Raw genomic sequence first — 238,529 nt, forward strand, 5'->3', positions numbered from 1 at the left:
TATTAAACACACACACACATACTGTAATGATTGATCACTTACCTATCGTCCAAATGTTGGTGCCTCAGTGATTTATTGCTACACTGCCATGTCCAAAAGGATTCCAGTACCTGTTGCTGCTGAACCTTGTCAATGCCACAGCACCACCACCTGTTGTGCCAGGTTAAGAATTGCATTGCATCCAGTTGCATTGTTCATTTGAAATTTATGCACTTCAAAAGCAAATATCATTCAACATACTGTTAGAATCTCTTCAGTACCATAAAATGTATACTCTTGAAGGGATATAAAAAATAGCTTGTTATGTGTCTCTGTGCATATGGCTACCAAAATATTAATACAAGTAAGATCAAGGTTTGGCATAATTTATGGGGAGTGTCGCCTTGGAAAATGAAAGGTTTCACTGAACTCTGTACTTGATAACTGTTGAAATGAGTTTGCTGTGGATGAGTAATGATACAAAAATTAAAATTAAAAATTAAAATTAAAGTTTAAAACATCAGTTACACCCCCCCACCCCACCCCCAAACAAAACTACATCATTGAATTGACTGCAGCAAGCACCAACACGTAACGAGTTTGCTGGAATTGGAACACAGTAAACTATTGTCTTGGAAAAGCAGGCTCACAAGCAACTATGCCCGCATTTAGATGTGTATGCTGCAGATCTGAGTAAACCACCACATGCACTTACTGTATTATCCACTGCTTTGGTTGCCAAAACATATTGGTTTATAATTTTAAAAAAGTGCACCACTCAAGATTAGGTAACTATCTGTCAGTTACATAGTGTTCTTGGTGCATGCGACATCTTTTACAATGCTTTTGGTTAATATTTTACTACTTTATAGAGTTTATTTTGGGATTCAGCACTCACCCCACCATTATGACGTCCTGTTACAGAGAAAGAATGAATCTAGGTTATAAATCTCCCTGCGCTGTGTAAAGGGAACAGTGTGCCCTGGACTGGATGGTTTGGCAGTTTATTCCACGGTCAGTCGGCCATCCAGAAAGGGGGCGGGGGCCACAGTACACCAAGTCATTACCCCAGACAGGAAGCGATGTGGCAATCGCAGATTGAAGGAAAAGCGATTGCACTAGCTAACCAAGGGGATGTGGCAGAGCGAACTGCTCCTTTGTTATGGTTACGACATGCATAAGACATTCATGAAAAAATACATCACAATAACAAAAACAAGAGATTTCTAGTGGAAGATTAGTCATATCATTTTGTTTATTTTAGTAATACTGAAGAATTAGCCTGGTGGATTCCTTCACCAATGTTGTGTAGCCAGTTAAAGTTAAAGTGCAATTAAAGCATTTTATTTGGGAGATTAAAGTGTTGTTAAAAAAACAGATTACCCATTCATCTATAATTAAACCTGCAAAGCATAATTTATTATTTTATATATCTGCATTTTTCATCACATTTTAAAAAAATCTAAAAAAAATAGTTTTTATATTGCACTTTGCTGAAAATATTTATGCACTTACTACTAACAAACCAAAGGACATATATTGTGCACACACATAGACAGAATTAATAATTAAAACAAATACCATTTATAAAGGAATATATTGCAAATGAACAGAATACACAGCCTGTATTCTGTATTTGTCTTTATTAATAAAAAAGAAAATAATCATTACAATCCATTTTATTAAAGAATACATATTTACAAATGCATCCAACTGGACTAAAGTAGGTACTGAATCCATCCAACCTTTCAACATTGTGCTTGATACTTAGGAAAAAAAAATCTCATATAAAAATACTATACAGAGAATACATCTTTAATATTACACTTAAATACACATTCATATTAATGCATACATAATATATAGTTAAAAATGCATAGGGATGGATACAGAGGCAAATTTAAAGCCTTTAAAATGAAGTAAAAACATACAGAAGCACATTTCAGGCTCCTATATAATTTTGCATAAAAAACACTTAGCAATACCTTTTGGGTGTCAAATATGGCACATGTCTATACTTACATAAAACAACTTAAGTATTGACAATATTATTAAAAAAAAGAATAATAATTAAAATACACTTCTTATCCAACCATCATGAAGCAACAGGGAGCCTCACTTTCGCGAGCAGCACTTTAGTTCATTGGTAAAAAAAAACATTTCACAGCACTGTTTTGAAGCAAGTTATACACAACGTTCTTGAAGGGTTAATAAGAAGTGTCATGGGTGACTTCTCCTGCTTGGCAGGTTGGGTTTCTGTGAACAGAGATTCGAATTGTTCTTTTGAGAAGAATCAAAATCATAGTTAACAATGGCAGCTTTCTACTTTCTGCAGGGGGGGTGGGGGGGTGGATATCTTTCTAATCTAGACGCAAACAAAATAAAATACTTGTTAGTCTACTCCTAAGACTCTGGAATCAATGCCAATTTCTACAGAAATAAAAACGCAAGAACACAGGACGGTTGAGGGTACTAGATAAAAAAAGCTTTTATAAATAAAGTATTACATTTTTTTGGTTTTCCTCCCTGACAGATAATGTAGTTGGTTACAGACCATTTGAAAACACCACATGGAATCTAAAAGCAGAAACCTGTTCTTAGTAAACATGCTCTGCAAGAACGAATAGGTTTTCCCAAGAGCTTGATACAGTCACAATTGTATTTGTTCTACCACATCAATAAATATATTTTAATTGTTTGAGTAAGTGTATGCCAGGTCTTTTTAAAAACATTTTTAGACCAACTTCAATATTTGCAGAGGAAAACAAAAAACAAAGCTACTTGACTATAACCTAATGGGCCGTTGACAGTTTTTTTTTTTTTTTAATGCTTTCTTAGTTTTACATAAATGGGAGTATCCATTTCCACAACAACACCAAATGAAGTTTCCAGCACATAATAAAAAACAGCTGCTAAGATAACCCGTCCACTCTCAAATTTTCCAACACCAGGCAATTATAGAACAAGTTAATGGATAATGCACTGCAGGGTTCCCAGTACTAGGGGCCACACTCGTTCACAACAGGATACATTGCTAATAAAGTACCAGCTCTCTTTATAACCCTGCCAACAATGTGCCTGAAACAGTTGTAAGCCAATACAAGAGGGGGCTACTAACATGTGTTTGCTTTCTCTTATCTTGTTTACACATCTCACTCAGTCAGAGCACACACACAGAACTACAATAACCTTTAGTCCATAAACAGGGTCAAAACAGAATCACACTTTATACAAACATTTAAAACAAAAAAGTCCTTTGAATATACTTTCTAGTACCTTTTTTTCATTTGGATTAAATAAAAATACTTGCTTTGTTTCAGTGCTAGCAAAGCTGCACACAGGCTGGGGATAAAGATGTAGGAATATATATCTCCTCAGTTTATAACTGTGCTTAATTAAGTGTTTTTACAAATAAACAAGTGCTTTACAAAAAGGAAGTGAGAGAACACAAAATGGAATGTGTATGGGAAACAGTGCCACCTACAGGTCAGGCTTAACAATTTCACCTTGGGGATACGCATTTTAAATAATGAATGCTGTTTAATTAACTTGAATGTACAATTTAAATGGGACAGGCTTTGCCACAATGTATTAAAGATATGTGTAAATTAAAACGTGCATTTGTGATCTAACTGTGAATTTTAAGTAAAAAAAAGGATACAGAGTGTGTAGTAATATGACAAACTGAGGTATGTGTGATGTGCAGAAGAGTGCAATTACAATAAACTAATACTTTAATATATAGCGCCATGAGAACACAAAGATAGAGAATTGAACAGTATTAAGCAATGGGTCACCACTATATTAAACAGTACACCAAACTTAAAAAGGGATAATAACCAAACCTTCCAAATAACTCCCCTCTCACAAGCATGGTAACTTATTTTACCATAAAACATTAAGGCTGGCCATTTCAGCTGCCATCTTGGCACAAAAGACATTAAGAAGATATTTAATTGTTAGAGACACTGAGAAAGTGCATTATAAAATTTAAGTGTTGGTAAATACCAATAATAAATAAAAAAAAAAAAAAAAAAAAAAAAAAAAAAAAAAAACTTGTGCCTATTCTAGAAAAACAAAAACAAGTCCAAACATGTTCTGTGGCTAAATACAAAAACTATAATTTGTGACACCAAAAAAGAAAAAGCTTTAAAACCAAATAATAACTAATACTACATTTGTTGTGAGATAAGGTGTTCCAATGAAAATTGGATTAAAGTGTAGTTTTGCACAGGACCAAATATGAAAGCTACTATTCATTTCTGTCCTCACTTTATTAAACATGTCCCCTGCCTCTGAGCTTTACAAATCCCAGGTGCCAAACCGTGAAAGGAAAAAGCAATCTGAACCTCTTATCCGCAGATAAATGCTGCCTGAAGTTGAAACTGAAATGATGAAATAGCTGTTAATACAGTAAGGACACCACAATCAATAAAGAAATGGCCTGGGATCTCTCGTGTGGGAAAACATTTCTGCAAGGTTTGGCAGTTAATAATGATCAACTCATCTCTGTGTACATAAGGAAAATGGTTCTGATTCTGTTGAGCGGGCTTGTGTTGAGGGTGCGCTGTATTTCAGTATGAAGATGATACAACAGACATTTTGGATGAAGTTTCTGGTTTGCTGACTGTTTGTTACACTTTTGCAGTACATCTTTCAGCTACTTTAAAATCAGCCAAAGATAAATGTCCTTAAAAGACTCAGCCAGCCTTTATCCCAACAACTGCCTACAAAGAGTTTTTGCTCTTCAAGTATTTCTCTCCATGTGTATGTGCTTCTCATCAAGTAATTAAAAAAAAAAAATAAATAAACACATACAATAAAAAACACAACAACAAAAAGAAAATCCTCGTGTGCTTACTAGATTTCAAATGTAAACTGTGAATTAAAACAGGTTTGTGTCAGTGGTGGGGCATGAAGTGCTGTCCTGAACCCTATTATAAATCCATTGTGCTCGTCGTGCTTTCCCTGGTCCCTGGAAGCTTGCCCTCTTCACTGTCCCCGGTCTGAGCGTGTGCAGACAGTGCCCTGGCCGGAAGCTTGCCCTGCAGTTCTTCGCGGTTGTTGTTCTGAGCACGTGCAGACAGTGCCAAGGGGTTGCGGCTGATCACCAGCTCAAGCTTATCTCCTGCCTCTGTGATCAGGGGCACCGCTAGGCAGCAGTCAAAATCTCTTGTGCGTACATGATTCACCTGAAAAGCAGAACATGCCAATCTAAAGCTGGGGAAGGTTTTGGGGCAGGAAATTGAAATACATCTGCAAATATGATCATCTGATTGACAGGAAAATCTATGCAGCCATCACCAAAAGTCAAGCAGACATTGGGACTAAGGAGGTAACATTTATGTCAACCTTCAATCAGTGTCAGCTACCAATAGCAATCAAGCCAGGTACACTTACACCTGCCTTTCTTCACAGTCAATGACATGCTTTGAGATTACCTGCTCCTCCTCAACTTCCACCTTACTTTTGGCCTCACAGTAGGGTTGGTAGTCAAACTGCCTCACTGCCTATCTCAGCGCTGGCCCAAAAGGAGAGACTGTGAATGCTGCGATACATGCTTATGTCAATCAGTTATCAACTTATTTTATTCTCCAACAAAAATTCTCAAAATCCTTAAAGTTGCCCCATCTGAAACAATTATTCAAAAGTCTCGATGAACACTAAATTTAAAAAATTAAACACCTGCTAATTTGTGGTGCTGGGGTCAGGGCTGGTTGTTGTCTAGTCATCACTTTCTTATTAAAATATCTTCAAATAAACTCTTCTACCAATAACAAATATCTTGTATGTTAAATAGATTTTTTTTTTTCTTGCAAGAGAGGCTTGTCGTACAATGCCATTGTCTAGCGGGTATATGTGAAAGTGTTAAAACAAGGACTTGCTCAATGTGGTTTGAGCTTAATTGGTCTTTTTAGGTCAACTATGTTAGTATTAGGTTAACTATGTTAATATGTGATCAGGAATATATGGCTAGTCATTAAACTATAACTATGCTACAATTATAAAAGGATAAGAGAACATACTAGTACTTTTAAATCCTTCCAGGTTTGGGAGTTTTCGAACCTCTGCAGCATTTAAGTTTCTCCTCCAATCAGTTTACAATGCAATCCTACAGCAACTTGAGATGTTCTGCTCAGAAAAGGCACCAAATAAATATTTTCTTGTCTTACAATTGGCACCAAGCACAAACATTATTGGTAACTTCCTTCTAACTGGTGTCTGGCATTCCTCGACCAGAATTGGATAGTCAGGATTTTTTTTTGGTCTGTTTTTTTCAGTCTATGAAAAAAAAAAACACCACCACAGATTGCAACATTTATTTTAAACCACATACGAGTTAAGAACCTATCCAGATGCAATTCTTATAATTACCCATACGAGGCACCTGTCATAGCTTGGATATGCATAACTAATTTGATTATAATACAAGAGACTGAAATGTCATTTGTTAATAAGCTAGCGGTAATCACTAGCCTCCAGATTTGAACCATCTTCTGATCCTATAACCCAAGCCAGTGGTTCTCAAGTCACACAGAGTCGCCTCCACTTCTTGTTGACCACACTCTTCCCTTTATTACAGTTGACGAAACAGTAGCAGTAGGAAGAATCAAAATGTAAGCCCAGACCAGGATTACAGCACTGCAGCTGTGTTTGAGAACCACTGAACTAAGCTAGTGGGTTACCTGCAGGATCCTGTCGTATGGTTTCAGACCCCCACGGTCGGCTGGCCCGTCTGGTCGGATCACGTTCACGTAAACCCCCTTCTCCAGAAACCCGTCCGAGACGCTGAAGCCAAAGTCATCGCTGTCGCTCTCCTTCACGACAGTGACCTGCAACAAAACAAGCATCTTTTAATTCATTTACAATCATAAGAACATAAGAAAGCTTACAAATTAGAGGAGGCCATTCGGCCCATCTTGCTCGTTTGGTTGTTAGTAGCTTATTGATCCCATAATCTCATCAAGCAGCTACTTGAAGGATCCTAGGGTGTCGGCTTCAGCAACATTACTGGGGGGTTTTCCAGACTCCCACAATTCTCTGTGTAAAAAAAAAGTGCCTCCTATTTTCTGTTCTGAATGCCATTTTGTCTAATCTCCATTTGTGACCCCTAGTCCTTGTTTCTTTTTTCACGTAAAAAAGTCCCTTGGGTTGACAGTCAATACGTTTTAGAATTTGGAATGCTTGAAATCAGATCACCGCGTAGTCTACTTTGTTCAAGACTGAATAAATTCAGTTATTTTATGACATGCCTTTTAAACCTGTAATAATTCTGGTTGCTCTTCTTTGCACTCTTTCTAAAGCAGCAATATCCTTTTTGTAGTGAGGTGACCAGAACTGAATACAATATTCTAGATGAGGTCTTACTAATGCATTACTTTCCTTGATTTAAATTCAACACTTTTCACTATATATCCGAGCATTCTGTTGGCCTTTTATAACTTCCCCACATTATCTAGATGAACACATTTCTGAGTCAACATATACTCCTAGATCTTTTTCATAGATTCCATCTTCAATTTAATTATCTCCCATATGATATTTATAATACACATTTTTATTGCCTGCGTGCAGTACGTTACACTTCTCTATATTAAATGTATTTTGCCATGTGTCTCCCCAGTTCTGAATGCTGTGTAGATAATTTTGAATGACCTTTATTGCTGCAATGGTGTTTGCCGCAACTCCTATTTTTGTGTCATCTGCAAATTTAACAAGTTTGCTTACTACCCAAGAATCTAAGTCATTAATGTAGATAAGGATGAGCACAGGATCTAATACTGATCCCTGTGGTACTCCACTAGTTACCTCACTCCACTTTGAGGTTTCTCCTCTAATCAGTACTTTGTTTACTACATGTTAATCACTACCTAATCCATGTGCATGCATTTCCTTGAATCCCTACTACATTCAGTTTGAGAAATAATCTTTTAAATGTGAGACTTTGTCAAAAGCTTTCTGGGAATCTAAATAAACCCTGTCATGTGCTTTGCAACTATCCATTGTCGATGCTGCATCCTCAAAAAAAATCAAGCAGGTTAGTTAGACACGATCTCCCTTTCCTAAAACCATGCTGACTGTCTCCCAGGATACTGTTACCATACAGGTAATTTTCCATTTTGGATTTTATTATAGTTGCCATAAGTTTATATATAATAGAAGTCAGGCTTATTGGTCTGCAGTTACCTGGTTCGGTTTTGTTTCCTGTTCTGTAGAATCGGTATTACGTTTGCAATTCTCCAGTCTGTCGGTACAACTCCTGTCTCAAGTTGCTTGATCTTGGTGAGTGGTTTGTAAATAACTTCTTTAATTTTTTTGAGTACTGTTGGGAGGCTCTCATCTAGGCCAGGGGATTTGTTTTATTTAAGAGCCCAAGTATCTTTAACACTTTTGCCCTTGTTATGCTAAAGTTATTTAAAACTGGACAGGAACAGGTCGACGTGTGGGCAACAGACAATTAACGTTAAGAAAATGAAAGCAAAACAATACAATCAAAATCGTCCAAACCTAATGCCCCTTTTTGGTGTGGGGTGTGTATATAGTTTGTATATACAGGATATGACTCGCTCTGTTGCACACAATATAATTCTGCCAAGTATGTCGGTACTTTGAGTTTAACCAGCATAGGGGTGACTTTAGCCAACCATTGCATTATCTAAACACTACTTCATATTTAGATGCAGGTACAGTTTTCAATTTTTTACTGCATTACTTTTGATTAGTAGGATTCTGACACTGCAGTAGTTTGAGAAGAAATGTTGTCACTCATTTTGAGGGGGAAAACAAATAACCAGTAACACGTTTGAGACTTTTGTTTGTAATTTGTACTGTCTTGAACAGAGAAGCACCTGTCAGAGTGCTTTTAACCAGAGTGCTTACAGCCAATTACAATACATAGTATATTGCAGCAGGGGCAGAACTAAAGTTAATAGGCATAACTAATTGATTAAAGGCAGAGGATGAACTGCCTCAATGTAATCACTAATGACAGGCTGAAACAAACAGGAAGTGACAGCTGTGTTTACCCCATGTATTTCAAAATTCTTGGATCTCATTAGTGTGACAAATTCTGAGTCATTTGAGGGTAAGCCAGTTACAAAAAAGGTATGCAGCTGTACATATTCTTTCTGGATAAGACACCATTTCATAATACAGCAGTCTCCAGCTAAGACAACACCCGTCGGGAAGCCAATGAAGTGTTCTTATAGCCAAAGTGTTCTAAGACAGAGTTAGACACCAGACACAATATGAATCAAAATAAATACATACATATGTATTACTTGTCATGAAGCATGTGCATCAACATATGAAATTAACTGAATAAGTAAAAGCAAAACAATAGGCAAGTACATCTTAATAAACTAAGAAATAAAAACAACAAACAAACTCACGTTAAGAAAACTAAAGCAAAACAGTCCGGTCAAAAAGCTTAAATCGCTATGTACTATAAAATTAGCTGGCGCGTGTGTTGCAGGTTATTACAATGGCAGACGCAAAAATAATGGCTGTTACTTATGGTTAACTTACGTTAATAAACTAACTGTCAAACTAAATGAAGGTGTTCTTTTAAGAAAAGTTCCTGTTCCTTTAGCCAGAGTATTTACAACGGGAAAAATACGTTTCGCCACAAGGGTGTTCCCTTAGGCGAAGTGTTCTCATAGGAGGTGTTCCTATAAGCAGAAAGTACTGTACAGACAGCAGAATCCTGCAATTCTCTAATATCTATCAGATAGGTGACTAATTCCTCTTGGAAAAAAAGAAATAATAAAACATGCAAGTGAGTGAACGAGTGTGTGGTACAGAACTATTGAAGAGGAACTTTCTCTTTGCTTTTCATTTGCCGTTATACCTTATGCAGTTCTAGTGGAGTTGGCGACATAATCTCCTGCATCTCGTCTTTGATCCTCTGCGTCTCCCAGCTCTTCTCAGCTCCACTCCTCAAACCCTTGCTCTTCCTGTTTTCGTCATCGTGGAGAAGGATCGCTCCTTTCCTCCGAGGGCTTAACCTAGTTTGGCTGACAGAATCTACGTGCAACTTGTTCCCGTCCACGCCCAAACTGAGTGTGCTTCCAGTCATTATCAGTGCCTGGCAATATGCAAGAAAATACACGCTTTAATATTGCGTCACTCCTCCAGGACTGCTCTTTTTTACTTAGACTATTAACAGTTCTTGGAAAGAGATAGATATACATTTCACATTTTTTTATATGTTTTAAGCAGTCCTTTACTGTAGTAGGCACATTAAAAGTCGTACTGCCAGATGTGTCAATGTAGTATATATATTTGTACACAGTAAAACTAGTAAAGCCCTCAGTAAGGGACCGACAATACAAGAACGTATAAAATGGTGGGGAAGCATATGCGGTTACATAGACTATACTGACAAATTGTTGATTTAAAAGGTGGTTGAACCGCAAAATTGAAGATTAGTCATGTTTAAATTATTTTAATTATCACTTGTGAACAGTCATCATTTACAGTCGACTTTTCCATACAATGATCCTCCATCACTGTAGCGTCTCAGGAGTAGAGGTATTCCAAATCTGTGGACATTGGAATTCCTCAGAAATCGCAGAATTTACAGACTCCCGTGGAATTTGCTGTCTTCCACAGATCCGCCATATTCTGCAGCTATATTGTCATCATCATTATCATAAAATGGCCTGAAATATACAGCTTAGCTGTTCGGTTCTAGTTTTGTTAAATTAACAGATGGAAGATTAAATTGGAAGACCTTAGCCCAGACATTGTTTCATATAATGATGTTTACTTGATTTACATGTTTATAAGCCATTATGAATACAAATACTAAAACAAACAGGATTCTGCAGTGTTCTGTGGAGATATCTACTTAATTTCCATAGTTTTTTTGCATACAGTTGGTGCCTCTTTATCAGGATGCCTTGGGAGAATGAAAAATATCCCGAAAAAGCAGCTGTCTCAATTAAACGAGAGGCAGTTGAGACTACCTTATTCACACTTTTTTGATTCTTAATGAAAAGAAAAAGAATGAAATCACATCACATTGTCATTAAATGTTAAATACATCATTTAAAATACGAGTCAATGTTTTTTATTCCTAAACAAAATTAAAATCGCACCTGCGATGTTGACACACCAACTTTCTTTGCAACAGCAGCCTGAGAAACCACAGAAGACTCCTCCTTCTTCAAGAATTCAATCTTGTTGAAGTAATTTACAAGTCACAGTGCAATCACGCACCCACTGCATTGTGATACACAACCTGTCCTACTCTGAAAAGCGATCTCCGTTCACCATCTGAAAATACTGTATCCCAGTTAAACCAAGTGACATCCCAATTAAACGACATAAATAGCATTGGGAAGAACCATCTCCCAGAGTTGCATCCCATTTAAGCAGCAATCTGGGATTATCAGTATCCCGATTAGGTGGCACTGACTGTATTTTCCCATAGATTTAGATTGACTCAGCCGATGACCCTGCAAAGATACATTGCATTCTTGCTGAATCCGAACCCATTCGTTACATCCTGTAATGATATACAATACATTCACAAACAGAATACAACTTTGTTGGCTAACTATTTGACTGTATTAGCAGCATTATTCTTGTTGCGTGTATCTGTTCTAAGTAAATTGACAATTGCAACTCAATACTCTTCTATCTGTTCAATTTGCAGACAGGAGATGGTCCTCAACTCGGCAAGCCATATTTTAGTTTGAAAACATTAGACTGCCTGAACTTTACTGGCCTACTGTGCACTATCAAATAAATTGCATTTTTAATATACAATAGACTGGAGACATGCCATATACCATCATGGTTATTTAATGATCAGATATACACCTAATCTAACTACAGTTTGAATCCGTCAGTCAGTAAAGTGCAGTTTGTAGGTACGAGAATCTTTATTCCTTATGGAGCCTCAGATTGTTGAATTCTTCCTGGCATTACTTTTTTTAAACAGTTTGACATTACTTATCCTCGATTTTGGCCTATTTTTTTTTCCTTCAGTCACAGCACAGAGGAAATTGTTTAAGTGACCAAATGAGATATTGTCATGAATGGGTCTCTAGAAACAATATTTTGGCAATTCCGAAAATATTCCAATTAATGCCCAGCATTAAGATCTGGTGAAACTGGGGGTCTGTCTATATCTCAATAGTGCTCAATAAGTATTGGGACAAAAGTACTACTGCACTCAACAAGTAGATTGCCTTTGTATCACATGCTGACTTTTTAAAATGCATCCATGGCACGACCACAGAGAGGGACACTGATTTCAAGTAATTATTTAAAACTCACCACAATATCTTTTTAGACAAACCTGGGAGGCTGTATCTCAATCACACAAGAAAGAGGAGGTAATTCCCACATTGATGTCAGCCTTCAATAAGAGGCAGATGCCATTAGTATTCAAGTCTGGTAAATTTAAAACGTACCTCTTTCTGAAGTCAGTGCCTAGCTTTGAGTATACATCATCCAGCCTCCACCTCATTTTTGGTCTCACCAAGGGGTTTGGCAGTTGAACTGCCTCCCTATCTCTCAGCCAAATCAAGTGAGCCAAATGGCAACGCCAGATTGCCAAAAGCAAGCAAGTCAAAAAGCTGCTATATGTGCTTATACCAACTGTTTTTATATATCAACTGTTTCAATTGTCTTAAAAAATTCTGACGGAATAACTGCTCGGTACAATAAACAAATCACTAAATGTTTCCTGGGGAAAAGGAAGATTACCTCAATCTCCCTTAGGAGCTCAGCCTGCCCGCAAGTTTCTAAATCTTCCAAAGCTTGGCACCAAAAACTGTCCTCATGTTCCAGGTTTAGTCCGTCGTGGGGGTGTTGGTGGTGGTGGTGGCTGACATATCTGTTTCAATGCAGGAACCAAAACATGTGAGCAATCCTCTTGAGGGATGAGCAAAGCCGCAACAGCAACAACAGTTCACCATCACTGATAGCAGACTCTGCTAGACTTGCTGAGTAAGGGGGGAGGGGGGGTCTTCATAAAAAACAGTCCTAGTATTAAGAGGGAAGAGCTTTGTTTGTTCAGCCAAAGTAAGACAGAGTCCTTCAGAACAACAACCTTCATGCAGTTACTTACAAAAAAAAAAAAAAAAAAAATAGCGAGAGGCCCCTCCTCCAAGAGTTAGGAGTTTGTGCAGCAAAGTGAAGTTCAGAAAAAAATAAATAAAAGTGTCTTTGGACTACCGAAGGTATAGAAGACTGTGTTGGTGAAATAGAGAAGTGACAGAAAGAAGATGCATTATGGGTAAACCAGGAGCTTCACAGTTAGAACAAAGGCAGATGGGTTCAAATCTGAGACACAGAACACCTGAGAAGAGAAAGAAAAAACAACAACAACAACAACAACAAAACACACAGGGTAACAAGACAATGTAAAAGAATGAACACTACAAAAGGTTTTGTCTACAGTGTGAATTTCTCAGGTAATGAACAACTTTGTTTTTTTTTTTAAATCAAGAAAAATAAAGGTGGCTCAAAAATGAGGTGCAGCTAAAACAGGAGGGATATGCAGTAGTCTTAGAATTTCGAAAAAAAAAGTGCAGATTTTAAAGCAACCAAGAGATGGGACGTTATTCCACAGCTTGTCTAAGGTTATTCCATATTTGTTAACAATCTTAAAAGCCATTTGACTGGAAGAAAACAAGTACACAAATACATTGCTGTGCACTACAGTAATATAATTAGCCTTCCACACACGGGAGGCAAAACATGAAACTCTACATATAAATGTTTCCTAACTTAATTGACATGTCTTTGTCAACCCCTCAACCCTCTAAATTTGTGTTATAAAAACATGTCTTCTTGTTACAAAGATACCAGCTCAGCTGGTTAGAATCCATGCCCTTACCCTGAGGGCTTGTCCCAGTCATCCTCGCTAAAGCCCCCATCAGTGTAGGGGTAGTTCTTCCGGAGGTTGGCAGGAGGGGTGCTGTTCCGCTGTTTGGTGTTCCTCCATTCGTGGGGCTGCAGCGAAATCCCTGCTGCCTGGTGGATGTATGTACCTAAACAAGGGGGGAATCAATCAAGGCTCACACTTTGTCAAAGCTCACTGCTGGAGAAGCCAGGCTCAAACGCTGTGCAAGGTCTGTCCGCCGTACAAACAGGAGCGCTAGCTGCAGTAAACTTAACTGTACTACGTGCAAGTAAACACTGGAATTGTTCAAACAAACTATGTTGCCAAAACAGAAGCATTGACAAATGCACTAGACAAAAGTTTTTTTTTTTTTTTTTTTTTTTAAGTTTTGCCTTAGAATCAGCTAGTGTTCTGGAGTAAACTGTACAAAATAGTAAAATTAATTAATTAATTACAAAGCCACTATGTTGCATCATTCAGCAACCAACGTTTAAAAGCAAACAGGTTGGCTAAAACATTAGGAGGGGCAGGAAACTGAGCTGGAATGTGGATGTGTTTTAATGTGGCACCTATAAGCAAGGCCATCACCTCAGGACAATAATGTACCAGATGTTACTGTAGCTTGTTTCCTAGAAAAGCCCTGGAGAGGTACTGAACAGCTCACTGAAATGAACATGAAACTCTAAGGTTCAATGTACATCGTCACATAACCCAGTAACTATTGAAGCGGTCTCACCTTGACTTCCGTATCCTGCGTCGATTCCGGAGCCGTCCCAAGACTCCATGGCACTGTCCACGCTGGGAATGGTGGTGGAGTAGATCTCTGAGAGTTTGCTCGTCTTCTGGGAGTCTGTCAGCTCGTCATCAGGATCGCTCACATCGTTCACGGCTCCTAGTTTCTTTTGGGAATTTGGTCCTGCAATATAAATGTATGCACTAATTTTCATGAAAAACTTCACAACTTGTGTAATCCCCCTCGCTTTTTCTTTATCATTTCAATCACATTAAAACACAGCATTATATTTTATTGTATCAACCATCCTTAATGTTACAAAACACAATACAGTAGCTTCAGTGGTGGTTGGAGCATTAACATTTTAAATTGCATTTTCAGGCTCAAGGTTATAGGTGAAAAGCTTTGCAGAGCAGCAATTTTACACATGCACATTAGAGACTAGGACTCCCTTTACTATTTTGTAGTAAAGGGGTCTGCTTACTGTAGACATTTGTAAAGCTGATTTTCAATTCTCTGCCTTGGTTCTTTCTGTCAAATAAATTTCAGGTTGTTTTGTGAACATCTACGCAAGCTAGCAAAGTTGTCAGAGGTAACAGATACAACCCATATAGAAACTTGTTTCAACTACCAAGTGTCAGGTTGGTTTGTGTAAACAAGTAAACATCTATGCGGTTTCTTCTAAAACCCACTTTAACACATGTGGCCTTCTACAGAATGTTAGTCCAATAAACAGTGGCATGACGTCTTGAGGACACAAACAAGGTAGCCGAGCACAGTTAAGCTTGTTTAATATGAAGCTTGCTAGTTTTTAGTCTATTAAATGTTCAGTTTCTGCAAAGGCATTTTCTGGTGTTTTAGCACCTGGGTTTATTACATTATGATTTCTATTATGTAGGTTACTAACAGGAGGAGTTACCAGAGGTGAAAGGACGCATCCAAATTCAAGCTGCTGTATCAGCATCTAGACTCAATTTATACGTTATTGCAACACTTGAGACACTCTTGCACTGTTCCTCTGACCTTGAAAGTCTTTCTTTTCTCAGTCCTCAATAATAAGATCATGCAGCCAGAGAATTTAATTACTGGCCCACCTGCCACCCTCTCTGTCACATACTTACTGTCCACTTGCTTCTTTATCTTCAGGGTGACGGCCTCTCCTGCCATCTGGAGGAGGTGAATGGCTTCGCTCAGTGGTTTCCCCTTCAGGCTCACATTATTAATGGCCAAGATCCTGTCCCCCACATGAATAGCTCCAGTCCTTGAGAGGCAATGTTTGAGAGAAATTTCAATACTGTTGTAGTGTATAGCGTGTATGTCATTAGAAATCTTTGAATTTCAAAGTGTCAGTGTTGCCTCTTGAATTAAAAACAATGAAATTCAGGCTATGAGAAAAATGGCTGTTAATGTTTGCAAATAAAACTAAGTTTCACTAGAATTAAAGGAATCTTTCTCATTTTCTAACAAGATTAAAACCTAGAAATATGCCATTTAAATAGTTTTACTTGCATGTTTTTATTTAACATGTTGTTGACTTATTTTCAATGCAATAGTCATGGAATTGAAAATGTGTATTCTATTTCTTTTCACTTATTTTTTTTCCAAATTGTAACAAATACTTATAAGCAGTGGAATGTGGATACCCAACCTTTACCAAGATCTGCATTTCTACAAATGACCACAAGGAGGTGGACTTGTAAAAGCAATGCGAGACAGACACATCGGGGTCTGTTTTAATTATCTTAACACTGCCCCTCTACATTTATAAACTGTTTTTTTTTTAGCAGGCATCGGTCCATCATTTATTGTATGTAGTATTCTGTGTGTGTGTATACTATAGTTATATAAAAATATGAAAACAAATAAACCGTAAATAGCAATAGCACTACTGCTCTGTAGAACACTGTTGAAGTAGATTGTATTTTCATAACACTAACAAGGATATTAATAAGCTGGTAAAAGTCTAGTAAAACGGACACGTTCAGCATTAACTATTTAGAGCCCTTGTGGTTGTAATGTTACAAATATCACAAAGTTGGAGAAATATAACGTGGAAGCTCATCTTCACCACAGGCTTTCTCCCTTCACACCATGTTTGCAATCTCACAACATTGCTACTTTACGCACTTTATTTAATGTATGCCCTTTGTTTTGTTTTTTTTAAATTGCATTCAAGAAATGACCCCAAAAGTACATTGGGTATTAGATGTATATCCGGCTCCCCCATTTAACATCTAAAACCATAACTTTTTTTCTGAATAATTGGTCTGTTCAAGCGTTTTTATGAGACTGTACAGAAATATACAGTTAAAGTTAATTGTCCCACTCTACATTCATCAAATGCATTACCATGATACAAGAGGGTCGGCCTTGTCAGATAATTACTCAATTACATTGGAGGGGACAGCTTAAAACAGGCCTCTAGTCAAGACCTAGCTCCTCACAATTGATATGAAGTGGCAATGTGCATTTTGAACAAAAGCTTAGTTGGCAAGAGATTTGACTTCAAGGCTTGCTGTATAAAATGGAATACAGTGTTCTATATAGTGTAATATGTCATATTTCTCACAACCAACCACCAGAGGGAGCTCATTACATTACAAAGAGACTAGCTTTTGCTAAGGGGTAGAAGTGCTTACCTCTCTGCTAGCCCTCTTTTGGTGAGGCCAGAGATAATTATGGGGTCAAAGGGTTCCTCAGTGCCCGAAATGGTGATTCCCAATGGACCGCCGTACCTCTTCAGCTCCACAGTGTAGATTATAGAGCCAGTCATTTCCTGTTCATCTGTGGGGATTGTGAGTGGACGAGATCAGATCATACATGTTAACAAGAATGTTAAGCAAGTAGAGAACAATGCTCCTATTTATTTAAAAGAGGCCGGCTAAATTGTATTGATGTACAGATGCTAATCAGAAATCTGTGTTTGTCTAAAGGTATCTCAGATGCAGTTTATTACGCACAAAATCAATGCAACTCTAAATGGATTCAGAGGCCCGTTCATCACAGGGGTGTTTTAAGGAATGTGTTTTTAAAGGACTCCTTTTGAAAGGTGTTACAAATTATTCTATATAAATAATAAAGCAATAAAACAGTTCTAAAACAATTGAAATGTTTTGGAGCAGGTTAGAATGACTTTCAAAAAACACTTAAATAATATCACAACTACTATATTACACTCTTATCTTAGAACAGCAAGTCCATTCTGAATTCTCTAACTTTAAAAATAATAATCCTGGGGCAATGTGGCCATGTCACATATGGTTTTTCACTGATGTCTATTTCCTCCAAACTGACTCAATGGGATGCACCAGCCCGGAGGGTGCCTCCTACCGGAGTTGTCCTCGTCCTTGCGTATCTTCAGTTTGACCAGGTCCTCACACTGCTGCAGGATCTGCACTGCATCCTCCATGGAGCAGTTCTCCAGCCGGATGTTGTCGATGGCCAGCAGCTTGTCTCCGGGCTCCAGGGTGCCAGTTCTGTGGAGTGGAAGAAAAAAAAAACTTTAAAAACTGCATTATGGTATGAGATTGGGATTAGAGGCTAATATATTTACACATGGATGAATTGCAATTTAGTCTTTTTACAAAATGGAACAACTTTATTATTCATTTTAAATCAATTATCATTTTCTCTTATTGTCTTTTAAGCATTGCGCTTTTGTCACTAACAGGAATAACACAAACGTCTTTCAAGATGGTTGGGTTTTGGCCTTAAAAGAGCAAGTAGCTTCAAGGTGCTTTGAATAAACTCAGGAGCTGCTCAACAGTTCTGGTTATCATATATACTGCTAGCTCAGCATCTTTATAAATACAACAGCTGCAGCACCATCTAGTACAGCAGTGTATTGACAACACAACACAAGGAAACTTAATCCGAAGTGGCATTTCTAGAAGAGAAATGGTTGATGGCTGATGGCTCCTTCTATAATCTATCTAATAAATTAAAAAAATTAAAAAACAAATTTGCTAAATGATAATGCAGCTCTGTCAAGAGTTCCCCCAAAGGCATTTCATATAAAGAGAGACGCAGAGACGTGTACCTGTGTGCAATGCTGCCTTTCTTAATATCTGAGATTATCAGGGGCTCGCCTGGCTTTCTGCTTGCTGTCAGTCAAGAGAAGATAATTTAGAGGGCATTCAATTTACAAGCTGTATCACACTGTACAGAACCATTCCCCAAGGGAAATTTAAACACAGACTTCATAAAACATTTGTCACATTGTATACATTGGAAAGACACATTAAGAAACACAATAAGGCAAGAGCAAGGTACTTTGTAAAAATTACAGTAACTTTAATGTTCTCTGGCCAACAAGGAAATCTGACAGGAATCAGGTCTGATTTACAAAGCCACAGGCATTTAAGCAAAGGGAAACAAAACACCTTGCTATGTTTTGAAGTTCATAATGGATCTAGTTAATAAAAACATTAAAAAGAATAACAGCCACTGCTTGCATCCAGGGAGCTGGGGAAAGTAAAACAGATGAAGATTATTTGTATCAGCTTACAGTTTCCATAAACAGGCTGTAATAAAGAATTAATAGCAATTCAGATTTATTAATTAGCACATGACAAACATCTGAGTGCCTAATCTCTGCATAAAGCCAAAACTTTCCATTTCCCTTGGTTTTCCCAGGACACTACAGACCTTCTATGAGACAGAGAATGTCAAGGGAAAGAAGCTGATGTTTAGTGTTCTTTGCATTATGAATCATCCACTACACCAAGGGCATGCTGCACCAAGAAAGCCCGTTACCTGGAACGTTGCATCACAACAAGTGACTTTAACAAACCCCATGAACGTCAAGGACAACACTTAAAATCGAGAGAGATGGGCTTTCTGATATCCTCTACATTGCCAACTAAGCAAAAAGTTATGTTTTTGGACAGAGACATTAGGTTGCCACTAGGGCAACAGAAAACCCCTAAAAAAAATGGTTGAACATAGTATTTATGTATTTATTAGTGTCGAATCTATGTTAATTATTTGACAAACAAAAGTAATAAATCTAAGCCATGTTGCCTTTCCATTCTACAGTGGTCTAAAATGTGCAGTTTTGAAAGAAATACATGTTATAGCACACGCGTGTATCTTCACTTGGCATGACATATGGTACTACTTTAGGTCCTGTTGAGAATGCTGTATATGGAATTAGTGTCCGTATTGGTTCCTGCGCTTGCACCAAAAATTGTCTCTTGTTTGCAAATTATTTAACTAAACTATGACTTAAAGAGTAGATTATTTTAGCATTCCAACTGATTTAGAAGAGCTATCCCCCCAGCAAGAGGGGAAACACAGAGGAAGGTAAACAGACGATAAATGCCCAGAACCACCCACTGTTTTTTTAAACATTTCTAATGAAGCACTTCATCACAGTCTCCTAACAGGCTTGCTGAAGTTACGGAACAGAGCACACTGCACAGGAATTGATTTAGGAGAAGATTAATTTACTGGCCTGGGATTGTATAAGGTCTGCGATGCTGTTCTGAATATAAGTTTGGAAGAAGAAAAAAATTAAAAAGGGCTTCACTGGCCCTTGCTCACCACTGATTGTAATTCCCAGCTCCACTCCTTTCTTCTTGGGCAGTTTAACATGGAATGTGCCGCTGCTGGGTACAACAGATTCTGGGAACGAAAATGTAAACATGAGCAAGTTATGTCATTAAAATACATGCCACGGTGGTATAATTAGGGCTATCAGATGATAAACATTAATGGCCACAATGTACAGTATATAATATATTATTATTATTATTATTATTATTATTATTATTATTATTATTATTAATAATAATAATAATAATAATAATAATAATAATAATAATAATAATAATAATAATAATAATAATTCTATTTTTATATAGCGCCTTTTATAGTGGAACACCATCACAAAACACTTTACAAGATACGAGACTAGGGTGTGTGTAAATGCATCAGTTGCAGAGTCACTTACAACAACGTCTCACCCAAAAGGCGGAGCACAAGGAGGTTAAGTGACTTGCTCAGGGTCCCACAGTGAGTCAGTGGCTGAGCTGGGAATTAAACCAGGGACCTCCTGGTTACAAACCTGTTTCTTTAACCACTGGACCACACAGCATATCAACAGTATATATATAGCATAGTATAGAATAAGAAATGGATATGAAGATGTTTTCCAGATATATGCAAATATGTAAATGTGACATATCCCCAGAAACCAATACCATAAATAACAACTTGTCTCGTTTATAGACACCTCTAACTGCTATGATTCTCTAGGATAGACATCTTAAGGTAATTAGGTTCTATTTTAACAATTTAAACAGTGACAGCATATTGTAGGTGCATTATTAGACTGTACTGCATCGTAGTGCAGTGAGGTCAAAGTAATTCTTCGTGGTAGTTTTGTATTTTGTTGTCCTGGATTGCATGTATAGTATGCATGTACAGTATGCATGTATAATATGGTACGCTAGGCTGTTATTAACCCACCCAGAATGCTGTTTTTCCTTAAATCTCAATAAGATCTCCTACAAGACTAACAGCGGGACAGTGTTAGAGGCTTGTGACTCTGTCACCTCAATAACGTAGGTTGACTTGGTCTGAACTACGCCTGACTGCTCTTCGGCAGCTGTCTGTTTCTCCAGGACCCCATCCACAGCTGTGTTGACTGGGGATAGCACCTGGAACGTCTGAACAGAAATACCTTTCACACCAGAGCTTGGTGCCTAACAACTGAACAGCTCAGCCAGTTGCAAACTAGTTTCTTTTGAAGGTCGCGAGAGTAGCAAGATTCGGTAATGACTTAAAAAAGGATAAACAGCTGGCAACCAAAGAAGTTAGCGATTTATCAGCACCGATACTTAAAAAAAAACTGTCTTTGTTATGTTTTCTATACTCAGATTTCCTATAAAATTAGCAGTAACTTTATTTATTTTATAAAAGCACACAGTATAACTGTTCATGCATTACACCCTAATCACAGAAACACAATATTCAATGTAATATACACAATATAAGTTTCTACAGTTGCATTTCATTTTGATAGTGTGGTTCACATTTAGGTCAGATCAGACTAGCAGTGTTCCAGGAAGTCTACTGCACTTAAATTTAGCAGAAAAAAATAATCTTGTTATTTCCCTACCTGCAACATCAAACTCTACTTCCAAGGCGACTTTGTTGGCAAGTGCGGCATCTCTTAAGAGCTGGTTAGCCTCTTCCAGAGTCCCGTCCTCTGTTGGTATGTTATTAATGGACAGTAATCGGTCTCCTACCTGCAGTAAACCACACCTGTGAACACAATGAAGCTCCCATTATTGGACACATAATCTTACACATTGACTTCACTTTGGTACAATATAGAGCAGCCCATCTCGCCAATATTGGTCTGCTCCTCTTCAGAGGAAACAGTGAAAGGTAGTCAAAGGAGTAAAAGCAATTACTTTTATAATGTACTCATGTTTATCCAACACGATTTGGAAGATTTTGTTTTCGTCGTCTTTTCATTTATACATAGCTGTACAATACACCAATTACATTATTAGTAAGGATTAATTGTTCCCCTGAGGGCTGGTCTGGGATTAGAAACTGGACTGAAACCTTATTATCTGGGATCTTCTTTATATATTTTTCCATTGTAGCTATAACATATATATATATATATATATATATATATATATAGATATAATATATATATATATAATATATAATTAGTCTGGTTATTTAGTTAATCAGACCTCGCTAGTGTCTAACTAAATAGCCGATCTGCATTATATATATATATATATATATATATATATATATATATATATATATATATATATATATATATATATATATTTTCTATAAAATCAACCAATAGAAGACCTGCATTTTCTTTATGGCAGTCCAATCGTAAGTGAGTGGAGGCGGGACATAAATATTAGAAGGTATTCTCTGCCTCGGCTGAAGGTCTTGAGTAAGTTTAACCAATGGGAGAGTCAAAGACCTGCTTTGTTATGCAGGTGTCCAATCACAAGTGAGCAGGGGTGGGGCATAAACGGTTGTAGGTATTCTCTGTTTCAGTTGAAAGTCTTGGGGGGTTTAACTTTAAGAACTGGCTTTCAGAGGGCACGATGAAGGCACCAATTCCTCAAATAAAGGTAATTATGGGGAATTACTTTCTCCGATTAGTGACTACGACAGCATGTTAAGCAACCACTTGACAATAGCCACAGTATTCACGGTACCTCAATTAACTCAGTTGTAACCAAATCACCTTCAAAATCACACACAGTTAAGTGGCTTCCACCTGTGTTAAATTGTAGTGATTCACATAATTTCAGGATAAATTCAGAAGTTCATGTAGGTTCCCTCTGCTGGGTAGTGCATTTCAAAGCCAAGGACTCAACCATGAGCACCAAGGCGTTTAAAAATAACGCTGGAACAAAGTTGTTGAAAGGCACAGATCAGGGGATGGGTATAAAAAAAATATCAAAAGCCTTGAACATCCTTTGGAGCACGGTCAATACAATTATTAAGAAGTGGAAGGTGTATGGCAAATTTTGAAAGGGGGTGTAGACTTCCTATAGGCACTGTATATATATATATATATATATATATATATATATATATATATATATATATATACACACACACACACACACACACACACACACACACACACACACACACACACCACATAGACTCATACTTTGATTATAATTTTAAAACAATTTAACTATTTAAAAAGGTAAATCAAACAAGTAGGTCTCAAGATATGATTCTGTATCTGACGTTGACAATCAAAATACTCGCTGTGGAAAAAATATATTATTTCATATATTGAAAAAAAGCCAAGATTGATATCCACCACAATGACTTTACCTCTTGAATTACAGTAAGTATCATGAAATTATACTAATTAACTGCAGGAGTTAAGTACTTTCCAATAAGACAAGAAGCTGCTCAAATGAAATGTGATTATTTTTGTCTTAGATGCTTATTGAACATTGTTAATATATAACTGTACAGGCGTCGAATAGCTGGAAACACTACAAAAAAAAAAAAAAAAAAAAAAACAACAAACAAAAGAGCTGCAAGCAACTCTGAAAATTCACTCCAGGTCTGAACTACAAGATGGCAAAGATTAAACACTTAACTTTTACAAGGAAAGCTTTACATTTGGAATTTCAATTACACCGAGCAAGGGTTAAGAGGCCACCTCTTTAATACCATGACTGATGCATAGTCTACAATTCAGTGCCCATGGGCTACGATCTGAACCCCATTAAACAGATTCAAATTGATTAGAAAATTATCTGAGTTTGTCTCCAGGTCGTAGATCGATAAAAGGGTCCAGTAATATAACTTATGAGTGTCACACAGAAAATATATTCAGTGCTGAAGGAACAGTGCATATTGCCCTCAGTGTAATCAGAAGATGCACTCAGTAACCTCTGTAAGTAATGAGACCTGTATGTCTTCATGCTTTTAAAGTCTGTTTGGATAAGTAATACAAGTAACAGTGTCAGGATAATTATTACAAATTAAAATAAAAAGAGTGGATGGGATGAAACTTCATGTTGATTTGTGACTAGTGGTACACAGTATCAACCTTTATGGGACATATTTTATTTGTTTTCCATCAGAAAGGTCTAAAACACACATTTTAAAAGAACTTGACTCAATTTTGTAGTAATAATCTAGTATAGAAAACGAACAAGGTCAAGAGCTAGGAATTTAGTCAAGCTAGAATTTGGACATACTTGGGTAACTTCACAGCACAGCAGAAGTTGCCAAAGGGATTTCTCATTCAAAGTATTGCCCTAGCTGTATTTAGCTTTCAGTATATAAAGCCTTAGCTAACCTCATTTGGACATTATTAATAAACAGCCCCCCCAGCCAGCCATACTCAATACTTAAGCGTTAATTATTTTTGCTCAGAAGAAAACACTCTTGTGAGTATGGGCCTGGACAGATCCGAATTGACAATGTAACGAGTGAGATATCGCTCTGTTGAAAATAAATGGCAAATTTAAGAGAGAGAGAGAAACAAAAATCACACACTGCTTTTACACAACGAAGCATGCAAGTCATAAATCTTGTAGGTGACCAAGCAATATTCCAGTATGATAAATGAGAAAACATGAAAAGGTTTGAAAGGTTCACAACTAATAACTACAGAAAACCCAGCTCAAGGATAATTATAATTCATTCATTGATCAGAAATGATCGAATCAGTCAAACTCATCACATAACACTCACCAATTATTTCCACTATCTACACTTCAGACTACTTTAAAATCACCTGAAACCTATATTATTTTCCTTTTAATTGTTTTACTAGCTGTGCTTTTGGTACATTAGTCATACTATTTTCTGGGTTGCACTCTTTTAAAATTCTAAATTGAATAATTTTTCTACTAAATACAATATATCCTGGAAAACTATATAAAATGTGTCTCACATAGTTTCATCTACATCTACAACCAATTAGCTTGTTCTTTGCCTACAGGATTAGCGCACATTATGAGCTAGCAGAAGCGGTTTTATCATGAAAGCCTCTAGTGACAATATATCATTATGACACCAGTCTGGGTATTCATCACCGCAGAAATCCTCAGTTTAGGGGAAAAATATCCCGCCTACTCCTTGTACATTGCCAGTAAAACGCAAAAACATTTTGAATACTGACACCACACAATTTGAGAGACAACTTGCTTATTAAAATTATTTGCTTGTACTTGAACAGCATCACAAACCAACTCGGTTTTATGTAATATTACACTTGTGTACAAGAGGGTTTGGAATGTTGCATTAAGAAGTAGCTACTTTTAAAATGGCTTAATGTTAAAGTGAGGCTTACCTCTCGGCTGAGCTGTCAGGTTCAATGAAGCGGAGGAGCGGCGGTGAGGAGAGGGTTTCTGTGGCAAAGATTCCCCCCTGAAGCTGGATGCCGAAGCCATTCAGGGGGTCCCCCCTCAGAATCACCTCGCCGGTCTCTGTGTGAATGATCTGACCTCCTGGGCCCACCGTGCTGGAGGCTAGAGACACTGACAGGGCACAAGCAAGAGGAGAGAGCATAAGCCTGGTTGCAAAATCAGCAGATGAGATCATTAAGATCATTTCAGTCAGTTATCAAAATAAAGTGTTGTTGAAAGAGCAGCCATTCCCTACGCACATGAGCTCTTGTGCTCCTTCTTCTTCTGCTTCCTCTTCATCATGGTGTTACGAGGACTCACGGGCTGAGAGTTGCGTGGCAGAGTGCTTGAGTTCTGACTGAAGAATCCTGCAGTGCTCATGGAGCCCAGAGAAAAGTTGGTAGACACCAGAGCTATCACAATGAGAGAGATCACAAACAGGGAAAATGTTTAAACTGTAGGAACAAACAGAACAGGGATCTGAAACAAACTTGAACAAGGAAGAAACACAAGCACAAACTGGGTAGACAATACTAACATTCACAATACTCAGAGGAAATGTTATCTTATACTCCATAAAATGTACTGGCCATAACTGTAACCCAGTTGTATTAATATTATGCAACTATTAATATACTGCAACTAAATTGTCTAACTACTAGGTACAGTAATGCACAGTTCTGGGATATACAGTAGGTGCAGTACATATACTCTTCTACACACACACACACAGAGGTGACACACCCAAATACAGAAGAGTGATTCATACTGGAAGATGACAGTGTTTTATCCAACAAAGCTTAGGCAAATTATCTTCTACTGTACCTAAAATGGCAAGCTTTTGCATATATTTACACCAGAAAAGCCTGCTGAAGTATTTAAAGCCAGTAAGCTGATTAATGCCACATGGAAATTGGAATTGGGAGGGATTAAAAATGAGATTCACTGTTCCATTCTGGGTCTGCGTTGCTGTGGTGCTGGATGTTAGGGTTGAGATTTTATTCAGGGGGCTAAAGTAAATCTACTGAAAGCCAGGTAGTTAGAATTCAGCTACTTAAAGAAAGTGAAGCAGTTTAAACACATTCTCCCCCATTGGTGGCAATGTTGGCCACCTGTATATTGTCCTGGGACTTCATAAGACCATTTCATAAAGTCTTGTGAGTACCCTGAGACCGTGGCATGACACAACCAGCTACACTAGGGAAGGATTCAACTTTCTTTTGGATCGCCAGACAGTCGCACAACCAGAGAGACGAGAAATTGTGGCAAGACTGAAGTATGAACCAGTCTTTACTATTTGACTGGTTCCACGCTCTTATCCTGGCAGATCATTTTCATACAAAATCACCAAATAACATGTGAGATATGCTGCCCTAAAGCTAACTAGGCAACTCAAAATACTCAAAAATGTAACACGTCAAACTGTGACAAATATTTGCTAACCATTTTACAGCCAACTAACAGCTCTGTTAGTACTTCAGGACTTACGCATAACATTCAAATCAGATGACATGTTATGAGGTTCAGCTTACCTGCTTAATTTTCCAATAACATTGGCAAGGCCCTGTACAGACTTTTGTAGTATTTGTGTTGTTTTTTTTGTTTTTTCCATACAAAAATAAATAAAACAAAAACAACAGTGAAAAGTCAACATGACTTCATGGAAACCAGGAATCTGTCAGAAAAGGCCATGCCAGGAATCTGCAAGGCACTGGCCTATATTCTGACAACGTTATAAGCCACTGCTGAACTTGTTCTATGATATGCTTCGATCCTCCTATGAGTAGCTAAGATGCCCAGCAAAACTGGAATGAATGGCACTGTAATTACATTTGCAGTAGTCCTGGTTGGTGGGAGGGTTGGAGGAGGTCCAGGTGGTGGTCTTGCAGTGTCCTGGGTGCTGAGTATGACAATAATTGACACAGGGGTCCCAGCAATGATGGTGGTCACTCTTCTGTACTTTTACTGTAAAAGAAAAATGATGTCCTTATACTTAAACAAGTATACAAAAAAAATACCATCAGAATAAGAACAATGACCATATAAGACAAAAGATTTGTTCTTTAGCAATCTCAGAATGCAATGGTGATAAAACATATTTTCTTACACCCAGCCCTGTTTTGGAACTAGTTTTTCTCAGATTTGTTAATAAAATGTATACAATTTATATGGCAGGTGCTTGTCACTTGTAAAAATGGAAGTATGATGTTCTGAAGGACAGGCAATATACCCTCTGATTCAGATATTCTCAATAACTTGTGCAAAATAATTTCCTTTGCAATTGGCTGTTGAGGATCTGCGTCCCACTTGTTTCTAACTATATATTGTTTATATTTTTTTAAGCAGTAGATTCTGGCACAATCAACACCCAAACTTTCACTTGCAAAAAAAACGTACAGACAGTGCAAATGAAAACACAATCAACGTTGAGGCAAAACTCTCCTTAAAAGTTCACTTTTTTTGACACACAAGCTGACCAATTCTAAATCCTGCAGTAAAAAAAAAAATAGAAGGTTTTTACCAGAAGGTATTATTACCAGTGGGAAGCCATGGTCGTCTTGGATAGCAGTATCCTGGCAGTAGAGATATAGTGGAGGTGTAAGGCTATACATTTGTATGTCACACTTTAGTTATTAGATTTTGGGGATATACTGTACATGTCTGTCTGAATACTTACATTGCTGCATACGTCTGGAAAACCACTAACATTATACATAATATTGGGCAAAAGCTGATATTAAATCAGTTATTGGCAACTAGCAACTGCTCAAAGGTCTCTCTATTTAAACAATGTGAAAAGAGGTCATCCTCAATCCTTCCGGATCTTTGGAAGAGTGATATTTAGTTTTCACATTAGGCAAAAAATGAGGACGTAAAAAAGTGCTGCCTCTTTAAAAACTTCCAGCTAGCAGGTTAACCGATGAATCACAAAGACGGTGCAGAGAATTGCAATAAAAAAAGAAGAAAAGGTTGAGTTGTAGAATTCTCATTTCTTTAAAGAATTAAAATAATCATTTTAAATCCTTACTTTCTCTGACTTACGCTAAGCTTATCAGGCATGTCTTTTGAAAAAGCCACATTTCTGGAAAATAAATTTATAGAGAGAGTTTCATTTGATCTTCATCAGCAAATGCCAACACCTAGCACATATTAGAAGTGCTGAAACTGAAAAGCCTTACTCTTATAAAGAAGATTAATACCACTGAATTTGAAGGCAACAGCAAATCTTCAAATACCGACAAATGCCTTCTGGTTTATTACATTTTTCTTAAAAAAAAAAAAAAAAAAAAAAAAAAATGATTATGTGTATTGTAAACATGCTACCATTAATTTTAATCACTCATAACTCTCAAAACATTCCCTGTATGACCACAATAATAGTAAATGTACAGTTAAAACTGTCAATACAGCCACTGGTCTATTAGGACAGCTATTGCTGCATGCAAGATTTACAAATGCACCGCAATGTATTGTCCACTCTCAAAACAGCAGTTCTACAAGTATATCCTAGTTTGTAATACAGCATTGGGACTGTTGCATTCATCAACAGTTTTGTCTTCTTGTCATACTATATAAATCAGCAAGCACTCCCCAAATGCAATTTTAGTTGTAGGAACACAATTCTTACAACTGTATGGTATGGCTTCAGCATTGCTTTAAAATTAATAAAACAAACATACTTAATGTTCCGTGTTAAAAAAACATCGGTAAAAATCGGGGAGAAAAAATCTTTACACACTTTCTATGTGGAATATGATCCGTAACAGTTCTGGTTTCTGATTAAGTTTAATGTCCCTGGCATGTATGACGAAGCAGAATCTGTGCAAGTCGAAACCACGTTTTCCTAAGTTAGCTGTTCCTTTGCAAATGTTTGGACAATCGCTGTGCTGGCAGAAATAGTATCTACAGAAGGAATGAACATGACATCAGCACAAAACAAGCCAGGTTTATTCATGTCAGCAATTGCCACAATAATCAGACTTTGATTGGCTAACACAATCAGGCGATAGTGTAGTGTGTTTGTGACGTGAAAGAGAACCACGTTTGAATGTTATTTCATCCTCCGACACCCGAGAGTCTACTGTATCCTAGGATACAGTGTAGGTCTGCTTATTACAACGTCAGAGACAAAATAAAACAGGATTTCAATCAAAATATTGTATATTTCCTAGAAAATAGTACCGGGAAAATATAGAACAATAAATAAAAAATTAGGAATAAAAATCAGTGGAAAAAAAAAAAATCCTGTATTATTTCGTAAAATTCAGAATAAACCGGAAACGCGACACACTAAACATACTGTAGTTTACATTGAGAAGCAGATTAAATCGAAAATTAAAACAGAAGTAGAATGCACCCAGCAACTGTAAAACGTTTCAGATTAAATGTTTATACCAACTGTTTGTTTCAATTATCCTATTTTGTACACTGCTGATCTGAATTTTATCTTCTAAGCTTAAATCAATCCATACAATTCTTACAGTTTATACTGAATCGATTAAAAAAATCACTCAATTTATTTTTATATAGCACCTTTTATGGCAAGCCACCCCAAAGTGCATAAAAAAAAATAGTGATCTGCAATACCTACTCATTTCAAGCATTTAACTTTTCCTTTCCCTCTAGACTTGGTATCCTACATTTCTTTTTAAAATACTCTTATACACCCCTGGTATCATCACATTAGAAAAGCTAAAAAAAAAGGTTAACTTGCATGTAAAATACAAGCTTGATTGGGAAGCTACCCCAACATATACCTAATTTCTGAAGCGGTAAAGCAGACCATCTCTATTCTTCCAGCAGTGAACATTTCAAGCTTAAATTGAAAGTATAAAAATTACCCACACACTATAAATAATACCCTGCAAGGAGTAGTTTGTCTGTATAGATCAGTCAGTTTCTTATTAGCCAACTGGCCTTAAAGCTGGATTCTTGAAGCAGTGGTACAAATGCGTGATTATATGTACATGCTGTATTTGTATAAATATACATATTGATACATATGGATATATACATCATGTAGTGCCACCCCATTTCTCTATACTGACTCCCCTCCCCACATACAGCAGTCTACAGTACCATCAGCAGACACAGGACTGCTGGCTTATTCAAGCAAAATAGATCAAATTAGACCAATGAAGTTCTTTCAAACTTTACTTCGGAATAAAGATCACCCTGTTCATTTTGACCTTTCAAATGGAGGTTTGAGCAGCTGGTTTTAATATGATTACAGTTGCCCATTTTACCAATTTATTGAATAGAAAATGATACCACTACTTTTATTTGTACAGTTCAACCATTTACTGCATGCTAAATAAAAGGGAACAAGTGGTGTGTTATTTCAAAATATTTTTTTATAACTAAAAAAAAAAAAAAAAAACACTTCCACAAAGAGACGCAGCAAGCGCCAATGCAGAAATCTTTCATTTTAAATGCAATTTTACAGATTTGATATATGGTTGACTGTACCTGACAGACTGTCAGAGGTTGTGAATTACCTTTGAATTCCTGGCATGTGCACAAACCTTCGAATCTCTGGATTTTACTGGAATCAAAAATACAATGCAAAAACAATTATGCAGCATTTCATCTCAAAACGCTTCATGAAAACAACCGTCAGAATTAATAATTGCACAAGCAATATTAAACCTGTGTAAAAACTATTACACATATGAAGGTGTGTTTCAAAGCCAGGGACCAATATATGAAAAAGCTAAATCTTCTGCGTTGAAACACAGTGCACGGGAACACAACTACGATGGGGAGGAGGAACCATTACGTTTTATTTTTCGATCCTTCTACTACACGTGCAGGTGCACCCACGATTTTATATATATATATATATATATATATATATATATATATATATATATATATATATATATATATATATATATATATATATATAAAACTTCTCTGCAGCAAAAGCATTCTGGACAAGCTTAATAAAAAAACACCACCAACAATAGCAGCTGTCAAGTCTTGATAAAGCAAAAGCATTTATCATCACAACTGCTGGTCTAAATAAAGGCAAATATTGGCAAGGCCACAGACTGTATTGTGTAATGCTATGTATCGGAAGATGGCTTTAAAAAACGACTTACGTTTGGGTAGCTTATAACAGTTTTGAAAATGTATCCCTAATCTTGATTAATGCAGTGCAAATAAATTGGTATTTTGATCATTAAAAGAGGATAAAAAAAAAGTAAGCCTATTTTACAATTGAAAACCACCCTAATCCTGCAGAGGTTGCATTTCTGAATAGTAAATGAACTGTAGCGGACCTGCCTAGATGCTGCACAGGTACAGTCAGCTTCCAAATGCAACATTTAGTAACCTGCAGAGAATAAACTGCAAACAAGAAAGATAAGTGGTTTTATTTAAGCTGTAAGTGACGTGGGCAACAACTGGAGTGAAAATATCTCCCCATATAGTAAGAGAAAGAAAAACTAGAATCATAAATGAATGTAAGTTTAATAAAATCCAGAAATATGGGTACATTGAGTAGTTTCAAGTGTAAATAGCTTTAAATATCTTCTGTAAGCTTTAAAAAGTGTTACTATCCCACTGAGTGGTTTAGGTTGACTCATTATTTGACCAACAGAACTCAGAACCACCAGAATGATAACAAAAACCATAAAGAGTTAGGAAATGTAACAACTCAATGCAAATTGAACTTGATGCTATGCTTACAATTACCACATTGGATTGTACCTAGTATAGCGGAATAACAACTGAAGCATGAAGATCGCCACCCTGAGAGCCAGCACTCACCTGTTTCCTGGGGTTTCAGTGGCAGTCGGCTGTGGTGTGCAGACAGGATCTCGAGTTTAACATTCTCAGAGGTGCTGGCTAACAGCTGAGTGGCCTCCAGGACTGAGCAGTGTTCCGTACTGGTGCCATCGATAGACAGGATGTGATCCCCAACATGCAACGCACCGCATCTGGTAGAACAAAACAGATTGCAAAAACACTGCTAAGGATTTATTGAATTAACTCAGAATTTGCATAATATTTGTGTTTGTTTGTTTATTATCTTGTGATTCATCATTTATGACTGTTTCTGTACTCATAGGTATTTGGCAGAGGTGAAAGTAATTAATTTCTTACTGGTACTGTATTATTGTCGTCATTTCACCTCCCCCATCCCCCACTGAATTATTGCACTGGTTTTTAATAGCATGTTTTAGATTCTTACATATTGCTTTTTGCATACTGGAAAAAAAGCATAGAAAAGGTACGACCAGGGGTGGGGGTTGGGGAGACACTTCGCTAATTATACGTGTGGAATGACTTGCAGTAGGAGAACAGTTCAGTATTTAGTTACGCAACACTGCACTGTTTTACTGTAGGCATTGATTTGAACTTCAGTTTCTTGCACTGTCCAAGTGAAAAACTGGGATTTTTTTTTCTTCAGTTCGCTGATGCCGTACCAACTCTGACACCATTAAAATAACAGTATATAATAACATAATAATTAAAAAATTTAACTGAGTATGTATTGCAGATAACAACTCACTACCTTCTTTATATTGTGAAAAAATGTTAAATGTGCAAAAAGCCAGACTCTGTGATGAGATCATCTATTAATATTACCATTTAAAACGTGATAAATACATAATCAGAATAATTAAAATCCACATGAATGTTTATTTTATTTTTGAATGGTGCTAACACATCCCAATACATTGGCCTATTCTGCTAGTACTATCTTGCCAAGCACATCGAATACATGCATAAGTATGTCCTTTAAGGGGTATAACTACAGTATAAGAAACTAAGCACACTAAAACGTGAAGAAATCTTTAATAAGTTTCTTATAGTTTCACGTCAGGACTTGATTGAGTGTTTAAATTCATGGAATGATGACAAAAGCAGTTTATGTGATAATCAAATTAATATTAAATGACACTCTTCATTCAGGGATGTATAAAAATGACTCTGCATCATTAGTTACCCACCATCAGCAACACAGGAGTTCATGAATATATCTGAAGAGCTGTCAGGACCAAGTCATGAAAAGCAATTAAAAATCTCTTTAACCAATTAGCCTATATAAAACTGTTGCCATTAAAAAAAGAAATGCCAGCTTATTGCAGAAATCCTAAATTCCATGCACCCTGACTGATGAACAGTAGAGTTGCAATATAGTTATTAGTGTTTGAGAAAAATGGATATGGCCTGTACGCTAAAAACCAATTCCAGGTTGCCTAATTTGTAAACTGTTCTATTTAACTTTTAATGACAGTGTTACTGGACACCAGCATCTTAAACTGGCGAGGCAGTGCTCTTTGAGGCTGTGATAAGAAGCGGCACAATATCGCAAAGGCAGATTCCTCGATCTTTAAAGCTGACTTTGCCTTACCTGTCGACCACGCTTGCGGCTTTGATCTTCTCAATGACTATGACTTGTTTGTTCCGATGCAACCCTGTTGACAAGGTGATCCCCAGATTCGATCCTGGAGGTTTTGCGATCTCCACCAGAAGAGGGCCTGATGCGTTCGTTACAGAATCTAGGTAAACCAAACGCAAAACCAAAAATGTTAATTAATCACCGCAAAAAAGCCTGTGCAGCGTTCTCTACGGATCCCAATATTGACAGGTTGGTGCAATCAGGATATGAGCCAAAAAGATCCCAACCCTATGACTTGCCCTGCACTCCATGCACTATGGCCTTTAGATCAAATGTTATTAAAATAAATTCTGCATCTGTGGGGTAACAGTAGTAATTAGTAAATCCATGGTCTGACATTTAGCAAAAGCATCATGATTACTGCACTCCCTACGTATTTTCAGGTTGCAGATACTAGTGGAATGCCATTTTAAGGCAAACAGAAGCCATGACCATACAGTTCTGCAGCACAAGTCATTTTATAACGAGGGAGAACTTTGAAATAGAGAACTCTGGATTTAAAGATGGTTTCCTTTAACAAGCGGCTAAGAAGTATTTCCAAAGTACATTTCTCCATAATGCCACATATGGGTTGTTTCAATGGAGAAGCTAAGCGGAAGTACTGGAGATTGGCATTCCTCGGGAACAGATGTCAGCTGCATTTGCAAACCCGCTCAACTTTTTCCTGTTGACTTTTGAAGTGTGTAGACGGGGAGAATATGACCCTTAAAAAAGGTTAAGATGCTTAGAAATGGCTTTTAAACGACAGAAGCATTTAGCCTCCTGTAAAGTGCTTTATACGCACACCACTTGCATTACTAAATGACATCATATTAGAAAGAGTATTATTAGCAGTAAATAAGGGGCAGAGATCCCTTTGCAGGAAAGCAGCAGTTATGGGAACACATTTGGTTTTGAAGAGGTCAAATCATATCGTCGTCAGAAGGTCAGGAGCCTGCTGTTCAGCCAAATTGAAAACACGGAGTGATTTGCATCAGTAATCAAGTGGAAGCTAAATACACTCATTATCAAAGGCAGCGGAATATGGAGGAGTGAGTTGGAATCTCGACATTCCAGAACACCAAAAGGCACTATATGGATTTAACACAATACGGATGAGACAAGATATTGTTAAATTTCTTTGCTGAGGAACATCTGTCCAATCAATTACCCGGATATTTTATTCAGGGACAATACAACTATTAAGCAAGCCAAATACCTGCTCTTAGCAACTAGGTCAGCGTGGAACCTTTAAATGACAATTCTAAACAGTTTAACTACATTCTAACATGCTTGTAAATGTTCACATTACACCATAAAATCTTAAATCAGAGTTTAACCCCAGCCAGGAAACTACAGTAAAATAACTGGACACTGTGTGCTATGCTAAAATCCCAGTTTAAAGGTAAAACAAAAAATTGCAAAAAGCTTTGTGTACATCCTTATACAAACATCCACACTGCTTGTATTATTCACCTGTCCCACAGTTTCACTAAGCTGGACAGCACTATAAAAAACATTAAACTAGGACAGCAGATAAGAACTTGGCTCTAAAACATTATCCATCACACAAATGATATAATCCTGTAAAATTAAGGTGTCAGAAGATGGAACAAGCAAAGGGCATTTATATGCTTATAAAAACCCTGCGAGACAATGCTCGGCCACCCCAGTAGTAGCCCACCCCAAAGAAGCTGAAAACCTTCTTACCCATGATGGAAACGTCATACTCGATTTGGAAGAGGGCCTCTTGGCCACACTGGGCAAGCGCATTGAGGGCTTCAGCATGTGGCACAGTGTGCAGGGGTATCCCATCTACGCTCAGGAGACGGTCACTGGCTTTCAGGGTCCCTTCCCTGTAGAGAACAAGGACAGCTGAAATTTGCCCATGCATTACTGCTGACTAGGGCAGAGCAACAATCACAGTTGACTTGATACCACCCAGTGAATAAACGGGGTGATTGGAAGACCATAATGCAAAATACATTAAGTGCATTTTATGTTGAATTTTGACAATTCAACCTTAAAAGCAGATAGACTGGGATGCTGAAAGGACATTTTGTACTATATAGTAGATACAATGTACTAGGGCCTTCTGGAATTTTCCATGCCACTCTTTCTGCTCTAAAAACATCTCTTCCTTCATAGGTTATGGTTTTAAAATATGTATGTACCCAATTCCCAAGCAAGTACAGTACAGATGGAAGGGATTCCAACTTGTCAAAGTTTGGTTTTCCAGTGAGAATCTTTGAAAGCAGCAGCAGCATAAATTTGCCAGTGGAGGAGGGTGAGATGCACAAGGACACTGACAAGAAAGCAACTCCATCTTTTATTTGGCTTACACAGAAAATGTACTAACGCCAATAATCCAGTTCTAAAGCAAAGTTTAACACCTTCGCTTTTAAGTCCAACATGTCAACTTCTTTTTTTCTTTTGTTGACTAAAACAATGCAGCGCTAAGCAATATTCTTCCAAAGATACACTGGATTTAAAAGCAAACATGGTTTAAAACTTAAATCGTAGGATTCAAAAAAATAAATGGAATCAAAAGCACAGATATGGAAATATACAGAATGTCTTTAACCTTTTTGTCTTGAAAACCCTTTACTTGAAGAGTAGCATTTCTCACATCCACTTGGTTGTGTGTCAGGGGGACGTGTTAATGGTTACACTCTGGTGTATCAGCTGAACTTAGAGAGAAGGCATGTTTTAGAGCCTTCTTGAGGCCACGGTAGCATTTTAAAATGTTTTTGTTTTAAAGTCACCAGGATGATACACAGTTATTCTAACACGACGAATCCTAGTAGTTATGGTAACTGACATTTCAGACTCAAACAAAGTTGCTAGTTAAAAAAGGATATTTAAATCAATTTTTGTCACAAATATGTGTCTATTTTTTTAAGAAATGAGTTGCATGTAAAAATCCCCCATAGATAATCTACAGTTGAGATGATTTTTTTAAAATACATTTTACATTTAAAGACATTAATTCTCTACAGTTTGGCAGGTGTAACTTTCTATTAAGCTTAGAGACAAAGAGTGTTTCAATTCTTAAAGCACAGTTTGCATGGCTATACCCAACAGACAACCTCAGCATGTAAAACTGGCTTATTGCTGTTCCATATACTGTGCATGGCTAACTAATGCCTGCAATTAAAAGATGAAAATATTCACTGGATTCAGAAAGCAATACTACATCATGATACAAAGCAGTTAAATCGGGACCATCACGTGTGAGACGTGGAACCAGGTAAAAGATTTAAATAATCAAAACCTTTTTTGAGAAACTCCAAACCACTTGGTTTGCTTTTGTATCACTGTATCTCTGCATATTAATGCACAACAGGTGGAATTTCTCTTTTTAAAAGTAGTTCATTCTGGCCTGGTAACTGTGCTTTGAGAATCTAACTAATTGTGTATGAGGTTTCATGATTCATTTTCTTCTTAGATAGCTGATTCAATATACTGAAATTGTACCTGTCTGCTGGGCCACCAGGTCTCACATAGGTCACCACCAATGGCCGTGATTTGTGCCAGTCTTCATGAGCTCCCCCTGAAATCACAATTTGCAAAATGAAACAATGTCCACCTCACGCTGCACCGCTGTTAAGGGAATCACACAGCTACAAATAGTCCAGGATCTACATCCCCAAGCAGCGTCTGAATGGTCTCCAACAGCCTCGTCTCTTATGAGTTGTGTGTTTACTTGACTGTCCGGTGACAAGCCAAAAAGTGTGCATAGACAAGAAAAACTGCATCAAAATGGCTTGTAAAAGTTTGACTTGCTGCCTGCTGTATATCTTTATAAAGCCTGTGGTTAAAAAGTTATATATATTTTTTTTCCCTGTGGGAACTGACAATCTTTTTATTTGGGTACTTAAAAGGCAACAGTTGACCTTTAGAAAAATTGGAGTACTGCCATTTTTATAGTACCGCAATAAAAAACCTAAAATTGATGCAAACCTCTCAACACAAAGCCAAAGCTGTTGCCTTCCTTATGCAGACAGATCTCGATTGTCTTCGAAATTACACCTGAGCTGCTATCAGGAGCTGGAGAGAAGAGGAAGCGGGTCAGTACTGAGTAAACACAATCCCCGTTTTACAATCCAACAGTCTAGACAGGAGAGCAAAGACAACCAACACATGTTATGCAAAGGGCTGGATTGGATTTCTCTCCAAAATACATCATACTTGCATTGAAATGCACATTTTTATAGTTCATTTGCATTTTCAAGAACCTCTTTCCACCAAGTCTACTTGTGCAGTTTGAAAAAAAAAAAAAAAAACTTTTTATGGCAGATTCCATAGAAGTGTATTTTTAACAAACTGTTAAGAGGTTTTGGCCTACCCTGGGGATGTTTTGTTTGAAACTGTATAAAAATACAAAGCAATAATATGGTGCAAAATTAAAACTACAATAAAAAAAAAAAAAAATCAGTCAAGATACATTGAAAGGTTTCATGGTGGCCAGCTATAACAATTTCACACTATCAATTCTAAATATGATTCCCATTTCCCACTGGGCATGATGCAACTCCAAAGATGCTTGAAACCTTGAAAAAAATATGAAATATTATTCTGCCAGTTTCTTTTAAGCGTTGTGTTTCAGATCACTGCTCAAGACCACTGTGGGATGGCATTACACAGTACAGTCTCTACCAGTGACAGTAGTTGTTCTTAATTCAACATTTTCAAATGTGTATCTTTTAAAATAACATTTGACATCCATGTGTTCTAGATAATATGAATTTACCGTTTAAAAAATGTGGTCCAAATTTTGATAGATAAAACACATAGGAGATGCTTGCATCATTCCAGTTGCACGTTTCTACCAATTACTCAGAGGTTTCAATGCTGCAATCAAGTCTCCTGTGGCTAGGTTTCTGAAGTTACCATTTGTGAAACATAGCAGTCAAGACCCTGGGGGCTAGATTTACATTTCTGGAAAGAGTTTAGTGTTTTCCACAATTCACCTTTCATCTTTGTAGAGCTAATATAAAACAAACACAAATTAAATTAGTGGGGTGAAGACTGTCTGTCATTCTCAGCTACAGTGATCATTTCAGAATAGAGGGGAGTTACTGTGTACATCTTTTAATTTTTTGAGTGAATAGGATTTTCCACTCAAATTGCAAGGCTTTTTACACATGGTACATTTGAGATGGATTGTGAACTTAATGTAGCTCCAGTCTAGCACCAGTTAATTTTAAACTAATGAAGTCAAGTTACAATTCCTAACTTAAAGCGACAGTATTGTACCTTTTAGGGGAAACCTATTATTATTGTGTTGCTTTAATAAGAAAGTCTTTCTGAAAGTATGGACACTTTTATCAAAATCTTTCAGTTAAACATTTTTGCAATGAACAGATTATTCATCCACCACAGTGAAAAACCTCAATAAAATACAAGCTCAGTAAATGCTCCAAGATTGTTACAATGTGTGGGACCTGCATTTTATTTCTCATCAAAAGCATGTCAGTATCTCCTAAGTGTGTTAGCCTCTAAATTGCTTGTGCCCCATACATTTTGTCAAAACTAATACAGCTTTGCCCTTGAGCCTGATTCTACCTGCAAAGTATGTACTTGCCAATTTTTGTTTTTTTGCTATAATCTTTTCGGCTAGACTTTCTTTTGGATACCAGTGATTTCCATGAAGTGCTCAAGGTTTTTGCAGATTATCTTAAAATCAGCCATGTGAACTAATAGAATGAGAACTTGTCTGCAGCCAATACTTTAAAAAACATCCTAGCATAGGTGAAAACGCTCTGGAGATCTGCAACAAGAGAAGCGCAGCTTAATATTTCATTAGTCCCTCTCTCACCCACCCCTCGTTTGGAAGCATAGATAGTACTCAAATTCCTACCAGCAGGGGGCAGCTCATACTCCACTTCCAGGACCACACGCTCGCCCACATTCTTCAAGAGGCTGATGATTTCATCATGCCGCAGCTTGGTCAAGTTTATCCCATTCACCGATTTGATGTAGTCACCCACATTTAGCTGGTCGCTTCTGCAAAACACACCATGAAAATCAAAAGAAATAGCTTGTAAGCTGTCATAAGGTTCATTGCAAAAAGTATATTGGTGTAACAGCAAGTGTTGTAAGAAAAGGCTATTTTAGACTAGGGAAGACAAAATACAACCAACCCAACTGCCAACACTTTTTTAAATGTTCTGCTTTGTACAAACTGAACTTTGTTGTCTTTATAGTAAAAAGACCTAATATACCTGGAAAAGGTTGGAACTGTTTATTTTACAGTCTCTTTTGAGTTCCTCCAGTGCTTACCTTGCAGCCAGACCCCCAGATCTCAAGTTCGACACTCTTGGTTTTCCGTCTTTATCTGTTCCACCAGAGATGGTCAACCCCAGAGTACTGCCTTCTTTCTTTATTAGTTCCACTATCGTAACTCCCCTAAACTCCTCTGTGAACAGAAAATGCACCAGATATTAATGGCAATGCTGTAGAAAACACATCAAATGCCTCACTTGTGGCTTAACAATATGATAGCGTGTTTAACACAAAACACAAATTAAAATTAAATTAAATAAGAAAATTTGAATTAGTTGATTTAGAAATAGATTTACACTTTCTATCAATCCATCCCCTTCCGCCATTGGGTCTGGTCAATAACAGAAGAGCGAGCACAACATAGTAACTTCTTCTGATACATACCATCAAATCTGAACAATGTACCAAACTCAAACCTGTCAAATATACAGATACAGAGTAATGAAACAATAGCAACATTGACACTTAATTCAAATTGAAATGGATTGCATTGTGAACTGATTACCATTGTCTTTTTCTACAGACTGATCCTTCTCTACAGCAGTCTTAAATTGTTAGATTGAATAACAATCAATAACTAACAAATTGCTGTACATGAAGGTCAGAACTGAATACAACTGGAGCAAGTCTATGTGTATCTCTATTTTTAGAAGTGCTCAACTGAAATTGGGATACATTTGCTTTAAGGTCATACAGGGCTGGAAGCAAAACAGCTAATTGCACGAAGAGCTCTGGGATATTCATCAGTTCTGGGTCTCTGTCAGATATGGTGAACTGTATGGAATTCGCTGGTGCTTTTTCTGATGTGGGCTAGTGTCCAGTTTCCAACCATCACAAAATGAAGATTCAGGAATTAGCCCTAATCTGAAGTAGTCACAACACTTTTTACCCTCCTTCATAATAAAATACAGTCATCGTAGAGTTGTCATAAAACAACATTAAACAAAGACTGTGAACTATCCATAACTAATAGCATTATATACCATAGTGTAATGAACAAAAAAACCCATACAAGGCTCTGTGGTAAGGCTGTGAAACACTCAGAGTGAAAAGTATACTCTTACAAACATACATCTAGATTTCTAAATGAAGGCTTAAGGGCAAATATATTGGTAGACAGCACTCCAAGGGTTAAACCACTTGCACAGGGATAAAACCACGGAACTCTGCTCAACCAGCCAAGGGCTAAGTAACTAGATTTCAAGGAGCAATTTTCCACCTCTTCTATGCTTTGTTAAAAGGGACTTTGCATTTTCATACGAACAGCTGCAAATATATTTGGTTTTCTTGTATTTGTTTTCAAATGAACGCTTATTTTTTAAAAATACACGTATATACTAGTAGTATCCTAACCCAAGGGAAAATGCAAATATGATCTAATTGTATTCAAATAACAATTTACTCCACCAGTTGAATGGGGATGTGCAAGCCACAATAAACAAGCGTGTCAATGACATGTATCCCCAGCCACGGCTGGAAGTTCAAAATGAAAGCTATCACTAACATGATCAAGTAGATTATATGACCTACATCTAATGTATGCATAGGTAAAAATCTAAGTTTGACATACATATAGCCAGATGCCTCTATGCGCCCCCAGATTCTAATCCTCTCAATAACTGAATGCCCCAGTTTCTTTACAATCGAATATACGTAAAAACGGAAGTCTGATATGGAGTACGAATGGACAGACCAGTACACCCTGCTCCCTGAATGCCCTTTTCAAGTTTCCTCCTAACTGGATAACAGACTGTCAAACAGACTGACAACCTTCCGGTACCAACACATTTTGAAACTCCGCCACTGGACAAGGGGTTCAGTAAATGATTAAAAACAGGCAGTCGAACAGTCCGACAGCCTCCATAAACCCACAGACAATGATCGTTAGCTTGTGCTACAAAAAAAAAAAAAAAAAAAAAAAAAAGCTCCTTTACATGTTTCATCACAATTGTAATCAGCTCTCTAGCTAGAGTGTATGCCTGACGTTAGCACTCTAGATTACATGGCATGCATAACCATTCAAGAACATGATAATAACTGGGTACCTACCAATGCGCCCTGCTCTTGCGTGCCAATTACTGGTGGAATACATGGAATTAAATGGCCTGTACTACGGGGTTACCAGCAAATTACAGCAGATAACAAAATGTTGTTCACAAGGCAATTTTCCTGCAATTGCACAACAGTAACCAATTAAGATCAGGAATCGTGGGTAATTACCCAGTTGTTACAATGTAATTAAATCGCTACTCATGCCCCGTAATCAAAAGTGATCCCTACAGTTTTAAAGTGTGACTTGCAGTATGTACACCTGCCTGCCTCAAGTCCATCTCCATCAGTGGAGAATAATCTTACATTACCTGGTATACTCTGCCTTCTTGGAGCGAGGGAATGCTCTGTCCCTGCAGGGTTCTTGCTCCCCTTGGAGTATGGGCCATCATCTGATACAGGGGGGGAAAGGATTATATAGTATATAATGTAGTTAAATGTCTTGCAGCACAGTAAATCAACCTATACAAATTGGTCTATAATTTTAATTGACATCCAAGGCAGCGTTTGGGGTCAAAAACACTACTGTATATTAAATAAGCTAAAAAAATCTTTGTGGAACAGAACTTGATGAGTAATTAAACAGTTCCCGTGCGCCTTATAATGAAAAAAATAAAATAAAATGAGCAAACACACGTACATACCAATGACAGCCTTCGTGACACTATACAAAAATACAGTTTAAAAACCCTACAAAATGGCAGCTTCATTCCCCTTACGTTATATAATTTAAACCATCAACCTGGAGCACTATCACAGTGGGTTGAACTGTTGTACAGTATCTACAGGTCTAGAAGTTACACTATGGCATCATATGTCAAGTTGCAATAAGTGCAGCCCCAAAGTCATGGTATTGATTTCCCAAGCTGATGACAAGAATATGTTTCCTGTTCACTTCTGCTTATGTAAGGGAATGCTGGAGCGCAACCCTTAATGACTGGATTATGTTGAAAATGGTCAAAACAATCATGTTAAGGAGTCCATCTCCAATGCCTTAACTGGGAATAAATGTGTTATTTCCTGCACCCACTGGCAACTTCAAGCCTAAAATTGAAACATACTATACAGTATATCCAGTTATTTTAGTTAAAAAATACAACACAATACATTTCTATAACTGAAAATCTGGAGATAATGTGAACAAAGTAAAACAAGGTATTTGGCACTGCTATTTTTAATATTGGCCTTTAAATTCTTGAATAGTGTTGACTTTTGAGGTGTTTTCAAGTCAATTTAAAATTGGGGTTAGAGATAAAATATCACAATTTGGAACAAAAGGACTAATCATTTTGGAAAGGGGGGTGGTTACTAAAAAGCCAATATCACAATAATTTCAATAAAAACAAGTCGAGCCACTCTGAGTCATTCAGTACATTTACATGACAAAGCATTTTCACGAAAACTAATGTTTTCTGAAAACTGAAAATTCAGAAAACTGATTTTCTTAAAAACGTCAGTTTTCTGTGTTTACATGATTAACAATAGAAACTCTAATTAGAATTCAACTGTATACATGGATTGAAGTTTTTGGAAAACACAGGATATTTTTGCATGCAAAGTACTGTAGTAGCCTAAATACGATTTGAAGACCGGACATTTCTGCAACAGAACGGAGACCAATCCAATAACTCCAGTGCTTTATCGAAGTGTCAGGTCTTAAATTAAAAAGATTACTATCCTATACCTCTATTCAGATTCCCCACAGTGTGCAACCAGCCTTTCCAACAGCTCATCCTGTTCTATATTACAAGTTTCTTTTGCAGACATTATTTTAAATTCTCATGTTATTTTAAAACTGGAAAACATTTGCCTCTTTACTATGGGCTATTAACAAATACATACAGACTTTAACAAATGTATTACTTTATCCCTAACTAGATAAATAGATGCATGCAGACTGATTGCAGATTATTATTATTTTCTCTGTTTTTTAAAACCACGTGCAGGAGAAAAGGTACACATGCGCAGTAAGCTATTTCAATAAGTGTGCTTACATGATAGACATTTTGTTAGTTTTCTGAATTTATTCTGAAATTTCTAAGTGCTGTTTTCCAAAAACTGACTTTCTGAATATTCTGATACATTTTCCGAAAACTGTGTTTACAATACTTTTGATATTGGAATTAGCTTTCCGAAAGCTTAGTTTTCCGGAAAAAAAATATCTGAATTTTTACGCTCATGTAAACGTACTGATTGACTCCACCAAATTCAAACAGATACAAAGAAACCAATGGCACCTGTTAAAAATATTCAGAAGAAACATAGGCATGTATTTTTGCTTTCATAGTTTGAGTTTCAACTGCTGAAACCAAATGAGCTTTGCCAGACCTCAATATAGAATAACAGGGCATTGAAATATCAGAACGGTATCTCCTGCTGTTACTGTGTATAAATGTTACAGTATGCCCCGGCACCGAGGAGCCAGTCTAGAATCACTCCCTGTAAACGCACCATTTGTCTAGAGAGTTCTGGCAATGTCAATCTGTTCAGATGTGTACATTGGTGGGTGTCATCTGCCACCTGCTTCCCTCCAAAGCAGAGCTACTTACAGGCCAAGGATTTTCTTTTCACTGCCCCAGTTTACTCGGATGCATATCAATCACTGGCTAGACCTGTGGGTTGTCTATGGTCGGTAAGCAGCAGCATGGTTTTAAGTGTCATGCTGAGAAACACTATAAAGTTAGTTTATAATACTGCAGAGGAAGCAGTGTAAAATACAAAAATAATAATTAATCAAACGGTATTGGGACACACAGGAAATTAAATGTATTTTGAGCAACACTGTAAAAGATTAAAAAGGCATTTGTCAAAGTCCATAAGTAAATGATACTAGGAATGATGTACCAGCCACATTGCGAGATGCGACCCAGAAAAAAAATGGGTCTCAATCTGTTGCTTTGCATGACATACAGTTTTTTTTTTTTTTTGTTCTGTCCTGAATACAGGCTGATCTTGAAAATGAAACAAAATAATGGCAATAGCCAGGTTTTGTTCCCAGGGTTACAGGTGGTCTTTTTAACAGGGACCTCTCATCCTTAATTAAATCTCACCTAATTACTATGCAGATAATTACAGATGTAAATGTATTTTTATTTTACTTTTTTTTTTAAATTAAAAATTAGACAGCATATCATTTTAGTTAGATAGCAAATTCAATCAGTAATTACACTATCCAGTATCTATGAAGAAAACTAGGAAACCATGTGAAGGAACATAGCTGCCACTTCTATAGATGTACTGGGGGTAACAGACAGCTCTCAGAAAGAGTAATTATACCAAGTGTACTGTCTCTCCCTTATTCAGTGTTCAGTAATACACACTTAAACCTCAAAAATAACAAAACACTGTCGCTTTGCAGATTCCTTTTAGCATTATAAACAAAGTGTTTTTGCACTGAAGAAAGTACACCACTAACCTACTGCAAATTCACAGTATGGAAGTATGCACTTATGCCGACATTCATATGCTCAAATACCACATAATTTGGGGAATTTAACAAATCAGTCTGAATAATGTACGTCCTCAATGTAGCAAATCGGCAGCCTGTCCCTCTACCATTCTCAGATCTTTAAACATTTCTTGTTTGGTTATCATAGTTAAATCTATTGAGCTGAAGAAAAAAAAGAGGTACAAACATCTGACAATGAAGATGCAAGCAACCCTCCTCTCGCTCTGCAGTCTAGTGTGCACGGCATCCTGATAGAGTGTCACTATGCTGGACAGTCACGTCAAAGTGTAAATAAATGTTATACACTTTTTCTGCAACTACTTTTTCTAAAAATCTGTGAGGGCAATGGCTTTTTGGCCCTTCTGATCTCTATGAGATTTGCTGGAACAGACAACGTTGATGATTCCAGCAGAATGGAGATTGAGGAATTAATTGTGAGCCACTTGCCCAGGATCATTTTTCAATCACCCGCTGCTCTCCGCTGTGTGTGCTATACATACTCAGCAGATTGTTATGATAAATTCATGTTTGTTAGTTTTTTTCCTTCATTAATAAAAACAGACTAATCCATCAGCTAAGGATGAACGTTTTCAACTGGAGATCAATATTAGCAATGTTTGTAGTTGCTTGGTATGGGTATGAAATATAACCCAACCCACTCTCTGACTTTTGCTATACTTTTAACCAGCATGTTTGGGATATTTCCAACTATGTCTTGAATTTTGATTGAATAGCAGCATGGAATATGGAAACTGCACAGCTCAATGGGGCGTAGAACGTTTTGATTAAATCCACCCGATGCTACAACAGTATGGGAAGAAACTTGGATTTAAACAGAGATAACCTTACTGTTTAAAATCATCAAGGAGTTAAATCCAGATACAAAAACACACACATTCACAATCCTGGCATCTAATCAGTGCCATCAGCCATGCAATAACAGGAAATCAAATCCATTATGAAAAGGCCCTTGAACAATGTGCCTGCAAGACACTATTCATTACCTGGTGTGCCTTATCGGTGCCACTTCAATAGTTATAAGGGACGGCACTGAATATTACAGCTGCGCCCAGATAAACAACAAGTGAGGAGGCGGAATGGTGAGGCACAAATCACAGGGAATAGACAAAGGCAGTTTCCGTGGTGACTGCAGGGGGAGGTTTGTAGAAATTCTATTGGCAAGGTGTCTCCTTTTCCCCCTCGCTTTTTCCAAGATGAGGTGATGAAAAACCAACACAGCATAAACAACTCCTAAAATTGAATTGTTAACTCCATTTTCGTTCCAATATTAAAAGTCAACAGAAGGGAACACAATTAATTTCCAGTCAGGGTTGGGGTCAATTCCAATTCCATGTTAAAACCAATTCCAACTCCTTCAAAGGATGTGTTGCCACTGTGAAAAGCTCATTTTAACAGAATAATGCGAATTGCAATTTTGATCAATGATGTGTTGGCATTAATTTAAAGGGAATGGGAATTGGAACTGGCAACTGATTTTGAAAAGGAATTGGAATTGAAAAACAGGAACTGACCCCAACCACATTTTTCATATTCATGCTCATCCATAATGGACAACTGAAATTTTACACTAAACCTGTTTGTTAATTAAATAAATGCATAGTAGCCGTGTTGGTCATAACAAAAAATAATAATAATAATTAAATCCACTGTGCTGATGTTCAGTTTACTGTAAAATCAATTGCAGTATAGACTGTGATTGTAAAAAATCGCTTCTAAAATCAATCTATCCCTTTTAGTTTGAAGGACACATTTACCCTAGAGATGTTCGCTTAGTAAGGTTCTTACTTTAACTGAGTATTAATTGTTTTTTGTGGGATGTAATAATATAGTTGCTGTCAACATGGTGAACCACTGCACCACAGAGCAGCTTTGTGGGATTTTCCTTTTAAATATTTTAACGATACAAGCTGTACAGCACATGCAAAGCACTTTGTTCTACACTGGAGACAGGAACCAAGCAAAGCATGGAGCCGACTACAAAGCCTACAAAAAAACTGCAAAGCAATGTAAAAAGACACTAAATATTTCATGTTAAATCCTGCCAGTTCCTTACCGTTTTAAGCCACGGTCTTCAGAGTGTCAACTAGACCTCAAAAGATTAGAAGCTTTAAGCTTTGATGAAATGAACAAGCATTTGAGAGTCCTTCCTCAGCACTAGCAAACAACTTAACTGACTGGTGCTTATCTACTTCCCTTTCCTACCCAAAGTATTTTATTAAACAAAACCAAAAAAGAAACACTTTTGACACTGATGTTCTGCAGTTGTTATTTGACCGCATCATTTGTTTTAATATACATGAAACTAAAAGTCAAGTTACCAAAAAGAAAATGTTTGTAGCCCAATCAAATTTTACAAGCTGCAGGCTAATGGCATTTTCACACCACTAAGGCAAACTGTATGCACTTATCTGTTAAGTTACAGTAATTTATGAAACTGTTGCTTTTTAAAGAAATAACGGATTATGTAAAACATGCTATTAAAAGACACATACATCTTTGATCTTTGATTTGTTTTTGGTGCTTGTCAATGCAGTACTGGTGAAAAGTGAACGACACAGGAAACACAGGGACTTCCTCTCCAAACTCTGCAAGCGAGTGCCCCTTGGTTCTAATCTGAACACTCCCTTGAGTCCTGGGCTTCTGACAAACAGAGACTGGCAATTGTTCAGAGTCCTCCAGAGAGACTCGTAAATTAACTTGCTGTGCCAACTAGCTCTCAATGAATTTTGTTGTTGTTGCAGATGCCCTCACATACAGTAGTACTGTATAATTAAATATAAACTATATAGCTTTCAGGAAAAATGTCTACTATATAAACGATTGCCCCTAATAACGGACATGCCGTGTTGAAACTCATTGGATCTGGGTTCAGGCAGGAATAAAGTTAAAGTTCAGTTTCTTCCCTCCAGCTGTTGCTCATCAATACTTTCTCCTAGGTTTGGCAGCCTGGCTTACACTAGTGTGGAAAATATCAAGTTCCACTCTGGACATCCACCCTCGCACTAACACCTATAAGGATTATCCATAAGCTAGCGCATTCCAACTCGGGGATCCTGTCACATTCCCAGCATGATCAGAAGCAGATTATATTACATGTCAGGGCTGGGGAAAGCCTAGTGCCTTAGACAACTGTGGAACCCAACTGAACACATTAAATGCAAAAAGCAAAAATGCATAAAAGTACCTCTTAAACACACAGCTGTAATGGCAACAGCCTTTTGCACCCCCTAAAGCACATCATGTGATACAATGTTTTTATGTACAGTATGGAAGACTCCATTGTGGAGATGAGTGGCCTTTCAACAATGGATTCCTTGGACATTTTAAACTAAACAAATTCCTACAACATATTTTAAAAGCACAAAAGAGAATTATGGATCATCTACCTGAATAAAAACTACAGTATGTGCACCCTGGTCAGATCTAAACTTTTCTATCTCTAAACTGAAATCACTGATGAAGCCTTTAACTAAACTGTTTAAACATTTCCAGATTGTAAACTGCATTATGTTGTGAATACTGCTTTAGTGGTGATAATGATGGTAAGACGGTAAAACTAAAGATATACAGAAACCGCAGGATTCATCTAGTAGGGGTTTCATGCAGATAACAGAACCATGGGATACCTGGTGAAGTGCACCACTAAATTACAAGAGCCATCAACACAACACTGCTAAGAAAGAGAGTGTGCCTTTCGTCTGTGAAGTTTTAATGTTAAGGTATAACATGAGGTTAAATACAATACACTCAGAGGTCAAAATACAGGGGCCCTTTAAGATGCCTGGAATGTGACCTTTTGAGTTAGTGACAAAATAATAACTTGACAGATGGCCTTTGGAGTTACTGTGTGCTTTCCATGTTGAATGGCATACTAATCAACACTATAAAAGGAGCTATGCGATGCCTGTTACCTCCAAAAATCTTCATTCAAACCCAGCTCAAGAAAGAATTTAGTAGTCTCTATAACCTAGTCCACAGTGGCCATTTGTCCTTTTCACAAAAGCAACACACAATTTAGCCAAATTGTCAATCTTGGAGGCCCAGGGTGTTCATGTCTGTAACTAGTAGGTGTTATATACAGAAGTAAAGTAAAATTAAACAAGGGAAGCAGATCAATGTCAGTTAAATTGTTGTATAAGCAAATATAATCTATTTCTACATCAGGAAATTGACAGGTTGTTTGTTTTGATTCACTGAATGTACTTAGTCGTGGATATTCACGAATATAATATAAAATAAATGGTGGCAGTATGTACTTGTTTGAATGTCTATGGAATTGCAGTTCTATTTTTAGACCATTCCATTTTCTTAACCTACATGATATGCTTCTTTGACTGTCGATTTTGGATGGGATAACAAGAGCCTTTTGTCAGCCGAGATACAGAGACACACAATTATTAGCAAACCTGGGAAAGTTTATCTATAGTCTCTTATTTAAAATGGGACAAATATTTAGAACAAACACTGCTTGAATTGAACTTCAAAAGGCAAAACACCAACATGTCTGACTTTGCCTGAATGATCAAATCTGACAGGGAATATATTAACCAAGGGCTGATGTAAATGCTGGGGTATAGGGCTTTTTGTTTTAATGATGTCACTAATATATTATGTTTTGGTTTCCATGGTCATCGCTGTTGCATGTGATCAGTTTCCACTGTACTTCTGGTGCGTCAGTGCTTCATGGGGGAAACAGTTATAACGTGCGGCATGGTCATTGATCCAATTTCTCGTGACCATGGCTCCCAATGATATATCGTTATGAAGGGTGAGCATTACATGTATATGAATGGGTTGTCAGAAGATGCCTATAAAAACCCAGAGAGGCTGCTTTGATATGAAACATCAGGAGAGCCAAAAGGATGAATCATGGGCTACAGTAAATGTATCTTTTGAACAGATAAAACCTGGACTAGTATCAAAACGGCCCATCAATAAACTCATTTTATCTTATTACACAGAAGAAGAAAAAAATAGTCATTCGGGACTATCACATGTACCATCAGTTTCTAGCCTTTGAGAGAAACAATCCTTCCGAGAAAGTGAATTATTATTCAAAACAACTTCATATTTTTGAGGAAGACCTTAAGAAATATAATTGTTTCCAGCTTTTGCTAAAGCTTATGAAATGTATTAAGACTGAGGTACAAAATGAATGAAGAACTGTAGATCGCAACAACAGGAGACAAGGGTAATGAAACTTTGTATAGTTAGTGAATAGCTGTAATGAATCTGACCCAATATCAATACTTTAAAAATGTGTAAATATTTTGTGTTTTTCCAGAAAATTTCCTTCACTCTTGCAGATGAAAGCTCCATCATTACCCTGACGTGAATAAGGCAAGCTGAATAATGCAGTTAACATAAAACAAACTAACCAACACTGCGTTCTGAATAGGCTATTGGAATTACTAATGTGCTACAAACACTGTGTGCACTACAACTACATACAGAAAAAAATTAATCTTCCTTTAAACAGCACAAAGCATCTATTGACTGCAACACTTACCAAATTCTGACTGCAGCTCCCTTCTCAATCCGCACAGCATGCCTGCTATCGTCTATCAAAACATCCAGTTAATTGCAATAACAGACCACCCTGTCAGACAGACCTTGGTGCAGCGTCCCCGCACTTGTCTGCTTCAATCAGTCCCACTTCACACCAAAAAACCTGCTTTTCCCAAACCGCGGTTGTTCTTGATATTTTCTCTCCTCATGAATCTGTTTTTTTTTGTTTTTTTTTCATGTAGAACCCACTGCACCTACCAGCGATTAAAATTCCCCTTGTAAAAACTTAAAAGCACTTCGACCTTCTCCTACAGTACATATAAACTGTTGTCAGAAACATCTCCAATGCAAAAATGCATGAGTCCATCAATAGCAAGTTATTATCACGCTAAAGGAATTTTTTTAAAGTTCCCTAAAAACCCCAGCGTTTGTCAGTTTGCTCCCTATGGCTTCATAAAAAATATTGAAAGGTCAATGTTCAAATTGAAGTTTGTTCAGGTCCAGAGGAGCTGGAACAATGCTAAGGTACACTGCATGAGTCTCCTTCTCTCTTGGTTCATTTGGTACACACTTCTTCAAAAAGACGCAAAATGTAAAACCAAAAAAAAAAAATGTGTAAGAAAAAAAGGAAAAAAGCAAAGTGTCTTTCTTTCTCCCTATAACCCGTTTCACGTAACGTCATTGGTTTTTCCACTCCATGGCATTAAATCACCCACACGCACAAATATGCATACACACAGACACACTACAGTAGAAGCAGTAATCTATATCTGAAGCAGCCCCATGCACACAGTCCCAGGCAGTGGGGTTTGAGTGATTAGCCCTGCCCCCTGCATCAGCATAGGACAGCCCACTTAATCCCCAAACATCAGAATCCACTGGCAAAACGTAAAGGCTTTGTCAACATCAGACAGCAGTGCATTAAGCAAACAGAGTAACTCATCTGCAAATACATTGTAAGGAATAATGAAAAAAAATAAACTATTTAAAAATATTTAAAAATTAGCCCAGAGCCTACAATTATCTTTCTGCAGGCATGACCCAATGCCGCTTCGTGGTGGAATAAATAGATTAGCATACACCTAGCGGGCCGCATTTAAGTAGAAATCTCTTTGTAATAAATGCAGTAACCAGTTGTATTTGTGATATCCAAAACTGGATTTCTGGATGGCTTAGCATGTCTAGGAAAGATGTATACTTGGCATCAAACATAATAAAAACAGACTAAGAAGATGATAGTCATGAATATGTTGGAAAAAAATATGTATTATAGGACAGTCATCAGGTTTGACATCAGACCCAGAGAATAAAACGGATAAGAGAACAAAACACCCAAATCAAGATGTAGTGCAAAATTCTTCAGGAGTTCAATTGATTACAGAGGAGGCTGATTAATTAGTCTGGTTTGCATCCCTAGTGGACAAATAAAGGCTGAAAGATATACTAATTGTGCAGTGGACAAAGACCCCATGGAGAAAGACAAAAAACACACAACCTTTCCCCACCCCCACCCCCACCCCACATACCATCTTTGTTTTCATATAGCAAACATTTCGGAATTTCGTGTGCTTATTTATTTCACCGACATTTTTCTCCCCAATGATGTTCACTACAGCAACTCCCAACAGCCTTGGAGCACTGAAGCTCAGTGGGGGTTCACAGAGCCCACCCCAAAGCCAATCACCACTTTACACCCAGGAACAGCTAGGATGCCAACCTATGCTCCCCAATTCACTCTGCCCTTTATCAGGAGAGCCACTCATCATGCTTAGTTTTATCGCAGAGAGGCTTTGTGGGTGGTACAGAAATCTCTTAAAGCACAAAGTTAATTGAGTCATTCTGTTGAAGGTTGGCAGATATTTCAGTCAAACATCAGTATGATGCTCTGAGAGGGAGGAAGAGTACCAAGTCAAACAAAGTAGGTATTTATTTGAGTTTTTAATTCTGATCAAGGAAGCCAGAGTTCAAACTAGTTAATTAGTAGCACATGGGCATTCCACTGAAAATTGCTGCTGGTCATTCATTATAAAATGAAAATGCACAGTTAAAAAATCTCATCTATCTACATAGACACATAGAACTTCTTTTATGCTAAATCTTTGATTGAAAGAAAATGTGTCCCACGATGACTATTTTATGACTTTTATGAGCGTTCCTTGTCCAGACATGGCTTGGTATTCATTTCCTGTGCAGGTCCTTTAAAATATACACATGATAATAGCCAACAAACCTACCTGCCCCCTTAAGTGTTCACAAGAAACTCTTACATAGCAACAGCACAATATGATGTTGTAGATAGTCGCTTTTCAATCATCTACGAGTGTCCAGAGCCCACTCCCTACAGTGCAGCACAGAGGTATCAGAGTTACTGGCTAGATTACCATCCCATCTGTCTGTCCATTCATCATAAAAACAACACTCTCGCCCTCATCCGCTTAGTCTTCAGCTCACACTTTTCCCCCACCCAATTTCCTTCAGCTTCTCACTCCACCATTCTCATCTCACGGGCTCCCTGACAGCTTTCTCTCTAGAGGTCTCAATTCCTATACCAGTTACAAGCTTTGTTATGCATCAACTTGACAGGCACCTGACTATCTGACAAACACAGAATCTGAGGGTATAAAAACGCAGTTGTTTATATACAGCGATCTACGGTACTAAACTGCAAAACAGCAAACTATGAAAATGGTTTGTGCATTTCAGCCACATTGCATGGTTTGAGAGGTAGTGAGAACACCCATTATGCCAAATTCTTTGGTGACAACACAGTGGACTGTTGGTGGTTCGGCTCATTTTGCTTGTTTCTTATAGTTGTGTCCAGATATTAAACCATGGCACTGCAATGGATTATTATGTAAGATATAATGGCACACTGTGGTATTACTTTACTAATGGTTCTGTACCATTGTAGATGCCCCTGTGCTACCACTGCTTCTTCACAAATTCAGACAATAACAGCTAAAAAAAAATAACAACTGCAAGTCTGCTCTCATTCCAGTAATGATACCAAAAAATTCATACATTGGACAATGGACTTGACGGCATCTTTCTAGAATGCTATTTGTTCATATCAATAAACCATGTGCTAATGGGCTTTGTATTGATTTTTGGGGAACAAAAAAAAACACACACACAAAAAAAAATATCTTAAAACAAATGTTAAGTGACAAACTGCAAACTTGTAAAGCTGCTTTTGGGTAACAAAAAACAACTTCTTCAAATCATTCAGGGAAGCAATGCTCTGAGATTTAAATATACATTAGCTGGAGAGTTGACCCATATTTTCAAGAGAAATAAATAGTACAAAATTAATTTTCAAATCCTCCAATAAGACACTAAACCTGTTTTACACACTAATCATGCAAACAGTGTAGTTCAAGGGCTATAGACCTTGTAAATTGTTCTTGTCCTGGCTTTAAGTGTTTAATTGTACAATCTGCTTCTGTGAAAAGCACAGCATGGGAGAGTCACAGAAGATTCAATACTCCAGATGTATTCTACTATCATCATCCCCAGCTGCATAACTGATGTATTCTATATATGCATACAGATTTGTATAAACATAATGCGGATCAAGAATTCAATTAAAAAAAATAAATAAAGATTAAATGAAAAAATAAATAAATCAGATTTCACACAACATTTTTACCACTTGCTAAATTTGTAAATGTAAGTGTTACTATTTCCAGGTACGAACTAAAAATATTTGTGTGAGAACAAAAACAATGCATCCCCGGGGACAATTAAAAGGGACTTTAAAGTGTTTGTAAACATGAAGCAAAAGGATTTGTGAGAAATATGTGTAATCTGTATCAATGCCATGGTAAGGGGTTGAAAGAATATGGCAGTGAAAAGTTCATTTTTTATTGGACAATTGAACTAGCCACCAAGTGCAAAGAACAGATAACTCCTCTTAGCACAGCAGTTCACTTAATGCATGCAGTACTGTCATCTTCTAACAGCTAGATCTGTGTCACACAGAACTGATTTAAGTACAGTAACTTCACTCTAATTACTGTGGTAATTTGACATGGTATACTACTAAAATCTTTTAAAGACAATTGAAAATGCATTTCAATTGGAACAGTTTGTGTTGGTTTCTTAATTAGCATAACTGAAAATGAAACTTGAGTCTGTAATAAATGGACAGACAGTATATGGCTTAAAATGAAAATAAAATAAAATGAACAAATGTTGCTTATAAAGTTGAATGAAACCTGCAGAATAATGTTACGGAAACATATTGAATTACATATTGCTTTGTAGTTTTCCATATACTTAACGAAAAAGTGACGAAAACTGAAAAATGTGACATTTTGAAATCTAACATGAAATACCGAATTGTGGCTTCTGGAAGACTTTTGAGATACATTTTGTAGTTTCTTTGAAAACCGTATATATATATATATATATATATTATATATATATATATATATAAATATTATATATATATAATCTTAAACTTTTATGATGCAAAATGCTTGGCCGCAGCTGTACATTTCCTGAGCTCTAGATGTAATTTATAAAGTTTTGTACAAAGCAGCACTACAGAAAGCTGGTTTCAAAGGGAGAGGATTCTTGCATGCTTTGCTTACAGCTTAAAGGGGGGAGTGCACTGTAGAAGAGTGTCGTAAACACACACAAAGTACGTATGGTAACGCTTTAGTTTAGGAATCCGTTATAAGTGATTAAAAACAATAGCAAAACAAACAAAAAAAAACAACAACGGCAAAGTGTATAATAAGTATTTCTAATTGTATTCTATAATTAATAACATGTTCATAGGATTGTTTATAATCACTTATAACGGATACCTAAAGTGTTACCGTAAATACTTTTCAATGTTAAAATGTAGGACTCTGCAACCTTAGCACAGACACTCATTAGCAAGCAAATAATTGTATAATGTAGCCCCTAAGCTTCTTAGTAGTAAACATAGCCTGAGTAGTTGAGTTACCACACTAATCCACCTTTAAGTATTCAGAGAAGCTTGGCATTTCTTATAAAACCTCAAATCTCCTTCACCGCAATTAATCCTGTTCGATTCAGCCTATACTAAGTGTGACGTACTCATCTGAGGGGATTTGCGGCAGTGCTGAAAGTCAGACTTTTGAAATTAAAATTAACATACTGTACTCAAGCACACACACACACACACACACACACACACACACACACACACACACACACAGTGCACTGGTGTTCATCTAAAAGTAGATAACAAAACAGAAAGACAGATCCATTCCCCTACTTCAAGTTTCCAGTAAGTTAATGCCCCTTAATTAACCTTGTGTGCGGATTAGATTTAGGGTTGTAGTATTAACAACCTCATTGTTAGGAAGCAGTAATAACTTTTTATCTCGTGTTCCGTCTGCAAGTACGAGGTACTATTTGGGAACACAATTCATTTTAATAGCTTTAAATATGGACTATTTTATCAGAAGTTAAATTTTGAAGAGTGGATTTGACATTGGCCAGTAGAACAATTTAAAGGAGTTTCTCAACACTTTTTGAAGGTTAAACTTCTTGACAATTCCCAAACTGTGCTTTTCAATAAAAAGGTAGATAAAAGTATGTTATACAACTTGGCAAGGAAATCACATCAGATTTCTCTAGAGAAGTTTGAGCTTCAACATAGAGGTCAATTACTATTGGTTATGACCAGTGTCATTGAAAAACTGCACCAGGGATAGTTGTGTGTGCTTCACTACACAACCAATAAAAAAATAAAAAAAAATACTAACTGTGGTAGAGTAAGACGTATCTTGATTACAGCATCCTCCTTACCGTAATGAGTTACAGCCCAACAAAAATGCAAAATTCTGCAGCACACAGTTGCTGGTTACTTTACAAGATGCTCTGTCAAAAGAAGAATACCCTTTACTTACCTTACACAGGCAATTCTATACATCATTTAAAAGATGAAAATAATTGTCATACATTTATAATGAATACCAGCAGGTTATAGAGATTGTCTTTAAAGTTTTGCCATTTAGGGTAAAGTGCAAGATAGTGGCAAAGCCTTCTCGTCGAAACAGTGTTTTGAATGATCAGTAATGTAGAGGAATTGAAATGGTGCATAATGCCTTATGAAAGTGATGTAGTTCTTTATGCTGTGGTACTGTAGCTTTGTGCACAGTTGATATCCCAGAAGGTGTTTTCCGTGGTTAATTGAGTCACATCCAACTGGACCCTGGCATAAAGACGAAAATCTTTGGATGTCATGCCATAATGGGTCACTGGGGGTCAAGGTCATAAGGAACAAAGGTGCATTACACCCCCCTCCAAAAGACCTCAGGGGTTTGCTGACACGCAGCATTGCTTGGATATGGAAATCTTTTGCAAAGCACAATGTTTCCATATGGCAAACAAGCTTACGTTCAATTTATACCAAAGCAAATGAAAAACAAACCTGCAGGGCATTTTGGGTATATGTAGGGGAATGTGGTTTCACTTGCGCGATCTTCATTAGCACAAACAATATATCCATGCAATTTATTTATTTGTCTGACGTTAAAATTAAAAGAAAAATAATTCTCATGTGTGCAAATGTAGGCGCTCTGAAAGTGTGCCTTTGCTGCTGACAATTTCAGTCAGAGCAACTTGAAATTTAAAAACGAGATTGTTATATAATTAAAACAGCTGATCGAATGAATGACAGCTTTTTGACTGATTTGGTTTTGGCACGTGGCCTCACCTTTCAACTTTTGGTGCCTCCAAATTTTGATTGACGGGTTCAACTGCCAGCCCCCCTTAAAGAACATGGAATATATGAGAACGAGACTAATTACCATCAGAAATGTAGTGAGCAGTAGTCAAATGGTTATGCAGAACTCCAGAGGATCAGCTTCTAGAACTGGGTTAATTGGGGCTGGGTGGGGTATACTAAAGAAGAAGTGTCTTTTAATATAAAATAGACACATTCAATCCAGGGCAACATATCTTAAAATGTACAGAGACTTCACTCAGTTCTGGAAATTTGTAAGGGAAAGCTCATGTGGCACAATCTAATTGGCGTACATTGCAGAAAGTGCCATTATACCATATTTACAGATAATCTAAAAGCAGTAAATTAACTATAATGCATTCATTTGAATTACCACAATTTTTATACTATACATATGCATTTCAGGGATAGAAATAAGACTCCTACCGCATAGCAGTTTCATCCATCCCAAATTTTACTATGAGCTTAATTAGCCATAGTGTAGAAGTAATAGGGGTATCTTATTAAACTCAGTTAAAAAAAAAAAAAAAAAAAAAAAAAACAGGAATGGATCAAACTGTTATTCAATGGAGTCTTTTTTCACCACTGCAGTTGTACTTTTACATAGTGCAAGAGTGAACCAGACCCCTGAACAAGCAATTATAGGTAGAGATTAGCAAGAGAGGTGCAACCACTTGCTATCCAACAGTAATCAATCCATTGAGAACAACATTATTGAAAAATAAGAATACAAAAAGTGTTAGCTCTTCAAATACAACTGAAAACATGCACATCATGATAGGTACTGTAGTAATTACCTGTCAAAGAAAATACATAAAAACAAAGGGAATCTTATTAAAAAGCAAGAAGCAAAACAAACTTTTCATGAAAGTCTTCAAATACTAGTAATATACATGTGAGGTTTCAAATAGGGCACCAGAACAATTAATCAAACAATGAGCATTTAATTGAGGCAAAATAAAAGCTGCATTTAAAGAAAGCATACACATAACATGCAAAGAAAATGTTCTCTGGGCTGCTTCTGTTAAACGTGTTATAACGAAAATTAGAAACTCTGAATACAAACATTGCTCGGTTATAAGATTTATTTAGGCAAAAAAAAAAAAAAAAAAACAGACTGATATACTCGCACCTTGCTGCTTGAACGAGACAAATAAATAGCATAACATTTCCACCGTCACCCACTTCATTTCCCATGCCTTGAGTGAGCTCTTTGAAGTGTCAGAGGATTATTCATTTAACAGCTGCCCTTAGTCATCTTAAAATCAGACTAGGAACCGTCTGAAGCACAAGATAGGTGCCAACAGAACTGGCTAATCCAGCGTTTAAACCTGGACCATTAAGCAGCGTTGCTAAATCTAGTGTTCATGAAGGCAAGAGGATGACAGCACTGCAGACTGAAGCCTTTACTAAATATGGAATTGCATTCAGAACTGGCTTAGTCATATTTGGCCCTAATCACAGGTTATTTCAAGAATATTTGTAAATCTTTCTATGGAAGAAAAAATACAGTTTGGTAATCAAACTGTTAAAATATAAACCTGCAGAAAACTGTGCTCTTCTCTAAAAATGAGTACACGTTTAGAATGATGTGTGCAGCTTTCGTATATGAACTGCGAGACATCATAGGAAATAGCAATGCATTACAGGCAATACGCACTAAGTTATTTCTGTTTATAAGTTATTTCTGTATCTTTATGGTCTTTGAGAGCATTCCATTGCTACTTGGTACAGGGCTATTCTAGCTCAAAGGGTGAGGGTTGCTCAACCCCCTAATAATGATCCCATAAAAAAAAAAAAAAACATTTCAGATGTGCACCCTAATGGTTCCCAAGCCATCAAAAGTCCCAATTTTTAACATGAAAATTAACTGTGAGCACCATGTTTAGATCTGTTTTTTTTTAAAAAAAGCACCATGCTTATACTGAATTGCATATTTTGTAGATTTGTTGGAAAATTTACATATTTCATAAAAAAAAAAATGCAGGCTGCTAACTGTTTACAGTGTAATACTGTATAATAACTCAGTGAGAACTAGGGGCTTTCATTGATTGGATCTAAAGACCAACAAACACGCTTTAATATGGTTATTGTTGGTCAAGCCCAGACCCCCCAAATAAGATCAAATGTGATCTAGAATTGGCTTTAGTGTGATTTTCATGATATTTTATAAGTAAGCAATGGTTGGCCAATCTCAATTCCAGCACACAGGCTACAGTAAGTGGAGATGTCCCTGTAGAACTAACTCTTGATTACCTGCCCCCAGAATAACCACAGTGCTACAACCACGCTGAGCTGAATTATACACCCCATGGCATCAAGGGATAGTACTGCATACGTGACCTCAGGCCTCAGCTGCCCCAGCGTAATGGTATTAAGAACGGACAACGAAAAGAGCTACCTGGGTCAGGGAAACTGCAGAACTGACCAAACGTATGAGGCCATGTCAGAAATACAACTTATCAGCTTGACAAAAACAATACATACTCTGTGTCCTGCCATAGGAATGAAGGAGCAACAAAGCCCTTCTTAAAATCATGAGTGAAGTGTCCTTTGGCAAGGCAGCTTGACCACAATCCTACTGACATTTTTGATATGCTTCCAATGGTAGTAAAATAGTGTACATTGCCGCAAGGGCTGTAAATACAACATTATAGCCATCAGTAAAATGAAAAAGTAGGTCTCAATAACAAGTAGAAATGTCTATGTGACATAAGTATTGACCTAAAGACTAGTCACGTCCTAATATCCCATAGATTACAATACATTAAATCATTTATTACCCAACTGCACTGAAGCTTGGTTAAGTGGTTCTCTAGAAGTGTAGCATACAGGTACATATAGGTGTCTCAACTATATCCACATCAAAAGGATACTTTCCCCAAAGGGAGATTATAAAAGACTAACAGATACTCCCTTTCCCCCTTTGCTTTGATTAGAACTCTCACATTTATTGCAACCAAACTCAGTTCATCTCAACTCCAGCCCCCATCCCTGTTGTCAGGCATTATGAGTCATTAAACTAAAAATAGCTCTCACAGAACAGGTTCATAAACTGACACAGTATTTCACCTCTTAACCCTCTCATTAACCCAACAAACACTGTTAAACTATTGCCTGGCTATTTCCAAAGCTACAAATCGAGAAGTCAGTGGATGCGACAACTTAAGTTCCACTCCACCCGCCCTGAGAAACTAACACCCAATCAGACTGTCCTCAGCCCATGAATAAATGCATTCTAATCACTGCAAAAGACAGTCCAAAATGTTGTGTGCCAAATAAAGATAGTTTGTAGCACACAACCTGGTTCTTAAAGTAAACAGAATGAAAATACACACCAAATGCGCAGACAGATATACTGTACTGTGCTGTAATAAATCCAACCAATTAACATTTAAAAGTGTTAAGGCAAAATATATTGCATCTCCAAAATCCGACAGGCACTGACAGAGATAGAGATGTATAAATGAGACTGGTTCTGATGGTGCAGCATTATCATAGTTGTGGAAATTGGGCTATATACTTCATTTAGGGTTTGACAAACTGCAGCTGCACTAAATATTACATGTTCCTTAAAAGAATACAGGCAGTTCCAGCCTGATCTGTCACCATCATCATCAGCTTGTATTCAGAATTTCAATACAACTGGAAGAAAGCACAGCTGCAAATACCTCCCCAGCAGCAAGAAAGCAGCATGAGATAAATAGCAGAAGAATAAGGTTTATATATACAGTACATATACAAAACAATATGTATTTCTCTGTTGTCTGCTACATTGTACAGCTATACAACACATTAGTCAATAGTAAATGCTGTTCCAAAGAAATGCTGTGCAGCGGTCTATGATTATAATTGTGGCTCTCTCTGGTTTTACAGCTTTTATCTAAGCAGATGTCTTGCTTATTGAGAAATTACTAATCCTTTAACCAGTTCCAAAAAGGATGACCTGCAGTTATAGTAGTTGAACTGCTTTACCTTATTTTTAGGGCAATTGTTTATTCAAAAGCAAGAAAGAAAAAAATGCAATGGAAACTAACAGGCAGCAGATGTGCGGGAGGAAACAAACACCACCCACTGGAAACATCCGAGAATTTGTTTTCTTTTTGGAAGCGTCAGTGTGGTCTTAGTAATGCTGCGATCCAAAGATGAACGATCTCAGGTTCTCTACATCTCAGATTGGTTTGGCTGAGATCACGTGGTAAATACCGGTGCTCAGAATCTTGATTATTCAAACTGAAATTCCGTCCTTCAGAGCAATCAATATTGCAAATCTGAATGAACCCTTGCAGACAGTGTGTTAGGTGGGTATTTTTAAAGTAGGTACATCATCCCTGAGGGGGGTTACTGATCAGCTCCAAACAACTCTATAATAATGCCGAGTGGAAATAATTTCATGCTGGGCTGCCAAACAGCACCTCTGTTTAGATCTGCCACTTAGATCATTAAAAAAGATTGGTGGAATCAACCATTGGTTTGGGTTAATTTAGAGATGTACTTCAAGGTTGTCACTGAATAAAATGGCCAAAGGGATGGCGAGCGTGGTAAAATATATATTTTAAAAGAACTCCAGTATAGGTTGAAGACCTGGGTGAAAGTTCTAGAAAATGAGAAAGGCTCTTGAAGTTTGATGGGTTGTAATCTTGAGAGTTCTCTGGTTCTTGCACGGCTTCAGTATCACTAGTTCCGTTTAATTATTGCTGATCTTAGCAAAAATACCTCTACATGAGGCTGCAATTCCATACCTACCTCTTGACTGCAAGACAACTCAGAAATGTAATTGCACCAATGGCATCAACATTTGTTATATTGCAACACTCCTTTGGGGTTAAATAGACTTACATTTGAGATGGCAATTTGAACATTGATTTAAAGTCGCATCATTTTCACTCCCTTGATAAATGGCTCACTTACACTTTTGCTTCAGTTTGGGTCAAAAGAAATATCTACTTTGAGAGGGGCCAATAGACCTGATTTCTAGTATGTGGTTTATGTCTGAAAGTACAGTCATCTCAACAACCTTCTTTGGAATTGATTTTAGGTAAGAGTTATTTGCAAGATTCTGGCTATTTCTTAAGACATAACAAAACATCCCTGGCCCTATAGCTCTCAGTTTACCTTGCAGCATTTGGTTCAGCAAACACAAGCGTTCAGCTGACAGTATGAAGCTGAATACATTTTGTTTCTCCCTACTCTGGGAGTTTGTCTTTAGCCAGAACATAAAGTAACATAAAAGCATAATCTTTGAAGTCTCAGACTAAAAGACTGAGCTAATTTGGACATGCATAGAGCTTTGTTTTATCAATCTAGCACTCTTTCTCTTTCATAGTACAAAGCAATATTCACCTTCTAGGAGGACATCTTCCCATGACATGTCAAATGGGTCATTCATTGGATAAATTAATTGTGTACTGGGTTCACTTAAACCAGGGGTCGGCAAGTTTGGTCCATCTGTCCTTAATAATTAAACTGAACTAATGAATCCTCTGACCAGTGCTTACATCATCAAACAAACCAATAGGTGGAATGGCCCTCCATTACAGGACTTCCTTACCCCTTGTTTAAACAGTCAGTTAGCCAATTACTGTAACCCCCATAGAAAAATTGAGCAAATACGCAACTACAAGTGTACAAGAGGAGTGTTAAGAGGAATTCTAACCAGAAAGGGTCTCTTTCTAACCAGCAGAAGCTTATGGCTACTCCAATAGGCGAGGACCAAAACCAGAACAGACTGCTAGTCTATCGTGCTCTACTTTTAGAATATTTTTTAAAGTGAAGAAAATGTAAAGGTTTGCGAGCACAATAAGCAAGAGGTGTGAAGTGAAGCCAATAGGGTAGGAAATGAATTTTAAAAGCTTTAGGGACTATTGCTTTACAATGATAATAGTCTATGCTTAACATTCTGTCCTTATTTCTCTTGAGACTGTGCTGACCAAGGCATTTCCTGAAGGCATGAATAAGCAGTGACATGAAAACTTAGCCCATCGACTGGTGAACTAGCACTGCTTAATCATGTGCTACAAGGCACAACACAATCTATTAAAATTACAAGCGTTGTTCACAGGACAAGAATACAGGATGAAGTAAAGTAAAGCGCAGCGGGACACAACACACATCTGACTAAAATACAAAATAACTCCCTCTCTGTAATATAGTGAAGGAATAATGTAACTATGTGAATTAACCATGCATAAAGCACCATGTAATCAATGCTATGATTTTTCAAAAAAAAAAAGCATTCCCACTCATGGATCATTTTAATTAGCAGTTTTTAAACAGTGGCTAAATGGTGGTCAGGAGTTTAGTTCGAAACGACAGACAAGCAAACCAAGTGTGAGAAGGAGAGTGGGTCGGGAGATGGAAAGCTAGAATGGGCTTGCCCCAGGTTCGGCTGCCAGACCGGGACTGAAGCAAAGCTGAAGCGTCTCGTCTCCCAGAGAAAGCCACAGCTCATCTTGCAGCAAAAAATTAAATACATTAGGAAAGAAAATCATGCAATAGGCCTAATATTTATTTAGTTATAAAACAAATGCTGAATAAGATGTCTGCGTATAAAGTGTCAGTGTAGCTTTTCTTCAGTTCAGATACTGTATCAAAGGGGAGAGACAGAAATGGCAGTTAGACTGAAAAGTTGTTTACAGTTTTAACACCGGGACTGTTACTGTAGAAATATTGCATGAATTGCTAGTACAGGGAATTGGAGGATATGATGTAGGAGTATTATATCCGAGGCACGTTATAACAGAGAGCCTTATCACAAGGGAGCAATATAGTAAGCCTTTTGTGTGAATAATGCTAGTAGGCCTATCACTGTTGTCTCTTGTACTCCATTTTATTGCAGGTCTTTGTTCCAGGCAGTCCCTTACTTATTAATTTGACCCTACTGATGATGAATAAAATAATTAAAAGGACCTGGTTGGAAAAAAAAAATACTTTCAATAGAGGACTGCCTTCCCCTGTGCTTGGAAAATAAATGGAATCAGTCAATCAGGTATTGTATTATAGCAATCAGATCTATGGATTAGTGAATGTAGTCTTCTGTTCATTATTATTTAGAAAGACACAACAGTTTTACAGTGGAAGTAGAAGTGCAAGGGGTGAGTTAATGTGTAAAAGGCTGCGTTGAGCACAATTCACACAGGACATAAAATACCTCCTCAGCTTCACTGATAACCTCCGAGAAAGGGAATCGAATATGAAGGCAGCACACTGGTTTCTCCGAGAGAAATATTACACCACTACTCTGCTTTTTTCAAAGGACATCAAGATAGAATAAATGCATAACTAGGGCAACTTAGGTGTCAGTTGAGCTGAAAGCAGACACCTGCAGGGCTGGTGTTTGTCCTCCAGGGGCTGGTAGCTAACCGACATCTGCTGTCACACTCCTGGGTGCAAAGAGGCAATTGGCTTGGTTTTTGGATCAGAGGATGCCTACTGTCGTGTGGAGTTTCTACAGTGAGGGAACATAAATAGGTTTGGTTTAATGGCACTCAGAGGTTATTGTTTTTATTCCCTGCTTTTTCAACTTTCAGACAAGCATTGAAGAATGCATGCCTCTCTGGACATCATTTATTTAGAGCTTCCAGCGTCGTACAAATCTGAACACTTACCAACGGACAGGGTTTAATGCAAGTAATGTGTAAAGTACAACTGCTAAGGCTCAGGAAAATGTGGTTAGCACTCCCAGTTGCTACAGAATGTTATAGAAGCAATAAAATGCTTACCCCAAAGTGGCTTGTTTAAAAAATAAAAAGACGTTCATCTTTCTGCAGGTTAGGAATCTGTTGCTGCAGGCAGCAGCCTTTTAAAATGTAAAACACTGACTGTGTAATATTGACACATCTTGGTGCAATAGCACAATGGGCAATCTTAATTTCAATGAAAATGTTTGTTAACATCTTCTAAATTTTTTGTAGTCATTTTTGTATTACTTTAGTATAAATACATGTTAATTTGGATTCATATGTTGTTTTTTTCTGACTTTATGTGAACGAAAAGACACACATTTGCCTGTTTTCCCATTAGAAATAGTGATATTTTGAAATATCACTGTCCTGGTCACAAAAGCAAAGTTTGTGGGGAATAATAGCCATTTTCTATACTTTTGAGGCATAAGCAATTAGGAAATAACACTTACTACCCAGGAACAAAAAAAAAAAAAAAAATTTGTTACACGGTGCTATCATTGTAAGTCCAGTAGTATGGCTATGCTATATTTCAACTACTTTATAATATTTAAAATCTTTTTGGACCCACTGTCTGAATAGTGCAAGGATGTTAGTTTTAAGCTAGGATAAGGCAGAAGCCCACATTTAGTCACACATTTTGCATCAATTAGCTATGGAAAGGCAGGTCGCATCTCAAATTGCAATCAGGCTAGCATATCAACACCCTCACTGCAAGTTCAGAAATGGGAATGAAGCCCACAAACTAGGATTGGATTTAACTGACTTATTTTCTCCTCTGTTTTAGAAAATTATTTTCCAAATCTTAATGTTTAATTGTTACATCATAAAAATGTCTCTGAAGGCACATATTACCAAAATATATCAGTTTGGGTATTTCAAATACATAAATGAGTATATATTTTGGAAAGAAAAAATGTATTACATGCAACATTACCAATAACCCTCCCCACACAGATATTTAAAGTATTCAAAAGAATCATTTAAGCTACAACAGCAAGTCAATAGCATGGTTGCAATTATAGTACGACTACACCAGTAATTGCAGTGCTATTGATGTACGCAATTGGCATCATAGACTCCTTACTAATTACACAATACATGGAACCACAAAGGTCTTTCTACAGAATGGAACCTCTCGCTGAACAATGACACCCTTTATAATAACAGGCCTGTCTATCATCAGGACACAGCTGCTAATCAGCTGACTTCACAAGAAAGAGAAAGCAAGGAGGTTTAACAAAATAGAGATAAAACAACATGTAGGACTCGTAAATAGGGACAGTCAAATGTGCACCCAAGATGTGTTATGGTGGGGTGGGGGAGGAATTGGCGTATTGTGTAAACACCCATGTGGCAAGCATACAGTCATCTGTCAACATTTCTAAATAACTGGAAACTAAGCAATATATTTCAATGTCTCTTAAGCGCTCTAAAGTGGATCGTTTCAAAACGTTTAAATATTAAGATGGGATTTTCTCCTTTCAAAAAGAGACAATTTCCAGGCCACTCATTAAATCCCACAATCCATCTGTGGCAGTGTGCCCCATCCATGTGTGTTTTATGTGTTGTGTTGCGTGTGGCGTGTTAATGTTGCGGTTTAGGTATTGGTGCACAGGATATAAATGGGTCTGTGTAGCACGCGTGATTTAAAATATATAGTTGTATTTTGGATCACTTCACGTGCATTTAAAGCATTTAATAGTATGTGAGCACGGGATTGCACAAATGAATTCACATGCTGGGATTCAAATGAATAATTAATTAGTAATTGAATCCCAGCACAACAGTATATATAGATGCACATTTCACTCACTCTGGGTTGTGTGTTCAGGGCGAAGGAACGGGAGAGAGTGAGGAGGTAAAGAAAATAAAAACAACTGCTACGAGTGCTGGAAGAACCAGCACCATACTTGTGTTGTGTTTAGTGTTCTTGTCCTGTTTGTTAGTGTCTGTTCATTTTGTTTGTCTTTTATTTTGGCCTCAAGTGACCTGTTCTGTTTTGTTCAACCTTTTATTTTCTGTGTGTTAATAAACGCACCGAGTGTCGCAGCATCTGAGTTTCTCCTGCCAGTACTGCTTGTCTGTGTACTCGTTTCTGGCCTGACGTCACCCCTACAGCCAGTCTGTTCACACCATCCCAACAAGAACATCTCTCAGCCTGGGTACAAAATAGAATATGTACAGACCTGTATTTCTAATCTGATTCTATTCCTGCTACACCATCTCTTTATCCACAAGGTTAGATCCTGAGGGAAATATGCAATTGCAAAATGTTCCTTCTACAGTTCCAGCTATCTAGTCATTCAGAGGGGGGGGGGGGGGTTATACACTATAGAAATAGTAACTTACTCTGTCATCACACCCACTGTGGATGTGCCTTCTGGGGCCAATTACAAAACAGAGAGGCGAAGAGTGAAGAACAGGGAGAGTCAGCCGCAGTGCGAAGGGCACGGTGTTGAGAACTGGTTTCAGCTGGAAAAAGGCTCAAGCCTTCCCCTCCACCCGCTAACCTTCCCCACCTTGAACTCCAAGGCAGCAACACAGCATCCTCTCTGGAATAATGAATTTCAGTTAGAAGGACAGAGCATTATATAAATACAAGTCATTTGACTGCAGAGTGAAGAAGCTGTTGATTGCCTCTGAACAATACTTGATGTTGCACATCATCAGATCAAATCCGATAAAGGTCCAATGCTTCTCCCATTAAGAACACTATGTAACACAATTTTTGTTCCTGGGTTGTAAGTGTTATTTCCTAATTGCTTATGCCTTAAAAGTATAGAAAATGGCTATTATTCCCCACAAACTTTGCTTTTGTGACCAGGACAGTGATATTTCAAAATATCAATATTTCCAATGGGAAAATGGGCAAATGTGTGTCTTTTCATTCACATAAAGTCAGAAAAAAACAATATATGAATCCAAATTAACATGTATTTATACTAAAGTAATAAAAAAAAATGACTACAAAAGATTTAGAAGTGAGTAGTTTTTCAAGATTTACGATTATACTGTATTTATTTTGATGCGACAGTACAGAATAATCCTCTTTCACCTGTAACAGTTTTACCGCCCAATGACAGCTTAGACAGACCACTGGAATATTCTACTATATGGTCTGTCAATAAGCGCTTCAAAGACCTGCATCTTTATTCAGAATCATATACTGTACATGCTTAAACCTAAGTATCAATCGTTTAGTTCAGTTTTGCTCCACTGAGAAAAGCTTCTACGTACATATTTGATCGAAGCCAACTGAATCTTTACAATAGCAAAAGCTGCAAATGGGTTCGCTACTGGGGTTGCAAAATTTGCCATGATTCTCCTATATGTGTACTCATTACAAACAAGCTTTCCGATTTATGTATACACTACACAAGCTTACTCCTGCCTTCTCCCCACTCTGCCAATCTCAATTTGAACAAAACGGATAATGCTCCAGCTCTGCTTGCAGCAGGAGGAGGTTATGCATGCCATCTATTTATATATATTTAAGTAATCAAATATAAAAAAATATAATATGACCCCCTGTAAAATTAAGACTGACACCCACGTGCCAAGGGGAATCTGACCTTTCAAATATGGTAGAACGACATTTCAGTCTTGTTGCCAGGTTTGTACTTGAAAGGCAATATAAAGAAATAACACAATCACTGCATTTCAATGAAGTCAAACATGTTTATAACATGTTTTATGTGATAGCCTTTGTGACCAAGCTGCAAGTGAAAAAGGCAGACTTCAAGTGTATGTATTTCAGGATCTCAAAATAATGAAATGGGATTTCTGCAGCTCAAAAGGAAATTAAATCCCTCCGCTGATGATATACAAAGCCTGGTTGATGTGAAGGGTTATTACTGGCCACCAAGATGCAGGGGAATAAAATAAGTTCAATTGCCACTGTCAAGATGTTTCATTCATATTACAGTATTCAAGAAGAAGTCACAGTTCTAATTAACACAGCTTACATGAATGAGTGGAATGTATTATCAAAATAGGATAATGGAGTCCCCCGAGCCTTGTAAAAGCATCACCATTTGGGGTGCAAGAACATGCATGTGTGTTTTTGTGGAGCTTCTGATTTGGGTGGAGGCCTTGGCGCTACCGGTCAGACGACCAACAAATCTAGGTGGAGATTGCCAGGCTAGGACCTTCTTTCCAAGGTTTAGTTGCTTGGGACTTTTAGTTGCTTTCATTTGGAGGGGGGGGGGGTTGGGGGGGGTTGGCTTCATAGCAGGAGCAGAGACATAAAAATTGGGCATTTCAAATTGATTAGAAAAACAAAATAGGTCTACAAAAAAAACTAATACATAAAAACAAAAACAAAAATCATTTTTTTTTTTACCTGGGGCATGCTAGTGGTTGAAAATTGGACTGTTGACCCAAGTATGATAAGACAAGGATCACGTATTCCTAGCTTGAGGCGGAATGGCAACTGAAACATTCTGCTCTACAAGACATTCAGTCTCATATGTCAGCTTTCATGCAATACTCAACACTGACAACACATCTGACTCCAGGCAAATCAAACTACCACCTCTGAAGTCCAGGCATCAACCCAGAAGAAGCCTTCATTATGGGACACAACCTTCCGACAGAAGCTCTGTGTCCCACAATGAACAGAACCCAAAGAGGTCAGTGTTTCATTTTTTTGTGAAGAAAAAGCAAAGCATCCCCAGGGGACATCATTGAAGGGTTTGTAAACAACGTAAAATGGAAATGTGAAAAAGATCCATTTCATTGATCTACCCAAGAGGTTAAAACAGTGCAGCAGTGAAATTGTTCATTAAATCTGGACACCACCTGTCACAGAACTTTGAGAGAACCATAGTATAAAGCAGTAGTGTAAAGGTCTCATTCCTTCCTTTGGCATCTGGTTCTTAGAACTAAAAACAGACAGACAAATGAAATACTGAGGGATTACATCCCAATTCCAAATGAGACACAAGAAACAGAGACAGGTTAACTGATGTATCCTCACGGGTACTCTATTGCTAATGAATGTCCTGAACAAGTCTCATCACAACCCAATAGGGTATTCACCAGATCCGCAATTTCTAATCACAAACAGGTTCTTCCCAGTGCATGTGAATTTCCTAACTTCAAAAGAACAGGTACTCATTTTGTATTCATGACAATCATAAATGCATGCATGGTAGGTAATCAAAAAAAAAAAAAAAAAAAAAAACACACATTTCACACGTATAGCCTGGTATTGCAATTTTTTTTTTTTTTTTTTTTTAAATATGCTGTCTATTTTTTCTGCACACTATATGAATGTCCAATTACAGTCTCTCACCACCGTGAGTCCCCACAACAGGTGGTCAGTGGGCATTCTGTGATCCAACAAACAACCCACTTCCACCTAGGAGCTTAAGAGCAGATTTTAGAGCTACCAGCCTCTGGAGGGCAAAGGCCAGCCCTGCTATGTCCTTGTGGAACCCCCAGTGAAGACTGGCAACTTTGCACAGGCACAATTCTCACCTGCACTCGCCAGAATGTATGACTTGCTGCACACCATGTGGTCATGTCTTCACTAGAGGAGCCACTCAAGGAATCCATTTCTAATGATTTTAATTCACAATTCTCTAAAAACAATTAGTTACTATGTAAGGACACCAGCAAGTAATCTGCGGTATCAAATCCAAAAGTTATTCCGATCCAAGTTTATTGTAATTATTGCCCTTGAAATACTTCAAATGATGCTGAACTCGAGTACTTCATCCAACTCTAAATTACCACCACAAAAATCAGAAAGCTAATGACTTGACTCATTAAAACCGTTTGTGCTTCTTGGGACACTTTCCTTAGGGCTTGCCAGGCTACATCACACCAGCTTGCATTGAAAGGAGGTTGTTAACACACTCTGAAGCTTTGAAGTATGCAATTCCTGCTGTGTCTGTGCATAAATCTGGCTCCCAGCACAATCTCCGATTTAACTTATTAATGATGATTTACAGCAAGTCGGTACTGTAATTGAGTTCTACATGCAATAGGTGTAAAAGTGAAGTAATGCTGTTCGCACACAATCATCTGGAAATGCGACAGCCGAACAAGCCAGAAACAAGATAAAGCTCTGCTATGAACTTCATGACTATCACAAACACAGTGGAGATGGGGGATTTGAACATCAGGCCTTTTCGTTTTAAAGCAAGCTCAATCCACAAATCATCAACAGAAGGGTTCTGAACCTGTTCATTAAATCACACCTGTGGCCCTCTAACTGCCATGTAGGCCGTAGACTCCCCAGTGTCCATTTCACAGCCCAACCTGTTTTTTTGAGGCACACTGGCCTAAACACATATGACAGCATGACCACCATCTGCAGACTTATCTGGATACAGAAAGTTGTTCCATATTTTCTTTACTGAAATTTTTATTTATATAACAGAAGCATTTATAGCTAAATGTTTTCTTACATTTCTGTATTGCTTCCTGTGCTAGAACAGAGAAGTAGACAGTACTATTACAGCTGCAATTACTAGCAGGACAAACTATGCAAAGGTGAACATAAACCAACTGGAAATAACAAGTATTGGGACAGTGCAGCGACGGGTAAACGTATACAGAAACCAGTAAAGAGGTCAATTATTGAAAATGTTTTTTTATTGAAAGGGACAATTATTGAAACTAGTTTTATTTCTGTAAGTGACAGCAGAAAGAAAGGCTTTTCAAAAAGTGAAAAAGTATGCAAAATTACACACACATGAAAATTTACCTTCAGAATATCCTAAAATACTCAAATACACTACTTCCAATTCTGATGACACATTAAGTACAAGTTTTTGAGAGTATGCAAATTCGGGGGTATTTCCAGACAAATACAGTATTTCACCCCCACCCCCCCCCCCCCCCCAAACCTAAACCCTAACCCTAACCCTAAACCCCCCCCCCCCCCCCCCCCCCCCCCCCACACACACACACACACACACACACACACACACACACACACAATGTATTGGTTAATTGTGACAGAAATTGCTAAGGACATTCTTAGGGATATATGGAGGTGTCACTTTCACTTGAAACTTTCTGGTCACTTTGGTCTCTCATGTGCTAGTCCTATACTGCCTTCTTGTGGTCAACAGCCTAACCTGAAACATAAGGTAGTCGTACACTGTACATGTTCAATGGAATGATATTCTTCTATTGCTAGGCTCATTTAGCATTGCTCTGATAGATAAAAGTGGGGGAAATCCATACAAAATGAATCAGCCAACATAGCAAACATAGAAGAAAAAATAATCCATACACGTCTGCCAAACTTCAGCAAAATGAGCCAAATTCTTCAGCTGTTTATTTTCTTCACTTTTATGACTGAGGAAAACTAGTTGCTCTACTTAAATACAAGGTTGCTTTTTTTTGTTTACTGCAACCACTCCCCCAGGTTTTTCAAGTTCATCTGGCACTTAAAACATATATTTAACTTTAAAAACAAAAAAAAGTTTAAAACACAGAGCAGCTAGTCTTGTTTTCCCACCAAAGCTCTGTGTTGGCAGTGTGTCCCAACCTACTTTTCTTTATTAACATTAAGAAAAAAAGGAATTCGATATTTAACCTCCTTTAAAAGGGCACAGGCTAATTGAAGTAACTTACAAAAAATGATGGTGATTAAGTAGATTCAAGAAAATGCACAGAGTCCTTTTCTTCAATCAGTTGCCAGGTTTATTGAAATATGCAGGGAGTCTGGTCCCAGGTACAGGACAAACAGAATACTCAACATTACAATGTTTGCATGACATTAAATACCCTTCTGTATAGATGGTCCACCTCCCCTTTCTCTGACACTTAACCAATGGTCAAGGTACAACACATTATTCTGTTAATTTAGTGTGTGTGTGTGTGTGTCTGTATGTATGTGTGTGTGTGTGTGTGTAGTCTAGTGTGACAACCTCTGAACTCAGTGCATTCTTCACACTCCTGGAGAAAAAAGGTCCATAAATCTGCCCCTTTGATCCCAGTGGCATTATCTCTTTCGATCTCTCTGAGAACCTCTGGGTCCAATGCCAGTCCCTGGGAGCCTTTTAGCCTCTTTATGCTTTGCATTCCAAAGTCTTCCAGCCTGGCCCCTTCTGGTCCACAGCATTGTTATCTCCTTAGCTTGCAGTCAATGCTGGGCAAGAAACTTGTAGACGCAATGTCTCTATCAATTGTAAGCAGTACATGCAATTTGAACCAAACAGTCTGCTATCTGCAATATTAGTCTCTTTTCAGAAAAAAACACCAGTATAGCTCTGCCAGTCCACATGCGTAGCAAACTGCTAATCAATTCTCAATCCATGTTTTCCAACACTAATCATGCCAGAACCACATATGCCAAAAACCTGAAGTAAAAAAATAACTGTTCAGTACATACACTGAATGAATATTGTTTCTTGAAAAAGCCACATAAAAAAAGATTGTTACTGTAACATGTTTTCTTTAAAAACTGTGCTTAACAGTAATGAAAGAATTTGCATGTTATTTTAACCTGTGCTATCAGTTTTACAACTTACAATAAATCAAGTCCAAGGCGTTTACAGTGAAAACGCTCCCCGTTACCAAATGAGAGTTTTGAGACAACACACTCCCTTTCTGTAATCAGAGCTATATCCATGTAATCAGCCGAATCTCAATCCTGTAGGAACAGGTGTCATCAAAGTCAGCTGACTACAGTAACAGCACATATGTTGTCCTTCACCAAGATGGCGGCCTGAAAATGTGAGGACTTCACAGTCTTGCAGATCCTGGTGAAGGAAACTCCCTGTTGGCTCAGTGCTTCTTACTGTCGGCAGGTCAAATTTCTGCACCTCACAGGGTAATAAAACTTTGTGTATTTATTATATTATTTTAACAACATGTCTTAATTATATTTAAATAAAAATACTTGTATCATTTTCTTCTGCAAAACCTCTGTAAAATGTAGCACGATTAATTTTTTAATTGGGAAATATACTATAACTTTATGCTGTTCTTAAACTGTACTCTAAAAAATGTAATTTATATTGTGTTATGTATCTCTCAGTTGACTTGTCATTAATGTCAGTTGAAACCCTAATATATATATATATATATATATATATATATATATATAATAGTAATATATATATTTTTTTTTTCATAGTTATATGGGTGATAGTATCTGCCTAAAGATAATGCATAATAAAAGCTAGAAGACACCACACACCTGATTTAAACTGCTTTACACGCTGTAATGAATTTGCATCTCAGCCTATTGAACTGAATAAAAAAGCGAGGGTTGGACGCCAATCACAAATCATACGGTTCAAAGAGGAACTCCTTACCATTCAAATAAAGATCAAGCCATGTGCTTACCTCTTGACTACATGTCTGATGCTGATGTCAGCATTACTAACTCATCAGTCGCTTGGACAAGATTTATTACAGCACAAATTAGCAAATCTATAGCCTTTGCTTTGCTTTCAACTTAATTTGAATTACCCATTGCAAGACTACGACCAGCTGATTTTTACAGGTTTAGATTTGCCATTTGTGAACAAATCACAAAACCGATTGTGGGATGCACTCACATTATTGTGGCTATTCTGCCCTTAGTAAAGCAGGGTGGCAATTCATGTGTTGAGTGGAGTGCTCTGTCCAAAATAATACCTGCGACCTCGCATGAACTAGAGGACTGTTCAATCATGAGGCTCTTTCCGAGATGTCAAAAATGAAGAACACTGAAAGAATAGTTTCAGATGGAATTACATGAGGTTTGCGATCACTGAGAGTAATTCTGGGTCCTCGTAATCCATTATTGAGTTTTTATCATGTCTCTCTGTAGCTGTCCTTGCCTGGCTTTAACCTTGTCTGGAGAATTATAACTGCCTTGCACTGAACAGCTGCCCCATTCCATTCAAACCATATGTCAATACACATAGACTACTGTTTGAACAGAATGAGGAGCGCTGATCAGTCCTAGGCAGTTAGAATTGTGACAGGTGAAGACAGATACAGAGAAAAAAAAAAAGTGCAACTCCATGTTGGATGAAAAGAACCCCCAAACATAACTGCAAAAAAATATAAAACAGGCAAAAGTGGACAAAACATTTGAAGCTACTTGATTTTTATAAATTAAAAGTTGAAACACAATGATTAGGGGGTGGTGAAAAGGTTAAAGATATGTACAGGTACATAAATACTGCTGTAATGAGTACTATTTTATTAAAAGGACACCAGATCCTAATTGCAGTTCCCCTTCATCATTCACTGACTAATCACTGGATTACTAATAGGTCACCGATTGATCTATTTTAATCCAAACACATTTGTAGTATAATACATTAGAGGTCTCATTAGTTACAATTACATCACCATTACCAACATTCCCCGAACAATACCTGAAGAATAACTTCAAGATAAAACCAGTTTGCACTGCATTGTTTCATCAAAATCGGACAAGTGGTTCCCAAAATGCAGCCTTCAATACATGTACCAGCTACTGTACATGGCAAGACATAGTGTGTGAACCAACTTTAAGCTTTTCTGACAGGCTTGTTCTAAGGAATGTCCACTATGTTTTATCAGAATTGTAGTATAACATCTAGTGTTTTCAGGAGTCAAGGAATTTTATGCACAGGGGAATACTGGCAATAACTTTTTTTTTTTTACAGAAGTGCATTAGATGAAGAATCAACCAATCGGCATGTGATTCCAGCACTGCGATGACCAGTAACAAGTGAGACAGCTGTATACAGGTTAAGTGCCACTTATACCATTCCCAGTGCTTTCCATGGCGAAAAAAAAAAAAAAAAAAAAAAAAAAAAAAAAAAAAAAAAAAAAAAAAAAAAACAACGTTAAGAATTACTTTACATTTCCCACATTTAATATATGTATATTACACGCAGCGAGTTTAAGTGGATCACAAAAACATACCAAACACGCAAATGCAAAATGTACCATTTTTAGTATATAAAATATGCAGTGCTGTGCCAACTGTTTTTTCATAAAACAGTAATAACAGAGCACCGCTATGCAAGATATTTACAGAGCATACCCACTGCTATTAAACAAGACAAAAACATCGTTTTGCATTACTATAGTACACGCGGTTATACGAAAAAATGTCAAATGCGCAACCAGAGCAACTACCATAAGTAAGTTATTAATTTTTCACCTCCAAAGTTAATCAACCTGGACGTCGTAAATGCCTTGTCGAGAGGGTGCAAATTACTGTATCCCTCTGTCCACATATTAAGTATAACAGCATGCACCTTAGTGGGGGGAAATAGGTATGAATTTAATAACGCTGCATCTACACAGGAAGCGGGTTCAAACCAACTAAATAGAACGTAATAATAATAATAATAATATAATAATAAAATCAATTAGCTTAAGCGGTACCTTTAAAGATTTTCCTCCTGAAGTGTGCTTGCAAGAAGAGCATTTCCACGTAGTCACTCTTTCCAACACCGATTAAACTGTATGCCCTTTCTCGTTAAAATATCGATAACTCATACACACAGTGTCGCTCCCTGTAACCAGCTAATTCTTCGGCCGTCCCCCAAAATCTGTTCTTACCCCAGATAGCTCGCCATACTAATGAAGCAAAGGACACCTGGGGAATGAGCTGCTGAAGTGAATGTGTTCACATCAGCAATCGTCATTAATAATTACAGCTCGAGTCTAGTTTACACACACACACATTCCCCTCCGACCGCCAAGGAACTAAAAAATAAATGTCTTTCTATCTCCTTTGAACATAACTGTGATCATTGGCCACCCGAGGCGTTTTCGTGTTTTAAATAAGCTATAACGAATGGCGTTGCTGTAAATTGTAATGTTATAGGTTTTTTTTTTTTTTTTTTATTTATTTTTTATTTTTTTTTAAAAAAAATGCAAAATACTGTTTGAACCTTCCTTTGGGAGTTCTGCTGGCCCATTTTTATGTTTTGTTGTGTGGCATGCAGAGATAAACGAGCTCAAAGGAAATTGCATCAACTACAGGTAGCCTACTTTTCACAAAGAATAGTAACTTGACAATGCATATACTAGTGTTCGACCAATATTTTCTTTTCACTGTAATGAAATACACTTTAAGGTTAGAAAAGACCAAGCTGCCAATGGTTGAGTTTCAATAAAATAATCTGAAAATAAAACGTGTATACGTTTCTTCGTGTAGTTTTAAAATTATTGATGATAATGTGTCTATTTAACTCCCCATGAAAGGCATTTTGAATGCCAAATTAATTAAGGATTTGAATACAAGCAGCAGTTAAGTTTTGAACAAATGCTTTTTGAATCAACAGAATGTTGGCTCAGGTTTGTTTCAAAGGCATTGCTGCTTAAACTTTCAGGACTGGTCCGTCTCCATTCCGGATTCCGGATTCCACAGTCGAGTCTTCGACGCTCTGTTGTTTAAAAGCTCCAAAGGTACTTTAATTTATTGCATTGCAGTTGTATGTCAAATCTATAGAGTACTGTATGCTTCCGTTTTGGGGGTTGCCAGAGGAAAAAAAAAAAAAAACGGCCTTTAGCTAAAACACATGAAGCACTTAGTGAATATTTATACTGTATGCACAAACCAAAAACTATAAAGCATAGAAGACATGTCTGTGGTTTTAACCTAAGCAGTTAGCTAATTGCTACAGTACAGTAGCCAGTGGTTAAACTGAGGGGAGACCCAGGGCCCACAGTATAAATCACTAAGAAAATCCACTCAAGCTATATGATTATACTCAAAAACTATAGAGTTAAATTGTCATTGTGTGGGATAATCTTAACAACTGTTATTTAAATGTCAATTTAAAAAACTAGGCAAAGCATTTTTAGTTTGATACAGATTACAATCAATACTGAGAATAAATCACTTATCTGCACTTTTATTTGGTATTGCAGAGATATTTTTTAGTCAAATTGAAACAGAGATCAACCTCAAAAAAAGGTTAAAAAATAAATAAATAAATAAAATAGGGACCATTGTTATGCTATTCAGAGATATAATGTGTAAAGCCTTGCTTAGCAACCCGTTTAAAGGCAAGAAATTCCTTACCGAAATAGATGTCTTAATCTGTCAGCACCCTACCTTGTTGTCTGCCCACACTCTAAAGCCATATACAGCATGAACTTCAAAACAGGTATTACAAGCAGACAGGTATTAATTAGGTCCCTTTTTATGTATTTATAGAATAATAATAGTTCCAACAATACACATTAATTACACCTCACTTAACAGAATGATTAGGGTTTAGAGAAATGACTGGGTCAGTTAAGGAAAATGAAACATAATAGAAACCTTCTAGGCTTTAAGCATTTATTGAATTATTCTAACATAATACATTCGGTGAAGCCATGATCCCTCTTACTAAGTATTGTAAAGAGGTTTTAGTAAAGGATTCATATCATCTGTCAGAAAGAGATACAGACTTCATATTTGGGAGGTTATTGAAACTCTTTGGGTGAAATGTGTTGGTAACCTTAAAAGTAATTCTAGCAAACAAATAAATTCCCTTGTCCATTTTCACTCCCAGTCGTTACATGGGTCTCACATTTTAAGTTTTTAAAGAAACACATGTTACAGCAAACATGCATTTTCATTTTAAAACAGACATCTGGTACTACGCTAGGTTAACAAATGTTCTCAGTTGGCTTGCTTTGTCTTCCCTTCCAAGAAGTCTGTTACTACTTTAATTCCTTGTTAATTTTATCCCAGCATTGTATTCTGGGTCAAAGCATTATACTTGCTGCAAAATCAATAGGGAAATAAGTTGATTGGTTATTGAAAGTTATTGGATTGGGTCACCATTTGCCCTGATTACAGCTTTGACACATCATAGCATAGATTTAGAGCTTTAGTGGATACATATGCATGATACACACGAATATCTCAGTTTCACTCACTCACAACTTACAGTTTCTAATGATGTTCATCTTACGGAACAGAATTTATTTCTATGCTTAGTATATTTCATATTTCTTATACAGCTCCATATGTTCCATATGTTCTCCTGTGCGTCTTTCCCAGTAAAAGTATCACCCTGGCCGCTGAGCTAATTAAGTCGTTCCTCCAGAATGTGTATCTTCTAAATCGATCACAGTGATTTACTCATAAGTGCCTGCCTCAGAGGTTAAGCTATGTCTTGGAAATGCTGACAATCCCAGACTTTTGTAAACATGATAACTTAACTTGACAGAATGACATAAAGTGGGATGTGTGGAGCGCTGTATATATCTAATTGGAATGTTTCGAACGAGATTATTGCTGGGCTGATCAGAGGAAAAAAAAGGAAGACCTGAAGGTGCTGTAAAAATTCAGTGTTCACTCCTAAACGAAAAAAGAGACTTGGGGTTCTTTATATTACTGTACCATGAATTTTGCTTTTAGCAAGCCAGCAATGGCAACACAATGGTTTTGAACAAAATGTGAAAATGTTACCACTGCAGCTCTCCCTACAGGTTTTCCTGTCCCCATTACCCACATAAATGCTTACCATAATAAAATCATATAAAGGTTTTCTCTGGTAAACCTTTATAAGAGTAGCTCTGAACAACTGTATTGTTATTTAACTGAAATAATTAATATCATTAACTATATCGTTAGTGCCACTGTATTACCACTGAAAATTAATAACTTTGTATGTGGTTCTAATTTTAATAGTATACTTCCCTGTACTATACGTGTATGGCACAAGCATTAAAATTGAATCCTGTTGTAATTGTAATAAGAAATTGTGTGGCAAATATGTATGTATATTTTCATAATATTTCCTTTATGGATTACTATAGGACACTGTAGAATACAGTAGCACTGCTTTTTATCAACTCAGAAAAAGTTTAAATAGATATTTGGACAGAGGGGAGTTCAAGACCACCGGGGTTAGAACTGGTGGAAGTGCAGCACGGACTCTGCTCCAATGTGTTCAGTGCAGATACTACACTCTTTACTAGTAGAGTTTCTTTACATGTTATCTAATGCTGGGGAAACAATCATGCATAATGCATTTTCTCTATTAAAGACATCAATCCCCTCTGTGGATTTCAGCCACACGGATCTCAAATCTGAGAAAAACAAAATGTAGATGTGCAGTGCGAGGGGGAGGGGATCTGACTCCCCCACTGCTCTGCCGTTAGACAGTTTAGTTCAGTAAGATACAAAGATGAAAGAAATCTCAGCCCGTCTCCATAGATAATTTATTAGGATGTATTAGCTGCAGGAGTAAGAGAGGTCATTAGGGAATGGCGGAGTCATGTCTCTTTCTCTGACCTAGTGAAGAGCCAGGGGGCTTCTCTATGCCTCACTCCTCAGAGCTCCAACATTTCAACAAATACAACTGTGTCCAGGCTGGACTGACACGCAGCACCCTCACTGAAGTCGGTACTGTACCACTTAACATTTGCCATTACAAACTAATACTGTGATTTCACTTTCGATGTTTGGTATTATACTTCCCATATTTAATTCATTAAAGTAGCATTAAATATAATTGTAATTGATTTTAAATATTTCTATTGCACTTTTTTTTTTAATAATGTTTGCAATCACTATGAGTGTTTTATGGGTTCTGTTGCTCCAATAGTGAGTTATTTGCATTCTCCGCTATATCTCTTTACCTTGCCTTTGCCAGCAGAATCCTGACTGCCTGGCACTGAACAGGTTTCCTCATTCCAGTCTGTGATTTTATAGGGTGATTTTCTGTCTGATTTAAGCTATGTGAAAAAAGAAATATCAGATAGCTGTATCAATCACTCAATCAATCTTTACTTTATATAGCCCCTTTCATAGTATCACATTAGTATCAGGATTTCCTATATTTATGAATATATTTCCTTTTATCAAATCTATCATGGTATACTCTACTTTTATATAAAAAAAGGTAATACCCACAAAACTAGTTTTGACCCAGTTGACTATGTCAGTTTTCCAGTTAGAAATACAATGCGATGTACAGTTTACAACTCTACTATTGCTTTTGAAATATCTCAGTCACAATTGAGGGTTATCACTTTAGGCTATGGAAGACAATAGTCAAATAAAAAAAAAACACAGAAGTATTATACCGTCATTTTGTATTTAACATTATAGCAAGAAACACAAATATACCATGTAGGTCACAATGTTTAAAAGAGTATGCCCATTCATAAAACATAATATTTGAAGCAGCTACCGGCAAGGCTCAGAGGAATTAAAGGTGACAGCAGAGAGCTAGCTGACAAACTGTTAAACTGACAGAATACATACAGTGCATACAGTTACAATCCTGGACTGAACAGCAAATCAGGAGCATTGGCCTCAATACTGACAATTCTAATTAGTTACAAATTTGCAGCAAATAAATACCTATTGATTCATCTTTTTTTTTTTCCTTAACCGCATTTTGTGCAGTCTTTCTGAGCAAATTCTTTAAGAACTTCCCACTGTGAAATTGACTGCAAAGACTCATCAAAATTGGCTGTTCTCTTGAGATATGCAAAAATGAAGGACAGACTGACAGACAGGTGACTCCATATATCCCTAGATGTTAATGGTCTCAGTAACATGACAAACAAAAAAGTAACAAAAAATGTCCTTACCAAATTTCATCAAAATTAAATAACCATTTCTCAAAGTACTACACATTTAAAATTGACATAAAAACAAACAGACTCCACATATCCTCAGTTTCTGATACTTTCAATAACTTGTGGGACCTTTTATTACAATTGGATATCCTCCACTAGATCCCCATTGACAGGGACACACTATAATAGAGTAGTAGTAACAGATTAGTCAACCATGGAGCTGAAATTATAATATTTCACAAGTAGTCATTAGATACTCACTATTTCCCATTTAGGTAATGGCCCTTGTGATTGCTCTAACCTAAATCTGAAAACAGTAGAATTTAAGGGAGATTGTATCTTTCTCAGCAGTTCGTTCTTTGAATCAAGCTGGCCCTAAAAGATATATAGTAATTACAGCCCTGTCACTTCAACTTTTTTCTTACTGGACACAAAAACAGAAAGGGAATATAATTTAAAAGTGATGCTTTGATGATATGAACAAAGAGCCTGTCTTGACTCATTTAAAATGCCATAACCAGCCCGCAGTAAATCAGCAGGTTGTAAATCTCAGCAGAAACAAGAGCTGGTATCATTTCCATTTTCTCGAGAGCGCGGCTTCAATAATTCATTACAAAAGCAACCATGTGTTAACAGCAGCAAAATCCAAGCAATTAAAAAGTCCAACAAGGTCTGGTACCCAGTGCAAAGCATGGCTTTTACAATCGCTCTACTTAACTTGTTTGCTATTCATTTCCTGCCCTCCTCTGCTGATGCATTTGAAGAATACAAGAGAACAGCTTCCTTAATCAAAGTAAACCCTTGTCAGCATTAATTCAGGTTGTCCAGCCCTTTAAAAGAAGATAACAGCATCTGAGGGATGGTGAAGAACTCCTTGTAGACAATCTGTTACCCTGCCCTTGCTGAATATGTATTTGATCCCATCTACATTTTCTGATTATTTCATTTATTAGCTGTTTAATATCCTGTTGTATGTGTTCTGAATTGTTCTGTGCTGTTGTTTCTGCTTTATAAACTATTTGCTTTCTAACTAATAAAAAAAAAAAAACAGTTTCTCAAAAGACCTCAAAGCTAACAGAGAGGGAAGTGATGAGAGGAAGTCTATTAGCTTTGCACTGTGGACTGAAGTTCATAGGTGAAGCACTGGACACTACAGCCTGTGTAACACGGATATGCTTCCCCACATTCATGCCCCCCTAATGAACAACTACTGTTCAGATATAGAGGAAACACCCCTTTTCTCTCAACCCTGCTGTCCCTAACCTAGGCAACCATGGAACTATTTAATTTCTGGGGAGCAGCTACAATACTTGCCACTGCGGGGCATATTCATAAAATAGTAATGTGCCAGTAAATGCATAGGACCTCAAGTAATGTTTTATGATTATGGCCCTCCATGTTTTGCAACAGATCTCTAAATAAGTCATACTGAAGGATTTCATAAGAATACCAGTCTTTTTAATGGGAAGCAATAACTCTGAATATAAACTACAAAAATGATGCTACACCAGTGGTTAAGCTGAACGGATTAACTAGATTTTGCATTGACTTCAGGCGAGTTAATGAAAAAACGAAGTTTGATGCTTATCCTATGCCCTGGGTAGACGAGTTGCTGGAACGTCTAGGCAAGGCTCATTTTATGATGACATTGGATTTAACGAAGGGGTACTGGCAGATACCCCTGACCCCGGAATCCAGAGAGAGGATGGCATTTTCGACTCCGTTCGGATTGTACAATTCTTTTTTTTTTTTGCTAACCCAAAGAAATGTGCCACTAACACCAGATGATCTTCCATAAAAGTTCCCCAACTTATCTCTTGAGATCTTGTGATACAAGAATTCAAGATGTTACGGTTCCAGACACCAAAGCAAAAAGATAAAACAGCAGCAACTGTATTAAAAAGCTAATTCCACCTGACGTACAAACATATCTGCCATCCTGACTTCAGTTCTACAAAGCAGCCCCCGAAGACACCTCCTGGAGGCTTTGCTGTTTGCGCCAGCACTTGTTTCTCAGGGAGATTGCAGCATTTCCACATGCTAAAGATTAGTACTAAAAAAAGGGATTGCTTGATAAAAACATTAGCTCTCAAAGTCATTCGAATGGCTTGTGTCACATCAACAGCCATCCATCATTTCTGCTGTTTATTAAAAAGCGATGAAAGCACTTTGGAATAGAATATGCACATACTTCGAAAAGCATAAATCAACGCATTTGACAACCATATGAAATATAGATTACATTTCCCCACCCCCCATGTTCTTACATTCCAGTACAAGTCTGGAGACAATTATTTACAATGACCAATACACTATTCATATGTTTTCAGTGTAGTACCTGCGCAGTCTACTGACATGCAACATGCATCATAGTTCGCATCAGTAAGCATCAAACTGCACATGGTATATTATAATGTTTACCCTGTCAAGGTGTACAAGGGGATGCATTTATATCAATATACAGTAGTGTAGAACAGATGTGTTAGATTGGGGCGAAACACATAACGACATGCCCATTTTAAAATTCTACGATTACTGTATGTGTTTGAATGCAGTGATATACTGACTGAACTCTAATTGGGGCCACTTTTAATTTACAATTCATTATAAATGCATCCTTTGAAGCAAAGCCAATGTGTTGTAATGACGCAAATATGTTGTACTAGAAGTGTTTTGCTGCAGAAACTAAGAACCAAGACATATTTTTCTGAGTTACTGTACAGCTGAGGGTTTAGAGAGAAAGGCAATTTTCTGAGTGAGGACAGGGAAGCCATACTGTCTGAAACCCTTAGTAACAATTGCATTTCCTCATCAGTTTTATTGATAGCTGTGCAAGATACCAATTGTATGACATTTCTACATTTTAACAACAACAGAATTTAATTCATGTTTAGCTTGAAAATAATTAGTCAATAATGAATAAAGGACCTCAAATGAATAGTTTTATTTATTTTTATTAAATAATACAATTACATATGCTCTTAAAATAAAGATACAGCCATGTTTGTAAAGTCATAGCTATGCATACTTCTCAAAACAAGTGGCTCTTTTTTGTACTTTTATAATAGATGCAAACCATCAAAAATGTAAGATACCAACATTTAATTCCCCAAACTGAAACCTCTGATGACATCATTAAAAGTACCGTATAGCTATCCTGCCATAAGACTCAAAACTAACAGCGAAAGTAAATATTGACTTTACTCTGAGACGATATGTACTGCATCTATCATTTGAAAATTAAAGTTTTCAGTAACTGCATTATATTGTGAGGAATTTTACAATAGGTGACACATATTTAAAGGTCTCTGTATGTGTGGAAGAAGTCTTCCTGGTGTCAGTCAGACAGTCTGTTTCTCTTGCTGAAACATTGGTCTACTTATGCATTTTACCTTAGCATGTAATAATTAAAGTTTTAAGTTATGTACAAATTACTTTAGCTGATATCATAGTGGGGAGTGGGGGGTAATACCGTTCTTATAGCACATTTGCACCATGTCAATCAATGACACACCCACACACTGGCATCATTTAAAAACTTCAAATGCATCTATTCTGTGCTTTCAAGTTTTCATGAATATTTAAAAGCATTGTCTTGTAAAGCAGCATGCTTAACAATACAAGAGCACTGAAAGCACCACACTACCTTAGACTGATGTAAATGTTCGACTTAATGCATTTTGTGACAGCCATTTCTTCTTTTAGGGTAAACAGAATAAAATGTATTTTAAATGGGTTTTTATCATCAGATTTGGAATTGCTTCTGCAGTATGTAATCTTTTTTTTTCTCATGTCACCTTATGTCTACACATTTAAAACAATACAGCACAATTTATTTGTAGAATGTATTTTTCTCTCTACTTGTCCATCCAAACATGCTTTCCATAGATACAGTCTTGAGAAATAGATTGGAACTAGGATATTTTTAAAAGACACCTTTCTTACATTACAGTTATAGACAAATCTTATGAACTAATAAATACAGCAGCCCTGAACAAACTCCATCTCCATGCTGTCTTTCAGCTCTGCTGTGAACCCCATTTGTAATTATTTTGGGGTGGCCTTTAATTAAGAAATCTGTACAGCATACAGTACCTTTAGTCTGATGCCTGATGACCCCCAGACGGCACTTCAACGACACGGTAAACATCTCCTCCTTCTCACCGTCTCATTATAAAAATCCAGAACTCAGTCACATGACACTCAGCAGCACCTCACACAAGCTAATTGAACAGCACAGAGTTGTTGTTTTTTTCCCCCGTGTCCCCAGCAGGGAGAATTTCCATGTTTCAGATGACGAATGAGAATGAACAAGAGCTAGATACAGCCAACAAGAAACACAGAGAGAGAGAGAGAGAGAGAGAGAGAGAGAGAGATCTTCCTGCTCAAGTCTGCTTAGTATCTGAGTGCTTCTCATTTCTTTCGATCAGCACAGGAATCAATATTTATAAGCCTCCATCCCTCTTTCTTTCTACTGCTCCATACAGCGGAGTACTGAGGAGTTCTGTGAGATTTTAGCTTCGGCTTGAAGACAATCTAATTAATCACTTTGGTGCACTTTAGAGCTCTTTCTCGCAAAGCCTATAATAGCCTATTCCATCCAAAACTCAAAAGAAAGGGGAATAGACGATCTATTTTATCCTTATCCTGGTGTTAGGCACACTTCCAGTTATTATTGCAATACTCAGACTTATGAGAAAATTCGTTCTGGTGCATATGAATAGGACATCAGAGAAACGATAAAGAAACTGCTAGGAAGCTATAACTGTACTGACACAATACCAGTAACCATCAAACATCTTTTCTTGGCATTCATTTATTTATAGGTTGTTTTGGGGTTAACGCACACTCAGCAGTTGTGTGGGATTTTACTGTTATTTCGTAAAAACACTTTTCAAAAATGTTAATCTATGAAGTGTCAGTCTGAAATAATAAGAGCTTTTCTACTACTGAGGGACTTGGTGCACTGAGTGGCCAGCACCATCCCCTGCACTTGCAATGCTGTAGATTAGTTCTGAGCCTGAACCCAATTTTGATTCTACAGTTAATAATACAATATTCAAATATTAGGATATTATACGATCTGAAAAAAAAAAAAAACATGTTCATTCTATTGCTTTACAGAAACAGTAAACAAATCTAAGAAGTCAGAATGAATGAATTGGGAAACTAATTTGCCATGCCACACCAAATTAAATGCAGCATCTTGTGAGCACTATGATCAAGTTTTCTGTAAGGGGTTAATGCACAGTATATATTTTCTTACATGATACAGTTTTTATTACAACATTACAAAACGATTACAAATATTTGTACTTTCTGTTCAGTTCTGCTTTACTTTAGGTTACCAAGACCACACGTACGTATAATATTCCTGGACAGCAGCACCCTGATACACAAAAAGTAGGGATACTACAAGTCCCACTTTCAGTTCACGGGGCAGGAGCCAGGCTACCTGTAGTGATGTTGCTTGACTTTTCTGAGAGCCGCCCACCATTAGGACCAAGTCCTTGGGAGGACGAGTTCTGGGTCGTAGTGAGGTCACTGCCGCAGATTATGAGAGGACTGCGTCATGATGCGGCTAACTCCAAGGCAGGGTGCCTGGCACCCTCAGGGACATAGTAAAGAATGAAAACATATAAGAGAGGTCCCAGCTGTTTGTGAAGGCCCAATATAGAAGAGGGGTTCCCCTCATTTAGAGGCCCTGCACATAAATAGAGGCTTGAGAACCTGAAAGGAAGAAAGAAAGTGGATCTCTGAATCCTTGAGAGCTGCCCTCGATGAGGTGAATTGTAGACCAAAGCTGGGGCAGGGACGCACCCCCACAGAACCTGAAACAAGAGATTGCCTCGTGTTATGAAGGAAAAGCTCCTTCTGCTAGGTTAGCTAGAATAAGCTTAGATCCTCGGATTGTCGGGGGAGCGATAACGGATGAGATGCAAAAGAGTTGGGTTTGGCCGGGGGTCCCCTCTGACTCAAGGAGAACCTCTGTAGGTAGGTAAAGGAAGTGTAGCTTGCACAAAATTTGACGAAGTGCGACTCACTAACACCCCAAAAGGATGGACCCCTGGCTCCCCGTTAAAGATTCTTATGAGTGCAGACAAACAAAAAGAACTGCCAATGCATATACAACAAAGAAAGAAAACAAAACAAAGAAGGTTAGTAACTGACTCTCTAATATCTATGTGAAGACCCTCTGCTCAGCGGAAAGGAAAACCCCCCTTTCTTTTTAGAGAGAAACCTTTGCTGGCCCAGTCGGAAGGGTCGTCCCCACTCCGGACATACTAGCAATAGACTGTTGTGCAGAAGATATCTCAGATTGGGAAGAACGTATGTATGATTCAACTGCTGATGAGGTCCAGTGACCCATATTTTTAAATAGATGCTGGTTAATCTTTGCTGATGTGGCTGCCCTGATTCTGAATGAATGAGGAGTATAGAATTGCGGGGGAAGTCCTGCTCTGGAAACCAATGTGGACAGATGAGATGAGAACCAATGTCTAGATATAATAGTCTGGCTTGAATCGATGAACAGGGGGTCAGAATTTGAAAAAGGTTTGCGTTCTGTGATATATTTCTGCATGGAAGCATATGGGCATATAGGAGTCAATTTTTGATAGCTGAATAAATTGACCTTGCAGAACTGATCTGTTTTGGAAATGAGCAGGAAGAGAATAAAGTGGGAATCTAAGATGAGTGTGAATACCCAGCCTAGGAAAGCTAAAAATGAAAGGAACTACATATTCTGAGCATCTTAGATGCAGTTAGATATTTAGTTTCCATTGATAGGTCATCAAATGTAGAGAAGCAGACTTGACAGAGGTTTGAAATCAGATTGCCCAGAATATTTTGGGGGAGCCAACACAAGATGAAGGTATAAGGTGTGACTAATGGTTTAAATAGGCATTAGAGTTGATTGATGATAGGAGACAAAAGGATAAGGAGGAGCCTAGCTCCTGCCCCCCTAACCATACTTATGGGTTAACACTGTGATGTCAGACAGGGTCTGACATTGGACAGTAAAGGGAAACTTGTAATGTTGGACCTGGTCCGACATAGGACTGAAAAGGGTTAAAGCGTCACCAGTACAAAAGAAATGCATGTGTAAAGGGACCTCTTTGTGATAAATACGGGAATGTTACTAAACTTATTCCCTCCTTCAATGGTGATATTCAATCATTCTTCCATACCTGTAACAGAAAAAAAAACCCTCTTGTTTATCACTTAGAATAATTTATATTCAACCTATTTTAACATAGGTAAGCCCTTATTTAAATCTCACAAAAATACAGAGCATCTGGAGAAGTTGCGATTTCTCTAAATTATTAAGATGTGAGTTTTTGAAATGAAGCAAGGCTCTTCGCCAAAATGTTCTCCTCTATAGACATTTTGGATCGAATTTGACTATGTTCCGATAAATAACATTTGTATGTACTGTGCAATTATGAGGGCACCAGTTTTCTTTATTCTATACATGGGATGACATCTGTACACAGTATATGATTTACTGAGACTAGTCCGGAACTGGGATTGGTTTCTAATAAGTGACTCAGAATCTACTGATAGAGTGATTAGGAAATTAGGTATCATACTTAAACATGGCAAGAATGATTGACAATACTGAAAACTGAATGTTCAGCTGTTCTGTGTTCTTTGATTAAACTGTACTATTCAATTATAGCCATGAAACACAATTATTCTTGGAATCCACTGCTATTCACTGCTTTTTTTATACCTTCATCTGCCTTTTGTTTTCACATGACAGTCGTTGCTAGTTTGCATGAAGCCGGGACCATCGATACACTGTAATTGCTCTCCTCAGTCATATCAAAACAGATATTTTCTGTGCTCAATCACACCATGGAGAAGGATGTGTTTGATGTGATTAAAAGGTCTGTCTGTAAATAATAAGATGGTCCCAGCAATGCTGTAATATCCTCAATCTCTCTCTGTTTAAACAGCAGTCTTTCCAGACAGCTGTTGAAATATTTATACAGTCAAAACGATGTGGCCCACAATAGGATTCATGGACATAAACTCTTTAGTTATGTAACCTATCAAACGATAGCTTTTATAAGGTTATTTGTGCTGTTAAAAGATGAAGTTTCCCACAGTTGTATATTCAAATATGATACATTTGTCCATAGTTTATCTTTGTGTGCAGTCTCACCTTTAAAGAGTAAGCAGCTTCAAAAGCCACATCAGTATTGCTTCACATTCCCCGTACTATTCTTTGACGTTGGTTCTGGGTGGTTTTTTTACACCAGTACTGAGCTACCAGTAATATGATTTAAAAATCTAAAAACATAACCAAAAAAATACAGTTTCATTGCAAATGGCAACTGATAGCATTTTGGGTTTTGTAATTAAGCACGATGTTGCATTGTAACAATACACTTCTAAGCGTAATTACAGCTTCATTCAAGTGTAACTAGAGACACTTAATGTAAAGTGTTAACATACCACGTCAGTTTAAAAAAAATAAAAACCTGTATTCTTAGTTTACAATAGGATTCCAACGTAGGTGTACTGTGGTTTATGACTTTGAAAGATAAAGAACTCTAAAACAGATGTGTGACAGCATCTGCATTCTCTGTGTTCTCTGTGTCCTTCACCTATCCAACCTATCACCCCCACAAAGAGGTAGAACCAAACAATGAATTGCATCTGTCATATCTATAACATTTGTATTCCAAACGTTATCAGTAGTAACCGGCCTGTACGTCAGCTTATAGTCCTCAATCTTTCTTAAATACTATTTCTCTCTTGGGGTTGAAAGGGAGAGCATTCAGTGGTAGCTAATGCTGGGATTCTAAGCTATGATATTGAATGGATTGGTTTCTTTAGAGTAGCATTGATTTAAATCAAAAGAAAACCCCAACTGCAAGTACGATTAGGAAAAAGCCTTAATATGAAATAAATCTGTATACTTTACAATATTATTGCTTTCATTATGTGATATGAATGTATGTTTCAGGAAAACTGTCATTCCAGTAAGCTTGAGGCTTCATGGGGAAAAAAAATAATTCCTTTAAGTTTGCAGCCCTTGTGTATTTACATGAAAGTTGTTATAGTTCTAACCAATACAATTAAACATGAAAATAAATAATATTGTGTAACAGGGTGATATCTGTGCTGGCTATCTGATGCATGCATGATCCTGCAGGGGGAGTTCGGGAGCCCCGTGGGATTCACCTGTCAAACATGGCAGTGACACAGAGAGGTTGGGTGAGGGTTTGTTGTCTTTCCCTCTCTCTGAGTGGTCGAGAGGTGGGCCTTGGGGGGGTCGCTCGACCTATAAGAATTACGCTCTATTATTAATTCGGGCTGGCGATTACAGGGGAAACCCAGTGACGCTAGGTTCGGAAGGGAGGTAAATAAACCAAGGCAAGAAATCCAGCAGCTGGAGTGAGAGAACGGGACAAGTAAGCACAGCTGAGGAAGACAAACGCAATTAAATAAAAATTTAAATAATTCTTACGTACCAAGGGGACGTGTGTAGTTATCTGGGGGAACCTTGGCAAACCCAATGTATAGTGAGGGAACAGCAGGCACAGGTTGGTGACACGAGCTGACTGGTTTAGCGGCAGTGGGGAACGCTGCATAAGCAGCACCTTTCGTTTGCAGTTTTTATTACTGTGGTTTATTTTCCCTTTTTCTTTTGCCTTTTGTTTTCATTATTATTTCTGAGTACCTGCACGTGCTGCCTGATAGAATTGCAACCCCTTTACCATCGTTGGTATTGGGGATAACCGAAGTAGCGCTATCTGGTGGTTAATAAAGGAATGAAAAGAATAATATAACTGGACACCCGAGGTGTTTCGATTAAAACCTTCTGTCTCCCGGGTCAGTGAATTCCCACACCCTCCCACATATGGTTTAAACCAGTTTGTTTTCTGAAGTTGTTGAAAATGTATATTATTTTTATGTTTTGACTTTCATATTCCACTTTCTAATTTGAATTTCAGATGCCTGAGTGTTTAACGCAATTGAAGTGTTGAGAGGAATTTTCAGCTATAGCGCATATATATCCACATGGCATAAGTGGAAATAACATCAGTATTAATTACAGAATTCTGCATTGAAAAGGACATCATTACTTTTGGGTATCACTGTCTGTAAGGAGAGTAGAGATCTGTTGAACAGATATCTCTACTGTCCATGTACTCATGTGTTACTGCCTATAGCTGTTAAATTATTGAAAGTCCTGTTCAAATTATTAGTAAGTGCAATATGCATATGCCAAGATCTGCTAAGACTTTGTATTGGTTTCAGTTACAGTGGGATAGCAACAATGCCAGCAACACATTACACAAACTAGCAGATTGCAATTCATAGTAGCATCCAGAGAGTTTTTAAGAGAAAGCACTGGCAAGCAGCTTAAGCATAGAAACAACAGCTGCTTACCATTGACTAGTTTGTTGTCAAATGTTGTCACTATGGTTTGCTACTGCAATATTAATTTATTTTAACAGTAAATGTGTTTTCATAACTTGTAAATTGATAAACATTTCCAAATACAAAATACAGTAATATTTTGATTATAGCTCACTCCCTGTGTAAAATGTGTATGTGTGTGCTTCACAAAATGTAACAAAATATACTGAAAACTTCAATCAACACATGAGAAGGCGTAGATTGTATTGAACATCCCAAGCCTGCGTTGTGAACCACAGATGAAGCTAAGTGTCTTTAAACACCTGAGAAGTGGGTTGTATCAGTGCTTATAAACTGGCTCACTACTGTTTTAGAGCAGTGATTTTCCTGATTGGAATGAAATGGGATCCGAACCATTGTTTGGCTTATTTGTTTTTTTTTGCTGAACATGTTAGTTTAGTCCCTCATATAGCCAGCCTCCTATGAACTGGCATCATCAAGACATATGTCTGGTCTCCTTCAAGTTGGCATTTTAATCTCAGGAAACAAACCCCGGCCTCATCTTATATTTAAACTGTCAATAGAAGTATTCAGGGTCAGTCATTGATTGTCTTATAGAACACCAGTCTTGGTATAGGACAGGTTGAAATGATTAGAAACATACTTTTTCAAGCAGATGATATCTAAATAATCAAAAAGCAACAGTAATGGATAACTCAAGCTTGCTAACAGAAGTGATTGATACTGCTTGCATTTCAGAATGCTTTCGAGTTTCTTTCTCAAAGCTCCTTATCTTTCTCTTCAAAATACCTCATGAATTTTCATTATTCCTCAGCTCACTGAATGGAGTCAGAATCAATCTGAGAGCTCATACTTTAGTTATGATGGAATTGGAGATGGTGTGATTGAAACTGAGTAGGAGCACTTGGCTCTTTGGGTCTCTGATTTCGTCGACTGAGAGGGCCCAGTTACACCAGGTTTTGTATAAAGTGGTTGCTTAAAAATTATTGTTAATGGCTTATTGTTATTTTTTTTTTACATTACACAATAAAATAAATAATTAAAAGCAAAATTGCATGATGACAGCTCCCCCGCACATAAACAGATTGGTGTGGGATAGGAGAAGCCTCTGTCGAGCTATCCACTCCCCTTGTAAACTAGAAAGCCAGCTTCCCCATGTAAATAGTGTGTGTTGAAATCTGTGTTAAGTCTTGTGAATACTGTAATGCCGGTAGCAGGCTGGGGGAGGGGATTTTTCCCTTTTATGTTTCATTCAGTTGATCTTGGTTTTGTTTAGTTTGAAACTAGTTTTGCTTAATTTTGTGTTGGCTAAAATAAAAGCTCTGAATCGCATATTGTTGAGTGACATCTGCCTGCCTGCTTTACCCACACATTTTTACCAAGAGATAAAGCTTTTCAATATTATAATAAATTCTCATTATTTTCTCTAAAACAATGTATTTACTACCCATCACTTGAGGGAGCACTGACAATGGATTGAACAGTTTGAACATAAGCACATAATTAAAAAGACAAATTGCCCATTCAAAAGTGTAATTCAATGTCAGGTTACCCTGCCAAAAGTGTGGAAAACAAGTCTAGGAAAGTTCTCCTATAATGCTCTAGTTAGACCCCAGGACTCATGCTATGAGGACAGGTTAAAATGGATAAGAGTGCATAAACAGAAGTTGTAAATGCAGGGGCTAGCCTAACAGGTGAAGTGGTAGAATGTAAAACACTTGTAACATTAACAAAATAGATTAGGTCCTTTTAAATCAGTGGTATGCTAAGAAGGGACGAGCACTGATGGATTGAACAGCGCTCATTAACCTTCCTGGATAATGGGACTCAAATACATCTCACAGCACCAGAACAATATTCTTATGTACAATAAACTACTTCTCAGAGAGAAAAAGGCTGTCAAGGTCTGTCATAAATGAAGAAGCTGCTTGACTTTTTTATCCCAATATTCAAAGGGGTTTTACAGAATTACTTTAAAAGGCAAGGGAGACATGGACATGGTTGATGTTGTTCAGGCTGTTTTGCTATATAAACATGACAGAAAATCCAGCCAACAGACCAAAGGTACATATTATATCTGGAGAGCTAGATAAGGCAAGCTCTTTAAGTGAAATGTTCTTTTGAAACCACTGTAGAGGATCTGCTGAGGCAAAAGGCAAAACAAAATGAAGCATTATATTTTTTCAAATAAAGCTTTCTGGTTTCAAAACCAACTTGAAAACATAGTGATCGATTTACATGATTAAAATACATTAGGTTTTTCAAATGAAACAGGTATTTTGAGTAAAACATCCTAGGGTCACTACAGTATGATCCTGTTATACCACAATAAAACAGCTTGGATGTTTGTTACATATTTCCCACTCAAAAACTAAATATAGGAACATGTTTTCTCATATATGTTCTATTAAGGCAGTGGTACTCAAAGTGATGCCTGCGGGCAAATTCGTGCCCGCGAAGCCAGGCCATCGTGCCTGTGGCAGCTATTCTTAAATTATGGGTCATGAACACATTTCTGGCAGGTCATAGTGTGGGAAAATAAATAAAGCATAACACAAGCATCACGGCAGTCTGTTGACAGTGCTGCTCGCTTATGCTGTGCTTGTATGTACTCGACATTTTTCCTGAAGGGCCTCTGTGATATGATCAAACAATTGAATATCTGCATTTTCTCTACGGTAGCCCAATCATAAGTTAGCTGGGTGGGATAAACTGTGTCTGTTTCAGTTTCAGGTACTGACAGTAAGTTTAACCAGTAAGAGAGTCAAATATCTGCCTAGTTTTACACAGCTGTCCAACCATAAGCAAGCAGAGGCCATTCACGGTATTCTCCATGAAAATTGAAGGCGGGGTGTTAATATGCTGGGTAAACATTGAATTTCACTGACTATTATTGAGAAAAATAATACATTTCAGAATTTAGAATTTAATATTTCAATTTCACCAGACAAGGGAAACACCATAGTAGATTTAGTTACGAATCCACTTTCTCTGAATAATTGTATTGGAGATGAACGATTTTTAAAACATAGTGTTGACAAATTTGCTAAATTGAAACAAAGCGAGACGCTATCTATCCTCTTTTATTTGAGTTTATTCATGGTTATCTGTGTAAACATGCTATTTAAAAATATTTGCATTGCTTATTTTATATAAATATTCTAATATTTCAAGAATAAGTGCAGCAAGCACAATCACTGCCTGAGATTTGGTCTTATCAGAGTGAGCCAAGAATAACTCCCAGTAAAACTCTTAATATGTACAGTACATACTGTATATGTTGCAGGAATCAGTTTTTAAGATAAGAAACTATGCAACAGTCAGCGTGCCGCAAACAGCCAAGTAAGATATATTTATGCCCATGCCCAAATTACTTTGAGGACCACTGTATTAAGGGAATACATCTGATGTGATTTATAATTGATGAATGAAAGTACTTAGGTTTAGAACTTGTTTCAATTTGCTCAAGTACGCAAAATCTGAGGACAATGAGAACAAGTGCATGGACAAGAAGTAAAATCAATTTTTCTCTGAACTGTAAGCTTGAAATTCAGATAAGGTCTGATTAAAAATCAAGCAAACTCGCCCACCTCTAAAAATGTAGAAACTGGGACATTAACAGGGAATATCATTAGAATCACTCAAAATGGTATATAAAATCTGAACAATCAAGGATGCATAATAAAACTATTGTCTCGCAGAAGGAGAGCAGTCTGATTAAAAGAGGATTTCAAAGCTTTTTGAACTACATAAAAGACGATGTCATACAAAGATCCAATTCGTCTTGAGCCAAACATATGCATACTGTTCCAACACTATTAAAAGTCTTGTTTTCACATACCTTAATAACAAGCCCATGCTGCTGGTTTCCAATATGCCATTCTACTTTCATTCTCAAGAAGCATTGTACTGTATGTCTCAAATGTGTAGTTTTGAAAGAAACATGTTATAACAAACATGTATTTTCATTTTGTAGCATTTCAAACAAAAAGAAATCTCTGTTTTCCACCACTTCAATGTTTGGCAAACTTCCACAACTCTCACAGTTTGACTATGTAATTTCTAACATGGGGGGGGGGTTGTCTCCCCACAGATAAAGCTATTTCTCAACAATCAGAGCTGTTAAAACAGTACATTGTACTGTCTAATAAAAAGAATACACAGTAGGGTGAAATCTAGAAGAATACAGTAACCACAGTTATATCTCAGTCTTACGTCCACATACCATACTTAGTCTACCCTAACATTGAGGGCTAAACATTTTCACAAATAAGAGCACACATTATGCAGCGACTACACAAATGTCTTGATATTATTAAGAATATTAGTCAGTGAGCCAACACATTTGCTTTCTGGAAGCAAAATCATTCTTTTCTCTGATGAATCACAGCATTGTGAGGTAAGGCTTAAGATAAATCCTCATTTTGATTTGTATTTTGTTTTATCTCTTGGTAGCACGGTACTCATCCCTCGCATTGTTAGTTAGAGCTTTCCTTGCAGAAGGATTATAACTTGAACACTGGTGGCTAGTGCGACACAAGCTTTTTCTCAAACAAAAAAGACTACCTCAGACCTGAACTACCTCCCCGTTCACATTCTGAGAGGGCTTGCTTTTTGTTGTTTATACCTCAGACAGAAATTATGCAGATTGGTGGTGGTGGTGGTGGTGGTGGGGGGGGGGGTCTGAAAAGAGTGAATCTGATAGAATCCCCTAAGGGATAAACATCCTCTCGCTACAGTACGAGACTTCTGAACTAAGATCATCTCACTACCGTGTAGCAATTTGTTTTGCATTTTTCAGGGATGTCGCTTCTATGAATAGCATTATTTGATTACTAAAGAAAAGATACAGGCAGTAGATACGCTTGTAGATTTGATAAAAAGCCTGTAGCACAATACTTACTATACAACCATTTGGAGATATTCTATTTTTACTGTAGATTTTTAAAAAAGTGGGAGAGCGCTGGGATTGAAGCTTATGTGGCACTGTTCAACCACCATGGTACTAAATACAGCAATGTCTTCTGACATTTTAACGATCTAAAAAGAAGAGATATCAACGTTACTGATCTTTAAAAAAATAAGTCACATCAAATATCTCAACAATATAGATGCCACGACAAAATCAAACATGTTTGTTATTGTAAGTAACAAACAAAACATTCTCTGCTACAGGTGTAAATACAAAATCGGACCCCTCATGGCCAGGGGCTCCCCTCCCGTTGTCGTCTCCCGAGGGTCCGTTACCGCCGTAGCCTCCCAAGTGTCCGCTGCTGCTGTTCCCTCCCGACGGTCCTGCTTTGTCTGGGGTCGCTGACTCCTGCTTCACCTGGGGTCGCTGAAGGCTCTGCTTCGCCTGGGGTCGCTGCAGGCTCGGCTTTGCCTGGGGTCGCTGCTGGTCCTGCATGGCAGCAGAAAGTGTTGTGGCCGGAGCCCCATGGAAGGGAGCTGCTGGCCATGAAGAAGGGGTGGAGGTCAGGAGACCAGCTCCCCCCGCAGCAGTTTATTTAAATATGACGGTGTAGCCATGCATTTGTTTGTTATTGTTTTGTTTTTATTTTAAACATGTTCTGGCAGGTAGGCAGCTTGTCCTCTGCCAGGAGTAATTTAAAAAACCTGTGCAGAAGGTGGCCATCTCCTGAATTAATTTGGTGATTAATTTGTTGTTAATTGGGAGATGGTCACCAGCTCTTTGCAGTCTGTGCGGGTGTTTGGAGGAGTGAACAAGAACGGGAGAGGAGAGTAAAAATAAAAGAAAGAAAAACGAAACTTAAAGGAACAGTGAAGGCTACTGCCCAGCCGGACCTTAAGGATTATTACTGTGTTTGTGACCTGTTTTGTATTATTTTATTCTGCTCTGTGAGCAGTGTTTTCTGTTTGAACTTTTTGTTTTATTTTTGTATTTAAATAAAAATGGTGCATGCCGCGTCTTTTTCACTTTTGTACTGTCTGTGTGTGTTTTGGTTCCTGCTTCTGGCCTGATGTCACCACAACATCATTCTTGTCACACAAACATAGGTAAGCCTACGTTTTAAAATTTCAGAAAACTTTCTGATCAAAATCCTGGCTGGTAACCTCTTGAGCCAGAGCCTCTTTTAAGGCTTCAAGCATTTTGAAATTGCTCTCCCTCCAATGTTTTTATTTTATTTTATTTTATTTTAAATAAGGAATGTTAGTATTTGTTATAGCAACATAATATTTGGTCAATAGAGTTTATTTTACTCATTTCTGAGATCCGCCACAATGCATCACCTGACTTGACTCCTAACTTCCAGACCATTCAGAACCCTCACTACGGTATATGGAGTTCAGCCTTGGTTTATTTCCCTTTATAGAACAAAAATTATACAGATGTTGAGCTGCTGCAACCGCTTAGTTCATTCCAGCCCCTAGAGTGAATAAAGTGACAGTAAAAAGATTAATAATAGGGATTTTTTTTTGTGTGTGATTTAAATGTAACACTCACCATTTCCTGGGCTGAAAAGCTGCTTACTCTTCCAAGTTTGTGAGTTTGCTGGGCTAACTATAATCTTTTTGTCATATTCATCGGGAAGGAAAGACTTTTCAACATGGCCAGCATTTCCCTGAACAGCTTTGTCGCGTCTTTCACATTTGTACACGGGAGGGTTATACTCCTATTCATATTAAAATTTAAAAACAACGACAAGTGAAATATCCCCTTCTTGTACAGCACACAGCGATCTTTGGCAGAAATATTTCCGATCTTTGTCTTTTTTAAATTAATCGTGCAGCTCTATGGTGTGTTTAATAATTTATCGGAAGCAAACTAAACCAGCTACCAGGTTCCTAAGGCAGTGTTAAAGATAACGTGTCAAACAAAGGCAAACATTTCCTGTGTTTATTTTTAAGTGATAACAAATATGTATATTTACACTATTCTAACAAACAGAAATTTGCATGGGGAATTAAATATTACACAGCAATGGGTAAATAAACTTGAATTCTGGGAATCGTATCACAAGGCACAACAGAAACCCGCATTGCGTCAAAACAATAAACCGGGGAGGCTGTGTCTCAGAACAGTCTGAGAAGCAACTTTAAGGATAAGTTATAGCAATGTCAGGGGATAATCAAGGAATCCTATCTGACATTGCTGAGTGTAAGTCCTGTTCATTTCATGTGCATCAAACAATGATGGGCAATGACATGTGTTTCATACGACATTACCTCTCCATTATTTAAACCAACTTACTCCACCAACTAAGGTGCCTGGAAGCCAGTCATCTGGGTTTGAAAAATAATCTGGTTAAATAAAGCAATTGTAAACTGCCGTAACAACAATTCACAAGATCCAATCACAATATAAAGAGCTCTGTGGTGCCTACATATGGCTGAATCCATCACTTGCTCCCACCTGCAGCCAGTAAAATGAATGTTTATGTCACTAAAAAAGCATTGATCTGTGACGTGCTCTTAAAATACAGAAAAAGAGCCTGGATCCTTAAAAGGGCACTAAGCACCCAAAATAATCTAATAAATATTACCATCACTTTGAATAAATGTGTATTAGATTTTATTTCAAGTTTGTACATGCCTTTTGTACAAGCAGCATACCTCTGCAACACATTCTCTTTTTCTAACCATGTTTCAAATAAAGTTGTTCTTGAAACAACTATCTCAGGGAACTGTAATGTAATGTTTGCAACTGTCACCTTCAAGATTTTATTTTCTGCAGCAAACAGTGGCAATCTTTGTAGAAGAGCTCCTGCTATTCATGCTCTATCTTTGCATATATATATATATATATATAGTTTGACAATTAAGGAGGCAGCTCAGGAGAACTAAAGGTCAGTGGGTTTAAAAAGTTGCCAGGATGTAAACACTGAAACAAAAAAGCCAGCTATTTAAGGAGTAATGCTTAATACTTAGATGTTATCCTTAATGTATATTTTATTCACATATGTTTTCTGAATGTTGTATTAATTTGATTTATTTCCATCACTTTCACTGTCAAATTGCTCTATATCCTAGTGTTTTACATGGTAAAGGAAATTTTGAACAAGTCACCCAACTATGTGCACAGCAACACTGGCTAGGAAACAAACACAAAGAGACTCCTGTTATAATTGGATCCTCAGGACCTCACACTCTATGTCACTTCAATAGCCAAATACAATATTCAGCGTAGGAGATTTTGATACCTTCTGAGTTTATCGGTTTGACAGATGCCTACGAGTTAGCACAAGGCAGACAAGACTTTGGTTCCTTAGATAAGAAGTCATGGGAAATTGCACAACAGGCTTTCAGATATGAGTGTTGTTGGCAAGGTTACCAATTTAAGTCATAACAAGATAATAAACTCTAACATTCCACTATGACTCTGGATAAAGGCTGGATAAAAAAAAAAAAAAAAAAAAGGACACATGCCATTCACACCACACATATTAGCCGCAACTGAATTAGAGGTTGAAGTCAGAATGGTGAGTCAAGTAAAGCATTCTGTTGGCAACCATTGCAACCATATACTTCATTGACAGTCAATGTCTGGATCATGGATTACTTGTTTGGGGTGTGGGCGATGTTAGTTCTTATTGATTTGGCCGCTGATAGCAACTGCCATCTGCAAGAGGAATTAATCTGGCGAATCCCAGGTCAGCAGGGTGGACGTGCTGAAACTATATATTTCCCCCAACTGAGACTGCCTGCAAATAAAGAGGAGGTTGAGGAGATGGAGGATACATTATATAGGCTTGAATTATATAAGCAACAGCTGGGTAAGTTTTCTTTAGGTTTAAATACTGAAAATTAGGGAGGAGGGAGAGAGGCAAGTTCCTGAAACTCAGTCTAAGCTTGTCTAAGTTGTGTACGATGTTTCCTTTATTTTTGCACAATCCTTGAATCTAACTAAGGATAAAAAGGTGATATATATATATATATATATATATATATATATATATATATATATATATATATATATATATATATATATAGCAGAAAACACTAAAACCCCAAAAGTTTTTAAGTGACTATGTTTAAATGCAAAGTTTTTTTTTTTTTTTTTATCAATAAATGCTGTACTCTAGCTGTTTTAGTTTTCTTCAAGTGCTCTCAAGAGAACACATCTCAAATCCCACTTACTTTAAAAAAAAAGAATAATGTAATTTTAATAGGCTACTGTTATTCAAATATATAACAAAACAAGAAAGAATGCATTTACTTGGGCATTCACTTAGAAATTGATTCCCATTGTGTCATTACCCATCAACACCTTACCAGCAAGTATATGAAACAATAAAAAGATTTAAGGGGCAGAAGCCTTGAATAAAAGTAGAAAAATGCAGGACCATATACAAATTTTAAAAAAATATTCAGTTGCACAGCCCCCCCAAAAAATATTTGTTATAAAAGGTATACAATAGAGAAATAAACAGTATATGGTATTGTGGCAATGTTGCCCACCCCTGTGTGTATTTTGTGTTGTATGTTACGTGTAGTGTGTTAATGTTGGTGTATAGTCATGGGTACATGGGATATAAACGGGTATGTGTAACATGAGTGTTTAAAATATATATTTGTATTTAGGCACAAGGATTACACAGTACTTCATGTGCAAGTAAAATGTAATAATATGTGAGCACGGGGAATTGCACTTTATTAATTCACGTGTAGTTGAACCGCGACTCCAATTGAATGATTGATTAGCAATCGGGTCTCAGTACAGCTGCATAAAAGCCGCATGTTTTCTCTCACTCAGGGTTGTGTGTTCGGTGAGTGGAGAACGGGATTGGAGACGGAAGTAATTGTAATAGATATAATAATAGAAACTCACCGTGTTTTGTCTGTATAGTCAGTTTTGTTTGTCTTTTTGTTTTGGCCATGAGTGCCGTGTCCTGTGTCTTGTTTGTCTTACAACCTTTTATTTTCAGTCTGTCTGTTCATAATTAAATGCTGAGTGAGAACATTCACCAAACTCCACCTCTGTTGTTTATTTCCTGGTTCCTGGGTTTCTGGTCTGATGTCACCCACTCTTTGTGACAGGTATAAACACACACACACACATACACACATACTTGTATACTTACACACACACACACATACATACAACTTTTTTTTTTATATACATAGGTTTAAATAGTTATAAAATAATGTTTGTGTGTGTCTATATATATATATTTATAGACACACACACACACAAAACTGTATATTTAACTTACATGGACTATAACTAGCAAAATAGTAATCATAATAATAGTTATAATAAAAAAGCAACTTTATATTTCTGGTTATAGCACCAGCGGCATGTGTATATAATATGTGGGCTGAGTGTGTATACCAAAAATACAGAGCAAAGGAAACATCTACCAGTTCAATGTGACGCAAGTGCTAGAGTAATCAATTAAAGCTGTTTTTCATTCCTTACCACTTATGCACAGACTTAAGGAACACAAGCCTTCCTCACAGATCTCTTGATTATCCTTTACTCCCTGCGAGCCCTTGTCCCTCTTCCTTTGCGATGTCCTCTTAACATTTTTAAAGACTTTAGTGACTTTTTCCATTTTGCTCGCGATAGCACAGACGCCTAACTTAGTTTTCTATCTTTTTCCCTGGATCTGATTGTAAATATAGTGGACAGCAAAAGCAAATCTTATTTATTGGAGGTATAAAACACCAACCGTCTAGCTGTAAAGACTATTCTCACAGCTTTCATGGCAGCCAAGATCAGCCGACAGCTTTTTAAAATCTCTAGAGGTGAACTCCCCTACACTGTCTCTCCCTCCTGCTCTCTCTCTTCTCTCTCTCCCTCCCTCTCGCTCTCCCACAGTCTGACTCTGATGAGTTATAGTAACTAATAACTCTGATCTGTCGTTTAACCTGTTACAGACTGCATGGCTACGATGGTATCCTTATAATTTATAGATTTTTACCTGTACAGCATGCATGTTAATTTACTAAGAAATCTAGGAAATGTGCTGGAGTGTGGAATTGGTAATTATACTGGTTAATTTCAAGTTTGGTGGTCTAAGTTGACAGGAGTGCAATTTATCTCAGCTGGATTTTTCAAAAACGAGATGCCAAGTGTTAGATTTGCATTGACAATAAGCTGCTCTCTGTTCTACCTATGAGGGTGGTCACTCAGAGCAGACTAAAGGCTAGCTCCTTGAAGGGAAGGGAAGGGAAGCTTTGTTTTAGGTGACATACATGATGATGTAATAATACAAATGCCTACAGTATTTCAGTTATTTAAGTAATATTCCATCGTCTGGTTTCACAGACCTCCAATTAGCACCAATCTTAAAAGCTAGCTGCAATATATGTTTATACCGTGCCAACAGTGGTTTCCTGCTCAAGCGAGTATACTATACTGTAACTACCATGTAACAACACAGTAATTACACATGTAGTTGCTTAGCTACAATGTTACCCCATGTTTAATAACACAATGAAAATAGTTGTCTGTAATTACAATGTATTTACTGAAGCGGCTGTGTATTGACAAATACAGTTCAATTACAGTATAGTTAGAGACACTTATTGTAAAGTGGTGCCCAATATCTTATTACGTATCTATTGACAGTGTGATAACATCTAACTAAACTTCAGTATAGATTAGCCTTACCTATATTGCCTCTATCGAAGTGAAGAAGACTTTGGGCTCCAGTGCTAAAAAGCGGCTTCTCAAAGGAATTATAAAGCTAGGGGACTTGGAACAAATACACTTGCACTGACAAAGGCAAACACCAACAAAGCAGTTAAGACGTTGTTTCCAAAGACACACTGTAGCACCTAAACTCTATGCTGCCTGTGGCACCGTGAATCACAACAACCTGTGAACAGTTAACAGTGGAAACAGTCGCCTTGTTTTCAGTGGACTGTCTTAGAGGCCTACAGTAGGGTAGCTCGTTCAGCTGCTACAGTATAGCCCTTTGACTTAGAAATCGGAGAACTGTTACAGTAAGCTTTTCCAAACTGCCCTCCAACATTATTCATCATTATTGTATGATACAGTATGGCATTGTATGTTGCAGTGTGTGTGGGCATGAATTGTAACTTTGGTGGGCTGCCATTGTGCTCCAGGGGCCTCTTGTAAATGAGACGCAAGGGGATTTTAATCTCCAGGTGGAATAAAACTAAAGGGCAGATGATGGTCAGTATATTAATTAACAGTGAACTACAACAAAATGACAATTAATCATATTGGAAATCTTAGTTGTAATCATGCACCTTGATCTGAACTGAGTAACAAATATACTTTGAATTAGCCTTTTCTAAATGTGCTCTCATTTACATCCCCAGGCTGTATGACACATATAGCATATAACTCAGACTCAGAAATTAAAATGTGGAAGAAGTACAAAGAAATCACAGACCCTATATAAAAACCATACTTGCTTAAAGGTGTTAACTTTCTTAGTGTCTCAGTGTGTGTTAAGTTTACCGCTTATTGAAACCAGGTGGTGTCTTATAATCACAATATAAATAGAGCAGACCACAAGTAGTGCTGTGTGGGAACCATGATAAACGTGTATATCTGCTTTCAGGTACTGTATTTAATTTTTTCCAGGATAAACGATTGCCCGTGTTCCAAAGAACACTACAAATAAAATGTAAAATATAGGCAACATAGGACGTATTTCATTGGTTTTGTGGATTAAGTGAAATATTTTAACATACGTTGTTGTAATGCTATACATAATGATACAATTCTGAAAATGAACTAACTAAAAGATGACTGCACGTGAACTGTATTACATAATCCTTTCCTTTATTCCAATTCCAAACGTGTTGCTTTCTGAACGCAAGATGCATTGTATGACTAGACAGTGCTGTATAAAATCCCCTGAGGTACTGTATTTTTTTCATTATGACATTGTACTGCCAAAATGGCCAAGAGACAGTTGTGCTCTCTAACACATGAATTACAAAGAGTTATTTTGGCCCTGAAAACATTAGCATTTTTGTAATGAAAAAGACAACACTGAGTACTGCACAAATTGTGACTAGACTGTGCAGCACATAGAAATCGCCAGATGCAGCTGGAAGGTTAAAGTTTCTTAAAAAAAAAAAAAAAAACAGAAATATACCACACACTTGCAATCCCTTAAAAAGAAACACATTTATATTTAGGCAATGTTTGGGTACCAGAGTATGTTCAAAATAAACCAGAGGGGGATAAAGGTGAACAAATATATATTTCTTTTCAGTTCATTATTTTCCCCTCATCTTACAGAGACTGAATGTACTACAAAAACACAGGCTGAAAATGTATATTCAAATTTCTAAGGGTTAAAAACTGCAGTGCAAATCCAACTTCATTCTTGGTCTATCCCTCTGTCTTAATGTAATGCCCTAGTGAATCTAAATCATTTGATAATAGAGGTAATTATAGCACAATAGCGCCATTGTACATGGGCTTATCTGTAGCTGCCATATAAAACCAATCCATCTTCGGATATATTGATATATACATACATATCTGCCCCATCAAATAACTTATTTCTGATTTAAATAATATGGTACGTACATTCCCAACCTTTCAAATATATGTACCAAAGTAAAATGCATAATCAGAGAGCAGATACTGCACAGTCACCAGGCTACTGTAAAACCAACCAATGTAGATAACATTGATTGAAAACATAAGGAATGTGCTTTAATGTTTAGAAACAAATACAACATGTATTTAAATGTTAATACAGTAAGTACCCGGGAATTCAAATAACCCAGGCCTTTCATACTGGTTGGCAAATGGAGTTTAAACAAAAGTCTGAAACATCCAATTCTCTCCCTCCACCAAGACCACACATTAACCAACAGATAAATCAATGAGACTGTAAACCAGTGAGTACTGGCCTCTGCCCTCAGATCCAGTAGAATCAAAATGCTAATTCAACTCTCTCAGGCAAACTGAAAACAGGTTTAAAGGTAAAAAAAAAAAAAAAGTACTGAAAGCAATTTTTCATGTAATTGTTTGACAGTTTCCTTTTGTAAATGTTAAGAGGCTGCTAACTGTTTAAAATAACTTCTGGCAGTGTGAATGCAAAAACATTGGCAGGTACAGATGTGGAAGAACTGTATACCCAGAAAAAAAAGCAATATTATTTATATATATATATATATATATATATATATATATATATATATATATATATATATATATATATATTATATATATATATATATATATATATATATATATATATATATAAATATTATATATATAATAATACTAAGTCAGTTATGATTCATACATGATATATGGGTACAGTCTTTTAATTTTATCTTCTCTGATGATTGTCCAGCATTACACTAATGAAGTCACTAGCTGAAACATTTGTTCATCAATACACTTGCTAATCTACTTGACTCATCTACTTGACATTTAGTTTCTTATAATACTTTCTTACAAAGTAGCTTCTCCTTTGGAAAGCAATGGAAAATGCTCATACTACAAACATTTTGCAATGAGCGTTACATTTCAGTACACCCCTTTTGACAGATAGGATATTAACTGTTAAAGTCAGGACCCTGCTAGGCCTCAATCTTGACAATTACCCCCAGCCCCCCCCCCCCAATTCCTGGTAGTTTACAGGTGTCTTAATGTTCTGTAAAAACAGGATAAGCCATATTTATATATAAAATGAGTCTTTAACTAGGTCAGATGTGTGCTGGGAGATAATTTCCAGCTTATTAATTAACAGAAGAATGCCTTATATGGTATAGTGCTGTGAAGAACATGACAGGAAGTGCATAGTATTGCACAGTGTTCCTGACACAGCAGGAGACTATTGAGGACATGGTTTATTTGACTGTATTGCAATTGTAATACCACTGGTACATGTATAGTAAACAGGAAAACATCACCACTCTGGTATCTATCAAATGGGTCATAACATTGTAGCTGTTCTTGTTCTATAATTGCTATTGGATTATTTCATAAGGGGTACTGTGTTCACGTTTAAATATTGTTCTCCTAATATAGTTGACTACAGCCATCCTTTCGCCAGCTTGCTGTTTCTACATGAAAGTGTCTTTCTGTAAACTACTATCAATATAAAAAACTTTGAGGAAATCGCAATACATTTGCCATGTTTTCTATTTTGCTTCCTGAGTTTGTGTGCCCATGAAGGGTGAGGGTTAACGGCACTAGAGTCAGACAGAGCCGGCAGACTTTATGAGTGCTTTCCCAAAGAGCTACTGACCTTACACCCTCTGCAATTTAATCCTGGGCCTCTCGCAAGCAGAAAGTAACAACTGAGCCAAATTTCATAGCAGTTGTTTGATCATGTAGACCATCGCCTACCAAACTCATTTTTACTTCTGACCTGAGCCAAAAATAGGGTTAGGCATTAAACCTAGTAAATTATGCAAAGCCAGACATCTAAAATTACCTCCTGCTATAAATATTGTAGCAGAAGCATTTTTATTTGGCTCACAGATTTTCAAAGGGTGAAAAGATACTACAGCCCTACAGACTGTTAACAAACTGGATTGTGCTTTTTTCTACAGATAAAATAAAGTGAACAGAAGATGGCTCACTCCATTATTCCGCAGTTCATTGGGGGAATTTCCACACAAGTTTGTAAATAAAAGTTACCCTGATAACTTATGAGTACCTCACAGTGCATTGCGGTATCACTTACTATGCCTTACTCATCACCAGGGATCCTGGGTTAGATAATCATCAACACAGGCAATTTTGTATTATGTAAACATACATGTTCAATAAAACTGCTTCTGGTGTACAGAGGTCAAGGTTGAACGAGGCGCACTGTCAGTGTCACATTCATGCTGAAAATGCTGCTTAAAAATACCGAAAATGATAAAAATCGCCCCTAAAGATTGGGTTAATGAGTTTGACCATAGCCGTCCAGATGACTAACTCGTGAAAAACTAATATGAATACTTTTTTTTGTTTTTTTATTATTACTACACAGAAGTATGTGTAATGTTTAAAGTAAAATGGTAAGTTTGTTTATATTATTGATGTATGGCACCAGTGAGCTTGTAACTTCCTATAATTTAATAGTGTAGCAATAAATACTTCCTGTGTTAATTGTTATTCAATAGTACTGTAGTTTTTTTTTTTTTTTTTGCGTAAAACTAGGATCCCTTTTCATCAGTGAGGCACTTGTGGATGAAAACCACTGTAGTAAGCCAACACCAGAATATTTTCGTGTAAAACTAAACATGACTGTTAGACACTGCAGTTTGAATTACTTCAGTACACGTTATGCTGTTGTTTATGCTGTTTATAAAAAGTGTTGTGTGAAAGTAGCAAAATTAAACTGGTTTATTGTTTAAGTTCATCTAAACAATCAAACACACAAAATGGCAGGAATAACAGTTCACTGTTGTAATACATATGTCAAAATTTGTTTGCATACCCCTGAATAAATTAAAATCTTGGAGAGTCCGGTACTGTAAAAATAAATTAAAATGAAAAAGGATCAAGCTTCTTAATAGACAATTTTAGTCTGGGATTTATATACCAAAATCAATATTCACAGCCTTTTGTATTGCATATCCCTGGTATTATTTTAGCTAACTGCTGTCAATTAGAAAGACACAACACAAATTAGATTCTAATTGTTTCTAAGTCCTGACTAATTTATACAGAATGAATTTCTTCTGAATGTTAATCAAACTAAACCTTCACCCCCCTGTGTAAAAAAAAAAAGTAAGTGAATTGTTTGCAGCACTAAGTAAACTGCAGGTATCTTAAATAAGCTGGAAATCCCTTGTGTATTTTTGTGTTGTCTTTGTAATTTTATAATGTGTGAAATGTAAATGCTGGTACTTCAGAAGCATGCAATTCAGGCTAGTTGTGTCCTTGACAAAGCAGGTCATCTTCTGTTTAATGATAACCCAAATACAGCAACCTGCAAACATTACAATAGTTCATGATGGTACATTTCTACATAAATCTGGCAGTTTCCCATTATTTCTATTAACATTTCCATTGAGAGTTCCCAGTCAGGTATTTCATCCAGCCCTGCAATCCTGATAAAGAGAGGCAACCTCCATTACTACTGCCTAACCAAGTGGCTCTTTTCACCCTGTACTTCACTATGCAACACTTTTACCATTGTATACCACAGTAGACAGTTAAACAACAAAATGAAAACATCATCATGTATGTCATCTATTGCTTTTTATCTTATAATAAAATAGTACAGCAACCTTCTTGATTGCTAACTTTCTTTAAAAAAGAGCACGGATCACGCAAAGAACAACTGCTCAGTTGGGATTTAGAACTTGTTGTATTTGTAAGAACAAACATCCAGGGCTTGTTCATTTTCCAAAACTGTAACCAAAATACGAATGCAATATGTTATGGCGTAAGGTTGATTTATCGAAAACCCCACTGGGATAAGCCACAGATATATTACCTTGTACCAAGTTTCAAGTCAGTACAACTAAAGTTTCCCAAGATAAAAGTATGCATTGTGTAGAAGCATCAGTTCTGTATTGTCCATCCATACTGTTGTTGGGTAAGACTTTCCTTGGGTTGTCATGCTACCATATTTCAGGTCTTCAATCAAATTATGTACTGTAATTGGTAAAACAAAATCCAGATTATTATATCTATTGTATTACATGTCCTATTATTAGTTTAATGCTGCTCTTAATAATGAAGAGGTACTTCACATGGATTACATTGTTATGCATGATTTGGTGACATCTCAGAGTTGGACCGTGTCATGTTCAGTAATGAAATATATGACATATATATATATATATATATAATATATATATTATATATATATATATATATATATATATATATATATATATAATATTATACGGTCGTTTATCTTGTACATGTTATGCCAGCAAATTGAGATGTTAGAATGTTCTGCATGTCTTAACTGCAACTTGAATTCACTGTTGTTGACTGCTTAATAATGGGCCAGTGGTTTAATGGATCCCAAGTGGAAAATGGCCCTCATCACATAGTCAGATCATTTGATGGAGAGTCATTTGTCCTTAAAAACGAAGTGTCGGAAAAACATTGCAAACACAGTTACAGTAGAATATGCTCTTGCTGTATTGTAGTGGTCCTGGGGAGGGTAGCCCCTCGTAGATTTACATGACTGATTTGGGCGTGACCAGTCTCTAGCCCCCATAGTTTTCCATCCTGTTCATTGAGGAATCCCTAGAAAACTGTTGTGGTTTGCTGGGCATGCATGTCTCACTGTAGAGGAAGGTCACTTGCAGTGGCCACTGTAGAGGCCACTGCAAGTGACAAATGATCATCAGTCAACATTACCATATAGGTTTAAGTTTGCAAAATATGATTTGACTATACTGATACCACACACCCACATAAAATCCTAGACTAGCATTGTTTTTCTCAGCACACTAATATGATACCCATAACATATTAGATACAATGATAAAATGTATACATGTTAACCTTTTCCATAATTAACTAAACATAGAGCAAGCTTTTTGTTCCATGCAAGAGTAAAAATAACTGCCCCATAAAATAAAGCATGATCATAAGTGTTACCTTTAATCAGAAATGCTTCCCAAAAGTAGGTGCCCACCTCACAATGTTGGATCACATGCTTGTGGATAGATGTGACAGAAATACAATGAATCTTGGTTGCAAATCTCCCTCCCGAGCTGTGAAGGCACTAAGCGAGAACAGAGTTCTTTGGATGGGCTGGCCTGACAGTTCTTTCCCCAGGTCAGAAAGTTGGTCTGTCTGGAAGAAGACGAGACTCTGTTGTAAGAACGTATTGACCCGGAAGTGAAACAATGTAGCAGCCACAGATTGTAAAGGCAGCTGCATTCATGTACCAAGGGGTCATGAGTGACGGTGTATAAGGGGGACGGAGAATCATAATCTGTTCCTTCGCATTGGTTTGTAGTGAATAAAAGCCAGAAGGACAGTGAAAGTGTATTGTTACTTAAAATTGTGAGTGTTGTGTGTTTGTTTGTTTGTAATTGTCTTGTCTCATACGTTACCAGACAGTTAATACAGTTCTGGAGCTGTCGCCAAGGACCAGCATGTAACCAGACAACACTGCACCTTTGTCACAGACATAAAACTAGGTCACCCACCATGAGCACTACTGCACTCACACAGGACTGGTGATTGTATTATTGTGGGATGGATATTTGTTTATTATATGGGACTGTCTGTTCTTGTTATATACTCTGTGCTGTACACATTGGTGTGTACTGCTGGGGAACTATTGTTTGGTCACCAGTTCTGGAAATACGATAAAAACATCTCTAAAAAACTGGATTACAATGATCTCTGTCTGCTTTGTTCACGCACTGCATCACCCCTGCACCTGTCTACAATAGACCACTTTGTTCTACCCATGTCATACCCATGTTCTACTTGTGGGATTTGTACCTCCAACATTCTATATAAAAATGTGCTATTTATCATTAACACTGCTGCACTGCATCCAAAATTGCATGCTCTCTAAAACTGTTACAGACACTGACCTATCTACAACTGACCATATGCTCCAGCACCACCTATCACTGTGATATTTTAATGATGGTAGATGCTGCTGTCATTGTAATGTGAAATACACCAAGTTATTGAATCTAATTAGAAATAAAATGCATATGTATGGTGTGCAAGTTCTTCATCTTATTTTTGGCGAACCCATTCATTTTTATCAGACGAAACAATTAGAGTTCTATCAAGCGAGCTGGCAAGAGCCCCAGAAAACACTATTTGAAGTGTCTTCTAAATGATTAATTTGTCTTATCAACTGCCAAACATTTCCACTTCTCTATCAGTAAAATATCCTCCCATCCTAAATTAAAAAATAGCATCTATCTTTTTCATGTATGCTCTCCTTGCTTAGGGGCATGGCTTATTTGAGTTGACGGATTGTTCTTGTTAAACTGTGAATTACAATGTTGAGCCATTTATTATTAATCATTTCCATGTACGTTTGTCCAGAGTTCATATTCCCTTTGAAGCAGAACAGAATTGTCTAAATAGAATTAAGATAACATGAGCCTAAATAGATTTCAGTCTTTGCTTTACGGAATTCAGTAGGAAGCATGTCCAATTGTGCAAAACTAAAAAAAAAAAAAAAAAAAAAAAAAAAAAATTAAAAATTAACAGGACTAGCATATTCATTAAAACACAATATGCTTAAAACATAGCATAAAACATTTTAAATTCAAAGGAAAAATATATGTATGCATGAAAGTCTTATAGAACAGTCTGTTCCTTTTACAATATTCTAATACAGTTGCTTTATTCTGTGCTTGAAGATTTGTAATTGATTTTGTTTATTCATATTATGTCCTAGGTTACTTACTGTACCACATAGTTAATTACTGCTGTAATAATGTCACCCCACCATTTGTAGTGTATAGCACAGGTTGTGTATCAAACATACATTTTGTCTACATGGACTATATCAATAATGTCATGTACTGTATAGCTCACGATAACCTTACCAAATTAAGTTCATTAATAGGGTCTATGATTTTAGGTTTGATCACTGATTTAAAAAAAAAACAGAAAGAAGTGAAATTGTTTCAATTTCTGCTGCTATTTGATATGAGCAGTTCTCAGGATGCCTCAACACATCAAAGCCAGAGCAGTAATATTGGTTAATTGTATACTGAGCATCAAAAAAAACTTATCACTTATAAGTGAGCATCAAAAGAAACTTATCACTTATATTTGGATAAAATTCAGTAGATGTGATCGAAAAATGACAAACTCTATTTTAGAGCAGGTGCAGTGACTTTTTAATGTGCTGATTAACAATTGACATCACGAAGATGCTGCAAAATGATCTGTCGGTCATGGGAAGGTTTTGTGACTCTTAATCTCCCAGTTCGTGGCCTGTCATTGACAGAGTGTATCTGGTTATACCGTCTCACCAGGTTTGAAATTGCTGGCTGTGAGCATTCAAGATGGTGAGCCACAGTATGTTTTTTTCTGTGATTTTCTTTATTGCTTTTATTCAAGCTTGCAGTTCAACAGCTGAAATCACTCCATATCCAGAGTCCGATCAACTATCTCACTAATTAGGTGATTAAGTGCATGTGCTTCAGTCATAGTCACTCAAGCATGTCATGGTCAAGGATGAACGAGTGATTAAAAAGAAACCAAAAACATTTTGTCAATGTCCATCATTTATATACCTTATATTTTTTTTCGAAAATAAATCTGTTATAATAGTGATAAGTTTTTTTTTGATGCTTGGTATAGAAATAACTGATCAAATCACTTAAACAATCAGCTGGTTCCTTTAACCACTGAATTCTCTTCTGTCAAAAATTGACAGAGCACATGAAGTAATGCCAGAATGGATTAATAGTACTGTTTATTCAAACCTTCATATTTTAAGTGTGCCCCAAAGCAGCCACACAATACATATGGCAACTCTTTGATCAAACATACACAGAAGACTGTGTTGGCTGTGCATCTGGGGATTGTTGACAGGTCTGACTAACAATGGAAAGAAAATTACAGGTATGCCAGTAAAGCTATACTTTTCAGCACCCCACTACTTACTCTTTAAACTCCCTTATTAACAAACTGTTTCAAAGTCTGCATCTCTGAGTTTTCTTCAGCGCCAACCATTTTTGTGACATATTGGTCTGTCCAGTGTGTAATAGTTCAGTGGATTCAAAAGGTGTACAGTATGGGAAACTTCTGGCACAACGTATACTGTTAACCACTATGCAGGAGCTGGTGTTATCTGAGATATGACTTTGTCCAAAGTTCCTTCTACAATTTCCAGTTCCCCTTTTGCCAGTTCCACTCTAAGAAAAGAAGCTGGTGATATACCTAGGATATTAAATAACAATTACATTTGTAGGGGTATTAAGTATAAAAGTATAAAAAGATACAACACAAGAAGTTCATTCAGATGTCTTCAACATTATGGACCTGGCTTCAGAGCTTTCTGTTTCAGTGAACCAATACTAGTGAAGCCATTGGTGCTAGATTAATACTGTACTTTAAAGTATATTAAAAATACTGTACTCATTTTGACTCACTTTTGACTTTGAAATTATATTTCAAATGTATAGTGTCTATCTAAACTATATTTTAGCAGTAGTTACCGAAAAGTAAAAATGGCACCAACTTGGTCACCATTTTAATTCCAAAAACTTCTATGGGAGCACTTTATAGCTGAGAAGAAGAAGAAGAAGAAGAAGAAGAAGAAGAAGAAGAAGAAGAAGAAGAAGAAGAAGAAGAAGAAGAAGAAGAACAACAACAACAACAACAACAACAACAACAAGAAAAATGCTGTTTTTATGCTTGATTTTCTGAAATAATCTGTTCAGAAGCTTGATATATATATATATATATATATATATATATATATATATATATATATATACACACACACACACACACACACACACACACACACACACACACACACACATATATATATATATATATATATATATATATATATATATATATATATATATATATATATATATATATATATATATATGTTTGTGTTTTTCTCTTTATTCTAACTTGGCTGGACTCACTTCCATGGTACTAGATCTGTGCCCCAGGATAAATGTACCAAATTTCAGTTCATTTTCATATATACAGAATATATTAACAACTAAAACCAATTTCTGCTTTTTTCTAGTAGCCCATCAGCAAGCTATCAGTTGCCTGGAGGACAGCACAAATAACAAACTCCCCAGTACAACTTAGTCTCAGAAGCATATAAATTACCCTGTCCTTTAGGCAATCAGCAGTATGCTGATGAAGAGAATGTCAGAAATGATACTTGCAGAATAAAGCATAGGACTCACATAACTGATTTTTTTTTCCAAAAACATTTATACAGAATCATTTCTTAAATTATTATTAAAACCGTATTCAACACTTTTCAAAGGCCCCGAAGCTGCTTAAATGAAATGATTTAGAAAGTAAAAAGATATTGACTGAAAGTAAGATGTAAAAAAGAAAGAGATTTCTTTAAAGAGTAAGCAGCGGGTTTCAAAAAACCGTAGTGTTACACGTCCCCACGTGTTGCTACAACTGTTCAAATAACGTGCCTGTAATTTTTCTTTTTCATTGTCAACATCCAGATAACTTTAAAGTCTATTTTAAAACTATTTTCAAAATGTCCACTCTAGTGCACTGATATATTTTTCAGAACCCCGCTACTTACTTTTTGACTCTATAAGCAAATATATTTTAATATTTATATTTATGTTTGCTATATAAGACTTAGTGAATAGAAGTTTTCAACAGGTAAGATTTATGGATTCATTTCATTAGCTATCACCTTTAAAGGTTATAACACCTTTTTCACCAAATGCATATGTTTGTAACATTTTAAAGACACATTAACAGGCAACACTCTGTGACCTTGACCCTGACCTCGGATCCTTGACCCGCCGGTTAAAAAAAGGAATGTGAGACTGGAATTCTACAGGCACTACAATTAGTTGTATTGAATTCACGTAGGAGGTAAGGATGACACTGACAGATAACTGTGGAAAACTAAACAGATTAGCAGTTGTGAGGAGTATTTATGTATTAATCAATGCATTGTTCAATTGTTTAATCTTAGTAGAAGACCTTGAATGTTTTCATCCATAGCAACTATTCTAAAGAGTGATGCTCTGTTCATCACATGAATGTGAGCTCCATCACATTGGTTAGCAGCTTCATTTTTTTTGACAAAGTGGGACAGATTTGCTGAGCTTTTAGTCTACTTTCATCTTAGTGAAATAAAAAAAAGCCAAACTATAGTAAAATATATAAAAGAATAAAAGTACCAGTAACTTTGTATTTTTTAATTAGGATTTGAGTGCATGTTTGTGTATAAGTTTCAGTATTCAAGTTACCCTTAGGTTCTAAAATGTATTCCTGAAAGTAAAAAAAAATAAAAAATCTAGTAGCCTACATGTTTTTTTTTCTAGAAACTGCGGCTTATTAACAAAACTATAGTAAAACAAAATCCAGCTGTACCACACATACAACTACGGCTCTCATTGCTCTCACGCAGCTTCTTTTTTTTAAGCACCCAAACAAAAAAACAACAACTATCCATAAAACGGGATATCTTTGGCAAATCATATTTTTATAATCTTTTTTTTCCCCTTCAACAGAACTAACTGAACTATATTAAGCCGATATAATCAGTCAAATTTGTGGATTACAAAGAAATTCCTAAATATATTTACAAAATATAACGATACAAGATACAGCCGTACTGTTGGTCTATTCATTTTTAACGCCATTTGTTTGAGCATCTTTTGGCAAACTGAGTTAATTAATAACAACAAATGCTGCAGTAGAAAAACAACCCAGGCACCTTGAGAGCTCGGCGTGGCTCAGTTGTACAGTGAAAAAGAGGCATCAGTTACTACTACACATCAATCACACAAACGCTAAAGCACAAGGGCATCTAACAAGCATTGAACAAATAATGCATACCGGTGTAGAAACTGGGACCCCTGTCAAAACACTATCAGCAATGTGCAGGCAAACCATGGGCAGCCAGTATTGCATTGCTTGAAGTCTGAAAGTTGTTTAAATTGCTCTTGAGGGATACATGGCCATCCCTCAGTAACTGTTTGCCTTTCAGGGAACTTGGGAGTTAAATTCTGCAATTACGTGTTTCTCCAGAATAGTCTCTATCTTCCATTTTGAGGCAGTTTTTCATGAAACACCAGTTAGAAGCTTTTGAAACTAAGCACACAAATGCTGTAGCTCTTCATCAAAGTCTGTTAGAGGGAGTTGCATTATTTATACAGTGTATTACAGAATAAACTAGAATGTCATTTGCATAAGAAATTACTCATTTAAACAAAAAGTGTTATCTAGACCATTTAGATTCTCGCTCATTTGAAGTGGGAATACTTTGTGATACTATGAACCCCAGGAAGTGCATGAAGATCTCTATGACACAGTTAGCCAATGCAAAGCATAATTTCAATATTTTACAATGCATCCATCTGTGCACAACACCCCAATGAGAAAGGAATCTTTCACCCTCATATCCACACCCTTCCAACCTTAGAGATCAGGAGAGTGCTTCACAAGGCGATGTTTTGTTTGTACTCTGCATTACAATCAAAATTGATCCATTCTCTAGCTGGTTTATATCCCACCAATGGTAATTATAGCACAAGCTTTCACTGCTAGCTCTGACATACTAACTATAAGGAAGAATATTCAAAGGGGCCTTGGAGAATAGCCTCTGTTCTCAGAGCCTTACAATTTCAAATACAAATTCATGAGCAAAGGCAATACAAAAGCTTTCAATGTGAGGGTTGAAAGGACAGTGGTATTTGTGTTTTTGGGAGGAGTGGCCTCCTATTGAAAGAGCATTAAAACAAATGAATTATTAAAGACTGTGTGCCATCAATATGTTGTGTCTTCTACAGTAGGATGTCAATAAAGCACTGAATTCCTGTGTCTCTGACCATTATTTCGAATAATTTTCGGTCACAACAACTGGAGCTGATTAAACAAAACACTTCTCCAATGTGACAGGATTTTGTTTCCACACATCAGGGCTTAGGATATTTGGTGGGTAACTGTCTTGACAACTTAGGCACTGTTGGATCGTATAATAAATGCTATCCTTTTACATACTTTTAGTCCCTGTACAGTAGGTTTTATAAGCAACTATAAAGAGGGCTTCACAGTTAAAAGTTACTGCTGTATAGTGTATAAAAATATGACTTGTACAATAGGACCGACTGTGTACTGAATGCTGCATGAATCCAACCCAGCACTCCGTCATGCAGTCACGTATTATTATTTTATTACTAATTTTTATCTAATATACAGTAAAGTATATTAAAAGACAATCAGACGGCAAGCAAACCTTAGTTATGACCTATTGTACATGGCTTCTAATTGGGTGGTGTAATCAAGGGTCTACCTTCAGAACCACACAAATGTGATGAAAAATGTCATGAAATAACAAGAAATGGTATGACTAATTGCAGTACTGACACTAACAGTCATTCAAAGCTATATCTTGGGAAGCACATGTCTGATTCTGCATGATTGGCGCTGACTTTTTCCATTGTATTGGAGTATTTGCATTCACCGGGGTACCTTGTTTCCCTGTACTGATAAATAATTATACACTAATTTGTACAGAGTTTTAATTTTCTGTTTCATTTAGTCTGTTTTCTTTGTAATCTCACATTTGTGGAGACTGTTCGTGCCTCCATTAATCTGTTACTGTACATCCAATATGCTCATGCCAGTTTAGGCAACTGACAGTAGATTAGCTGAAATAAATGGGTACATGCACCAAAAAGCCAATTCCAGCGATTACAACAATGCAATCAGATAACCCAGGCATTGTCGCAAAGGCATTGTCACATGTATGATCTAAAACTCAATTCCAGCAGACCTGTTAAAATAGATACCCTGTGTAACCTAGCTGCAGATTTATTTCAAGAAAACAGTGACAATCAAAACTAACAGCATTTGAGGCGAGCTGTCTATGTGATGGATACAGTATCAAATAAGCTACTATGTACAGGTATAGCTACAAATCCACACCAACATGTTCTGTTTCAATGCAATAAATAATACACTTTATAGCTGCCGATTCGGTTATTTTAATGTGATACCTAGGGGAGTACAATTAATTATATTTGTGGGTCAATAGCAGATGGTTAATTGAGCTCTTGAGAACAAAGTGCTCCCCTTTTTGGTGAAAGCAGGTTATTCTTATTTTGCAGAACCATTACTGGGTATGAAATAAGCATACTTGCATCTAACAGTTCTGTAACTACTTTAGGCCAGATTTTGCAAGCGTTTCGCCAACACAACAGGGTGTTCTCCAGTCATTGTCCTTAACTGCATCTTGTAAAGATGAGATACAAACATGTATGTTCTGTGTACTTCTTTAATTCTATAATTGTAAGACATCTAAGATCTACCAAAGGCATTTTCTTCATATAGCTATCTGGTGGATAAGCTTCTGGGCAACAGTGACCTTAATTACACTGTAATAAGAACATAAGAAATGGTGAAAGCAGACATAGACTGTTTGCTCATTTAGGCTTAACCTTCGCTAGCACACCATTAGCCCCAGATCAGTGCTGTCTACATGATTGTTTCCTGAGTAATGACCTCAGTGATTTAACCTTATCTATAGCATTTAGGATTGTATCACCTTTAATTTCCCTGTCATCTCTGAAGAGTCTGAATTCTTAGCTCATTACATTTAGTCAGGGATAAGGCTGCACCACCAAGTCACCAATTTTAGAACTCCAACAATGAATTTTCCTGAAATACTTTTTTTTTTTCCAAGTTTTAAGAATTATGTTTTTTTTTTAGAGGCTGGAAATAAAGTATGCTAATATTTTTTAATTGACCATTCTCTTAACATATTCCTGACTGTGTATTAAACCAGAAAAAAATCTTAAAATAGAAAACTGTTTTTGTAATTATTTTTGGCAGTGTAGTTGTTCTTTTCTATACCTTTGAGTTCAGTAGTGGACACAACAACAATTACACACATGAGGTGAAAATAAATAGGTGTTGTGTGTTGCTCTTACCATGTTGGTAGATGTGTAATTGCAATACTGAAGAGGTTTGCGATGTCTTTTGTAATCCTGTAGTTACTGTGCAGAGGCTGTGTTAAGGCGTAGCAATTCCTTAAGTATGGTGAAATGCGTTATACTCATTCACACTCTGACTGTGTAAGGGTGTCATAAAAGCAATAGCAAGTCATAAGAAATATGCACTAACCGAGAAGGGACTGACGGAAAACACTGTGTATGCTAGAGCTCATTGGGCTTAGATTACAATTCACTTCCCAGTCCGATCATTCTGCCCCATGCAGAGATTGTTAAATTATAGAGTAGCATTTGACATGAATTCAAATCAAACTTAGAGTTTGGGCTCAGGATATACTTTCAAAGGAATTTTAATACAAGTTTTTAATACAAGTATATAGCTCCATCTTCTGGTATTATCTGGCTCAAGCAATATTTACAAGATTCAGTGCTAACTGTATCAGAGCCTTTAAATTAGAACTTTAACTTTGAACTAGAGTATATTACAGATCATAAAATGAACCAAACTGCTTATTGAAGGTATTAATGTATATAATGTCATATATCAGAAATCAACCAATCACAGTGAAGTATTTGCCAAAATGTCAGTATGTCATGTGCATAGAAGCTCACACCAAATTCAAATGTTCAAAAATCAAAACAATACAAAAACAACACACACTTGGTACCTTTCGTAAAATGGATTGTGTTATTAATGTCGCTCTTTCCTTAGATTATGACAAACACTTGTTTCTCCAAAGAAAATATTACCAAAATCGCTACAAACATTTAAAAACAAAAGCCAAGCTGCACAATATGGTGTCTCTTTTACAAGAACAGGCACTCCATACATGACATCTTAACTTATAAAAAAATAATATTAATAATTGCTCATACTGCATACAATAATAACTTTTGCAAGTAAAGTTTACAAGCAAAAAGGTCCCTTAAAAAAATGCAATAATATGACTGTATTTTGTCACCTATTCTTTATATTAGGCCTTATAGATCCTGTTATGTGTTAATATATAACATTATGGGTGTCCTGACACAATACAACAGTGATGATGTTTAATATACAGCTCTATCAAATGGCACACAAAAGATATACAAATCTATAACCAGACTCAAATACAAATAAACATATATTTAGGTCCTCTACAAATTTACCATACTGTATCATCTGTATTTGAATCTGTGTCTTTGCAAAATATCAGTAATTTGGATACAAAACCAGGTTCTTGCTAGTCAACATGTGTGTCTGATTTACTGGGGTATATTTTAATGACCAAAACAGTGGGGTAATATGTTTCTGTATTTAACCTTGCAATAGACCCCCTTTGTATTGCCTGATGTAACCAAAACATATTTTATATAATACGGAATATACCGTTATGTCAAGGATTTTGTGCGCTCCATTTTATAGGTGCATTTCTTAGTAGCATGAACGAGAGAAGTGCCTGGCAGTTCCATTACTGTTATCTATAGTATCTGAATTGTACCTTAATCTTTTACATCTCTATCTGCAGTACCACTTAACCACACCAGTGAAACAATAAAAAATACACACAACAAAGGAATGCTGTGCGCAGCGTATCGAACCACAAACCATGAAATGTCAGCATTCTTTTATACAGTACAGTTACAGTATTTGAGCAAATGTGTCAGGAAGGCTGGAAAATTAGCAATAGTAAACAGGGCAGCAACAGCAGCTCGTGGGTATTGGAAATCCGTTGAACTGCACACAACAATGCTTCCACCTGCAGCTGTCTTTACCCTGGTAATCCTGCACCTGTACTCTCCACAGGACTTGCCAGCTCAGCCTGACTGTGTGATGCACTTTAAATACATCAAAAAGCTATTAGTCTCATAAATGTTTTTTTCAATGTACAATAAGGCATGAGGGCATGTGCCAATTTAGATAAGGATATGCTACTGCAATAAATGTAGACTTTTTTTTATTAAGTGGCATCAATTACACATTAAAGTGATTGTAGCAAATAAAATCCCATCAACCTTGTCTGCTTTTTACACATCCATTAGCTGCATAGGTTTCAAAGGTGTGTTTTAATCTGATTTCTGGTACTGCATTAAGTTAAAGAAAGTTCTTGGTTTCCATGCCGTGTTCTCAGGAAATCTGTTACACTTGCACTGGCTGTTTAGAGCCAGGATGGTAGCTGTTGAAGGGGTGTGGACAGTTCCACTCCATGTGAAATGACCGATACATGTCTACTATAACATGTGTTTCTTTCAAAACCACACATGAGACCTATATAACCAATAGAAGTCCACAAAAGGTAAGAGGTTATTGTGTTGGCTACAATCACCTTGAAGGCAGAGAGACTGATTCTCAAAGCTTAGCACAGCAATCACACCTGGTTATTATTGCCCATTTAACAAAACTTGTGAACACATTTGCTTTTAATTAGCTCTATCTGTAATAAGTTTCTAGTTCCTCAAAGGAAAACCAGATTCCCATTGGCCTTTACCGTGTACATTATTTGAAACGTAAAGAGACACATCTAGGGGAGGACTGAGTGTCTTGTTGTGACTTCAATCTGTCAGTACAGCAGCTGTTTTGGGGCTAGTATGCTAATCTAGTCCCACGAGTTTCAAGTGAGACCTCATTGAGCAACAAAATAAAATTTGTTCATCTTATCTCAAATTTAAAAAAAGGAGTCACAGTTTTTTATTCAGTAATTGTTACAAATCAACTGTAAACATGGTATTGTCTGACAAATCTATATACCATCTGAAGGTATAATAAACAAAAGCCTTTTGTTGCCTGACATTTTCTCCCAAAATGACAAGACAGTTATATGTATATGTTTCCTGATTGCTGCAATTCAAAAAACTCAGTGGCAAGGCAGTAACTACATTGAAGAATCGATGAAATTACTTTAACTCACAACATAAGTACAAATACAATAAAACACCACAGCAAAGAAGAGCTGAAAGACAAATTACAGAGGCTACCCACACCTGATATAAAGAATCTACCCCAAGTAAATCAAACTACAAAGTGGCTTGGGCTTCTCCTTCTGGAAGATGGGCCATGTCTATAGCTGCTTCTTTTCCCTATAAACCCAATACTGGCTGACTCAGATCTCACTTTTGCTTGCCGGGATATTACCCTTGGCATAAATCCTCTTGTTTACTATGCATCACACACATGCATGCACGCACGTACAATCCAGTTAAATCTTTCCTATATTACATTCACAGATACATAGTTCAATAATTCGATGCATTTCTGTTTTCTGTGATCATTTCTTATGCTGTCTGATAGACCTTTTCAGTCATTAGAACATCACATGTTCTTTTTCTTATTTTTGGCACATAGTCTGCAAGATCTCAAAGAATAGTGTTGACTAACTTCTTTTAATTCAAATGACTTTTACCCACTCATTAAAGAGAACAGTGAATAGTGGACTCACTCAATCTCTAGGTTGTCCCATAACTCAGGTAGAGGCATTACAGGCATTATCATACTGTATATTATGCTCATTAGGTTGTTTTCTGTTAAATCGGGCACACACTATCTACATCAATGTGTTTTAGTGTCTTCCTAAAACTTGGCAGAACACGTAAAGCAAAGGCAACTGCAATGTTTTTTGATGTTTTTTTTATCATCCAAGCGCAAAGTTAGCAAAAAAAAAAAAAAATTCTCAATTTGAAATGCTAGAAATAAACATCCAAGAAGGTTAATTTGAGTGCACCTTGTTGTTTCTTAATGGTGAGTCCTATAGTTACACTGATGTACAAATCTGCAGATGGAATTGTATGCATTACACAGTATGATGAAGGCTAAAAAGCAGGGGTGGCCAACCCTGGTCCTGGAGAGTCACAATCCTACAGCGTTTCTGGGTTTCTCTAAATAATCAATGGCTACAGACCTGGAAAAAAAATGTTAGTGTTGACCAAGTAAATAAACAATTGGATAAATTTAGTAATTGAGTAATTGAATACATCAATTTAGGCATTAAGATTGGCATGCTTTCTCAGATGCCTTGTTATACACTTCCCTTGATTAGTGATTAAAAATTCCACAGCCTTCAATATACATACAAAGTGCATTCTAATATGCTATAATATAACATAATTCAATGCACAGGCATCTCTCCTCCCATGAAAACCCAATCTTTATGTGATGTAATTTCCATTTCATACAAGGCATTTACAGCTTATAAATAAATAAATACATTTTCTGGCAGATTCACTGCATGGTTTACCTGTAATTATAAGTTGGAAAAGAGGAATATTTACTAAAATAATATTGACTGTTTTTTATCATCCAAATTGCCAGTTGTTTTAAGAAACAAAATCTGAAACACATTCCTGTAAATACAGTACAAGCTGGCATAAAGTGTGTATGTTTACTGACAGCTGATCATCTCCCAAACTGCCTGTTGGAAAAAAAATAATAATCACACTCATTCCTGTACTAAAACTTGGCAGCTCCAGTGTAATTATTTTTTGACAGTTATGTCAGTTATTAGCATGGCTCTTTAAGGCTTCCCAAAAAGGAGGGAATGGATCAGGCTAGGCTAATGGATTTAACTCCAGTATGGCAGACGGTTGTGTTCCTGGTAGAATAGCTTTTGACACACACTCCTGAACAAGGCTTCATTAATTGACCTATATAGTGGCAGTGGCAGGTTATCTATCCCAACACTATGCAGAGGGATCACACACCCCATCTTGGGCTTTTAATTTGAGTATATACAGTATATACATTTGTAATAAATGTGCATTGTTATGCCTCCTTAAACTAGGTAGGAAATAAACAAGCAACAATCCAGTTTAATAATCCAACAAGAACTTTATTTAAAATAAAATAAAATTTCACATCATTTTAATGAAACTTTGTACTTTTAAAGAATTAACTATAGCATGTTTTGAACTATAACTCACTCTCCTCTTTACAGGACCCCATAAAGTTCCTATACATTCTAGACTTGTACACTGAACGAACTACTGTAACCCTGCATATGGTGGAAAATCCCACCCTGAACATAGGCAATCATTGAAGTGGTATGTGCGGAGTGTCTCTTTCCTCCTGTTATTCTCATTTTACCAAAGCAGATCAAACAATGGGCTGAGGAACCCCCCCCCCCCCCCCCCAGAGGACAGTTAGGGACTAATGCGATTGACATCTCTGCTTGAGTCAGCTAACCTGCTGGGTTTTCCTGCTATTTGCAGCAGTGTCCAGATCTGCAGGAAATACCATATTCATTTCCAGTGGCTTTTTGTACAAACATTATTCTGACTTGAACTTTAGCAAGATAAGGATCCTTGTTTAAAAAAAGGTACTTCACTCCTTCTAATACTGTTATGCATACTTATCTGATGAACTAATTAAATCATCGTTAAGGTGTTTGTTAGAGATGTGTACAGTGAGTTTTAGTCCTAGTAGTAATCTTGGATTGGGATCTGCAGTCAAATTGTAACTTTTACAGCTTGACTGAGTAAAGCCTTTTAAACTTCTGATTTCTATTTCTGCAGTTTAGCAACTCCACTGTAGTCTTTTCCCAACCAAAACATTTCGCTTCCAGCACTTTCCATTTAATTATCCCCATGTGTATAATACGAACAACCCACGGGATCGGAGTTCTAAATGTATAGGTTTGTTAGTTCAACTGACTGTGCCTGAAAGTTCATTGATATTTAGTTCATAAATAATCTCTCTGTGAGCCTTTCTGCAGCAGTCTACTCATAATTGATCAGTCTGCCTGGCCCTAACACACAATCATTTGTGCCCAACCTGATATAGGGACAGCTGTCCTTGTCCCCTGAGCTATAGCAGTAGGCCTCTATTCCATCCAGATTTGAACTCTGAAGGAGTTCTACAGCTATTTTTATTAATGGCTTGTGTTACGTAGCTATGCTGGTTGTACTCTACGGGAATCAATATTCCATAGCAGATGTTGCTCTCGCAGCACAGGACAATAGATATTACACATTAGCATGTGCATAACAGCCTTGCTACAAGCAATTAAGGGTTACCACATTGTCTGAGCGCTTTCCAATGCCAAAATACAAATGTAATCAAAGCAAGGTTTCAAAAATAAGATATACAGACAAAGAGACATCTGTTCTAATACAGCATTGCTGATATGATATGCACCATGGGCAGCTGGTGTTTAAATTGTTCTGAAGGTAGTATGTGATCTCAATGGCCATCACCTATTACCTTCAGGGAAGTCTGTTCTTCAGAATGGCCTGCTTAGTCAACCTGTTATTCCTCAGAAAACTACAGTATTTGTGCAGAAACCACCTACCAACTGAACAGTTTTTGCCTGACTAATATATATATATATATATATAGATTATATATATATATATATATATATATATATATATATATTATATAATTATATATATATATAATCAGTCCGTTTTTGCACAAATCAACCATATACCATATACGTGATAAATCTGCACAAATATATATATATATATATATATATATATATATATATATATATATATATATATATATATATATATATATATATATATATAATCACTTATGTTAGAAGTCATATACAATAATGTTATCTAGGATTTGTTAAACAATAAGTGGATTTGAATATAAGTGCATCATTTGTACCTAAATGTACTATTGGCTATATTTAGACAATTGCATTGTTAAGGCTAACAATTTAAAAAATATTTTAACAAATCTTGCCATATCTATTTTATGTAAATGATTTCTAATAGGGTCGCTGTGGCAGGGTAGCCAAAGTGAGGAGACTCAGAGTCAGAAAGTCCAGCAAATGAAATACTTTTAATTAAATAATAAACACACAAAACAAAAAGGCACAATGGCCAAATAAAAAGACACGCAAAACAGTCTGCTTCGGAAACCCCCGATCTAAAAAAAAAAAATAAAATAGCAACCTGTCAGCAGCCTCAGACTTTAACTGGTATTTGTGTGAGATGTGAGGTTAGCATTCATCCAATGCCAGGTCTTCCTACCCGAGTATACTGCAGAGCTTCATCTGAAACACAAGACCATTTGCACGATGTGCTTGTACTTCCCAGCAGCGGATGGTTCCATGCTTCCAGTCGTATTATCAGCATACACAGCTTATGAGCTGGCTTATTTTCAATGCTCTTTTAAATGTGTATTTGTTTCATTTATTACATCTAGGAGCTAGGAGTTTGTACAGATGGAGTAAAATTGCTTTGTGAAAAAGATCAGTAATCAAATGTCCAGGGTTAAAAAAAAATGTGGCCGTGAAATGGATTATTTCTGCTGGACAGCACTAACAGAACATTATTGAGAGAATCCTAAAATACAGTTGTGCACCAACTGTAAATATACTGTCTGAACGTGAGTGGTCTGTATCATTACTATGACCAGAGGTTATACAATATTGCACTGAGCTGGTTAATGTTCACTGGACACTACCTGTAACCTGTAATTTATTGAGGGAATGCATGGTATAAGCATGGTAAAAGCACCAGTACACTACAAAAAGATTGTGCAAATTATATTTGTTACAGTAAAAGTTCCATAACTAAATATCCTTGTACTGTATGTGAAATGCTTTTTGAACAGTAATATACAGTAATATACAGATATACAGTATGCTGTACAATATGTATTTGTGGCAAAGTGCCCGCCCCTGTGTGTATTTTCTGTTATATGTTGTGTGTTAATGTTGGTGTATAGTCATTAGTAGACGTGATATAAATGGGTCTGTGTAACACTATTGTTTAAAATGTATATTTGTATTTTGTCACGAGGATTGCACAGCACTTCATGTGCAAGTAAAATGTAATAATATGTGAGCACGGGGAATTGCACTTTATTAATTCACGTGCAGTTGTACCGCAACTCCAATTGAGTGATTGATTAGCAGTCGAGTCTCGGTACAGCTGCATAAAAGCAACGTGTTTTCACCCACTTGGGGTTGGGTGTTTGGTGAGTTGAGAACGGGATTGGAGAGGGAGGTAATAAATAATAAAATAATAACTTAAAGTTAAAATATCTGCTCACCTTGTTGTGTTGTGTAGTGTTAGTCCGTTTTGTTTGTCTCTTTTGTTTTGGCGAATGTGCCGTGTCCTGTGTTTTTGTGTTTGTTACAATCGTTTATTTTCTGGCTGTCTGTTCATTTATTAAATGCTGAGAGAAACCATTCACTCAGCTCCATCAAACTCCACCTCTCTCTGTCGTTTATTTCCTGTTTCTGGTCTGAAGTCACCCACTGCAGCCGTCTTTGTGACAGTATTGTATTACTGAATATTGTATACCTGCTTTCACTGCTCCAGAATAAAAGTATTTTAACATTATAGACCACAATATGGACCAGATTTTTTAAAGAAGACCATTATTACAAAAGTAACCACTTGAAAAAGCTTTGGATTATATTGCTAAGGCTGGTTACACTTTTGTAAAACACTTTGAAAATCCTACTTTTGGACAGAGAGGTTTTAAAAGTATTGAAGTCTGTCCAGCAAAAAGGAAATGCTGCCCAAATTGAATAGCTTTAAGATTAAAACAGATCTCAAAAGCAGATACAGTTCATCTTATACTTACATTGTATTTAGAAAGTCATATAGTGTGTACAACCACGGCAATTTGGAATTAATTTTAATCAAATGGGATTAAACTGAGCTCACAGCTTTATAAACGAAAATCGATCAAAGGGATTTCAGATTTCCACCATCTGATAGAAAACACCAAATTAAATCCTAATTCTCCATGCCTGCCTGCTCTGAGATTTCGTATTTTTACACCAGCATTGCAGCTGCAATGAGTAGAAATGTCCTTACCAACCTCAGCTCAATATTCAAAGGGAAACTCCCAACATATAATTGTCTTCATTAGACCTTAAATTAGCAGTTTCAATCTGTGATTCAATTATCCAGTCTGTTGCTTTCTTGAAGAAACAACGTACACTAAGATAAACCATTCTGAAACTTATTTTGTGTAAAGCAGCACTTTGGGTTATCCGGAAGGAGCTTTTATTAAGTGTTCGTGTTTTGCATGGCAGTAAAGTTCTTCACTGCTAGCAGATTAAGGTGGCTTTGCCTTGGCCTGCCCTGTTGACATTATTTTTTATCATTCAATGCCCTCGTGTGGTTTTGTTTACTGATGCTGTGTTTGAAAGACTAACAAGCAAATGTCTTTTGAGTATTATTAGCCAGTGGATTGTCTCAGCTTGACAGATTTCATGTAGCGCAGTCATTAGATTACCACTAAAAGCCAATGGAACATAAGAATCTTGAAATTCCCTTTAAACAGCATTTCAAGTAGCTTAGGAAATCCAGACACAAATATAACTAAGAAATACATTTTAAAAATGTCTAGGAAACAAAAACAGTTCTTTGGTTTAGCATAACTAGCATAAATATCTTCAGCAGGCATTACCTTTACATATGAACAAATGCCAGTCTGCTCACAAGAAGAGGTTTACGTTGATTCAATAAAGCATTCTGTAATGGGTGAAGAGCAAAAGGATCATTCATATTTCCAGCTAGTGGGTTTCTACTATAAGACATGCAAGAACAGATTGTGGTAACATTCCTGCTGAAGGGATGCTGAGATATGAACAGCCTGTGAGTGCAGTTTTAATTGAGGGGTGTACCAGCACTCTCTGGACTGCACAACCTGGGATTAAACCAATGTTAAAGTTATCAGCTGCAGCCATTGAAAAATACCTCACATACACAAACACAATGTGGGAGACTCCCAGGCCTGGAATAGGACCTTCAGGGGTATTAGTAACTGTAGCAATGACAACATCATTGAATTACAACAGATTTTGCTCAGTAGTCTTGATATGCTGTCACACAGACACTGATGTTGGACATTGATGTGTCACAGTTTGAAAATGTTACCACTGCAGTTGCTTGTAGTCTACCATTAGCTCATACCATTGTAGATGTAGATATGGCCCAAGAAGGCAGAGCTCCAAAATGCCACGATATCTCCGCAGGTGTTTTTCTAATAATGATGTTTTTATAATTATTAATAAATATTCAATTTTTCTCTTAATTGCTGCTTCCGCCTATACAGTTTACTATAGTAAAAGCATAGAATGAAGACTGGTGAAACCTGATAAATCACAGGTATGCATTATGGTATGAAAAAGCATATTAAAAAAGCAAACATAAATACTGTGTAAAATGACTTGCAAATTTACCATAGAAAACAGTTGTAAAGGCTCTTGCTTATTATGCATGGTTTCTCTAAATGGGCTTATAATAATGGCTTTCATACAAGTTTTCCAGCATTGACCTCACTTATTCTGCAGTGGGAAAGACAGTATGGCACAAAGGCCGTAAAATATAAGGCTGCTTTCAACCATTACAAGAGCCCTCATCTTTGTTGAAATGAATGCCATAGAGTATAAACAACTGTTCACTATAAATATTGCATGACAAAGTATATGTGATAGAAATAGATTAATAGCACCGTTTTGACTTGTAATAACTTGACAAAATAATCGAGCTCAGTGGTGCTCACCTTGTTCCCTGGTGAAAAGGATTGTTATTTGCATACTCCATGCACTGTGCACTGTCACAGAATAAAAAGCAATAACTCCCCAAGAAAAAAAAAAAAAAAGTAAAGATCCTGCAAGTAAACAGAGAAAAACAAGATCATATGCTTGTCATGGTTAACCTGCATTAAATTTTGTGGTTTACCATGTTTTTCACAGGTATGGATTTGTCACAATCTCAGTACATATTATCCTGTGTCCAGGTGTGACCCAAGGCATAGAGAACAACTGAAAGACTAAATAAAATGATAACACTTGTAATGCAGTTTCTAAGTACAACTTATTATTAGTATTATTTTGTGATTTAAGATTATTGTGTCTATAGGTTTTTATTTTGTTTGAGCAGCCACAATAAATCAGCTTCACTTTGCACAGAACAGCTATTGAAATGTTGTTTGCTCATCTCGGTGCTAGCAATTTATAAAACTTGGTTAGAGGACTCTGAGTTCATTTATTTTGTATCACTTTGATAACATACAGTAAATCTGATTAGATGTTTCTCTTTTATCTTAGAAGTGTGTTCTGTTTGCTCAGTAAAGTGACACTGTTTAAGAAAATTATGCCCAGTGTGATTTACTTTTTTAGTTCCAGAGCCTTACTTACAGATATTTATTCAATATAAAAACGATAGTATATACAGTAGTGGGGACAAGGCTTGTCAGCCAGGGAAAGCTAAAACAAATCAATGGTACAAACTTCTTGCCTGTATAGTACCCCTCAACACGTCACTGTGTCATTCTTCTCAAGTGGATTTTTTTTTCTTCTTTTTTTTATGTTTGAGACATACAATGTGTGAAGCCTGAAATTAAATACAAACTCAGACGACCAGCACTGGTTCATTCTGGTCAAAGCTGGTATTTGTGCTGGTTTTTAACGGGTCATGTTGTTTCAAGAGTCTAAAATGATGAAAAGCAGCTGCTGGGTCAATAAATAACTCATTTAAGTCCCTCTACCATACAATTATAAAGCCAAATATTATCTACACTCTAAACATTGCTATAAACCTGTATTGGGGTTTTATAAACCAAGTAAGAAACTAGTAAATGTATGTTCCAATTCCAATGTGTGTGTGGCTGGCCACCAGCAATTCTCAACACTGCATAGGATTTATTGGAAATCCCAGATTCCAATTAAGCCAATACAAGAACTGTGAAAAAAGAAATGCACTAAGCCTCCTGTTTTTATAATTGAAACGCTGAAACTGGCAGCTGAGTGGCACTTAACCGCTGGCATTTTCACTTGGTAGCCATACCCTGTCTATAATGTCCATTGGTCTTGTCAAATAGACATGTACAATTTGTGGGCATGCTTTACCAATCTAATGGGCTGTAATCTCAGCAAGCTGAAGCCGGGTAATAGCAGTACATATATTGAGGAAAACACAATGATTACCTAGATCATATGTATTATATAGGTTAAAAATAATCCATTGTGAATTAATGATCAAGTGCAAAAATATGACCCTATTCTCCAACTCCACCCTTTTGAAATGACATGTGTTGGGCTTCCCTGAGAATTGTATAATAGAATGGAAATATATCACTGTATCTGCTTCACATGGACACAATCGGCTTAACACAACACAGATTTGTGTAAAAAAAAAAAAAAAAAAAAAAAAAAAAAAAAAGATAAGTATAAGGACATTTAAATAGGTTAATGTAATAAAAGGAGCAAATGTGAAGTAGTATTTACTTGGATTTTATTAATACTGATTAAAAATACATTTAGCTTCACATTAACTTAGCTTTTTGTCCCCAGCTTAAAAGTTTATTAAAATGTGTTATTTGTCCAATAAACCCTTAGGCCCACTCTAAAACAATGAAGTACTCAGTGTAGCTAATAAAAATGATATAAAATTGGGTGTATTTCATAATAACAAACACAAAAATAAGGTAGTATTCCAACAAGCTTAAGATATTATAGTTTCTTATCTGCATGCACATACTGCAAAACAAGTGTGGCTATTCTAGATAGATAAAGGGGTACTGTTAGAGGGTCCCCAAGGAGTTTCCATAACATCTAAAACTGTTCATGAGATATTAACAATCGAAACAGTGTCAGCAGAGGATTGACAAGTACATATAAAAACATATTTAAATACAGTTTAATGGAATATACTCAACAAATAAATGTGGATATACACTTATTTTAATCCGACAAACCAATTACCAACATCTTGTCAAATTCCCATAGTAACTTGGGCTCACCAAGGAGACGTACCATTGAACCAAAAACTACCTTGCCATCAGACAATCTTCCATCCGCTCTGTAATCACAATGTGTGTTTGGGGTTGTGGGTCAAGGCACAGCCTCAGGATTGCCTTCAGCCTACATCTGCTCCCGCCCCCTAGTTGCTTCAGCTCAGCCTTCTATCTCGTATTTGTGCAATGATTATTAATTTACAAACAAACAAGACAAACAATGTAATTGCACTGTTAGCACCAATAGATGTATATCTTTTAACCTTGAGATTGCTATCAAGGACCTTGCTTTTCTTTTTTTATAAAAGAAAATATGTTCCCACCAATACTCCCAAGAGTTTCTATAGCAACTTCATAGCAGTGTAGACAAATGCAGGTGCCATATGCATTGTTTTGCCATTGGTACATAAAGGTTAATTTATATAACTGCGGACAACTAATCATAGGGGATTAGAACATGGTTGACAGTTCTCAGGATTCTACCTTAAGACTGGAGGCTACTGTGACTGTTGCCTTTAACACACAGCAGCATACAGTAGCCTGCATTCGCCTCCAGTTTTCAAACGCTTTGCTGCTGCCTTGTCAAGAAAAAACGAACACCCTGCATTTTGTCCAGATCTCATTTCCCTGCAGAATCCCACCAATTCATTTTCACATTTATATTCCCCTGCCTGTGAAGCCCTGACATACATGTACATGGTTCTGACTCAGCCAATTAACTTCTGTCCTTTGACTTGGCATGCAAACTTTCATTTCAGTGTAGGCTATAGCTGCCTGGATGCTGGACAAATAAGCACTTTGTCAAGCTGTACTGCCGTTCTTTTTCAAATGTTAGAAATGTGTTTTTTTCAAGATTTTTTCAGACATAATGGTACTGTCGGCATTACAATAAGCTAAGAATGAAAGGGGTTCTGGTAGGTATTTAATAACATGTTTCACCTATGAGATACAGGGCTAGTGCTGTTTTTTTCAATGAATTAACCAAAGAATACTGTATCCACCTCATACATTAGATGGTCTAACATACATACGTATTATATCTTGTATTCAAGAAACAGAAACACTTGCCAATACACTGTTTATAGGATGCAAGTTCACCATTGGCAGTCAGGAAAGTTGTGTGCCAATGTGATGAGGGTGCAAATTATCTTGGGAGCAATAAATGACCATTCCTCAATGACTACCAACTCGAATTACTACAGGGGAATCTGTAGCGATGTCTGTTCTCCAGAATGGCCCACAGAATTATAACTTATAAGATTGTGTCTTGTTGAACATCAGCATGTTGTGCAGTTCTGTACACAAAAAGACTTGCTAACTAATTCAACTCAATCAACCATCAAGTTTGTTAGATCTGTTGTCTTAGCCATTGTGGGTGAAACTGTCCGAAATCAGGGAGATTTTACATATTTCAGCATACATGTCAGGTATGTTATTTGCAGAAATGATGAAACAACCATTCAAATCGTCAGTCTTGTTTAAGAAAAACAATATTTTGTTCTACTAATGTAGATAAGCAAAACTATTAATACCTGCCAATTCCATAAAACTATGCAGCAGTATGCTGTAGTACTTGGAAGTCCCATACAGTATCATTTAGTGCTTTTTTCAAGTGACAATCATTTAAAATGTGGCTAAATCTGCTTGTCTTTTCCTGCAGAAGACATAACATGAATAGCTTCACCAGAAGAAATTGAAATAGGCTCAAAACATTTCAACACCAATTAGCCACAGTCCACATCCTAAATATGTAGCAATCAAGATAAATGGAATTGATTAACATTAGACACACATTATCTCATTACTTTCTAAATATGGAAAAGAGGAGTCGTACTATACTTGGAGGCTTTCTGCTCCTCTGAGACCAGTCATTCCATGAATGGACTGAGAAAGAAAAGCCATTATACTATAAAATATGCCTCTCTTTTTGCAGAAGATTTGGAGGCACTTCATGTAAGAGATCTACACTGAAGTTTGTCTACACCATTTCTCCCTGGTTCCATCCTACAAAACGTACAAGGTGTCCAGTTTCCAGGAGATTTCATCTTGTGCAGTCGTATAACAATGTTTCAACATTCTCAGCTTGACACAGAAGAGCAAATGAGATGAAACAACTTCCATAAACACGGCTGTGTCCCACACCATTTACACCTGTTACATTACATGCAAAGAAGTGTGAAGAGTGAAGCTTTCGATGTCATTTTAATTGCTTTTTTTCACACTCCCCTTCCTGTTTTGTGGTGAATCATTCTGAGTGGTTATGGGTTCTGTTTTTCAAATATTTAATTTTAAATCAGTTTTCTTTAAAACTGTCTTTCAACTTGCATTGAGCTTGTCTGGCGAATCCTAAGTGCCAGAACTGAACAGACTTCCTCATTTCATTCCTTTGACCTCATCCAGCCCCACTTACTCGGTTTATATTAAAATACAACAGACAGGGCTGGTAGAGTTTCTGTTTACGTTGTCACATACAATTGTTTGAACAGAGTGAAGAAGCATGTTCAGCGCTGAGATTTAGGATTATCCAGACAAACTCAAAAGACAAGTAAATGCAGATTGAGTAAATTACAATACCTCAGTATTGGAGTAAAGGAACCCAGTACCAACCAGAATGATTGCAATAACATAGGGAATACAAACAATACATATAGATATAAAAAATGTACAAATAAAAAGACATTTGAAGCTACTTAAAGCATCTGTTTTGTCCTTACTAAATAAATGAAGCCTATGCTTTATCATTACAGCACAGTCGGAATGGTGTGCCAACTGAAACTCTTAGTATGCTCTGTTTTTTACTTGCAACACAGCCGGAGATACGTACTCAATATAATTATAGCAAAACAGAATTGTAAAATAAGAGATTTTTACAACTTCCTTCACCCCTCCCTCCTGGACTGCATTATTTGCAGTGTCAGTGGAGTAAACAAGGTAGACAGCCGGTTTCAGAGCCCTTCTTCATCCCACATATTCCCCGAGCTGGCACTTATTTTTGTGTTGATACATTGAACAATCAAATGCGTGGTATAGAATTTTACTGCATGATATCCTGAAACCCACCAAAGGCCCCTTACTTCAATGACAAACTTGCAGAAAGTAAAGTTTTTTGATTGAACAAAATAATGAAATCTTCCAAGATTGAAAACAAAAAAAAAGAACATTTTTCATAGCTAGCGACACAAGTTTGACTTGGTCTGCGTCCACACGTTACATACCATCACATCACAGGCACAATTGACTGTAAATGCTAGTTAAGTGTCCTCAGACTGACTAGTAATAGGCATACATAGCCTTCTGACCCTTGCAGAGGATACAGATTTGTAAGTACTTGGGTAAGCATCAGTATATAATGACATTGTCTCCACAACAGCTGTAACAGCTTTTCCACTTCCTCAAGAGGAGAAAGCTATCTTCATTTCGTATAATGTTTTAGTCACTGCAGTTTGCACTTGATGAAAAGCAGTAGGGGATGCTTAGTGCAGTAAGACAAAATGATCGATCTTCAGTACTACTTTTGGCTCATTACATTTCAGTGCTAGGCCCATGTGCTTTATCTGGCAGCAGTAATTGAGATGCCATTTCAGCTCCTCTTTTTGGAACCGAATTGCAGTTCACTTTTTTCATGCACTGGGATTTCCTGAGATTCTTGACTTGACATTTTTCGAATTTTTCATACTATCACTACTTTTGTACCTGTTAAAAACTAACAATCAAGAATTTTTAAATTTTGATTCATTGTGATTTAGGTTGCATTTATTGTCGGTGACATGTTATATGGATGCAAACAAACAGGAGCACTGTTTTTGCATGAAATTCCATTTGTATTGGGCTTTTAAGTCTTGCAAAAATGTTTCAGCTAATGCCATCGTCAATGTTATGATACTAACACTGATAAAGACATTATGAATTATTATAGTCATTACACACATTAACATGTTTACTCTATTTATTCTAAATAACCAAGCAACAATAACACATAAATGCATAATTAAACTGTAATCAATCAATTATATGGTATAATTACAATAATACAGGTGTGCCCAGGTTCAACTATAATTACAATTCCATTGTAATTGAAATTAGTTACAAATTGCACAATTACAGTTGTCACAGACCCCATGTCCACTGCTGCTGATACTTTGGTAAAGGCAGAAGCTGATCTTTGGAGCGCTTGCATGCACATGATTAATTTATTCCTGGCTTTCAAATGACACAAGTTTACATACAGTAGGTGCTGTCACTAAGGCTATCAAAACTAATTCCTTTAGGAGCTCAGGGACTGCTGTTCCCTAACAGTGAGATGATAACTTCTGCTCCTTCCAGATAATGTGGACAAGGTACAGAGGTGTCATACTATACATAGTTGTCAGAAATGATGAATCCAGTTTTCTTGTAGTAAGAATAGCCCAGCTGAGGTGAAACTGTGCACAAGACTTGTATTGTTAAAGTAGAAAACACTGCCCTGCCTTACCATTTATTTTATTCTGTGTAGCACCCTTACAGTGTATTTGTGCTTTAGGCTGGAGCTGGGTTCACCCTTTGTAAGAATAAGCACATATTAAATATTAAGTTTGACTCATCCCCATAACTGCCATTGCACACTGAGTGTTTTTTATTTGTTTGTTTAAAAAAAAAAATTAAAAAATGAACAAGAATAGCGGCTTGCAAAAATTGCCTTCCTCCAGTCTGAGCTCTGCAGGGTTAGTGGTGCATCCTCCAAAGCAAACCCCTGATCTGTAGAAGCTGTTTGAAATCCATTATTTATGTTGCACAAGGACCAGGCTAATCTTTAGGGAAGACAATTCAACCAGATATGCGCAGCTTTTCTTTTTTTTTTTCTTAAGTGAAATAAACAGTTGAAAACACATTATTCAACTAAACATAGTTGCAGGCAACTTTTTCTATGAGTTTCTAATTGAATCTATCAGCCTTGACCATACTCTGAAACAGGTTCAGCATGGACAGTACAATGGTTTTAAATAGGATTGAAAGACAGTTGATAATGGTAACAAAGTTACTTTTATATGCTACTGATCTGTATGAAACCCACAAGAAAGTAAATTCCTGATGTTATTACACAGTGAAGTTACAACACTGGAGAAAAATCAGTTTCCCATAAAGTAGCTTTGATATAAAAAATGAACCAATTGATTTCATTTTAAAACCAGTGTCTTAAAATTTAATTCTCCAGTATATATATATATATATATAATATATATATATATATATATATATATATATATATATATATATATATATATATATATATATATAACAGTTAATAGTTTCTTTTAACTCTCCTTAGAAGTTCCATGAATTAACGTGAACTGCAATACAAATCCCAAACTGCACTCATTCCATTGGATCTAAAGCCGTAATCAACTCACACAACACAGCAATGCAGGCAGTGTGCTAAGAGAATGTGATAGTGGGTAGGGGTGAAATCTTACACCCCATGGTCTCACAGTCCATCGGTTGGCCTTCATAGATGAAGAAATCAACGCTGCACGGACCTGCTGCTAACAGGCACCCCGCTGCAAACAGGAAATACTTCCATTCAGTGAATCTGCAGCTTGTCTGGGATGCCAGCTACTGTATCTGATCATCAATTTGTGAGGCAATTATCTTTGATTTTGTAATCTTTTTAGTAGATTTGAGCTGAGTAACTGTCTAGTGATGTGGATTTCAAACACTGAAGACATTGAGAAACACTTCTGTTATTTAATTTGCTAGTAAGTTTCTTTTAGTATTTCTAAATGTATCACTATGGCATGTTTTATAGTCTGTTCCGGCTATATTATTCATACATATAAAGTAAATTACAGTTTTCATAAGTAGCCGAATAACATAATCAAAATCGGGGAAATAATTTTAGGAATATATAATAAGTGCAGTATGTGCAATAATAACTGCAATAATACTTAAGCCCACTAGCAAATTAAGTACAGTATTTACATATTTTTAAGTAGGCTGATGTGCATTACTGTAAACGATTCCCAGAACTATACACATAAACCAAATGGCCCCATTTTAATTTTACAAACATCAACGCTAATTCATGTATAAAATATATACTGCAGTATACCCTGAAATTGATGTGATGCTGACATCATGATGTGATTCTCTGTATCAGATGGCTAGCAGCAGAGGGAAATTACATAAAATAAAGATCATCTATACTTTTTAATTATTCTTATTTAACTACATATTATAAAAAGTTAACTTCTTGCAAAGCCACTCATATCATACAATATTCTATACGTTGAGAAAAAACACTATGTTTAATAGATACAAGCTAATTTGGGGATTGGCAAATGCAGCTCATAGGGGAAAGCAGCAGTTCATTTCTCATGCTATTGCATTGAGTAGAGAAGAATCATTTCAGTACATTTTCCATGAAGAAAATTATGCAAAACGGGATCATTATTTTTTTCTTTCTCATGGCTTATGAAAATAAATTCTCATTTTATCAGTAAAATGTAATTCTCATCTTTAAATATCTTTTGAAGTTTCGTAGGCTCTTCATGGGGATTGCTGGGGTTGAAGCAGCAGCTTGTAAAATTACATGTTCTTGAGTAATACCCATGATTGAATTTAGAGAATCATAGCATACACTTCTGTAACAAGTAGGAAATCAATATCTCAAAGCTTTAGGTCTTTATCATTTGGAAAACAAAAAGTCACATGGCCATCTTAGGTCACAGGTCAAAGTAAGGGTGTTGCTACGTTCTGTTGGAGGAGTTTCCACAAAGATAATCAAATCCTTTTACTTTGACTGTTATCTGCCCCTCTTGATTTACAAAGCAAAAGAAATGAAAATGCTTTTGTGTTGCCTTTTTCCAACATGCTATCGAGTCACAGTTTCACTCTACAGGCACAGGGGAAGCACATTGCAAATGACGCTCATGTGCTCAGTACTAAAAGCCACTGCAGCAGAATCACACGAGCGTGTTATCCCTCTGCATTCAGGCCATCAGGTAGAATCGCAGGGTTGCAATGATGACTAAATTACCACTTTGGCAATGGCACTGTCATTCACAGTAGGAAAGAGGTTAGCATGACGAAAAGGGAACGTTACTACCTGAATCACTGTTGCTGTTTATCATTCAGTACACTGTAGATGGTTAAGTAGGGGAGAATCCTTCTCTCCAACCTGTGCTGAAGGATTTACTTTTATAAAAGAGTACTGCAGTATACCTTTTTTCATAGACACCAAGATCAGCATTTATATCCAGCAAGTATAGCATAGTAAAAGCATGATGGTAAATCATGGTGAACTGCAAAATTAACATGCAAGTCTACCAAAGCAAACTTTTCTAAAGTTTAGAAACCGCACAGATCCTCTCAGCAAATCATGTTCTGAGTGGAGCAGTCATTGCCCTACAGATGTATGCCCTCTGAAAAGCTAACAGGACTTTAGTATCTTGCTTTAAAACAGCAGCACACATTTCAAGCAATCCAGGCGATCCACACCAACATATAACCAAAAAAAAACCCTGTTTTTTAAAACAGTTTGACGTATTTATTTTGTTTATAACGAGTCAATGTGGTCTATTTTAATTATCTTAAGTGACTGATCTAATTACCACCACTCTTATTTTATGTACTAATCCACTGGGATTTATTGACCCTCTTATTACAATTATTACACCATATGGTGAAATTAGTTCTGCAAAAAATCAGCATTATAAAATAGTAGTGGTTTTAATATCAACCAATGTCTAGCTTATTAAAATAAACCCTGCTCTGTTTTTGTATTTCATTTCAATGTGTTATGTTTTTCTTTTCTTTTTGTTAGCTGTGGGTCGCCCATGTATATGCTATTGGACAGGCATTTCTCCTTCTCAAAGTAACTATATATTTTCTAATAGATGCTCAAGCATGTAAGGACTCCTAGAAATGTATAGAATCTTTTTAACTGGAATGAGTCTGAATGCAAAAAAACAAATCTCACTTTCTTATTAAAATAATCTATGGTTGGTGCCCTGGTTTAATTAATTGAAATAGTTTTATTAGGGCACTTTATTATTATTTCACATGAATAACTGCTTCCTATTGCTTTTCAGCCTTGTGTGCGGTCCAGGATATGTGTAACAAATGGTAATAGCCTAAAGAAAGTAATAGAAAAAACTACTTGAAGGAGTGTTTTTTTTGTTTGTTTTTTTGTTTTGTTTTTTACAAAATGAGTATTTTAAATGTTAAAATCCATTAAAATCTTGACTTTTTCATTTAATACCAACAGTTTACCAAATCTTCCCTGTCCAGTACCCCAACTTTTTATGGCAAACTCCAGTCAAATTTGAAATAAAGCTCTGAAGTTTGGGTTCTGCACATTTTACATAATAAAATACAATATTTGAAACAAAAATCGGGTGAACGATTATTTCTGGAGTCTTGCAAAAACAACCGTCAGTTTAATATGCAATGCAAATACAGTATTTCCCCATAAACGCCACTGGCTTTTACTTATGTTCTGCGTCTCTGCTCCATTACATATCTGTTAATGTGGATGTCTATCTAATGAGGCTGAACCAACCCAGATGACTGACGTAAGATGAAGAATCCCATCACTAGCTCTGGTCTGCAGTAAATGAAAACGGTTTCTATCCAGTTGCTATTAGAGGGGTTATGAGTAAAAAGATTCAGTAATGTCCACAAATCTTATCTGACAGTGTAGATTATAGTGGTTAGAGCAGTGGCTTGTCACACCTCAGCTAATATCAAATGTTTTTTTCAATATCAGTTTTTAAGAATACAAATGCAAAAATGTGAGATAAATAAGCTGAGAGTGCTTGTAAGGACAGAATCTTGTTTTTGGGTTCATATACTCAGGGAGTGCAGCAGGGATCAGGGCTAGGATGATTGATTTAAATTTTTGAAATTCTAAAAGGAGTTGAAAGAGTTAACACATTCCAATATTTTAAGCACTGCACAGTCCGAGAGCAGAGGAAACTTGAACAGACAGAGGACAGAGAATAATGAAGTTTTGGAATGGATTACCAAGCCATGTTTTTGATTCTGAATCATTAGGATATATTATGAACCCACTAGACAAAGTTCTGGGATCATCCAGCTTCTAGGGACTAGATGGTTTCGAGTGGCCTCCTCTTGATCATAACTTTTCTTATGGTCTATATAGTTTTTGGTTTCATGAATATCAAACTGTATTTCACCCATAAAAACAAACTTTGAAAAACTACCAATAACTCCTGAGTTAAGGTATATGGTGCTTAGTTTCTTTTAGTTTTATCTCAGTGTTTAGAGTTACGGATAAACCGCAACTAATATATTGCAATGTCCACCAGCTCATGCCCTTTAATCTCTGGTAACTGGCAAATCATATTATTATCAGTATTTTCATTGACTTGTATAATGGCAATATTACCCTTGCACAGAGGGCATTGCTGCTCAGGTTCATTACTGCCAAAACTGGTCGGATCTGATCTCTATTTATGCCTTCTGTCCTGGGTATTATTGCTTACTGTTGATTTTCCAGGTGCAATTCTCTTTATGTCCTAAAGGTGATTTCCAGAGCCAAATATGGCTGTATGTCACATCGATGTAGGTTATAGTGATTTACTTTTTCAGATAGTGATTTATTTGATACAGTTAACATTAATTTAGTTTTTACAGTTATATTAGGGGATGTATATATTACCACAATACTTTTCAAAGCGATTTACCTGAGAGGGGGCATTGCATAATTTTGAAGAAAACTTTCATAAATATAGCCCACTATATATTTTATTTTATTAGGGTTTTATTCCTCAAACCTCCTACTTACCCCTACACAGCCTTTTTAGTTTCAGATAAGTCACTACTAGTTTCTCAACTCTACTGTGAAAACTCTAGACTGTACACTGGGCGGTTTGAATAATGAATGCACTTCACATCAAGCAGATTGGAGGAAAATGACTTCAAAAGGCTTTATTGTAACACTAAATGACTTGCTAATAGTGAAACTGACTTCTTCTGGCTGATGAATTTGTAGTAAAGGGGCAGTACATCACAGTGCAGTTTGCGTTGCCAAAGGACACATCTTCCGCAACGCCTCTGCATGCTGAAATTCTACCTTTCGGATTGCACAAATTAAACTGGGCTTCACTGGAATGAAGAGACACATCCATAAGGACTATTTCAAAGGCCAAACATCCCTCTTGGTTATTTCTTTGATGGCAAATCTCCTTTTTCTTAACCACCCCTAACATCAAAATTAGCTTAGAGAAACTAGTTTTACTCTCCCAAAGGACACTGATAAACTTTTAAGGTTGAAGCAAGAACTTACATTTCTTATTTTATTGATACTTATAAGCCTGCTCTGCTGCTGCTGAACTAATGATAAAAATATGCATTGTCATTGAAAGTCGATTAAGGGTTTAATTAGCTAGTAACATTCAGATAGCTAAGTAGGTGGCAATTAACCTTCTGACTGCCATGTAATGGAATGTTTGTGCTCTTGCTGTGCCACAGTAAAATGGCACTTACATGGTTCTATTAAATTAGCGTTAAAGTATTTTAAAACACAGACAAAATCAAATCATTTACATAATCTAACACCAAATTCTAAATATAAAGCAAAGATAAAAGAAAAAAACAAAGTCAGAAATCTCTTGCAACTGGGGAGTTTATAGCCCCTTTCACACTGGCATGACGTACCGGGTAAGAACCTACCCGGGCAAGACCCGGTGTCATGTGGGTTGGGTACGTGATTTCACACTGCTTTTGATAAAGCAGGGTTGACCTGGGTTACATATGCAAGTGCACAATGCACGTATCAATGCCCCGGAAGCATCTTGTTACAGACACTTCCATCCAAGCTTCTCTGGATTGAACCGTCGGCCCAAATGTTGATTAGAGCAAATGTTTCTTCATCTCTGCTGCAATCTGGCTCAAGCAACAAAAAATATAGCTAAAACAGAATAAACAGAAATGTTCCTTGCGGAAGTTAAACCTTCACACAGACGTGGCTGTTTGTTATTGCGTTGGCTTAGGAACGGCCATCAAGCACTTTGTCTCACTCAGCCCGGGGTCAAAGCGTATCGACCGACATCCTGAGGTGAATCATTGTGACCTGGGCTAACCCGGGTCCAAACCCGGTATGTGGTTTCACATTACGCTGGATTGTGACCCAGTTAGGAAAGGGGTTATGACTATGCCAGTTTTAGACACATCTGTATGTAATAAGTTACATTGTGAATTAATTTCGATAGACGATTTATACATTTAAAAGGGTAACACTTACTGTTTTAGGCATTTTCTTAATTCTTAATTAACCCTGGTTTACAACATTTCAGCTTTCCAACAAGATCAAAAACGGGTATCGGCATGGCTTGATAGAGGCAATTTTTTTTTTTTTTTTTTATAATGAGACCACACTTAAGTGTCTGTGAATTATTCACTGTTGCAACCTTTATGTTTAACAATATATTTATGACAAGACCAATCGTCATTAGTTCATTACCTCTGGTCCTAGGCTCTAAAAAAGAGTAAACCCTTTGAAAAACTGTCCCTGTTCTCCTCAGAATATATAAATGGGAGTTTATAGTTGAATTACCTTAACTCTTCAGCATTAAAATACCAATACTATCATAATTATGGTATCAGGATACGTCTCTGCTTCTGTCCAAGAAGTAGAAGGTATCTAATAAGTACACATGTACACTCATTACCGTGAAGGCTGCTGACAAGGTGTTTGAGCACAAAGCACTGGACTATCTTCACCCCTGGGACTCGTGTCCTTGTTTAGTCAAAATAGCAAATGGCAGAAAGTCAATCCAATCAGAGGGCTGCCAGCCATCTCACGGGGCTGTGAGTTCAGGACAGCTGAGGGGCCTTAGTACAAGAGTGAACATTACAGAGAGCTCAGGGAATGATTAGATAACAGAACAGTCTCTGGAGGGAGAGGTAATTAAGGGTGAACACTGCTCTATCTGTATGTGTGTGTGTGTCTGTGTGCATGCACATTTACATTTAGGCTGTTCTGAGACCGTCAACATGTCATTTTAAAATGAAATATGATATGCACTGTTGTGAAGTTTAGAATATTACAACGGTCATAGGTATTTAAGTGCCTGGTCAACAAGGCCTGCTTATAGCATTCACCGAAGGTAAACTATGGAAGACTGTACAGTAACAGACTGCAATTCATTTTGGTTCAGTGTAAAATTGAACATAATGGAAAACTACAGATTTTGTCATCTTTGGGCATCAGTTATGAAGGAAATTCACAATTGAATTAAAAATACTTTTATAAGCAAAGATGCAGTCCCTCTGGAAAACAAAGGATTCGATTATGATGCAATGTAGTCTACATTGCAGTTGTAAAGGTTACAGCACTTTTACATTCATCACTTTACTCAAAAGGAAATTCTTATTTGGAATTTAATAGTAACATTCTGAAAAAGGGTACGAAAACTAGCTGACAGGCCAATAAACAAAACAAACAAAAAAACACCAGCCAATTTACTGCAAGAGACATCAATAGCTTTGTCAGCTTGTGGTACACAATGGTAAATTAGTGTTGGTGTGATTTATATGTGGGAATGGGTTTATTGTGTCTTGTTTTGGAGTTGATTTGTTTGATTGAATTATTGTTTACAGACATGGCCTCAATTGAGACTTGCTGCCTGCTAGAAAATACCCTATAGTGCTGATTCATCTGGCATGATGATCCAATCATGTCAGGTGCGGTATGAAATAACTTTCATCTGGCCTTCCTTGTAAATAGAGCTGAACAAATGCCCATTTAGCACACTTAGCTAAACATGTGCTCAGTTTTAGTTTATATAACTAAACATCTCAGTAGCTCAGAATGAGTGATGTTAGTAGAAAGTTTTCATTTACATGTGAATCATATCCTCCCCTTGGCCTCTAATTGCACTGTAGCTGAAAAATCCACTAGGCAGAAACAACAGTAAGCTCCTCCAAACACCACTGTTCACTCCTATTGAGGTGCAGGTGATGAATTTCAATAAACTGAAGGTTTATTGAGTATAGTATAGAGCCTTACTATAACATTTTAATCTCATATATTAACCAATCACTGTTAAGGATTTGTCAAAATTCTGAACTCATCCTGTACATAGAACATAGTTCAACAGTTTAAAAAATAACAATGCTTTTTTTTTAGTGTTACTGATAATACATCATGCCTAACGAACAATACAGAGAGAGAGGCCTTCCTGTCTACTACAGCAGCAATAATACAAATGTATATACTAGCACTAAAATAAAACTCTGAAATACATTTCGACAAAAGGGTTCAATTGTTGAAGTGCATTACTAATAAGGGACAAAAGACAAACTTTCTTTATGAACACTTGAGAATACCAAACTGCATTATAACTGGTAAAAATGAACGTACTGTGAAGTGTTGTGAATGAACCATTTATATTTTTTTGGTGGGGATGACCTTTTTGAATCCAGATTTACACATCCACTTGCTTATCACATATGGAGTTTTGAATGATGGTGGCCCTTGGGTGACCACCTGCCCCATGAGTCAATGCCTATACAATGACAAGGTCAATATTAAAAGCTGGAGCAAAGAGGAACTTAGAACCTGTATTTAAATAAAACATGGACTGCACTTGTCAGTTACAATAAAGACTAGTTCAGTAAAGCCTCAAACAGATGATCATCCCCCATCATAATGTGTTGGTTTAACCTATAGCTTTTTAAATGGCAAATATTCTAAGCCATAACAACACAAAAACATTTGTTTTAACAAAGAACTAAATAATTGACAAACTAATTGGCCATAAAATGGTGTAGTCTGCATGATAGATAGTACATAAGGTTAACTATTATTCTTGTATCTTTCCTCTCTGGCTCCCATCATTCCTCTGCCTATCCCACTTTGTTACAGCATTGGGGTGTACTTTCACCAGTGCTACTGGGATACGCACAAAGCACACCAATAATGACCCAGTAATATACAACTAAATACATTAGACCAATGAAGAAATTAAATCCCAAATCCAAAGCCAAACTTTAAAAAACTTGAAAATCAATTGTTCAGCAAAAGAACAAAACTTTAGAATTATATACTCAACCAGAGATCAGCCAAGGTGAGAGTAATCTACAAACCACAGTGCAGTGTATCAGATCAGTTCAGATAAATGAGCATAGCATAAGAATTAATTGAACAGCACAGAGTAAACTATGAGCTTTGATGCAGACTTTGCATCCACAAAAACTATTGATTCATTCAGTTGCAGCGCTCAATCTGTTCACAGAAATTAATGCAGACATTGTTGTACAGCCTTTCCAATCGGAAACAAGCTTTGTAAACCCAAAGGTCAAGAGACAATGCTTTGACCATTGCAAAGCTGTTGTAATTACAGGGAAGTCTTTCCTCAGAGGGCTGCCACTTGGCTTCTACTAATATAATGCTTCTCATGTCAATGTTGCAATAAAAAAGGGTATGAGAGCAAGCAGAAACTGGATTGATACAGTTTATGAGGCATTACATTTGGAAATGCAATAAAACAGGCACGCCAAGATGTAATGTTATTCAAAGGAGCTGAAGCCTGTGTGTCACTTCTTAACATCTATTCTCCTTGCCCATATACCCACGATAAGACAGCATTATAGGCAGGGTCAACTATAAATACAGCTCATCAACAAGCTTCTAACAAGTGTTTATAAAGTACAGTGGTATCCAAGCTCGTGAAAGGTATGGTACATTTAGCACTATATTCATTCAGCCCCCACAAGATCTTCCCTTCACAACTTTACAAGTTAGACCCTGTCATTCAATCCTGTTTTTCTCTGAAGCAGAGACTGCCATTTGTGCTCTCTCACTGGAGGGTTGAGACCAGAAAACTCACTTCACTTGACACTTGAGCACGATTTAAAGACCCCTAGTAGTGAAAGCCATAAGAAGATAGTGAATAAACCCTTTTTGTTTGCATGCAATACATCTCAGAGCAGTTAACCGATCACAGTCTTGGGTATACCCAATATCATTTTTGTAAGGCACTGAAATAATTTAGTAAAAGAAGGTTGACTTTTTTTGTAAAGTTGCTGAAAGAGTTAAGAAAACGAATGGCAATATCCATTCTACAGTAGTAGTACTTTTAGATTCATAAAACTAATTATCAGGCAGCTTTATTTTCATGTTGGCTATAAAAAACTGGCTATCTTGTTTGATTCCAGAATGCTCCACACTGCTCGCTTACGCTCTGGTTCACACAGCTCCAATGCATCTGGTCCCAGCAGCTCCACACCTTGAAGTATCTTCCCCAGCTTATCCCCGTGTGTCATGATCCTGCTAGATAGGTTCATGATATAACAGAGCAACAACTTTTTCTGCTTCAACTGGCAGTGCCATAATGCACTACCCTATTAAAACATAAAAAAGGTTTGTCCCAATGCATGGCCACATTGATGCTAAACAACACATCCAGTATAAACAATCAGATCAGTCTGAGTGCATTCTACCAGCTTGGATGATCTCATCCCTCTCAGATACTTTATTGAAACAGAAATGTTCCTGCTCTTGTTCATTTCATTTGTTTTCCTTGATGACATGAGAAAAATCAGTGAATTTGTTAAACTTAGCTAGCTACATTAGCAGGAGTGATTACTACTGTACGCAAGTGTCGGATACGGTATAGTGAAAAATGCATCTTTTTGACTGAGAAAGGTGATTTATGAGAAATACATATGACCCAACGTACACAGAGAGTAATTTGCAGCATAGTCACATATGGCATTCCTGTATCTAAAGTTATATCATGCATATGAGTGAAATAGGAATCTGAAAAGGAGTTGCAGTTCATTCCTATTACTGTTTAAGGACAGTGTATTATTAAACTGACAAACCAAAATGAACTAAACTTGGGGAAGACCGCCAGACTCACATACATACATTTTTTTATTTAAAGTAAGCACATTGGGAAGTTGAGTACTACCATTAATAATAATTTACATAAAAAAAGCTTAAAGACCAACAGACAGACAAATGCACATTATTCGTAATTATTTAGTAGTAGTCTAGACTTCTGAACCACAAATTCTGATGTTAATATAAAATGGACAGAATCTTGCTAGCATTAGCTTTTTATCCAGATGGGCTTTTGCTTGGATGAGCACTGTAAATTTGACTGATGTTTGTTTACTCTGATGTAAGTATTGAGCCTCTGTAGGCAACTGGTCTTGTACAGTTAACTTGTACACCGTCATTGAATACAAACAATTGCAACAGTGCCACCTAGAAAACAATTAAGTCTGCAATAGATTGTATGGCTGTAGTAAAATATACTGAGATGGTTCACTTCATTAACCATTTTTTTGTTTTAAAGTGAATGTGCCTGATACATTAGGCCCCCTTTGAAACCTAACATTGTGAACATGCACCTCTCGTTTTCTGATTTCCTTCTTGAAATGTATTGCATTTGTTTTTGTATATAAATGTAAAATTATCTGATCTGTAATAACTTAAAAACCTTTGTGGTAATGTACAGTAACCACAACAAATTTCATCACAAGGGTATTGCCAGGAGATATCCATCCCCTCAATGTATGGTAAAAGTTAACCTTGAAGGCGGAGGAGCATGATCCCCTCAAAAGCATACTGGAGCATCAACTTGCAGGACAGCAAAATGCCACAAATAAACCAAGAAGAAAGGGATGCTTTAGGGTGTATATAAATATCTTCAAACACACACTTGGAGAGGTGCCACAAACCGACTTGAACCTTATCTTGCCGCAGGGATTTTTATTTTTTTGTTTTGTATTTGGAAGTAATGTAATTCTGTCAATTGATAATTACTTTTTCTGCAAACATTTTCCGAAACAGGTTTATTATTTCATATTATTTCATATCTCATGTCGTCTCAGCTGCTAGACTTGTCAAAACTTGGCCAAGTTGTCACAATGAATTAATTTCCTCACAACCACTTTCAATTTATAATAACTTCCTTATAGCCATGGTAGGGATGGGTAGTTTGTGAAAAAACTTGCTTCCTTCTGCTCTGACAATGTTCTCCAACTCTGAGGATTGTTTTTTCCAGCAGGACAATGCTCCATGCCACACAGCCAGGTCAATCAAGGTGTGGATGGAGGACCACCAGATCAAGACCCTGTCATGGCCAGCCCAATCTCCAGACCTGAACCCCACTGAAAACCTCTGGAATGTGATCAAAAGGAAGATGGATGATCACAAGCCATCAAACAAAGCCAAGCTGCTTGAATTTTTGCGCCAGGAGTGGCATAAAGTCACCCAACATCAGAGTGGTGGAGAGCATGCCAAGCACGCATGAAAGCTGTGCTTGAAAATTAGGATTATTCCACCAAATATTGATTTCTGAACTCTTCCTAAGTTAAAACATTAGTATCGTGTTGTTTAAAAATGAATATGAACTTATTTTCTTTGCATTATTTGAGGTCTGACAACACTGCATCTTTTTTGTTATTTTGACCAGTTGTCATTTTCTGCAAATAAATGCTCTAAATGACAATATTTTTATTTGGAATTTGGGAGAAATCTTGTCAGTAGTTTATAGAATAAAACAAAAATGTTCATTTTACCCAAACACATACCTCACACATATATATATATATATATATATATATATATATATATATATATATATATATATATATATATATATATATATATACTCACCTTTTCTCTTGCAATCCATTGATTAAGCCAATTGCATCTTTACACCCAGAAGCTCTATGGGGGATTTCAACAAAGCTGCCAGCCTGTGGAGGACAAAGGCCAGCCCTGCATGGCAGTATGGTGAGGACAAATAGTCCCTGATGATTCTGCCTCCTTAAACCTCAAGAGTGTCAGTGCCAATGCGACGCTCCCTGTGGAATCCCACAGCACATATGGTAACTTACTGTATGACTTACTTTAACCATAGGACTTTAACTACAGTATATAGAACATAGGTACAAACAGATGATACATAATTGATTGGATTCTCAAACCTTTGTACTCCAAATATTCATTAGCACATTTAAAAATGGAAAAATTCACCCAATTAATACCAAACATGAAGTAAAATAAATAAATAAATAAATAAATCACCAATGTAATTTCACTGTTAGATGCTTTGTATTAGTTTTGAAATTTGCCTTTTTTTATTCACCAACAAAATCTAAGAACTAGTCTGAGAATCTTGTGTTGTATTGAACTTATTTCAAGCCAGTGCAAAGACATGTTTTGTGAGATGTATAAAACAACTGCAACAGTATAAAACAAGTAAGAAACAACTAATGGGAAGTAGCAATTAAATAATTGTTCTCAGTAATTTCATGCTGGTGTTATACCATTTAAATAATTACATTTAAAATGTGCCTTTGAAATGAGCTAGACTACTGCTAGTGTTCTTGAAGCACTACTCTTATCATCAAATCTAAGCCACTAAGCTTGACGTAATCAAATGTGTTAGATGAACAATGCAAAACAGACCTGAATAGCCTTCCATTGGGAACTCTCAGAAATTAACTAAAGGCCTTCCTATAAATAACATCAATATAATTAATAATTGACAGAACCTTTGTGATAATTTGGGGAAAAAAACCCCACAATGCTTTCTTGACAAAAAAAGACTTTTTTAATAACAAGATTTTGAAGCAAAGCTTAGTAAAGTCGTCTGCTTGTTGAATCCTTTGATAACAGGGATATTCTCTAGCAGCCAAAAAAAAGAACAATGTATATTCAATTCTTGATGTGTTTGGCATTCTCAATCTCTCAGTCTCTATTGACTCCTCCAGCGCATGTCATAGATTTTCAATATTCCAGAGAACACATCCACTCGCAATCCTTCAGTCTGTAATGATATGGCTTGGTACACTGTTTGATTTATTACAAAGCGTGATACAGGGCTGTTGCTTAGTTGGGTTTTTCAAAGGCAGATCCATGGCAAATGTCAAGTCTTTTAATCTTAAGAAATGAAAAGGGACATGCCAATCACACTCCAAGCAAATCGATTTGAACAGAAAACAAATATCTAAACCAAGACATAAAATCCTCTATTTCCTCCATGGCAGGGAAGCAAATTGCTCCAGTTTGAGTTTCCATAACAATAGCAAGGCCCATCACACTCAAAACATTACTGACACTACTGTCTAAACAATTAAAACAAAGCCCTATGTGCACCAAGACAAGGACAATCAAACTGTCTGTAAAACTGTACAGGTTGTCCTCTAAGTCAGGTGCTATAGGCATACTTGTTAATATTGGTTGCTCTTTCAGGTGGGAAATGTCTTAAGCAGAGGGACAAACTTTGATCACTTTATAGTGCAGCTAGGCAACAGAGTGGCCATCTGATTTAACTGAGAGCATCTGATGTTTATTAAATATGATATGGCCTGACTTATAGGAAAGCCTTTTTGTTTTTAAGGATGGTAGTAAAGAAGCAGTTTCTTTATCCAGACTTCATATAGAGATGTTAAGGAGTTTTCAGATCTATTTTCTTATCTCATATTTGCATTAGTAACATGTCTTATTGAGCTGAATATCTTTAGTTTATTTGATTGGATAGGTTCCCGGTACCTACTTGTTCACTGTGCTGTAGGTTATATTTATTGATTGCAGTTAGACCTTTGGAGTAAACCTGATTTTTACACAGAAAGAGATGAAGTAACAGAAAACAGAAGCAACTGTTAATCAACATTGTGGTATTAAAACACACACACACACACACACACACACACAAAGAGATATCTGCATTAAAGTTAAATAAACTAGCAAACCAAACAGGATAATGCACCAGTGATAATATAGTAATTTACAATGTTACAACATAGATCCATTGTCTTACTCCATAGGCAAGACCATGACAAGCAGCACTTCTATTGGATTTAAATAATAGGACCGAACCAGGCAAAACATGAAAATAAAAACTGGTACCACAAACTAGCATGATTAAACATGCAATAAAAATATTTAGATGACTCACTGTAAAAAATAGAAAACACCATTAAACGGCTGTACTTACAAATAAATAGCAAAAATAACAATATTAATATGTTTTAAAATGAAGCACACAGATCCTCCAAGAATTATTTCAAGGATTCATTCAGAAACAAAATAAGCACACGCTGTTGTTCATCTGTAAAATGTACAGTACACAATAAACTCTGTGAAAGTTGTTCTGTTTTTGTCAAGGCTGTTCTGCTGTTTGCTGGTCACAGTGTGCAGCACTACAATGAAAGGCAACCCACCAAACACATTTTTGTAAATGCTATAAATCGTTAATAATATATGTATATATGTGGCTACAGTTTAATTTGTTTTTCTCTCAATTTTCTCAAACCAATCTGAAACACCCAATTCGAATGTTGCCTAGCAACAACCAGCTTACCGATCAGGAGGACTGTAGATCCAAGGATGACCGCCGTTCCTGCTGCCAAGTCAATTACATTTTTTCAGACACTGCAGATACTGCAATTCTTCACTGCTGCCTTGATGGATAAGGTGTTTTACGGATGATGTTATGTAACCTTGCCAAAACAGTACGTGAGTGGTGTGAGGAACTTGAACGAGAGCCACAATATATCACAGAACCACACAATATAATAACCACCGGGACTGTAGTGCAGCACCTACATTCCTAGCTCAGAGGGGATAGCTGGGGTTTACCACAATGAGTTAAACCTGCAGAGCCTTGCGTGGTCATGAACATTTTTGGCATTGGCCTATAAACTGCAGGTGTTTGGAGTATGAGCCAATCTTGGAATAAAAAAGGTAATACGTGTCAGTATTTCTTCTATTCCATCTTATCACCGCTTTCCATAGACATATGTTTCCTAATATCTGCTTTTATTGGGTATGCAGAAATAATTTCTATTCCTCGTATTCACTGGACTGCGGGAGGGTTTAAAATTTGATTTACATATCCAGCCATATCCGAGAGCCCTACTTGTTAATTCTCATTCATTATGCAGCCACAGTCTATAAATTCCATTCTAATCCCTTTTAGGTTCACATGAAATTGGCTATTGCAGGGAGAGGGGTAACCGCTGACTGCAGGTAACCACATTTACCCTTCAGGGGTCATTCGTTATTGGGTCATTAGGTTTTGTTAAGGACCTTTTATTCTTTTTTTTTAATTTTGGTTATACATTTATCTCACCAGAAAGAATTAAATAATAGGCACCAATGACAGAAAATCTATTCTTATCAAAATCATGGAGTACATGGTTTTTTTTATCAATCTGTTTAGCGCTTATCTGACACGATAAAACTTGTAAGTAATTCCTGATGCATATCTCATCCAGTGCATGTACCTACATAACACAGGAGTATAGAGATTAGTATCACAGAATATACAGGGTCGGGTCCATCTGAACTCATTCATTAGACATATAGTGTATAAACATTGGTCTATCAGCTATTTTTTCATTTATTACTTAAAAACAACCGATGTAAGTACATATCTCGAGTTTCATTTGTCAAGTAAGTAAATACCAAGACCCACCAATCAGTATTTCTGGTAGCTACTGTATATTACAATTTAACCTCAATCCACCACACAGATGAATCTATCGCTTTAGCCACTGTGAAGGTGCAATGTGACACTATAGAGGAAATCTGGGTACCAAGAAATCCTGGTTTTAAACATTAGCTTTGTTTCCAGGACAAGTTCGGGACTTCATTTCTTACCAATTGATGTATCCTTAAATTTAGCTAAGATGATGCATAGAGTATATGAGTCAAAAAATCATTCCTTTGTGAGACAGGCAGGGGCATTGCTGGGACCCCAACTAAGACTATCTGAATGGAATTGACTAGATTATTCAGGCATATGAAGGGTGACTGTGGACAATAGAAAAATGATATGGATGTCTTAATTGAATTGGTTGGCGAGGAAAATAAATGTCATATAATATAAGATTAAGTAGAGGTGGTATTGCTATGGGTAATATTAATATTCGGTAAAGATGTCTAGGAATTAAATACAAGAGGGAAAAACACTAAAATCGAATACAAATTAATTTGGAAAGATGTTGAATATCTACTGAGAAATTGATGATTAGGCACAACTCAATATAAAATGAGAGCAAAAGTGTACAGCGAGAAATTATCAAAGAAAAATCAAGCCGTTTTTATGAGCTGATTTTCTGTATTACATTCAGAAATATAAAACCCAGGATGTCAAGCAACGGTTTCATGAACCCCCCCCCCCCCAAACCACAAAATTATTGCACAACTCCCCCACCACCATTTTTCTACTGCACGCCCCCCTGAAACTCACATCACTTAAGACATATATAATGCTACTAGTCGCACAAGGCGTCTGCTTTTCCGTGTGAGGACTATACCAAATGCTGCTTTATCCTTTATTGGGAATGGTTGTTATAGCACGCTTTTCGCCACCCAAGCTCCGACCTGCCTGTCTCCACAGTCGTCCCCCCCCCAACCCCCCCCCCCTCACCCCTCGATACACCATAGGCCTTTCGTCCTCCTTTCCCTCTTGTTATGTGTTTTGTTTAGTTGCTATTTGCGCATCGTAGTACAATAAATGCCCGTACTGTTCCCCTGCATGCAGCTGTCATACTATGTATCTCTTCATACCCCCCCCCCGCCCTTGCGCTACGGTTCATTGCTTATGAGATGATAGAACGATGACGCTTAGAGCGGTTCGCTGCTTTGGCAGCTATTCATCACTGCATGTATATGGAGAGACGATCAGCTTGAGACCCCTACACATCTGTTTTTTTTTTTTTGGTTTATTTCGCATGTTTTTGCCCCCCGTTTTTCCTGTGTATCACCGGCTCATCTCTTGCTTTCACGTAAGATGTCTACCAGTCAACTCACAGCTGCCATTATGTCCTTGCCCGGATAATATACTGTCACATCTCCATACACCGCCTTTCAACCTTTTTACATTTACATGCAATTCCTCTGTTGTCACCTTCCACTTGTTCCCACCTCTACCCCCAGGATTCCACAGCTAGTGTTACATTCCACCTCCGGGGGATCAGCTAATGTTTTTTCTATTTCCCTAGTTTTATCAATTAACGCTCACCTCAACCCCAGGTCTAGTTACGCTCCATTTTGTATTCAAACGATAGTTTTTTTTTCACTTTTTTTTTTTTTTTTTTTATTTTTTTTTTTATTTTTTAGGTTTTTTTATTCGTTTTTTAGATAACCATCCCATATTATATATGAAGATGCTTGTACAGCATTACTGAGGCTCAGTATCGTCAGCGCCGGAAGGATGAGATATTGAGCGCCGTTGACAGACACGGCTGAAATTATCTATTATTGCCAGATCCAATGTACATATATATGTGCTCAGCGTGAAAGGATTTCACTTGATGCAGTTATTATCTTTTAGTTTGTATACCATTACGTAGTCATGCCATAGAGAAGCGGTCTGAGGATGTGTATAACTAAGATTCACCCGTCGCCGATCACGTTGATTTGACGCGTGGCTTGATAGACTTTAATATTAAGGTATGTCAGCTTTGTTCTTTTTTTCTTTTGTAATTTGTATACGATATAGTGCATTGCACCGAGTTTATCGTACGCCCTAGTATGCTACTCGTACATTATTTATATAACCACCCCTACCAGGGCACTAACCACCTCAACCAAGTGGTGTGTGGACATATGTATGGCTTTTATTTTTAGTTCCTCTACTTGCCCCTTTTTTTGCCGTTCAAATAATACAGAGAACATGAACCCCATAAACAGCACTTTATTAGAGCCTGTCGCTTCAGGTATTTATATAGCAGCATTCACTAGCTATTCCCAATGCCCATCACCTCAGCAGTAATAGTCAAAACCAACAGTATGGCATATGATGCCAATTTTCACCGACAATGCGGCCTTGAAATTTATTTTGAAGCACAGTTATTCCCATTCGGTTCAGTTCAGTAAGAAAACACAAAAAGGGTATATTTTTGTCATCATATTATGGCAGTCCTTCTATTTTTTTTTTTGTCCGCTCGCTATGAACAATGTACTAGAATTATCTAACTCCCAGTCTGCAGAGGAAGGCTATTACAGGGCCCTCAACCCCCCTTTCTAATTTAGGCCCATTCCTTGATTTATTGCCCCTAAGATGTAAGAACACTCCTGACTTGTAGTTCAGATTTGCCCTAGTGCCAGATATAATGTGCACAAACGATTAGCCCATGCTTCAGAATCTTACTTGTATCAGTAGTGCATAATTTTGATATTACCAGTTCAACTGCTCAGTTACAGACGACCCAATTTGCCATTCTCTATTCATGGCATCCAGATATTTGCCAAGTATTATAGGACGCTTCAATCCGATTCTGCCAATAACAATAGTCAATGGCTACGCTACACTTCGTACCCATATAACGAATTGTCTGTAGAACGTGCATTCATATGCACTCCAAGTGCAATATATTCATATGTATTAAAGAGATGTATTATGTAATGAACTATACAGATCAATCTAGAATACATGAACCCAGACGATTAAAGAGCCATGCATCGAGTTACAAACGTACATCCACTCCCCCGGCTATGATTGAGGCACGAATCTTCCAGATACCACAGAGGTCAGTCAACGTGGGCACACATTAATAAGGACACGGCAAAATCCACTTGTGATAAAACACAATTCTTACCCTTGTCGTCATTCTTTACGTAGTAAATGGCAAGCTGTCAGGTACCCTAGAATAGGTCAGTCATGGTCTGTTCTCTATACGATCCGTGCACTATGTTGTTATCTATACGCATCTAATTACTTACTCTCAGTATATACTGCATCAATAGTCACATTCATGCCACATAATGTTAGATGAGTATATCAATGTACTACAGGCAGTAGAATCACATGCATGAGAAAGTAATATTTGACTTACAAAATCATCTTGATAGAGCTTGAGAACTCAGTGATAAGCAGTGACTCTGAAATGTAAATGCTAATATTAATGAGTCCGACTAGAGTAAGTCGTGAGCTGTTGTGACAACGTGACAGTTGGCAGGACTAGTCATTGTCTGTACTCCCTTATTTGATACATGTAGGTTGAGTTAAGATTGAACTGACGCTGCAGAGCAGGTCATCGAAAATACCTACTTTTCGTCTTCGCAGGCTTTTATATAAAGAATTCCGTATGATATGTGATGGCTCTTGGGGTCCGTGACAATCTTACAACGCGTCGGGACACACTCTTAGGAACTTTGCGTGTATGACCATGTAATATCTGGTTTGATGATCTTTATGGGGGGGGGGGTGTACGTCAATATCGCAGGGTGGGACAAATCTAGTTGAGTTTGTCTACCGGGATGCGAAACTTGAAAAAGATATTCCAAAAGCCTACCGCAAGCCATAAACAGTAGTACAGTATTTCACATTTTTAATGTTCATCAGTTTTTTGTTAAGTATATGGAAAACTACAAAGTGGTATGTAATTCAATATGTTAATGTAACATTATTCAACAGGTTTCATTGGACTTTATGAGACAAAATGTGTTAATTTTATAGGGTGATGCAAAACTTTTGGCCATAGTGATACAGTTTAATATAAGCATCTATAACAAAGCATCTCTCTCTACTGAGTGCTCTGTTTCCTGTAAAACAGCTGATATCTACAATATCACAGCAGTCGAAACAAACACCACTGATAGTGGGCTGTGTACAACCTCATCCCGAACTTCAACCAAATGACAGTTTGTCTAGAGCAGTGGTTCCTAACCTCGGTCCTGGGGACCCCTGTGTCTGCTGGTTTTCATTCCCACTGAGCTCTCATAACTTAACTAGACCCTTAATTGAACTTATCATTTGCTTAATTAGACCTTTTTACTTGTTTTCAGCTCTTAAACAGTTGCAGGGTTCAAGTTATTTATAAAATGGAATAGCTAACTTGAAATCTGAAATTAAGAACTGAAAAGAATTAAAAAGGTCTATTTAAGCAAATGATCAGTAAGTGGGATACAAGTTGAAGATTTATTTCAGATAGTGCGTAATTGACACTGGTAGTTGAGTTGAGGGTTGTATTGACACTGGTAGTTGAGTTGAACAGGCAAATCTTGTTTCATTACAAACCTGGATACACAGTTCTCGCTTTGTGGACTGATTAAGAAACAAGCTCAGAAACTGCTCCCCCACAAAAGTCTTTTTAATGTCAATCCACAAAGTTCTGCTTCCCACAGCTCCCTAGCTCACCACCCCAAGCTGTTCAGCTAGTGCATCATTTCCTCTGACCTTCTTTCATTACATCACTGAGATTCCTGTTCAGCTGCAATGCATCATGGTCCATGTGAGCAGAGCCCTCACTGAAGCTGGGATGCACTCAATCATAAAGTAAACATCTGTGAAACCTGGACAGGTAGCGCACAAGAGGTCAACTAAAAAGTTCTGCTTCCCACAGCTCCCTAGCTCACCACCCCAAGGTGTTCAGCCAGTGCATCATTTCCTCTGACCTTCTTTCATTACATCACTGAGATTCCTGCTCAGCTGCAATGCATCATGGTCCATGTGAGCAGAGCCCTCGACTGAAGCAGGGATGCAAGAAACCCTGATGAAATTGTATTGATAATCCAGTCCAATCATAATTTTTTTATTACAGAAAAACCCACTAGAAGAAGAATTGAGCGATACCATACATGTGATAGTGATTACAAAGGACTGGGTGAACTTTAATATGTACAATGAGTTGCAATATATATAAACTTTCATATTTCAATGGCCAGCTTGTAGGTACTAGTTACGTCCCAACAACAGCAATGCCAACAACAGCAATGCTTAATGTGTTGTTAAGCCTTTTGTACAGCAGCTTTACAGTATGTCTTGCCATTCTTTACAAGCACTTTATGGTGATTGTAGTTTTAGATCCAGAAGGGAATGAGGCATGAAGAGTTAATAGACTTGCCCTCAAATTATTTTTCCAGTAGCTGAGCTTGGAGTGACCTTTTCTTAAAAATGCTAGGCTTAGTATTAAAAAAAAAAGGATTCCATTGACTCAATTTATTACACCAGTTTAATGGAGTCTCCTGGTTTTTAATGTCCAATCACAGGGTAACAGCACTTTAAGATGTCTGGCCTTATAAATATCTTCTTTTCAATGTTATGGAGCTTTGCAGAGAAAATCAATTCATTAAGATTCTACTGTGTATTGTGGAGTCAATTGGGACCATAGTGGTATGTCTGGTGTTGTCTCCTACACATTCTCCTGTCCCTGGCCAACCCCAGATCAGCATTTTTCCACCTTCTTGGTTGCATTTGTTATAGATCAAGCATTTATTTGGCCATTCAAAGAGTGCATTTTGTTTTGATTCTCCAGTATTGCTTCAGTTTCTGATCATGAGTAATCTGGCTTGGTTTGGCCCCCCAGAGAGTAGCAAGCCAGATACAAGAGGTATGATTCCATCTGAGTTATCAGGATACATTTAAAGCCTAAATTATATGGGACTAGGCCTTGAAAAATGCTATTTAAATAAACCAGTGAGTTTTGTGAATATGGTACAATATCTAGCCTTTATGAGTAAAACACAAACACTACATACATACACACATACATATAGACCCAAGGGGACAATCTGCACACAAATCTAATTTGAAAGACAAAAAAAAGAGTAGTAGCAGGAAACAACAACAGACAACCCCTTGCAGCTCAAATCTATCTCGGTTTGTTACTGCATACATAAATCAACAAGAACAGAAACATTTGTTTGCCTCGAATAGAAAATAATTATCCTTTATGCAGTCGGAAAGGGGAAAACAGGGTACCATTAATGAATTATAAAACCCAGTTGTTGAATGCTGGAGAGGGCAAAGCATAGAGGTGGAAAAGCAAATAAATTGGGAATTTTTGTGAAAGCACCCTTGGTAGCATTAGCTAAGAGGTTTGTCATATCAGATTGAATGGTTTGTAAACATTAAGTAAAATGGAAATGTAAAAATGATCATTGACATATCCACAGGTTAAAAACAAGGCGGCAGTGAAACGGATAATGATCACTGGCCACAACCTGTAATGAAACTTAAGTGAGAGAATCATAGAATGCAACTGTAAACCAATTGTCAAAGCATGTGGTCTGTGTCATTAAGATATTCACAACAGTGTGTGTGGTGCAATGTTTCTGCTGGTTAGAAAATAAAGCGCATGTACTTTTAACCCTATGATGTACAGAATTGTACTGAACTGCTTCCCTTATCAATATCCTCAGCAGACACATATTGAACAGCAGTCCTGATACAGTACCACAATGCCTGGTTCTTTTATGTTACTGCTAATGATTACTGGTACAGTAGTCTCCGGCTAAGAGAACACCCCTCGGGAAGCATAAGTGTTCTTATAGCCAAAGTGTTCTCTAAAATGGAGTTAGCCACCAGACACAATATGAATCAGTCAATAAATAAATAAATACATACATATGTACTACTTGTCATGACACATGTGTATCAACATATGAAATTAACTGAAGTAAAAGCACAACAAAAAGCTTAAATTGCTATGTACTATGAAATTAGCTGGCGTGTGTGTTTTGGTTTATCACAATGGCAGAGGCAAAAATAATGGCTGTTACTGATGGTTAACTTAATGTTAATAAACTAACAAAATTAAAACAGCACCCCTAAACACATTACAAAATGCAGCAGCAATATACAAGACATGCACATTTTTTAACAGAATGATGAAGCAACTCACCAGAACGGGAAACACCAAATTGCTCGGCGACTTGTGTCTGATTCAGGCTTTATTCAAGAGTTCGAATCATTTCCAACTTTGCGTAGAAAGAGAAACAGCTGTGAATTTTGCTGTTTGTTTACATGCCACTTTGTAGAGATGAGCTACACTCTTGGAAATCAAAATACAAAATAATTCATGATATGACGGCAGTTCTGGGAAGATTAAATAAACCCATCAGTGTCCCTCAAGAATGACAAGTCGCTTTTTTACAAAACAGTACTGTATCCGTTGTGAACATATTGATATTGGTGCCAAGAAAGTGTTCTTTTAAGCAAAGTTCCTGTCCCTTTAGCCGGAGCATTTACTATGGGAGAAATCTGTTTCGCCACAAGGGTGTTCCCTTAGGTGAAGTGTTCTCTTAGGAGATGTTCCTAAACGCAGAGACTACTGTGCATACCATGGTGATACCATGTACTGTGTTCCATTATATCAAGACTCATAATTCTTGCAGCCCTAGTTCAAGCATAATGTTAGCATTAATATAATAGTTCTACAGCATAATTGTCACAAAGACTGCTGCTGTGGGAGATATCAGACCAGAAACAGGAACCAACACAGAACACAGGTTTGGAAATGAGGCGCTGATGCACTGTTTAGTAATTAAACAGACAGAAAATAAAAGGTTTGTAACAAAAACACTGACACCAAAACAGGACACGGCACTTGAGCCAAAATAAATATACAAACAAAACGTACTAACACTAAACAGACAGACAAACGAGTGGACGAACAGACAAACACGGTGAGTTAAATTAATTTACTTTCACTTCTCTCTTTGTTTTCTTCTTCTCGTCACCCGTTCTCCACTCACCGAATATACAACCCCTAGTGAGGGAAAACATGCTGCTTTTATGCAGCTGTACCAAGACTCAATTGATAATCAATCATTCAATTGGAGTCTCGGTACAACTGCATGTGAATTAATGAAGTGTAATTCTCCAGGCTCACATATTATTACATTGTACTGCACGTGAAGTACTGTGCAATCCTCGTGTCCAAATACCATTTTAAACACTCGTGCTCGTAACCCACATTATATCCCGTGTACCAATGACTACACACCAACATTAACACGCAACACGCAACATATAACACAGAAATACACACAGGGGTGGGGTAACATTGCCACAATTATACATCCAAATAATGACTAATACATTAATATTTTAAGTTTGCACATAAACTTGAACACTCAGTCATCAAACTCAGTAGTATTAAAGAAATAGTACAATATAATAATACAAATTAGACAAACATTTGAACCAGAAAGCTTTGTCAGTGTCTTTTTGTTTTATAATATTACTCTTATCAAAATGTTTGTTTAGTTATAGTATCTTTTTACTACTACTGTCTGAATGCAACCTACAGTACCTGCCACAGTCAAGTACAGGTGAAATGTCACAATGTGGTTCACTGAAACATATCAACCCTGGGAGTGATCCTTTAATAACTGCTTTAAGCATCTTCAGAGAAAACAAAGACCGAAATAAAACCCAAACATGTGAGATCCTACTGCCGGCAAAAGAACGATTTTGATTTTGATCCTTCAGTCACAAATTGCTCTATAAGGCAGCTTTGAATACTGTCTGATTGCCTGGCGCTGAACAACAGGCTTGGTCAACAGCCTGCCAGGAGTGACATAATACAATACAGGCACAGAAAGAAGAACAGCTGTCAGCAGCACATGGATACACTGGCCCCAGCATTCCTTACACAAAGCATTATTTGACTATATTTTCAATAAAAAGCTAGCAGCTACAAAGCATTTTTCAATCCATCCATTTCAAGGATATGCTACACATATACGTCCATGGAGCACTATAATTATTATGGCCAATGCATACAATGTATGGAAAAATATTAAACAACTGACTTCAAAGAATTGTTTTTTTTTAGATCAAGCTCTGCGTCAGCTTAACAGCACAGCATCAACTGTGTAATTCGACCAGTCATTTGGTCGTTGGACTTGAATGAATGCAAGATTCCAAAATGAGATCCGGTAAAAAAAATTAAAAAGTTACTAACCTAATGGCACCATGCCATGCCAGAATTGTATGCAAATGGTTTGATGAGCATGACTCAGTCAAGCACAATCCCCGGATCTTTATCTCACTCAGCGTGTATGGGATGAACTTGAACAATGCATTCGTCATCACAATCCTCTGCCTACCCTTCTGCACCATTTGCATGAAATATGTCTGAACCGATTAACATCTATGCCACATCATGTCAGGGCAAGTGGTGGACTATCCTGATATTTGGTAGAGATCCCAATAAACTGGTCAGACAGTGTATTTTGTTCCAGTAAGGTGTGGTCTTTAAAAGTCCTGGTCGCATGGGATATTTAGGCTGTACCTGGATACATCACCAGGGTTACGTAATAAAAGTGTAAGTGAATAAAATGAAAATGTGAGAAATATGAGGGTTTCAACACTGAAATGACACAACTTCCCTAGCGGTAGCCGTTAATAAAGCATTCCCAAGGCAGCACTATAACTAAAGACTGTTTGGTTTACAATGTTTTATTACAAGGTGATTTCTTTCAAACAATAGTCCATTACACGTGTAATAAGCTGTGAAATGTCTCGATGAATATTCAAAAGGAGAGAGGGGAGGGTTGCAGTGCATGAATCAATGATGTGTGAGAAAAATATATTTCAACAAAACAAGATGATACTGTATCTTGACTTTATTACTTTAATGGTAAAAAATACAATCATTTCTGAAACAGATTTTTAAAAATATTCATTTCTAGCCACACTGCTAATTAAAGAAATAATCTAGTCTCTACGGCTCAAAGCTGAAAATGCCATGGGTACTTGAGTAAACTAAATGAGTGTTACTCAGTCTTAATACAATCAACACAGACCTATCCTCATATATTCAACCTCAGAAACACTATTTATCAAAACAATATTACACTGTTTTATTGAATAAACAAAATAGGAAATAGGAAATAGAACACAAAAAGTAAAAGTATGCAATGTCCTAAAGAAAACCCACAATCTTCATATTCATTTATTTTAGTGAAGGAAACCAGCAGGAAGAAATACAATGTGAACACTAAAAATAAAAGCATGCTGTCACTGTTAGGCACTCAAGAAGCTTTCGCACCAACTGAGTAACAGTAAAAACAACCAAAAATAAATATGTTATCAAGATGTTTATAATGATAAGTCAAGTTGAGGTAAATGATCTTGGAACGTAAAAAGAGGTAGAACATGATAAGAATTATTAGAGCTATGACAAAAATAAAGTAATCACAATTGGACTGTAAATATATATGAAAATATTTGTCAGTTTTGTGAATGTTAATGGTATGTTTGTGCTGGAAAAGAGTGCTGCATATACAGCTTCAGCTTTTGGTTCATTTGAAAATCTTTAAAATATACTAGGAAACTGTTCAGATTACCATTTTTACATTATTCTGATGCCTCTACTCTATTCGGAGACTTCTTGTCAGATCGCTGACATAGTGAAAAGGAACTTGCCTTATCTTACATGTGCTTACATGTCCTTTTTTTGAGCATCCTTTTAAAAGGATTAATATGTCTGGGTAGTGTAACTCACAGTCCTGATAGGTGTACAAGCGGGAGACAATTCCATATAGAATGAAGTAAATTTGCTGGAGATTGTATTAGTTTCAGGTCATTTGAATGTTTTGGTTTTACTTTTTCTGTGTTAATTCGGGACATGTAAATATTTCCAATACAATGTTACTAATAAAAAGCTGTATCCTGGTACCTTTTCTGCAGGACATATGGTATCATTGTAGCTAGACCACTGGAGTGAATTGAACTACAATGCACACAGTGATTAGGTATGAGTAACTTTTCACCTATCAAATTATCTTTGAAATATCCATTAACCTGAGTAGAACAGTGTGTGTGCCTGTGGGGGGACGCGGGTCTCTGATCTGGTGCTGAACTCAGGAGTTATTTCTTCCTCTAGGAACTAACTAGCTTACCAACTAAGTAAAATGATCAGTCTGTCAATACACAAGGATGTCTCATCTGAATTAAAATGCTGAGCATCCCAATGAATAATTAAAGCACCCTTAGACCCATGGAAAGAGATGTTCACATCTTACAGATGTTTTGCCATTTCAGTTAGTCATTTTGATTAACCAAACAGCAATGTAACACGGCGTCACAAGTTTTGTGACACTGTTTCAGTGGTGTAAATGAAAGCAGCTACTCCACAACCCATTGCTTTACATCTCCAACACATTTAGCATATAGTGTTTAATATAACCCTGCAAATAGGAAGTCGGTACCTGTAATATGCAGCATGAAGTCAGCAGCTCAATTGGTTTGTGGGATATTAGCAGTTAAATAATTAGCTGTTGGAGGATTGTTAATTACAGGAGTCTCAAATGCTATCCTCTATCTTGTTTCCTTGATTTGTGCTGCGCGGCTCAAACAGTAAATGTCAGCATCAGCCAGCAGATGATTACAACTACAAGTCTGCCCTCGTGGAAGAATTTCAAAAGGGCATGGCAGTGTGGTTAAGCAAATAAAAAAAGGGCAGCACACTATGGTTTGTCGAGGACAGAAGGCGAAAGTTCAAGTCGAAAGTAAACGGATGAGCAGCTGTTACCAACTACAAAGCGAGCAGGTACACTGATAGGCTCTCCAGTATGTGGTCAGACGAGTAAACGATTTCTCATGTAACCTGGGAATGTAACTTTAATTACAGTAATCCGTCGCATATCCAACAGCGCTGGGACCAGAGTACGGGTGGATATGTAAAAAAGCAGATAAATTAATCTTGTTTTAAATACCATTACACACAGCTGTAACAATTACTGTATTCACACAATTATCGTTTTTGAGATTCAGCTTTTATTAGGGAGCTCTTCAGAAATATACAGGGTGTTAATGCTTGTAACATAGTACCATTGCCACGTGGGTACGTGCATTCACTGCTGAGTGAACAGGTTTTATTTACATATCAACACACTGAACAGCTCACGTGACACTACCAGCAATAGCAGCACAAGGAGCACATACGACAGTGTACGAAAACTTTGGTAGGATCTACAATCTCTTAACTAATCTTCTCTGTCAATGATAAACTAACTTTGCTAAAGAGACTGATCATAGTGGATATGTGACGGATTACTGTACTTTGCTCGACCCTTTCAAACATTATGCGCTAAAGTAATATGAAAAAAGACACTTCTGGAGTCACAGAACATACAGTTTAGGATTTTTTTTTTTTTTATTATTATTTAAATCAGACAATCTGGTTAAAAAAAAAAAAAAAAAAAACAAATTTCCCATAAGTGATAGGCATGCTAGTTAATACTGGATGTCGCTATATTAGATGTGAAAGAGGAACACATTCAGAATTTTCATGGGTGGTGTAGATAGAAGGGGCATGGCAGATTTAGCAGAGCAAATCCTAATCAGTACAATATATGATACTGCCAACCATGTACAGAATCTTATGAGATCTTAATAATTATTACAATAATAAAATGTTTAGGATGTTTATAAACTCCATGATGTGTCTGTAATAACAGTATGTAAAATACTGAATACTATTGAGAATTATTAGAAAATGGTGAATTATGCTTGACTTTCCCCAGGGTATATTCATTTGTTTCAGTTGGGTCAGAGATTTTTGTGCAGCACTGTTTAGCACATTGCTTAATGCAGCAAGAGAACATTACAAAAAATCATAAATAAAAATATCTTGTACATTTACATAATGGTAGTCTGTTGCTAATTTATTCAAATGCCCCATTATTAAGCAAATATGCATTTGCAATTCTGTCTACAGCTGCTGAGATATTAACATGTCAACATGCAACTTTGCATTACAGGATAATGAAAAATCTTTGGGGAAACATCAAACGTCATCCTTCACCCTTGACCTATAACCAATTATGGCTACCATATTGAGGTCATACGCCTTTTTTGTTTCTGGATCATGAAGACTGAACGCTTTGAGACATCAGCGTCATACTCGGCACGCTTCTCTATTCTATGATTTACTTAATGAAATTCCATTACACATTATGTCCAATAGTAATTAACCATTTCACTGCCACGTTATTATAATCTGTGAATTTATCATATATACATTTTACAAACCATTTTAGTTTATTTTTTAATGAACAGAGCAAGAAGAACTTAGAACTGTTCCCAGCTGAGTGTAGAGAAGGGCCAAACTGTGGAAGATTGTACTAAACAGACACATAGGAATTGTCAGTGTAAAATTGAGCATGATCGTGGGACATGGCACATCTTGAGCTTTAGAAGAAGATCCAGCTCCTTGTTGTGTTCGCTCTCAAGCTGCAGTGAGAATGCTCCAAAGCCGTTCACTCTTTTCTCTTGAAGAATAACAATATGACTTGCAGCATAGGTTATTTATCAGCCTGACAGGGCTAAGCTGGGCTTTGTAAAAAGCCATTCCCAATAAATTATAAAGCAGCAATTTGTATAGTCTCACACTGACACAGACTGTCAGTACTGCAGTGATGTGTTCTCAGAGAATGTTCGTCAGCCTCCTTTCAATTAAATAAGAAATAAGGATTAACAGGTCTATTATCGACTGGACAGAATGGTGTTTCAGCTCTATCCCAGAGGTTTTACTTCTTGAGACAGCTGTCATAACAAAGCTTTAAATATTATAAATGTATCAGAGTGTAAATCGCATAAGTAAAAGCAATATTCAGATACAATTTGAAATAGTCTATAAAGACAAAGCTGATACATTATTTTGTAAATGTTAAATTGAATGCAACAATACTAATGATTCTTTGTTTTTAAAGCACTACACTTTTAAGTTCCTCGTATGAGATATTGCTATTAACTAACCCCATGCCTTTATACAAATTTACAATAGAAAAAGAGAACTGGAAAGAGAAATAAAGCAGGATGAAAGCATGTTAAAGCACAGGTAAGCATTGAAAAGACCAGAGAGGCATAGTAAAGCATACTAAAATCACATGGCAAACCATGATAAACTGTAGTTAATACATAGTATAACCAGGGTATTCACCAGGAGACTCCTATATATTGGACCCTTCTCCAGGACATCTCCCAGGTCAGATTTTCTCCAGTATTCTACTGTTAAACCCCCTTATGTCAGCAACGTTTAATGTCTACAAAATTCATGGCCAGTTTGTGACTACTGCAATTCCCATCTGTATATAGCAGGGTTTAGGACCCAAGAAAGTCCTGGGGCAGGCATGTATTTAGTGCACAAGGCCACGCATATATTTAGCCATGCACCTGCACCCCCCCCCCGACAGGGGAAACAGGAAAAAAAGGTATCACGGATTGCCCCCCCCCCCCCCAGCCCTCACAATTTTGTATTTTCAAAAGTTTGCATGTATGAGATTTCAGTTTAAAAAAACTCAATGTTGACAGGTATGCATCAGATGGCACAGACATTTACCATTCCGAATGACTGCAGCTACTATAAAAAGGTAAGTGGGGAATAAAACATGTTTATGCTACTAGTTCTTACTTATGCAACACAATCAAGAAGCAGTGACTCAGAAATACAAATGTGTATATTAACTGCAAAGTCTGTTCACAATCCACAGCATTAAAACGCTACACCCTCACTGAACAGAACAACTTTATCAAACATGCCCTGAGGGAAGACATCATTGAATCTTACTGTACAGCGGCCCATTTATTTTCATTGTTTGAAGCCACTTGCATCAGGGTGCATGGTAATGTCTACAATCCCGCTCAAAGTGTATGTATCAGGCTTGCTCATTTGTCATCGACAGGCCTTTTAGAAGTCCCTTAAGCCCACTTGTTAACACATATCACCTTCCTGTCATTATGAAAGATCCTATAATTGAACTATCCCCTACCAAGCTATTCCTTCATATTTCTTGACATTTTTTTATTTTCGTTCCAGAAGTGAGGCAGTCTTGCACTAGCCTTCTATAAGTGGCTGTGGTTGAGACAGAAAGATTCTGGATGGGTATCTCAAGCACAATAGAAAGAAAGTAACACTGATGTACAGGTAAGTAAGCTGGGCTGAGCTGAGTGGGGGATGGAAGGGGTTGATGCAGGGATGCCAGAATCACTGTTAAGCCCTCTTGAGGTGTCGTGGGCTAGTCAATGAAACACAGAGGATGGAAGGTGCCCACTTGAAGACCCCAGAGATGTACTTTACTTAGCTCAATCCTGACGGTTGTCATGCTGATGCGCTGGGGAGACCCCACTGGGGTTGATCCCCAGAGCCAGCATCGCAGCCGTTGTGTGTGCTGATTCACTGGGGAGGCAAAATGAGCTGATCCCTGGAGCCAGCATTACACTTCAGCAATCAACACCAGACAGAAGGATATCTACATCATCAGATGGAAAACAACGCAAATGGATGGAGATGCAGATGGATCACATTAGTTTACTGTTAAGATACGTCTTAGTTGGTGCTTATCTTGGCGAGAGCCGAGTTCAAATCAGCATGAAGTTCAACATCTACTCTCATGTAATTGAAATCAATCAATCATCTTAATGTCTAGTTCAATGATTTAAACACTGGCCGCTATAAACACTGGAAGCCTTTAAGCCACATGTATGGGTTTAGCTTATTGATATACCTACAATTTCTACTGCATATCAGGGACCTAGAGGGATACAAGTGGTCCAGAAATAGATGGAGCGGACTCAGCAGGCCAGTTTAGGCCTGCTTTTAAAATATGAGCAATTACAACATTGTGGTGATGTCATCAGTATAAAAAAACAACTCAAATTACCAAACAGCTTAAAAAAAGACACATTTTCTTTGATTTTAACTTTATTTAAAATCACAGATATTCTAGGTTTTCAAGACATGTGTCAAAAAATAAAAAATAAAAATTACAAAGACTTTTTTTTTTTTTTTTTTTACCTTTTCACAAGTTTACACATTGGTCTTAAGAAATATTGTTCCTAAACACCTACCGATACCCAAAATGGCATAATTAAAAAAAAAAAAAAAAAAAAAAAAAAAAAAAAGAATTTCTCCAAAATATATTTTAGGGTTGTAACATAAGGATCTGTCACTCTTTCATAAAAATAGCCCCCATGTTGCTTTTGTTACAGTATATCAAAGCTGCACCTCCCTGTCAGGTGAGTCTGGACAAGATAAATAGGCTTAAAGCTGGCATTCTACCACCATTGAGTGTGGTATATTTATGGATGATATTTATTCACACACAGTGGTTATGAAGAGTTCCCATCATAAAGCTGTCACCTATCATATATCTCTGCACTCTCCAGAACCAGATTCACACTGACTTCCCATGTGCTACTCCAGCAGTGACCTAAACAATCAAGTCAAAAATCCACTCCCCAAGGCATTTGTTTTCCAATCCAAGCAGGATAAACATACCCTTCTGACAGAGCAAACACAGCCTCCACAATATATGAAACAGCTGAAGAGGCTTGTCAGTGGTAATAAATGCATTGACAATTTAAACAACCGAAACCTGATTAGAGGGCTTTAGTCTGGAAGTTGACAGTTTCGTGAAGGTAAGTATGGTATAGACAAGGTCCGCTGCTAAGGTATCCAGGTTTTAATGTAATTAGACACTGGTAAACAGTGCCTTTATTCAAAAGTTTGCTTTCCTTCTGTTTTGCTATTTTTAGGCTAGACATTCTATCTGAGAGTTCCGAAGTCATCTACCTTGTGGTAGTGCCCTGTAAAGAAACTTTGTAATGTACAAAACTATGAAACAAACAACTTGAGAGTGTTTAAGAGAACTTCAATCACATGACGGATGTTTGATACAAGTTTTGTATTGCAAAAGGTGTTTTTCTGCTTTAAAAAATAAAACAAAAAAACAGGAGTTAATTAAAGACTGAAGTAAACTCTTTGAAAATATGGTCCGATTTCTTCCTAAAATAACTTGTTAAATTATACCAACCACAGTGGCTCTAGTATTTGTAGCTCTTGTTTTGTTGGTTTACCATTTTTCTTTACATTTGCCTCGACCTGGCTTTGAACTTGAGTTTGTATGGTGAATCCTACATACCCAGATTGTACAGTCCACATTCTATTCAAATTATCGTATGTGGCAATATCACCTGTCAACTCTGCCAGCCCCAACTTTCTTTCTATATGAAACTGTTGAAGACTAATGTTTACATGGCAGGAAACTTTCAAAATGCATCTTTATTATAGTTATTTATACTGCAAAAAGTAAATAAATAAATAACATGCATTTTGATGCCATACGCTGGCCTACCTAATACCCTGTCAATTCATTGAAGTGAAGCTGTTGGAAAGTCAGTGTCAATGCTCTAGGCTATCCTCTGTCTGTCCTTGTGGGTCATGAGAACCATGATTCTTTCCTTCAAAGGTTGTTAAATTTCCTAATTTTTTTTTTGGTCCTGTAAATGCCTGTACATGCTCGCTCTTTTGTGAGGTTATGTTCATTTTTTCCATTTGGTTATTGTCAAGATTTTTTAGGTCCTTAAAATAGCTCTGTTGGATTTTTGAGGTAAGATAAAGAGTAACTTGTTCTGGAACTGCCCCAGTGGTTGTAAGAAAAAATATATTTTTTTAATATCCACTAAGGGCGGAATGTTGCAGGGGGACGTGTTCATGGTTATACTTTGGTGTACCAGCTGTACTCAGAGAGAAGACATTTTTGAGAGCTCTATTGAAGCCACAAGGGTGAATAAAACTTCTGAAATTGAAAGTCATCAGAATGCAAAATCTGAAATAGAAAAAAAAAAACTTCAGCCTAATTCATGCATAAAAGTGAGCGCCGAGTAGCCTTCATTAGACCAGAACTTACTGTAGCTAGATTTTGACATATTCTTATACTTAAACATAGTAAACAAATCTTAATAAATAAAAAATAAAAAAAATCTTACTGTAACAGTCACACATAATAAACAGATGTCTATTCCACAATCTGGTAGTGATAATAAGCTGAATTCCAAACTTTCTAATTTACATTCAGAACATAGTTTGGTTTATATTAGCCACTTCATTCTGAACTATTTATTGTGAATATAATGGGAATAATAGCCTGTATGTAAATATGCTGAGTAATTCCTGGGAGTCCTACACTTGCAAAGAGATTAAACAGGTAAAAAAAGAGCTTGAATATACAAAAAAAATCAATGGGATTTAAAAAAAAACGGGCAACTTAAAAAATATATCGACCTGTAGGTAGGTTGCCTGCTCCAACCCTGATCAACACTGACAGTTCAAATGCCACTACTTGATCAGAATATCAACTGAGGCCACAATTAAAATCTTACCCTGCTGTGCCAGCTGTGAAGTTAATGAAAACAAAACAAAGCAAAAACAAGATTTCCTTGTTGATATGAATAGTCAGTCATTCATTCCAAACCAAATCCAGGCAAAGTTAGGAACAAAGCTTCCTCTTCTTTTTTAAATGAAATGTGACAGTGGGGTAGAGTAACAATGTTTGTACCAGCCGTCAAGGACATAGAGTGTTCTTGAAAATGTCAGAGGCCACTCCTTTAAATTACACAATGTCCTACAATTAAACAGAACTGTGTCCTGAAAAGATACTGAGCCTCTCTGGGACTGGCTGGGCTGAAAAGAGCATTCCAGATAATAAGGATGCAGTCCTGGTGACAAACAGCTGCAGCGAAGTGCAGGAAATTGACACAAACAACAAGGTTTGAAAAAATACAATTGGAAACTGAAACCTTCGCAAAACCATCACTAACAATGAACACATAATGCACAGATTCAGAATATGAAAACCAGTGCATAACTGGCTATATTAAGAATTTTTATTTGTGCTCCACAGTGAAGCACATACAAAAAAAACATGCTACGAGCTGTAAGGTTATTGGGAAAAATGGAAACCTATTCTGAGCAAACCGTTTTAAGAAAGTAGAAACAGCTTGCTACCAATAAGCCTCACCATGGTTAGTCTAATTTAACAAGTCAATTTGAGAAGATATGGAGTAACCATTTTCCAGTTCAGCTTCAGTTTTACCCCTAATGAAGCTATTAAAACATTTTGAGTTTCTCTAACGTCAATTTAGCCCTTTATCCTCTGTACAGCAGGGGAACAAAGGGTATATATCCTATTCATCTTATTTGCAGCACATGAAATCACCACACATTGACTCAAACACATTACTTCATGCTCTCAGCACCCCTGGTCTCCTTTCTTCCAAAAACATACAGCAGCATTCGGATTTCATTATTGAAGTTATTAGCATTGTTTATTTTTATAATTATAAAAAAATGACCTTTAGCATTCTCATCTTAACAGACATGTGAAGATATTTTTATCCTCCTTGTGGATGCCCAAAAATAAAAAAAGCATTGTGTGCCCCTGCTTTGACCTAGACTGAAACATTTCACTAAAAAAGGGGATTTAGATTTAATGACTTTTTGCAAAACTGTTCATGCTTCGCTCTCGGGCCTGTCTCAACAAATAATGTGCAAGATAATGATTGCTGGTAGCCAGGGAATACATAAATATATAACATAAAAAACACAAAATTACATGCAAGTGCACACATTTCACAGGGCGGTGGGACCTCTTTAAAAAGTGTATTTCTCATGGTGATTCATTGTCAGGAGATGAAAATACCAAAGGCTTTACAGTAAGGTGATTTGAATATGGAAATGTGATGGAAATTCACAGCAGTTCCTCTAAGCACCTGAATACCTTCTCAAGTCCCCTTTCTACTCGGAAGAATCAAACTCACCTCAACTACTTCCTGGAGTTTGCTATTCACATCACACTCTCGGAACTGTCAATCGATTCTCACGTACAGCCTGATAATTCCAGCTATTTAGAAAACAGATGAAGACAGATCATGCAGGACCTTCTGAAGGAGCCAGGAATCAGTGAGAAATGTCCCCTCCCCCCCAAAAAATAGAAAGAAAAGGAACTGCAGTTTGCCACATGGGACTTCATAACTGCAAGGTAGAGGGACAGAAACCTTGGCTTGAGTACAAACTGTTGGCAAGCAGCCGAACATTAGGGTCACGTCATAGGTAATGCTTTACAGACACAAGCTTCCCTGACAATCCAAATAAGTAAACTACGAAACTGTAACGATATGCACAGATATGCAGTCTTCTTTGAGACAAACACTTTTTACTTCAGGAACAGCACACCATAATATGTTTTCCATCTCGCTATTATAAACTCTGTGATCGCATAAGCAGAGGTTAATCGAAATTCACAAGTCCATAATAATTAGATTTTTTTTTTTGGTTTTACGTTATCATTTCAATAATAAGTTCATTTTATTGAGCCCTGATCCTCAGGGGAGAGTAATCATCAAAACAGAATGCTCAAGCATAACACTTCAGGAGGTCTGGGTTCTGAAGTGACAATTGTCTGTTTCTGCTGAAGACAGAACCGGGACTGAATGGCAGGAAGTTTTCAAGTCAAGACTGAGGTGCTACGAAGGACAGCTCAATGCCCTCTCCCTATACAGGTTAGTAAGGGTTATCGACTAGCTGCGCAACTGACTGCCAGTTAAAATTCCCCCAGAAAGCCTGGTCGTGATTTCACAATAAATAACCTCTCATTCAGACTAAGACCAACGGAATATTGCACCTTTGCTATATCTTAAATAAAAGTAATGCAGTAAGATTATTTGGAACACAATCTGTACCCTTTTACTGATACAAGATCTTCTATTGAATGAGTAACTGAGAATAAAAGGCACATACCTGTAATTGTAACCTTTTGAAATTGCTTTATATAGATTTGTAGACTTTGGTTATTTACTAAGTGTATCAATCTCTATCAATCATAGACCTTTTATGTGCATTAAGGCGGAAAGCCTTAATATTAGATGCCACTATTTTCGTCATTGTAATCAAACGTCTAAATGATGTACAATGCATCCCTACCTAAGGCATCTGTAAATAAGAAAGATGACATGTTCCTGGGAGAAGGGTCACTTCCTTACAATGAGTTTTAATAATGAATGGGTCATGTAATGTCCATCAAACTGTTAGCAAAGTCAGCCTGCAAGATGTTTTTACTGAAGTTTCTTTTAATAAATCCCATAGATCTGATAAAGAGCAAGGTGGCTGACTCAATATGCTACATTAAAAAAGCAGAAAGGTATCTTTGATGTATGTTAGAGCTTATAAAAGTATTTCAGTCAGTACCAGTAATATTATTATTAATTTGGTATCAGATAATACTTGGCAAATATTGACTGAAGTTGAGGGTTACAGTGGAAATCTGTTGCCCAGAGAGTTGTAGAAGTGACAGACAGCGCACAATAGAATTTGTCTGAGATCATCAGGTCAAGCTTCCCTAAATACTTGGCCACTGTGTTTTTATAGAAAATCTAGAGGCAATTTTCTGAGTGTCCACTGCTAAATCTTAAAAGACTTCTGATTCATAGCAGCCCATGCAATTTCTTCAAAACTGTGTCACCATAACAACTAAAGGTGACAGCATGAAGCATACTGCATCAGCCTTGTTGCACATCAAATGAATTTGTCTTCGGTCTCCAGATACCATTTAAAAAGTTAACGCAGTACATATCAAAAGTGTGCAGATTGCAAACAGATGCTGTTTGCCTCCTCCCTTGGGCTGTAATGCCACAAGCAGCGAAACATGCCCCACATATAAACATTGTAGTGGGTGTTTTCATGGTCTTTCACTCAAAGAGAGTAAGCTTAATAGAATTTTCCTTGGTGACTTTCGCATCACTAGAGAAGATGTTGTCAGTATAAAAGATAATACATTCCTGAGTAAAGACATAAACAATTTGAACACAATGTGTTCAAGTTTTCCTTCACTCATGAAGGACTTTCTACTCCATACAAAAGCTTGACAAAACCAAGTTGCTTGTCTTTGCAACAAATGGGGTGTCCATATTTCAACTTGACCTTAGCTGAATGTAAATCCATAGAACTGGCCATTGTGGAAAGCTCTGAGGATATATATCCAAGCTATATTCATTACACAGTCTGGAATAATCCTGTAGTGCAGGAAAAGTGTCTTTCTTTCTCCCTCTATAAGAGCGGATGGAATTGTAACAATATAAACAGATCATATTCAGTATGGAATAGCCTATATGATCAAAGAATTGAAAAAGTGCAAAGCTTTTTCATCATGTATTATAGAACATGTATTACAATAATTCATTTTAAACAAAGCACAAGCATCAATATTGCCCTGTACAGTATACAACAAAATACAGGTTTCAAAAGAGGCCCTGTGTACAAACAGGTCTTCAGCACTACCATAATATTTCATTTGTTTCTTACATATGGAATGTTAAAGCTGTGAAGAGAATGCTATTACTTAAATAAAAACATCCCCTGTATCACAAAAAAGCCCATTCATGCAATGTGCAACACAAGAAGAAAGACACATGCAAATTAACACCACCAGCACAGAGAGTGAGACAAACTAAGGGTTGTTTCGCAGTAAAAGTTGAAATAGCAATCTAACCGTGCCTACGGTTACACACAAAAATACACCAAAAATGGTATACAATGCACAGGTTAACGTGTATAGTTAGATATACAAAACAAATATCCAAAGGGAGAAACATAAACGTGATTGACATTTCATACAAAAGATCTATTTAGCACATCTTTATATGGTCGAGCTTTATAACATACTTGTGTTCGTTAAAGAGTAAGTAGCAGAGTTTTTACACCTATAACTTTAAAGTCTGTTTCAAAGCTCTTTTCAAAATGTCCGCTCTAGTGCACTGATAGTGTAAGGATTATTGCTCACATTGTCAAACAGGTAACACAGCAATAACGACCCATAATATGGTAAGGAACAGAAAAGCCAGAATACTTGTTATGTTTTGTTTTCGTTTTTTTAGTCGCTCCTCCTGCAGTGATTCTGATGACAGATCTCAAACCCAAGTGCACTAGAGTGGACATTCTGAAAATAGTTTTGAAACAGACTTTACAGTTGTAGGTGTCAAAAGTTGTCACGATGTTAACAATGAAAAAAAAAAAAAAGTACAGGTACATTATTTAAACAGTTGTAGCAACACATAGGGATGTATAACGCTATATTTTTTCAGAACTCCACTACTTACTCATTAAGAGATACTGTACCATGAGCAAGGCAGACATCGTGAATAGGAGGTCAAGGACACATCCCCTAAGGGTGTATACATTATACCTGTATTGTTTAAAACCCCCAGATAGTTGAGCAATTCATTGTACAGGGGATGCTTCATTATCTGAGAATGTATTAAGAGAATGATAAGTGCTGCACTGTTGAAAATGAGTAAATAGGTCAATGAAAAATAAATGTTAAATGGAGTTTGAAAACTGAAGCCGCAGCAAAATGCCATTAGAGGGAAAACAATACAGGCAGCTTCAGACAATAAAAAGCAACTCCAGTAGCACCTAATCAATATGATAATAATAAAAAAGAAATTGTCTCTTGTTTACCTAAACTATGCCTACATTTATATATCCTTATACCAGCTTTTAAAAAGTATCAAATGACAAAATAGCAACTGTAATTAAAAAATAACAGAATGGTTATGGGCACTATACTGTATGCATCATTACCAATAAATAATTGCTATCATAGGGTTTGTTACTTGTAATGTTTTAAAAGACACTATAAGGAAAACGTTGCCACAATTAAAACCCTGGTTGGTTTATTTTAGTAGTGAACTGAAAACATTTACAAACTTACTAAACAGATGCCTTCCCATATCACTTGAGTGAAGTGCTGACAACTGTTCATATAGACTTCTGTGTTCATTAACAGTGCGTTTACACAGTATAGGCTTATTTAGACACTCAATAAATATGCACACATTAACATACACTGAAAACTGCTTTAATACATTTTTCACATGTTTCTTTTTAACAACCAAATGTTTTCGGCACTGTTCTTTGAGCTAGAGGGAATGAAGCATGAATAATGCTCGATGGAACTTGCAGTTCTTTTAACACATGTTCATTTTAATAACTTGCTGTTGAGGCTTCAAGAATTCCTGCAGACTCTTATCATTAAACAACACATGCAATGTGGTGGTCTTTAGTGGATCATTAGTCCCCCTTTTTATGATGCTCAGGCACAAATTATGGAAACAACAAAAGCTAGGGATGGGGATTGTACTGCCCATTCTTCCTCACTCCAATCCTTTACTCACTAAATGTCTTGGTATCCCTGAATAGATAAACGTCTCCTCTTTAAAGAAATATGCTAAATATTTTAATGAGCAAGATATCTAGAACGGTACTCCAAAATGGTCTCATTTTTCTAGGAAAGCAATACAACTTCACATGCACTTCACATATATATATATATAATATATATATTCAGATAATATATATAATATATCATATATATATTTAACACGGCAGGGTGGATATTAACCCCCTCCCTGCCGTGTTACACATCCTCCCCCATGTCTTTACAAGACACAGGTCATTTAATGGCCACCTCCTTCCTCCCTTAAAAGACCACCCACCCTCAAGTCCACAAATGTAAATTTTCGCCCTCTTTCACGAGGGGGCTTGAGGATGGGTTGATCCTTCCGGCGCTTCCAGGGAAGGACTGCAAACCAGTGACACGGAACCCCACCGGGAAGACTGGGGCTGTGGTGGAGGTGGGATCTTCACCTCCTCCCCCTTCACTGTAGCCACTGGTGCTAACTCTCGCTCCATTGGCTGTAACTCTTGCTCTGGCCCCTTTCCTGTCTCCATCTCTTGTTCTTCTCCTTCTGAGCAGCGGTGTTACTATTGATCTGCTCGATCAATGCTTTTAACTCAGTGTCCATTTCTGGGTCTTTAGGGGCACCACACACGCTGCCACCATATGTAACAGGACTGCAACTCTCACATGGTTCGTTGCCCCTTTCAAACAGGACCCAGGACACAGAACTGGATTTTTTCAGCACTGGCGCGCTATTTTTAATAATACACCAAAACAAAATAAACAAACACAAACAAACACCTTGCTCCTTCGGAGCACTAACTACACTTTTGTTGCAGGTCCCTGATGAGCTCGCAGGAAGGATACACCTGCAGCGCAAATACATATTTTTTTATGATTGCTCGGGAACAGAGCACACTTTCTACTCCCTTCTACTCAGCAGTCTCGAGTAGACTGGCTGCTGACTATGCAAACACGGCACCTGGTCCTAATATACAATAATCCCCCAAGGTGATAATTAAACAAATTAAATAAACAAAACGTGCATTCGCACATGTTTTTGGCAGGGAGGATATTAACCCCCTCCCTGCCGTGTTGTTATATATATATATATATATATATATATATATATATATATATATATATATATATATATATATATATATATATATATATACACACATATTCACTTTTACAGAAGCTATTTACTCTCCAACTTTCTACAGGTTCTTTGATGAAATCAATGATGCAGCATATTTCTAAGAAATAAGTGGTTATTCAGCTTCCTTGTTACTGCATGTAACAGGGTGACATGTTACATGCGTGGGTAGTCACTGGAAAATACAGACACAGACACAGAGCATTGGTGTTGATACGCCGCTCAGGCGCGCAGATTTAATTTGAACACCAAACTGACACTAGGGTACCAGCGATGGTAGCCCTAGTGTCACATTTAATAAAGAAATAAAAGCAAAAACAAAAGCTAAAAATAAAAGGTTGCCACACAAAGTGACGAGTGCTAGTCCCAAAACAAGGAACGTCTCGTCCAGGAACCTACTACTCTATGGTAACCTTCTCTGTCCTGTTTTGGGATCCACATCCCCTAAGCTGACCTACTTCTGTTCTGTTGCTTCCGAAGTCCCAGCCTCCCAGCAACTCTGGGCTCTTCTGACTGTCCTGGCTGGACAGAGCCTTCACAGGCAGCGTCTTGCAGTTTAAAGGATCCCGTGGTAGCAGTTCCTGCAGCGCAGACACTCCCAGCTTCCCGCTTCCAACTTCCCGCTTCCCGCTTCCCGCTTCCCGCTTCCCGATTCGATGTAAACAAACACAGTGCCAGTCTGTGTGTCAATGGCGTTGCAATCGCCCAGAGTTGTAGCGCAGCCAATTTTTGATCTCTGCGCAACATCCCCCGGCACGCCCCTCAGTCAATCCAGACCTCACAATTATCTTAGCTCAGGGCCAGTCTGCCACTCAGATGATTGCTTAGCAAAACGTTGCAGCTGATTTAAATCACAGGCACAAACACACTTGTGCAGGAACCAGCGAACCCACTCCCTGTCACACTGCCATATTCACATCAAGATCCCATCAGGTCAGACTGCCACAGACCATTGGATAAATGAATTACAGACTCCTGGGGTGTAGCAAGAACACACAGTATCTTTGTTCTTTGATCTAATCAGGGGGGCGTTGTAATAAGGGACTGGCATCGTGACGCTTCACAGGACATTATCTAAATGGGAAGAAATAAACAGGCTAGCCAAAGCTGATTAACTCTCTAATGAGGGAATAATCTCAAGCATAAGCCCAGCATACAAAACTCAGTTGTTTTGAGAATTGTAAGGCATTTTATTTGGAATTGTAGATGGCAGAGTTTCCATTGTTTTAGTCCTCACTTCCACAAACCTGTCAAAACTTAACAAGCAATCTCTGCAGTGGTTTAATAGTCTATCAAGCAAAGCATCCGGAAAAAGAGTGCGTTTTATCAGGCATACAAAAAAGACAGCAGCACTGCAAAACAGAAAGAGTGTTGGAAAGTGCTGGCAAGTCAAAGTTAAAGAGTTCAAATTCCACATTCCTACGGACATTAAACAAAACCTGAGAAAGTTCTTCCAATACAAGAACTGGAAAACATCTAAGGGACAACATGGGAACTGCATGACGAATCAATGACAAATGTAATAAAGGAATAATTTCTACAGGTTTCACTGGTGAGGATGTCAAGACCATGTCTTCTGTATAAATCAAACAGAGTATAAGAGGCTCTCGATATCAATAAATCAGCCAGTCTGGACTTTACTATATACCCAAATGAGCTTAAAGAAACCAGGCAGGCTATTTCCAAGCCACTGATTTTTGACATAACAATAAATACTGGATATGTCCATTGAATGGCCAATTCAAATGTGGTATTAGGAAAGGTAGCTATTTAAATGATGGCATGCCTGTGACCATTAGATTGAAGGAAACTAAATTAGATTGAATGCTAAACTCAGTGGCGACTGTAAGCTGAAATGTACAGTGTGCCTCTAGGAAAGCAGTTAGGGAAGTCAATGTGTGTTTCATATTGGTTTTCTGATGACCTGAGTAGTTCCAGAGGGCAAGTTTCGCTCTGCTTGAAGTTCATCAACTGTAAACAATTGTAAGACAGGATATACAAGTGAAATGACAGTCCTGTAGCACGGGTCAGATCCACTAAGAATCTGAATATAAAACAAATGTACACTGTTTATCTGGCAAAATGAGGCAGCCATGTGGAACCAGGGTTCCGCGATCAGCTGTTCCTTTCAGTGTTGCAAGCTTTAAAATGAAATTCCACCAATTTGTGGGGGAGGGAATCAATATTTTTTATGGATTTCAGATTGATGATTTTAGACCAGTGAAAAAACTAAAATAACAAATGTCTCTTAGGTTTATAACTGCTGCAAAGTAAATGTTAATAAAAAACATGTTTTGCTAAATACTTTACACTATACAATTATGTTTATGGTTATCTTCCATGCTTACTAATTATTCCAGCAAAACATACTTCTGACAAGACTCCTCAGGTTTGATTGGGGAGAGCATAGTAGCATTTTACATGAAATTAACAATAACAGTGAATCATACAGAACACACATACTAGGATATTAAACAGTACAGATAATTAAATACTAGGGAACTCAAAATAGGTAAATTTTAATTGAAATGGCAAGTCTATCGTAATTATAACAGCAATCATTAGTTTCAGTTCTATAGGAATTATGGCAACTAGGGATGGCAGTCTCATTGTAGTTATAAAACCAACTGACAATCTATAGATATGTTGGGTAATTACTATGTAACTGCCCTATAATTCATGAAATGGACTAGAAGGGAGTATATTACCTTGGCAATTGGAATCCTTTACCTATTGATTGTGTTACTCAATATGCTGCAATTCACAGAGCTTGAAAGTGTATAACTGTCATAATGATAACATTTACAGGCAACCCCCTCCCCCCATTATATTCTCTTTCAAAGAACAAGCAATACAAAGGCAATGCAATGGTTCTATAATAAAGGCCAATGATAGCACAAATGCAGCTACAAAGATGTATATGTTCTAAGACATTTCGATTTTGACACACCAATTATAACAAGATGAACAGACAATGCAAACTGGTAATCCATTGTAGTGTGGTACCAGAGTGGTACAGTATCAAGATGTGTTAGTAGGTCAATCACTGTTTGATTGCAATGGTAAACCATATTTAAATAATGAGGAAACATTTTGTCTAGTACGATAATTCCATCTCTGGGATCTGGCAATACTTTAGAATTGGAGTGTTATAATTTAGACCTGTCGTCTATTAGTCTTAGCAATTCACGCATTTGATTGACCCAGTAAATTCCTCAGATATCTGACTTATATTGCTGCTGTTGAGAATTAGTATTTTACTATAAAAAATGTGTTTTTGCAGCAGTGACTCTGAGTAGAAACACTGTGACTCACAGTTTAAATTGACAACACATCACATTGTGATCTGATATTACTGGGGAGGGAGGATTATTCAGCTTGCATATATATCAGGCTGGAACCTTGCATCAAACATGCTGCCCACACTATAGTCTCAGTCTGCTGCTGATAAACAAAAAGCCCAAACATCTGCAACACCACAGCACACACTTGTATCTACAATATTAGCTGTAACTCACATGAATTTGTTTTGTAAATGTATGACACATGTATTCAATAAAAAGCTGCATACCTTGTACATTTTAGTTATTATGTGCAAGACAGCAGATCTAACTGTGATAGTTCTAGGGTTGACAACATGTGCTTGTTTTAGAGGCTGGTAGCTTTAAGGAATGGTTATGTATCCCTCCAGAACAATTTAAACACCCTTTAGACTCGTTATGTCAAACTGTGACCCAACGTCGTTTTTGGCAGTGTTATGACAGGTGTCATCTAACTTATATAAATGGAAGATGGATTCTGAATATTTTAAGTGGAGGGACTAGGCTTTAGAAAAAGCAAACCAACAATGCGTGATGTTAGTTCATTTCTAAGTTACCTAATAAAGAAGACAACTGGAGAAAGGTAAAGAGTTCTTTTTTAGATCATCATCGAATTGTAACAGGCAGCTGGTTACATTTTAACAATGGAAAACACAATGTTATCAGAAGAAACTGATTTTATATATTGATATGTTGGGTTATGCGTTGAGATGAATGATTCGGAAGTGTGATTGGTGCAGATGAATCATTTTTCAGGGTCCACCTGGGGTTAGACTGGATCTATGCACTTAGTTTTGGTCATCATCCTGGGTGTAATAACGGAGGGAAGTGTGTTTACCAAGTGGTATGAGTATAGAACCAAGAGGAAGGAAAATCTAGGTTCAAATCCAAGCTCAACTGATAGAGCAGGGGTGGAAGTAAGACTCCTATTGCATATCAGGTTTTACTATGTGCTTGATTAGCCACAGTGTTTAGGTAACAAGGTCAGGTGTGTCTTATCAGACTCACACTATATAGTAAAACAAGGAATGTTTCAAACTGCTACACAATGTGAGTCTTATGTCCATCCCTGTGGAGAATGGAAGCAAACCATTTGAATGATCCGTCAAAATATGCATACAATATGTTAGTAACAGCCAATAAAGTATAGTGTATACTGCAGCCCGAAGAAGCTTACTTGAGAGGGAAATCGTGAAACTATGGATATGAGAACTTTGGGTTTGGAATAGTAAGCTGCAAACCACACAGACAATCTGTCACCAGCACCAACAGAGAAGAGAAATGAAAACCAATCAGTTTAACAATATACATAAATACATAATAAAACTAAACATGAAATGCTGTGAGTCATGTTATTAATGATTGCTAAATGGTGCAGACTAAGTAACTGCAAACACATTAATGCAATTTGAATTTGAATTTGACTTCCTCTTGAATTTGACCAGCCACTAAACAAACCAAATAGAGAACATTTCTGGAATGGTGTTTAGTGTTCATATGCAATTTCTGTGTACCCCATTAATAATAATGAATTACAAAGCATGGATCAGAAAGGGTGGAAATGACCAGGATATAGATCTGGTTTCTGTGTTTGGAATGGACATGTTTTTTGAGCTACAGAACTGAACCTGTAACTATATGAAGTGTATTTCTAAAAAGGTTGGTCAAATTCTAGAAACAGTAGTGAAATACCACACTATGTACTCTTCTTGTTTTTTAGAATCCCTTTGTATATCATTGTTTCAGTGGCTTTTTACAACTCATCACAACCTAAAAAGGGCTCTTAAACATGTCTACTCTCTAAGTGAGCCTGGTACACCAGACTAACTATTAACCTGTTTCAGTGCAACACTCTGCCTCTAGTGGACAGAAGAAATACATCAGTAAGCAACATAGAACTAGTATTTCCAGAACATGATATACAAAGTGAATCTAATCAAGAAGATGCATGCATTAGTCAACTGTGATGTCCATTACTCATCCAAGTATCTTAATGCTTTAATTACAACATTATTTCTTTGTGTGCTTCTTTTGTTGTATTGTAGACCAAGATAACCCAATTGCCTTTGCCAAAACATCAATTTATAGATGAAATTCTGTTAAAAAGAACTGAGTAAGAAAAACTAAAAGCACACACCTTTGTCACAATTTGTCGCTCAACCCTTCCATGAATGCAGACCTACCTAATGGCCCACTGTCTATTATGGCAGGAAAGAAGCCATTGCTTAACAATGTGAAAGGGCACCCCCTCATATCCTCAAAGCTAATGATCAGAAAACATCAGCCTAAGGCTGTCATCCCACACACTTCTACTCATTCCGATTAAAATGGAGTGCAGATGCACTCATTTAAACTTCTCATAAACTGCAACACAAAAAGAGATCTTAAAGGGAAGGAAATATGTGGAACATATGATGATGATGATGACACTAGGGTAGTGAGACTTTAAAGGTGTGTTAATCAAGGCTTTGAAATCCATTCCTTATTCTATCCTTACTTTTTCATTAGCAACATTATCACCCAAGATAAAATAAGGTGCAGTTTAATCCTTTAACTTATGCAGAACAGTAGTTTGATTATTTGACAATAAAGAGAAGAACCGAAAGCCCTTAAGGAAAACAATAAGCAGACAAGTAATTATGTTGCTTAAATAGATTTTAACACCCTGGTTATCTCTCATTTTAATTCAATGATTGAAGTGTTGCTGTTCCAGGGTTTGCCAGGATAATGCCAGAATTCATCAGATACTATATTCTTTTGTCGGACTGGAAAAAGCTGGAAATACTAGATTTCAGTAGCTGAAGCTGGTCAGTACTGTAACACTAAGATATGGGCTTTTATTATAGTTTTTATGTATCCTGTCCCTAAGCGTTTGACCCCCTTTGAGAGTTGCCTACTGAAGGCACAGACCATTTGTGATAGGCAATAATCCAAGGGTGTTTCTAGCATTCACTTTTATTTGGAAACTAACATCTATTTTGGGGTTACTAGCAAGTAGGTGAAGAGACTATAAAACAGATTTTACTGGAAAATCATAACATGCAAGAAGATCCCATTGTTTTTCTGCATGCAGATCACGTCAGGCTATAGGCTACTAAATTATTTATTGTGCAACTTTACGTTTCCCATTCCCTCTAACTTTTTTGCTCTTCCTTTGACACATAGCGAGGTCGTAGGCCTGATGAATCCTGTGATGAGTTTCTATACTGCAGTATAAAAGACAGAATAGATGGAAGTACAAACCTCCCCAGCAGAGCTAAGGGGCCTTGGGGCTGAAATTGGTCCCCATGGCAGTGTTTATATTCTAATTATGTTATATTTTTCCTTGATGTCGTCTAGCCAACAGCTCACCCACAGTGGTGACTATCAATATTGCATTATGATTTTCATCCATTCTTAAAGGATATTTTTATCTAATGCTTACGTTTATTTATCTGTTTATGTAAATGCAATATTATGCCTGCATAATTCTGTATTGATCTTTTTTAGCTGTGCTTTCAAACTGTTCCAGAAATCTCTCCAAAATTTGATTTTCTAAAGTTATGCGGGGAAGCATATCAGTGTTGGACAGGGCTCAATGCTTTGGGCTTTACTGCATGGCACCTACTCATTATATTCCTAATGAAACATCAGTGATCATGGACATGGAAGCACCTGTCAACTGAGCACAAACTCAGTCCTTTAGGAAGACACAGGTTTTACATAACAGGAAATACATGTCCAGGATGGCGCGTGAACAAGTGTGTGTAACATAATGCAGGTGATTCAATAAACTTGTTCAGAATATCTGAAAATGCCAAGGAGATCCTGTATGCTTGTCATTACAGTGCACCCAGACTGGATACAGCAGTCTGAATCTCCCATCTTTGCTCACCACTTGTCTGGTTTTCTAATCAAGGGAGAATTATTTATTTGTTTGAATTAACTAAACAAGTTGCACTAGCCCTAGTATAATATGACACTATCATCAATCAGCAACCTCAATTAGCAGTCTTGTTCCAAGTGGGTTAATGTGTTGATCTCAGATCTCAGAGGGAGTTTTTTTTTTTTTTTTAATGAAATCTAGTATTTGTATCTCTTGCATGATTGCAGTTGTCTGTGGTTAGAAAAGGGAAACAAAATGCCAACAACTGGAGATTGAATTAGATGGTAATGCCAAATCAAAAAGTGTTCTTCTGTCAGTTACAGTTCCAAATTTAAAAAAATACATGCCAAAAACACCCTTTCAAAAAAACTAAATACTGTAGGACATTATAGGAAACTACATTTTTCTAGACAGCAGCACAGCATCTTTAACTTAAAAAATATGTATATGATTTAACCTTAACCTTTATGTTTCATATATTTAAAATATAGCTTAATTATATGTACCATGAAGCCCTATATATTTAATTTGTATACACTTGCTTCAGAAGGGGGAGTAAGTAGCATCTGTTTTTTTTTTTTGCATATAAAATTGTAAATATATATTTTCCAGATGAGATTTATTTTATATGTTAATAGTTTAAGAAATGCAGTTTTAATTGCCTTAAAAAGCATGAATAACTATGGCTTCTTACTGAGAAAAACATAATTAAAATAGTCTAATTAAATTAAATTGTTTTCATGAGATACTGTTGAGTTTTGGAGAAATTAAACATTCTTTGAAGGCAAACTTTATTTAAAAAAAAAAAAAATCACTTCACCAAATTAATATTTCATATGAATAAACGGGTAGTTGCTCATAATGGCACTAAATTGTACATTGATCAGTATCTCAAGGAGCTACCATGAAATTGTAATGCTAACGATGTACACTGATGCTATTGTATAGTATCTATTGTTGTTATTCAACCTATGGATTGGTCATGAATTTTCTAGGGCTTGAGAGGTCCCACAATCTAGACAATGGGGCTGTCTCTAAGAAATCGTTGTTTAGTTCTAAATCAAACTGGAATGTGTTCTTACTCAGCTCACTGGTGGCTGCAATCGCACTGTTATTGTATTTTTAATTTCTCTTAAAGCAGTACCAACCAATGCCTTAAAATCCATTATATTACCTCATATTACTATATCTAGAAACGATCCCTTGTTTAATTATCTGAACGGTGGCAGCTAAATTACGCCGCACTAATATTTTCACTTTCACTGTTTATTTATTGCCGTGGGGGAAAACACCAGCGGGATTAATATAGTTATTAAAATAGATTAAGATAAGATTAAGATAAGCTAAATGTATTGTTACATCAAGTACTAGGAGCAGCAATATTATGAAGCTGAAACTACCTTCGGGGAATGAAAAGCATGATGGGATGAACTGTGTACAATTGACTAATAAGGCACTATGACCACTTTAAAATATACTCAAATTGGAATTATGTAGCTCAATGGTGACCTTAAGCTAATATGTCGCCAATGCTTTGAAATACGTTTCAAAGTGAATTTCAATTACGTTACCAAACTAGCCTATTGTAGTATACACAATGGCTATCCAGTCATTGCATATATGATGGCGCGGTCTCTCATAAAACACTAGTCACAGTTCCTAACTAAACACCACACAAGATCAAAAACGTTCTGAACCGTAATGCGTTTCATCGAGCGACAACGTGCTTGAAAGCAAAGCAGTTTAAAACTAAATGTCTAATTACACTCACATTGAATACAGCAGAGGCTTGTTTTATTATGCAGAAGACACATTGAACGTGTATTCCAAAATACCTCAATCATTTTTTTTTTTTTTTTTTTTTTTTTTTGTACTTCAACGAATAAAATACACCTCATTCCCAACCCTAACCGAAGGACATTGAATCAATAGGAACAGAGGGTTTCATTCTGTAAACTTTGAATCGAGATGCTGAACCTGTACCGTGCTATTTTCAAACCAGTCTCAAAACTAAAATTCCAGAATTATGTCACTTGTATTTACAGTCCTTGCTTGAACAACACAACGTGGCACACAAAAATGAAAGCCGGTGGTTTTACTCGCCCGTAAAACATCCTGCATAAAAAATTTAAAAAAAAAAATAAAAAAAAAATGCAATTGATGTGACCTGGATTTGAAATATTTAAGAAATGGTCACTTCTCAGAAAGCTTGTGTATATCATTAGTTCGCATTAAGCAAATACAGTAGCATTTTAAATACCTGCATTTACAGTAACTTGGCACCAAATTTAACTTGGCTCAAGTGACATTTCCATGCCACTGACCCGAGACAGTTCACGGACTATATTATACACAGCATTACTAATGAAAAACACCCATTATGTGTTTAAAACAAACCATTCTCAAACGATAAACATTTTCTTCAAAAAGCAGGATTGCGTAGCTTTGTCTTTTAGGCGGCATGCCAGATAGTAAGTACACCTGCAGTTTTAATAATAGCATCAGAACCAGCATTTCTCAGCACCCTCACCTTCATCATGCATTCTCTGCAGACACAAAACAAGGTTTTTCCTCCAGCCCGGCATGGCACAACTGAAGACAAAACAGTGATTCAAATGGTATGCAGAACCGATATAATCCACACGATTCCTATCTGAGCCGGTGTATCTGTAGCAGAGAATCAGTGAGCGGTCAAAGGTCTGTTCATTGATCCACTGGGTAGCTGGCGACTGCCTGCAAGTGCTGGACGCGTGTCTGCTGTAGCGGTGCTCCAGTGATTCACTCTGTGGATATTGCTGCCACGTTGTGGAATAAAGTAACATGTATTGTAGCATCGGGAGAAGGGAAACAACGTTTGAACAGAGCATGAAAGTTGAAAGTTACAGTATGTCCAATAATAATAATAATAATAATAATAATAATAATAATAATAATAATAATAATAATAATAAAATAATAATAATAATAATAACAATAACAGCGTCTTAAATTACTCTTAACATGAATGTTTGTTTGCTTTGCCGCTGAATTATACTGCTGCACTTGCCACAGTAATGATTAGTCGACAGAGTGGCACAGTAGCATCTACCACACAGCCTTGACAAATGATGCCTGTTTTATGCTTTATGGCACAGTAGTAGACCATTTGACAAAACAACAGATGTAAAATATGACAGCGCATGATTTTATAATGGAGTTTCAAATGAAAATTGACAACCCACAGTTAAAATCTGAAAACAAAGTTGTCTGGCAGAAGTGATAACATGTGCATTGTTTTCGTCTTGAGAGCTGGGAGTGAAACTGTGTTGGTTTCCTACCTAATTCCTTTGCAGTGTTGTTAAAGGGTAAGTAGCTTCATTTCTTTAGTACCTTTACCTGACTATTGCATGGTGTTTTGTAATCATTCTGAGTGGTTCTGGGTTTTGTTTCTCCAATACTGAGCTATTATTATTGTACTCTAATGAAGCATGTACCTGCTTTGAGCTGGTCTAGCAGAGCCTAGTAAATTCTAGGACTGTAAGCTTTCTATAGCCATTTAAATCATTCCCCTTTCACGCATGAACTATTGAAAATAGCTGAAAATAAGGTTTGGGGCACATAGTAAATATATTTTTCATTGAAATCCATTGCTTTATATGAGGTCAGCATGCATGTGCTTCTTCCATATGTGCCAATATAAAGACTAGAATAGATTTTTTTTATCCTTTGCCATGCATGAAAGGGTTAAAATATTTAAATCCGCTGCTGTGTACATCGATTGAATACATCAAGTTCCACCATTGTCTTCCCACACTTCTGGAAATCCATACAACTCTATTCTTTCTGACACCTTCACACAGCTTTTGACACAATACAGATTCTGGTTTACAGCATAGCTCCCATCATGTAATCAATAGTGCTTTTTCATCAAAACCATCACAGCGTGGGGTCCACAAAATCAATCTTCCTGAAACTGTTTAGCGTCTGTTGAATATGAACAGCAGTTCAGTTCCTGAATTAGAACCTGATAGAAGAGGAACTGATGTTTCCTTTGAGGAAAAAAAGGTCAGGATTGGAAATTTTTTGTAGTTTTGCTGAGTACCATCGGAATAATAATGTCATTTGATTGCTTTTATATATTACTATTTATATTGTGTTTGCAACCACTCTGAGTGCCAGCTTTCTATGAATCTGTCTTTACCTGGCTTTGAGCTTGCTTTGAGCGTGACGGAGAATACTACATTCCAGGACAGAACACCCGTCCTCCTTCCATTTAAATCATGTGACATCTTTAGCATTAAACCTGGCAACCCCACCTACTGCACTCTACATGTATATAGAAGTAGAATAGATGGGGCTGGCAGTTGAAAGGTCACAGTGCCACATGATGTGAATGGAACGAGAAGGCTGTTAAGCCCCTAAAGATCATCTAGACAAGCTCAATATTGAAGCAACAGTAACTATCCGCAATAAAGAACTCATGTAAAGAACTCAGTCTTTATTATAAGTGAAGCTATTTATTCTTCAAGTTCAGATAAAGGGAAAAGGGCTCCTATAGCATTAATTGAGAATCCGAAACATATTGTGGGTCAAATAAGTCACACGACACTGTGACGTTGTTTTTTTCCTCTTACAGAAACTAGACCCAACCAAAAGCAAACTCCCTACCTGATCCAACTTAACCCCAGTATTTCAGTACATATATCAGATGAAGTCCTAATCTCCAGCTATCCTGTTTATATTTAAAGCATACAGCCAACCAATCCATTAGAAATCCCTCAAATCTCCTCCACTTGATGCATGGCCCAGAGGGACAGCGAGAGAAAGGGAAAACACGACACCTGCCAGTAGCCAACGTGCACATTCCTCATTCATTTATTCACAGTGTAGCTTGGAAGCTCAGCACAGACTGTTCGTACATAATGATGTTTAAGGAGTTGAAGGGTGAGGTTGAGAACAAAGACTAAAGCTACATAGTTAGAGTATATTTAGTGCGTAAGTCAGCTTCATTGGACATGGACAAGACAGAGTGATAGTTACTGGTTACTTTGTAGTTTGTACTGCAGTTTTACCAAAATCATTAAACACATTGCAATTTAAACCGTGCTGGTGGAAGCAGTAGATGACATCCAATATAATTGAATGCTCATGCTTCGTTGGAGAATCTACAACCGGTGCTTTCAATGTAAGTGTCATTATGGTTAACAATGTTCTTGAGGATGGCGTTCGCTTTCCAGTTTTCTATATTGCAGATACCCTGTATATATTACGTCCCTGGAGCATGATAGGTCCTCCACTCCACACATAGGATGCAATATATTGGGGGATGGAGAAGGCCAACATTGTGGTACATTTTTATAAGGACAAAAACCTTTCCCAATGTCATCTAGCCTAACATTTGTGGGTGTGCTATACTATTTTTTATCATACTTACAGCCTTTACTTGAATAGTATCCAATAGACTGTGCTAACACATATTCTCTCTTTCCTTACCTAATGCCAGCATGCATTTCGTGGACAAATTGGTTCCGATGATGGACCAAAAACAGGTGTGTATCTGTTCACAATCCTTGTGATTTGTAGATGTGCTGTTTTAATTATTTATTTTTTTTTTTTTTTTTTTTTGTAAAAAATATATAATAACAGTTTGTTTAATAACATAATATTAGGGTAATACATTGTTAAGGTTGTTTTAAAATTCTTGAATCGAGTGCTTCTCTATGTAATAATCACTTCATTCTTCATGTACTGTATTGTGTGTGGGTGTAGTCATTTGTAATTCAAGGTAAGGTCAGGTAAAGATATGTTTTGAGAATTTAATTTGAAATCTCCTGAACATTTTAACATTTTAGTTATTGTATCCTTTCAATACTCTGTAGGGGTAGATTATTCAGAAAGGTAATTTTTAATGAAATTGAACATTTTGCTGATGGCCTTTTAAAGCAGCTGTAATGAGCGTGTTCCATAAACCATAGCGATTGTGCACTTCTTTTCTCTATGTAGATCTCATAGAAGCAGTGTTGAAGGATAAAAATAAATCTTTCAGCTAGTCTTGCCTTTCCTTGAAACAGGAGTGTGAAACTGTCCCACACTTTACCACCTTCTTCCCTGTTATTAACCAACCAGCTGACATACCTTAAAGCCAGTGATGTTTTAACCATGAAAACGCTGCAATGATGTACGGAGGTAAAACAGTAGAACACTATCTGCAGGTCAGACTGACAGCTTCTTTGGTCTTAAAATTGAAAATACACGTCCGTTCTATGACAATGGAAGTGCACAACCAGTAAAACTGATGGAATTATTGTATTAGCAATACCACTTGAATTATATTTCCTTTCTTTAAAATACACTTTCATTGTGCTAGACCTTTTCAATATCCACTACATTCATTAGGTTTTCTCCTATTGTTCCTGCTTTGTTTGTGTGATACATTTTGTACGGTAGCAGTGCTAACATGATTAAAGTTAGGAGCACATCCAGGTGGTAATTGAACTTAACAAAGCCTTCTATTTGTCAGAGAAATCTGAATAGCCAGTACAAAGCTGCTTTGCCTTATATAAACATAACGGAGACCTCTCTGAGAGACCTACTGTACAGTAACACCTCAAAAAAGCAGCCACTTGTCTTAAGCAACTGAACATTTTCAATCCCCTTGGTGCATGATGTAGGTGTTTAAACTTTAAAGGGAATATAACACACTTAGGAGTACTGGGATGAAGGCCTTGCAGTTTTGGGGACTTTTTCAATGTGGACAGGTACTAAATAAACTATCAAATCTTTGATTCAAGTTAAAAGCGATGGACAATGGCAGAGAGGTGGCCGAAAAAAATAACATTTTTTAGACAGCTATTATGGTTAGTAAATCTGGTATGCAGAAACAGAGCTAGCTTATGAATAAAGATTCCTACTTTGTGATTTACCTCAAATCCCAGAGCCGAGTCACTTGAGATCCCACTGACTCATTCCCATAAGGCACATCCCCTCATGAATAATGCTGGCTCTTCACTCATGCTGTTCCAGTATAGATTAAACATCTATGACATACATCTTGTTGAATAGAGAAAATAAATAAAACAAAAATTTAAACACAAGGGAACCGACATAAATGTGGACTAGTTGACTTGCTTTGCAACTATAGACAACCCTTTAGCTGAGTATCCTTTTCACAATTTCAGTGGTACCCACAATCTAGACATGCAAAATGACTGTAGATGGGACTTTTGTTGGTCATTTTAACTCACTCAGGCTAATGGTTAATGGATCACCGAATAGACTGTAATGCTTGTTATCAGAAAAATTCTAAAGAAAAAGAAAGCTGAGTTGCATTTAAGATATTCGAAATGCACCTATATAGGCTATCCCATGGGAAAATCAAAAGAAACCAAGATCGTGAAATCTGAAAAGAACCAAAGAGAATAATCAGATATTATGTACAGTACATTTATCTAATGTTCTTATATAAATGTGAGTACAATATAATTGCTAACAAAAATGGCAAAAAGAACACACAACTCTCTATGCTTACGACAAAATAGGAACATTTTAGCACAGTCTTGTGGCTACAATATGTATCACAGAAACAATCTAATACAGAAGAACAGTGCTAGTGCCAAAACAGCAAGTGATATTTGGGATGCTGTCATGAATAACTGTTCTACTCTGATCTGGTAGAAGGCATCTCCAGAATACTGAAATTATTCAGTACCCATGTTAAACAATAAAGTTAATAAAATATTATTCTGAATTGCAAGTCACACATTTAATTTTTTTTTTTTTTTCATTACTAGAGGCCTGCCTCTTTCATTCTCCATCTCCCGCAGTACAGTGACAATCAACATATTGATATGAAACGGGAGGTACTTTTAATTCAAGCGGTGTTATGCATAAATGCATACAGACCATGCCTTTCACAGCACTTTGACCAATTATTAATATAACATTCTGTGCATAAATAGACTTTCTAGACAGTTGTCAGGGTCACAGAATGGGGTGAGCGACTGCAATCTAATCTACGAATTTAAAAAACACACCAAATGGCATACATTGAGATTTTATTTTTGTCATGTTTGTAGGCCAGTGTGTCTTGCCCACACCATGCCCATCTGAGCTCAATTGTTATATAGCCCAGTACTGCAACCATGGCATCAACAGATTAGACAGATATATTTAATAAGTAACCCATAAATGGGGTTGGAATTACCACAATCAATTAACAGGGTAGGTGGAAAGTATATGAACACCAGTTTGGATTGTTAGTTCCATTTAAATCACTTTCAGTTTACAATTTTTCAACTCATACTAAATACAAGTTCTTGTAATTAATTTTCAATAGGGGTGTGTGTAAGAAACTCATTAAATGCAATAACAGCCATGTATACACAGAAAATGGTCACTGTCTGATAAAATTAGTCTTTGATTTTGTCATAAACTGCACCAGATGCTCGTTGTTTTAAAGCCCTGTCCTAGCAATTGTCTCTTGTAGTTATATTGTTGTCATTTTAAGTTTGAATACTTGTGTGTGTGTCTATATATAAATGAAAATCGCTGCAACACCTGATGAAGACACTACATTGAGTTGGTTTCAATAAATAATATAAAGTTTTTAAAACAAAATGTAAGAGGAATCTGATGAATATTAGCAAGTTTTTGAATGTGCACCAACCTTGTCTCTACAAGCGTCATCAAGCAAACTATACATTACATTTTTTTTTTTTTAAAGAATTATTTGAGGTGCTGAATTAATGGTCATTCTTTAAGTTTCAATCCTCATCTCTGTCAGACAAATTACAGCACCTCACACTTCACCAAAGCCCATGTGATGAGTTTTAAATTGCCTTTGTTTTCATTAAAGCAAGTAGTACTGCAGAAGTTAACCCTTTATCGATATTGTAACTGCCCATTAGGGTTATTCAATGTCCTTTTAAAATGTAAACAACAATAACATTTCATTAACATCTGGAGCATTATATCAGAAGAGGCGAAATTCCATCCCTCTCACCTATATTTACGACAGACCTGGGATTTGAAACCAGGACTATGCTTTCAGTTCTTTATGTTACATGTCCTCCCTTCAATAACCATGTATACATTTTTCTAATGCCAATTATAACATTAAGGGGAGGAATCAATTTAAAATAGACATTAAGACTAGTTATTCAAGACAATTAAATCAACAGGTTTATTAAACATGTACTTATATAAGTGAGCAGCCTGAGAACCACAACACATCTTAAAACAATGTAATAAAAACCCTTTATTTTTGGAGCGACAGTTGCATCTGAAGCAAAAAAAAATTAAGTTTTAAATAACCATACAAAATGAAGGCTGAAGCAATTATATCAATGGAGACTTGGATATATATATATATATATATATATATTATATATATCTATATATATATATATGATATATATATATCATCCGGGTAGGGAGGTTGTAAAAAGGTCCTTTTCTTGTTAATGGCAGGGAAACCAATATCATATTCAACTGGCACATCATGGCATTTCATGCCTCCCCTTTCCTGTGGAATGATGTTAAATTAGAATGCTACTCCAGTGCCATTGCTCCTCACTGTTCGCTCTGCTGTCCTTCTGCTATGGCTGATACTGCTCCCTGCCCTTTGTTGACGTCACTGATGCATGCCCACTGGCCATCCACAGACTCCTTCCACAAAGTCACCTGAAAAAACAAATGAGAATCTTTGTTAACAAAACCAATACAAAGCAAGTTTCACTTCAGAAAACTGTGTCCACCTGCAAGAGGTTGACAAAAAGTTACATGAGCACAATATGGCACATTAGGTTGAGATTATATCAAATTTTACCCCAGGTATTTTATATAACATGGTAAAAACAAAGTCTTTATTTTAAATGCTTTCAGGAGACAGAAGTTGTCGAAAGAGCTTTGGCAGTATATTTATCTGACTGAGGATGCATAACACAAAAAAATGAATTCCAAATAAATTCCAACTAAATAGAAACATTCTAAAAAGTTTCCTTCACTTCAAAGGTACCAATGCATTTCCTTCCACAAGACACTCAAAAATCTCCCCCAGTCTACAGACATTAATCACAAAGTCAAGGGATGCCTTTCTTAGTCTGGGGGCATGCCTTTATTTCTTCACAGCAGATGTCAAATTCATTGCCAGTTAAAATACCATACTACTAGCATACAATCTTTTTTTTTTTTTTTTTTTTTTTTATTGACTATGCAAATGATTCTTATAATATTCTTGACAAAAGGGCTGAAAACTGCTGAAAGCTATCTCAGTAGGTAAGAAAGATTACAAGTTTTGTAACTCAGCAGTATAAAACTGAAGTGCAGACATGATGCAAAAACACATCGACAGAGGAGTGCATCAGGATAGTTTGAACAAGGATATAAAAATTACACAATAGTCAGTCAAATAGAAAAGAAGCTAAACAAAAACATTGACATCACCCCATAAAATGTTAAATCCAAAATGAACAAATTGTTCCAAAGTTACAACCTTCAGTATAAATGAATCAGGTGAATTTGCATGTGAAATATGGGGGGGGAACAGGGACGACGACAGTATATTCATTATGTGTAATATGGAATGGGAATAAGACTCCCACTGCATAGCAGGATTTTTTGCGAGCAAAGCGAAACACACCTGAACTTAAAGCAAATCGGTGAGAAGATCAGCTCAGCAGACCCAATCAAGTGCACTGTAAAATCTAGAATGGCTCAATTGTCTATTGAATGACATTTTTAGTTCCATCCGTGCAATACACATGACAAGTCATGTTTTTATCAGCGCTTTATAAACAGTATGTGAAAACATATTACCAGTAGTTACCATTGTGATATCATAATCATCATCAACATTCATCCTCTTGATGAAACTGCTCATTTGCTTTTTATTGGTAGTTTATTTTAATGGAGCTTAGTTTTTTTTTTTTTTTTTTACTGTCCATACAATTTAATATGTTGAGACAAGCAGTTCTGTGAGATAAACCCAGAACTAAAATACTAATATAAATGCAGATCAACTAGATTCTGAGCTCCTCAAAACATTTGCCAAAGAATGTCCTTATGATGGGTCATCACAACTGGTTGTCAGGATTTACTTCAAAATATCTACCTACAGTAGCCCTACTAAATCCTAGTTTACTAATTAACCCTTTCCAGTCCAATGTCGGACCCTGTCCGACATCAAAAAGACATCAAGCACAAGTCTCTAGTCGTTTTTTCTCCAGAAAAAGCCAAGAAAACCTTTCAATGGCCGAGTGAGACCAATAAGAGCCGAGAGAGAGAGAGAGAGAAAAAAAGGAGGCCATGTCTGAGCAATACACATAGCCCCTGCACCACAGACATAACACTGACACAAACAAAGTAGATAGTTGATTCTGCATCCAGCGCTCAAAGAATATCACAGACATCTGCAGAGCCTTTTGAGATGTTATAGTAATAAAATAATGACTTAGATCGCATTATTGAGGAGTTTTGTGATAAAACAAGTGATCAGGAGAGGATTTATCACTATGAAGAGCATGTGAAAAATACAGCGAACAAGGGGTGGGGCTTGGCCTTTTGCAATGCAGTGCCTTTTAAACCTGTTTTACTCGGGGGGGGGGGGGGGGGGGCGTGTGTGAAAATAAATTGGACCTGACGTGCCTGACAAGCGCTGAATAAATGGAATGCTGTTAAGGGTTAACTGCATTTGGATACTCAGTCATCAAATTTGTCATTTAAGGGCACTAGTATTTTCCCCTCAGGTAATCTTTTAGATTTTCCTTCCATGGTATACAATCCAGAGTGGAAAGGGATGATGTGATTCAGTTTTTAAACAGGGTGTAGGTCATCAATAAAGCAGAAACACCAAGCAATGTATCTTACCTTATTGTCTCCCCCAGACACTGCAAGGATATTTCCTGTGATAGACCAGCTGACATGCCAAACTACATCATTGAATTTGTGAAGAAGTTTGGCTGTCCATGCGTTTCCAGCAGGGTCATCGCACATCCAGATAAAGACTCTGCCATCCTGGAGTGATTCAATTAAAGTTTTAGTGACCAACAAGTATAAACATGGTTCAGCCCAGCATTTATTGAACTTCATTTCCCAAATTAAAATCTTTTAGAACCTCCCCTGACCAGATACTTTGCCAAGGGAAAAGTTTTCAGGGGCACTGCACAACACACTAAATTAACTAAATAAAAGTTAACTGAACCTATTTTCAAAAAAAAAAAAAAAAAAAAAAAAAAAGAAAAATGTAATAAAACAAACATCACAAAAACATCTTACCTGTGAACAGCTGGCAATTGAGCTGGTAGGAAGCCCTATTGATGGAGCCCAGGCGACATCCCTCACCCAGTCACTGTGTGCCTCAAGTTTCTGATCTTCTTTCCACTGACCATCCTCCTCTCTGGAAAGTTAAAAGGATTAAAGAATTTGACAATCATGACAAATGCATGTTGCATATCTTTCACCTAGTTTAAATATGACCGGGAAGATCATTCTTTTTGGACATGCCCAAAGGGGTTCATCTGTAGTCCTGTACTTACTTCCAGAGTTTGACCAGGTTGTCGCATCCTCCTGATACAAATCTCTTGATGTAGTTTGGTTTCTGCCCTGAGGGCTGGTCAATGAGACTGCCAGGTACAACAGCAGGAGCCCAACTCACTGCATTGCAACCAATCTATAAAAAAACACAAGGACATTTGAAATGTATAAAGTTCTGTACATAAAACAATTACTAACAAAGTATAAAAAAGTATTATATTTAAAAGCTATAAAAAGTAATGCATTTTGTTAGCTTGCATCCTAAAAGTTGTAACAGATTAGGGCCCCTGGAAGCTCGATACTAGGTCTTGGGTAATTTAATTAAAATGTTTTGCTACTTTATGTTTGAATGACATTGTTCATGAGATGAAAGAAGAAACTGGACTAATGTATAAATTAAAGAATTCAAGAACACATAAGTCCCTTCATCAGTCTGAAGTGGATTTGCAAACAACATCTACACTTTCTTCTAAAATCTATTATTTGTGTTGTCCTAAATGTTAATCACTGATGCAAAACGGCTTCACCGCATACTAATTACAAAAGCCAGCTTAACAAATTAACCTGAAACCAAACGAAGTAGAAACAGAATAAATCATTAATGACTAAAATGCTTACAGTGTGTGCATTGCTAATCTTCTTTACATCCCACTGTCCGTCCCCTGTTAAGGTGAGCAATGAGATGGCACCGTCTGAGCTCCCACAGGCCAGAAGCAATCCAAAGTCATATGGCCCCCAACATACAGAGTTCACTGGAAAGATCAAACATTTCAGAATGGATCTCAATATATCAAAATCTGCAGTAAACAAACAGTATGTAATATGGCTGTCAATTATGCTACCTTTATATCCTGTACCTTACATTCAACATGCTAGTGTGTTAGTAACATGGCTTCAAAACAGCAGTAAAACAGAAGACTGGCTTCTAGGTGTCTGGTATTTCATGGCTAGTCTTTATTCTACGCAAAAAATCCCTTCAAATGTAATACAGTCAAATTATTATTTTTAATGACTACACAGTAGATTGTCTAAAGTTTGAGCTGTACCATGGCTTGCAACTATGTTTTTAAAATATCCTTCTTATATAAATATTATGTAATCATGTATTTTTTGGACATCCAGACACATCATTTGCATGATATAGTTTGGCATGAGAAAAAGTTGTTAATCAGTATATTATCTATAATGCCCCATTAAGGCGGCTGCACACAAAGTACTGCAAGTATCTCTATTTCTTAATTAAAATGTCATATTAAAACAAGTAGCAGCAGTTACCTGACGAATCATGGCCTGTGTATTCATACATCTTGTCCCATGCCCCATTCTCCTCTTTCCAAATGATAACTTTTCTGTCATAGGAGCAGGATGCCAAGATGTTCCCGTACATTGGATGAGCCCAGGCCACCTGCCAAACTGGGCCTTCATGACTATATAGGAAGAAAGAAAGAATCTCTGAAGTACAAGCAAAAACTATACTAAGAAAGTGTGTTAGAAACTGAAGATGCATATAAGTTGTACCATAGTTAAAGCTGTTTACTTTTGGTGAATAAATGGACCAAGCAGGGCTTCTCGACCTTATGTGTTAATTAACTACTTTTGTTGGCAAGCCCTTGAAACAAGGTATGAAAACACTATTATGGTTACAATGATAAGTTAATACAAAACTAATAGCAAGTTTAATTAAATTACTGAAAAGCCCATGTGGCTGGAATTTAAGCAATTATGCTGCTGCTAAATATGCTAATCACACTTATCGCAGCATGGATAAATCTCAAATCAGTTTATAGGTTAACAGATTGGGGAGGAAGAATTAATTTAGCAAACTCCTGACTCATCACTTAAATAATAAACTCAACTGATGATAGTTTAAATCCCAGAACTGGGTACAGGAGTTTCTAACCCAACAAAAAGTTTTAGGCCTGCCAGTAGTCTGATATTAATGGATTTACTTACTGCTTAACACTAGTTAATATTACCTAAGGTAACATTATTAGCACAAGAATAGTGCTAATCATGGTCATGGAATGGCTCCCTGACTAACCTGCTAAACTAACATTCTTTAAAGTTTTTCAGTGTGAAATTGCCTTTTGCAGCTGACACATTAACAAGACAGTGAAACAGAAGTTTATATTGTGGGAAATTAGAAACACTCACCCTCTCAGGTCAGCCACAAGGATCTGTCCTCCGTTTTTTACATCAAATATTTTAACAGATCTGTCTGAGGAGCAGGTGGCCAGCCGTGTGCCATAATAATCCATCTGTGCATCGTGCTGGAAAAGACAGAACAGAGGAGCAGGGGGTTACTTATCACTACTGTTGAGTTCAGTTTTACTAACATCTTATTGCCTGAATCCCCCCGCCCCATTTCCACCTATATAGTATAGTTGGCAATACTTACAATCATGTCCTCGTGGGATGTGTCCACAGTATTGATAACTGACACCTGACAGAAAGAAAAAAAATTGGGACACAATAAAAATTATGTAGAATTAATGGTTTGCAAAAAAAAATTATGTATAATTAATGGTAAACGTACCACTGTTTGACAATAGGAAAACACATCACAACTGATTGCACCTATACCAAAATCTCAGTGTACCACTTTCTAACATTGCACAGGTCAAGTTTTGGTATGCATACCAACTTGTGACAACGTACCACTTTATAACACTACTAGTAGTAATATCTGCCATAATAATCACAATCACATGTACCTTAAAATGTTTTATTTTAATTACAGTGCCGCCCTGATTAATAATTCTACAGAGAAGCCTTATCAATTTATAAGGTATATTTTTCCCCTACTGTATTAATGTACTGAAAATATAGTTAAATTATTTTGCTACGAAGTCTATTAAAGTAGATTTAATTGAAGAAATAAAAAAAAAAAAAATAACTCAACGAGTAAGCTGTCAAAGTCCAAGTCAGCGTGTCAATGATAAATTGCTACATAACTAGTAAACGGTTTCATTCTTGTAGTTATAGACAAAAAAATAATAATCAAAAAGTTGTTTTCTATTAGCACCGCTTCGTTTATTTTATTATAATAATAATTAAACGGATGAATGAGATAATCTGCTTTAAAAAATGACATCAACAAACACCTTTAATTCTGGAGTTGCAATCACGATTTATAGTCTGAGACATGGTTTACTCACCATGGTTGCTGTAAGGCCTACTGTAAATATAATTAGTTATATTTCTTGTTAATTTTTTTTGCTGTTTTCACTCCTGTACGAAGTTTGTATCCCTTCAGACGTGGCAGCTTCCAGTCCCACTACAACCAGGCTCCAAAGATTACTTCCGGGAAGCGTCACAAGAGCAGACACTCCGTGTTACAAACAAGCAACCACATTCCTTCAGTTCCAAGTGAAATCAGTCCAACGCTTGTAAATGAAAGCTAGTGAACGACGTTTTGCAAGCTTTTTTATTTATTTTTTTAATAGATTTAGATGAAGGGGTTTTGACTTGAAAAGCCACTTTTAAACTGTATCATAATAAACGTGTTTAAAATATTAATGCATATTTGTATTCACACACACACACACACACACACACATATATATATATATATATATATATATATATATATATATATATATATATATATATATATATATATATATAAATTAAAAAGCAGCTACTTCAACAGTGCTACATGGTATTCAAGTGTATCCCTTTAAATAAAAAAAAAGAAAATTGGTGCACTGTGTGGTGTTTCAATACACATAGATTCCGCTAGATGGTACTCTCAAAAAGTTAACTTTACTTTTTATGTCTATTTATATCACAGTCCAGTACACAGTATCAGGTTTTCCAGCGAGTTCTAACCCTGAAAATGCCACGGTTGCCCTCTCTCGCCATATTCTCCATGTAAATAGAAACCTCAGCTCAATTCGTCATTTCAAAATTTACACTGAAGACATTTGCATTTGCGAAATAATACCGTTACAATCAAAAGATGGCCAATGTGTCCTATCATATATCCAACTTGCTGGAGAAAATGACATCCTCTGACAGAGATTTTAGGTAAGAGGGCTGCTTACAATTGCATTCGTTTGCATAGTTTAATAATAACTCCGGGGTATCTTTATATCAGCATGAGATCATATAGAAATGAATGTGGAAAATTTAAGCACCTCTAATGTACGACAGCTGTCCAGTATGACAGTAGTTTATATCTTATTAAAACGTTTTAATATTTCAATACTAACAAACAACAATGGGAATAGCATTTAAATGTTTTTACTGTATTGTACAATTGTTGAACACGATGGAAAACAAAACCAAAAAAAAACTCCTAACTCTCCTTAACGTGCTGTACGTTATGGACGTAAAGCTTAATTTCACTTATGTCTTTTAAATCTGAATGATGTGCAGCATACCGTTTTAAAAACAATGTGTGCAGATTAAATACGTCTGTTTACCTTCTAAACCCTGAAATGTGGAAAATGTCAACTCTGTGAGTGTTAAATGTAAAATTATGTCAGACTACTACAGAAACAAAAGACTACAAAGATTTAGGGGAATATAACAGGATATTTGGTTCTGTTTCTATAACTGTAACACAGCTTGAAGATGTAATGTTAAACCTGCTAAGAGCATGATTATTTGGCTCACGGAGTGATGTAGCAGTAGAGCTTGAGTGCTTGCTATCTCTGGAGAATCAAAACGAACCAAACTGTCAACAAGGTCTGGTTTCTGATCAAGTAGAGCAAACAGAAGTCTAAACTGGGACATAATGTAGTGAACACATACGAAGTAGTGTATTTTTGTGTAAAACTGAGCATGATTGTGGTACACTGCAGGGTCTGTCAGTATTTTGCTGTGAAAATTAATTTTCATGTGAAATACATTGAGTATTGTCAGACAACATTCTGTGTTTGATACAACTAATAATGGGGTCTAGTAGTTACATGAATGTATAATTTCCTGGATGCATTCCCCAAACATTGTAAATTATTCCTAATATTGACTAGCCTTAAAGAGAGTCAAAAACTGCTGTGAATCTCCATGGGTACGTTATGTCACGGTTGCTGTTATGGCAAAGGAAATGTATTTAGCTATTTCCTAATTGTTTGCTCTGTTGCCATAATAGCTGCAGTGACACGGTCCAGGATCTTATTGACAGAACTATATGTAATAACCTCTCATTCGCATTACAACATTGTCGCGGGTCGCTGTTCATTTTTGTGAAGCCATTTTTCCTGTCGCAAAAAAGTACTGTACAACACACTGTATATACAACTGTGTTACAGGAGGAGCAGTTTAGTTATTGTTCTGAGAAGTTTCATGCTAGTTTTATACTGTTACAATTGTATTCCATCTTGGTCTTTTTACTTGTTTGATAATATGCAGCCCATAGGAAAATATGGGCCATATTCTCAAATTGCTCCCTCCAATTTTTTTTTTTTTTTTATTAGCTTCTATTTTTGAAAGAAGATGTTAATGCTACAAAATGAGAAACAGTCACTATGAGAATGAAGAAAACATTTGGTTATTTGGGTCTAGCTTTGTGAAACTAACAGGTGTTTTACATTTTTTTAAAAATAGGAGTTAATTAAACACTGGAGTAAACGCTTTGAAAATATGGGCCTCTGTGGTAAGGTGGGATTATCTATCCTGTATCCCAGGATTTGACCTCTGTCAAATATATAGTGTTGTGTCAGACTGCATCAGCAGCCAAGCAATTCAATTCAAACACATGAGGCACCGATTCTAAATAACCATCAAATGTAGTGAAGCCATTAAGTGTTTGTTAGGTTTGTGGAGTGATATAGTTCTACTGCAGCAGGTGAACAAGCCACTGACAACAGTTCTGGGGGTATGCTCAATATACGTGATTACCATGTACATATAACTCAGCCAATCAGAGTGCATCATTTGTGATTGAATAAGGTTTAAAGGGTAGTCTAATGGCCTGAGTTCATGTCAAAGTGTTTACCTAAACTTAGTAGTGCTGCAGTAACTTATTCTTCAATGGGATGCTGATATTTGCAGGTTTATGGCCACCAATGATTTGATGATGGAGTTGCAGAAAGACTCTATAAAGCTGGATGAAGACAGCGAGAACAAGGTGGTCACAATGCTGCTGAAACTGTTGGAGGACAAGAATGGAGAGGTACAGAACCTGGCTGTCAAGTGGTGAGTGGACCACAATGTACAACTAATTTCCACTAATTCAGGGTTGGGGATAGTCCATTTCTCTCATAAGCTATATGAGTATTTATATGCTTACTGTAGTGTCTGTCAGTGCCCAAGATCTTTCTAACAGGGACTTTGGGATATATATTTTATTTAAATGGATACAATTTGTAAAGTTCTGACTCACATTAGTTGTTCAGTGTGATGTGCTCTTTTGTCTCTCTAGTCTGGGCCCACTGGTAGGCAAGGTGAAGGATTACCAAGTTGAGACCATCGTGGACACACTGTGTACAAACATGCTGTCAGACAAGGAGCAGCTGTGGGACAACTGCAGGTATGGACCTGAAAACAGTCATCGCAGAACTTCCTCCAGCCTCCACTGGTAAGAACTGGCCTGCTGTCCTATGCTCATGCCTTGTCATTAACCAGATGTATTCCACATGTGACCGGATTTCTGAGTGAAACCTCAGTTTCTGACATTGAGTATTGTACTACAGTGCCATCCAAAAACTGTCTCTACTTCTGTGTGATGAATGTGATACTCTAAATTCATACTCTTTTGGATAGTACAATACTGTAGTATTTTTTTTTTGTATGGGCCACATGTAGTGTTGTGGATTATATGAAATAGCCTAATAGAGGAAAACCCTGCTATATATATTAGTTACTTGTATGCTACCAAGCTACTGATCTCTGGCAGCATGAGCCCAGCTTGGGAAGTCTCCACATGGACTTGTCGGAAGACTGACCAATAGTGGTCACTGGAACATGAAGGGGAAACCAATCCCTAGCCTACTTTCCTGGCACAAAGGCCAAATGACCCCCCACCAAGATTGGCGACTTGGCACAAGTGGGATTCGAACCACATATGCATAACTCACCATGCACTCCAAACGGCAGCTTTAACGAGGTAAGCCACTGGGACTTCAGAAAATGTCACCTATAGGAAGCACAATTGAATATGAGGTAAAGCTAGGTGAGATCCACCCCAACTGTAGGAGTCCTAGCCAGCTTTAATAATCAAGGCTTTTGCACTACAGGGTCCGCTCTGACCACGAATATGTGCAAGAAAATCACAGCCCAGCTGACTGGAGCCATTGGCAAGCAGGAGGATGTGTCTGTGCAGCTGGAGGCTTTGGATATCCTCTCCAACATGCTGAGCAGGTAGGCCGGGACTCCACAGCTAGGCATGAATTATTACAGTATTACTGTACAAGCCATTTAAATTGTGTCCCTCACAAAGGTGTGGTCTTATGACTATCGTGTATTCTTAATCAATCAGTCTATCAGTTCTTTGCCATTTCATCTCTCAAGCAGAGGCTGATGACTTTGCCAAATTGGTATTTTTTTCTGATTTGGCTGCTTGGCTAAACCCCCAGACACATTTCACTTGCCCTTGAACATAAGTTGGATTCAAACCTAGGCTTCCAGAGGTGAAAAACCTGAGAGGTTAGTGAATTAACCCCCTCACCAGCTAGCCCTACCTATAAGACACAGGACACAAAAAGATGTTGCTTCTCAGTGAATTAATCCTGCTATCATGCCTTGGCTCAAACCTGCTCCCTGCAGGTTAGGCAGTGGTCTGATCTCCTTCCACTCGCCCATCCTGAGCTGCCTGCTGCCCCAGCTCACCAGCCCCAGGCTGGCTGTGAGGAAGAGGGCCATCATTGCCCTCAGTCATCTGGCTCCCAGCTGCAGCGCGGCGATCTTCACAGAGCTGATGAAGCACCTCTTCAAAGAGCTCTCCAGGAACGAGTTCACCTCCACAACCCGCACCTACACCCAGTGTTTGGCGGCCATCAGCAGGCAGGCTGGACACAGAGTTGGTAAGAATTAACCTTTTGGATCAAACTTCTGGATCATTTTGGAGCTTTGCTTTTGTCTTGTATAAACATTGTGACAAATAAAACTTGGTTACTAATGGACCCTTGTTTGATTTTTTTTTCTGAGAGCTAATTATATATATATATATAGATATATATAATATATCTAAATATATAATATATATATATATATATATCAATATATATATATATACATTCAGTAGACTGAATTTTTGTTTTTAAAAACATTATATGCATCTTGCTGATGTGCATATTTTTAGGGCTTAGAATTTGTTACAATTGGCAACCCTATAATTGACAAACCCTTTTAAGTGGTCAGTGTCATAAACTATCCCTTACAGGGGGCAGCGTCAGTAATAAACATGAACATGTTGTATTGTTTCTGACTGACTTTCTATTAGGAGAGCACCTGGAGAAGATCATTCCAGTGTTGGTGAAGTACTGCAGTGTGGAGGACGATGAACTCAGAGAATACTGCTTCCAGGCGTTTGAGTCATTTGTTCGGAAGTAAGATGCATAATTAATAATAGCCACCCAAATTAGAAGCAAGTTTACATATGTTGTGTATTATTTAAAGTGTCACTTAATGAGAACATAGGAACATAAGAAAAGTTTGGGAATGAGAAAAGACTGTTTGGCCCATCAACGCTTGCTACTTCATCACATCATGCTTCCCTATTATGGGAATCTCATTTGACAGTACAGAATCAAATAGTTTTTTTTTTTTTTTAAATGTCCCTAGTGGTTTTTTATGCTACTACTTCACCTGGTAGTCTATTGCTTGGATTTATAACTAATGAAGTGCTTCCTAACTTCTGTTCTAAACTTACTTATACTCTTCCAGCTTCCATTTACATCCTGTCATTCTAATCTCTGTGCTCAGTTTGAAGTCTTGACTAGTGTTAACTTTTTACCATTTAGGGTTTTATGTAGACCAGATGGTCTACATAAGCCAGTCATCTAGCTACAGATCTCACTGGAGATTGATTTTTGTTTAATCAAAGATGTCCAAAGGAAATGTCTCCCCATATCCCTACTATGATTGGACTGTGTCTCAAGTATATCACCTACAACCCCAATTACAACTACGACAATGACGATGACAATGCGATGGACACAGAAAGTAGGGATGAGGACGACGAAGGTGAATTGTGATCGCATTAGAACACCAGTTTTTAACATGTTTTTCTTTTATTCACATTGAAACTATATTTTTGGTTCAGAGGTTGATATATTAAAACATTTAGAATTGCATCAATATAAATTGGAACCATTTGAGCAAGTTTACTTTTTTTTACATGATTGAAGTACAATCTGACGGGATATAGGTGCAATAAGAGAGACTTGTTCTGGCAGAGTACCAGAAATACTGCTCGGAGAAGTGATTTCTTGATGCATGAAAACTATGTTCTGAGAATAACATGCAACTGTAAGGCAACCTACATTTTCTGGATGCTGTTAAAGTACATCAACTTGATTTCTCTGAAACAGTAAAGTTATTGAAGAGGATAGTGTATGGCTTACTATTACGTTAGGAAATGTCCAGTGCCCCAAATATGTCATGTCAAATCAATAGAGATTGGGAAAATGTAGATGTTTGTGTAACACAACTGAATCCCTACATTTTAGACACAATAATAAGCTTTGTTTCCCACTTTAGAGACAGGTGACAAGTACAGTGATGATGACGACATGAGCTGGAAGGTCCGGCGGTCTTCAGCGAAGTGCCTGGAGGCCATCTTGAGCACGCGGCACGACATGCTGCAGGACTTCTACAAGACGGTGTCGCCCGCCCTCATCGCCAGGTTCAAGGAACGAGAAGAGAACGTCAAGGCAGATATCTTCCTGGCTTACATGTCCCTGCTGAAGCAAACACGACCCATGCAGGGTTGGCTGCAGTCATCAGACATCATGGGGAAGGAAGAATCCTCTCTTACAATGCTCACGAGCCAGGTCAGTAGAGTTTGCATGTTGGGTACTGCAGAGGACTAGGTTTATTTATAACTTGATAGATCCACTGAGATGCAACTTTTCATTGTCGTGGTTGGATGGGCCAATAGGAAATGTAGCTAGACCATAGCCCAATTTTACCAGTACACCAGCGTTATCTTCCCTGGCTTTCTTCATGAAGTTCCCCAAGTAAGAAGGGCCTTGTATAATCTTTTCTGAACACAGATAAGTGGCCCCTAACACCATGCTGGAGAACCTGATGAGTGTCTCCTGCTGAGCAACCAACACAACTTCATGCAGCACCTGCTGTTCATTGGAGGCCTTCCATTAAAGTACTGACTAGTGATAGGACAGCATGTTGTCCAAAGCCAAACCTAGATGTCATTAGACTTTGACACAAAATAATCGAAAAACATTAGGGAAAACACTTTTACTTATGCTTGTGTGTGCGGCTACAATACTCAGGGACATTGACATAGCTAGAATCAAATACAAGAAACCTTTTTAATGTTTTATATGAGGTGGGTTGATTGGGTCCAGGCAGACGCAGACCCACTGGGACCCAGCACAATAACTGCTTATGTCTCATTGAAATTTACTGTGATCCATATAAACGCTAAAATTAAACTTTTTTTGAAAATGACGTTTCATTTTTACAGGTTCCAAATGTTGTGAAAGCCTTACACAACCAGCTGAAGGAGAAAAGTATTAAATTTAGACAAGGCTGCTTATGTCTTCTCACCGAGCTGGCAAATGTATTACCAGGAGCTCTGGTGGATCATATACCAGCCTTAATACCAGGTAAATGCAAGGCATGTGCAGTGAGTAGTTCATCCAGAACCTTAACCGCTCTATCATAAGATTATAAAGTGATGCACTAATTTCAACAAGAAATTTTATTTTTAATACTTACTTGATACAATTCTGATGTCAGACCAGAGTCTACTATGTTTTGTTTTTAGCCTTTAAAGCTGTAGCCCTTCAAAAAGATCTGATGATTTATGCGACAGAAAAAGATTATTTAGATGAAAGCAGATGAAATCAAAATACATTTTAAAGAAGAATGTACTAGTGTAGGACAGCTCTCTATCTTCTGTGGTAACTCTGACATCAAGTTGGAATAAAATAGTTGGCTTACAACTTTTTTTTTTTTATTTTCTTAGGCATTGTGTACTCTCTAACTGACAAGTCTAGTTCCTCGAACATTGACAGCTTGTCCTTCTTGACTGTCATTCTTTGTAACCACCCTCCTGAAGCTTTGCATCCTCACATCAGTGTGATCATGCCCCCTGTGGTGTCCTGCATTGGGGACCCCTTCTACAAGATTACTTCAGAGGCTCTACTGGTAACCCAGCAGCTTGTGAAGGTCATTCGACCACTGGAAAAGCCCTCCTCCTTTGACTCAAAGCCATACGTGAAAGATTTATTTTCAAGCACTTTGAAGAGACTCAAAGCTGCAGATATAGACCAAGCGATTAAGGAACGAGCCATATCCTGTATGGGTCAGATTATCTGCAACCTTGGAGACCAAATAGGTGGAGACCTGCAGCCTACTCTAAAGATATTTCTTGAAAGACTCAAAAATGAAATCACAAGACTGACAACTGTGAAGACACTAACTTTGATTGCAGGTTCCTCTCTGAAAATAGATCTTAGGCCAGTTCTGGCTGAAGGGGTACCAATATTGACCTCTTTCTTAAGAAAGAATCACATGCCTTAAAACTTATGACTTTACTTGCTTTGGACATCATAATTAAGAACTATAGCGACTGCCTCAAGCCTGCCATGATTGAATCTGTTGTTAGTGAGCGTCCGTCTTTAATTGGGGAAAATGATATGCATATTTCATTGGCTCAGTGGCTATAGTGCTCCTCAGCTGCTTGACAAAGGTCTGCCCTTCCTCTTTGTCCAAGATCAGTGGGTCTGTTTTGCCTGAAGTCTTTAATTTGGTCCATTCCCCGTTACTGCAGGGAGGAGCAATGAATGCCATTCTAGATTTCTTCCAAGCTTTGGTTGTAACCAAAGCAGGTAACATGGGTTTCAATGAGCTTCTGAAACATTTAACAGGTCCTTTCTATGGCTCCCAAAAGTCTTGTGGATCTACCATTATGCACAGACAGTCCTACTACTCTGTGGCGAAGTGTGTGGCAGCGCTTTCTTCAACCTGTCCGAAGGAAGCAATAAATATGGTAAATCACTTCATTCAAGATGTTAAAAACACAGAGTCGTCATAGGACATACTATGAACCTTGGTAGACAGAAAGAGTTAAAAACAGTCATCCTTGAGGCATTTTCTTCCCCAAACGAAGAAGTAAAATCGGCTGCATCTTACGCTTTAGGTAACATTTGTGTGGGTAACCTGAACAAATACCTTCCCTTCATGCTAAATGAGATTGGAAGTCAACCGAAGAGACAGTACCTGCTTCTTCACTCCTTAAAAGAGGTCATCAGCTCTTCTTCTGCGGAGGCCTTGAAGCCTTATGTGGAGGACATCTGGACCTTGCTGTTCAAGCACTGCGAGTGTTCAGAGAAGGGGGCACGCAATGTGGTTGCAGAGTGTCTGGGAAAACTCACCCTTGTAAATCCTGCCCATTTACTACCCAGGCTAAAGAAACAGCTGACTTCACGTAAATATAGTGAACAATGAACTCTATGGCTAACTATCTGGTTATGAGAGATAATTTGCTGACAGATTTCGGTTCATATCACCAGTAAATCAAGTGAGTTTATTATTTTTTTTCCATGACAAAGGAGCCAAAAAGTATTCTTCACTCCGCTCATCAAGTTTATTTAATTGATGCCGACTGTATCAATTACTATACAGGGATATTAAATTAAACAGAGGTGCTGCATATGTGGTAAAGAAATACAAGGGTAGCATATGCAGCACTCTTATTTAGTTTAGCATCCTTGTATGGTAATCCATCGGCCACTGAACTTGATAAACACTATGCAGAGCTTGGATTGTGTCCAGTTTTATAAAAGTAGTACCTTTTACATTTCAGGTTCACCATATACCTGGAGCACTGTAGTCACTGCAATAAAGTTTACTATTACAGACCAGCTTCTGCCAATAGATGCACTTTTAAAGGGATGCATAGGTAAGTCTTCTTGTACTGGTGTGCAGTACTTGTTCAATACATCATTACAAGGCTTAACATAGAGCAGTGTGATTTTCAACATGCGTGACCCTGTTCATTTTCTCAAGGGGATTTCCTGAAGACATTACAAGACCCTGATCTGAATGTCAGACGTGTGGCCTTGGTGATGTTTAACTCTGCTGCTCACATCAAGCCTTCCTTAATCTGAGACCACTTGGACAGTGTGCTTCCCCATCTCTACAATGAAACTAAAATCAGAAAGGATCTCATTCGGGAGGTATGTACAGCATGGTGAGAGCCCACACAGATGCATCGTGCAAATCAATTCTATAAAAATAACAGGCACTGCATGAAGCAGAACTAAGTAGGACACACTTAATGGGCTACCTGGTCATATTGTGGGATCCTTTAAGACCTAATTTGGAGACCAATCAGCTACTAGGAATCTAACAAGCTTTGATGGGCCACATGGTCTCCTTGTTTGTAAAGTTTCTTCTTCTCATATGTTAAGGTTTTCAATGCTACGTGTTTTACTGGATCTCATTTTGGAATCCAGTCATTTTTCATGGCTTCAAACCCAACAACAGAATGACAGAATCATAGTATTCCCCATAGTGCTCTGTTTCTAAGTTTGCTAACATGTGTAATGATACATGAAAACCCATTTGGTAACTGTGACTTTGTTTCTAGGTGGAAATGGGCCCTTTCAAACACACAGTGGACGATGGCCTGGATGTGAGGAAAGCTGCTTTTGAGTGCATGTACACCCTCCTGGATAGCTGTCTGGATCGGATGGATATCTTCGAATACCTGAACCATGTGGAAGATGGGTTGAAAGATCACTATGATATCAGGGTATAACACAGCAAGACACCTGCTTTAGGTCTGTATTTTACACATATAGCCAGCAGAAACGTGCACAAAATCTGAACATCAATTCCTCTTTCAAATTCTTATATTACTATGCAATTCTAATGAAAATCATGCATGGCAGACCATAAAATGTAATTGTTGCATTGTCCTTGTAATGGCTATGCTACAAGGTAAGTGGTTGTTTTTGCATTGCATGCAGTAGTAATAAATTGTAGTGGTAATATGTTTGTTTCTATAAGTTAATGTTCAACCATGTTTAGAATATTCCAAAGACCATGATACAATATCCATGACCTGCATTAGATCTGGACCACTTTCTCTTGTTTAGATGCTGACATTCATTATGCTGGCTCGCTTGTCTACCATGTGCCCCAATGCTGTCATGCAAAGACTGGACCGACTGGTGGAACCACTTAGAGCAACCTGCACCACAAAGGTAGCATGTACCTTGTTTCTATTTACCTGGCTTTGAACTTACTTTGAGCTTCAAATCATGTGACAATGTGACCTTTCAACTCTACCAGACCCACCTACTCCCTGTCGAATGTAGAGTAATTGGGAGGCAGGGATTATAAAATGTCACAATGTGACATGATTTGAATGGAATAAAAACAAAGTCCATAACAAAATATTCATGACACTAAAACGGTGTTAAGCTTTATGAATAGTGCCTGTTATAAAAATATAATGCTACAATGTAAATCACAAGCAAACAACACAAACTTGCATGCCATTCTAAATCAAACAAGTCTCAATGGTTATATCTATTACTAATTGCTGGCCTGTCCCAAATTGCTTGATGTACCAATCCTCTGTACAGGTTTACTTGTTGCATACAATGATAAAAATAAATGTTCAAAGAGTATAAAAAACTGGTAAATGTAGTTTACTGTAGGAAAGTGGTTCAGATGTATCATGATAAACATATATGAAAGGTTTCTTACTGTTTTGCAAACTAAATACAAGGCAAGGTTGGACATTAAAAACACTGAAAAAAAGCTGAAGGGCCATCTAGTCTTGAGGATCTACTGTCTTGCAAGAAGACAGCTTTTCTGTATTACAGAATAAATGCCAGGATGTCATAATGAAAAGAGCCCCTGTAAACGCCAGCTGTGTTGCGTTGCAGGTGAAGGCTGGCTCGGTGAAGCAGGAGTTTGAGAAGCAGGATGAGCTGAAACGCTCGGCCATGCGGGCTGTAGCAGCGCTGCTCACCATCGCAGAGGCACAGAAGAGTTCTGTTATGTCAGACTTCACCTCCCAGATCAGGGCCAACAGCGAAATGGCTTCCATCTTTGAAAGCATTCAGCTCCTCCACTGCCGCCACAGAAACAACGGACACCAGCTAAAATCAGTCTGTCCATTACCAGATCGAGAATGCTGTGGTTTGAAACCGTCTAACATTAAGGCACCGTTTTCAAATGAGAAGTGATCAACTTAACCAGTTTGGTAAGTTTTTATGGTATATTGTAATGCTGTAAACATGAGGGGGATATAATAAAACACCTTTAAGAATATTATGCCAGATGATGTGACTTTTATGCAACTCTGCTTGGATTGCAAGTATCTTGTATATATTCATAGTCTGTGAAATTCAAAACAGTTGCGAGGAAATTTGCTAATATTGCAAGGCTGAGGAAATTAATAAGTTTAAATGAATCTATACAGAAATTTCATAGGTTAAAGTAGCAATTACAAGTATTATCATTTTTTATATTTACTGGAAAAAGAAATAGAAGTTACATGCATTTGTTATATAAAGGTTGGGCTCCTAATATGTACACCAATAGGCAAATTTCAATTGTATACATATTTATAATACTATAATACAGCCTTAGAACGTAAAAGCAGGGAGACTTGTTTTTTTTACTGGAATACAAACAGACTTGTTTTCTGATATTTCAAGGTGGAGAGCGCTTTGTCTTTTTTCCCCCCAAGTTTGTGTGGAATGTTGCTGCATGAATGAATTGCTGAATTTCTGCATGTGGGGAACAACAAACATCTTCCAGCTGCCTGTGTGTATCATACTTGAGAGCTAGAAGAATCACAGTTGACTACATATGCTTACAGTGGCAAAGCAGGGTTGCCTGTGTGGTTCCTAGAGAGATCACTGTTTACATACAATGACCTCTATGTACACATTGAAAAGCTACTTTAAGATTAAAGGAAGGCTGAATTAAGGCAATTGCTGCAAATTTTTTTTTTTTTTTTTTTTTTTTTTTTTTTTTTTAAAGTTCAGGCAATCCTTTAAGTTTTGTCTGAGTGACAATTGTTTTCAATACACTTATTATAAAGCTTATCATAGATCTTTGGTTATCACTTTTTTTTTTTTAACCTGTTTGGTGGGTTTTAACCCTAGTATTAAATAATCCGTTTGTGGTGAAATCCTACTTTTTTGGGTTTAACTATGAAAACAGACCCTGTTTATTATTAATGTATAACATTACAGTACATTCAATTAAATGAAGTTTGGATGAGGTCACAGGGGTGATTGACATGTTACAGATGTCTCCATGGAAACAAGAACGTGTCTTAAATCGGATGATATCTAGTTATCGGATATATTTAATTTGTATCTAGGTTTGGACGTGATTGAGTTCTACAGAACAGGTAAACAACTTTCTTCTTATGAAAATAGAGAATCTGTAAGTTGAAAGTCAAAAATTAGGATTCTACGTCATTTTGTACCGATTTCCACGAGTGCAGCTCATCACTACAAAATGGCATGTAAACAACAGTAAAACGCGTGTTTCTCTTGCTACAAAGTTGGAAATAGTTCAAGCTAGTGAAAAAAAAAAAAAAAACAACTGACTGACAAATAGAACAATTTGGCGTTCGCCATTCTGTTAAATAATTTTGTAGGGGTGGCATTAAATTTAGTTTGACAGTTTTTAAAAAAAAATTCTTACTATAACATACACTTGCTTAGTAATGTTTCTTTTAATTATTCCGTTTATTTCATATGTTGATACATGCGAGTCCTAACAAGTAATAAATATTTATGGATTTATAGTGTCTGGTGGTCAACTCCATCTTAGAGAACAGTTCACCTGCTTCTCCGAGAGGTGTTCTCTTAGCTAGAGACTAACAAAAAAAATAACAATTAAGTCATATGAATGGCAGGGTTTTTGATTTTTTTTTTTTTTTTTTTTTTTTTTTTTAATTGAAACAGGTAAGGATCAAGCAACACAGTTTATTCATTCTCTTCACTGCGTAGTCTTGCATTTGGATTGGTGACCTTGATAGCCAGTTGTGCGGCTCTCTCAACAATGATCTTTCGGTTCTTAGAGGAGACATTGTGGGCAATCTCTGCACAGTGGGTTCTAAGAAAGTAAAAAAAACAAACAAAGTTCATGTCACTCTTATACTCATCTTTGGCTCCAAGGAGTGGGATTCAAAAAGGCCATCACGAGCAGTCCTCCTAGTGCTGTTACTTCATGATGCATTATATCATTAATGAGACCGAGCCTTCACGTGCACAACATTTGACAACTGATAGATCCAAGTATATATCACTCAGTTAACACCAGAAAAATGTGTACATTCTAAAATAAACTTCCCTATGGCTCCTCAAATGTTCTGTATATACTTACTTACCAGGTTGTTTTAATTAAGTGATTTGTTGCAGATTATCTTCCACCTGATAGCTAAGAAGTGAGCTACAGATGGAACGGGTATGTCCTCTGCTGTGCTCTCCCTCTGGTATCTGAAGCTGAGGGGGTATAGCAGACCTCGCCAGCTATGATCCAAGGAGGGAAGCAAAGATGCAACACCTACTGTTCACATCGTCTGTTGCTGTAATCTTCCACTGTACCTTAACTGTAGTTGCCTAGCTGTGAACTACACTACACAGGTATAGTAGTCCAGAAAACTAGACTCACCAGGCAGAATAAGAGAAAAATAAAACAATGATTTGACAGTTACTAAATCCCTTTACATTAAACAACGGATTTAGATAATCCTACAGGAATGTACATTTTATTTGAGTGCTTCTTTTAGACTTTAGGTATTGGTAAAGCTTACTTGTTGCTCATCATGAGGACCTCGAGTTCTTTGATGTTGTGTACCAAAAACTTTCTGAATCCAGTTGGGAGCATGTGCTTTGTCTTCTTGTTGCTTCCATAACCGATGTTTGGCATCAGAATCTGGCCCTTGAACCTCCTGCGCACTCTGTTGTCAATACCTCTGGGTTTACGCCAATTTTTCTAAAGTAAAAAAAAAATAGTAATAAGTTAGCAAACCAGGAAGACTAGTGAAACAAACAAAACCAAGACAGATGCTACTCACTGACAGACATTTTTAGGTGGAAGCAACAGTCTGTACTTAAACCAAGAAATAAAGTGAATCCACTCTTAAAATCGTGCCTTACCTTGACCTTGACATATCGATCAGACTGATGGCGGATGAACTTCTTGGTACGTTTCTTAACGATCCTCGGCTTGATGAGAGGCCTGAGGTTTACCATGGTGCCTACATATGAAAATAAAAAGGTATATTTTACAATACTGATAAAAGACCACAGTTGAAAGAATATACAGATTTCGGACAAATGCAGCAGCAAATGACAAGTTAGCCAACTTTTTTTTACAAAAGATTTTGCCAATAAGATTAAAATTACAAAAATGTATCTATTCGGGTAGTTAACTTCAGACCTTATGTTAAATAGATCAGCTCACATGCTTCCCAGTAAAACACCCAAATCAAAACCATTATTTGAAATGTAATTGTATACTTCCTGAGCACTTGGACTGCTTCAACTGTATCATTCTACTGCTGCAAAATACTAAAAGCATTCCCACTTGGCACAAAATGACAAAGCATGATTCAAGTGACTTACAGTATCTAAACCCCACTTTAAGAAATGTAAACACACCATCAGCAGGTTTCCCACTGTGCACAGAAGACAAACGAGTAACGCAGTAAACTGACCCTGAACAGTAGTGCACAGTCATACGATGAGCTGGTTGCTTAACTAATCTATTCGTTTTGCCAAGTCGCATGCAAGGTGCTCAGCAAAGCATTTAGTTGCACTTTCAGCTGCTTTAATAAGAACATAAGAAAGTTTACAAACGAGAGGAGGCCAATCGGCCCATCTTGCTCGTCTGGTTGTTAGTAGCTTATTGATCCCAGAATCTCAAAGCAGCTTCTTGAAGAATCCCAGGGTGTCAGCTTCAACAACATTACTGGGGAGTTGATTCCAGACCCTCACAATTCTCTGTGTAAAAAGTGCCTCCTATTTTCTGTTCTGAATGTCCCTTTGTCTAATCTCCATTTGTGACCCCTGGTCCTTGTTTCTTTTTTCAGGCTGAAAAAGTCCCTTGGGTCGACACTGTCAATACCTTTTAGAATTTTGAAATCTTGAATTAGGTCGCCACGTAGTCGTCTTTGTTCAAGACTGAACAGATTCAATTCTTTTAGCCTGTCTGCATATGACATGCCTTTTAGCCCAGAATAATTCTGGTCGCTCTTCTTTGCACTCTTTCTAGAGCAGCAATATCTTTTTTATAGCGAGGTGACCAGAACTACACACAATATTCAAAATGAATCGCGTTTCAGTGACATCACAACCATGAACATTTCTTATAGAACACAAAACTTCACAAAATGAAAGCAAACACTTAATACACGTGTTCCATGTGGTGAATTTCCACAAACGCCATCTAAACAGCTTCCCGGTGAGGTTTACTTTTGTCGTAATCACTCAATCGCGAGAATAGGTTCACGTAAAAATGCACATATGACATTTTCATTGATATCAGCTATAAACGGTATTGGTAAATGTTAAATATGCCCTTATAACAATGAAGACACGACTGTAAAATTCGTTATGCAAGTATATTATCTTCTCTGAACAGGCAGCAGAGATTATCCATAGAACCGAGGCCTAGTTCCGAGAGTCTTAAAACAAATATTAAAGACCCCCAAAATCTTTAAAACCTAAAGTTATTATTGCAGTAGCACTACACAAGAAGTGTACCTTTAAAACGCTGACATGCGTTGTAATAACATTATGAATTAACACACATATAGGCGCACTGGTCTGTAAACTGGGTATCACGTCACCATTTTAGTTAACAGTTAATCGAACAACTTTTAAATTAAACTACGAATAACACACAGTAATAATGCGTCTCGGTGTTTAAGACATAAAATGCTTAATAAAAGTACCGATACATCCTTCTGTTTTAAAGATGTTTAAGGATTTTTCTCACTCACCGGCTAGAAGGAATCTGCCTTCTATTAAAACAGCACGGAGAAAGAGAGAGAGAAGAGGCTGCTGGGAAGTAATAAAGGGGCTGCAAGGGAGCTAAAAAAAAAAAAGCACAGTTTGCTATTTCAGTAAATATATTAAAAAAACAATCAAGGATTAAAAATAAACTATATGCATTGAAATTAAATGAAAAATATAAAAATAATTAATTTGAATACGTTTTATTTGTTCAAGTTTGTATTATTTTAATATTTCATTGTTTAAGTCAACGTAAATCTTCCAGGACCTAGGTGAACCTAAATCTTCCGAGCTCCATTTCGTGGATAGGATGGGCAATGATATATCTATTGAAATAATAAGTTACTGTCTCAGCTAGAATCGCTTCAATAAAACTGTAAGATCTGGGGCATGTTGTGTTTGTATGAAACAGTGGTATCTGGAGGGCTGTGACAACTTGTTCTGTATTTCAGCAGGATCATTACAAGGTTTACTGCTTGTTCTATTGACTCGCTTCGACTTTAGCAGCGGGGGTAAAACACTGCAACTCACTCGAGTTAAATCGTGTGATTGGAACAGGAAGTGAAACCACGAAGCAGAAGTATTATTTGTTTTGACAAAACTCTTCAAGTCGGTTATGGACAATAAACCATTGTGGAGGTATGTGGAATTTTAATTAACGCGATATTCCTCTGGACTTGTACGGTGTTTGTGAGCATTTCATTTTCATGTCTAGAAGCAGGACACATCAAAACATTTGAGGAAGTTATTATTTCAGTTCAAATGATCATAGTGTATTTTTTTAAAAGTGTCTCTGTGAAAGGTACCATTACAGACTTTACTGTTAGATTACCTGGACTAATTAATCACTAATAGATTAAGGAATGTGTCACACTGCCATACAGTGGGAGTTTTAGTTCTGTCCCGACTATATTTTGTAAAATAACAAGTGCGTTGAGAATATTAGCATTTTCCGACCAGTTATTTATTCATTTAATACATTGATTTAGCATTGTTCTTATATTCATTGGCATTTTATTTAGATAAGCTACCGCCCCATAGTGGGCTGAAATTCTGCCAAAATGGACCCCAGTAGAATATATAAAGTTGGTACATCCTGTTGCTCAGCAGCATTCTTTGCGGTTTTGCTGCAGACTAGCCCAGCCTTGCAGTAATTTCACACTTAGCAAAGTACTTCAGTTTAGTGTGGTTCATATCACTTTAAACAATGTTATTCAAATATCTCATGATGCTTCGGGAATCACGATATAACTGACTGTTTTTGAATACGCTGAAGCATGCCTATTGTATATTTTCCAGTAACCAACAGTCTTCTTATGGAAGCATGTACCCAGGATCAGAGGTACCTGCAGCAGTTGGACACCCAGGTACTGTACAGTCCCACGCGAAATACTAAACCATTTGATCCCTTCGTGTTTGCTTTTGTTTCTGACTTAAACCCAGCATACACGAGGAAACATGTTTCCAGACAAAATGTTACCTCGTGTATGGTGGATGTTGCATTTGTTCTACTTTGAGATACATTTTGAAGAAACGTTCTGCCTTTGGCCAATCAGGAGAGACTATGCGTATGAGTCATCGATCATGTGACTATGCAATACATTGATTAGTCATCGATTATGTGACTATGCAAGACTATGCTGCTACAAATTACAATCAGTCGTTTTTGTTTGTTTTTTCTTTTAAGTAAAATAAACAACACAAAATAGATTTTACATTGAATTAAGTTATTGGAATTTATCCTTTGAAAATACTGATTTGCTAAAGGTATCTGAAATGTCTTTGTATCAGATGGAATTAGCAATTCCTTGTCCTTATTTATATATTAAATACAGTAGTCTGTATATAATACGTTATACAGTTTAAATGGAGGGGTGAGGGTGGATGGGGATACATACATTTCTTCCAATCGTGGTTGTGTGGTTTCTAGATCTACCCAGGTTTCATTTCATGTTCCTGGCGCTGCTTGTGTTTGCCACTGAAGCGGTGTGGTGTGGTGAACTAGCACTGGTACTTTTTCATGGCTGGTGGTGCTCTCAAAGTTGGTTGTCTGATCAGCCATTGCACTGGCACATTATAAGCTTAAGGTGCCATTTCTCCTGCAATTAACTTGTCTACATCTGGACCCAACAGTGACACTCACATCCACACAACTCTCAGGATTACACCTGGGAGTGTGCAAGTTAGTTTTTTGTCCAGTCCCATTGGTGTGGTTATTACATCATACATTCTGCTAATTTAATGCTGTTGGGGGCACAGGCGAATGCCGTCTGTACATCAACAGTAGGTAGCTTCGGAAAAAGGTCAGCTGGCTCTGTGTTTTGTCCTCCGTCTGTGGCTCGCGATTAGTAATAGGGCCAGTATGTAACAGGCTAATCTGTATGTAATGGAAAAGTATTCAGTTTGAACTGCAGTAACGCACAAGTAGGGGTGGTGGGTGGGGGGGTTAGAATGCTGTTCCATATTACAGAAGCTATGGGGGAACTGTGATTGTAAGATCATATTCAACTGGTGAGGAACCTATAAAATTGCACTTAGTTTGACAAAATAGTGAGCCACAGACGGAGGACAAAACACAGAGCCAGCTGTTCTTTTTCTGAAGCTACCTACCTAAGATATGCTAAAGGCTTTGTGCACCCATCCATTTTGCCTCATATGTTGTATTGCCTTGGCAGCACACAATGCCTACAGCTGCTTTTCAAACTTTATAATTGCATGTGTAAAAATAATGTGTTCAGTAATAAATGTTTGGGCTAAATACGTTAATAGCATGTGTCGAAGAGAACAATAAGCACTTCAATGGGATAAGAGAATATGCACTACAGTGGTTATGATTTAGGGTTACATTTACATCAAAATTCAATATTTGTAGCAATTTAATGGCAGGTTTTTCTGTAAGTCGATAAAGTTGCACTACAAGTTAATGTGTCTCAAACTGTCTTGGAAAATACAACCTTAAAAGTATCATTTTGTTTATGTGAATTGCGGTGCCTTGATGAATAGTTTTGGGATGGTTGTGAAAAGCTAGTTTGGTTTCATAAAATGTAGTTACACTTTTCACTAATTACTGCCTTTATTCAGCTATGTTGGCACCTCAGAACCCCCCACACGGCGGGCCAACAGCCCCCCCTACGAGAATGTTCGACACAGTGCCGGGATACGAAGGCACATCACCAGAAGGAAGTGGTAAGGGTGTCTTATGAATCTGGTAACAGTTTGAAACTGAAGTGTAGTAATCCTGCTTTGTGGTTCAGTCTTCCTGCTTGCTAATGGACACTTTTTATAAAAAAGTTAGAGTTTAGAAAGTGGGTTGTGCAAAGCAAACCAGTGGTTTATTAATAATTTGGTCACCATAAATTATATGGAGAATTTGCAGGCACTTGAGCAGGCCTGTTCAAATACACTAAGAAGGATTGGTCCCTTTCCAATTTGCATGTCATTACACGTCTTTCTGCCTCTTAAAAGGAGGAGGATTCCTTCCCCCACCGGATGCAGGTTTACCCTACCCTCCTGGAAATCCTGCCCCTGCTCAAACAGAGTGGAAGTAAGATCTGTTTCATATGTTTTTGTAAATCTGTTCCATCATCCTTTCAACATTACAGACCCCCCTAGCCCTGATTTATTGCCAAAATACAATTTGAATGGCAGTTTCCCCTATTCCAGGTTTTAAAATGAGCCTGCTTAGCCCCAGTGTATACAGGTAACAAGCTCAGGTGTGTCTTATTAAACTCAATATGGAACACAGGGTGTATCGGTTTATATATTTTATACAGAGTGGGTATACAGGGTTAAGTTAATACTCAATTCAGAAATCGATTCTCTTGTTCAGAATAAACTCCTGATTTGTTTGAGGTCAGGTGTACCCCAAGCACAGTTTAAACATCCTGCAACACGGAATGTGCGATGCCACAGCGTGTTCATTTGAGGAGGTCATAATTTCTACCTTTCTATTTCACAGCATCCCTTCAATATCTGAAGATACTGCCAGAGATGCTCTGGTCCGGTATGCCTCCAGTAAATGCTGTTACAGCACTGAGCCTGCAGAAAAGTTAGTGTTCTCAAACCTCGAGGCTCTCAACACTTACAGGGTATGAAAGTCATACAGAAAATGTCTTTTCTTTAAGTGACAAGCACAAAAACTTACAAATACTATTGAAATGTTATTATAATACAAGTGTGTGTCCCTTAAGAAACGCTACCACAATCCTGAGCAGTCCAATTCGTTACCAGAGATGGCAGTGATATGCTTTGGTAGTGCAACCAGTATGTATTGGTTCCATTTTATTGAAATGTGCAATAAATATGTTGGTGTGCAGCTTTCAAAATGAGCCTAATTCTTAATTGGACTTTTTTCTTTTTTTTTTTTTTAAAGTATCGTCTAGAGACCTTTACTGAATCCAGATCAACTGAATGGGCACAAGAGGCATATAGAGGTAAGCAGTCCAAAAGACACAAAAACAAACACATTACAATGATGGACAAGGATCTCCATGGCTTCACAAGGGGCGTTATGATGGATCAGGCTTGCATACACGAGCAATTATTGTTATAAGTAACAGATGTGCTACAGTAGGCCACTATTAAGCCATCCTAAGGCCAGAGAATGTACTGTTTATGTTAGTTTAACTGGTTTACAGATATTTATTGTTAATAGACATTATGCCCTGATGCATGCAGTGTAGGCCAGTGGTGGAGGAAGAGAAAGATGGGCCCCGGTGCAGGGCCTTATTGTGGGCCCCAACCTTTCTGTAATACTTTTATAAACACAAACCATGCAAAGTCAAGTGTTCAGTATTTAACAATATTTTATTCTGAGAATGTTACCGTGTATGAAACAGTATACGACTATGATGTAAGAAGAAGATTTTCTACTCACCTACGTGAATTGCATTTTGCGTGCATCTTTACTTCCAATATTATACTCTTTTTAATCACAAGCTAACAATTTTAATTGTCAGTTCCTCCAGGATTCCACAGTAATTGACAGAAATTCTCGCACAGAAGTTTTTTTTTTTTTTTTTTTTCCCAGTCAGAGAAAACAGGCATGTTAATTTCTTTTTGTATATTTTGGTACCCAGCAGGACCCATTTACAGCTTCCACCATAACTACATGCACACAAAATATATCTGCAAACGACTGCTGAACAGTACCCCAAAACCTTCTGTGAAGACAGTGGGAAACTGTTTTGCAATATTGAGAGACCACTAGGCTAAAGCACAAGTGGTCTTGGAGTTCAAAAAAGAGACACCAGTGAAACATAAAACAATGCCTCATACTAGCCTCCATGCAAATACAGTCACGAGGAATAATTAAGAGAAAGCAGTACCTGATGAAAACGTAATTACTGGCGCTGGTAGCTACATATAATACAAAAATATGCACAGGGGCGGGGCACACTGCCATACACACACAAAACAACACTGTTTGCTGTAATTATCAGTGGCCTGGTGGGAAATATATTTTTTTGTGTTCTCAGAGCAGGTTTGTGGTGTATTATTTGAATTTTTGTATTGCATGGTTGATAATATACAGTAGGAAATAAGTCAATTTCTGTCTGTTTTACAAACACATAGCCAAAATGGATTTGATGTGCATCCATTACTGGCCCCTCTGAACTGGTCATTATCCAGCATCACTCCGCTTGTTCTGTCATACTCACTAAAGCGTGTGTCTATCTCAGGTCAGCCTGTGGATGCATACACTCAGCCTCCTCCTGCTCCATGGGCCATACCAGCCAAGGCACCCACCATGTTTAAAGATGCAACCCAGGAAATTAAAATCCCTAATACAGCTTCTGTTAAGGTACTGTATCTGTGGTCGATTATCAAGAGCTAAATTTAAAGAGTAGAAAGAGAATTTTGCAATGTGCATATACTAATTATAAAGATGCAGGGATTCACTGTTTTTTCTTTAAATGAGCAAATAACATTTTGCAAGTGGACATAAAACAGACTTTAAAGAGTAAGTAGTGGGGTTATGAGAAATTTAGCGATACACGTCCCCACGTGTTGCTACAGCTGTTTAAATAATGTACCTGTCATTTCTTTTCATTGACATCCTGACAACCTTTTGCACATATAACTTAAGTCTTTTTCAAATCTGTTTTCTAGTGCACTGATAGTGTACAGATTATTGCCCACATTGTCAAACCAGCTAACACAGCAATAACTCTTTGAAACAGACTTTAAAGTTATAAGTGCAAAAAGATATCAGGATGTTAACAATGAAAAGAAAAATCACAGGTGCATTATTTAAACAGTTGTAGCAACATGTGGGGACGTGTAACGCTACATTATTCGGAACCCTGCTACATACTTTTTAATGCAAAAGATACATTTAACTAGGACATTATCTCAACACAAGAGATGATTTTTGTGAAAAAAATAAATCAATACTTTCACAGTTTTCCTGGAGATTTAAATACAGCTGTGCAGCCAGGTGTAATTACACTGCCAGTAAAAGCCATCACATCAGTCAAGACCTTTACTAGTAAAAATTACATAATTTTATAACGTAGTCTCCAGCCTACTCTGGACATTCAGTATATGAAGAGCCCAGTTTCCCCCATTTCCAGCAACCATCCCACATGGCTTCAGTTTTCATGCCTGGATTCCTGTTTTTCAAACAACTTTACCCTCAGAAGGGGGTGGGGACACTGCATAAATGCTATGAAAATGATGAATGTATTAATTAGTAAATAACACTGATTTCCTTTTTCATTTTTAGCCATGCCACACCTGTATGGGAACGGGCAAGACACCTTGCACTAAATGTGCAGGATGTGGAAGTGTAAGTACTTTTGCAGAAATCAACCACAATCATTTCCATGACATGGACAAACCAATATGTATTTGCTGCTCTTTAATGAGGATTTGAGTTCTTTAACATCTTCTGTCTCTTCTGGTTTAAGACCATTTTACTTTCACTGGTACAGGTGATGAAACCTACTCTGGTCACTAACGAAGCTCACGAAATTGAATCAACTTGTTATATTACCAGACTTTGAAAATCGCTCACTCAAGCTCTTTATTTATATTGCATTTTTAAAATTTTCAAACTGGAACAAAACTGAAGAGATACAGTGATGACAACCCTGATAGTTTAGCCACATTCATGTGTTGTTTTCCCATCGAGCTTGCAATGCTTAAAGTTATGGGTTTTAATAACAAAGCAAACCAATTATATGAATGCCCTGTCTTATTCTTAATCTCATTCACAAACATATACACTCCTGTGTTTGTTAATGCAAGCTGACTCCTAAGTCCTGTTTAAAGGCTTGATCTGGTAATTAAATGCAAAGATCATCTCCATTAGTTTTTTCAGCAATCAGGACTTCTTGTTTTCTCAAATCTAGGAATGACTTATTTAGCACGTGGTAGTGCATTAAAAAGGTTATCCATTATATCTTTGTGTAGCAGGGCTACCTCTTATCATACTATGAGAATTGTCTTGTGCATTCTTTGCATGTAAGACCCTGTGTCACATAAAGATATGTAATCCATACTGCTACAAAAGAACGCTCTGTCAAGTAAAACATTTCTAAAAAGCCAATAAAACCGCTTGGAATTTTTTTGTCTAGCTGTTTATATTTCGCCCTTTGGTATTTATGATAACTCTACGATAAGGAAACACACGTAGAATTTTAATTGGATCTTAACACACTTTGAAGATTAATAGGTGTTGTTGGTACTGATATGATGCAATGGGGACATGACATAGTGTTCTTTTTATGTTTTGGAATACAGAAGCAATGCTGGGTGTGCAACGGTTCTAGAGTCCGTGCAGGTGGTGAAAGCTGCCACCATTGCAATGGCAGTGGCCGCACTAAGTAAGTTTCAAGATATTACCCTGTGCCAGAGAGCATGATTTAACATGTACTGTACTTAACCAGCAGAATATAGCATTCAGGACACACAACAGCTCCTAATCTGTGGCACCTTTCGAGTTGGCTAGGATTTTGTTTTCTAAAATAATGCCTCACAAAACATTTCTCTGTGATACAAAGATGTAACGTGAAGAGCAGTGGTCTTGACTGGTGTTTGATAAAGAAACTAAAATCACTAGCCCAGTAATAATTTCCACAATTGCATTTCAAAATGATCTTGTATTCAATATTTAAAACAGGAACTTACCAACACAATTGCACATAGGAACTTAAACATGTTCCTGTTTCTTTGCAGCTGTGATGGCTGTACAGGCACTGGATTGAACTCTTGCGACACCTGCAAAGGAAAAGGACAATTGCTGATCTATATTAGACTGAAAATAAAATGGTAAACCTCAGCTATGCACAGCAGAGTAATGTACATTGTATATTGTGTATTTATTTGTAATAATTAGCTTTGTTCCATATTCTTATTTTTTGTAAACTGTTAGCATATGAATTCTATAAACTATTAGCAGAAAAAGTACATTTTATACAACTTATTTTACCTTCCTGACCTCCTTTCTGAATTCTTTACATGTCTTGTGTGCATGAAAACCATTAGCTCATTTGTTTTTAAGTTGCCTGGTATTACTTTATCACGGCATCACGAATAAGTTCAAATTTATGTTTTTTTTTTGTTTTTTTTACCTTTCTTTTTATTATCTGATGTTTCTCAAATATTATTTCCCTTTTAATCATTATGTATTGCACTTCAGCTCACAATTCATAATGTTGGTAATTCTGTGTCTGAATTGGTACAATCTAAAAGGATTTCAAACATAATTTTCTTTTTACAAAAGTCCCAAATCCTGACTCAAACATTTACACTTCGATAATTCTTGGAACCTACTCATTAAAATAAATGTAATCTTAGTCGTTATTCTCCATTTAGCTGATACATTTGGGTTATCTTGTCCAGACTATTCCATGCTATAGGGGGCGCTGTGGCTAAATGCTGATCGGCCAACCCAGGACCTTCTCCAAGGCACCTGATAAATAAGTGCAAGACTACATTATACTTTTTTTTTTTTTTTTAATTGTTCGGCAGAGGCATGTAAAAATAAAGCATCACCATAATCAAACAAAGAAAAAATACAGTGAAGCGTAAAGTTTTTTCGCTGTCGAAAAAGAAAACCCAGTTTTTGAGCTATTTTCTTTGAGTTTGAAATCTGCAGATCAAACCTCAAGAACGGATCCAGCCAGATCCCAAGATATTTATAACTATCCACCACCTCAAGAGGCTCTCCAGTCTTAAGGATTAAGTCTTGTTTCAGACTTTAAACTTGAAATCTCAAATGTTTATAAAAATGTGTAGGCTAGTTCACATGGCAAATGTTTAGTTTTTACTGTGATGTATTCGCCATATCAACACTGCTGACATCGCGTGCTTTAAAAAATCATACCCGAGGCACCTCTCAGAGTTCCATTCAACTGCAAAGTCTATTTAAAAAGATGACATAAAAGAGTAAATACAGGTAGGTAATGATTAGAAAACAAATATAGCTGGATCTTTAACTTGTATATTAATAATACAGCAGTATGTAATAGATTCATAGGACTGCAAGCGTCTGTGTATGGTTTATATTGGCACTCGCAGCCCATTGACACTTTCTGTCTCAGTTCTACTTGTGCAGATATCATCCACATACAGAGACTTTCGCCATCCTTAACCCTATATTCTAGTCAATTTCCAGTACAGCATAATTAAACCAGGTATTTTTCACTTGTACCCTGTTCAGGACGAACAATATGGATGACTTTGTAGAAGTCCAGCAGTCTGGATTTCCGATCGATCGGGTCAGCGCGGTGACTGGAGAAAAGGTTTTTGTTGACACGCAGTATATGGTAAGAGTATTTTGCAGCATTTTCCCTTCATCATTGAACCTTTTAGTGTATTTTTGTTTAATTTGACTATGTTGTGTTTTAAGGTGTATCCTGTTGTAGGTTTTCCAGACCCTGCCATTTGTCAGGCTGCTGAGAGACTGGTGAGGCAGCACCATGCCCAGTTTGCTCCAACATGCCGTATTCTTCAGCAGGTATGCTTAGAAGATTGTTTAAAAGGATGTATTCCATAGAGCAGAGAAAACCCCAGCCAATAGCTACAGTAAGGTACCTTCAAAATTATTTATTCAAACTCAAAGGCAGATTGAGATAAAAATGATAATATCTCAGTATTGGAGAAACTGAACCGAGAACCACACACTATAACATACTATAGTAAGGGAAATGTAACAAAGACATTACAATTACATTCCAAGCAACTTGCCCTTTAATTTAATGACAATAGATATTTTTATTTGCCCAAAATATAAATTAACATAGTATCTTATTAAAATCTGGTATGATCTCCTTTGAATTTGTTATCACATCTTAGACCACTTAGCATGTTTTGGCATGTGCAAGATTCTTTGCAAAAACCTGGGAGGTATTTTCTTTTTCTTGGTGCGAACCCAGCAATGCTTGATCAGATTCAGAGCTGTTGATTGCAAAGTTGATTGAGAGAGAACCTTGATGTTTCCATCCAAATGTTAAAACTTAATTTTTTGTATTGTTATTTAAATCACCTGTAATGAATAACATTGATATTAACAGACAGATCGCTAATTTTGGGTACCACTTCAAATCTTGTACAGGGTTTGGACAAAAGCTATAATAACCAACATTTTGGAGGCTGGTCGCGAAACAGGGGAGCCACAAGTGAATGTCTTAACCACAATGCAGATGAGCCAGGCTCATCTGCATTCGTAGGTTTGAAGCTTTTAACCTCCTCTCATTTCAAAGACGGGGCAGAATCCATAACTGCAGTGCGTCACAACACTGCCCGTTGCACAAAAAGTAGCATAAAAAGTGTGATGTATGAGTTTTAAAGCTGTAGTGTCCTACAACGTAATGTAATGTTTGGTTTTATGTTAAAACATAATTCCCCTTTCCACCATTCTGGAGCACGAGATTTCCCTCAGCCCCTGACCTGACCTGACCAGACCCTGCCTTGCTTAGTTTCTGAGGTGAATGGATTGATTTTTTTTTTTTTTTTAATACATTTTCTTAAATATTTATTTTTCAGCGGCAGACCATTGAGCTGATTCCCATTACCAAAGCAAGCTACAGCTTTCAAGAGAAGGCCTACACTTACTTTGTTTATGGAGCTGAGCATAAAGTCTACACAGAGGACTATCCTGCAAAGTGTTGCTGCTGTAGTATTATATGAATTTATATCTAAAAAAAAAAAAAAGTTTAATCATTCATAATGTGAGTGTTTTAAATTCCGCTTCACAGTTCTAAAAGTATATACAAAAGTACATATATATATAAAAATGTGTGTCAATTTTAGACTTAAATATATGCATGTTAGACCATTGAATACTAGCAGTTAAGATAATTTTAATATCATTTTACATTCCAATTTATAAACTTTGTACTGATTTTTTTAAAGAATCTGTCTCATTTGATTGAACCTAAGAACTTAATGTTGAGAAAATTTTAATACATTTTACTGTATTTTGAATATTTGATAAATCAGTGTTTTATTCATTATTTTGTATTAATAGCCAGCCTTTGTTTTGCATACAAGTGGATACAGATATTTGGTTTGCAAAATATTTTAAGTTCGATTTGCATGGCTCTAAAATTGTTATGATTTAAAACAAATGGAATGGACTGTTGTTTTTTTCACAAAGGCAGAAGGAGTTTGTTGGGTCTTCCTGAAACACAAACTCTGCAAATGTCATTCTACGGGCCTGATAGAAGCTGTTTGCAGTAAAGCATGGTTAATTATTGAGAACTATGGTAAGGTGTGGTAAAATTGTGACTATGCAGCCTTTCAGTTGCCAGCTCAACCTACTCTGTGTGCAATTAAGGGGCTGTTCCAGTTTAAAAGGCATATTGTAACAGGTTGTTCAGCGCCAGCACGTGCCTAGCTTCAGCTTAAAGCAAATAAAGGTAGACTCAGTGTTGTACCTGTGTGTTGTATTTAGCGTTTTTTGTTTTTGTGTGTGTCCTGGTTCTGAGGAAAACAATTCAGCTACTCTGGATCCACCATTTTCTATAACATACCACAAGAACAAGGAAGTAAAGACATGTCAAAACAACATATACTGTATTTTCAAGCAACGACATGCAGCTTGATAGACTCCTAGAAACAACATTGGAGAAAACGTCACACAATAATGCATGTTCAGGTTTAATCCCAATTGCATTTTGAGGAAGAATATGAGAACAAAAAATTCAACAACCGACTAAAAGCACAGACGATATTCTTTGGAACGCAATCTTCCAGTAACTGGAATTAAGTAACTAACAACTGTTTTGTTTATTGTTACTGTATATGTCATTTTGTGACCTGCATATACCTTTTGTTGGCTTATAGTCTGGAATTAAAATGCATTACAATAGTTATTTTTTTCATTTATATACACATCCTACCCCACAACTTCCAAATGAAAAAAAAATCTAGAAATTTGTAGAAAATTAAACATAAAAACTGTAATAGATCGGCTGGATAAGTCTCCACCCCACTTGTAATAGCAATTCTAAATTAGCACAGGTGTAACCAATCACCTTCAAAATCACACATCAAGTTAAATGGCCTCCACCTGTGTTAAATTGTAGTGATTCACATGATTTCAGGATAAATTCAGCAGCTCCTGTAGGTTCCCTCTGCTGGGCAGTGCATTTCAAAGTAAAGACTCAACCATGAGCACCAAGGCACTTTCAAAAGAACTCTGGTACAAGTTGTTGAAAGGCACAGATTGGGATGGGTATAAAAAAATATCAAAGGCCTTGAATATCCCTTGGAGCATGGTCAAGACGATTATTAAGAAGTGGAAGGTATATGGCACCACCAAGACCCTGCCTAGATCAGGCCGTCCCTCCAAACTGGATGACTGAGCAAGAAGGGAACTGATCGAAGAGGCTACAAAGAGGCCAATGCCAACTTTGCAAGAGCTACAGGCTTTTATGGCCAATACTGGTCAAAGTGTGCATGTGACAACAATATCCCAAGCACTCCACAAATCTGGCCAGTATGGTAGGGTGTCAAGAAGGGACAACAATAACCTAAGCATTCCACAAATCTGGCCAGTATGGTACGGTGGAAAGAAGGAAGCCATTACTCAAGGAAGCCCATCTTGAATCCAGTTTGAAGTATGCAAAAAAAAAAAACCACTCAGGAGATTCTGTAACCATGTGACAAAAAGTTTTGTGGTCTGACAAAACTAAAATTGAACTTTTTGGCCTAAATGAAAAGCGTTGTTTGGCGCAAACCAAACAACGCATCACCCAAAGAACACCATCCCTATTGTGAAGCATGGTGGTAGCAACATCATGTTATGGGGATGTTTCCCATCGGCAGGGACCGGGGCACTTGTCAGGATAGAAGGGAAAATGAATGGAGCAAAGTACAGAGAAGTCCTTGAGGAAAACCTGATGCCTGTTGCAAGAAAGCTGAAACTGGGATGGAAGTTAGCTACACTGGAGTGGCTAAGGAACAACAAGGTAAATGTCCTTGAGTAGCCCAGTCAGAGCCCCGACCTAAATCCAATCGAAAATTTGTGGCATGACTTGAAGATTGCTCTCCATTAACACTCCCCAAGGAACTTGACAGAGCTTGAACAGTTTTGTAAATAAGAATGGTCAACAGACAGCAACATGTCTGTTGCTGACATAGTTGATCTGTTTTCAGGATTCCTTCTATCAGTGAAGACTTTGCTAAAGATGCCTTCATCGAGTATGCTTCCAGTAAGTGCTGTTACAGCTCTCGTCCTACCAAAGAGTTGGTGTTTACAGACCTTCAGGCACACAATACATACAGGGTATGTACCTTTGCTACCATTCTTTAGTCAGGTTAATAGAGAAAGCTAAGAAATAATTGCAGTACATAATATGAAAGGCTGTATTTTTTTCATGGATTTCACGATTGCTGTTCAGGTCCCGGCACTGTTTCAGAATGGAAAACGCCCCATCCAAGTTCCTCACACCTCCTCTGTCAAGGTAGAGATGTACTGATGGATAATTACAAGGGTGACACAAGCTGCTTCACTATATATACAGAAGGGGTAGGTAGGGCTGTGTTGAAAGGTTACATTGTCAACTAGGTTATCTTATGTGGTAGAAAAATCAGCTAGTTGTGTTATGTAAACCAGCGGGAATGCATGTTCATATATTTCAGCTTTGTGGTGTAAATTTAGTAAAATAAATATTGGGGTGTGTTTCCATTTACTGTATTGCACCTATGTATTCCAGTGTTTGTGTAATACAGTTAGAGTTGAGGTGTAATTATCCTTGTTTAATTCTCTGCTATCACTTATTGCAAGAGAACTGTCTTTCAGTGTTGATTGTTAAACCACAGCTATAGAATGTACTTGCTGGATAACAAATGCAATTGATTCTTTTTATTTCCAAGGGATGTCACAACTGTTTGGTATTGGGTAAATCTGCTTGCCAGAAATGTATATCAAGTGGCAGGGTAAGTGTAGCATAACAATGTATATTAACAGCTATATCCTTTTTTATTCAAATGGTTAATCCTCAGAAAATCCTGATGTTCAATTCAAACGACCATAATAAAGCAAAAATGCTGTCTCTACTACTGAGTAAAATATGTTTTTTTACCATGCTTTACTAGATGTCTTTTGATTTAAAAAGTAATGAAAAATCTAGCGTTACATGTCCCCACGTGTTGCTACAGCTGCTTAAATAAGATGCTTGTCATTTATGTTTTCTTTGGCAACCCCTTGACAACGTTTTACACTTGCAATCTGTGTTCAAAGCTTTTTTTTTCAAAATGGCCGCCTAGTGAACTGATGGTGTAAGGATTGTTGCCCACATTGTCAAACAGGTAACAGCAATATCGATCCATGATGTGGTACAGAACAGAAAAGCCAGCGCACTTGTTATGTGTTTTTAAATCGCTGCACTGATTTAGAGCAGCGGTGCCCAAAGTGTTGGGCACGCCATCCTGGGGTGCGTGGAGAGTCAGTAAGGGGGTGCATAACTATGAAAGGGGCAGTTCTGTAAATTTTATTTTATTTTTTTAAAAGGATAGAGTGTTTTAAATAAATACTGTGAGAGGGTGTGGGGAATTCACTGGACACAGGAGACAAAGTTTATTTGAAACACCACTGGGGTGCACAGTTTTATTTTTCCCAGCAGAGGGCGCTCTGATGCCTTAGCCCAAATACCAACAATGATAAATGGGTAGATCTCAGAAGTTACCAACGATGGTAGGGATGGACACAGTAGGAGCTGCACTCACAGATGCTGCAAATAATATTCCACAAACAAAAGGCGGAAGCAAAATGGAAAATAAAACATAGTAACAAAACTACAAATAAAAGGTGGTGCTCTTTTGCAGCCTCTGCTCTCCGGTATGGCTCGGATTTCAGAGACACTTTGCTGATCCCTCGCTAACATTCGGGGTTGCCCAGTATTCGTCCCACTCGGGTACATAATAAAATAATAAGCCTCGGCTGCCTTCCTCAGCTGGGTTTGCTTGCCCCTTTTTTCATGTAGACACTGGCAATCTGCTATGGTATGCTGTACTATTTGAATAAACACATGATATTATTTGATGCATTTTACATGCTTTCCTTTTTCAACCTGTTTCTTTGCAAATGTAAAAAATGTTCGGGAAGAGGTTCAAAAACATATCATACCTGCACAGGAAAAGTACAGCTTCTGTTCTTCATTAATCTCATTGTGGAATGGTAAGCTTCAGCTTTATTATTCTTGATGGGATCATTACAGCATTCACTGTTTGCACAATGCATGTATTCCACAGTATCATGTAAAGGGGCGGTAATAGAATATCAGAAGGCGTGTGCTTTTTTTTTGTGAGTAAAAGCTGAACTACCGGTTCAGCAGTATTTACTTTGTAAGGTGTTGAATAAACCATTTATTGAATACAAAAGTGAGAAGTAGCCATTTATTGAATAATTGTGTTGTGATGTATTAAATTTAACATGCCTTAAACACTAAATAAAATGTACTTAACACATTAAACCCTGACAATATGGGACAGTAAGGACATCTCTTTTCCCTGCACATGATGCAATACCTAAATCAGCTTCCCAGGTGTACTTCATATTTCATGAACATTTAGGTGCTAAAAATCACAAGGGGGTTGTGCATTTCAAGTATTATAGCTTATAACGTCATTCTTTTCCTTTGCACTCTGATCAGGAAGAACCACATATTCGAATTTGTACCAGACAAGTGGTCTGGAATCTCTGTTGATCGGATCAGCAAGGTGACTGAAGAGCTGCTTTTATCTGACACACAGTATCTGGTGAGGAGAAAGCGCTCCTTTTTCGATTCCATGTGTCCTGTACAGCATGTTTATATCTTCACTCTCTCGCTCTTCTCCCTGTTTGTCTCAGGTGTAACCCATTGTTAGTTTCCCTGACAACGCCATTAACCAAGCCTCTCATAGGGCAGTGAGAGAACACCAAGCACAGTTTGTTACAACGTCCCGAATTCTCCAGCAGGTATGCATTACCTGTCATAGTAGATAAGCATGCTGTATTATTAGACTATTATTTACAGTGCGGGGGCTTCGTTTAACCCCTTAAGGTACACAAAGAATTGAACGGTTGTACAAACGGGTTCTTCTTAAAACACAATTTTTGAGAGTGACTCAAGTATCACAAGGAAACTGACAATTTGGATGACCAAATCCAACCTGTCACTTCATTTTTAACACCTCATTGCAAAAATAAGAAAGTTATCATCATTTTTTCTTTTTGTGGGACACTTGTACTGTACTTTGAAGGGTTAAGGTGTGCTTGTGAAGTGAACTGTTGAAATAAGCAGACATATTTACATTATGGTACTCTAAAGGAATATTTCCATAACTTTTACGTCATGAGGTCTGGGATAAAAACAATAAAGCTGTAAATCATTGGTCACTGCTTTGTACCTTTCCCGTTTTCCATATTGTACTCTAGTGTCAACAATCCTCTATGTTCTATTCATTTCTCAGTTGGTAATTATAGAACTGTTTGCCACACCTTTTCCCTTTGCCCTGTGTTGTAGCAAAAGGGAAGAGAGCTGTTTTAAATCTTGTTCTATCTTAAGTTGCTCACGTCATGCACCCAGCAGTGTGTTTTAGGTTTTGAAATAAAAATATTTTTGGAACCTTAAAATCTGCTTTCTTTAGTAGATGCAGTGTCAGAGTTATTAGTTTTCTAAAGAAAGTTGTTTTTAAATATTTGTTTTTCAGAGGCAAAGCATTGAACTGATTCCTGCCACATGTATCCACTACACCTGGAAAGAGAAGACCTACATCTACTTTGTCTATGCAGCGGAGCATAAAGTCTACACAGATGACGACCCAGGAGCTTGTTGCTGTTGCACAATAATATAGTTATGTTATTGTACACTTTTCATGGGTCAAATGCATTGGAGATACATTATCCCATCAATATGTTGACAAATGAGCAGAACCAAATCTGTATACACTTCTTTTTATAGTATAGCTTGATCACTGTAATATCAAAGCTGCAGGGTCACACATTCCAGTTCAACTGTACATGATCTACTGATTTTCTATTTGTGATTTCTATAATTATTGTATTTATAGGCATTTATTTTGTTTGCTTTTAAAAAAGTTACCAATTATACCCCAAATAATTTTGTTGCCTATGGACCCCAGAAAAGCACCTTGTTCAGTATATATGTAATAAGATCACAGTATGCTACTACAATGTGTTGCTTTATAACAATTTGATATTTGACATGCATAAAACTTGCTGTATATTTTCAAACATGTTCTCAGTTTCATAGTTAATTGGTGCATATTGCCCTGTCATTTTTCAATTACTTTAAATGGAGGGTAGTTGTTTGGGGCCATCGATTATTTTATTTCAGCACAAGTTTTTTGGATGTTTTCAAGTCCTGCGTTTTAATTAGTCCACCAGATTGGAACTCAATACATACCTTTGTATGTCTGTTGAACTTTCTTCTCAGTTTCCGCTGATCTTATTTCAGGTATTTTCAGCTCTGGTTGACCAGGATGTTTGCTGCATTCCTTAGGTCAATGACTAACATTTGTTGAAAAGCCCTTGAAGCATGGGGAAAAAACTGTATCGGAGATCATGGAAAAGGGTTTTTTTTTACCACCTGGAGACATGCTCTCACCTCACTCAACACCTATCCTGGAACCTATTCTTCATCACATGTGGTTTACGAACCAGCACCAAGAAATGCGGTAAAAAAAAAAAAAAAAAAAAAAAAAAAAAAAAAAGTTCTCTAGAATCACTATTGAGTGTCTTGAGAAAACAAAACTTCTGTTGTAACTACAGTATCTCTTTGAGTCAGGGAGTACCTGAGCCAATTGGAAAGCTGGGTTCTGCTGTGCTAGACACGGAGGGTTTTTTGACAGACAGAAGACATCTGTATTGAAACAAATCAGACACCACCCGAAGGGCTCAATTCAGTGAGAAAGCAGGTAATGTCATTTGAGGACAACATTTGACAGAAACTCTGCATACACATAATTTCTGCTTCTGTCTTATATGCATGGGTGCAGGGTGTCTCTTACAGTACTTTCCATATTCTGAGAAAATGGAAAACAGATGCTCTTTTGTTGTTGATCGGATGAGTTGGCAGTTTTAAAAGCTAATCTGTTTGCTCTGAAGACTCAGATTTGCTTACCGTTACTGCTGCACAAGTCTGTATCTAGTTTGTAAAAATGTTTGAAATCTGAAAGGTATATTGATTAAGTCTGACATAACATCATTCTGACACACCCTTTATTGTTTTCTGTTCTGTTGGTTTTCCAGATTTTCAAATTAAGGTGGATCCAATGTATTTTATTTGAAGTTCACTTCATGAGTTACATATACAACTAGAACTCCCACCTTAAGCTTTCATGTATGTGGGATTAGTGTCATATATTTCCTTACAAAGGAATGTAAAGGGTATTGGCAGAAGTAATGGTCTTATAGAAATACCACATCTCTTCTCGTTTTTAAACTCTTATTGTGCATTTTTATGTTGTCTTAGAAGGATTTCTAACCATTGCTTTAAAATCAAGTTCCTTACCCTTGATTAGCTTTATTACTGATCTACCTTTTATGTTGGGATTTGTTAAATATATTTTGTTAATTGTTTTAGACTGTGGTTAGTTTTAATAGTTCCACTGACATCAAACTTATTTTATAGGCTTTATAAAACAAACAAACAACCACAAAAAACACATTTATGGAATAGTATAATTCATATAGAACAG

At 37.0% G+C, this 238,529-nt stretch overlaps 4 protein-coding genes and 1 pseudogene across 7 annotated transcripts; 2 read left to right on the forward strand and 3 right to left on the reverse strand.

Moving 5' to 3' along the window:
- Positions 1-4,012: 4,012 nt before the first annotated feature.
- On the reverse strand, positions 4,013-189,416 carry LOC121329058 (glutamate receptor-interacting protein 2-like). Of its 3 annotated transcripts, none has more exons than XM_041274343.1 (24): positions 189,257-189,416; positions 42,494-42,574; positions 40,131-40,266; positions 39,709-39,854; positions 37,809-37,895; positions 37,323-37,398; positions 35,556-35,701; positions 33,819-33,966; positions 32,228-32,397; positions 27,284-27,418; positions 25,714-25,866; positions 25,399-25,585; positions 21,697-21,842; positions 20,118-20,198; positions 18,613-18,676; positions 17,904-18,049; positions 17,213-17,357; positions 15,695-15,834; positions 14,577-14,756; positions 13,835-13,988; positions 12,700-12,829; positions 9,830-10,066; positions 6,666-6,812; positions 4,013-5,171 (listed from the first exon to the last, which is right to left on the reverse strand). In XM_041274343.1, exons 1-24 carry the CDS (start codon positions 189,309-189,311, stop codon positions 4,917-4,919), a joined length of 3,345 nt encoding a protein of 1,114 aa, XP_041130277.1. In that variant the 5' UTR covers positions 189,312-189,416; the 3' UTR covers positions 4,013-4,916. The 3 variants fall into 3 exon arrangements, with proteins under 3 accessions (XP_041130277.1, XP_041130276.1, XP_041130278.1); XM_041274342.1 differs by lacking the exon at positions 189,257-189,416 and adding an exon at positions 102,845-103,175; XM_041274344.1 differs by lacking the exon at positions 189,257-189,416 and adding an exon at positions 51,161-51,837.
- A 6,704-nt stretch (positions 189,417-196,120) lies between these two features.
- LOC121328313 (protein SEC13 homolog) lies at positions 196,121-202,545 on the reverse strand. Its single transcript, XM_041272926.1, has 9 exons — positions 202,395-202,545; positions 201,635-201,679; positions 201,391-201,506; positions 200,512-200,663; positions 199,855-199,988; positions 199,239-199,372; positions 198,979-199,099; positions 198,571-198,717; positions 196,121-196,386 (listed from the first exon to the last, which is right to left on the reverse strand). The coding sequence occupies exons 1-9, from the start codon at positions 202,395-202,397 to the stop codon at positions 196,276-196,278; spliced, it is 963 nt and encodes a 320-aa protein (XP_041128860.1). The 5' UTR covers positions 202,398-202,545; the 3' UTR covers positions 196,121-196,275.
- Positions 202,546-203,061: 516 nt separating this feature from the next.
- On the forward strand, positions 203,062-216,233 carry LOC121328820 (annotated as a pseudogene).
- Positions 216,234-216,277: 44 nt separating this feature from the next.
- LOC121328819 (60S ribosomal protein L32) lies at positions 216,278-219,463 on the reverse strand. The gene is made up of 4 exons (XM_041273900.1): positions 219,362-219,463; positions 217,515-217,615; positions 217,169-217,350; positions 216,278-216,468 (listed from the first exon to the last, which is right to left on the reverse strand). Exons 2-4 carry the CDS (start codon positions 217,608-217,610, stop codon positions 216,339-216,341), a joined length of 408 nt encoding a protein of 135 aa, XP_041129834.1. The 5' UTR covers positions 217,611-217,615; positions 219,362-219,463; the 3' UTR covers positions 216,278-216,338.
- Positions 219,464-219,640: 177 nt separating this feature from the next.
- Positions 219,641-231,693, forward strand: LOC121328610 (protein SSUH2 homolog). 2 transcript variants are annotated; one of them, XM_041273446.1, is made up of 13 exons: positions 219,641-220,013; positions 220,674-220,741; positions 222,456-222,560; positions 222,840-222,918; positions 223,333-223,462; positions 223,747-223,807; positions 225,056-225,177; positions 226,102-226,164; positions 227,121-227,203; positions 227,556-227,648; positions 229,042-229,147; positions 229,231-229,338; positions 230,367-231,693. In XM_041273446.1, exons 1-13 carry the CDS (start codon positions 219,991-219,993, stop codon positions 230,508-230,510), a joined length of 1,185 nt encoding a protein of 394 aa, XP_041129380.1. In that variant the 5' UTR covers positions 219,641-219,990; the 3' UTR covers positions 230,511-231,693. The 2 variants fall into 2 exon arrangements, with proteins under 2 accessions (XP_041129380.1, XP_041129381.1); XM_041273447.1 differs by having other exon boundaries at positions 229,247-229,338; positions 230,367-230,453.
- Positions 231,694-238,529: the final 6,836 nt, after the last annotated feature.

Source organism: Polyodon spathula, chromosome 16 (assembly GCF_017654505.1).
Source record: "Polyodon spathula isolate WHYD16114869_AA chromosome 16, ASM1765450v1, whole genome shotgun sequence".
NCBI lineage: Eukaryota > Metazoa > Chordata > Actinopteri > Acipenseriformes > Polyodontidae > Polyodon > Polyodon spathula.

What these genes read in the sequence shown, in the direction of transcription:
- LOC121328819 (XM_041273900.1), bottom strand. Translation starts at nt 217,610, where the DNA reads ATGGTAAACCTCAGGCCTCTCATCAAGCCGAGGATCGTTAAGAAACGT. An exon ending in ATCGATATGTCAAGGTCAAG is followed by an intron (nt 217,351 to 217,514) that starts GTAAGGCACGAT and finishes TTTTTACTTTAG; the next exon opens with AAAAATTGGCGTAAACCCAG. An exon ending in GTCCTCATGATGAGCAACAA is followed by an intron (nt 216,469 to 217,168) that starts GTAAGCTTTACC and finishes TTACTTTCTTAG; the next exon opens with AACCCACTGTGCAGAGATTG.
- LOC121328610 (XM_041273446.1), top strand. Translation starts at nt 219,991, where the DNA reads ATGGACAATAAACCATTGTGGAG. An exon ending in GGCACAAGAGGCATATAGAG is followed by an intron (nt 223,808 to 225,055) that starts GTAAGCAGTCCA and finishes TGTCTATCTCAG; the next exon opens with GTCAGCCTGTGGATGCATAC. An exon ending in AATGTGCAGGATGTGGAAGT is followed by an intron (nt 226,165 to 227,120) that starts GTAAGTACTTTT and finishes TTTGGAATACAG; the next exon opens with AAGCAATGCTGGGTGTGCAA.
- LOC121329058 (XM_041274342.1), bottom strand. Translation starts at nt 102,980, where the DNA reads ATGGAAAAAGTCACTAAAGTCTTTAAAAATGTTAAGAGGACATCGCAA. An exon ending in CTCCACTAGAACTGCATAAG is followed by an intron (nt 6,813 to 9,829) that starts GTATAACGGCAA and finishes GTTTTGTTGCAG; the next exon opens with GTCACTGTCGTGAAGGAGAG. An exon ending in CATACGACAGGATCCTGCAG is followed by an intron (nt 5,172 to 6,665) that starts GTAACCCACTAG and finishes TCTGCTTTTCAG; the next exon opens with GTGAATCATGTACGCACAAG.
- LOC121328313 (XM_041272926.1), bottom strand. An exon ending in CACAGGCCATGATTCGTCAG is followed by an intron (nt 199,989 to 200,511) that starts GTAACTGCTGCT and finishes TGATCTTTCCAG; the next exon opens with TGAACTCTGTATGTTGGGGG. An exon ending in TGTCTGGGGGAGACAATAAG is followed by an intron (nt 196,387 to 198,570) that starts GTAAGATACATT and finishes TTGTTTTTTCAG; the next exon opens with GTGACTTTGTGGAAGGAGTC.